We start from the raw sequence: 287,400 nt of genomic DNA, 5'->3' as shown, positions 1-287,400 counted from the left end.
ATCCTGGCCCCGACGGTTTCACGGGATTGTCCCAATGCCTGGGGCAGAACAAGGGGGAATGGCCAAAAACACACACGTGTGCGTGTGCACTCAACTTCAGTAAGCATACCACCCTCTTCTTCCAGATTGTGTGGGATTTTGTCTGTGCCAATTCTCTGCCCGTCTAGAAGGAGGTAAATAACAGTAATAGTACCTCTAATAATAATACCAGCCTTGGAGGGAAAAGAAGGTCCAACAGAACAAGGATGAGAAATGATGGTCTCTTTTCTCTGCTGGTGAATGAGCTTAACAGCTGTCAGTTGGGGTCACTTTTAGTGGATAAGAAACTGATAGAATAGGGTGAAACAAAGGGAATGTGAGATGTGGAAAAAAAATGAAAATACAGGGAGAGTAGAAAGGCCGGATAAAGGTTGGTGGGGAAAAAAAGCAGGAGTGGAGTGGAATTTGGGGCAGAAAGCAAGGAGGTGAGTGTGTCTCCAGCAATGCAGCTCAAGCAAATCCTATGAGGCAGCAAAAATAAGATTATTATATTTTTACTTTGCCGCCGTATGCAAATGACTCAATTTAGCAGCTAAACGTGTTGTTATTGAGTTCCGAGACGTCCCCTCCATAAAATATAACATTTTTGTGACAGTGTTGTCAGCAATGGCAGATTGCTTTTCTATTTTGGTTAAGCTTTTATCTGAGGCCAGTCTATGTCGTCCATTCCCAGATTCCAAATGATTGCTTTTATGTAATTTTTGTGTAAGCAAGAAATAATAACACGCTTAGAAATGTGAGAAATGTGTTAACCTTCCCATTATTTTTCAGTGCCCAGGAGGATTAGAGGGTGGGCCGTCGTGGGGAATGTAATTATTTCTAGTGATGAATTTTTATTTATGTTAATATCCTTGAGAGCCCACATATCTGTCATTAACCACATCTGTTTGTTTTTGCTCCCGTCTTCAGAACCCAGGGCTTGAATCCTTCCACTTTTAGAAGCTTTTTGCATAACTGACAAAGACTTTTACAGCCCATAGACAAAGGAGTGTGAAATCACTTTCTATCTCTGACATATTTAACCCCCTCCTCGGTAATGCCGTTCTAATTCCGCGCATCTCTGATGAAAGAAGCTGGAATCTTGATGCTGGCATTCTCCATCACTAATCTATCGAAATGGAATCCAGTTTCTTTGGCTTTCCCTGCACTGCTCTTGATTTAGACGGCTTCTCCGATAGCCAAGCCCCCACCCCGTCCAGGACTGATCAGCAAGGAAGCGAGGAGGAAGCACATGCCTGGAATGTTCGGTGGGGCCCCCAGGTCACCAACCACACACACCACGAAGATCATAACCATTCAGAAATCTGCTGCATCCAGCCACTCGGTCCAGGGCAATCAGTCTGTGGTCAGGAGCAGGAACAGCTTCGTGAGGGACAAGGACTTTGCCCAAGCCCAGGTCAGCTGTAAAGGTGGTGTGTGGCTCATCTCACTTGTCAACTTGGTGGGGCCACACTACCCACATGCTTGGTCAGACATGACTACGTATGTTTCTGTGAAGGTATTTTTCAGATGATATTAATATTTAAATCAGTAGACTTTGAGTAAAGCAGATTGCCCTCTGTAGTGTGGGTGGGCCTCACCCAATCAGTTGAGGGTCGTAATAGAAAGAAGACTGAGGTCCCCTGAGGAAGAGGGACTTCTGCCAGCAGATGGCCTTTGGACAGGAACTTGCTGCAACATCAACCTCTCCCTCAGTCTTCCAGCCAGTACCTCAGGCCTGCAGATTTTAGACACATCATCCTCCACAATTGTGTAAACCATTTCCTTAAAACAAATAACTAAAAACAAAAGTTCTCTCTGTACGAACACACAAACAGCTCTAATATAACAAGGTAGGGTCTATTTCACTATCACTGGCCATGGATTGGCTGGGCTCAAGTACACTACGGGGCCGCTGCTGATATTAAGGTGTGGACAGACAAACTGAAGAGGAGGTACAGAAGTCCTCTTCTCAGGCTGTCTTCCTGGATTGCAGACACCGTTCCTTTGTCACCGCACCACCAGAGACACGTAGGTAAATTGAGGTCCCCGAGGAGAGACTCAATATAACTCCTGCATGAAGCAACACTGTGCCCGTGTACCCCACATGCATCTGTTTTGAAGACTTTCAGTAAAACAGGCCGACTTCCCGTGGGACAGAGACACCGAGGCACATAACACTGATACCCAGGTGGGTATCCACCAAGTCAGTGGAGGACGGATTGATTAGTTATCTCTGACTAATGGCTTCATTTTCTGTTATGACTCCTGCGTCTGTGGGTGCGCTGAGCAGTTCTGCAGTCGGCCATTGGGTTGGCTGCTGGTGTTCTGAGGCTGTGTGCTCAGACGTCTGGCCGTTGGTGCTGGCCGTCCATGGTGCCGGCTGAGACCACGGGGTGACGGGGCTGCATGTCTCTCCTGGTGCTTCAGGTTCCTGCCCTTCCTTACAGGCAGGGAGAGGGTTCCAGCAGGAAGAGAAGGTGAGCCCAGCGCTCAGGCACTTCCCAGCGTCTGCTTGCGGCACAACCCATTTGCTTGTGTCCCATCACCCAGAGCAAGTCCCGCTGACAAGCCTAGATTGAAGGGTGCAAAAGGATCTCCACGTCCTGATTGGGGGAACAGTGACAGTGACACATGGCAAAGAGGGGTTTGTGCAGGACTGGGAGTAGGGAGGCCCTGCTCCCACCCACCCGCAGGCCAGCTGGCTCGTTGAGAAACATGTGGAGAGAAAGGGTGGAAGCCACGTGGTCAGCAGGGCAAAATGCGAGTGGGTTTTTTTTCTCTTCCTTACTTAGGAAAAAAGGGTGAAAACTAACAGAAAGGAGTCCATGGCATGTAAGCGTGCCAAGGGGAAGAGAAGCGACCCTTGTGGACAGCAGATGGCGTAGCAGCGGGAAGGGTCGGGGCAGGCGTCTCTCGGCCGGGGTGTCGTGTAACATGGGGTGAGGTCCTCCAGAACCGGAAGGCCCCCCGGGTCGGAGCCGTGCAGGTGAGGCGAGGCCCAGCTGGAAAGTGCTCCTTTCGTCCATTCACAGATTGCACGTTGTGTAAAATTGTGCTTAAAAAGGAGGAAAAGGCTCCATTTATTGGAAAACCTTTGCATTGACCCACTGCCTCGGTAAGAGGGGAGAACTTCTGAGACTTTGAAACTCAAAGGAAAACGAAAGGAGACTTGTCGGAGGCTGGAGGGAGAATCCCCGCGAGACAGTCATTTCTAGCAGTGGAAGGCGACACACCTGGGGGACGCAGTGAGCCCGGGGGGACAGCTCTGATAGGGCTGGCCAGAGGGGACCTGCAGAGGATGGGTTGAGGACATCATGGAGAAGTGGCATTCACAGTCATTTGCACATCACGTCATCTCTCTCCAGCATCTAAGCCCCAGGAGAGTCCAGAACAAAACTGGCTCGGAAGATACCCCATGGTGGGGCCGTGCTCAGGATGTGCACGGTTCGAGAGCTGGCTGGAAGCAGGGTGAATTCATGGCTGGGTGGAAGCCAAGAGAAGTTCAAGGACCCAGCAGCCCAGTAAGAAAGGAGACTCTGAGAGGCCGAAGAACTCGGTGCTAGTCCATTGTGAGCTAAGTGAGAGCGAGGCCATGGGTATAACCGCTAAGCAGGTTTAGGTGCAACTTGACACTATAGGTGGCTGATGTGCAGAATAGCATCTTATACATGGAACTCCAAGGGCTTTGTGAGGCTTTTGCTTTCTCACAGGCAAAGCCCTTGATGTTGTCTGCGTGCAGAGAGAATCCATCACCCAAATCCCAGCCTTCATGCGGCTTCACACCATTTGATCTTATGGGGAAGGGACAGGAGTCTGTTCTGGTTCTTCGGGCTACAGAATTCAGATGAATCAGGCAACACAGCCTTCTCATTTGCGCTTGGTTAATGATTTCCACCAGTAATTTACTGGACAGTAATGAGCAGGCTCATGTGACTCCCTTAGGGACAGGGCATGCCATCCTGGGTCCCGGCACATGTTAGCCCAGGGGCCATTCTCTCACGGAACCTTTTCTACATTTGTGGAAGGAGAAGGGATCAGGGAATGAATTCAGGATTCTTGAGCAAAGAAAGAAGCACAAACTTCCCCGACTCTAAGCCTGACGTTCGACCCCCGGGCTATACCGCCACTTTCATTGTCCACGCCACGGGCTCTGAGTCATTATCAAAACAAGGCCCTACTTCTGGCAGCAGCTCCTGTGGTACCGGGGAGCAGTGCCGTGCTCTTCGGGGTGCTCTTCGGGCACACCCTCTGCCAACGCAGCGACCACGTGCCCGTGAGACAGCAGTCTGCTCGGAGCTAATCTTTGCTGCTTGAGCTTCAGATTTCCGGTAGGCTGCAGCCTGGTGAGGCCCCCTCATGTCCCCTCTGGGCCTGTGGAGCTTGAGTGTGGCCAGACTAGCTGAGCGACAAGTGCCTGACAGCAGGTAATGCGGGGGGATGGTGGGTGGCCACCAGGCCCAGGGCTGATGCTCCAGGAAGACGTCAACAAGGGGCAGGAGGCAGCAGGACCAGCTGGCAGTCCCCCGTCCCCTTTTGCAGGTTAAGGTTCTAGGGCATGGGAGGCCCTGCTCCTGGTGCGGTTCTGACACACGGAGAGCAGAGGAAAGCAGAAACTGGGGGTGGCTGTTTAAGAATAAATCTTGGATCGTGCAAGTGCACCTGTCTCTCCCTGCTTTGTATCCCAGGATGGAGAGAGCTGGTGCTAATCCCCGTCTGAAAGAAGGCTTTCTTCCTTGCTCGCTCACACCAACCAACCGCATGGCTGCCCTGCTTGCTGAGCTTCTCTGTCCAGGAGGGGGTGAGAAAGGCCTGCATACAGCTGAGGACCTCGGTCCTGCAGCGGGGCCTCACCTGCAGAGGAAAAGCTCCCCCCGCTCCCACCCTCCTACAGCCTGTCTCTGAGGAATGAAAAATGATGGGACAGAGGTGTGGCCCTGGCTCAGACCCTGGGGACACACTGGCTCAGATACCAAGGGGTTTGGGGACTAGACTTGGCCCCCAAACTGGTTAAACCCAACATTCGTTTCCCAGCTTTTCTGATTTCTCCCTCCTATTCTGAAGGCTTCTCTTGGCACAGCCACGGACAGTGCCCAACTCTTTTCCTCCTTGGACAGTGGGCACTGAAATTCAGCCCTGGGAGGAAGAGACAGAAACCAATATACACACACATGTATTCATGCATGTGTGCACACACATGAACACACATGTAACCCACACATGCACCGTGCCAGTGCATGCATACACACGTGCATTGGCACAAACACACACACCTGCACAGACACACACCAAACCACAATGCACACACACTCACAAGCACACATACACACAAGTGCACAATCACACAGACATATGCACGCCCACGCATGCACACACAAACGCACACAAACCACAGCTCTGACCCCTTTTTAATCCTGACCCACCAATGGGAGGGGTTGGGAACCCGGCTCAGAAGAGAGAAAGGCAGGGACAGGCTGATTTAGTCGGAGGTCCGATCTCTCAGCCGCCTCCTCACCTCCGGCCTCCGTCGGCTGCCTGCCACTGCAGACTTCAGACTGAAGACCCAGCTCTGCTCTTCCGTGCAGATTTTGGCCCTAGAGGGAATTTGTCACCTCCCATTCCCATAATAAATGTAATGGGTTGTTGAATTACCACCACGTGCCTGGGGCCTTGGCCAGAGCTGCTGTCTATCAACCTTAAGAAGATAAAATCCTTTGGCAAAGGTCATATTCCCTTGTGATTGACTGATCAAACCAATGACACACCAGATTAAGCTGTTGTTCTTGTCCCCCCCCCCGCCCCAGAGAGCCTTCTGATAGAAATAATTTCTGACTTCATAAAGCCCAAGTGCCTGTCAGATCGCTGACCTGGCCAACTCTGGCACTTGGCTGCACAATAAATGAGCAATAGCTGGGGAGTGAGCACCGCCTCCCGGGCTGACCGTCCCCCTTCCCCACCATGTCTGCCGCCTCGGTCTCTCTGGGGGGGTGCACGTAGCTTCGGCTTCTAGGTACAGAAATTCCCTTTGCAGCCCTCTCTGCGCCACACGGCAGCGGCCGGCTGCCTTGTTACACACATGCGCGCCCACCCCACTCCCCAACCCCAGACCCTCACTGCCACCTGCACCCCAACATCTAAGCGGCTGCAGACTTCAGCTTTAGGAGGTGGGTGGGGCTGGCTTTGGGGACATAAGGAGGAGGACGGATGAAGTCTTTCTCAACCAGTAATTAGCTTTAAAAAAATCCATATACTAAATGTTTTCACTAGGCCTGTTATTCTGCATCTGGGGATTCCTTGAAGACAGTTTTTCTTGTTTTGTTTTGTTTTTGTATAAAAGCTCTTTTAATTTGATAAGCTCATTGCATGCTAGGCACACTAAATCCTATTCTTATTTAGAAAGGTCAGGAGATGGGGTCAGAAGTCTTCCTTAATGATTCTCAAAGGCCACCTGGTATAAGAACCACCAGGGAGCCCCCTCCCCCCCATGCAGATTGCTCTGGCGACCTTCAAGTTCAGACTCTGAAGGTCTGGGATTGGGCACTGAAACCTGCTTTCTTATGAACACCCGAGGAGATTCCGATGTAGGGGGTCTGAGGAACATGACTTTACTCAATAGCTTATCATTTGCAATAAACTCACTTTCACAGAATCATAATGTTTTAAATGTGGATACATGGCAGAAAACCATGGAAGCATGATTTTAAATGGCTTTGAGGTCAACCCTTTGAGCATGCTGTTCTATCCTGCTCCTCCTGAAATAAAATAAAATAAAATAAAATAAAATAAAATAAAATAAAATAAAATAAAATAAAATAAAATAAAATAAAATAAAATAAAATACCAACATAAAATAAAATAAAATAAAAAGCCAACAGCTTTACAATTTCTGCAGCACGAAATGCCAAGTGCCTGCTTTCTGTGGGCCCTCACGTGGAAGGCCCTGGGGACAAGTGCAGTGTAGTGCCGGCCCCTGGGCCAGCTGTGGGGCTCACACGTCAGCCCACGAGGCCACTCAGCACACCTGTCCCACAGCCCTGTCCCTCCACCTGCCCTTGCTCACAGACAGTCGTTGGCTCTTACAGAAATGACTGGAGCAACCAGGCAGGTAAGTTACAGAATGAATGTGTGCAGAATCCTCGTTGACCTAGACAAATACTGTGAGCGGGACCGGCAGGCCGTGCGAAAACAGAAGAAGCCAGCATTTGATCTAGTTCATCAAATTCCCTGCTCGCTTAATATTCTGCAAGTAAGTGGGAGTTGGCATGCGGTCACTCTTTGGCGGAGTCCCTCTGTGGCAAACACCGTGTTAAAAGTCTGTGCTCACCTGAACACAAACATGAAGAAGCCGTGTTTGAGCGTCAGTGTCTGCGTGAACACCCTGGCCGTGGCCAGTCAGAGGAGAAAACGTGCCCACGTTCCCACTCCCGCTCGTCCTGTCTGTTTCAGGGTCGGTGACCACTGAAGGAGCAGCAGCGATAACTGTTTCAGGAAGACTTTTGTTTCTGGTCCCCTCCATAGACCACCGTCACCAGAAGATAGAACCTCGATGCTGAGGATACGCAGCTGGCGGCGTCATTCACTTCCCCGACTTGAGCTCATTCTGGCTGGTGACAGGGAGAACAGCGTCCTCCCTACACTGACGAGGGTACCACAGGAGAGAGGCTTTCGAAGTTTTTGTGAGTTTGCTCCTCAGAAACATAAACCAGGACTTCCGGTCAGGATGATGGGATAGGTAAACGCTGTCCTCCCCTCTGCTGAATTAGTTGGATTACAGCTAAACTACAGATCAACCATCCCACTGAAGTCTGGCTGAACAGAAGTCCTATAACTAAGGATTTCTAGAAGAAGCCACGTCAAGAATGGCAGGAACGGCAGAGATGCAGAACAAACAGGCCCCAGGCCCATGCATGGCGGTTAAAAATCCAGAGGAATAACTCAGTGGGGAGGTTCTGTCTGAGTAGCAAGGGGTTCCAGCCCCACCCCAGGTTCCATAGCCCAGGGTTCTATTGCCAAGAAGGTAAGTCCTTGTTACTTCTGGCTGTGAAAACAGTAGGGATTGTGGCTGAGAGAAACAGAAGCTTCCAGAATCCCAGTGTTTCTCTTAAAGGGCCACTGCACAGACTTAGGTGGACTCACCCCCTTGGAGCTCCAGCATTAGGGAAATAGCTTAGAAAGCACCAGGGACGTAGTGGGAGCGACTGGATTGTCTGGCTTTGGAGTGGGGACTGGACGGGCAGCTTTCTCCCAGACAGAAGTGCTAACAGAAGCCATTGTTCCTTTCTGAGCCCTCCCCGCTGAGTCTCCAGCAGTCTGGCCAACCCTGTTCACCCTGCCCTGGTAATTCCCTGAGACCCTGCCACGCCCAACTTTTGGACGTACTCAGGCCACTTCCAGTGGCTTTTTCATAGAAATTGCCTATCTTGCCTCTTTCCTCCAACTTTCCTGAAATCTCTAAAAGCTTCACCGACCCCACACAAGCAGCATCTGGCTTCAGCATGCTTCATACCTCTTGATGAGTGGCCCCGGGCCTGGCTCTATTGGATGCCAGCCTTGGTTCTCAGCTTAGCCTCTGCCAGGCACCCCAAGCTCAGCACATGTGGAAACCATCTGCAGATCACTTTGTAGCTCCCTCCAGGTGGCCCTGGGGAGGGCACCAGCAGCAACTGACCTTGATCTGTACCAGAGTTCCTTCCCAGAGGCCCCAGAACCAACACAACCAGTGCCAGTTCAGACCCCCCAGAGCACCACCCACCCACCTTCATAAGTGACACACCCAAAGGGCAGACTCAGCAGGCACCGGGGCCCCACTAAAGTGAATCCTGTTCTGCAGGGTCAGGCCTATCAGGCCTACACGAAGTTCCTCCACTTGTAGCCATGGCAACCTCACAAACAAGCAGCCTGAGTATTGATCCGTCCCACTGACACGCCAACAGCAAGCGAGGCTCAAGGACAATAGGAGGGAGCCCACCACCCACACAGTAGGCACACCTGAAGCTCCCAGCTAAGGTGACCAGGGAGACTGTGCCACGTGGGAGACTGTCCCGAGACCAGGAGACATAGCAGCTCCACCTAATGCATAGAAACAAACATAGGGAAGCAGCCAAAATGAGGAGAAAAGAAAACATCTCTCAAATGAAAGAACATAACAAAACTCCAGAAAAAAATTAAACAAAATGGAGACGAGCAATCTACCAAATACAGAGTTCAAAACACTGGTTATAAGGATGTTCAGTGAACTTAGGGAAGGGTAGATAAACTTAGTGAAAACTTCACCAAAGTGATAATAAGCAAAAGAAAGGACATAGACACCATAAACAAGAATCAATCAGAAGTGAAGAGTACAATAACTGAAATGAAGAATACACTTGAAGCGTAAGAGCAGATTAGGTGAATCAGAGGATCGAATCAGCAATTTGGAAGACAAGGTAGCAGAAAACACCCAATCAGAGCAGCAGAAAGAAAAAAGAATCCAAAACAACCTAGAATGGTTTAAGGGATTTTTGATATAACATTATGTGCAATAACATAGGGGTACCAGAAGAAGAAGAGAGAGAGCAAGGGGTCGGGAGTCTGTTTGATGAAATAATGGTGGAAATCTTCACTGACATGGCAAAGAAAACAGACATAGAAGTCCGAGATCATGAGAAATGTTAAAGGGACTTCTTTAGAAGAAAAAAGATGAAAAATAAATAATAAAATGGCAATAACAACATACCTATCAATAATTACCTTAAATGTAAGTGAACTACATGGTCCGATCAAGATAAAGGGTGGGTGAATGGATAAGAATACGAGAACCATACACAGGCTGCCTACAAGAGACCCACTTCAGATCTAAAGGAAGAGATGGAAAAAGCTATTTCAGGCAAATGAAAATAAACAAACCAAGTCAGGGTAGCAATACTCATATCAGACAAAATACACTTTAAAACAAAGGCAAAGAAAGAGACAAAGACTCAGCAACTCCACTTGGATGTCTGTCTGGAGAAACCAAAAACACCAGGTTGAAAAGACAGGTGCATCCATATGTTCATTGCAGCATGACTTACAGTAGCCAAAATATGGAAACAACCTACGTGTTCATCAGTAGATGAATGGATAAAGAAGTGTACATATACACAATGGACTATGACTCAGCCATAATAGAGAATGAAATCTTACCATCTGCAACAACACGGATGGATCTAGAAGGTATTATGCTAACTGGAGTATGTCAGACAGAGAAAAACAAATAACATATGATTTCATTTATATATGGAATCTCAAAACAAAATAAATGAACAAATAAAACAGAAACAAGCTCATAGACAAAGAGAACATTAGGATGGTTGCCAGATGGGAGGGGGACTGGGTGATTGAATGAAAAAGGGGAAAGGATTAAGATTAAATAACCAGTTATAAAAATAGTCATAAGGATGTAAAGTCCAGCATAGGGAATATAGTCAATAATATGGAAATAACTATGTGGGGGGTCAGTTTGGTACTAGATTTATTGGGGTGATCACTTTGCAGGCTTTGTAGATGTCTAATCACTATGTTGTACCCCTAAAACTAATATGCTGTATGTCAGCTGTAATTAAAAAATTTAAAAAATATTCAGAAACTCAAACCATGAGTCATAGAATATAAGAGCTTTAAGGAAGCTAAGAAATGATTTAGTTTAATTATTTTACTTCACAAATGAGTAAACGGGCCTACAAAAAAAAATGAAGTGACTTGTACATAGTGAACAATTAATTAATTATACAACTGGTTGAGATTAGTTGTTGAGTTACATTTTCACCCAAAGGATACAGATAAGCAAGCGTATCTTTCTTTTTTTAAAATATATTTTATTGATTATGCTATTACAGTTTTCCCACTCTTTTCTCTCATTTATTCCCCTTCATCTTGCACACCTCTGCCCACATTCTTCCCCCTTAGTTCATGCCCTTGGGTCATACAAGTAAGTTCTTTGGCTTCTCCATTTCCCATACTATTCTTAACCTCCCCCTGTCTATTTTGTACCTACAATTTATGCTACTTATTCCCTGTACTTTTTCCCCCACTCTTCCCCCTTCCTTTCCCTGCTGATAACCCTCCATGTGATCTCCGTTTCTGTGATTCTGTTCCTGTTCTAGTTGTTTGCTTTGTTTTTGTTTTTTCAGGTTTGGTTGCTGATAGTTGTGAGTTTGTTGTCATTTTATTGTTCATATTTTTATCTCTTTCTTTTTCTTAGGTAAGTCTCTTTAACATTTTATATACCATATTTTTTGGACTACAAGATAAATTTTTTACCACATTTTTTGCTTCCATTTTGTTTTCTATTTTCCTTCTCTAAAACCTAAATGCGTCTTATGGTCTGAAAAATAGACACACCTAGGTTTTAGAGAAGAAAAATACAAAAAAATTTTTGAGGCAAAAAATGTGGTAAAAAAGTGCATCTTATAGTCCAAAAAAATATGGTAATAAGGGCTTGGTGATGATGAACTCCTTTAACTTGACCTTATCTTGGAAGCACTTTATCTGCCCTTTCATTCTGAATGAAAGCTTTGCTGGATAGAGCAATCTTGGATGTAGGTCCTTGTCTTTCATGACTTGGAATACTTCTTTCCAGTCCCTTCTTGCATGCAATGTTTCTTTTGAGAAATCAGCTGACAGTCTGATGGGAACTCCTTTGTAGGTCACTGTCTCCTTTTCTTTTGCTGCTTTTAAGATTCTCTCCTTTTCTTTAATCTTGGCTAATGTAATTATGATGTGCCTCGGTGTGTTCCTCCTTGGGCTCAACTTCTTTGGGAATCTCTGAGCTTCCTGGACTTCCTGGAAGTCTACTTCCCTTTGCCAGATTGGGGAAGTTTACCTTCATTATTTTTTAAATAAGTTTTCAATTTCTTGCTCTTCCTCTTCTCCTTCTGGCATCTCTTTGATTTGGATGTTGGAACATTTAAGGTTGTCCTCTCCTCATTTTTTTGAGTTCTTATTTCTTCATTCTGTTCTGGTTGAATATTTATTTCTTCCTTCTGGTCCAAACCATTGATGTGAGTCCTGGTTTCCTTCCCACTGCTGTTGGTTCCCTGTATATTTCCCTTTATTTCCCTTTTCATAGCCTTCACTTTTTCCTCTATTTTGCAACCATACTCAACCAATTCTGTGAGCTTCTTGATTACCAGTGTTTTGAACTCTGCATCTAAGAGGCTGGCTATCTCTTCATTGCTTAGTTCTTTTTTTTTTTCTGGAGCTTTAATCTGTTCTTTCATTTGGGCCATTTTTTTTTTGTCTCAACCTGCCTGTTATGTAGTAAGGGGCAGAGCCTCAGGTATTCACCTGGGCAGGGCAACCCAAGTTGCTGCACTGTAACCCTATGTATACGGGAGGGGTCTGAGAGGGAACAATGCCACTTGCTCTGCTCTCTGCCAGCTTTCAGTCACTTCCCCCACTACCCACAAGCAAATTGGGCCTTTCTGGTGCTGATTCCTGGGGGGTAGGTTTGTGTACATTCTAGGACCCTGTGAGGCTGGGAGCTCCTTCTGCCTCCTCAACCCCCACAGGTTTTTTCAGTCAGAGGTTTTGAGGCTTTATTTCACCTCTCTGGAATCCCGAGTTTCTAGGTCTGTCTGGCTTCCCAGTTTATCCTCCCCATTTATTCACATGCAAATGCAGGACCACTTGGTCTGCCAGCTGCCACCTGCCGCAAGTCTTCTCTGCCCGGCTGCCCATCTCCTCCCCTCCTACCGGTGTGCATGAATGTTTCTTCTTTAAGTCCTTGGTGGTTGAACTTCCATATAGTTCGATTTTCTGGCAGTTCTGGTTGTTCTTCGTTTTTAAATGTGTTGTTGTCCTTCCTTTGGTTGTGAGTGAAGGCACAGTGTGTCTACCTATGCCTCCATCTGGGCTGGAAGTCAGCAAGCTTATCTTTATAAAAGATCTTTATTGAACTAATCTTTGTTGAACTGAGATAAAGTAAGGGCAAGGAACAAAAATGAAAAGACACCTGGAAAAGTAAAATGAAATAGTTCAGGCTTCCTAATGATGCTGAGCACGCACCATGGGATATTTCAAGGGAAAGTAATTCCAGACACTGAATCTCCATAACCTGGATTACCCTCAGGAACCCTATGTTCCTTTTCTTCCAAACCTATCTGCGTGGCCACTGGCACGGTCTGCTTTTTGCTTGGAATAAACAGGAACTTTCCCCGTTGCTCTAGTATGGCCTTTGGCTTCTCCTGCCAACCCTATACCCATGACCTCCAAAGCAGTTTGGTGACCAGTCTGCTGCAGAGGCTTCTGGCCCAGGTAAGCCAGGCCTTTTTGCGTACCAGGGGCAGGACGGCAGGACAGACAGCTCTGCAGTCCATGGGTAGCCAGACCTGGCAGAGCAGAAGTACATGCCTCACACTCCGCCCTGGCATCTCTATCTCACCTAGGAAGTCCTGACATAGGGCACTTAGGGCTGGAAGAGGCACCACGCTGGGCTCGTGGGCAGACACCGGGTGAGCGTGCTATGAATGCGTGAGCAGAAAATAGTGCTGAGTGGTGGCAAATGCTCCCGAGACTGGCACAGAAAGAATGATTGGAAGGAGCAGAGAAGTTCTACTTGGGGGAGAGGGGACAGGGCATGAAGGGCCACGTCCCAATACGTGAAGAGCCCTCAGGGTGAGCTGGGGATGTTCTTCTTTTTATAGCCTCTGAAGGGAGAAACTAAGCGCTGATCTCTTCTCCATATAAAATGCAGCCTGCTAACGACAACAAAAAAGCCTAAACACTGAATAAAAGTCACTAGGCAGTAAGTGTCTCACGTGCAGGAGTCTTTAAGGGGAAACATAAAAACTGTGGGCAGGGGAAGGTGTGGATGTCATTTTTGTTTCTACTAAGAGTGGAGAAGGGGCTGTTTCCGGTCTCTGGCAGCCTGAAGCTCCCACAACTCCATGTCTGAAGGTAAGAGAGACCACTTCTGAGTCTGTGCCGGCCATATTCCTTTCCCTGTCCTGCAAGCCCTGCCGCTTTGCCAAGCGGACTCTGTCAGTTGGGTAAGGGACACAGCTACAGAACTAGCCAGACATCAGGAGGACATGATGTTTTTTACACATGTTTATTGATTGTAAAGAGTCAGGGGTTGGAAGAGAAAGAGAGAAACATTGACCGGTTGCCTCCCGTAGGTGCCCTAACGGGGGACTGAGTTCACAACCTGGGTATGTGCTCTGACCTGGAATCAAACCCGCAACCTTCTGGTGCATAGGAATGATGCTCTAACCAACTGAGCCACCCGTCCAGGGCCAGAGAGACACATTTAACTGGAGTTAGACAAAATGAAATCCAGTGAGGCTAACAGCATCTCAGCAGAATACATTCGTCAAGCCCCACGGGCCCAGCTCTCCTTGGTTGTACTCACCTAGTGTGGTAGTTCTTTCTGTTACAACTCAGATCCATCCTCCCTCCTTCCAGCTGCTCCTGGGAGCGTGAGCACCCACTGCCATCACTGGGGACTAAAGACAGCAGCAAAGAGCTGGAAGCAGCCCACTCAGCCCATCACCCTCCTCAAGAGAAGCCGCCTCTTCTTATTGCACTCACTGTACTTTACTCTTTGCTTACAGCACTTTGAGGTATAACCTTGAAATAACTATACTTTTGCAAAACAATGCCTCTGGAATAAGTTTAGCAGATAACATTTGGAGAAAGATGAAGCCTTCACAAGCCTATGGAGCCGGAGATTAGGCTGGGGACGTGACCTTCTCGTCCTCCCTGTGGCCAGAGACAGACATAAGGCTCTTACATCACTAGGTCGGAGACTGCCTGGCCTGGGACAGACGCCCCAAGCAGCAGCTCCGCGCCGAGGCTTTGCGTCGTCGGCCAGACGGAAAATCCCAGGATGGCAGGCTTAAAGGGCTGTAACTGTAGCCTTTTTGTGGCAAAGGTCGAGGTCATTCCGGAAAGCCCTAAAAGAGGATACTGACCCACTTAGTAGATGCTAAAAGAGGAAGCAGTCACGTGATGTAAGTTGAGTTGAAGAATAGCCCAAAAGAAGTTTCTATGTTGGATTAACTGCCTCTGCCTGGTGTTGAGGAATTTGTCAGATGTCAGTCATCTGCCACTTTCCCGGGAGCTCAGGGCCACCACAGATGCCGTGTGTGGACAGGCAGGAGTGGAGTGTGGGGGCTCCGGCCTAGTTCCTCCCTCAGCTCTGCTCTGCCTTCCCGTGGTTCTAGCGGGGAAGCGGCTCCTACTGCTGCTTTCCCCAGAATGGACTCCACGCACCCAGGAGAGAGAGTGGCTCTCTCAGGGATCCCAGGTGAGGAAGGGCAGGCAGAGTGACTCTGGTGGCCTGGCTGTCATCTGGTGGCCCTCCTAACACCACTCCTGCACAGACAAGAAGCTGCACAGACAGCCCTTCGTCCCCGTGCCTGCCCTGGGCCGCTAATGCTGCACCGGGGAGTGGGAACACAGGCATGGCGACGGACACTCCGGCTGTCTCCTGCTGCGGCTCCTGTTTCCAGGTAAACAGCCAGTGCCCCTCAGGCTGGTGAGCGCCGGTGGAAGGGATGGGCCGGTGCTCAGCCTTCGCATTCCATAACTGGGCATCCACCCAGTTATCATAGGATGGACCATTTGGGCCAGATGCAGCATCTCCTGCGTCTGGCAAGAGACTTGCCACAGTCCACGGCAGACGCACACTGGCAAATCTGGCTCCAGGAACACGTGACCAGAGGATAGCAGTCCTGTGTGTCCCCAGCCCAAGCTTCCTGTGCTGGACGGAAGTGACACAGCACTGGGAACCCGCGGACACACTCCAATAGAGCCGGCTGTATCCACCTCTGGCGGTGAAGATTGGTTCTTGCTGAAGTCCAGGCTGCGTCTCTCTGGTCCCCTGGGTGGGGAAGCGGCAGGTTCCCCACTGGGCGCTGGCTCTGTTGCTATGCCAGGAGAGATGGGGGTGGAAGACAGACCAAAATATACATTCAGGGGTAAAAAACAAAATGTCAAGGGGAAGGCTTAGCATGTCAGTTTAAAAACTGTGGCTTCGCTTTCTTCAGTATCGTTTCCCTGAATTTCACTGGTTTCACCACAAATGGAAGTAAAACTGCACGGAGACGGTGGTCTCCTGGCGGTCCCAGGCCTCAGACTCAGGCTCGTCCGCAGCAGGACTTTCACCGGATGCCATTCAGAACGCCCAGTTACATTCAATTAAAGATAAACAACAGGTAACTTTCTCAGGGCTCGTGTCAGTGTGTCCCAGGCAGCGTTTGGGACACTCCTGTGCTGAGAGCGTTGGTTGTGGATCTGAAACCTGAGTTTCACTGGGCAGCCTGGATGTTTTGCTTCTTGCTAAACCTGGCGGCTGTGCTTGGAAGACAGTCCGCAGTGAGCGCTCGGGAGCCGCCCTGCCCGGTGTCCGCCCCCGGTCGTGGTGGCTGGTGTTTGCATGTTCCGCAGCCCCGCTGTGCTTCCCATTCATGCATCTGAGCGGTGGAACAGGGTATGGCAGGTGGCCACGGGCGTCGACATGTCCGGGATTTGTTTCCAAAGCAGTTCAAAACAAATCAGCCATTACACATGAGGCGCAAGCCCAGAGACACCCATTTCTGGAGGGAGGGCAGATGAATGCACAGTGATTCTGACATCCTGACTGATGGCATGTACCTCTTGGCTAAGGGGCCTTCCATGCCGCTAGGACCAGCCCAACACCCCTGTAGCTGGGGGAAGGGGCAGGGGATTTCTGAGAAGCTCTTGTCATCGGGCAAACCTTGAACTTACTGAACGGGTGAGCAGAGGGACAGGCCTATCCTTTGTCTACCTGCAGACAAAATGGCTCATTTGAAGGGGAGAAGAAGCCAGACACCACGAGCTTGGAGGGGGAAAAGGGCCAGTTCTCATGGAGGGAGGGACACGTCAGACACGAGGGTGCCAGCAGCAGAAGCCCCGGGGTGACCGGCGGGTGCCCCTGAGAGAGGACTTGACCCCTGGCCGGACTGAACCTTGCAGGCAGTGAGCACTCAGAAAACGGTGACGAATGTGAGACTTCAGTGGTATCTACACCACTAGCACACAAATCCCGCCGCAGCTGGTGCCGGAACGCAGGTTCCGGTGTGAGGCAGTGTTCTTTCCCCTGAAATCTTTAAACTGTGGCTACAGAAAATGTCGGTATTTGGTTCCATTCCCATCTGGCACCTTTCTCGGCGGTAAATTGATTTCACTTATTTTTTTTTAAAGCCTCATCAGGAAGCTGCTACAGTTCGGTCTAAATCATCGGGGTTTAGAATGAGCCCACATGCCTCTGAATCCTTCTTTATTTTTTCACACAAGGCCCCGTGATTGTTGGTTTGGGACATTAAGATGCAAATGACAGAGGAAGCAGCACACGTGTGACTGCAGGGCTGGGGTGGCCCCGAGCGGTCCTGCAGCGAACCACAGCCCTCCTGGGCGGTGGGGAAGGGGCGCGGGGGAAGGGAGATGCCCGGTTTGTGCATCTGGTTGGTCGGGGTGAAAGGAAGAACGACACACTTTAAAAACCGAATCTCCGGGGGACAGGCACTCTGAGCAGAGCCCCCGACTGAGCAGGGCTGGGTGACAGCGGCCACAGCCGGTGTCCAGCACAGGGGGCCAGGCTGAGGCTCCAGGGGTGGGGCCCCCTTTTCCCTTGGAGGGTCCGTGTGACCCAGTCTCCTCCTCAGAGAGTGTCTCCCCTTCCGACAGAAGTAAAAGCGACAAAGAACTTGAGGAGTGACGCAGGACAGAAGCCAGGGGGCTTCCACATTTGTTCCAGAAGTGTCACCACCACCATCGCCTGTCCCCGGAGTCTGGCACCTCCGTCAGGGGCCCGCTCACCCCTGACTGGACTTTCCTGGGCCGCCCCCAGCACCCTTCCCTGCCTTTTCCCTCCCCTCCCCCTGCTCTCCCTCTCCTCCTCTGCCACCTCTCCCGTCCCCTCCTCCTGACTCTGCATGGGCCCATCCATCTGCCCCTTGGTCTGCCGGGCTCACCCCTGTGCCCGCAGCCTGAACGTTCCCGCTGGAGCCCCACGCACACTTGCCGGCTCCTCGCCGCCCTCGCTGTGGCCCCCCCCCCCCGCCCCGGGAAGGATGAGCAACCTGCCACGGCCCCGGGCCTCTGAGGCTGAGCCGCAGCAGCATGAGTGTTTCTTTCCACTTGACTCTGTGCCCAGCGTCCTGGGCAGAAGCCCTTCACTGCTAACGCGCCCTGGTTGTCTGACAAAGTGCCGCCGAAACCCTGCCCTGCTCTGCCCACCTGTCCTGGTTGGGGAAGGGAAGGCGGGTCCGCTCTTGCCTGGCGGCCTCTGGCCTGACGACATCGCTGAGAGCGTGTCCCAGGCCCGGGCTGGGTCTCTCTGAGGCTGCAGAGCGTGGAGGACTGGCCGGGGCTGGGGGACCCGTAGGGGCCGTGAACATCCGGGCCTGCCTCTGGCTCTGAGATCAGGCTGCGGACCAGCCTCCCCTCCTGGGTGGGGTTACAACGCTCCCCCCCAGGGCCTTGTCCATGAGGGAACCATCCTGTGAAGAGTGGACAGGCTGCCTCTCCCCAGCCACCTTTGAACTCCTACTTTCTGGGGATGCCTTAGTGGGCTAGTTTCTGTTGACCTGTTGTCCAAGGGCCTGGGGAGGAACAGATGTCCTCATAACGGCTCCCAGGGGCCTCCTTGCCTCCTCTTCCTCCCGAGTCAGGTCCCCCGGCCCTGTGGGTCCCTCCCCCTCCCCCTCCCCGCCCTGTCGGGCTCCCTGGGCCCCGCACTAGTGGGAATGGAGCCCCAGCAATGCCCACACACCGTCCTGCCTGGCCCGCCCAGCGTCTCTTCACTTCGCACAGCTCGGCTCTGCTTCCCCAGTTGCCAGGCTCCTTCTTCCCCTTGGCCGGGTGTCCTTTATTCACGTTTCCGGGAGACTGCCTCCACTGTCACCATGCAGCATTCTGGCCACCAGTGAGGGATGGAGGGAGTCCTGGCCAAGCCCACAGCGGCAGCAGGGAGGGCCCACTGGCTGTGCCGGTCGACCAGTTGTCCAGCAGATGCCATGGGAGGACCCTCCTCCCAGCAGGCCTGGGGGTGGCACTGATGGACACCTCCACCCACTAGAGGCGCTGCTCTTCCAGGGCTGGACTCCGCACCAGGGTGGGGGAGGCAGCATGTGTAGAGACCACCTCCATGACGTCCTCAGTTCCACAGGGCACACAGCTTCTCCAGGTCCCCTTGCTCTCACCCAGTGGGGCTGAGCTGACCCTAAGTTGTCCCTGGATGTGCAGGGGAAGCAATGTGTACTCTGCCGTTTGCCAGTAATATTTAACAGGGCATTTGGGCCAGTAGGAACAATGAGACCATTCTGGAACCGATTGGAGGTGCTGCACTAGATTACAAAGGCCTAAAAGGGTAGGCATGTCGCTGAAGTTCTTTTTGTGCATGGGCTGCATAAAGGGGACCCTTTGTTTCACCAGGGGGATACTGAGCACCCACTGTGAGTTCAGCACGCTCGGCAGGGGGCTAGAGACTATGAAGCAGGAACATAAAAGCTACCGCTTGTCCTTCAGGGCCTCCTGTTTAGCTGGGGAGGCAGAATAGCAGAATTCCTCTGAGGAAAATGCCGTGAAATTCGGCACGGAGGTGGGGCTCCAGGGGAGGCGTGGGGGAGGGAGTGGGGAGAGATGGAGCGAGCGTATGCCGGCCCCGTGGCAGGGAGCTGAGCATTCTGGGAGATGACCCCTCTCCCGCCCCCCAGGGCTTCAGCACACTCTACTGTTCTCATGCACTTTTGTGACAGATCTGGTTGTTGTTGGTGGAGGTGGTGGTGGTGGTGGCGGTGGTGGCAGTGGTGTGATGGCGAACAAAGGCTGTGCGACAGAAAAGAGGACACGAGGGACACAAGGGAGAGGGGGTGCCTTCCTCCCCTCCCCACCTCCCACCGACGCTGGTCTTAGCAACTGGGGGAAACTGTTGGAAGGGCTTAGGGATTCGATGGAGGTGAACTTCACGGCGCTCTGCAGGGTCGCTGCGGCTGGGAAAACCTGCAGAGTCGTGGACATAGATCCTGCAGCAGGTCCTTGGATAACCTCAGTCGTTCAAGGTGGACTCGTTATAATGTTGAAGAGGAAGTAAAACAATCGATTCCCCGCCGGGCCACTGTCTGTGTGGAGTTTGCACTCGCCTGGGTAGGTTCCCTCCCACATCCCAACACTGGGCACGTGAGGTGACGTGGATTGTCAAACCGTCCCAGTCTGTGAGTGGGTGTGGCCCTTTGATGGAAGAGTGTCCTGTCCAGGCTGGGTGTCACCTGAGCTGCCATGAGCGGCTCTGGCCACCAGTGACCCTGAACTGGAATAAAGCAGCTGGAAAAGAATGCCTTTGCTTGTTTTCATTCACCTTTCTTAACTGTGCATATAGTTTACGTTTACTTCAGTGTAAAATAGGAGTCTTAGAAGTCGGGTGCTATTTTTGTGACCAGAAATATGCCCTAGGAATTTAATTCTGTTTTTATCCATCGTCCTCGGTTGATGTTGGTTTCCATCTGTCATTTCACTTAAATTAGTAGTTTCCAAGCACCTTTGTCTACAGCAGGTGAGGACTTCCGGTACAGCCCCAACACCCTGCCTGTGCACAGAGCCCTGTGTCCTCCGCAGCAGGTGGCCCAAACACTCGCGGGCGGAGGGCTTAGTACACACTCGGAGACCAGCTCCAGGAATCACCTTGTTGAGCCCTCACAGGAGCAACCACACCGGAGAGGATGGTTGCTAACCCATTTTGCCGGTGTGAGGAGTAGGTGGGGGAGGCTGGATGACCTCCCGAGGGCTGTGTGCCCGGTTGCAGGCAGAGGTGAGCATCGACCTGGGGAAGGGGCCTGGAATGCGTGCGCTGCACCTGCAAGCTCGCTGTCTCCACTGAGGTCCTCTGGTCCCGTGACGTGCACTGAACCGGGCTGTCTGACCCACCTATCTCTCTCTCTGACCGTGGGCAGGCTCTTGCCCGGCCATCACTGTGTCCCCTCGGCCAGAATGGCGGCCTGCACCCAACGGAGCTCAGGAACTTGTTGGTGAATGAGGCAAGCAGGTAGGTTTTGACAGCCTGAGAGGGGTTTGCCGACGTCCAGGCCATTGGAGCACATCAGTGACAGCGCCTCTGTGTCCGAGAGTCACCTGGGTCACGTGGAAGTAGACGTATATTTTATCATCATGTATCTTAAGACCCTCGGACTAAAAATGCTTGTTTCAAGCCCTGTTTGGAAAGAGGCAAGACGCAAATTGATTTCGATAGGAAACAAATCCGGAAACAGTTGTGGAGAAGCCCGTTGGGTTGTATCACGTGACAGCTGCCCACGTAGTTGGCCTGGGAATTTAAATGAATGATTTACCTCTGGGGTCTCTTCTCTGTCAGGCCGAGGCCACGCAGGGGGAGCCTTCATTTACTGCCGCCTGCGTGCGTGTCCTCGCTCTGAGCCTGCAGCCCGGGGCCCCCGGGGGTTCGTGCTCCCTGGGCAGCTGAACCACCGAGCTCTGTTGGCCTGGTGGTGGGGGTGGTGGGGGGGGTGGGGGTGGGGGTGGTGGGGGTGGCAGGCAGGACCGGCCTCCACTCCTTCCCTGCCTGTTGGTTTGTGCCGAGGGAGAAGGTTGGTAAAACCGGGCCCACTCCCATGTCGACAGCCGGTGAGCAGATGTTCACCCGAGAACCAGCTCACCAGCAGGAACAGTTCACACCGGGCACCAGCTTGTGCACGGGGATTTTCTTTTTTCCTCACAAAATCATCTTCTTTGCTTGAATGCTTATGGTTAGCTTTTGTTTGCCCCATATAGACATCAGGAAAGAAAGAGAGAAAGATAGAAAGGAGGAAGGAAGGAAGGAAGGAAGGAAGGAAGGAAGGAAGGAAGGAAGGAAGGAAGGAAGGAAGGAAGAAAGGAAGGAAGGAAGGAAGAGGGGGAGGGAGGGAGGGACAAAAGAGAAAAGGAGAGAAGAAAAAAGAAAAAGGATCCATGTAAAATTCTGATTTTCCTTTTCCGGAGCCGAGCTGTGCCCATCCTACCCCGTGCCAGCTATGAAGGGCCAGAACTCACGGGGCTGGCCCGCACGTGTCCTCGTCTGGGGCCAGATTCCCAGCCAGAAAGGAAAGGAAGGGAGGGACCAGCCCAGCCCGGGCTCTTCCTAATGGCCTGTTGCCTGCAGGTTTAGACTCTCCGTCTCCATGTTCCCATCCCGGGTGCTTCTGTTCATTTAGTTCCTGTGTTTGCTGGGAAGCTCTGTGGCTGCTGATGTCCTCGCTGCTGCCCGAGGGTGCGGAGGAGCGGGGGCCGGTGGGAGGCTTCGCGGGCAAGCACTGCTGTGGCCTTGGCTCTCCTGGGACCAACCCCGGTGCGTCTTCGGAATAGGAGACGACATGGATGGAGGCCTCTGGCTGAGCTCCAAACTGCAGGTCAGGTGTCGCAGACTCTGGAAGGGCTGGGTCCTTGGCGTCTGGAAAGGGTCTGGCCCAGGGAGGCGGAACTGGGCCCGTCGTGCGTCATTCACCCCACGCGGTCCTTGGAGCAGGTGGGAAGGCTGGCGGCAGTGCCTCACCTGCGAGGTCCCACGGCCGACGCCATCTGCAGCCGAGCTGAGGAAGCGGGTCACTCGGTGGCCGAGGCTACGGGGCCGAATGCCCAGGGCATGAAGCGAGCTGGCTTCCCACTGTCACTGCACCTCTCAATTGCATTCCTGCAGGGCCCGGACCAAGGACAGGGCACCACACTGGAGTCGTGGCGCCTTCTCAGAGAAGAAGCAAGTGGGAAGACGCCTCGGCCTGAAGCCTCGCCAGCGGGACTGAGTCCCGATTTCAGCTCCGCTGAACCTCTCCAGGCCTTGTCTTTATTATTTCCGAAATTGGGTAATAACACCTCCCCAGAGGGCTGCTGGGAGAAGAAGATGAGCTAAAGTGTGTGGAACAACCAGAGCTATTTTGGGTTCAAAAAGTCCGCACTCCCACCTCTAGGGAAAACGGGGGATTTTGCATCAGGCTCCTGAAAGATCTGATAAGCTAACTAGAGGAAGAGCTCCCAGGACCAGGAGCCTACCTGCTGCCAGAGCTTTCTCTTCAATTCTTCCCTCTCTGCATGGCAATTTCACCTCTTTCTCTGGAAATGACCTTCCTCACATGTCAGAAACCAAAGTCAATGTCAGCTCCCAACTTCTCCAGCTTCGCCAACACAGAGGACTGACTTTTCTCCCCAAAATTGTAGAGCACGTCTCTGATTGGCCCATCATTGGTCAGGTGACCAACTCTGACCCAATGGACTGTGGCCAGGGGACAGGGCCTGTGAAAGGTAGACACTCTGGCACGGCCCACGTGGTGCGGTTGGGAGGCTGTCCCTTCCGGGATACTTGACCCCAGAGATGGATTGTGGTACCAGATGGTGGCGGTGGACAGATAAGAGTTAGTCGATGTCTGAAGTTCACAGATGCGCAGCCAGGGTTTTGTGAGTGAGAAAGGGCACTTCATGGGAATTCGGGGCAGTGCTGGGCAGACAGACACCCCCAGACTGAGAAGCCCCGAGAGGCTCATGTGCTCCCCGGCAGCCGTGTCAATCTCCATCCCTCGCTCCTCAGAGAGAAACCCACTTCCCGAACGTTTGAACCCCTGCTATTAAGCATCTCTGAGCTGTGGTTTGGCACCCATTCATGACTAATACCCGGAGGAAAGAGCACGGAAGGACTCTCTACTTGGAAGGTCAGCGAAGGTTTGGACTGACACATTGAGCTGACCAACAACCAGAAAAGATTAGAGGTTTGTGCTCAAAGGGAAGATGAACGAAGTTGATGCCACCCTGGGCCGGGGCAGCTCGCGAGAGTCCCGTAGGATTACTTAGGCCCAGAAAGGTCGCTGCCGTGGTTTGGGGTCTGGTCCTGCCACCCCGCCCCCCCGACCCCATGCCCAAGAGCTTAGTCTGCAGTGGGATGAATGGAGAAGAAAGGTGCAGGGGTGGGAGGGTCGGGGAAGGACATCTTCTAACTTAATTGAGGCTTCAGAGCGTGGGAACCACTCTTTCCACAGCCAGGGGGGTTTCGCCTCTGCCCCCCTTTTTTAACTCTCACCTGGTGGGGGTGGAGTTTCTTGGAGCTTCAAGCTGGTACACGGGCAGCCCCTGGGCCCCCAGCGTCGCGGACACTAACCTGACCCCATGCACTTTTACTTCTGTCTCCTCTGGATTGTGCTTGGCACTTCCTAGCTGAGCACAGTAAAAATCCCTCCTCGTTGAAGAGTGTGGGAGAGCGGGAAAGCCTTAGGACGCTGGTCCTGTCTTCGTCGGCGTCTGGCAGTCCCGGACACTGCAGCGGGGGTCTTGTTTCCAGGCGGCGGGACCAAATCCTGTCCGTGCGGATCCAGTGCACGTAGCTGTGTAGAAAAGTCCCCGCACGGGCGGTGTGCCTTCTGAAGACCCTGGCGGAGGGGGAGCGCCCGGGTTTCGACACCTCAGGTCTGGTGAGTTGGTCCATACAGGAATGTGATGGAAGTCGACTCTCCCAAACATCGGTCACAGCTCTGCCAGTTTGCCCTTCTGATTACTGTCTTTCCACCTGCAGACGACAGGAGACAGGATCAGCACTGGGGGGGGGGGGGGAGCACTGGCGTTGGCAGCTGGCGAGGAGGAAGTGGACTGAGCAGGCCCTGGGAGTTTCAGGCACCCGTGTGCGCTCCGGCCCCACCTGTCTGGCCAACAGACTGTCCACAGGTTGTCGGGACTGTCCTGGACTTTATGGGATCCCTGGAAAATGTGAATGACGGGGACATGCGAGTCATGGGGAAGCCGGAGAGGGGCACCCAGCAACACTGTGCAGGAAGCTGCAGCCCTGGGTTGGCTAAAAGAAGAGGCGGCTTGGGGCTCAGAGGAGAGTTTGGAGGCTGCGCGCTAGACGTGGAGCCACTGGACCGCCAGGGAGGGAGGGGCGAAGGACCGGAGCAGGTAGTCCTGCAGGGAACATGTACGAATGGCCGAAACAGCGCGTTAGAAGGTGCTCAACATCAGTGGTCATTAAGGAAATGCAAACAAAACCACGATGAGATAATTACTGTGTGTCCACTAGGATGGTTCTGTTTAAAAAGACAGACGATAACAACCGCTGGTGAGGGCGTAGGGACACCGGAACCCTCGCGTATGGATAATACATGCCGGTGAGAACAGAGAGACACCGGAACCCTCACGTATTGCTGGCGAGAATGCAACACGGTGCGGCCACTTGGGAAAATGGTCTGGAAATTCTTAAAAAGTAAACTTATGACTCAGCGATTCCACTCCTCAGTATGTACCCAAGAGAATTTAAAACACGTGTCCACACAAAAACTAATAAATGTTTCTCGTATCATTATTCATATTAGCTAAAAAGTGGAAATAACTCTCATGCCCGTCACTGGATGCATGGATAAACAAAACCAGGGAATGTTATCAGCCACGCTGGGAGCGTCGGGATGTGTTACCACACGGATGAACCCTGGAGATGTTAGGCTGGGTGAAGAAGCCAGTCACAGAAGACCACATACTGTTCAGTCGTGCTCATACGGAGGGTCCAGACTGGGAGATTCACAGACACAGAGCGACACCTGGTACCAGCAGGGCAGCTGCTGATGGGCGTCGGATTTCTTCAAGGTCATGAAATGTCTTGAAACTAGGCAGGGGTGGCGATGGCTGTGCAGCCTTGTGAATACACCAACAACTACTGACTTGTACACTTTGAAAGGGTGAATTGCGCTGTATGTGAATTAGGTCTCGATTTAAAATATGACATGGAAGTCTGTGTTCTACTTCAGAATTTGCAACCCGGGACCCCCCAGTCCCAGCCCTGAATTCCTCATTCTTTTCCCACTCTTGGTTTTTTTCTGCATCTCTAGCGTCCTCACCTGCACCCATGTGAATATCCCTGCCCACATGTTCTACCCCTGAAAGCTCTCTCTGTGTCCCCAAAAGCAGCCACCCCTCGGCTACCTCTCCGACCTAGAGTTCAGGTAGGCTCCAAAGCGGGCTCAGGGACATTTGAGCAGGGACTTCTGGAACTTGGGCACCTGGAGTGTGCTGGGTGTCCAGGTGGGCTGTTCTCTCGGCCCCGCAGACACCTGCCCTGTGCAAGGGACGCAGCTGACGAAGGGCCCTTGGGAGGCCCTCTGGAGCCTGTCAGGCGAGCACCCTGCAAACCAGTGGTGCAGAGGTGAAGGGGCAGTAATGTATTTCTTAACAGCATGCCAGCAAGGAGAATGGGCGCTGGATCTCAAAATATCTGGAGCAAGCTGGGCAGCCATTCTCCAGAGGAGTCTACTGTCCTGATGCCCAGGGGACAGAGCCAAGCACTTGGTGAGGAACTGTGAGAAAGAAGCAAGATCCCTCACAAATAAAAATATGGGAGCGGCAAATCACAGACCTTTTGTTTTGAGCAGAGGACTTGCGCGGGAAGAGATGAAAGCGACAACCTCTCTGAGGTGTCGTCCTCTCCCCTCCCCTCTTGTGTAGAGGGTCAGGGTTGGGAGGCTGTGCCCCTGTAAACTTGAGCCTGACTTCCCATGTCACAGGAAATGCTTTTGCAGGGCCTGGGGGAGGCGGGGCCCAGAGGAGGCCCGCCCAGCCCTTCTGCTCTGAGTCAGAGCCCACCCTGTGGTGGCAGCTGCCACGCTGGCCCAAGGAGGACACGCTGAAGGACTGTCACTGGATTTACATCAGCTCCACAGCCAGGAGGAGCCCCCTGGGGCGCTCCGAGCCAGCGGGAGTTGCCTGTGCCCCGCTGTCTTCCATCCTTTCGGTGTGACCTTCCACCCAGGTTCAGCTGCTGATGGATTGACCTGAGCACCCAATCCACCTGAGTCTGAATCCCTGCCCAGTCCCTGGACCCAATTTTCTCATCCTCAAAGAGGCAAAAACCGGCAGCTAACATGGGTTGCTGTGAGCTCAGAGAGGGATATTGCGTGTGAGCCTCTTCGCCCACACTCTGGGCCGCGTTAAATATGGGACTGTTGACCCTGGCTGCTGTGGCTCAGTGGACTGAGTGCCGGCCTGCAAACCAAAGGGTGGCTGGTTCAAGTTCCAGTCAGGGCACATGCCTCTGCTGTGAGCCAGGCCCCCTGCTAGGGGGTGCATGAGAGGCAACCACACACTGATGTATCTCTCCCTTTCTCCCTCCCTCCCACCTCTCTAAAAAATAAATAACAAATAAATAAAATCTTTAAAAAACAAATATGAGACAGTCGGTGATGGGTGAGGGGCAGGACCACGAACACATGGAGGACGGGGTAGGGACAGGGCTGGGGTCCGCTGCTGAGCCCTTGCCGAGTGGCCACAAGCACAGGGGTGTGAGAGGGACTCCCAAGTCCCCTCCCCTAGGGGTGCACTGGCCATAACTACTGATGGAGAAGTCTACCTTAGGAAGGAGAAGCCGATCCCTTAATGGGTGCAAATTAATGGTGCGAACAAGGTTCCGAGGGCAGGGGGCAGGTTTTAAAGCATCTGCTTTGGAGAATGGCTTCCAGGTATTTCTTTCTTCAGGCGAAGCTGACTCTAATCACTCAGAGAGCTCCTGAAAAGATGTGGGGAGCAGGCGGGGGTGCCCTGCGTGCATCGCGTGCAAACACTTTCTTCTCAAAGTTCCTGGTCTCAATGTCTCCTCCACACTGCCCTCCCCACCCCTGCCCATGGCGTTTTTGCACGAGCTATAGCTCAGCTCCCAGCTGCCTCCACCCAGCTGCTACCCCACCCTCAACACACACAGTAGACGGGGGGCTGACCTTGGGCTCCCTCCAGTTCTGTCACTCTGGTTGCATCCCTGGGGATGGCACTTGAGGCCAGGGGTGGGGTTGGAAACATTGCAAAAAATTGAGAAACTCAGATGGGTCCACATTTCCCTGTTCTTTCTAAGCTACCTCCCATTCCCATTTTGGGCCAAATGCTACTTTTGTAACACTTAGCATGAAGCAGGAATGATGAGTTGTTGAACACCGGGACCCAACACAGGGAGGGACGGTGTCGGGACAAACGGCGCTGGTGTGATGGATGGGGATCCTTTGTGCTCTCTCTCTTTCCTTCCGACGTTGCTCCAACTTTCCCTCACTTCTCTCAAATGGTCTTGCCTGCTCTTAGTACTTAGTCTTACTTCTGCCTTTCTAAAGTGTGTTTTACAATACATAACTTTCTCTCCCATGGCACGCCGGCTCTTAGGAAGCTGACGACCCATTCAACAACATTTCTGCATTCAGCACCTACCACGCATCCTTCATTTCCATAGAGAAAATAAAGGTGAGGCGCCAACCGGCCTGGGGTCAAGGACCCCTCAGTGGTAGGGGACACAGACTGTCCTCGACCTGCCTCGGATCCACGGCAGGTTAGGGAGCCCCCACCCGGAACCACAAGCACAGACAGACATGGGGTGGGTGCTGGGCCAGCCTCCTGGAGAACTCCTCAGGGCAGCGGGGTGACTCACCCTTCCCTGTTGGGGGCCCTGCATCTAACACCTAATTAAAGGCATTATTAACTAGGGGAGTGGCGTTGGAGCCATGCTGTCTGGGTTTGAATCGTTCAGCTGCTACAAGCCATTCGGGTGACCTGGGGCAATTTACTTAACTGGATTGAGAATAGAGTTATCTCACTAGGTAACTGTGAAATTTATTTGAAATGCTTTATGTAAAGTGATTATGAGAATTAGCTTCAATAATATTAGCAATATTGAGAAACTGTTCTAACAACAATGATAACATCTCAGGCCCAATCCAGGAAGGTGTTCATGGCCCAGGAGGAGACTCCGCAGCGGGAGAGCCCGGAGTAGGAGACGCCCCCCAGGTGCTGGTGCTCTGAGGCCCAGGGTGGAGGGGACGAGGGGGCGCACCTGAGGAGCGCACCTGGGGGCCACATCAGCACAGCAGGTCAGGCTGGTGTTCCACGGTGCCCTGGGCTGGGCTCCTGGTGGCCCGGGGTCAGGGAGAACCTCTCTCTGGAGGTGCCACACAGCATCATGGTGACTAGGGAGGGACAGAGGACCTGGGTCACTTGGTCTCATGGTCAGCAAACCTCCAGCCAAGTCCCTGCTGGCAGGAAGTCTCGTTCCACGGGAAAGAGAGAAACGACATCAAGGAGGCCACCGTGGACAAGAAGCTGCCAGGGGCTCTCCTTTGGGAAAGTCCACGGTGCATTACATTTGTGACCCGGTAACACTGGGAAGGCCTGATGGTGTGATGATTGTGAACTTCGCCCCTGGAGTAAGGTCGTCTGAAGTCCAGATCAGCTCTGCCACATACCGTGGTCTTTCTGCAGAGCTCAGGGAGGGAAATGGGAGATGGGGGCGCTCCAAAGAACAACAGGGTATGGCAGCCTCCGCAGCAGCAGGATCACTGGAGCAAACCTCTTGGATGCAGGGATGGGGCAGTCTTAAGGGGATACCCTCAGTTCCAGGGTTAGCAGAGATGCCCCGAGGGGCAGGGCGGCAAAGGCCAAGAGTGGGGACCATTTGGGTGAGTGCCACTACCAGCCAGAAGATCTGTGCCCAGGAGCACCAGTCACACGTCTCACCCGGAAGGGCAGATGGGCCTGAGTGCAGCCCCAGGGGCTGGGCGTCACCTGCCACCCCAACGCTGGACCGGCGAGGTTATGGGAGCTGGCGCGCTGCCTGCCCACGTCATCCCCACGGCTGCTCCCCGTCTGTCTGTGCGTTAGAGACAGCCATGAATTAAGAACAAAAGATTAATGCCGTTGGCCTGGTGTATTTATAGATGCCACTTCCATGGACACCCAGCAGGTAGTAAATCTGCCCACAACCATATTTAATAACTCCTAGCAAAACCCAATTTACTCACCTGCCAACCACGGGAAAGTCGATTGCTTTGTCCGAGGAGCCCCATTCATCGCGGGCCGTCGTAACGGCCCCAGACATCAGAAACCATTTCCCTGGTTTTTTTTGGATAAAAATGGTGCATTGAAAATGAGCCATAAAATAGCCTAGGAGCACCATGCCTGCTGTTAATAATAGTGCTAGATTACTTTATTTGTCATCTCCTCCCGATCTGTCTACCTTGGTAGCTGGCATCGTTCCTGAATTTTTAACAGGAGAGCTTGCAGGGCGGAGACGGAAGGCAAATAACCACATGGGCTTGGAAAAGAAGACTCGGAGAGCCAAGTCCTTCCTTCCCAGCTGTTAAAACAAGGTGTTTGGCCCTCACCCTGCGGGCAGATACTAGCTTTCTGCATCGCGTCTTCTTATCGTGGGGTGACTGGACCGTTAGGTTGCTGGCGGGCCTTTCTGCTTCATGAGCTCCTAGTTCAGAGACTAGACGGATCGGAGGGAAAGGGTGGGGAAGGTTTACTCCACCTCGCCGAGTTCAGCTGTGTCTGCCGAGCCTTCTCTCTGCCTTTGGCCTCTTTCACCAACCAGCTGCCGGGTCCCAGGAACATGCCCGAAGCCCTCCAGTGGCTTTTCTGGGGGATGCGAACACCCTTTGACACAAGAATCAGGAACAGGAGGCTGGAGCATTGCAGAGGGGGCAAGCAATGCTATTTGCTGGACAACTCAGCGTCTGTTTTCCTGTCCCTTGCATCATTTCCTTTGATGAATCAGTGTTAATTGTTCCAAGGCGGTGAAAGTCTTTCTGCTTGGGATAGAGCAGCACAGCTGGTATGACTGAGAATGTCCTGCATCTCTTCGGTGACAAAGCTTGAGATGTTGCTGAGGAAGGACCTGGGACCCCAAACTGCCAGGAAAGTGAGGAGCTCTGTGTCCAGTTCCACTGCAGGTACAAGTGGCTGGGGAAGCAGGCTCTCGCCGTGGGATGTGGATTGTGTCAAGGCCGGGCCTGAGCTCGGAGCGCTGAGATCCTGTCTGCAAATAGCAACCACTGACCAGGAGTGTGCAATTGGAGCACTGCCCTTCCTTCTATAGGTTGTGGATGAGACCGAGGCTTGTCTCCCTGGCTGGACAGGGTCTCCTCGAACCCCTTCACAGTCGTGAACAAGACAGTGCCAACTGTACAGGCCTTGCTCCCCCCAAACAGAAGGAGCCACGGTTCACTCTGTGTTCTCGAGTTCTTTGCACTGTTTCTCAGACTAGGCTGGAGGCTGTATTTTCTGACATCAGAATGCTTAAGAATGTATGGTTTTTTATCATTTGTGTTGCCATTTTGCTAATGCTGTAACAAAGTTCACATACGTGTGTTCTGAGGTCCTCAGAAGACACGGCCTGGTTTCTGGGTCGCACCTGGCCCACAGTCAGGAACTGGCCCCACACGTGTTCCCCTTGCTGCACCAGGTATCTACCATTCCTCACATTTTCAAATGCATGCATTCGCTTTATCTGCACAGTGACGCTGCAGAATGGGTTGTGTTATTGTCTGCGTCTTGCAGAGTAAACGGGTACAGAGATGTGCAGGGAGCTGCCCCATTTTGCACGGCTGGGAAGCCGGGGCCGGGCCAGAGGGCTGTGTGGCTTCAGAGCTGGGAGCTCCTCACTGCTCGGCTGTTTTGCCCCTCTGACTGGCAGCGCTTCTCACGCAGCACTTCTCCATGGGGCTCCACAGAAACCAGACTGATGGGTGTAGAGTCAAGAATTATAGAGTGTGGGGGTGACCTTTCCCTCAAGTACCCCCGTCCACCACGGATGAAAGTAAACACTACTAAGACATGATGTGCTTGGGGCGGAGAGGTGGCTGATCCCTGAAAAGGGAAGGGCCTTGAGCAGTGGCCAGTTTCTCAGGGGGAAAAGGCCTTGAGCCCCTTCCTTGAGGGGCTTTTATTGGGTTGTAATACATAGGAATATAGGGCAGCAAGGCTCAAACAGTAGATAACATTTCAAGGAATCTGAGGGCTTAGTCTGAGTCAGAGTCTGTCAGGAAAGGGGTTTTGCAGAAACTTTAGGGTTTCCTGCTCAGACCTTTAACATATGAATGAAAACACTCTTAGCAGAGCAGGTTTCACTGGTTTTTTTAGGAAATCTCTGTGATCCCAGATTCCCACCGCCACCCACCGGGATCTGCTCTAGCAAGGCAAGGAGCTGCACCCCTCCCCATCAGGTATTCAGGCTTAAGGGGATTAGAGCCAGGAAGCGCTTCTCCCAGGGGACCTGGGGACTCGGGCTATGTCACATAGCCGGGGGGCGAGGGTCTATTGCTCTCTGTTACAGCCCCCTGAGTCCTTCCATGAAGGCCTCCCAAGTGATCATGTCTGGCTTAGGTTGCTCCTTGCTGTGAGGAGACTTACTCATCATCAACACGGACCAAGCTTTGGGGGCAGGGAGAAAACTGAGGCAGCGTTTGCTACCAGAGACAAGCTTTGTCTCCTGTAGCTCGCATTCCGGAGGCTGCTCACTCATCCTTAGCCATGAGGGGTAGAGTCACAATTCCTGAAACCAAGCAGAGTGGTTCACAACAATAGAGTTACTAAGTTATTAAGTTATTTGTATTATTTTTCTCAAAAATAAATCTTAACTGTGCAAAAGCACCAGCTCTGGAATAACACCAAGTTGAGTACAAAGCTAGAAGAGGCTCCTACTGGTTGTGTGAATTTAGGGGCCTTTCTTTACATCTCTGGCCTGGTCCCTGCCTTACTATGCTGGGTCACTGCTCTCCCTTGTGGGCTTATTCAGGGTTTCGGTCGGAGTCAGGTCAGAGTTTGACGAGACGACACAGTAGAGCCCGTGGCTCGCCACGCCCGGGGAGGCGGCTCCCTCTCCCTTCTCCAACGCCCGCTGTCAGCCGGGCGCAGGGTCCTGAGCTGGTAGGAGCAGAGACAGCGCTCTTGCTGCTCCGCGGGGCGGACCATTGGCGTGGAGGCGACGGCGCTCGCGCATGGGTCAGATGGTCCGAGAGAGACAGTCGTGAGATGTCACAGGGCCAAAGATGAGAGCACGGATCAGAGAGCCTATTCTCCCGGGCAACGAGAGACACAATCCTGAGTTTCTTCTGCCACAGCCTTGCAGTATGGTCTTGGCTTGGGCTGAGCCTCTGTTTTTATCTCTAAAATGAGAGAACTTAAGTAGATTAGTGGTTTTCATTTTTTTAAGACAAAGAACCCTTTCATTAATAAAATGTATGCCCAGAAAGGATATTAGTTTCAAACAAGCCCAAGCGTAAGCCCCGAAGGCATATTAGCGTGACACCTTGACCACTTTCTAGTGGCTGTCTGCGATGGAAGAGAGAGAAGTCTACGGCAGGAGAAGTCGGTGATGGATTAGCCACGTCTGCCAGGGCCGCTGAGGGCAGACTGGCCTCTCGGTTAAAATCATCCTGTCTGAAAGACAAATATGATAAATGGAAGAAGGAAACCATTGCAGGCTCACCCAGACAGAGCCGGCAAACCATCTTCCTAGCCTTTCTGAGTCTCTATGATGCTACCTCATGGAGGTAAAGTAAGAAAAACACTGTAGTTAAGGCTTTGAAAAGAATTTGATAGGTAGTTAATAAAAATCGTCCCAACTAAACTCCTAGCAGATAAAATCAGACTAATATCCTTTGCCTCGGAACTTTAACAGCTACTGCAATGTGATTTTCACCTCAAGTCTCCTGTAACTGAGAACCGAGGAATAGATCGGGCCTCCAGGACCCAGGGGTGAGCACCCGATCATCACATTCAGCTTTGGAAAGTCCAGCCTCTCTCTCAGGCACCTTCTTCATGTAATTTACCATTTTGTGGGACGTTTTAATTGCCTTTTTCTAAGGGATGACTAATGCCCCACTGTATAGCTCCAAGAGCAAAACACAGCCACAGCTGGGCAAGATGCTTAGTAACTTTTCATTGTGCTGAAGGCATTTGCCAGACTCAGCAGTTTGCGGCAGTAGAAATCCATCATTGTGCTTGCGAGGTGCCTCGGTGCCACCAAGCATGGGGACTGTCCTTTAGCAGAGAAAGAAATACCCTTCGTGAAAGTCCTGGGAAGAGAGCTGCAGGATCTGAGAGATTGGCTCTTTCAGAAGTTGGGACAAGTTCCTGGCCCTGGGTATAAAATATTTGTTTAAGGGAACTTGCAAAAGATGTGGGGGAAATAACCCTCAGTAGCTATCCTCAGATAGTCACAACTGTATTTTATTAGAAAAGAAACAAAAGTCATAGATTAATAACAGTTAACAAAGTAAATGCATCGTTTCTGTGTATACCTGAAACACAATTTTAGAAAATGACACCCCCTTTATTAAGTGATTTCCAGTGTTTATCTGAAAGGGGTCGCTCTATGCCTATGAAACTACCCCTCCCAGGGCTGCTGAATTGGACAAATTTAATGATGTTATGAGTGTATGTGGGACCAAAAGGCATTAAAGTGTAAAAAAATTACACAGACAACAAAGAAAAATTCTAACATTGGTGAGGTCCTTCTTCCTGGGTAACCCCAAATCGTGGGCACATCATCTCAGCAAAACTAAGATTCTAGTGCTTTTATGGATTGAGAGGTAGGCAATTGTAAGTAACAATGAATCAAACAATTTAAGCCAGTATTTTAAAGTTCACTTTAGATCACAGGGTATTTGCAAAAAGCCTGCAAATATATGGTGACCTTGAAGGCTGAAAACTGGTCCTGCCTTGTAAATAGATGCCACTATTTTCAAGGACATGGCAATGTCATTGCTGGCAGGCAGGCGCAAAGCCATCAGGGAATCCACGCTTCCGAGCTGCCTATCTCCACACCTGAGAAGCTGTGCGCTCATCCAGAGATGCGGTCTCACTCACTCAGCACGAGAAAGGATGTCCGAGTCAGAACCACTGTGAAACACCCCTTCGCAGCCACCAGAGTGGCTACAACAACAAAGAGACAGTGGCACGTGTCGGTCGGGCTGCAGAGAAAGCAGAACCCCTGCAGGCAGCGGGGAGATTGTGAGGAGGGGCACAGTTGTGAGAAATCTCAGAAAGGCTGACCGTGGAGGTACCACGTGACCCGGTGATTGTACTCCGGGTGACGTACTGAAGTGTCCGTCTGTACACCGGTGTTCAGGGCAGCGTTCTTTGTGACAGCTACGCCTGGAGAGAATCCCAAAAGTCCATCCACTGATGAACAGATAAATAAAATGTGGTGCGTGCGTACAATATGATATTATACAACAATTAGAAAAAGAAGTAAAAAAACAACAGATGAGGCACTTATACATGCCACAGCCTGGATGAACCTTGAAAACATCATGTTAAGTGAAAGAAGCCACACCTAAAAGACCACACAGTGTGTGGCTCTATTCACACAAAAAGCCCCAAATAGGCAAATCCATACAGATAAAAAAAAGTCATGGCCCAGGACCGGGGAGCTGTGGCGGAAAGAGTGACTGCTACTGTTCACGGGGTTCCATGGAAGTAACGGAAAGGGCTCCAAAATCGACCGCGCTAACAATCGCACACACTTGTGAATATGCTAAAAACCATTGCATTGCCTGCTTTAATTGGGTAAATTATATGGTATGTGAATTACACTTCAGTTATATAAGAAAAAGAAATAACCTGAAAAAACCTAGACTGTAAGTAGTGTAAACCCCATGAGTAGAATGATGAGCCAATGAATAAAAAAAAATAGAGGCCAGAAACATACTATTCATTCAGTATGTGATGAAATTGTCATTCCGAGTCAGGGTTGAAATTTCAGGAATTAATAAATTATGACAAAAAGTTAACCATTCATCTGCAAAAAAAGAATCTAGTTAAGCATTGCACTCACAATTGTACGAACACAAATTCCAAATGGGCTAAGGTGTAAATGGGCAAATAACATGCAAATGTTTTTTAAAAAAATAAACAATGATGACCGTAGGTGAACTTCCTAAATAAGAAATAGAACGGAAGTATTCCAAAGATAAAGCCAGGCAGTTCTGATGATCTGAAAATCAAAACCATCTGCAATAAATTAATAGAAAAATGTAAAAATAAGCAAGACCATAAAAATACTACCACAGAAAAATGTTTAGTGAACAGAATGTAGAAGTTTCTATACATTAATACTTTTTTTAAAAATCAATAATTTTGGAAAAGATATGAGCAGCTAATTAACTGATAAAGTATTTCATATGGCCAATAAACACTGGAAAATGTACTCACGACATTAACATGAACAACAATTTTTTAGCTACACGATCAGCTCAGGCTTGTGCTGGGAGAGGGGGCTCCTTGCCGTGGACGGTCGCAGCCGAACACCTCTGACCAGACCACGGCCCTTCCCGGTGCTGAGTCTGAACCCAGCCTCGGCGTCCAACAGCCCCTCCTGCTTGTCCCTCTGTTTGAGTCACCCATGGCTGTCACTCCTGGGAGACTCCCCAGGCACAGGTTCTCGAATGTTATATTTCCACAAACATGTAAAATCAGTGAAGAAGCACAACCCTCTGTCCAGGAACCCTTCCTGCCTCTGGGGCCGAGTCCACGAGCCCCTGGCGGGCTGCTGTTTTGGTGGCTGGGCTGGAGTTCATTCACTCACACACTCAGTCACGGATTCCTCGTTCAGCAGGTATTTATGACGCGTCTCCTGTCTGACAAGTACTAGACCAGGCCCCAGGCACATGGTGTGACCAGGAGTCTCGGCCTCGTGGGGCCTGTGGGTTGATGGGGAGGTGGCTGTAGAAGAACGTCTCCCTGTGATGGAAGCGTCGTCAAAGCCGACACAGGGAGCCATGGGGACGGAGGAGGGAGCAGCCCCGTCTGGGGGACCAGGGACATCTGTTCTTAGGAAGTGAGGCTGACGCTGCAGGACAGTGGCGGGAAATCAGTCAAACTGGAAAGGGAGGCCTTCTCAAGGCAGGAGAGAGCATGTGTGGGGCCCAGACCCATGCAGGGGCCCCGCAGAGGGATGAAGGGGCGGAGCGCTGGGCTGCTGAGTGACAGGAGGGGGGAGGGGCCTAGGGCCAAAGCGCGTGGGGGGGGGCAGTGGGTGGAGAGAAAACAGGGGACACACAGTCACAGACTTCCAGCGGGCAGCTGAAATGACCACAGTGGTATTTTAAAAGCTCTCACTCCCCCAGCTCCTTGAAGGACAACCTGGAAAGAAGGAAGAGAGGGCGCAGGGCAAAGGTGCTGGGGAGACTCTGGAACAGAGAGGGTGGCCATTGGACTGGGAGGGCGGGGCGGAGTCGGGGTCAGAGAAGAGTCAAAGAAGTCGGTGGGCTTGAAATCTGCTTTGAAGGCTGAGTTGGAAGACCGTGATTATGTGGAAGGGGAAGAAGGGACACGTCACAGTTCTGAGACAGAAAACAGTCAGAGTGAGCGGAGCCATGGGCTCAGTGTGGGGCACGGGCTGGAGCTCGAGCTCAGGAGACGCCCAAACAGAGACGCCAGGACCCCGCGTGGAGAAGGGGCCTCTGCCAGAGTCGGGGCCCGCTCGACCCGGTGTTCGGGGCAGCCCCCGCCTGGCTGCTCGCAGGAGACTCCGTCCCGTCCCACGGAGACTCCCAGGTAGTGCCCTTCCTCTCTCCTCCGTCACCAAGGCGCCACGACAGTCCCAGTGCAAACGACAGTTGGCGAATAACGCATCTTGGACACGCATGTTTATCTTTGGCGTTTTCTGAAATGGGGATGTTTCACGGCTCAGTCCTCGCACGACCACGCGCCGCAGTTCTGGCACACGCTCCTCCGTGCTCACCTCTGCGCTCCTGGAACCTGCCCCCGGGAGCGAGCGCTCGGTGATTGCTCTGTGGCTGCCTCCACGGGACAGGTTTATAATTAGGACCCAGCCTGGGACTTACAATGCCTGTGAGCGTCGCTCTGATAATTAATAGTGACATCTCTGAAAATGGTTGATCAAAAGCCATCTGCTCAGAGTTGCAGCGTCTAGGAAGCCGCGTGCCTGTGGGTGGAGCTAGCCTCCGGAGTCGCAGCAGAGAGGACACAGAGCGGGGACAGAGGGGACAGAGCTCAGACCCCCAATTCCAGACAGTGCCCCTTTACCAGTGCACCTCTTCTCATTCCCTCCGAGCCCACCAGGGAGGCAGGGAGACCTAGAGCCCCGAGGAACTGGTGCAAGGAGCCGATCCCCTCCTTGGGGGTGGGGTGAGGGGGGACTTGGTTCCAGGAATTAGCGTGTGCAGTGACTAACACGGCTCTGACACAGAGAATTCTCGGAGCTTCTGTCTGTTTCTCCTGCTGGTGCCCGTGTTGACAGGCCGCCAAGGTTTCCATGAGCTGTCAGACTGTCTCCTGCACCCCTACCCCGCCTCCCCTGCCCCCACCCCCTCTCACCCTGTTCATCCATTTAGTTGAAGTTCCCGGGCCCAAGGAAAGCGCTGGGTCCACATCCACTCTGACAGGCCTCGCTGTGGGCCAGCAGCTTCTTCACCGGGCCTGTGGCCCTAGACTGCGGCCTGCATGGCCTGAGCACGGGGCCGCAGGGCCTGGGCACAGCCCAGCCTCGCCCACAGGGCCGGCTGGCTCAGCAGGTGCTCCCAAGGCCACCTGTGGCCAAGGTGGGGTGTGGGGGGAGCAGGAGGCAGACTGGGGCCCCCTGTCCTTTGATGCTGCAGATGCTACCCAGTGGCCCCAGCTCTGCAGCCCAGCGACAAGCACGCCTGTTCTGCACAGAGACAAAAGAGCTTCTGCCCCTCCTGAGGCTCTGGTCTGGATGGACGTGCCTAACCACCCAGGGGGAGATTCCCAGTGTCCTGGGGAGACCACAGTGTGTCCCTGGCACTGGCCTTGGCCTGAGGCTGTCGGGAGAAAAGGGGCCTCTTCCTGGGGCCAGGACAGGGAGGAGAGCAGTCAGCTTCTGTCCCGGCAGAATTCCCAAGTCCCGCCCCTGCCCTTTCCTGGACTTGTCTTCCGCACGGCACCCTCGTGTTTGAGGCTCTCTCCGCTGGTCACACTTCCTTTCATTTGGAGACAACCCCAGAGCAGCTACAGAGCCAAGAGGGTGGCTCACGGGCCGGCCCACGTTGGCAGACCCCCGGTGCTGCCGCAGGGACGGTGCACAGAGCTCTGCTTGTAGAGGGAAGGCCACACCCAGGCTGGGGGGATGTGGTCTGGGGAAGGCAAGTGGTCACACAGGTTTGTCACCTCCAGGTGCCATCGGAGTGGGTGAATTGACCACTGTCCCCAATCTCTAGCCTCCATCTTCCCACCTCAGGCCCAAGAACCATTCTGACTGAAGATGCTGACTCGCCCTGGTGAAGCTCACGAGAAAATCAGGTCCACGGGCAGAATCCCAGCACTCCAGTGTAGAACGGGAATGTAACTGTCAGGCGGACCGGATGCTCACAGGAGCTGGCCGTGAACTGTCCCTCCCTGTGGCTGAGTTACGTGGGAGGCCAATTAGGACAACGCTGTCCGGCGACCGCAGTCCTGGGGCAGCATGGGGACATGCAGGGAGATGGTTCGAGGGCACTCGGGTCTGTTTTAATCAAGCATGGTAAGACGCGCAGACACGGCAGTGACTGTCGTAAAGGAAGGGGCTTTTATCCTCATCGGCCCCTAGAAACAGGACGCACGGCCCGTCACAGAGCCACACGCAGCGGCTCCGGGGTCAGGCACCAGCAGGGAGAGCAGGGAAAATCGGGGGTGCGAAGCTTTACTGTGACTGTCATGATGAAGGGCGGGAAGGCAGGCTCCGGATGAGCCAGTGGGAGTGATTTCAGGGTTCTGGGACACGAGGGCTGTCCCTGGTTGTCTTGTCCCTGCTGCCCTGGGTGACTGGGGCAGGGGGACAGTGGCCCTGAGTAGAGGGCCATAGAGGACGCACTGGGGTGTTGACTCTGGGTTGTATGAAAAGTCGCACTGGCAGTGAGTCGTTTGTCTTCCTTGGGAACTGGCTAACCCTGGGGAGGGGGTCCCTACAAAGCGTTACCAAGGTCCCCAGATGTCAAAGCATCAGAATACGGAGCGAGAAAGCAGGACTAGCACAGTATATAATTTATATCTGTGTGCACATGAGTGAGTGACTCGTGTGGGCTTATTTCCCGGACACGCTGAAGGCCCGCTGTGTCTCGGGCCCTGGCCACCAGCTGTGCACCCTGTCCCCGCCCTGTTGGGGCTCCAACGTGAGCGTCAGGCTCCAAAGGCCCCGCGCACCCACATCCCAAGTAAAGGCGCAGCTGGGAGGCCGGGGGGGGGGCTGCCGCTGGCCCGCAGGCCCTCCCTTCTCCGCAGAGCTCAGAGGCTGCCACCAGCGCCGGAGTCTTCTTTTCTGATTCTCTGCCCCTGTCCTGCCTGGGTCTGATGACCGCAGCCCCTGTCTGGTCCTGTTGATACATCTCATTAGGGCCACAGACCCCTCTCTGGCCTGGGAGCCTTTCAGGTTCTTGCAAGGGCCTGTAGCTCTGATCCGATGAGTTCTGCGCTGATTTCATGATCTGAGGGCATTTTTCCAGGAACCATGTTCAGCTGCTCCCACACCCTCCAAGAAAGAAAAATTGGGGGCCAATCGCCATGTGTGATTTCTTAGGCAAGGTCGTCCCCGAATTGTACCAATTCCCACTGTCCTAGAATGGCTTTTATCACATTGCTCCAGTGTGGCCCTCAGAGGGGACAGGAGAGAAAGGTTGAAATGAAAGCTCCCTCATTGGGGCCTGCAGATTCCAGGAATGTTCCAGGGAGGCCACGTGACCCCAAGGAGGTCATACGGGATTATACGGTCACCTGATAGATGAGGACCCCAGTGCTGAGCAGAACTGCCGGGGTAGTGAGGCCCGCAGCCCAGAATCAGCCAGGGCCATGTAGGGGGCAGGTCCGTTCCCAGAGCAAGAAGAGGTCACCACTGGCCACTCCATGCAAAACAGAGGTGTGCAGCTATACGAGTGGGCGTGTCCTTTGTGGGGCCAGCCTCCTACCAGCAGTAAGCCCCGCCCTTCCTTATCTTCCCCGTCCATCTTTCAAGACCCAGTCAGAGCAGCCCGGCTGCTTCCTGGGCTCCCCACTTCGGCTCCAATGTCGCTGTGGGGCCAGTAGGAAAGAGTTTCGGCTCTGCGTGGCAGGAAGACAAAAATAAGCTCAGCACATTGCTTTCTTTCTCGTGGAAAAGGAAATGCTGGTGGTTGGCAGTGCGGTAAACGGTGGGTGCACAAAGCCCGCCGGCACCCAGAGTCCTGGAAGCTCTGTGCTTGCCCTCACTTTGCAGGCGGCCACCCTGGCCCGAGCCATCAGTGGGAGGGCAGGAAGAAGCCATCCTCTTTGCCCTGACTGTCCACACTTTCTACTTACATCTCGTTAGCCAGAGCCTGGCCACATGGCCACAAGGAAGGGCAAGAGAAACTGGGAGACAGCCTTCCAGCTGCGCATATGTCCACCGCAAGAACTCAGGTTGGCGTGGGTGCCAGCGTCTCTGTCACGGAGACGGATGTTCTCACGTGTACACTGCCAGCTACAGCCATGGTAATAGAAATAACTATTTAACAGGATTTGTGCAGAGTCCAAGGCTAAGGATTTAAAACACATTTTCTCTGAGTTCTCACAGCAAAGCTATAAACCAGAAAACTACCATCCCAGTTTAGTGATGTGGAAACTGAGCCCAGGATTTGATTCTTGCACGTTGCACCTTTTGCCCTGGGGCCAGCAAACGTCTAAAATCGTGGTGGGGTCGACCTGTGCGGGGTCGGGGCTGCCCCGGCCCAGGGCAGTAGAGGTGGGAGCTGCCCTGGTGAACGTGGTGGACAGTCGGCCCCCCGCCGCAGGGCTGAGCAGAGAACTGACTTTCTTCCAGTCCCCCTGCCACGGTTTTGCTGTCATTAGCTCGCAGGCGCCACCCTGTCAATCCCACGTTCTTTCAGTGTGAGCCACTCGTGGTTTCAGTCTCACTGTTCCAGTCCCGGGTACAGAAAGGCCACCACTGGCCAGCACCTGCCCAGTTAGGGCTGGGCTGCTTTGCCTGCAAATTCCAGATGTGAGAGCCTAAGCGGCCACAGGAAGCAGAATCAAGTGGAAATCACGAGGACAGTGTGGGGACAGGAACACAAAGCCGCATCGGTGGGCCACATACATGGGAGCCAGAGACTCGGGGGTCCCGAAGTGGGTGCGTAGCTGACCTAACCCGACTGCACCCCCACGGTACTGGTCCCACTTTATAGCTCAGACCCGGGGTGGGGGGGAGCAGCGTGTGCCCCGGGCGGTCACTGAAACACGAAAGCCGATTCTCCTACCTGCTCAGAGAATCCAAGGAGCAACTATAAGGGCCAGGCCGGGAGTCACACAGGAGTGAAGTCAGGAGCAACAGTCAAGGCCAGAGTCCAAAGCCAGAGGCCACGGGCCGAACTGGGGACGGTCACCAGGATGTGAGCGTGCAGGCGGGGACGGCACAGGAAGGCTGACACTGACTCCCCGGGTCACCTGCCTCTGTGACAGAGCTGATTAGCACACTGTGTCTGGGCAGCAGACAGACACATGGCCCTGGGCAGTGTGCAGTGTGGGCCCGAGTGGGCCCTGAAATCCAGTCCGGGTGCTGTGTGCTTAGCCGTGGGCCTGGCCCAGAGGGCAGACCTCTGCTAAACGGTCCACCTGGAGGGGCGCCTTTCCTAATTTATACAAAGGCCTCAGAGCCAGCAGCTGCCTTGGAAACTGGTGTGAGTCAACCTTTCTCCAAGGCCTCACCTCTGCTACCAGTCCCTGCCCAACACACAGACACACGGACACACAGACACATGGACACACATGAAGAATCTCCCCAGAGGCATTGGTCAGAAACCCCAGTGTAAGAAGGGGACTCATGGGACATGTGTCAGGCAGGAAGCCCCTCCCTAGTGCCGCCGCCTGAGCGGCCCCTCTCAGCACTCAGGCCCCCCGTGGACCCCGACTGCTGGACCCCCGCCCTTTCCCCTGCTTTCTGCTCAGCCCTCTAGTCACTCACGCAAGAGCCTGGCCTCCCCGGCATGTCCGCAGACCGGTTTGCCCCTGGGCCCTCCCCGTGGTCCAGCCCGGCTGGGGCACCCACTGGGAGTGACTCTACAAGTGCTGAGTGTGCCCCAGCTCTGCTCTGGGTGCCGGGTCTTCCCGGCCTTCACTGACCCTTGTTGCCAAGTGGAAGGGACTCGGTCCATGTCCCTCCCACCCCGCCAGGCCAACACCGTGACAATGAGAGACGCTAACAGCGCCCATGAGCCTGCTGGGAAACGCTGCGGCTGGCCAGACATTTTAAAGACCTTGTGTTCTTGGGTCCTCACCACATACATGGGTTCTTCTACTTACTCTCCCAATGAGAAACCGTAGCTCAGAGAGGCCAGCGGATGTGTCTCGGACACACAGCAGAATCTGGAGCTCAGGTTTCTTAGAGCAAAATCCATATATTTCTCCTCTTTTCCTCTTTGAACTGAAGCATCATCGTTAGTTTGGTTCACATCAAAACTTTTCCTGAACATCTAGCATACATACGCTAGATACTGTGGGTACAGTAATTAATAAGACTTGATTCCCGCACATAAATTAATCTTGCTCATGGATTGCAGCAGAGAAAGATCGTCTGAGTGGAAACATGTCACTTACGAGGCTGGGGAATGTGTCGTCAAACACACAGCCTCCGGGGGGGGGGGGGGAGGTCCCCTTTCACTAAGGGTCCACACTCCACGATCAAAAGCGAGCAGACTTCTCACGGCCCAGCCCATGGTGGGGAGGTGGTCCCCACTCCTGTGGCAGGGCTCTGAGCCGTGTTCACAGGCTGGGGGTGCAGACGGAGCTCGGGCTGTGTGCACGGTGGCCCTGGAAAGCTGTCTGGGCGGCTGGCTGTGCCCAGGGCTGGCTGGGGTGGGGGGAGGGAGATGTGCCTGAGCTCCCTCCTCCTGCTCCGGGGCACAGGCAGCCTGCAAAGAGTCGGGGGGCGGGGAGGAGGGCAACCCGGGAGCCCGAGGCCTCACCCAGTACCTGCTGCTCCTGTGAACCTGAGTCAAGTACAACTTTCAAGGCCTGGGAGCTGTACCGTCCAAGTGGCTCAAGTCAGAAAAATTCCTTCTTGCTTCTCGAAGGAACAGCCAGGCTGCCTTTGGCTCATCTGCCGGGCTCCAGGCCGCAGGGGAGGGTTGGCCCTCGGAGGCTGGGCAGAGCCCTCATGGGAACCCTCCGGAGTTCCCACTGGTCTCCCAGGGAGGGCAGCCCTCCTGGGAGATGCCCCATTCCCAGGGCCTCCAGGCCGGGCCTGGTCAGGGACAACAGTGTTTGCCTAGCTGTTCTTCCAGACATTTCCCATTATTGCAAACTTTACCCAGGGAGTTGGTTCACAGAACAAATAGCGACGGGTCTGGTTGGTGAGGTGGGGCCGGCAGTGGAGGAGGAGGTCTGAGCCCGGTCTTAACTCACACGGTCGCCCTGGAAGGAGCTGCCCGTTGTCAAGTGCTTGAGGGAGCTGGGGGCTTGGTTGCCAAGAGGTCGGCCACAGGGGGCTTCATCCCCACTTTCCCAGCCCCTCCATGCTGGGTGTCGTTCTCATGACCCCTGGGCTCTGGGAAGACCCTGACCACTGGCAGTTAGCCTGCTGCCTGGGCATGAGCACCCAGGAAGGGGGCTGGTGGCGGAAAGTGCATGTGCAGGAGCGTGGGGACCGTCTGGACCCATGTTGCCTCTCCCAGTGGCTCTGCCTGGCTCTGCACTGTAGCAGGCTCGCGGGGACCACTGACCTCCTGCAGGGGCAGGGAGTCAAGAAATGGCCCCTGTGAGCCCTGCGGGGGTAAAATGTTGTTCAGTTACTCAGACGTGACCACACTCGCCTGCCCCAGAGGCTGCCTACGTGCTTTTCCGTCTTTGGGCGAATGAACCAGACCTTGAGCGGGCACCACCCTGGGGGGGAGAGAAAAGCCCGGGGCGGCCTTGGGTGCACCTGGGTGAACCTGCCACCGGCCAGCGCACAGGGCTCTGGGCTGTGAGACTCAGCTCCTCTTTCAATGTCCAGCAGCAAAGGGGCAGGACAAAAGGGGCGTGGTTTGGGGGCAGGAAGGGGAAGTGGGCGTGGAGAGAAGCAGAGGCCCTGTAGGTGGGGACGCATGTCAGGTGTGGCCTGGGCAGCGGCTGCCTCGGTGGGTGGAGGTGCACCTCCGGGGAGCGAGGTGAAGACCCACGCGCGCCTCCTTTGCCCTCCTGCCCTCACTGCTCTTACCCCCTTCCTACCCCTCACACAGGAGGGAAAATCGGCTGGATCATCTTTTCAGGCAGAAGGTGAGTGGGTGGAAAGGGGACCACGGAGGACATCACAAACCTCCTTTCTGTACTTAGTTTGGGGAATTAGAGAGACTCCCTGGAGGGACCGTTGCATTTGGGAGACCCGGGGTCCCAGGTCCTTGACGACACTGTCTTCCGAGTCTCCGGGTGTGGTGTGTGTGACGAGGAGACACACCGTGAGGGGGACGTCCAAGGTCTGACGGCTCCCGTCTGACAGAACTGAGCTCACTCTGGTCCCTTGAACCACAAACACACACACACAGGTGGCTTTTGCCTGGTCACACAGCACATTCTCAGGAAGGTGTCACTGTTGGCTGCAAAGCTGCACGACAGCCAGGCTGGGCAAGGCTCCATCCTCTGCCCTGTTCTCTCCTCCCAAAGCCTGGAGAATCCACCCCACAGCCAAGGGCGGTCAGCAGCCGCCGGGCCAGCGTGTGAGATCCCACCTGGAGAAGGGAGAGCCAGGAGCTGGCCCGGGAGGGCCCTCTGCCTCAGGTCCTCTGGACCTGAAAACATCCCTCCCTGCTACACTGGACAAGCAGGGGCACTCCAGGCTCCAGCAGCAGAAGCAGCTCCAGATGAGAAGCTTGGGAAGTTCCTGCAGAGGAGCCGGCTGGGCTGTGCTCAGGGTATCAGGACACCCCTGTCCCACAGTCCAAGCCCTGCGGTGAGGATGTCCCTGAAGAGCCGTCCCTGAAGCAGCAGAAGCAGGAAGCAGCCTGCTGGTTGCTCCCTGGACTCTGGAGGGACATGGGCTGGAAACCGGTCCTGGACACCTGCCCAAGCCAGGCACAGGCCCAGATCGCTCTTGTTTCACCGGGTTTAAACATTTCAGAAGGAAAGGATCTCATTTCAAATTCGGGAGCAAATGCTTTCACTGAAGGTGTTTACTTTGGCAGGGAGGCTCCTGGCACCCTTAGCGTGAGCTGGTCCCTGGTTGGGAAAGTGCATGCTGGGCTCCTTGGTGCCCAAGTTCATGGCCCCGAGGATGCTCCAGGCTGCTCTGACCCTGAGGTCCGCAGGGCACATGTGTCTGCGTCCCCACTGAAGTGCTGGATGTCGTAGGGGGACAGGGAGGGAGCGCCCACCGCCCAGAGTCTCCCTGCGCCTCCTCCCAGGCCCGGCTGCCCCAGGTCCCCCCTGGCTCCCAGTGGCCCAGGCAGGGAGGGGTCAGTGGGGCATTTGGGGGGGGTGGGCGGGGGGCCAGGAGCAGTGATGCTGTGCCATTCTACTGCCTGGGGTTCCCAGGTAACAATGTGTCCTCTGCCCCCGGGTTTCTGCTGCCGATGCCCATCAGACCCCAGGGGACACACAGGGGGGCTGACTCAGAATCGTCTGCCGAGGGTGCGGTTTCCACGGGCACTGGCTGTGCAACTCGAAGGCCCCGTCCCTGCCGAGGCGCCTGTGGTTCGAAGAGAGGCCTGTCGACCCACCCTCTCGGTGCACAGAGCAGAAGTCTTCACAGCAGGACCACCCGCACTGCCAGCCCGCCTCCCGCCCCTGCAGAGTGAGGCGGTGTCGCCCTGGCCTTCCTCCGGTCGCCCCGGGACAGCGGGCCTTGTCTTTGCTCTTCTCTAAGCAACGAGGCGGGAGTTGAAACTGCATGAAGGTGGAGTGAGGACTGAGTATGTGCTGTTACCTCCTCCTGGTGACTCGCGTGTCCTCTGCTGATGACACCATCTCTCCTGTGGAACGCCAGCTCCTTAGAGACCGACCCGGGCTGTATCGTACCCCACGCCCTGCACGGTGCCTGCTGCATGAGAGGCATTCGAAACGGTGTCCCGGGGAGAAAGGGCCAGATGGGGAGGAGGGTGGGCCGGGGACGAAGATGGGGTGGGAAGGAAGGGGGTGATATCAGTGGGGAGGTCCGGAGTTATGTCACCGTGGGATTGGAGCGATTCCCGTCAGTCTGGGGACGGAGCACGGAGCCGTACTGGACACCACTCTCCACTGATCATCTGCATCCTGGATTTTGCTGAGAGAAAAATCCTGAAACGAGATCCTTTCCTTCTGGAGTCTTCTGATCCTGGAAGGTAAGTTCTAAGCCCCACTGCCCTGCTTAGGAAGCGCAGGCTGTGGCCACCAGGCTCCGCCCAGCGGCCACCCAGGTGGACACGGGGCAGGGCTCCTGCACCTCCCCGCTCCTCCGGCAGGCCCCGCCCCTTCTGACCTCGACCTGCACAGACCTGCACAGGCCTGCAGTGAAGCGTGGCAGGGACAGGGAATTGGTGGCGGTGGGGAGGTTTTACATCCTGCCCTGGCAACTGTTTAAGGTAACCGACCTCTCATTGCCAGATGAGAGCCATGACCCAGGCAGTGGCGCCAGCCCAGGTCACCGGACACTGGATCTGCTGGTGCTCCCATCTCAGGCTGGGCCTCAGGCTGGAAGTGGCCGTTGAAGGAGCAGGAAGCAGAGCTTCGCACCCCCCAGCCCCACAGCCTTCAGACACAGCGGGGGTGGTTCCCGGCTCCCACTCGTGGAGCGTGACTGTGCAAGAACCACATGCTCTGTGAACACACCGGCAGGTGTTTTCCTTAGCCTTTAGAAAACTGCTCACGGCACCGGTTAACCAGGGCCTTCCCAGGTAAAGGTCTTCACTCATGAGCCAACGTCAAGTCCCAGGAGGCTCTGTGTGGGAGTGTGGACCCGACCCAAGGTCCTCCACGCGCGCAGTTCCACCTGCCGTTCTCGCCTGGCTGTCAGCTGGGTGCAGGGCGGAGCTGGCCGGTCCCCCTTGTTGCAGAACAGGGCGCTGGGCGATGCTGCCGGCGCCTGTGATGTGCTGATGCAGAGCGGGCAGCGACAGAGCGCCCCGAATCTGGCCCGCCCTACCTCTGTGACTTCACGGTGCTCAGGTGTCGGAAGGCCGGGTGGAAAGGACTGTGCGAGCCAGGTGTGGGCAGGGGTAATCGGGTCGAGCTGACAATTTCACAACATACAAAAAATCTGTGCTTCCCCAATAATTCCTCATCCCAAAAGCATCGAATGCTTTCTTATTTTTGCTTCTCGGCCTTGGTTGCCCTAACTTGACTGAGAGTCATCAAATCTTTGAGTAAATTAAGATATCCTTGCCCACAGCACGGTGACCGAAGTTCACAAGCACAACACTTCCTTTTGAGATGGCCGCGTCTCGAACAGGCTGCACGAGCTTCCCAGCCCTCTGTCCGTTGAAGACTCAGTGTTCTCTCCTGTGAGGCGAAGGGGTCGGTCTGCCCCCGCTCTGGGGCTCCTCTTCTTCCCAGTCAGCACCAGGGCCTCTCGCCACGGCCCTTTTCTTCTTCAGAAGCACGTCCTTGCCTGGGGTTTCCAGGCTTCCAACCCCCCCCCAGCCGCCCGAAGCTGTTCATCTTTCACCTTTCCCCCTGCTGCCCTGGCATCTGATCTGTTTAGCTCATCCAACCTCACAATCCTACCAGATGCCACAGGGTGCTAAAATCTGGGGCCTGGAGCGAGCGTTTCAGAATCCCTCTCCCCCTCACCTGTGCAGTGATCACCAAATTAATCACCCTTCAAAGTGTGTCCTTCTCCCCACTGCTCCTTCTGCAGGCCTCCCGAGCAAAACCTCTTGGAGTGATGTCCCTTCTCTCTGCATCGGCGGCGACGGATCCAAGTCTGGCTGCTGTGTGACACCCAAAGGGCACTTCAGTGGCGTCTGGGACCTTCCTGTCCTCGTCCCAACCAGTGTCACCGTGGGGTGACATTAAGCTCCCTGGTTTCTCTGTGCTTGTCCCTCTCAAGTCCCCACAAACCTACCCATTCAGGTCCCCATCCCTGTCCTTTTCAAAGGAATTATTTTTGATTGTGGTGAAATGCATACAAAGTATCTTAACCGTTAGTAAGTGGATGGCTGTGGTACAAAGTCCATCCGTACTCTGTGCGACTGTCCCCCCACCGTCCACCCCCAGGACCGTTTCACCTCCCCAAACGGAAACTCTGTCCCCATTAACCCGCCGCTCCTCACCCCTCCCCTGCCCCTGGCTTGGCGACCACCAGCACCGTCTCTATGAATTTGGCTACTCTAGGTCCCCTGTATGAATGGAACCGCACGGCATCTGTCCTTTTGTGACGGGTTTATCTCACTCAGCATAACACCTTCAAGTTTCACCCACACTGCAGACCATGTCCAAGTCTCCCCCAGTTTGAAGGCTGAATGAGGTTCCATTTTCCCTGGTGGACCCCATTTTCTTTAGCCACCCATCCACCCATCCACCCATCCACCCATCCACCCATCCTTGGACACGGGGGCTGCTTCCCCCTTTTGGCTACTCTGGACGATGCTGCTGCTCAAATACCCGAGTCTCTGATTTCAGTTCATTTGGGGCAATGACCGGAAGGGGAACTGCGGGACCGTATGGTGGTGCTACGTACGTTTCATTCTTTAGGGGCCGCCGTGCTGTCTTCCACGGCGGCTGCGCCATTCAACATCCCCATGGACGATGCGGAAGAGTTCCGATTTCTATGCATTCCCACCGACACCTGTCGCTTCTCAACCTTTTGCTTTTTTTTAAAGATTTCATTTATTTATTTTTAGAGAGAGGGGAACGGAGAAGACAAACATCAGTGTGAGAGAGAAACATCGATTAGTTAGTTGCTTCTTATGCTCGACCTGATAGGGACGGAATCTGCAAGCCAGGCTTGTGCTGACTGGGAGTCAAATCGGTGACCTTCCGCTTTGCAGGAGGACCCCCTACCGGCTGAGCCACACCGGTCAGGGCCACGCCTCCTCATTTATGATACAGGTCATCACAAGGCATAAGTGAGGAGGGGACAAGACCAGGTATGACGATGACCTGTCAGAGAAGACTGGAGGGGACAGGGATCTGTAAGAGCCAAGGGTTATTTGTGCCAGGAGGGCCGGATAAGAAAAACTTTGCAAGCAAGAATATTGAACAGGGTCATATGTATTGGCAAACACTTTGTAAGTAAAACGTGCAGCTGTCAGTTCAGTGTTCACGTCATCAATACCGTGTATTTCCATGGTAGAACTCAGTTCATGTACCCAGGTTGGTCCCATGGACAAGAGAAGGCAGGACCCTGGCAGACACCTTTCCATACACGGCAGCATTCTGAGACAAATTTTGGACAGACGTCACAGCTGGAATTCAGTGTCACTGGCAGGAACCATGTCCATACAACCGACAACCCAGTCATGAATCAGGGAAGCCAAGTTCAGTTCAATTTCATGACTCGGGCCAGTCAGTGCAGTGGCTCCTGCTTTGAAAGGCCAGTGTGTGACGATCTGTTTTAGGGAAGAACAGCCCGTTCCAGAGCTCACCTCAACCGTGGAAACAGAGGGAGCAGGGTGGCCCGCAGACGGCAACCGCTGTGCACGGGCCCTGCCAAGCCTCCCTCGACTCACTCCCCCGCCCCACGCAGACGTTCAAGGGTGCTGTTGGCTGAACAAGGGCTTTCGGATAGTGTAAGAATAACAATAAAAACGGCCCAGGTGGGAGTTGGGCGCCTTCGGTGCCTTGCCCAGGACGTGCCTCCCCCTGGCAGAGCAGGGCTGCCAGTATTCACAATGCCATCCACAGTCTGTATTTGGGGAAGTGGGGCTGTGGGTTTTAGCCCGTCTGGCAAGCTCCATAATGACTTCTATCTACAAGGTGTTTAATCAGATCCTAGGAGGGCGTGTGACCCCAAGGTTAATGATTCTAATGTAATGGCGCATTCGGCTACATTGCGCTCGGTTTGCTGTCAGTGATTACGGTCCCTGGGAAGGAGGGCAGGGCCCCGCTGCCCAGGCCCAGTTTAAGCTACACACAGAGGAGGCTCTGCCAGGGTCTGAAGTCTCCACTGTGGATGTGTGTTAGGGGCTGAGTCAGTCCATCGGGCGCTTCACTGAAATGCCCCCACTGACGCCCCCTCTGCACACAGCCTTCCTTCCCCGGGGGGCTGGGGCAGCAGCAACTTTAAAGCAACGCAACCTCTGACACCAGTGCCCACGGCCTGATCTGATGGACGGGTCTGGGTGGCCAGGGCACGGGCCATCTAGCCCTTAACCGTGCCCTCTAATAACCAGCCAGTTCAGCCTCAGAGGACATTTGATGTCAAAAGGGCTGGTTATTTCTCATGTGTTCTGCTAAAACCAAGCTGCTCCGCAAATCTCTGGCAGGTCTGGGGGCAGGGAGGGAAGAGAGGTCAGTAGTTTTCAGTCTGCAGATGCTAATTTTGGTACCAAAACTTAGTAAAAATGTAAGGGGGCAATGCATCTTCTGATATTAGTGGAGGGCATTTAAAAGACTTTTTGAATAGAAACTTACAAGTCCCCAAATCTTCTATGTTAAAATGTAAGAATGCCATCTTTGTAGTTGGTGCTCATTCGGACCTTTTATAAAATTCATGGAGACTTTCTTTGTGCCTCATTCCTATCATCCAAAGTCAAGAAGCTTGCTCTTTGGATTAATTTGGAGGTCACCGGTCAGAAACTTAATGCATCCCTCAGGTCTTGGTAGGTTCCTTCCCATTGTCCTCTGGTGGGGCAGATACAGACTGGCTTCCCGCCTGCATCTAACCTTGTGTTGAACAGAACCCGGTCAACCCTACTTTCTTTCCGGCTGGTGAGTCATGCGCCTGGACTCTCGTAGCGCCCTGACCCACAGGGCAATGGTGTGACGTGTAAGTACAAAGTGCACAACTGGAACTGACTGTTCCTTACCAACCAGAGCAAAGCGCCTACGAAACCGTCACCACCTCCCACTCCAACCAGGAAATTCGGAAGAACACTGGCTTGATTTGAGAGCATCTGAGGTGGCTGAGCAGCCTTCCGGGGTGGGGAACAGTGGTGGCCTTCGTCTCTTACAAGGGTTCGCGCAGACACATTCCATGGTGACAGAGATGGCAGAGGGTGGCTTTGTTACAGGTGGTGAGTTGTCTTTGGGGACACAGCTTCCTTGTTGGTTATGAGAGAATCCATCGGTTGGTCAGTTTAAACTTCACGTCAGTTTTGTCTTTAAACTGGAATTCCAGGTCTCTCAGGCGAATATTTTATACCAGAAGTAAGTGGTTTTAACACACAAGCAACCCACTGCTGACCACTGCTCTGGTTCTTTGTGAAGGATCCACCAAGAGCATCAGTCTGGTTTTCACAGATATCTCTTTGATCTTGACTTCTACAGACCAGAAGCTATGGTTTATGGCTTCCCAGGTCTGATGATGACTCCTTGTTAATGATATACAGGGTAGACACTAATGACGCCCCTTTTTATTACAAAACCTTTTATTACAAAATCACGAGCATGTAATTCTGCAATGTAACATTATCACACTCAAGCACTCCCTGTGACATTTTAGCTGAAATGATCAAATTAAATGATCCCACTCGTGTTATTACCCCACCAACTACGCTCAAGCTGGCCTTCCTTCTGCCACACCCTGCAGAATCAAATTGGGCCGTTTCACAGGCCAGCCGCATGGCAGACTCCCAGCGTTTCAGAAGGAAAACTGTGGCATCGGCGGAGGCAGGGCTCTGTTGCACACCCTCCCCCAAACGTCCCTTCTGCTCTTAGAGATAAACGTGCTCCCCGACACTGAGAATAGCAGGAGAAAAGCCTCTAATATAATAAATTCACTGTGTCAGAACAGATCACTAGATGGTTAGAGAAAAACTGCTTGGCGTTACTCTAAAATGAAAACAATGATTTTCACTGGATATATCCCGGTATTTTGTTTATAAGCGCTGTGTCCTCACGGAGATGGTGGGTTTGTTATGAGGGCATTTGAAACCACATGCTTGCCGGGACGGCAGGTAGCTCAGCCACACACAGTGCGGGAGTCTGCCAGGACTTTCCTCCACCTTGGTATTGACCAGAAACATCTGGGTGAAAACAAGAGGACCAGGCCAGAACCGTCTGGCCGTGTTCTCTGGCATGGCCTTTGGGAGACTGACTGGAGAGATGATTTATTGTTTGGCCTGTGCAGACTGAGAAGTATTTTTTCAAGAACAAATGCTCCCTGGTCTCGCTCACGGGTCTGTCTGCACCAGGGAGGTGGAAGGCTCTCCATTCAGCTAGATGGTGGTCAGATTCCTTATTTTGTCTAAGCAACACCCCCTATCTGCTCAGTTGCCCCGAAAGCAAATGTTTCTGCCTCAGGCCGATGAGAGCTGCTCCCCAAGCCTTGCAAGGGACCACAAGTGACCCGTGGTTAGGCTTCTACTAAAGGCCAGAAAGATTCCCGGAAGCCTGCGTGATGAACATGCAGCTTGGCCACACCCCCCGAGTTCAGGGCTCGCCGGTGAATCAGGCCAACATCGGTTCTGTGGGCTTTACCTAAAGTTTTTTTAAATCCTCACCCGAGGACATGTTCTTACTGATTTCAGAGAAAGAGGGAGGAAGGGAGGGAGAGGACAGAGATATGGAGAAGCATCTATGTGAGAGAGAAACATGGATGGGTGGCCTCCAGCACACACCCCGAGCAGGGACTGGACCAGCAACATAGGTATGTGCCCTGACCAGGAATCAAACCTGCAACCTCTTGGTGCAGAGGGCGATGCTCCGACCGAGCTACAGCGGCCGGGGTGACAAAGAACAGTTCTAGGTGTGACCCCCCCCTCCCCCATCTTCTTCCCCTCACAGCCGTCTGCCATCTCTCGCCTAGACAGTCTTCCTTGTCCACTTTATATCAGAGGTTGCCCAACGATGCTGGCAGGCGGCCTGCAAGCCAAGAATGGCTCTTCCAGCTTTAAAGGTAGTAACTGGGAATTTGAAAATACGCAGCAGAGACTGTGTGACTCCCAGAATATTTACCATGCCGTCTGCAGGGCAGTCTGCAGACGCGTCCTCGCTGACCTTCTCCTTCAGAGTCAGGACAACCCTTTAAAATACAGGCCCTCTCACACTGCTTCCCCGTTTTCGCAGCTGCCTTCCCACTCACCGTGACATGCAGACGGCACCACGGCCTGCAGATCGTCCGTGAGCCGGCCCTCACCTGTCTCTGCCAACTCTTTCCCCGTCGCCTGGAGGCCTGTCTTTCTACAGCCTCCACCCCCGGGTGCGTGTCCCCGGAACCTTCTCCCCCAGCCCTCGGGGCCTGCCCCTCCTCCCACAAGCCTCCGACGCTCAGAGGCGTCCTGAGCGCAGCGTCTGCAACTCGGTCGCTCATCTGCGGAGGACCCACGGCAGGCACTGTCCCACCGGGCTGCTGGGACAGCGGCAGCCTCAGACCAGCCCCTGCCCACATGGCCGCCCAAAGTCACCGAGACGCCACCAAAGGAGCCTGCTCCAGGCCCGTCACACGTTGGAATGTCCTCACGTCTGCGTCACCACAGTGGACTGTGGGCCCGGCTGGTCTCTGTCACCGCTGGCTCTTCTGCTCCGAGTGCAGGGCCTGGCGTGCAGGGACAGGAAGGAGCGGGAGGGGAGGGCAAGGGCCACGGGGCCCAGTCTGCCTGACTCCCCGAGAAAGCCCGCTGCTGAGTGCATTTTGGGGGCACCTGCATCTTTCTGAGAAACAGCATCCCCTGGGGACGTCTGGGTATTTTTCAGTCCCCTCTCGTGCGAGCCACCGGGGGGGGGAACTGTTTTCAGAGTGAACTCGGGAATCACTTTGCCTCGTTGGGGCTATTGACAGGGTTCTGGGTGAGAACCTCACACCGGACTGTGGCCCCCCACCCCTGTGGCTGTGTTCCCAGTCTGCGTCTGACTCAGAAGTGCGGTTTACCCCTTCCTGGGGGGTTTCAAATGCCTGCAACTTTATCGTATTTGGTACTACTTACAAAATTCTAATTTTTAAAATGACCAAAGGCATTTTTAGTACATCACTTCCCCTGGGCCTCAGTTTCCCAATCTGTGCAATGGACACGCCCAGCAGTCTCCTGTAAGGACACTGCTAGGATGAAGTGAGGTGGAGGGGAAGTTCAGGGAATGATGCCGGGCACGTAGGAGCTACCAGTAAGTACAAGCTACGCTTCAGGTCAGTTTGAGGCTGTGAAGGCGGCTGAGCAGCATTTGGGAACGCCCCTGAGTGACCCGAAATAAATGCACACACCCCCGGGCTGCTGACACGTCAGACCACAAAAACCCACATTCACCTGGCCACACCATCACTTACGTGGACTCTTTTAAACATTTATTAAAAAAGCAAAATGTACGTTCAGTTCAAAAAGAACAGTTAAAAATGGTAAAGCCATACAAAGACCTCGTCTCTAGCAGCATCCAGATGTCGTTACCACAGCGTCTGTGCCCCGCGCCTCCGGCTCACCGGGCCGGGCCCGCCCCGTCCCCTCCGAGCTGTGGCCTCCCACGGCCCTCCTGTCCTCCTAGTGCAGGTCACAGCATGTTTATAAAATTAACGCTTTAAGGTTAAATAAGCTTAAATAAGGGTGTTAAATACAGGCTGCTTCATCGAAGCCTCTGTACAAAGGTAATTTGGCATTGTGCACGTGACCCGCTGGCCCGCGGGGCGGGAGGGCCCCGGCGGGTGAGCGGGCCCTCTCTCCAGCAGAGCGCCAACTACACAGACATGCACTACAACTGGAGTGACTATGGAGTGAGCCATTTACAAGGCATGAGTATGTTTTGTTTGCTTGCTTTTTAAATGAGAACACTGAATATTTAGGCACCGTTTGCTTCTGCAAATAAATAAGCCTCTACAGGAACTGCATTGAACTAGAGTTAGACACGTCAGGGCTGCGCAGTCCGCGACGCAGCAGCTCTGACTCTGGACTACGCCCCTCTTATTGCTAGGATAGTGTGGCCGTGGAGACAGAACTACTGTACATCCAGAAAAATAGAGCACCTTTACATTACAGTATATGTCTGGTTATTTGCTTCCGTGTCTATGTTACAACACTAACGCCCAGGCCACGGTGAGCCGCTTCCGCCCTCCACCAGGTCGCCCGCTCCACGGACAGTGAACCCCTCAGGCCGGAGCACTGTTTAGTAGCATCTACAAGGGAAGGTCTAAGTGGACACCGGGGTTACATTCATCTCGACACGGGAGTTACATTCATCTTCACGCTGGCTTTCCCTCCGCTCGCACGGCGCCCCCGAGACAGCGCGCGGCCCCTCCTGCCCGGGGTGCGGTGCTGACGGAGCGGGACAGCCGAGACCTGGCGACTGGCCGAACCCACCCGCCAGCCACGTCCCGGCGGCCCCTCCACGGGGACGGCCCGGCTAGGACTTTTTGTCGATGGTGTTGAAGAACCACTCCGTGAACTTGCGCAGCTGGGCAGCTGCCGTCTGGGACTCCTCCTGCAGCCGCCGGTTGTCCTGCCGCAGGTGCTGCACCTCCGCCTGCAGGACGGCCTTGTCCTGCTTCTCCTGCGGAAACGGGCGCATCACTGGGCGGCCGCGCCCCGCATCCTCCCCCTTACCTCCCGCTTCTGCCCCCAAACCACGCGGTGGGTGAACCGGTCTGCACGATCCTGCTCAGCCACGTGGCTCCTGAAGGAAGTCACGGTGGCTGTCAGGCAGGAAGGTTCTGATCTCAGTTTAAGTCACCCCCTCTCCAAAGCTGGGGGCTAGTAAGGGGTCACGAGCAATGTCCCTGGCAGAGGCGCAGCTCTGGCTCGACTTCCCGACCGCCCCAAACTGGGGTGAATGAAGCTGCCGATTCGTCCGTAACGACATGGGCACCCAGGCCTTCCTGCACAACTCCAAGCTTCCCGCTACTGTACGCTTCCACGAAGACCTCCAAAGGTGGTCATTAAAGAGTATTTGGCCATAATCAAGATTTTCCAGAAGAATCACACCCGGAGTTCCCAACATACAGCGACAAAGAATGTACTGGGTGAGCTTTAGTTCCCAAATGCTGAAAGGGACCTCTTTGTCTTGTCCCAGACAGACAGAAGGGCCTGTCAGGTCATAACTGCTACTTTTTAATGGGATCTAACTGGACCGCCTCATCCGCAGACGCCACTGCAGCCTGTGGGACAGTGGCGTGGGGGAGCGGTGGCTGTGGCCTCTTCGGGACACTCTGCACCCTTGGCAGGTCTGGAGCGGCCCTTGCTCCCAGCCAGGACCACCTGCCTCACCACTGCACTGGAAGACTCCAGCCGGGAGGGGCGGCTTCCGGAAGAGACGACTCCCCTGGAAGACAGGTCTCAGTCCGCCCCCGCCCTCGCTCTCTGTCCCTGCAAGAGGTGCGAGTGCCACCGATCCTTCCTCATCCCAGGGACTCTCCTTCCTAAAACACAGTCAGGATGCCCCTGCGGCGTGCCTGCTGTGACTCAGCTGCCACCCCTCCCTCCAAGACCCCGATCCCCTTGCTGTGACCCCTGGGACTCATACTCTGTCACCGAAACCTTCTAAACTCGCGACCCCTTCCCTGGAAATTCCCGGAGTGTTTACACTGTAAACGAGTCCGGTTCTCCGAGGACACGCCCCGCCCCGCTGCTGCCCCGGAGCACACAGGCCTGGAGGTCCAGTGGGGACTCCACTTGGCCCTGGCTGCCCCGCACAGGGCGCTGCTCCTCCCGAGACTCCCCGCCTCTCCCAGAAGCATGACGCTGGGTTATAAGACCTGTGACGCCTGCTCACTGCAATGATCTGTGTCTCCCATCATTAATTCTAGAACACCTGCCCCCCCACCCATGTTGTGTCTGTGGGCGACTTAAAAACGGAGTTCAGTCTCCACACTGCCTCCTCCCTGCTATGTGGAACCCTATCCTCCTCCTGTGGCCACACCCTGAACCCCGCTGGCCGGACAACTGCTTAGCTTCAAGCCCCGCCCCCTCGCTCCTCCGAAACCCCTCCTCCTGGCACCCACCAACCTGACCTAGCTTTCACTGCCCATCGACACCCCTGCGGTGACGTTCCTCCCGGCCCTGACTCTGGGTCCCTCAGTTGCATCACACGCTGCACTCTCCCAGAGACCTCGTCTCTCGCACTCCTTGTTCTGGTTTCCTCTCTGAACTCTAGAACTGGCTGACTTCTCTCTCCAACCAATGTACGCCTACCATGGACCCAGGGTCCATGCGGCCCCTGTCAGCACCTTATCCTCCATCCTTAAACATGCCTCCCACCACCGAGTTTGGGACAGAAAAAGCGACGACCAGAGGACTCCGTCAACCCGTCTGGGTCTGGACTGCACGTATGGGCATGTGTGTATGAGCAGGTTCACACACACACACACACGCACATGCTCTGCTCAGGTGACTGCGCAGGAGCCGTCCCTACCCGGACCCCAGGCCGGGTCCCTCCCTCCCTGTGTGCTTTACCCTGGACCAGGACTTCCTTCCCAAATAGTGTTTGCCACCAGCACTCACACCTGCCGTGATCTCCCCTTTCTAACCAACAGCACGACCACAGGGAGAGCCCCTTCCTGCGACAGCGTCCACTGGCCACATCCCCCAGCTGCCACTCCACCCGCAGTGCCGGACCCTGCTCAGCAGATGGGCGTGGGGTCCTCTCGCTTCCATGGCCCAACACGGGGAGGCTGATGGGTGGAGCACAGCTTCGGAGGTGGTGGGGGACCTCAGTGGGGCTCGGCCGAGTGGAAAGACCGGGCTTTCTGGCCACAAGTAACTACCCCTGGGTCAGCTTACTCTAGAGGGTGCAACCGGCCACCCACTGAGCTGACACCGACGAGCCCACTGTGTGGGCCCCTCGCCCTGGAGTCTGACCACCCAGAGGGCTCCCCAGGGTTAGTCCTCTCGCCTCCCCCCACCACAATGACGCAGATTAGCTGCCGACCAGACCATGGACCGAGAGAGACCCAGGAGCCTCCCTTTCTGTTTACTGTTGGGTGGGGACGAGTGGCTCTCTCGGGGTTCAGCCCTGGGAGGTGTGAGGCGCTGGCTGTGCAGAGAACAGTTCTGAGTACGGCTTCTAACAGGTGGGTGGCTTACCTTCCGCAGGTCCGTCTGCAGCTGTCGGAGAATGAGCTCCAGCTGATTGACTTTGCCCGTCAGCGTGGATGGGGACTGCTCCCTGCAAATCAGAACAGAATTCCAGAGGCTCCAGAGCACTGAGGTCAAGACGGTTCAGTCAGCATTTCTGTGCATGAATTTTTACTCTACAATCACTCCATGTGCTTGGAGCCCGGCAAGGAAATAAATGCATCACATCAGGTAGGAGAGTGGGCGTATTGCTGGGGCCACGCCCCCACCCGCCCAATGGCTACTGATGCAAGTGGGTTTCAGCACTTCTCCAGGCATGTACGCCGGTAAGAAAACAAAGGGTAGGTGACCTCAGTCAGTGTGGTGGAGGCCACACAGACCCGAATGCAGTTCCGGGAACCAGATGCAGATCCAATGCCCCCAATCTGCCTTCTTCTGCCATTGCCAGGGTGAACGTGCACACCAATGCTCACCGCAGTTCACACAGAGGTTGGGACAAGGAATGAATGTTACAGGACTGAGGAAGAACAAGGGAAAGCCATGGCGAGCCTGACACACACTCAGGGGAAGGCATGAGGCTGGGTCAAGGAGCAGGGCGGAACGTGTCCTTGGGCGATCGGCCGGCAGGTGGAAGGCTCATCGGCGAGGGGCCTGTCTGGTGCTGTCCTGGTGACTCGGCGGCAGAGGCGGACCCAGGGCCCCTGCCCCCCTCCCTGCGGGGATGCCGCACACCGTGGCACGGTCCTGCCAACAGAGCGGGGTGGTCGTACTGCTTGCCCTGTCCACCTCAGCAAGACAGGAGTGGGTCAGTCCCGCCCTGAGCCTTCTCTGGACTCTGAGGGGCCAGGGCTGCCCCCATGGCCATGGCCGCCTGGCTGTCTGCAGTTAGCTGATCCCTGTCACTCCTGGGGGCCTGGAACAGCGGAAGGCAGGGGACCTGCAGAGCTCACGTACTCAGCTGTGTCCAGGAAGTCCTTGCCACTGCCTGGATCGACACACAGAGGCAGCTCCTGGGCCCCTTCCAAGCCCGGTGCATGCTGCATGTCCGTCAGGGTGCAGAAGGACGCCACTCTCTGGTCTGGGAGGGGAGACACACAGGAGGGAGGGTTAGGGACGGCTCCAAGGCAACAGAACGGCTATTTCTGGAAATGAATGTAGCAATTACATGAAACCCCCCCATACCCCCAAACCAGTCAACAAGACAAAGAGAAACAGACTCAGGCAAGCTGCTGGCAGTCAGGAAGCACGTCACCGGCCGGCCCCGGGGCTGCATGGCACATGCACGTCTCAGCAGCCACCGGGTGGGCTGCAGCCACCGTGCTTTCTCCTCTCCGTGCCCTGACACAGGCCAAAGTGCCGGTGGCACATAAACGGTGCTGGATGATGGCGTGGCTGATTAACAGGCCCCAGGAGACGACCTCTCCTCCAGCTGCCCCAACCCAGGGAAGCGCCCTTCAGACACATCTCCCCTGGGCACACCCAGCCCTCCGAGCACCAGTGGCCATGCAGACGTGCAGACACAGGAAACAGGGAAGGGTGCAGACGACCGTGAGCTCGCGGCCGACCCAGACAGTCACCTAGGTAGGGCGTGTGCTGATAGAGCAAGCCGAGTTCTTCATCTGGGTCAAGACCTGGAATAAGATTTAGAATTCTCCAGTGAACGGGGGCGTCTCTGTGCATCTGGGTGCCCCTGGGGCCCTCACAAGGCTCAGGTAATGGGGTCCCGTGAGTCTGGCTCGTGTGCACTTGTATGGGTGTGTGTGCACACGTGTACACACCTGTATGTGCACATGTTCCGCCACACCAGGAGTAGCAGAGAGCCGCTGAGGTGCAATGCTGAGCAGCGTGGTTAGACCATGCATTTTGCATGTAGCGGCCCTGGCTGGGTGCACGGCTGTCGACCACAGACACATGGGGCATGCCACACGCCTGCCAATCTGACAGGAAGACTGCGTGACCACTGTGGGCTTGCTTAAATAACCCTGACCAGGAACGCAGAGAGTGGTGGCGGGAGATCAGCTACCACTGACCTTGGCACTGGAAGCCCACCAAGGATGCCCGAGGGGCCCAGCTGTGACTGTGACCATGTGACCACCTGTCTCGTCTGAGCACAGGGCCATGTCTATTCTCGGCACCAGTGACTCCGGTCAGTGATGCAGGCTCCAGGCAGGAAAGGGAATAAAACATTCTCCTGAACTGGCACCAGATCGGCCCGGCTCTGGGGACTGAGCGTCCAGAGACGCTGCCTGGCGTGCAGAACTGCGTCCCGAGTTTGGACAAGGTGGAGGTCAGAGTGAGGACGAGTTAACTGTCCATGCCCAGCCCCCGCACTTCCTGGTGCCTCTGCCCCCTGTGCCTGAGCAGGCGTCTGCTTCTGCAGTGGGAATCCGAGGGACAGAGCAGGTGTATTAACGTGGCAGCATCTTTTTCATATGATTTGATTAATGGCCGAGAAGCTCCAATGGGTCCCCGTCGGAGGGGCTCTGTTCTTAATTCATCCCACCGTCTCCCTCTGGCTGTCAGACGCGCCTTCTAATGAGGCTGCCTGCCTGTCTGTTTACGGAGGGTCTTGTACTTCCTGTTAATTGGGAACGACGGCGGTGGCCGGCGGCAGCACAGGAGGGACACCGGGCTGCCAGGGCCCCGGGCCTCCCGGGGGCTGCGCGGAGAGTGCAGGGAACGAGGGCTGGCAGAGCACGTCCTCCAGCCTCTCATCCCGTTCCTATGTCACCCCTGCGACAGGTGCACGGCTGTGCTTCTGCTAACACTTCCGTGAAGCTTTCAGGATGCCCTCTGCCCTTCCCACCTTCTCCACGGTGACAACAAACATTCTGCAACTAGACACCCTGAGACAACCTGTCCCCAGTTTGGTTCTGCATACAATGAAATAACCTGTAACTGAGTTAAGATCAACATAATTCGGTCCCTGCCTACTTTCCCCATGGGACTGGATGTGACAGCGGAGGCAGGAGCAGGAACGACGGGTGTCCTGGCCGGGGGCGAGCAGCTCTAGGGAGGGCTGGGCTGCCACAGCGCCCAAGGTCACCCTCTGCTCTGTCATGGCCCCAAATACGGAGCACCTCACACTAAAAAAAAACAACCCAATAGCAGCTGTATTTTTATTCCGCAGTCAGTTTAACTACGGGGGGAAATGTCAAAACAAGACAGCTTTCTCACTTGCGACCCGAGTTCCGCTGCCTCACCCCCACCGACCCAGTGATGACGCACTTAGCCGCTGTCTCTGTGACGTGTGATGACCCAGTGCTAACATCTGCACAAAAACGTCCTTGCTCCCTTCAGCTATTTGTACCTTATTGTACAAAATGCCCCACATCTGACAGAAACAGAACTTGCTAGGGGCGCTCCTTCGGACATTCCTCAGGGAGCAACCATGGCCCGGGCTCAGGAGGAAAGAAGCCAGAGAGTCCTGTCGGCCATGTGCTTCCACGCAGAGGATCTCGCTCTGGGCCCGAGAAGCCTGGGAGGTGGAAGCGCAAACAGAATGCAACTCCATCAGGAACGTGCACCAAACGGCTCGCTCTGTCAAGTAGCCAATCTCACCAACAGCTCCACTGGAAGCGTCATTCCCCCACAGTTTATTTCTGCGATGATAAATATTCAGTGACTCAGTAATTACCGACAGGGGACCAAATGGCACAGACAAAACTGTGAGGAGGGAGAGGCGTGGGTGGATGGACGTCGCGTAAACAGCGTGGCGAGGCGACAGCCACCCGCTCTTTCCCGTGCTAGTCCGTCTGGCTGAGTGGGGACGGCAGGCGTGGCTCACACAGGAACAACCCATCCCTTCCAACGGTGTTTCGGAAACGCCCGGATTAGTGTCGGTTTCTGATTTGAGTGCACTGAGCACCGGGAAGAGGGAGAACCGTCAACAGGCGATTTCCCATCAGTCTAGAGCTGGGACAGCAAAGCAGCTGCTGGCCAGTTGTCTCCGGGTCCCTGGCCAGGCCTCGGGGCAGGGCAGCGAGGGCAGGGCCACTCGTCATGTCTGCCCAGGGTGGGGCACCAGAGGACGGCCCTGTGAGCCTTGCAGGCCAGGCCAGCCTGAGGCTCCTCTAACCTACAACCGGGCCCACAAACACAGCTATCCTGGGAGGTCTCTGCCACGGCCACGAATTAAAGTGACACTGGGGCTTTAACCACCTTCAGGAAATCAGAGGTTCTGCTTCTGATTGTGGCAAGCTGACTGAAATGACCACCAGGGAAGAAAAGTAGAAGTTACGCTGCACTTCAGACATGAAACGCCTCGGTTTAGGCCGTCTGCAGCCGGCTGAGGAAGGGAGAAAGGGAACGGTCTGGAATCTGCCTCTGAGCAGGAAAGCAGCGAGCCGCAGACTCTTCATTTAACGAACATCCCCCGCTCTCGGCCTAAAACAGCTTTCCTGCTTTTGAGATCATTTAAGTCAACTCACTGTATTAAATTAACTGCGTTCTTCATCTAAGGAGCCGCCTCATTTTTCTCTTTCCCGTTTGATCGCTTTTCCCTCGAGTCACACACGATGCCCATTTCTGCACGTGTGTGCACAACACACGTGTACTCACAGTGACGTCATTGGGGTCAGAGAGCAGAAACCGCAGCAGCTCCATCGACTGTACGCTGAAGCCTCAGAACCGAAAACGTCCTCACCGCAAACATCTACGCTTATTACACTGAGAATCCAAGGGCATGTAGAACGTAGTGAGGTGAAAGGGTGAGCTCCCATGTTTCCAGAAAATACACCTACGTGGACGGCGTCAGTCCTGTCGCGGCACCTGACAAGCACATTGTTGCTGCGAACTCTGCCCGCGTCTGTGTTCACGCACGCCCATGCCCACGGGAGGTGGCACCAGCGCCACTGGGACGAGGAGCCGGTGTCAGGGGAGGGCAGGCTTCCCGCGTCATTTCCCATCTGTGATTGCACCTTGGAAGCCAGTTTTCGCTCGGAAGAGCGCCACCCACCCCACAGGTGCCGGAGAGCACGCCGACTGCCCACTTCCAGTAGTTTGCTAAATCAGAACTACCGGCAACCCTAGAAACTTTTCAAGCGGCTCCGCTCCCCTGCCCTGCGTCACTGCGGGCCCAGAGCCCGCTCTTCTGGCTGGGCGTGTTCCCTCCACCACACTCCCGGGTGGGACCTGGTACGCGTATTACTCAGAACACCTACACCTTCCACCAGTCTACCTAGTAAAAAACATAATAATGGGCTCCGCGCAGGTGACAAAGTGAGGGCTGCATTGCGCAGCCATGTGCAATTTTATTTAGGAGTTTCGATGTGCGAAGGGCCGTCTCTCACCCCTGCCGAACCAAAGGACTGCGCGCACTGAAGCAGGCCTGCACCGGGAGCCCACCAGGCGTCCCTACTCACGGCCCAGGGGCGGGGGGCTCGGCCCGGGTGGGAGAGCACCGAGGACTCCGCTCCCTTCTCCCTCACAGACCTGGAAGGCGCTCTCGACTTCCTGACATTAGTCTTTTGGGTACAGTTTGGCTTCATATCGGTTCACTTATTAATTAAGTTTTAATAATGCTGGACAGTATTTCTCTATTGGAAGCTCTTTCTTTCCCCCCTTCTTTTGCATCATTTCCGGGAAGCAAGTTTTCAGGACCTGGATTTCTGGTCAGAGGGCGGGTACATTTTTTGGCCCCAGCTACGTATCATCACACTGCTTGGACAGAGAATGAATCATTTTATAGCCTTCACAATGTCACCACCTTCCCAGAGTTGTTGAATCATTTTCCATATTCAAAAGGTGTGAGTTGGTAGCTCATTGTTGTTAAACTTCATGTGTATGTATGAACGTCTTTTCAGGGACTTACTTATTATGGTTGGTTCCTCTTTTGTGGATGGTGCACCCCGTCCTTGGCCATTTGTCTGTCAGGGTTTGAAGCTCTTTGTTGGTTAAGGTCCTTCATTTGCTTGATATATCCCGGTTTTACCCTTCACATTTATCACCAACTTTTCCCCATATTCCCACACTGATTTTAACGTTCTCCTCCGGGTCCATAAAGGATCTATATATGTAAATGCTTTTACCTGGCCATATAACATTTTGTGTGTTCGCACTGTCCCATAATTAAAGCATCACCATGCTTCCAATGTGGTACTCTTCCTTCCTTTACGTTTTTCTTTTCTAATTTCTAAGTCCACATAGAGGACGCAACTTGCAGCCCCTTGAACTCTTCAGTACATTCAGACTTCCGTCTGGGCTCTTCATCTTTCTTTAAAGACTCACTGATAATTCCGAGTCATTATTATGCTGTTTTAACTACTGATGTATATATAATAGACTTGTTTGTTGAACATTGTTCGTCCACTTTCCAAACGGATGCCGTTAAAGGATATCCGAACCGAAATTTCGCAAGCGCCTGAGTTAATGCAGGAAGGGCCGCCACCTTCACTCCAAGCTTTCTGGCCGTTCCTGTCTTTTCAGTCGCTGCCGTGTCCTTTGAGTTTTCCCATCCCGACGATGGCTCAGTTCCCGGAGTCCTCATCATCTGATCTCGCTGATGTATCCCAGGCGTCCTCTGCTGCGGTCGTAGCAGAGACCACGTGGAGAGGCGGCTGTGGGCACGTGCCATCCCTGCAATGCGCTGGCCTCGTGACCTGCTTTGTCCAATAAAACGCCATGGGTACGATAGTCAGGTTACGTCTGGAGAAATGCTGCGACGTCTGCCTTTGCTCCCCAGGTCCCCACGGCCGCACGTGAAGCAGTTCGGTCACCTGCTGGAGACAGGAGTCCAGCCAGGCCCCGGCCAGCCAGACGCTGTGGATGAGAGTGAAGCCGCCTTAAGGCTTCGCCCCACCAGAGCGCCCAGCTGCCAGCACAGGGCGCAGAGCCGCCGGCGGAGCCCGCCCGATCTGAGCCACGGGACTTAGGACACCGCTGCTGCTTCCAGCCATCAGTTTGGGGCTGGTTTGTTATACAGAAATGAATGAAAAAAATTAACAATGCCTTGAAATGATGCTTGAAAAATGTATTTTAAACTATCTCACCTACTTTATTTTATAGTCTCTAATAATTTCCTTTTGACCTTTTTCATTTTCTAGCTATGGAAGCATATCCACAATGTTTATTTACCCCAGAAGTGTATTCCTTCTCTGTTTGCATTGCTTGTTGAAACCTCAAGGATCCCAGTACACAATTCACAGACATGGTTTCAAATGACAGCCGTTTGGCTTCTGGATTTAGGGATATGCGTGTAGGTGTTTTCCTATTAATTATTGTGCAACTATTTGGTATCAAGATTTCCTTTGTTAAGCTTTAAAGAAGGTATCTCTCTAACCTTCATTTTTATTAGAAATAGGTTCTAATTATATTAGATACAGTCTTTCTATGAAACTGATATAACTTTTAATTACTTCATCTACTGTAACATAATTAAGTTTTTCTTTTATTAAACTAGCTAAACTCTTGCCAATAACAATGAATAATCTTTTTAATGTACTGCTGAATTTCATTCAAGCTTTCTGACATCAATATTAATGACCAAGACTCTTATAATTCGTTGTGTGCATGTTATCAGAAAAGAATCCTATTATATAATAAGACTTTCTGAATTAAAAAAAATTTATACAAGGGCATCATTATGCTTTGAAACTTTGAACAATGCACTGCAGAGGCAGTTCTGGGTGACATCAGGGACCTAGGGATGATCTTGGGTAACTTGTTCAATGCCCTGCACACTTGGCCTTGGACTTTTTCTAGGTTTCCTCCCCTTTCTTGCAAGAAGTATCCAATGATCAGATTTATTCCTAAATAGATGCTTGACATTCCTTAATTTTTAATCTCTCTTATGTATGACTTCATACTAAGTTCCTTTCTCATTTCTAATATTGTCCCCTTGTACTTTTCATTTTCTGACCCGATCTACATTGGTTTATCAACAAAGAAAATTGATTGTTGATTTTTTTAATTTACAAATCACACTAAAATTTCATTTGCCAGCTTTAAAAAATTGCTTTCTCTGTTCTTTTCAATCACAGCTTCTGCACCATCGCTTTGAAGTCCAGTTCCGTTCCTTTCGGGAAGCGTTTCTGAAACAGCAGCCCTGGGCTGAGGCTGCTCTGTGGCTGCCGCCCCCAGGTCTTCAAAGGCAGTGTCTTTCCCACTGTCACGCACCAGAACATTGGTCTGTGTTCCTTCATTCTTCCTGGCGTCATTATGGTTACAGTAGTATCTCCTATTTTCCAAATTTCACGTTTCCTATTGAGTCCTGCTTCCGAGGGGCCGTGTGGCATGCTCTCGCACAGGAGGCCTGGAAGGGCGCCCCCCAGGAGCGCCGCAGACGTCTTGCTCTCCGCACCAACAGGGCAGGGCGTGAGCTGTTTGAGCAACCGTTGCCTGGGCAGGTGACCTGGGTGCTTGCTACATTCTCGAATGGGGGAGTGAGCCCCACGTTCTCAAACTCACGTGTCTAGCGTCACTTTCCACTCTCAGACAAAGGCAAATACACCGCAAGCGGAGGCATGTGGCTGCTCGGCGGGGAGGTGTGTCTGATTGGGATGCACCACACTGCTGGACTTCGGGGACCTCAGTTCCACAGTCAGGCACGGTCCAGACTGCGAAGCCCGCTTTCTGGCGTGCTGACTAGTTGGGTCACAGAATGGGCACGGCGTTCTTCCAGGGGTCCTGGTTCAAAAAGCATCTTCACCTGAGTTGTTCAGTCTGTAAGAACTTAATAAGCTCCTGGGGGGTTGGGACTTTCCTTTTTAAAAATTTTTGAACTGCAGCTGACGTAGAATATCACATTAGTTTCGGGTGTACAACATGGTGATGTGGCATTTACACACCTCACAAAGTGATCTCCCCAGGAAGGCCAGCACCCATCTGGACCGCCTTGTCCTTTAGGGTCTTTGGTCCAGCTCAGGGACGGGCTGGGAAAACTGGCACAAAAAGTCCGGTCATCACAAGAGGGCACAGGGTCACTGAAGTGAGGACGTCGCTCAGGCGACCACTCACACCCAGTCACTGCCACAGGGACGCAGGAGGAGCCGGTGAGCAGAGGGCCTGCAGCTGCCGATTCTCCACGGAACGTCCGGAGCTGACTGCTGTCTCGAGGTGGCATGCGGCCCTACAGAGCAGCACTGAAAGTCACTGAAACTTCTAAAGATGACACACACTCATTCTGCAGTGTCTATAAACATCATCTGGAGACCTTGGGACTGGCAGACAAGCAAACTGTGGCGAACAGAACCCACGCCCCCTCTGTCCAGCCCTCCCCCCGCACACGGGAGGCACCGGCCTGCGGGGACACCGCGTCTGCCTGCTGCTCCGCTCTCTGAGGGCACCGGCCCCAGCTCAGGACTGCGCTCCGATGGACGGGGCTGGAGCGTTAGGGCGGCAGGAGGCCTTGCAGGGCTGTGGGCAGAGGTCTTCGCTGCACCGACCAAGAGACTGAAGCCCAGCGCAGTGGAGCGGCCTCCTCGGAACATGACTGCTGAACCTTCAGTGTTGGCACGAGGGTGCACGTCAGGGCACCTGACTTGTCCGCGGGCCCACGTCCAGCCGGAAAGCAGCGATTGCAAGCAGAATCCCGGGGCTGATCACCCAGTTGCTGTGGCTCGGCCCGTTCTGCTTCCTCAACTTCTCACTCGTCCCCCAGCCCCAGCTCCCTGAAAAAACCCACTGCAGAGCTAAGATTTTACTCTGAAGGGGAGGAGGGGAACCGAGCGTAGCCACAAACGAGGGGGGACCCAGAGGGGGCTGGTAAATACTGTTTTAAATCTGCAAAATGAACACGAGATGCAGAAGGACTGCCGAGGCCGAAACCCACACTGAGCCGGGGTCACTCAAGGCTGCCGGGGTCACTCAAGGCTGCCGGCGCCTGGCGTGGCTAACTTGTCATCCGCCCGTGCGCCGTCCTGCCATGAGCAGGTGAGTAGTGAGAAAATAAAATACGCGCCTTCCCTCGAGAAACTCACCGCCTAGTAAGAAGAGGCAGGCGTGTGGATAAAGCAGAATTCAGTGTGGCAAGCACTTATGGGGGGGAACTGCACAGGGCAGAACAGATGTCCCTGTGTGTTCCTGGGGACTGTAAGGGAACCTGTGTGTAAGGAACCTGCCAGAGGAACTGCCGTCACCTCCTGCCGGGGCCTCCTTGGACACAGGGAGACGTGGCGTCCCTGCCTGTCGTTGGGGCTGGGTCACTCCCAGGCCGGTGCCGGAGTGAGGATGGAAGGAGCCCTGGGCCTGGGGCGTGTACCGTCCACACCGGACATCGGACCTCAGAGAAGCAGGCTGGGTCCACGGCAGGCGGGCGCTGCCAGTCTGCCCAGGGAGAAGCGCTCTGTGCAGCGGTCCCACTCCTCCCCCTAAGGACGTTTCATCCTGCGGAAATGGGCTCCTCACAGAGCCCCCTCCGCCCGTCAACAGAGTGGACATCCCCGGCATCTAAGGAGTTAGCTGGAGAGCAGCTTTCGCTGCCCCAACCCCCGCCCCAAGCTGAGTACCGGGGGCACCAACAGCGCTTAGTGCAAACTCACTGCAGGGCCCCCAGCAGGATAAGCTTAAGAGGGGGAGGGGCAGGCAGTGCAGCAAACCTCCACCTTCCACAGCAGCCCAAGGTCCAAGTGCACCTGCCTTTCTTGGGAAAGAATCGATTTCACTTCCCGAAGCCCTGCTCTCACCTGTGACGGGGGGGCTGGGCTGCCGGAGAGGAACAAGAGTCACGTGGTTGGGCCTGCTGCTCCCAGATGCACTGCACGCGCTCCCGGACCCCTGCCGAGACCCCCACCTCCACCATCCCTTCCAGTCAGCCTGGGAGCAGGAGCTGTGGCCGTGGAAGCCATCAGCGGCAAGTGGCAAAGGCGTCATCCCAGGCCGCGGGTTGCCTCACCTCCCACCCATGAGCCCGGGCCTCACAGGAAGCAAGTAACCCTTGTCTGTCTGACTTTATTTGTAAGCTGGAAAAAGGAGCCACTTTGACCTTTTAACATCCCAGCGGCAACAGTGGCGAGTGTGGCAGTGGGAAGGGCCCTTGGAGATCAGCTGGCACAGTCAGAGGAGGCGGCGGAGGCCCAGACGTGGAGGCCACTCGGGTCGAGCAGAGGCTGTCGGAAGCTGAGTCCACCAAGGCCACCAGCCCCCAGACCGCTAAGCCGCCAGCAGCAGGAGCTTCGCCCTCCAAAGGGCGCCCCCTCCTCTGTCACCTGTCACTTCACTGGGAGGAGAGATGTAGTTTGCACCCTAAATATTCACCACTGCCTCTGAGACAAGAAAATGGGGGTCAGAGAGGAAAAGGGACCTGCCCCAGCTGCAGCTGGTCCCTGAGCTGGAGTTCAGGTTTGGACCCTCTGTCCATCGCACTAAGGGGCCACATCTCCCGGGGAGTGTCCTCCTCACAGCTCAAGCCTTTCCTGCTCCTGTTCATCCTCAGAGGTGTGAAAGCACCCAGCGCGTTAACCAGGGCGACCCGAGAGGGGACTCGGTCCCGGAGCTGCTGCCCCAGCCCGGAGGCCGCGCATCTTTACCTTCAAACGCCCGAGCAGCGTCCACGAGGTGGGACCAGTCTAGCCCCGTGCCCGCGTCCGGGAGGGGCATCAGGCCAGGGTCTGCGCACTTGGACTTCTCTGATAAGGACCCGTCGGAGAACCAGAACTCATCTGCATAAAACAAAGCCAGAGTCAGTCGGGTGTAGCGCAGGGCCCAGGGACCTTCCTGCAAAAGGTCTCTCCTCCAGGAGGAGACTATGCTCCAGGTACCCAAAGGAGACAGCTGGAAAACCAGGGGTTTGTACAAAGTCAGCCAAGGGAGCAAGGGGGAGGGGAGCCGAGCCTCAGCACAGACGGGGATGTCACCAGTGGCCTTCCGCCCGCGTCTCACTGCCCGGGACCAGGGCCCGACTTCCTCAGGGCGACTGCCCCGCTGTAAAGAGCGTTGCACGCTTTTAATGCACAGAGGGTTTGACACAACCCACCCCTGTAACCAGGAATTTTGAAGAGCATGCTGAGCAACGGTGGTCTCAGCTGATCGGCCCAAATCGAGATGCCGGGAATGTCAGCTTATTGTGAGAACACGGGAAGACTAACTTCGCTTCCGTTAGGAACAGGAGAGAAAGAGGGGACGTCCTGTGTGCTGTGGCTCATCGAGACGGCGCTGTCGCGGCTGCACCACACCCCCCTCCCATCCCGTGATGTTCCTCCCACCCCGTGCTGTTCCAAGCCTTCCTTTGTCTGTACGAACAGGCCGAGGAGGCTCCTTTCTCTTCCACTCATCACAGCACCTTGGTGATCCGTCATTACTCCTGGTTAGGAGCCTGTGCATCTGGGGACACACTGTCCACAGGCTCAGTGGGCTTCCCTAACCTGTCTTTTCCCAACCTGCCCGAGGTGGTTCATGCAGCTGCATGTGAACACATCTGACTAATTAGAACAATCAAAATAATGACCACCTGGCTGTCAGAGCCTGGAATTAGGTAAGGGACATAATTAACTAAATGCACCTGTGATTTCTGTTCCCCGCCCTCTCGGGTCGCTGCGAAATGCTGGCATCCAGAGGAAGAGCGCTTGGCATTGGCCTTGAGGGGCACTGAGCGCCCACTTGGCACACACGGCTCCAAACCACCTCCAGCAGCTGCAGCTCAACTGAACACTCTATTGGTAACGCTGCACATTTAAGGTGGGGACAGTCCCCCACCCTGGTTCCAACGTCCACTTTGCAGGGAGCCTGGTCGCGGGCATTTGTCAGCACTGCTCCCGCCACCCCTCCACGTGCTGAGATCTTCTCGGAAGTAAATAACCACCATTCCCGCCTGTTCTGCATGGGGCGGGCTCGTCCTGGCCAAGGGGTGGCCGGGGGGCACGTGGATGTTGCAAAGCTCGAGGGGAGCTGGGTCAGGGAGAGGGGAGCTCGGTCTCCGAAACCCCGGAAGGGATGCACTGGGCAGAGGCTGTGCTGACCACCCCTCTCCCAGGTCCTGGCCGTTCACCAGGAGTTTAAGGCTCAGCCCCCGGGGAAGGGAGGGAAGGAGGGGCGAAGCCTTCATGTCTAACACACTCACTGGCTGCTTTGCTTAAGGCAGGAGCTCTGCACTGAGTCCAGAGAAATTACATAACTAGGTGGCAAGTACTTATGTCACTGAGTCCCTCCCCTGTGACCGAGTTCTTCAGGAACGGGGGCAGACTGCACAGCTCTGGGAAGGGGCAGAGACCGGGCAGGGCGACCCTGGCCTGCACACCCCTCACCTGCCCCCCTCCTGCCATCACTGGACAGGAAAAGGTGAAAGACTGAAAATCGCCCAAGTGAATAAATGTTTCCACAGAAAACGCACTGTTATCAGGTTTCGCTAAGAAATGCCAAGTTGACGATTTTCTTCGCCTTTGTAAAGCAATGATCCTTCACCCGAGCTCGGGCGTCTCAAAGCCCAGAGTCAATCCTTCTGGCTTCCTGCTCGCAGGACAGCAGTGGTGCCCCAGGGGACCTGACAGGGGCCAGGACCAGAGGACAAGCAGGCCAGAGAGAATGAAGGGGCAGGACCAACCTACTTGGTGGCCTGTGCCGATTCCCTTAGACCCCCACTCCCACCGCTTGTCCTTCCTGCCACCGTGTTGAAGGAGCCGCCTTCTCCATACAGAGCACGGGCGGTGGGGACGTGACAATCTTGGGCAAAGGTCCAGGCTCTGGCTCTTCCCCAGAGACCTGAAGTCCCGTGACAGGGGCCAGAACGCTGACGCCCCGAGTGGGTGGGCGGGTGCCCCCGGCTGTCCATGCCGCAGGGCAGGTCGGCCAGCTCCACCGGTCCCCACTCGCGGCCTGCACACAGGCCACGTGGAGACCACATGCCAGGTGGCCCCAGGACCTGGGGACCTGCAGGGGTCTCAGGGCTGACCTTCCCTGAGCTCCAGGTGTTCTTCTGACCTCCTTCAGCTGTAACAGGGCACAAGGGGGGCTGCAGCCTGTGGTGTTTGGTCTTTGTTACAAACTCTTACTCCCTACTGCCCGCCCCGACGTTGTGACCAAGACTTTTGTGTTCATTTGATTCTATGGGGCTGGCCATGGTGACGGAAGGTGCCTTTCCTTTCCAGTTTCTCTGGCACTCACCACCCACTCACCGTCTATCTACAACGCACTTATTAAATGACTGCTGTATGCCTTTCGATTGATGGGGCTGCAGTGGGTAGCACAGATGAGGCCCATCCCCTCCGGAAGCTTATGCTGCAAGTGCCCGGAAAAGAGGGGGCAGGCACAGGAAGAGGAACACACAGAGAGTGTGGGGCCGCTCACAGAAAACAGCCTGGGCGGGTGGGGCCAGGAGGCTCCGCGGGTTTGGGAAGGCCTGCCCCCGGCACTGAGAGTCGCTGGGACGGGAGTGACGAGGAGCTGCTTGGTGAAGGGCACGGTCCGACGGAAATGCTCTGAGAGAACCCGGAGTTGGGTCTCAACCCCCTGTCCTCCCAAGAGCAGTGACAGTCACCTGGGCCCAAGGAAGAGCTGCCTGGACTCCTCCCTGAATCATCACAATGGAAAGCGCCCAAACCTCCCTCTGCCCACTGCTTAGAGCATCACTTATTAGAAAAAAACAATGACTATTTTTCTCTTGTTGTTGTTTTTTTTAAATGTATAGCTTTTTAAAAAACAATTTTATTACTTATTTTTAGAGAGAGGGAAAGGGAAGGAGAAAGAGAGGGAGAGAAACATTAATGTGTGATTGCCTCTCATGAACACCCACCCTACTGGGGACCTGGCCTGCAACCCGGGCATGTGCCCTGACTGGGAATCAAACCAACAACCTTTTTGGTTCACAGGCCAGCACTCAATTCACTAAGCCACATTAGCCAGGGCTATGGTTTTTTTTTAAATTTTATTCTTTTGGTCTGAGACTTTATGCCATCAAAAATCCTTTAAGCTGACATTAGGTATCACTAACGGTATCCGTGGCATCCCCTGAATGATGTTTACTGAGCATCTGCTACCTTCCAGGTACCACCGGGGATGATGTTCACACCAGGGACAGAATGACCCTTGACACCAGTTCTGCCTTTGAGGAGCCGGTCAACAAGCAGGTGCGCCCCACTGGTGCCGGTCTGCTGTGCAGGGAGCCACCCCCACCCGCAGTGCTCACTGTGGCGGCTGTTCACTGTTGGTTTCCCGAGTTTACAGGTGGGAAGGAGAAGGCACTGGGTCTTAGCTATGGAAGCTGCAACCCCAGCTCTCCCAGGAGGGGGTCAGTGGCACCCAGGAGACCACACTGCTCTTCTGGCCAATTCAGAGAAAAATGTGACTTATAGCCGAGAGCTGGCTACCGTCTGGCCCCACTGCCTGGGCCCAGGACACTGTGGCTTTCTGTCTGTTTATCTGAAACCGGAAATCGCAGTGACCGCCTTCACTGAGTCCGACGCTCCTACTGACACAGGCCTCGGGCCTCCCGCAGCGAGGGCCACGCTCCTGCTGGTCAGCAGCTCCTCCGCACCTGCACCCGGGTCTGCAGCATCTCGTGGGAGCGATGAGGTGCAAGGAAAACACGAATTTCTGCTATTCATTCTGAAATTCCACCCCCTGTGACTTCAAGGGGCATCCTTTGTGAGGTGCCGAGGCCTGAGCTACAGCATCTGGGGCCACGCATAAGCGAATACTGTTTTTATTCTTCGAAACTTAAGAACTCTCCTTCGTCTATCCTCACAGGAAGAGTTCCACCATTTCTGGGAGAGTTCGGATCCCCACTCCACGAAAAAATCAGGAATTCTCTGAACGGGCTGTGAACGGAACCTGCCGATGCTTGGGACCAGATGAGGCTGGTGCCCAGGGGTCGGGGAGGGAAGGACGTGGGCTGCTTTTCGCTGTCACTGGTCATCTGGCCTGTGAACCTGGGTCCAAAGGGCCCCTCCCATTTCTTTTTCTGTCTGGGCCGCTGGAGAAATTTTGCTCTGAAATGTACCAACGACGGAGGCAGAGGCCCCGAGGGCCAGGCAGGACCATAGGAATTGCTTTCTCTTGCTCATCCAGGCCGTGTTCCTGCACTTCCAAGTTCAGGGCATAAGGACTCGGCCTGTTTCCGTGACACCACGGAAAACATCCACGAATCAGGACCCGAGGCCGAGCACCAACGTACAGGTCAGGACCTGTCTCTCGAGGTTGGGTTAAGATCTTGATCTCCTGAGAACAAAGATTCTGAGACAGGTTCATTTAATCCAGGACGGTTAAAATCTAAAAATACCTGACCCAGACGCCTGGGACTGTAATTACACGTGGAAGAGGTGCAGTGAGGAGGTCTCCCCGCTCCCCTTACTCCAAGCTGGGAACGAGATCGGAGCGGACTTGTACTAGTGAAAGGTTCTCTCTTTGAAGGTCAGATGCTTCTTAGGGATGAGTGAGTATTAACGTTGAAAAGAATACGTGTGCCCTTGAGTGTTTTGCCTGGTTCAGCCGTGTAGCTCCCGAACCATCCAGGGCAAACAGATTCTGACCTGCGCTCCAAGTTAGAAGGTACAGCCAAGTCCCGGAGGAGCTGAGAGAAGCCACTGGGCACCCTCGAGTGCTCCTTGTTCTCACACACAGACACCTGCCGGGCGTCAGCACGCGCACCTGAACTTTCTGGGCCCCGGTCTCAGGCTGCCAACTGCTCTCAGAGGGACGTGTCCTCACAGGGCTGCTGCTGAGCGACCAGAAACTGCAGAAGGCGGAGCAGGACTGAGGCCTGTGTTAAGTCTCAGGCGCACACAAGGGTGAGGGTGGGCGGCCAGACCCTTGAGGCCGAGCCGCTCCTGGGCAGCCCGGGGAGGCTCAGGGACAGGAATGACTTCCGGCTCCCTGACCAATGTTTTGCCGTCTCGCCCATCAAACCGCGAGAGTTCTCTGAGTCGTTAGTAAAGGTCGTGTAGGAATCAGAGGGGTCCCATTGCCAAATCGCAGGTTTCTTTAGGGGAGAGCGAATGGCAGGGCCGCGCTGACTGGGTTTCCCAGAGAAGTGGACAGTGGAGCTGAGTGGGCAGTTTCGACTCGGACAGGGAAGTGCAAACGGCGTGTCCCGCCTGTTTCGTAGCTGCGCCTTCATCCTGGGAACACACGAAAGGAGGACGGGGTCCCCCGCAGGTAAGTGGGTTGACAGACCATGGTCAGCCCAGACAGCGGAACACTGTCCAGGGCGGAGAAGAAGTGAGCCATCGAGCCGTGGAACGGCACGGAGGAAACTGGAACGAATACTGCCAAGTGGAAGTCGCCAGTCAGAAAGAGCTACATGCTGTAGGGCTCGAAGTACGTGACGTTCTGGGGAAACAGCGAAACTATGGGGACGAAAAAGATCAGTGGCTGCCAGGGGCTCGGGGGGGAGGGGAGGGATGAAGAGGCGAAACCTGAGGATTTTTAGGACGATGAAGATACTCTGTGCAATACTACAAGGGTGGATACAGCTCCTCACACGTTTATCCAGACCCCACAGCATGTAAACACCGAGAAGGAGCCCTGCTGTGGGCTGTGCACTCATCGTGGGTGACCACGATGCTCAGGTCGGTCTGCGGATTCTAAAGACTGTCCCGCTCTGGTGGGGGCGTTGATGATGGGGAGGCTGTGCCCCTGTGCCCGGGGTGTATGGGGGCTCCGTGTTTTCTGCTCGGTTTGGCTGTGACCCTAAAACTACTCTAAAAAAGTGTATTAAACAAAAGTGAAGGTAAAAACAAAGATATGTATCTTTCACATGAGCAAATAAAGGGCAGACTGTCAGAACTACATAATACAAATGCCATAAATTTCACATCACACTTCAAGCATCTGAAGTAAAAACAGTAACGTTTGTAAGAAAATAGAGTTTTACTGGTTATGCAAAAGCTTTTAAGAGAACATTAAACTTGCCTATTTACTAAAAAGGAAAAGTATTTATATTAGGGCATTAGGATATGCCTGTCTGACCCAGTTATCAAGAAGAAGATTAAAGGTTTCTTTAATTTAGGCAAATGAACCCTTTAAAATAGACAGGATATTAAGTCACTTAAAGAAATAGATTAAGAATTTTATGAGAAGGTTCATTTCCAATTATGTTAAACATCAGAAACATTATTAGAACTTTTACTTCATTTACCCGGGACCTCTATGTGCATTGTGAAGTTCAAGTTCATTTTAAAGATAATACTCTCGATGATGAAATGTTAAAAAAAAAAAAACCTGACAATGAATGCATTTCTGGTGAATTCCCCATTCTTTCAGTACAATAGAAATTAACTATGAAAAAGAAAATAAAGCTGATGTAATAAAAACCATTCAACAATGACATGTTAATAAGTAACTGACATTATGCAAAAATCAAAGGTTTCAGAATTTTAAGGACTACCATCCAGAAAGCACCCCAGTCAGCCTGTGACCAGCAAACCGGAGTAGAGCAGATGCAGAACCTAAGTGAGGAGCCAAGGTCAGACCCCGGCTGGCGTGCAGAGCCACGTCCACGAGCCCGTCTCCGACACCCGCCTGCCCCCTGCGCACCGCCAGGCACTGAAGGCCCAGGAGACAGAGACCACTTTCCCCCTTGCTCCCTGCCCACAGAAAATCCGCCCTCGCCCTGAACACCCTGACTTTCCTTTATGAAGTCAGGCTTTAGATACTTCATTCTCCATGTCATAGCTGAGATATGGCACAAGGGTCACTATTTTACTTGGTAAAAATGTTTAACAGCTTTCTAATTTTCTTCAAAATTAGTAGCAGTGCTTCACTTTTAAAAAATGTCTACTCTGGGGCTTTCATCACACTTTTTTAAAGAAAGAAAGAAAGAAAACAGCAGCAAGTGGTACACGCAGTTTCAAAAACACCCCCTCCCCAAGCCCGCACCGCAGACGCCCCAGGGCCCGCACTCACTGCGCAGGCTGGCAGCGCCGGGCACGGGCTGCATCCGGGGCGGCAGGGTGCTGCGCTGGGGCGCGGCGCTGCTGAAGAGGGTGTCGCTGGGCAGCGCCTGGTCCAGCGCGGAGCTTCGGGAGCTGCCGAAGGAGGAGCCCCTCCGACTGCTGCAGACGCTCTCGTCCGAGAGGGTGCGGTACAGCGAGCGCCGCGGGGACAGGTTCCCGTAGAAGGAAAACTGGGGGTGGAAACATGGGGACAGGGAGACAGAGGATGTCACCAAGCAGGAAGCATGGAACTGATGCGGCTGAAATGGGGCGTCCCCGCGGCACTGCGACCGCGGTCACCCAGGCGAAGGTGCCGGGCGTCCCGTGCTCGTACTGGAGTGGAATGTTCTCCTCGTGTGGCCTTCTGGGAATTGCCACCACAGGTGAGACATGCAGGGCTTTACTGACTGGGAAGTGCTGACCGAGCCTCCCTGCCCTCAGATCGCCGGCAGCTCCGGGAAGAGAGGCAGCCGTCATCTCAGGCGGCACTTCTGCAAACCCATCAGAGCGCTGGCTGGGTTTTAACTTGAAATGACTCCATTTTAATATTACGCAATTTCTGCACCAGTCCACTGCCCGCGAGGGTCAATCTAATCTAATAGCAACAGAAATCGTTTTGAAGACTGTAGCTTCCTGGGCCACACAAATAGGTTCAAAAAAATGGATTTGGTAAAGTAACGTATTGGGTTGGCCAAAAAGTTCATTTAGGTTTTCTTTGGTAACATAAAATACATATTTTTTTTTTATTTTCACCAGTAACTTTATTGCTTGGAATGTTTTGAATATTTTATCTCCTGCGGTATCAGGGTGAATGCTCTCAACTAATGTTCCCGTTTGGTTGCTATCAACTTTGACTGGTCTCCTTGACCACGGAGCGGTGGCGGCCGGTGGGAAACCACCAGCACGAGACTTTGCAAACCTCCATTGACACGTTCCCTCAGTCACAGCACCTTCTCCATACACTGAACAAATCTTTTTACCTTTCTTGAAATAATAAAGCATAATATGCCAGAAATGTGTATTTTCTTTCAGGTTCAACATGAAAATGGCTACACAAAAATTTACCAATTTTGGCTTTTTTGGTAATGCGTGCTGATATGGCAGCTGTCATGATACAGTCCAGTAAAATTGTTTCAAATGAAGTTAAAACAACTGTGTGTCACTAGAGCCGTCTTAGGGAAAAAAACCAAAAGAACTTTTTGGCCACCCCCATACGCTGTCTAAGTATTACTTGCAAAAATGTGTTACAATTGTTGAAAACTTAATTATAGTAATGGATCATAACCAGATTTAAAGGAACCACTGAAATGTGCATTAAAACACATATAGGGTAAGGAGGAAAATTCTCACTAGAGAAGCAAGTAGTCGACAACTCAGGAAAAATGAAATAAAATCTGAATTTCCAACTACTCCCGCGCACTGACCACACTCCTTGCACGCCGGTGGCAGTACGAACCAGAACGTTCGCGTCAAATGAATAGAGAAGTCGCTATTTACAGTTGTGCAGCAGGACAGCTGGAAATATCCCCACTGTAGCTGTTCCCTCCCGTCTGTCCAGTCCGTCCAACTGACGAATGGGCGCTGGTGTGTGTGCAGACTACAAAGTTAAACATAAGCCGTGAAAAAGGGGTGATTTGTCTCAGAAGAAAAACACCCACACGTGTCAAGCAGAAGTTCATTCCTATTAAAAGAACAGCTACTTTTACTCCGTGTACGGGAGTCTGGTCCCCACTTACAGGACCACATACGTTACTTGGTACAAGTTAAAAGGAAAGGACTCGTTGGGTGGGACGGAGTTCTTCGGGGACCCCCACTTCACAGGACTAGCAGGTGCCTCAGAACAAGATTACAGGCCTAGCAGATAAAGTGGCTTTGAGGCGGTGTCTAATTAGAGTGTAACTCTGAAACACAATTAGGTTAATTGCAGTATTATTTGATTACAGGGGAGGCAGAAACCCGGGATTTGGTGTTCGCCCCAATCCCAGCTGATGTGGTAATGCTGGATTTTTTTTTTTCTTTTTCCTTTGCACAAGACAGAACACTGGATGAGAAGGGAGAAGATGTAGACCCACCAAATGTTTTACGTGAACTTCACCTTTCACCATGTAGGGCCTCAGTTACTTGCAGAAAGAGGAGACTGGGCTAAATGACCTGTAGGTCCCTTTTAATATGCTGTAGTATTTAATAGAGTGGTTGAAGAGACTGTGGTAATAATGAAACTAAAACTAACGTCAGCCAGACTGTGGCCTCGTGAACGAGGGCGTGCCCTGGACACGAGGCTGGCTCTCTAGACGGATGCACACCTTCCCCGGGATTTCTGTGTAGCGTTATCCGGCAGCATCCAGTCCAAGTTCCATCCGACGTAGGATGCTCGGCAGGCGATATATCGCACTCCCGCCCCTTCTGGATTATATCTAAGAGCTGAGAGGAGAGGGTGGAGCTCTTGGAGCAAAAGTCAGGTGGTGTGAATTTTCACAGCTACTATTTCTGATCACCTGTTATGTCCAGGTACCACGTGAGGTCTGCCCTCGTCATTTCGTACCTTTCCTACGGCTCTGCAGTGCCCTGATGATCCCCTCCTTTGTACAGAGGTCTCCGGGCGAGAGGCCCAGGCACTGGTACAGGGTCACGTGGCTGGTCGTTGTTGGAGCCAGGCCCCTCAGACTCCAGCCTCTTCTGTCCACACGATGCAGCTGCGCTTCCTGACCTCCCAGGCTCGCTGCGTCTACCGACAGACTAGCACCAAAAAGGGCCGACTGTGCCCGAGCTGCTGGTAGGATCCTGAGGGACCAGTAACGCCTGCAGAGGCGCTCCGGGCCCCCTCGAGTCTCTAATGGAGAGTTCCCTTCACTGTTTCTAGAACCTTCAAAGCCCCACAGAAGCCACTCACCTTTCTTCTGCCCTCCTCTGCTGAGGGGCTGTCAGGAAGCATTAATTTCACAAAGTCTTCTTTTGACAACACGTGCCGAGCATCCGAGACCACGTCCCCCACCACTGTCTGATGCTGAGTTGCTGGGGCCGAGAGCTCCATCTCGCCGTACAGCCTGCGGGAGCAAAGCGGAAGGGCGGTGAGGGGAGTGGCCGGCCCATTCGGAAAGTGCCTGCGGCACTGAGAATCCGCTCCTGAACCAGTGCCCACGCAGGGCTGCACGACTCTTAGCTGCTAAGCCTGTTCTCTTCTGCGACATTCGCTCCACATCCCCACGTCTGTTTGTGAAATGGACCCAACAGCAAGGTTAGATTTCTGACTACTTCAGAAACAAATCAGATCCTCCCAAGAGCCTCAGGCGAGAAAAAATACAGCCAGTTTTTAATGTGAGGCTGTGCTTCTCTTTTCCTAAAGCACAGTTTCGATAACTCATCAGATTATCCCGCTCCTTTGAGGGAAGCCCTGTGCTTCCCAGAAACATGAGACCGCCACACCTTTAGTCTCAGGAAAGGCAGAAAGGCCCCCAAGGGAGCCTGGAATTTAAGAGTAATCGATCAGGCGTGTGCCAAGCATGTTTTATTATCGGCAACTGCGCAAAGCTGTTTAGATAAATAAAGCAGCTGTCTCCCTTAATTATCAGCATATAAAAATGTATTTATGGACAACAAAAGGCAGTCTAGCTGACTTTTTGTTTTCAACTCTTTTCCAGAGAGAAAACTGGGGAGATGCTTTTCAAGGGAGCACTCTGCAAACGAGGTCTGAGCCACCCAGCAGGCCTGCGGACAACGCCGCTGGACAGGGCCGGTGAGGCGCATGCCGGCCACACGACCCGAGACACAGGCTGCAGGAACCCAGGCCCAGGGCGGCCGGCAGCAGGGGGTGACCTGTATGACGCTGCTAGTGTGTCACTGAGAGGCCTCGGGTTCAGAGGCAAGGCCCTCCTGACTCGAGTGACAGCTCCCTGAGAAATTGGTGGAATAAGAAACTCGAGAGACATGCTTGGAACGAGCAATGACTTATGTGGAAGTGCCCGTGGCTTCCGCTATGTTCCCGAGGCCAGTGAGGTTTCCTGCACGTCTCATACTGGGCAGCACCAGCTCACCGACCACGTGAGCGGACCCTGGCTGTGAGGCGCAGCTTTTGAAAATGTTTAGAATGTGGCTGAAGACGTGGCTGGCCCACAGGTGGCCTGGCAGCTCTACAGGAGGCCACGGAGGCAGCCGCGTGGCGCTGAGCTGCAGCGGGCTTCTGGGCAGACGTGGAGCGGGGGAGCGCTCACGAGCGGCCCCCATCATGTGCTTTGGGAGAGACCGAGTTAAAAACCCAGGTCCCCTCCCTCAGTGACTGCCCGGATAAGATCTAATGCCTATGCAGGCGCCCCTGGAACACTGCGGGGGGTGGCGAGTCGACCCCCCAAACTTTACTAACAGCCTACTGTTGACTTAAATAGTCAAGTATCAGATATGGTGTGTGTTACATGTACGATATAGTGTATTCTCATAATAAAATAAACGAGAAAAAGGAAAACATCATTAAGAAAACCACGAGAAAGAGAAAAGACACTGAGAACCCCACGTATGCGCAGGCCTGTGCAGTCCGACCCGTGCCGCTCACACTGACCTTGGAGCAGGGGCCTGTCCGGAGACCCTGTTTTTGCCTCAGTGACCTGAAGGCCTCCTGGGTGGGGGAGAGCCACAGGGGAGAAAAAGAGACCCACCCACAGCACCCAGGCATATCTCAGGGCTACGTGCATCAGGGTGCAGCTCTCGTTAGCTGCATTTTAAAACAGGAGGTCACATTACTAAAAACAACTCAGTGATTTTAAAAGTAACTGGCTATTTCAGATGGGAAACCTCTGGAGGGCACACTGGTCTCCTGTTTTGTGTTCAGTGAGACGGCAGGTTCTACCACTCACCGTGGTCCAGACACACGACCTTTTTCTGAGCTATTGCAGCGGTTTGGTGCAACAGTGTTGTGATGGATTTTCAGACCTAGTGGGCACAGTCCTGTCTGACTGCAGGGATTATACAGGTGTCTCTTGCGTTTTCTTGTTTTAGAAGCAGTTTCCTTGGCTGGACGGGGCCTGGGGCACCAGGCTGAGCCCAGCACAGTGAAGGGGCCTGGCCTGAGGCCAGGAGGCCTGGGTTCTAATCCCAACAGGACCCTCATATGAGGCCAGGAAATTACTGCTCTGCCACATAGCGATGCAGCCTCTGTCTCACGGCATTCCTGTCGCTGGCCCTCTCACGGAGAGCCAAGGTGTCAACGCAGGGGCTCAGACGCATGCACCAGGGGGGCTCAGGGGACACACCCACGTGGGCTGCTGCCTCCACTCCCGCCTCTGCAGGGCAGGGAGCCCGGGGCCGGCTCCAACATGCAGAATGCCTTTACCGATATTTCCTAGAGCCTAAAAGGCTGGGGACGGACGTCCAGCAGGCATGCAGAAGAGTCTATTAGGCAGAAATAGCAATATTATCATGGCAACATCTGCACTTGTGTTTTAAAGGTGCAGTTATTACTATAAAATTACTTTCTTAAAAAACTTATTTGCAATTATTGACCTGATAGATTTTTTTTTTATACTAAAAGACTCCAAGTTCAATTTTACCACTAAAATGATTTTTAATTTAAAAGGCAATTACCAATGCTGGCCATTTTATGAAGCAGCTCACTTTTAAAGGGGAGAAAAAGCGACACTGCTTCATGACCAAGCGTCAGACCTACACTGAGTTCTCTGCAGTCAGGGCAGCCCCGCCCCAGCGCACCCGGCCTCGTCCTCCGGGGCGCGCGGGCTTGGTTTCAATGCTGCCCTTTCACAAGTAAGCAAACCAGCCGCCGACCAGGACCGGCCACTCTTGCTCCGCCACTCGAGATGTGTGTTGTCAGCAGTTCTCATAACGTAATGAAGTAAGTTATCGGTATTCTGGGTCTTGTCTTTTTTCAAATGGATAAGAATACCTCTCCCTACCTAACCACTAACCCTAACCACTGAAAGGGAAATCAGTCGTGATGAAGCTGGATAAGATACTTTTTGTTTACGGGTGTTGCTTAAACACCGGCTTTAAGAAACGCACACAGACTCTGTGGGAATTCAGATTGTCCTTGGACTTGTTTATTCACAGACTGGCTGCCGATGCCATCGGTAGGAGACTGCCACGAGTTTCCTCTCGCAGGCACCGTCACGAGAACAAAGAACGGGGGTTTCCTTTAACTTTATGTGCAAAAACAAGGAAAGGGAAGACTTTTAAAGAGAAAAATAAATGCCAAGATTTAATGTTTTACAAAGTGCTTTCTAGATTCTTCTTCTTTAGAAAAATGTACTGTTGGTGGGGGGATACAGCTGCTCATTCAGTCCCCAGAGGCACAAGGCTGCCCAGAGAAGACCTGGGGGTGCGCTAGCCACCTTACCCCTGACACTCCGTCACTTCCGGCTCCTCGGGCGGCGGGCTGCCTTCCGACTTCTTCCAGCCGATGACGTACTTGCTCACGGCCCCCTGTCTGTGGTAGGCCTTGGACATGGGCCCAGGGACCAGCGGGCCGCTGCCGTGGGACACGATGTAGACTTTGGACGTGTCCAGAGACCCGGTGGCTTTGGGACAGTGAGCCGAAGGGCTCCCCGAATGGTGCGAGCCGCTGCGGAGAGAACAGACAAGGCTGCAGCGTCATGGGAGCTCAGCGGTGCTGGCCTGTCCCCAAGCTCACAGCCACACCTCTGCTCCTGTCCCCTGAGAGGAACGCTGGGCTGCGGGAGGCAGAGACGCGCCGTGTCCGAGCGCCTCAACCTCCCTGGGCTAAGGATGCTCAAGGGCTAGACCTGTGTCTGGGGGCAGAGGATGTTAAACACACGGAAGGGGACGGAAACAGGAAAACGGGCAGTGTACTCAGACGGTGCTTCAAAAGCGAGGAAGTCACGTGGTGAATCGACATAAGGGAAGGTACTCGACCGCGGCTGTCGCCAGGGAAATGCCAGCGCAAGCTGAGATCACGGCACGTTCGCCAGACTGGCAAACACGGGAACGTCTGAGGAGGAAGGCCCAGTGTCGGCCGAGACTCGGAGCAATGGTGCCCTCCTACCGCTGGCGGGGCGGCGAGTGTGTGCCGGCTGGAGAGCAGGCTGGGCGTTTCCCGTGCAGGTGCACGCCCGCACAGCATCTGACCCAGCACCCCTCCTGAGCGTCCACCCCGCATAAACTCCTGCGCACGTGCACCTGGGCACAGGTCGGGTGCTGACGGGAGCACTGATCTTAACAGCTCCTCCAGGGCGGCCCCCGAGGCATCGGCTGGCAAACCCCACGGGAGAACGGGGGAGTCCTGAGGGCACACGCACTCTTCCCTGAGCTTCTCACTGTAAAAGCGTCAGATCTGCAGAAAAGGTACGGGAACAGCACAGTAACAGCCACGCTCCCTTTCTGCAGACTCACTACGCGCCACCACCTTGCGGCCCTGCGCCACCCGTCCCTACACGTGCCCCTGCGAACCCTGGGGGCACTCACTGCAAGCCTATGACATCACACTCCTACGTGTCAGCGCCCGTCTCCTAGTGAGGACATCCCCCCACACAGTGACAGCGTGACCAGCACCCGCAGAAACCGGGCGTCAGGGCAGTGTCGCTGTCTAACACGCAGCCCGTGTTCTAATTTCTCAGTTGTCCCCGTAATGCTTATGGCTTCGGCCCCGCCACCTGGACCAACGAGGAGCTGTGCGCTGCCGTTACCCACCCCGGGCACGTGGCCTTCAAAGGCTCTGTCATCCCCGAGGTGGTCCACGGTCTCGGCAGGTCTGGGGAGCGCAGGGTCCAGTCCTGTTGATATGCTGCGCAAGCTACTCACATTTCCCCCTGAAGTACTACATCCAGCCTTTTCTGAGAATGTGTTGTGAATAATGAACACATGGCCACAAACCCTATGTATTTTCTCATTTGTTTTTATAAGTGATGCTTTTGTAACTGAGTTGATCAGAAATCTTCACCCCCAATAGTAAAATATTTCAAAGTTAAACCATAAGAACAAACTGACTCCATCCGATGGGTGATATGGAAAAAAATCAGTGTTTAGAAGCAGTAGCATCATTATAAGTTTTCTCTGAAGCTAGTGAACATTCTAGATGTCCGCAATGAGCTTTCCACGAATCTCTTCCTTCTAAAGGTCTTACTGCAGCGTTTCAACGCCAGGTTCCCGTCATTTGTAGCAGGGGAAGGGCGTGATGACAGCAACAGTGACAAAACACAGGTCACCACGCACCGTCTGCAGAAGAACCTGGAACATGCATTTCTCTCCCTTCTTCCCCTGCAGCCGATTTACTTCACTCTGCCAAGCCTTGGTGCAGCTAATGTCAATACTGCTTTGTGTCCCGAGCTCTTATCTACATACATGTCCTGGCTTCACAGCAAGAAAAAAAAGGATTTTCTGAATTAAAAGAACACCTTGTGGAAGGGAGAGCTGGGGGGCACAGGCCCGCGTGTGACCTCTGCTGAAGCACCACCCACAGTGGGAAAAATGCTCCCGCCAGGCCGGACGATCTGGGGGACACCCCTGGTCTGCTCAGCTGCCTGTCCTCCAGCACTGAGATGCGTTCTGGGAAAATCAGGCAGGAGCTCAGGGCCGCATCCGGAAAGACCGTGGGCAGGAGGGCAAGCACGGGCTGGCCGGCGGGCAGCAGCTACAGTCGGCCCACAGCCGAGCCTGAGTACGTGCTTCTTCGCCTTGTCTTCGAAGGCAGGGCTCACAAACGGTGAGATTTAAAACCACTGTACAACCCTGCTCACCACCCCATATTACACACCTGCAGCTAGAACATCGTTCCTTTACGTCTAGCTGGTCTTTGTTTTCTAGGAGTCGGACTGTGGATGCGCACAGAGGTGCACCGTTACACAGAAGACCGCAGGGCTTCCTGCTGCAAGGGGCCTCGGGGATGGAGAACCAGCCGGCACGGGCCTTTCTCGTAGGGGCGATGCACGGGCCACGCAGAGGCCACCCCGCCTGCTCCCTAATGACTGCTCACTGCACCCCGAGTTCTGTTTAGCTGGCCATGGCTTCCAACAATTAGGGACAACAGACTGAATTGGGGGAGACAGGTAAGAAGCCTGACCGGAGCAAGTAATTCTCTCAAATTTAGAGAAAGGGAAATAAAACCACAAACAAGTAGGCACACAGCTGAGCAGACAGGTGACACTGTATCTCCCCCACATACTGCTCCTGCCTCGAGCCCCCACCCCCACCCTGCAGGCGACGAGACCCAGGGGGCCCTGCTGGACTCAGCAGGTGAGAGCTGCAGGCACTCACCTGGAGTGAGAGGAGATCTCGCTGAGGTCACCCATGCTGCCGCCAGCAACGCCGCTGACGCAGCTGGCAGGGGCGTAGCTGTGCACCGTGTACATCTTGGCCTGCTCGTCCTCGGGCCCCGAGATGTCGGCAGCCTCGGCCCACTGCTCGGCGCGGCTGTGGATCAAGGACCGGCTGCCCGCCAGGTGCACGGGGCCCAGGCCCGCAGGGGGCATGCAGGGGGCGGTGTCGATGCCGCTGTCAGTGGACGCCCCTTTCAGGTAGGTCAGCCCCAGCAGCTCCGGGTCCATCAGGTCCCCCGACCCGAAGTGCTTGTCGTCGCTGTTGCTGGAGGTGTTGCTGGACAGCGTGTTGCTGCTGGAGTGGCTGGAGCAGCTTTTATCCCCGATCTGGGGAGAGAGGCAGATGGGGCTCAGCGAGGCCGTGCGTGCACGCCTCCCTCCCCCGCACTGCAGCTGCTGCGTCCTCCCCGGGCGCAGGGCTGTGCGGCCTGAGCCCAGCTCGACTGTCAGCGCCGTCCCTCCAGCGGGCTCTGGTGACGGGCGCCGTTCCTTAGCAATGAAGTGTATTTTAAAGAAGGCAGGCACACTTTTTCTTCATCTTTTTGGAGGTAGTGCCCTTGCACACTCACCAGACTGCGGTGTCGTGCAAACATAACTTTGGCAGCCCCTGGGAAACCACGGACTCGTGTGGCTCGCTGCACTGACACCCGCTTTACCGCTGTGACCGGAACCGAAGCTGCCCAGTGTCGGAGGTGAGCCTGTGCACTGCTCCATTATGAACAACTGTGCTCACCAGACTCACAAAGCTGCAGGCCAGAGGAGCCCACCACACCCCTCTGTCCTGGCTCTTCAAGGCGAGCCGAGGGCAGAAGGACACAAAGGAGGATGGCCTGGTCTCTCGGCCCCAATTCCTCTCATGGTTCACCTTATGTTAAACAGGAATCTTTTCAAGTGTTTGTTCGTTATTTGTGCAGGAAGCACAGTGTCACTGACCAGAAAATAACCAATGCAGGCTAATAAACTGGGACAGCATGTGGAAAATTAATAAAAGGAGGAGAGCGGCCTTTTCTTAAGAAAATGCTTCGATGACAAATTACAGTGCCAGCGCTGGGCCAGGCGGGAGAGCTGGGCTAAGCCACCGGTGGGGGCGGGGGGGTGCTGCCGTCCTGAGCCCCTCTCTGCTGGGATGCGGAGCTCATGTGACCGACTGCGGACCCTTGGACACCACCCCTGAGGAGGCACGAGCAGGCGCCGGAAGCCCCATGCTACCGAGGTGGGCTCTCTGCAGAGAAAGCGAGGAGGCCTTGGGGTTCCGGGGAGACGAAGTCTGCGGAGGACAGAGTACATGTCCCCGCCTGGCTGAGGTGCTCACACGGGCCCTCGGCACAGCCTGGGGACACAAACAAGCCCTGGAGCATCAGCGAAGGCTGTGGAATTAAGCCGGGCCCGAGCTTTCTTTCTCTCAGAGCTATATGACCCCGAAACAGATCCCCGACCTTTGGGTCACACCCCGATGTTCTCAAGCCGACTCCCCTAAGACGGCTGCACAGATGGAAGTCAGCAGACGCTGTGAGGCTGACTCTGACGGGGCCCACGGAGTGGGGACCATGGTCACGTGTGTGCACCGCGAGGCCAGGCGCACTCTGTGCAGGCGCCGATACCATTTCCTTACCTGTGCATTTACAAAAATAAGCTACTTCAAAAGGTTGGCCTTACTTGGCAACAATAGACAGTCTGTGTTTTCACGTTTAACAGCATCTTTTGTTTCCCTGAGCTGGTCGCCTGCAAGACTCATTCTCGGGGCCGTGGCCAGGAGCACACGCGCGCACCACCTGCGAGTCACCTGCGCTGCGGCCTGTTGGCGGCTGTGTGCACACAGTAGCCAGCCCGCTATGGGCAGATGCCTCCAACCAGACACTGAACCGACCGCAACAGGAGCACAAATTAGTAACTGTCAGGGCTGGGCTCAGGGTCAAAGGGCAGAGTACGGTACCCTTGTGGCTTTGCAGTAATTTATTCTGAGACCTTTCTTTGAGGTTCTTCATAAATCAAGGAGAGAAAAGCTCTTGACTTTCTATTTGTTCACTGTTTTGCCTCAGCTCTAAGCAACCTGCCGGGTTCAAGGGCACGCCACTGTGTGCCCTGGCAATGTGGCTAACAAGGAGTCAGAATGGCTGCATGGTGACCCGCTCGGGACAACAGGACTTACGTGAGAAAGCTTATTGGGGGAATCTTTGCAAGTTCCATCCTTCTGCAGGCCTCTCTCCTTGTAGGAACTCAGGACTTTGGAGGGCGGGCCGTGCCACTTGGTTTCTGCCGCACACAAAGGGAAGAGCTGAGTATCTAATTTCTAGAGGTGGCAAAAGGGCAAAGGAACACGGGAGCCGAACAGGCCGTTTGGTGAAAATAAATAGGGTCGTGGTCCCAGGACTTTCTGGTCTTACCAGGGGGTCTGCATAGGAGTGGGCAGGACCCCCCCCCAGTGTGCCCACGTCCCTGGTGGCTCCCGGGGACGAGCTGACACGTGGCACGGCGGCGCACCCCAAACGGGCACGGAACGAACTTGTGCTGGGACAGGGAGGGAGCAGGAGGGCAGGGCTGCGGGGAGGGTGCTGCCCGCGGGGCCGTGTTACCCGGGTGTCTGCTCCCGTCCGTGGCGTCCTCCCGCTCCCTGGCCCCTTCACACTCCAGAGGGCCCGGGCCCTGGTGCTCCAGCAGCAGGGGGGACTGGCACCTGGAAAGAAGACGAGCTGACCCCGGCCACCACTGCCACCGCTGGTGTGCCCCAAAGGGCTGGCTCCTACACTGGCACCCCAAGGGAGGCCCCTAAAAGGAGCACCTGTAGCAAACGTGCGGGGTCTGTCCCCCCAGCCCTGTCAGAGGGGGTTCGCGCATCAGGAACTGGGCTCCAGTTCCCCCACAGGGTCAGCAGGAGCATCTGGGTGACAGTCCTTCAAAGATGAAGAAGGGCCGCTGACGCCAGCAGGTGAAAGGACTCGTGTCCCCAGCAGGCTGGAAAGGGGATCACTGCTTCCGTTTTTCCTGTGCCCAGAATACATGCCCTGATACTTCTGTGTGTTACATTTTGTAAGAAAGGAAAATAAGACCGACTGGCGGTAGACTACCTCTAGGTGGACCTTCTTTTACCCAGAATAGGGCAATATAAATTTACAAGAGAAATAAATCTCAGAAAACTTGACTATAAAGTGATTCTCATTTATAGGATCCCAGCTACAGATCCTCGTTTGCAGAAAAAGCCAGGAAAGGTTCCGTTGACACAAAAAACTCCCCTCTGCTTTAACATGCAGCTCCGCGGGGAAACTGTCTTTCTGTGCAACTTTTAGGAACTCCATCCATCATTTCAGGAAAGGGGACTATAACTCAACTGAAAATACCTACTTCTGAGCCCAGACTGGGGGGGAAGAGGGCTCTGGAAGGCACTTCCCTCTGGTAACGGAGCCCTTCCCGTCCAGCCTGGCCATTCTCTCCTCTAAATCCCCGCACCCAGCTCCTTCCAAGGGGAGGGGAGGCGAGGCCTCGAAGCAGCCTGGGCCCACTGCCAGGGGAGCGGCCACCATTGTGTGGGGAGCCCACAGCCTCGCCTCCCTCTTTGTCTCCCCCCAGGTGTCTTCCGTGAGTGAAAGCACCTGTCAGCTCAGCATCTCCATGTTCCCAGGCGCCCTCAGGCTCCACCTGACCTGCTGGCACCCGGATGCTAGGTGAATGGACAGCACAAGGGCCGATCCTCGGCCCACATGTGAGGCGACCTTCTGCTCTTCTCTGCCAGGAGGCAGAGAAAGAGGTGTCAAAGGTTAAACCAGGCTTCTCTGAGTCTGGGCTCTGTTTCAGAGAAAAAGCACTTTCAAGAGAGGCTGAATTTATACCTCGTCAGCAGTTTAAGGAGGGGACTCTCCCAAAGGCACTGCCCACAGAGCCCCCAAACCCTTAATTTTTACATGCTTTGCACACCTGAGAGAAAAAAAAAAAGCAGACAGGCCCAGAGGGCAGGCAAACAAGTGCCAGCTATCTGTATGGAGACAATGAGGCTTCTGGCCTTCCACAGACTCATGGGAAGCCTTCAGGACACTCTGTACCTCCCACGGATGCACACAGCCAGTGTGGCCCCTGAGAGCGGGGCCCCAGATGGTGGGGGGCGAGCATACCCATCGTAGGCCACTTGTGGTCGCCAGGGTCCGCTGCCACCGGGTCCGGGGTCACTGGAGGACGACTGGTTGCTGGGTGAGCTTCTGCAATGGGGACCAGAGTCAGTACCAGGGCGTCGCGCTCCCTGTGTGGCACCCGCACTGCGACCTGCTTGTTTTTTACAAGCAAATTCCACCTCCCAAAGAGAGACGCATGTTGAATACCCACTGCCAGGCAGAAAAGAATAAATCGTGGACGCAGAGATGGAAAGTTAACGACGCCGGGAGACCTCGGGTGGCTGATGACTGGCACTTTGCTGCAGGAAAGACGTGGCAGGAACAAGCCTTCATTTCTGAGGGGTTGCCACGCAGACCACGCCTCAGTGAAACGTGGGAAACAGCCACGTGACCCCCCAGAACACACAATTCCAAAAACATGGCTACTACCTGGTGCGTGACACTCAGCACAAGGCACATTTTGATTCTGTATGTACAACCTGTGCAGAGCGAAAACCCTGAGTTTGGTGAATGCAGCCTCGTTTATTCCTGCTTCTCTCAGACACACACAGACGAGAGGTGCTCATGAGAACTTGATTGGGGAAGACGAGCTTGCCTTGTGCTGTAGGGACCCTCCTGGTGTTGCCCTATAATTTGCTAACTTCTACTTCATGAGGGGAGGCCCTGCACAGCCCGTCCCTGCCGGCTGTCCCCCTCTCGCCTGGGCTACCTGTGTGCATCTCACAGAACGTGGGGCGTTTATAAGCTCAGCAGATGTCCCCTCAGCAGTGAGGGGACCCAGAACCAAGCTGCCTTTATGTCAGGCTGAAGCAGCCCCTTTCCTGCACTTGTCTGGGAAGGATGACGGGAGGAACCGAGGAGGACGGCATGGTTTTACTCATCAACTAGTTATTATGAAACGTGCACAGGCCTACTGTGGGCCAGCAACGGCTCTAAGCACTTTACACACATTGATGGATTCGAGCCTCGTAAAGCCCTGGAAAAGTCTCTTTATTACTGAGTTTACTCCTCAGAAGAGTAGCCCAGAGGCAGGCGAGGATGAGTGGCAGCCCCAGGTCACCACGCAGCCAGGGTACAGGCCAGCACCTGTGCTCATGACACTCTGCGGGCCCAGAGCCCCGTGAGCCGCTGTGAGGGCACTCTGGTGTCCCCACGGCCACAGGCCACATGACAGTGGAGACCAGGGGTGGGAATTAATGGTGCCGAGACAAGCTTGCTGTTTGTTCGCTTCGGACAACCCGTGCGAATCATGCATCAAAAAATGCTCACCAGCTTCTCATGCCGTTGGCTTTAACTTTAAAATAAGTGCATTTTCACTGGAAAATTAATTTAAACTCAACTTGCTGTGTTGAAAGTGAGAGAAAAGTCAAGAAATGCTAGTGATCTCGCACCTCTTAAAACATTGCCCACATCAGGGTGATGGAATTTAATCATCGATTTGGCAGTTTTATTTACGTACAAAACCATTAACACGTATCTAGAGGGTGGCGCACAAGAGTTTCCTGGGGCCTTTCCCAAGACGGTGTAGAAAGTGACCAGACCAGGTGGATCACAGATGGTGGGCGACATCTGCGGTTAGGACCTTCCCTTTCTTCAAATTCACTTTTCAGCTGGAGTCGACACAGCATGACATTGGTGGCAGGTGCACAAGGGCGACTGGGCACTGCAGGGCCAGGAGCAGGATGGTCCCAGGCACCCCTGCGTCTGTGGCCGCAGCCCTGCCTACCAATGTGCTCAGGAGGAGCTGACTCAGACGCCACGAGACTAAACAAAAGCCAGCCCCTCCCGCTGTCTAAAGTCCCCGTGCCAGCCATACCTGGTGCCATCGGGCAGCTTGCGGTCGAAGGAGGTGCTGCGCGGGATGGCAGCCTGGGCCTGCTGCAGCAGCTGCTGGCACTGCAGCCGGTCGGGCGTGCCGGGCGCAGGCGAGGCTCTGGGCAGGGGCTGCAGGGCCGGGGTGGGCACCCGGTGCCACGTGGTGTTCCTCCGAAAGGGGGTTTTGTACTCGCAGGGGGTGCCCTCGCTGTCCAGTTTGTACTCCACCATGGGAATTCGGCAGAGCTCGGAACACCCTCTGTGGAGGCAAGGAGAGACGGTGAGACGGGAGGCTCGGCGCCGTCGGCTTGGCTCCGTGTGTCTGCGTGTGCTTGTCAGGGCCCATGGACCGAGAAGAGGGCCGTTCCATTCAGGGAGCGGCTCGCCTGTGGTAGAGAGCATGCCCTACTTGAGTCCTCCGCTGCCTCTGACCACTGAGTCTGGGGATGAACCGAGCTCTGTGCCCCCTGCCTGGCCGCTCTGCTTCATCTGTGCTGAAGACAGGCTACGCAGTGGCTCGAACAGTGAAATAAGGGGGCACAGAGCTCCCGCCCCCAGGCCCTGGTGAGGAACTCAAAGGGCCAACACCTGGCAGCACAGAGGCCCCCAGGGCCCAGCAGGCTGTCAAATGGTTTAAGCACACTCTGCAGACCAGACGGCTCCGCTGGGATCAACGGGAGTAATCGGCCCAGCAGCCCAGGGTCACTGAACGCCTCGTGCAGAGTGACCTGGCAGAGCCTGGCTGCACCGCTGTCACCCCGTCCCTGCCCAAGGACCCCGGGGGTACCCCACTTCAACCTCCCTGAGTCCCTTCTAGGGAGGATGGACACGCTGGGCACCTTGCTTGTGGCCGTGTCACATGCGACACCGCTCAGCTGCACACACTGTATGTGAGCGGTCTACGCGCCACTCGGTGAAGGTGTGAGAAAGAGCTTCCTGCAGAGGATGGAGGCTCCCTCCGGCCCCACAGCCGAGCTGCTCACAGACACCTCAGGCAGCCTCCCAGGAGGCCAGGCCACGCAGTGACCCGAGAGCTGGGCCACAGCCGACACCCTGCACGGCCAGGGCTGGCAGACTGTAGCCGGTTTCTCTGTCTGTCGCCCCCTCTTTTTACAAGTATCCCAGAGATTCCTCTTCTGGAAACGTCCACGCACCTCACGCTCCCTCTAGAGCTGCGTGGCCCACAGGGCAGCCCCTGCCACAAGGCAGCAGGGCCCCAAACTGGGGCAGAGCGACAGAGGGGTGGAGCAACGGAGTGGGCGGAGCAACGGAGTGGGCGGAGCGACTGGATCGCGTTCACCATTAGGTCCGAAACTCCGGTCCTTCCTTTTTAAGTATGGCTGAAACAGAGTGCCTATGTGGACCTACTTTTAAGCTGAAAGTTTCATGAAACCTAAACACGGCAAGCAGTTTGGATGTAAATTTCCCATCTAAACTGATTGTAGGTATAAAACACACCCTGGCCCTGGCTGTCGTAGCTCAGAGGATTGAGCACGGGCCTGCGAAGCAGACAATCGCGGTTCGATTTCCAGTCGGGGCACATACCTGGGTTGCAGGCTGGTTCCCTGCAGGCCAATTCCCAGCAGGGGATACATGAAAGGCAACCATACATTGATGTTTCTCTCCCTCTCTCCTTCCCTTCCCCTCTAGAGATAAATAAATAAAATATTTTTAAAAAAAAACACACCCTGGATTTTAAAGATCTAATGATAAAAGTAATATGGACTTATAATCGCACTAATAATTTTTAGTATTTATTGGCTGTTAAAATAATATTTGAGACATTAAGTTAAGTAAAATACAGAATTAAAAATAATTTCCCCTGTTTTAAAGAAAACATTTGTAACATGGCTGCTGGGAAATCCAATGGCCTGGCCTACCCACAGTCCCTCCACATCCTGTCTCCCCCCGACTGTCCGGTGCCCTGTGTCCCCACTCCTGACAACCACATCTCCCGATCTGGCCCAAGACTCAGCTCAAACCCCACTGATCCCCAAGATTTGCAGACTCTGCTGAGCTGCACAAAGGCCAGCGGCAAGCCATGTGTCGTCAGCAAGGTGTCCTGCAGGGGGACACAGGCCGAGGGCAGAGGGGGGCTGGATCTCGATGACCTCTCCTCGTGTCTTGGGAACACCGACCAGCAAGTGCCTGTGGCAGCCGTTCCCTGGCTTGCGGTGACCCAGTCTGTCTGCGGCCTGTGGGATGCAGGATGGTGCTGTGGCCCTGGACGATAGGCAGTGATCGCCGTTAGGCCTCGCGTGTGGACACGGTCTCTCTCCAGGTGGTCTGCAAACTTCTTGGACAGACCTGGATTTATCTTAAACCCGCTGGTATACATGGAATCATGCACAGTGAACGTGGGCAATGCAAAGTTTTAACAGTTTAGCCCTGGCCAGAGAAAGGAAAAGGTGTGGAGAAAACCATTAAGCAACAATGCAGGACAATTGTGGAACTAAACGATATGTAACAGCAGAATAAAAAGGGCAGAGTGCCCAGCAAAATGAATGCAAAAAGATCTGTGTCAAGACACCTCACTGTGGAATTCAGATCCCTGCACTAAACTGGAGATCCTGAGCTTCTGGGGCGGCGGGTGAGGAGGCTGGGTGGGGGGCAGGCCCCACACGGTGGTTGGTACACAGAGCGGCTCCGTTCTTCTCAACGGCAGTGGAAGGGCTTTTCTCACCTTTGAAATCAACACTACTTGGAGCTTGGGATGGAGAGACAGGCAGAAATACAATACAATGTCCTGCTTTTAGGCTTAGGAAGCCAAAGGGATGCTGGTGCTACCCTGGGAGACCAGACGAAGGATGGGCGGGACAAAGCATGCTGAAGAGATACTACTACGTCTGTTCACAGGGAACCCCGCAGGGATGATCTGTTTACTAGTAAACTTTATTCCTTGTCTTTCAGCACCTCTTCTGCCAAAGCCAAATTCATCTCTCTAACCCACGCAAGTTTGAATTACTCGGGATTTACTGCATGCGTAAGTGAAATTACTGGCCACATTTAGTAAGTCCAGATTTACACTGATTTGTAAAGTTTGTGTGTATGTGTTGTGAAATGCTGCAGCTCTACAAGTTTTACTCATGGATTTTTACTGTCTCCAAAGGCTTCTCCATTTAAGTAGATACCACATCTCCTGGTGCTGCGGACTCATTGGCGCGACCAACGGCCTAGTCAGAAATCTTAATGGTGGGTGGGCTGTCCCAATACACAGAACATCAAGAAGACCTACTGCCTGCGTCTTCCATCCTAACTGACTCTCTGTGCAAGTCTCTGGGCATTCAGGTGACCCCGGGGCTGCGGCGTCTCAAAGGCTGCACCAGCCTGAACAGGGCAGGTCAGGGAATTTTTTGCGGAACCCACCAAGGTTAAAGATCCCAGATTCACATTTGGAATGAAAGGAATGTGAATCTTTCATTTTGTGAACCAAAGGTCAACTTGCATTTCTGGGGCCTGCCTGGGTTTCAAGTTCATTAGCTTTGGCTTAAAAGGAAGAACAAAGAAAGAGCGGACAGGGCTGAGTTGTACGGCACATTTCATTCATGCTCATCAGCTGTGGTTTTTGGTACACTGTTGTGACTCAGCCCGAACCTCGGAAGACAAGTGCTCCTCCACCGGGGCGTGACTGCGCACGTGACTGCGCACAACAGTTCAGAGAGCAGTGCAAGGACATGTGCAACGTACTCGGCTAAGGGCGATCAGGGTGGGACCATTCTGTGTCCAGTTTCTTGCACAAAGTCATGTGTAAATGATCTTTTAATTCTAAGGACTGGCATTCTTTGGCCCTAAAAAAATCAGCTATTCTCAAAAAAGGTGCTTTATTATTAAATCAAAATTAATGTTGTTATAATGTGACACTTTTATAGCAACTACGCTCATAAACTATTTCTTTTTTATTTCTATGATTAAGATGCCATAGAAATACTACTAATTATAACATACCAGGCCCAGTCAACCTTAGTTCTGCTCCATATGAATCAGAAATTCCTTGGAAAACACGAATAGAAGATTCAACAAAGTTTTAGGGAAACGGGAAAGGTGTAAAATCGAGATGACAAAGCCGCCCGCAGAGGCCCCTGGGCCACAGCGCGCACCAGCCACGCACCTGCCCTTGCCCCCGCACACCCCTTTCTGCCCCTGCGCTGTCCCAGCACGGGAGTCCAGGTGGCACCATCCCAGCTCACCCAGAAACTACTCCTCACCAACAGGTCAAAGCCAACGGAAACCCAAACTGACCAAATGCAAAGAGACGCAGCAGAAAAGACACATCGGAGGAAGTGTCTCCTATGTAAAGGAAACATTTCTGAAGACCTGAGTCTTTTGCTTTCCTAAATTGCAAGATTCAGGGCTCGAGATAAATGCCCTTGGCTTCCTTTCGACTCGCCAAGTAAGGCGATAGATGGAGCTACATTTCTAGCTTTGGGCACAGTTTTCCCAGTTCGCCTGCCAGAAGGAGACACGTGAGACATCAGATAAGGTGCAGGATCACTTACAGGGAAGCCTACCCAGTTCCTCTTCACTCAATAACAAAAGAATGTGTCATCTACTTACACTTCTAATTAGCATGAATGCTACATAGAGATCAATAAAAGCTCAGCTGCAGAATTAAAAATAATACAATTTTTAATGCGATTTGTCTAGCCAGAAACTTTTCTGAGTCTAATCTCTCTTAGTAGTGTAACCTGGAAGGCACAACATTGTGTTGACCAAGAAGGTCACAGAAAACATGCTGATTAAAATGCAACATGACGAAACTGTGAGAATGACAAGTACTTCCATTAGTCGCAGCCCTCAGAGGCTCTAACGTTTGGCTGCTTTATTCTGAAACACCACACTGAGCGTCCTTCTGCCCTCGGCTCCGTGCGCTCCCTAGGATGGCTTACTCCTGTAAAGGGACCCTCCCCACACGCAGTGGCGCCCTCCTGCTGCCGAACGCAGGGCCTCCCAGCAGTTGGTTTCTGGCCCGCCGTTGCTTGTGCTTCCGGGCAAGGCCAGTGCAGCGGTGGTGCCCACTCTGGTTCCCAGCTGACAGGCACCCACACTTGCCGTCAACCAATCACTGTACCTGCGCACCCTTAACTTCAGAGAGGCCCAGCAAGAGACACCAGCAAGATGGCATCTACCCACCCAGGCCCACTCCCTTCCAATGGCATCTCCAGTTTCCTGGAAGAGCCCTCCCCTGCCCAGCCTGACCAGCAGGCAGCACCGGGGGAGCCCAGCTGCGCTGTCCAGTTCTATCTCTTCCATGGACCACCTGTTCTCCACAAAAGCGAGAGCTCGGGCTCCGAGCTCAAAACCCAGACCTGCCGATACACTTCCAGAAACGGGAGTCTCTTCGGACCCACGGTTCTCCTCCTGTAGGCGGGGCAGGGACCGCACTGCAGTGTCAAGATTAAATTGCATGAAATGTGAGCTTCGTGAAGCGGCAGCGCCACAGGAAGGAGCTTAGTTACAAACAGGAATTACTTTCTGCTTCTGGCAGATGGAGGTCATGATATGGGACAGGGAAGGCACAGACGTTCACAGAAGCTCTCAGGGACCTCCTTGGCCCACAGGCAGCAGCATGGCCGTGTGCAGGGGACCCCCTGCACTCACAGCAGGACGGAACTGGGAAGTCTGACTGCGTGTAACGACCAGGACTGCAGACAACTGCACACTGCGACAACCCCCAGGTACGTTCACCTGCGCAACGCATCGTCACTCTGTCCCCTTATTCCTCCCGCCTTACACGAAGGCGGGACGTACAACTTCAACCTCCTGCTGCTCCAAGGGGGTGGTGAGTCCCGGGGGTAACAAATAGTGGCCATTCTTCTGACAAGTAGCAAAAACAAAACCAAAAGCCTAGCAAACTGAGAAAGTTAACAGGGCATATTCTTAAAAAAAAAAAAAGGTGCTTGAACAAATCACTGGAGCTGGCCTGGGTGAGCTGAGCTCACGCAGCACGTGTGACCCCGTAATTACAGCCTGCGTGTGCCGTGCTCTGAAATGGCCCGTTGGTTTGGTTAATTTGGCTGCTGCACAGAGAGTCTTTAACTAAACCCCGTGATCTAAGGAAGAGCCTTACAACCTGCCCCGGCGCTCTCCTTTCCTCCATTCCGTCACGTACCTTGTAGGGCCCTGGACCCTTTTCCACGCACACTGTGCCATCGCCATTTCCCAGGAACGTCCGAGGAGTCCCAAGGACAGGCCCGATTTTCAGAGAAGGCTCAGAGAAGCTGGAGAGGTGAGGCAGCTAACCAGAGACAGGTTCACACCGGAACTTGGAACCTCTGAGTCCTAGCTCCGTGCTCTTTCCAAAAACCCTTGGCCACCTCCTTTGAAAACCATCAAAGAACAGTTAATGCGGCCCGCAATGCCATACTTTCCACTAGAAGCTAAAAAAGAAAAAAGCTTTGGAGACAAAGGCGGAGACATCCCCTGAAAAGTACAACCTGCTTCTTATATATTATGCACTTTGCAAAAGAACCCTTTATAGCCCTAGGGATTAAAGCAATCACTGATATTTTAATCATTTTAGTGTCTGTTATGCTAATAGCCTGCTAAGAGCTAAAGACTCTTTCCAAATCATCCAACAAGGTGACAGGGGTAATTGAAGCTCATTCACTTGAATCGCAAACTCTTTTTGTTGCACAGAAAATCAAAAGCTTGCAACAGGGAGATAAGCAGACAATACAGCCAATGGGACGCGTTAGGGCAGGGCTGTGCAGGAAGCAGGTACTAATTGAAATGCTCTTCTGCAAATTTACAGAAATCGGAAGACAGCTAGACTACAGACAGACAGAGCCATCAGACCATGAGCACATCTGACCAAGCCCTCTGACTGAGGACTCGAACTGAAAAGGTGTGTGTCACATGCCCCAGGCAGGGTGGCTACCTGGAGCTGAATTATTTATCACCAAGCGCAGGGGCCCACTGTGTCTCCCCACTGTGTCTCCCAGGGGTCGTACCCGGAACAGCACTCAGCTAAATGGCTCAGGAAGTTCTTCCCGAAGCCAACCACTTCCTTTTGTTTCTTAGAAAGCTGGAGACCAGAAGTGGCATCTTACTGTATTACACACTTCAAGTTAGACACAGAAGATTCTCAATAGCTGTGTGACGCCTGGTTTCTGATAAGAACATTCCCGTCAGGAGAACAACGCTGCCTGTGCACTCACATGGCGCGCGATTTCCTGTCACCCTTGTGTTCCTGTCACAGTGTCAGTGATATGACTACATTCCAAACCGCAAAACAGCGTGGGCACTAAAACACAGAGCAGTAACTGAGTGTGTTTTCTGAGACACGGTATCTATCACGCAGTGAGCTGTTGCTGTACTTTGAGAAAACTATTTTTAAACAGCAGGACTATAAATGGAAAAGACTGCGTTTTGGAATCCCAGGCAGACACAGGGGCCCGTGAGAGTGAAGTGTAGCAGGTCTGCCCCGCTCAGGTGACGGCCCCAGTGCCCCCGCGGTTTCTGGGAGTGAATGAGTGAGTCAATGAGTGAGTGAATGTGAGCTAACCGACCTGCCGTTCATTCTCTAATCCAGTGTTCTTCCTCCAGGGAGTGAAAGAATAATCAAACAGGATTTCGTAGGAACTCAGTCCCGTGAGTGTGGTTCAGTTACTTTGAGAACCTAAGTTCTTTTCTGTACTTTGTTCAGGGCCGATAAGACGTACCAGACATAACTGTTTTTTATCCTTATGAATAAATTGTAACTCTCGTCTAAAACCTCACTTCAGCCCAGATTTCCACGCCTCCATCTACACACACGCGCTCTGCAAATCTAACACAAATTCTCCTTCCTCTTCCGCTTCCCGCGGCCTCCTCTGTGGACTTGGGAGGTGAATGGTCAGGCAACAGGCAGCAAACGGCAGTCAGGAAGGTAAAGCTTCAACGTTACAGAATGTTGAGAGGACCACAACTTACATTCATGGCAACATGAGATAAGTTCCACCGTTCGGCATTACAATGAAAAATATGTCACATCAACAGAGTACGAAAAACCACACAAAACAGATGCACCCAGCAAGGAATTTCATTTCCATTTTTATTGGACGTATTTACTAAATCACTCAGTGCGTAACAACTCACACATGATTCTGATGAGTTGTTACTTCCTTTTATCAGCCTTTTAAGTTGATCTGCTTTCTTTAAGATGACACTGACAGAATGTCAGTCACCTCTGAAGGCCAGGCCATACCACCCCTCCCAAAGCCAAGGTTAATTAAGGGGCTTCGGCAACTGTTCTTCATCTCGGCCGACATGGTCTGCTGGGGAAATGCCCTCCCCCTTTAACCCTCACTTCCATGTGAAGAGTGCTATTCCCAAACCACTTCCTGCCACTCATTCCCAGTCCACACGAATTCATTCCAGATCCAATCCCAGCACGAAATCACTTAATAAGCATCCCCAAAGGGGTCCCTCCCAGCCTGGGGTTCTGGGGAACTCTACAAGGAAATTGAAAAATGACTCTGCCTTCCTTTTAAGATGAGTGATCATCGACCTGAGGCTTGAGAACACGACTTCAAAATGCAGGGTAGCTTTTGATTCAATGCAAATACTTTCCCAACTAAAGACTCCATTTAAAGCAGTAGCGTCTGAGTCATAAGCAAACACCTGACCCTCAGACAGGGGGACATCTACCCAATGACAGGCCTCGCCCACCGCCGACGGGAGCAGATGGGCTCTGAGGCCAATCATTTCTCACTGATCTCCTGTTGGACAGAAATCAAGCTGATAAATGGCAGGAGTGAACTGCAGCATCTTCCCTCCATTATTCACAATGTTTACGAAGAATGAAATATCCTGCAATTCATTAATTGGGCCATTTTGGTACATGGTTCTTACACTCAGAACAACTTTCTAAAAATTGGACACACACGTCCACATAAATGAATGTTTCCCTCTCGTCCTCCCTGCAAGCACGCAGAGCCAGTCTGTGAAGAGAGGCTGACTTTCCAGCTAGAAATCAAAGGTGCAGTTTTAGCTGGAAGCTTCTGTTTGTATATTTTGCTACAGGACTGAAGGTGCTAAACAATGTTTCATTGAAGACACTGAAGACGTTTGTACTTAACTTAAAAAATGAGTCAAATGCACCCACTTCCTCTTTAAGGCCCCCTTCTCTGGCTTCTTACAAAATCTAATATGCAGAAGGCTGGCCTCTCCAAGCAGGGGAGAAATTTAAAGTGGCCGCCACACACCCGCCCGGAGCAGAGTTCTGCACAGGGAAAGTGCTGGTCCGGACACTGCCTGAGGGCAGCAAGGACTCAGTGGGGGTGGAGGGGGCGCCTGGGCAGGCCCAGGCGGTGTGGATCCCCAACTAACAAAAACGTGGGTTTAAAGATTCACAAATTCAAATTTGTACCATTATGGAAGACTACACTGAAAGAATTTTAAATGATACATGCTAGGCTTAAAACCTTGGAGACCTGCAGAAATGTGCGTGGATGGGTGTGCCAGTTTGGGAAGATCGCTACCAGGCCAACGGCTGATTCCAATCCTGGCCAAAGTCAAAACGCATAACAGACTTATTCTAGTTTAATCAAGAGAAAAATCTGTATATCAGGGAATAACATTATGAGACTCTGGGGAAACAAAGGCAAAATTGCTTAATATCTAGAATAGCTTTAGTAAGAGAATTTGCATTTAACACAAAGAAAGAATTATGCACAGACCAAGACAGTTGGACATGTGCTTGGGTAAGAAAAATAACAGCCAAAACTGTTAAATGGTAGTTTTTGTTTATTTGTTCTAGCTAAAAATATTCAGTATTTCTTAGGAAAGTCTACTTTTTATAATCATAGGCTTTAAATACCAAACATAATGATAACGCCAACATTTTTATGAACCAGATTTCTTGAAAGCTTTGAAAATGTTTTCTTGTAGCCCCAAACTAAAAATCAGAGAAGAGAGAGCCCAAAGTGAGAGCATGGTGACACTGTCTGGGTCTGTGGCAGTAATGGACTTCTACAACGGATAAAGGGACTTCATCTTCACCGTGAGACTCTAACGCCACCACGGGAGCAGAGGGATCTTACTGTACGATAAAACTTCTAATAACCGGCTTAAAGTTTATTTGAAAAGGCTTTCATGTACTGTACTGTAGCTTCAAAGGTCTAAAGGATTTGCCTTGTATGATCTCCAAGTCTCACTTTCAATAAAGTAGCGTTTGTCTTGGATTTCCCTGCACTCCTGCCACTACGAGTGATTCTTGGGGAGCGAATGGGCGGAATGGGCAGAATGTGGACACGAATCCGAGTTCTACCTCCGAGCCTCACGCACACGGGGTGCCCATGCATATGTATGTGCTAACTTCCCTCATCTTCTGGTGTGAATCTGTCTTCTATTTGAATATTAGACCGGTCAGAAGACCTTGAGGGTAGAAAGAAGTTTGTTCCTTCCCCATATGGGTAATTAAATCTTAAGTAATTAATATAAATGGAAAATTCATCTCCTCGGTCACTCTAGCCATACTTCCAGGGTGCGACAGTCGTGTGTGGCCTGTGGCCACTGCTACAGACGGTACGGATGAGGGACATTCCCTCGCGGAGAGCCCTAGGGGACAGCGTTGGTTTCACAGGCAGAGGGCAGGAGGCGGAGGGAGGAAGTCCTCAGTTACCAGAGAAGGAAGTTCAGGAAGTAGACTTGGTATCGTGTTATCTTGGAATGATAAGCACTTCTCTTACAGCAGGAAAAAATCCAGATGAATATCTTAAAGTGGTTTTTATTTATTTATTTTTATTTCAATTGTTTTAGAGAGCAGGGAAAGGAGAGATAAAGAGAGGGAGAGAAACATCCATCACCTGCCTCCCACAGCCCCCCCCCCCCAGCAAGTGAACGCACAACCTAGGCATGTGCCTTGACTGGGAATGAAGCCCGTGACCTTTCGCTTTGCGGGATGATGCCCGGCCAACTGAGCCACACAGGTCAGGGCTACCTTAAGGTGATTTTAACTAAAATGTGGGTGCCAATGATGTTAGAAGGTGTTATTTGATCTGCACCTTGTTGAGTTTTCACGAGGACAGTAGGAGGTGGGCTACTCGAGAGTATAATCCCATCTCACAGATACTACAGGAGGCCTAGGGAGCAGGTGAATGACCCGAGATCACACCGGTGTGGCCCGCGTTCCGGACACACTCTCTCCCCACAGCCAGAGCTCTGCGGGTGCCTGTAGGGACTGCTGGGGCGGACAGAGAGTGTGCTCCAGACGCCAGCAGGCAGCGCAGCGCATGGGCCGCCAGAGCCAGGTGGGTGGCTTGCTCCTCATTAGGCAGCATTCTTTCTCTTGTTGGCCTAACATTTTTTTGATGCTGAGCCCGAGCCTTTTCTGCCAGCAGTGGAACAGTACCACGTTCTCATTCCATCCTTGTGCCTGCCATCACCCTCCCACCTCTGAACTTCCCAAGTCCAGCCACTTCCTTTCATAGGCTTCTCATGATGGCTTATCAGACTGTCCCACCCCAGTTCAACGAGAATGCAGTGGTCACCACGGCGAGTAATCTGATGTTCCCGTATTGCTTCAGACATATAGGTTTTGTTCTCTTAAACACCCTGCTAATAATCAACGACTTCACGTTATGGAAGGAATTCTTGCAACGCACAGGAAAGTACTGAACCTGCTACAGGCTGAGATGAAGACATCCCCCCTCAGACACGGGTCCAGGTGACCCAAGCAGCCGCTGTGCAACTTGTACAATATTTCAGCTTTCACGTGGTCAGTGCCCCATTAAACTGCTTAGGAAATGACAATTTCCCGTGTATTACACACCAAGAACTTTTCAGAGCTCTAAGGTGCTTTCATGGGCGCTATGCCAGCAGCTCTGGTCGAGGATGCCCTTGACCGCATTTTCTGAGGACCTGCAGGAGCAGTTGGGCCCTGCGAGCCTTACCTCCGGGGTGAGCCATCTTCATGGGGCTGGACGATGACCACCTTCACGGTCACGGACGTCCGCAGCATGTCGATCATCTGCTCGTGGGTCAGAGTGGCCACGGCCACCGTGCAGATCTCCACGAGGCGGCTCCCCTGGCGCAGGCCGGCCTTCCAGGCAAAGCCGAAGGGTTCCACGTCGGCAACGATTCCTTCAAAATTCACGTGGAAGCCAAGCTGGCCCAGCCCGTTCCTCCTCAGGGTCATTTCCACGGTCTCGCAGCCTCTGGTCACTATCTGAGGGGACAGGAGACTATTAGGGCCGGGCAGCAGCGGATGTCAGAATGTCAGGGAAGCGGCAAGCGCTCACTATGCACTGGCCTGTGGACACGCTGGCCGGCCTCTCGGACCCTCTCCTGGGGACTGTCTGCCCTTGCTGGCCTGAGGACAATTCAGCTGTGCTGTGGCCAGTCGGCCAGGCTCCTTGGCACCTGCTACCAGGCCAGTGTGCAGGGTGGTGCTCTGCCACCCCGCCACCCCTTGGGGCCACGGGCAACCCCGAGCTGCAGCAGCCCCCGGGCTTGCTCTTCCCAAGAGTGCAGTGCCTGGCAGGCCCACAGAAAGGGACCTGGAGCAGGGGTGTGCACCCCACTCGATGCATTGCAGCACCAAGACCTAGTTCAGGCCACCCTCAGAAGTGCTTCCCGGGAGCAGCTTCCGTGCCCAAGAAGAAAAACCTGAGCTCACTAAATACCATCTGCACACGGCATCACTTACTTGTGGCAAATAAAGTTGGGAGGTATTGCACCGATATCCCGAAAGCATAGAAGTAATGTATCAAGTTTCAGTTAAGAAAAGGCTCCATTCCCGTGAAACCTGCTCTGAGCGTACAGATTCCTGAGAGACCTTTGACTGTAGGTACAGCTGTGGGACTGGGGCGGTTCCCGGTCCCACCCTGTGTCTGAGGTTTCCATGGCGACCGCCCGGTGGGGAGAACACATCACCATTAGCTCCTCATAGACACACCTGCCAGTCTGGGGGAAGGGACCACTGGTTTCTGTCACTGATGACATTTTGAAAGATTGAAGTTTACAAAGTTATGACCTAACTGACAACTGGGGACAAAGTACCTTTGTAAAACGTACAATCTGAGTACATTTTTCATCACTCTTTTTTTTTTTTTGGCTTGATTTCAACTAACCCCCTGCCAAAGATGACATATGACATGTGCCTCGCCTCCTTTCCCATATGAACAATTTCTGTCGGAAATTCGACAGCCACCTACCAGACTCCAGGGCAAGCTTCTCTGGAGTCCCACCCGTTCTGGTCTCTCTCCCAGTTTCCTCCAACCACCTGCCACTGCCCCACCTTTGCTGCTATTTCCTGCTTCTGAACATTCGCAAAGGCTCAAGGATCCCATTTCCTTTTGTTGGACTTCCTCACATCCATACCTGGACTCAGTTACCACAGCGAAACGGTGGCCCTACCCACCCACCCAGGGCTGGCTACGTAACCTGTGTGGCCTGGGGCGCGGTGCGAACCAGTGCAGGGCCCCACAGTCAGAGATTATCTGGCCTGTGCAGTCGGCAAGAGGAGAGGACTGAACCAAGCCCGGGCCCTTGTGAGAATGGTCCCGGCTGCCGGCACAGGCCACGCACCCAGGGAGCGGGCCTGCCTGCCCCTCTGCGCCAAGTTCCCCTCCCCTCCTGCCTTTGCCTGAGGAGCAGACGCCCCCACTTCACCTCCCTCCACCACAGAACGCACACTGAGCTCGCGTCTGTCGCTCCCAACATCGCCAGGAGGACCGCGAGGTCCTCTTCCTTTCGGTTTCTGCTGCCGCTGCCCTGCACCAACCTCAGGTGCCGTTCCCACGGGTCTCTGGAGGATTTGCCCCCCACACCTCCGCTGCCAGTCACCCCAGACACAGAACGTATCTCCTCGAATACAGTGCAGACAGCAGGCACCCGAGTCACATTAGCGATACGGCCTCTTTCTAGGAAAGCGGTGGGACGGGGACCACAGGACAGTGACTGTGGCAGAGCCTGCAGGGACGTGCACTTCGGTGGCTGGTCAAGAGGCATTTGTCTGTGTTGTACTTTCGGGAGCACAGATTACAGTGGCTTGGGGGGGCTCCTACAGAGAAGTACCTGCAATATTCCCAAAAGCACAGCGAGTCCTGAGACGCCGGGGGAAACTCGGTGCTCCAGGCACACAAAGTAATCACACGCTCTGTCATCCCCCAGGCACAGCGAGGCTGGTGCACACACGGCCGACACTGCGGCTGAACCATGGAGGCCTTTCCCTGTAAAGTGTCTGCAAGTAACGACCCTGCTTCTCCAGGGCTGGCGGGCCCTGGCTTGAGCGCATCTCTTATGTGCGACTTCAAATAACAAACGGGATTCATACTCAGTGGAGGACAGGGGCGAGAAATGGGTACCATTTCTCCTTCTTCCCAACCTATAATTGACTAAAGCTTTTCTAATCAATAAAATATACACCCCTCGGGGGACGATTTCCACAAGTAATTCTTTTGCCAAGAAATGTTTTGTTCTTATATTTTATTCATTCTTATAATTCTATTATATATAGTCAGACTAAAATCTGTACCTTCCTTTGTTAAACTTAGAAGTAGAAATATAACTGTTAAACCCATGGGTATCATATTTAGGGGTTTGTATTAAAGAAAAACACTTACAAATTTTGTGACTTATTTTTGTGTGTGTGATTCTATAAAACCTCCTTAAGAAATGGGGGTTGTGACATTAGTAACGTATTTAAGCCGGCAGCTTACACAAAAACACCCATGCAAAAATACGCACACAGCGGCAGACGTGAAAAACACGTTCGCAGGGTCAGCAGCAACTCCGCCCCCCGAGTCCCCTCTGGGGAGGTAGTGACAGGGACACCTCTATAGACACGCTATCTAGACAAGGCCCCTGCCTCCCCTCCACGTACTGCGAAAATCTACCCTGACTCTCCCTCGAAAGCTGGCTTCCCTCCTCCCTTCCAGTCCACTGTAACAGGTGCCTCTCCACCGCCCGTGTACTCCAGGACAACACAGCAATCACGCTCTGGGGCCCTGAGAGACAGGAAGGCGTTTCCCGGGGGGCGTGATCGCGGCGGGACGTCCCCCGTGAAAGCTAACACCAACGGGGGGGGGGCACTACAGCCCCGCGGAGGGTGGGAATAGTACAAAACGCGTACGTACTCCCAGGCGCTGCACGATCTCCCGTACGTCGTCAGCACAGTCATCCAGCGAGGACAGGAGGATGCACTCTCCCCTCTCGTAGAACACTTTGATACTCCTGAGTCCCGAGGTCCACCCGATGACGTCCCTGCAGGAGCAGTTGAAGACCACGTTCCTGGAGTCCTTTTCGATCAGCATGATGAACTCGTTGGAAATGCCCAGCAGACACTCAATGTTGGCAGACTGGCCGAAGTCCAGCGCTACCACGTGCCACATGATCGCCCCGACGCTGAACAGATGGGCATCCTTCCTCGGCTTGACCTTCTCCTTCTTCTTGGCACCCAGCGTAATGAAGCTGAACTTCACAGAGGCATCCACAGTGGCGGTCGTGACGAAGTTCTCCGCCAGGTCTTTCAAGTACTCTTGCCTCGTCCGAGTGGCCATCGCTCGGAACTTTTCCGATTTGTGGGCTGCGTTTTCTGCGTTGATTACTTTGGCTAAAAGGAAGTCCCGAAACACGGCTGACTTTGGGAAAGTTACGCCTTTGGGAATCGGTGGGCCAAAGGGCGGCACGTCTTTTGACCTAGAAACTCCAACACTGAGGAAGAGAAAAGAAACAAGATGAGCTGTTTAGCCACCATACTTGCCTTCAGAGAGCTGACGTGTGCACTCACTTTTGACTTAGCCGTCTGTTTTGCAGCTACTGGCTATCCGAATTTCTGGACACCCAGGTTTTATTTATTGGTTTGTATTTAACCTAGCAGACAAGGCGTGTTATGGGCTGAGTTGTGCCCTCTCAAAATTTGTATATTGAAGTGCTAACCCCCAGGGGCTGGGAACAAGACTCTGTTAGGAAGCAGGGTCTTTAAAGAGATGAAGTCAAAACGCATCCATGAGGGTAGGCCTTCATCCAGTCTGACTGGTGTCCTCACAAAAGACTGGGTGACTCAGAGACCCAAGGACACACAGGGTGAAGACACCATCTGCCAGCCAAGGAGAGAGGCCGTGGGAAAAACCAAACCTGCCGAGAGCCTGACCTGGGCAGTGGACCCCAGACCTGTGAGGATGGAACCTGTGGTAGTCGTCATGGCTGCCCGAGGTAAGATGGGGGCTGGGCAGGGGGTGGGCGCGGAGGCACTGCACAATGGGACACACAGTTCCCGCCTGAGCCAGGCTGGTCTCTAGCTCTGTGGCTCATCCTCACTGGGAATGGCAGTGACGCTGCCAACAGAAGTGAGACTGGCCCCGGAGGCTGAGTGGGCTGATGCCACTGCACTGGACACAAGGGTCATACTTATAGTGCCGACGTTCTGAAGGGTCGCTTTTTTAAGAAAATAGGCACTTGATCACATTTTGAAAATGTAAATATTTCATGGGCACAGTTTTAAGAGATTCCAGGGGCTGGAAAAAAGCAAATGCACAGCGATCCTACCAACCACCTTAATGCATCAGAACTGATGATGTTCCCCGACGTCGAACAGGCATTTCAGTTGTCTCAAATCCTTGTTGGAATACGATCAACTATGAGGAGTTAATTAATAAATTAACAAGTAAAAGATTGGAGGGAGGGAGTGCATGGAGCCCACAGCATCTACTCCCCAACTGCAGACCGAGAATTTGCACTCATCCCGCATCCGCCCAGGCGGTAGTTTCTGCGCTGGGATAAACAAAGAAGCAATCTAGGTTCCATTTTCATCAAGCAGAAAACCCTGAAAGAGATGAATTAAGGCACGCAAACATTCCGTTCAAATTGGTTGCCAGGTGTGAATTCATTTTCTGGAACGTGGTGGGCCAGACTCTAAAAAGCTCCCGGTCTGCAGGCAGCTCCTGAGTCTGCTGGGGCCTGCACACCCCGCAGAGTGTGAGTCACCTTCTGGGAACTGAGCAGTGACACTGAGGCCGGACTGGGGGGAGGGCTGCTTAGTCAGGGTGAAAGGGGAAGGCGGGATCACTTCCTATTGGACAGACACACCACACTCATCCAGGGTGGTGCGCCTGCTCCACGCCAGAGGGTGGTGTGAGCGACCGACTGGTGTCCTCAAAGGAAGGTCCCGAACACGTCCTACACGGAGCAGTAATCAGTGTGTCCTCGCACCATAATGCCTAGAGCGCTGACCTGAAGCTGCCTGTCTGGACTGTGATTCGTCCAACCTCACCTTGGTGCTTCTCCTCTCCTCCAATCAATGCACCCAGTGGCCTCTCTGTGCACTGGAATCTGCCCTCCCGTACCAGGCAGATTTCATTCCCCAGTGATCACTCTGTGATCGCCTCACAGAGTGGTGGAGGCTGAATCCCACCTGACACCTTGCAGGATGCCTTTTCTGCACTTAGCTCTGTGGATTTCAAGCCCCGACTGTGGCTCGTAAGCACTTAAAGCCAAAGCTGCAGGGAAACGTTTTATAGCTAAAATACACTCCTGGATGGTTCTCAGTCCAGGGCTCCTTTTTGCTCCAAACTACCAACCCCAATATCTACCTGGATCCCCTCTGCAGGACGACACAGGCCTGCTTCATACTCAGTCATCCTGTGCAGCTGAGATCAGAGCTGCACAAGAAAAGGAGCAGAACTTGGGCACGGCTACTCTGATTTCTGCCACACTCTGGGGGTGGGGATTAGTTACAGGTCCCCCGTTACAAAATTCACATAATCCCTAAGTCTCCTGAGCAGAGTTCAGGGCAAACGGGATATTCTTTTGCTTGATTTAGGTTAAGTTCCAATGGGTGTAAACAAGAATAATTTTCAGAACCAACTGTACTCCGAGAACTTGACTTTGTCGATTTTGATGTAAGACCCGCCCCCCCAAAGCAACAATGCAGAGATGTGCTTTCCTTAATATGCAAAGTGGAGGGTTTTCATGTGGCACCTGGTGCCCCCAGCTCCACCACTCAAAGAGACTCAGAGATAATTACTTAACCTGTCAGTGCCTCAGTTTCTTTACCTGTAAAAGGGAGGTCAAAACAGTGCCAACCTCAAAGGCCCACTGTGAGGATTAAACAAAACAATGCCTGTAAACCTACTGTGATCCAAACTATTGTGATTATTCCTGTCACCAGCGATGATCAAGTTGTCAGGAGGGGCTGCACACTGAGTTTTCCAGGGTGGAAGTCACCACTCTGGGTAGACATCCCTTCGCTTTAGCCGACGGCAACCAAGCCCGTGTACCAAAGGGCTGACTCACTCGGTCAGGAAGGGATCTGTTTTGCTGTGAGTTTATTTTGGAAAGTACATGGATACATAAATCCCTCCAAGTCAGCTCTGCAGTGTCTGCAACTAATAAGAGAGTCACATAATAAGGACAAGCGATCCATTGCATCTGCTCTTCCAGTTTCAGGCTAAAATCACGTCACGTGGAGCTTTGGGGACGTTGCCTGCTCATCTCTCCATTGGTTCAAGTGGACTTGGCTTTCCCTTGGTGAGGATGCCACATCCGTGGCGCATGCCACGAAGACCACCTGTGTGAGGTGAGAGCATCTCTTCCACACGTGCAGACATGACACTTGCTGGGCAGCGCGAGCTGCCAGCCACCTGAACTGCACATCTGCACTGAGTGGCACCTCGGGTCCTCCTTGGCCAGACTGCCTGCCACAGCACCTGCACGAAGCTCATGGTGTCGGCACCAGCACTCTCTGCGCAAGCGTCATGTCCACACAGGATAGTTCTTCCTCCTCTTTCTGAGCATTACTGCGTGGATCTGAGCATTAGGCCAGTGGTATTTTACTCGGGTACACATGAAAATTGCCACGAGAGGAAACACACAGGTGCCCAGGCCTCTACTGCGTCAGAAGACAGCACAGAGGGGTCGGCGACCTGCTGAGCTTAACAAGCTGCCTGTGAGGCAACAGGCAGGCTGAGGCCTCTCAGTTTATATGCCTTGTTCTTTTAAGAGGGGCTGGGCAAGGGCTGGGCATGTCAACTGGCAACCTCTCACACACAGACTGGTTCCTCTGCCTTGAAAAAGCCTCGCTCTTTGGTCTTCATAGCACCCCCCCCCCACGCTCTCACACCCACACCTGTGTGCCCCACCCAGGGCCCGTCGGCAGTCGGCAGCAGGCTGGCCGTGACCATGTTAAGATATTAAAAGAAATAACCTATGACAAGGGTCAGGGCCTCTCCAGTTGTTCTGCATAATGTCTGCTCTTTATTCTTCACAACTACACACTGAAGTCAGTACTATTATCTCCACATTTAGGAGAAGGAATCAAAGGCCCTGAAAAATAAAACAATTCATACCAAGCACCCCCACCTCGGGTCGAAGACCCGCTCTTTTCCCGGAACCCCACGTAAGACCTTCCAGGGGCAGCTGTTTCCTCTTTCTTGGGGGGGAAAGAAGAAAAGCAGGCCTTGTCGGAAACAGCCTTGGGATTGTGAGGCGTGGTCTGAGGCACATGGGTGGCAGCTGGAAATCACCAGAGCGGGCGGGAGCCCCGTGGTCTGGCAGACCCGTGGGGTGAGGGTTCCCAGAAGCCGGGATGGGCAGCAGAGTTTCACCACTGCGATGGTTTTCTTGCTTGGGAAGAACTGAAATGGCCTCATCATCTACCTCCCAGCCTGGGAACGATTAAGTTATGGTTCCGGCAGGGTCTGGAGGAAGTTTTTAAGGGGAAAATAGAGGAAATGTATAATTTATGATTCTCAACCAGGAGGCACTTCATTTTTTTTTTCAAAAATGGCAAGAAGGCAATTTATTACAGAAGTACCTAAGGGAAGACAGAGGGAGATATAATTAGGAAAAGATAATTATGGGGTTAAAAATAATAACTGGAGAACAGCAGCAACAACTAGGGGAAGGGTCTGTTGACATAAACTCAGGGAACGAGGAGCCAGGGACAAACGACTCACCTATAACACACGTGTTCGGTGCAGGGGTCGTGCACACGGACTATAACGAAGACGTGCTGAAAGTGGGAGCGGATGCTCTTTGGGGTGAAAGGAAGTGCGCCCGGCTCTTGGAAGACAATGGTCACGATGTCATTTCCTATGTGCCTTTTCCTCAGAAGCTGCAGGCAAGACAGTGAGTACAGACAGAGTCACAAATGAGGCTTTCGGGAAAAACGAAATATGTAAATATATGCAAGGCACTCATCTTTCCATGGAAAGAAGTTACTTGGAAAAGCAGAGACTTCTTGGGAAGCCAGTACTCCTGCGTGTGGCCCAGGAAGAGCAAGCTGGGCTGCCGAAGGCCCCCCGGAAAGAAAAGCCTAAACCCAAGGTCACCTCTTTCAACTTGCACTCTTTCTCCTCTACTTCATCCTTTTAAGCGTAAAATAACAGCACATGAGGGCTCAAAATGCTTTAAGGAATTTTACGATTTATGTTCTTTAGCTTAAAGGAGGGGACAGAGTCCCAGAGGGCACAGATGTGTCAGAAGTCACACCCTGGGATCTGGGGGGCCTGTGTCTGGTGCTCCCACGTAACATGTGCTTCTGCAACAGAAATACACGATACTGTTGTAGTGGTGGCTAACATATTCAATCTCATTAACTGACATTCGGTATTTTAAATGTAATTCGGAGACCCACAATTCCATCAGATTAACAGCTGGAAAACGCAATAGTCTCTCCTCTTGTAAATTACCATGTGGCGGCAGAGAAGGAGCCCAGGGCAGCAGTAACCTCAGAGCAGTCAGCACCTTCACTTCCATGCTCTTTCTACCAAGGGTGCCCCCTCCCCACCAAGTTTCTCCTTGACAACTCAGGTCTCTGCTTAGATACCACCTCACCTAACAGGACCGCCCGGAGCAAGCCGAGGTCAGTGCTGCGCCCACACATGCACCCCCCTCCCCACACCCAAGCCTACAGGACATTAGTGGCTGTGCTCAGAATATTCTAATGGTCCGTTTACTTCTGCTGTTGGTCCAGATCTTCGTGACAGCAGGGAACATGTCTCACTGCCTTTTGATTTCCCAGTTTCTAATGGCCTCCCTGGACACAGCAGGCTCCCAATACACATTTGCTAAATGTATAAACAAATGACAGAAATACAGTCATAGCCACACACAGGGCACTCTGTCAGTCTACGCAAGCAAAGCCACTGCATCTGGGCTCCCAGCTGTGCTCCTGGTTTGAACCGATCAGTAATCCTCAGGGGAGTGCTGATGTCACTGCAGGGAGGGGCGGTCTCACAGTGGTTAGTCTCTCTCTACCAGTCATAACAGACAGCACGCTGGCTCTTGAATTCATCTGGCACCTACGGAACACATATCACTCACTGGAGAGAGCGGAAGTTCCACTTTCAGAACCTTTTCAACAGAGGCATGAAAAGGGTTTCAGGGTCGGGCCCCACACCTGGGACAGAGCCCAGCAAAGGGCCTGGGGCGGTGGGGGGGAAGCGCCTTCCTCCTCCCACAGTTCTCTGGTGCCAATTAAACTGCTGAGTCACAGGGTGAAGATTCCTAGTTAAAACCCCAGGGTGAAAGCTAGAAGCACACGAGAGGCAACTCACCATCAGGGAAGTTTTGAAACAAATATTAACCTGTATTAACACAAACCCAATGAGTCACCTGTATTTTTTTTAATTTTGCTAGATATTTCAGTAAAATGTGTCATTTCAGATGTAAAAATTCCGTAACAAACTCGATCATGTTCACTGTGTTACCCTTCACCCACACTATGGTGGACACAGATGTTAACCACGAAAAATATTTCATCAAAAGGGAAGAAAATGGAAGCAAAGATAAGCACCTAGAACAAACAGAAAAGTTGAAAAATTGTACCGGGCTGAGATTCTCTTCCCTTGGTTCCCCAATGATGGAAGCACACGATTCATATGTGTTGTAACAGGACAAGGGAAATTCAGGAACAAACAGCAAGTTAAAAAATAGCTAAAATATGTAACATGGTGTTGAACATATCTGGCGAACATGGAACACAATAGCTTACACTATACTTGACTCGATACCCTTGAAACACAAGAATTCTCAGATTAACAAACAGAACGGAAGGTGAAGCCACAGTGGCCATCACAGCCCCCCCACCCCCTTTCCAGTCCAGGCCTCCCTGAGGCAGGCCCTCTCAATCACAGGTTCCGGGTGGGTGTGGCCACTTGATTGGGTGTGGCCTCCTTAGTTGGGCTTCCCTGATGTGACCACAGCAAGCGCATACAAGACAGCTCTTCCCATTCATTTGCTCCTCCTCCTGAGGGAAGGCGGGTCCACTCCCACACTGCACTGCAGGTATATTTAAAGCACAGGGGCTAAAGGAAACTTGGAAGACTGGTTACCTCGACAACATCAAACTGCTCTGTCCCTCTCTGAGCACATTCTTTTGCTTTCTCAAGCGGGCCAGAAACGTTTTTAGAAGTCTTGTTCATTTTTCACCATGATCACAAAGGGCAATTTGCAGAAAAAAATAGTGTGTGTGTCAGGGGGCAGGGAGCAAGAAGAGTCATCAGGAAGAATAAAATCTAAAACTCTTTGTAGAATCAAATAAGAAAATTTCACACTTTGTCCATTAACAGCATGCTTGAACTTGACTAGAGGCTAAAGAAACAAAACATCTGGAAAGTTAACCAAAACAATATTCACTGTTTCCTAAGATCTTATCGAGCATTACATGAATAAATTTCTTGGATGTCTTATAAAAGGTCAATGTTCTTTTTGGTGGTCAGTGGTGCTTTTTTCCTAACTGGTCAGTGATATTCTGTATAATTGGGGTCTGGAAATGGGAGGGAAAGGTACGTCGACCCAGGAGCAGACGCAGCCCCACAAACCAGGGAGGCGGGCCCCTGATTAGCTGGCATATTATTTGTTTGGGAATTAGGAGATGACACCCACTAGGGTTAACGTCTCCCTTCTAGACACTTGAAGCTCATAACACTTCTTTAGCGCCAAGAGAGCCAACTAAGTGTCTTCGACTGCAAAAGTGAGTTAATAAATATAGTATTAGACGATTTACATAGTGAGTTCCACAAAATTTCCAACACTCGATTCAAGCTGTGAAACAGCAATAAGCACTTGTTGTGACAAGGAAAGTGGAAATGTGATTCTTCACCCGATTCCATGGCGAAAGGCACACAGACGCCCCCGAATAGCTCGTAGGGCCCGCTCTCCACTCCCTCAATGAAGGCCGGGACTCGTGAAATGGGGCAAGAATCAAAGCCAAGGGGAAACTAAATGATCTCAGGCAGCTACACGTGGGTCAGAGGGGCCTAAAGGTGAAGGCGGCAGATGCAGAGCCTCTATGCAAGCAGATTCATCTGTTCACGTTTTAGAACCTAGCAAGATAGAAGGGAAAAAGCAGTTTGCGCCAAACTCTGGAGGGGAGAACCAAACGGCAGGCACAGTATGAAAGAGGCAGTTGGGATGTGGTTCAGGAGCATCTCAGAGTGAGAGTCAGAACAGAAAGCTGAGCCCGAAACCAGAGAAGGCCAGACTCAAGGGACTTGCTTGTCCTAAGAAGCAAACATGTGAAAATGAGCATGATTCCAAAGAGAAAACTGCATCATTTAATGGTTGCAAGTTCTGAAATTCAAAGAGATGAGCTCAGAACTGAGCAAAAAGTTAAATGCATCTCCATAAAAAAACAACCCAAGTCCTGGATCTTAGTCCTTGGGTTGGAAGCCGAAGTCCAGTCCGGAGGAATGGGGCTGCCCAAGGCCTCTCCCGCCTCTCTGACTGACCGCCACCCGCCCTCCACTGCTGCCCGCCCTTCAACATGCCAACTTGGTTCCGCCACAGCCATCCCGCACCTGCTAACCCTTTGCCTGGGAAGTTTCTCCCCTGTTACACCGACCTTCCTAATTTTACAGGTGCACATGTAACACGGCCAACACACCCCTCATAAACTCTACTCCTGACTGTGCAGCAGTGGTCAGAATTTCTCTTTGATTTTTAAGAGGTATCTAGTTTCCTGTGGGAAGACATGGAAAGCGTGAGCACAGAATAGTATTCTCAGTGGTAAGAAAGGCAGGCGTACAAAAGGTGGACATGGAGAGAAGGAGAGCCCCGCCCACCAGCTCCCGGAAACACTGAACGCTGGCCAACCCGGCATCTCAGACCCCCGGAAGCTCCCATGAAACTTAATTACTGCTTCCAGGATCCATCACTGAGTTATCATTTTCATATAACCAACATAAAATATTACTTTCAATATTTAATGTTAAATATTATGTAGAATACAAAATATTTTAACGAAGAGTAAATGTACCTAACAGTTCAGCAAGGCTGAATGTTTTGCAAATGGAGAAGTAAAAATAAACCAAGATGTGGATTTGTGATGATTTAATAACTAAGTGAAAATAACAGGATTATGAAGCTACAAATATCTGACTTCTGACGCTGGGCAATACCAACCAGTATTCTAAGCAAAAATTCTTACTATTGAATTCTTATTATCATTCCTACTTAGGGCTTGGGAATAAAGCAAATCACGAAGAGCTGAAGAAGCACTTGATTCTTCCAAAACATTCCACACTGTAAGTGAACCCAGTACAGCCGAGACCGGCTCGTTGGCACCTCAGGAGAGAGATTTCTCCAGTACTGAATGGTTCCTTAGCTCAGCTGTACCACTGAGGGACTTAGAGAAGTCAGGACACAAACCCTGACAGGCAGGGGTCGACCAGCTGTCTGAGCTACTTGGAGAAGGGGCTCAAACCTAGCGAGTTCTGTCCCCATTATCTCCACAGATGTCAAGCCCATGGATAGGCGGGGACTAGCCTTCTTCAGATGGAATCTCAGAAGCCTACAGGCTGGGTCTCACTGTGTAGGGACCTCCGTGGGGCTCAGTGCCCCTTCCAGGCAGAGCATCTCCAACTTTATGCATGTGTTAGAAAGAAAATCACCAGTGCCAGGAACCAGGCTCCCTTTATCTGTTTCAAATACTTCATCTGAAGAAAAGGTTTCTCTGCCAAAGTGAAGTTTAAAGGCGATCTGTGGAGTTCTTTCCACTGATAACACCCTGACTGCTTTACTGTGATTGGTCCAGCAGACACGCAGGAGGGAAACACCAGGGGAGAGAGCCCGGTGAGAGGGGCTGCCCGCCCATCAGGCCCTGAGACCCGTGGGACGTGCTGCAGAGGGAGGGCCTCCAGGAGGGGCTCCTTATCGCTCCTCCGTTGGGCTAGGTTTTCTCTGTACGAGGCAAACATTCCAAGGATTGGCTCTTTCCCTGTGGTGAATTCTCTAAAGATTTTTAATACATCTTGGAGTCAGCTTTCGGCTTGATTTATTGTTAGAACAAACATAAGAAATTACATCTGATGTGGACAAGTCTGAACCAGTTAAATACTCCCAAATACCACGGTGCTAATCAGGCCAAAACTCCAAGCACAATTCACATGCAGACCACTTAGCTGTGCTAAGTCCTGGGGCCTCCAGATGCAGGCGTGAGCCCAGCCGGTCACTTGGCATGAACGTGACCTGTGGGTGCGGGTGGGGTGGGTGAGAAGGATGGAGTCAGCAGAATCCCTAGCAAATTTGGAAAGTACACGTTCCAAGACTGTATAGTGACATCATTTATCCATGAACAGAATATTCTGATGACAACTCATGATTAGCCAAACACTGAATGTTAAAGTAAAAGTAATTTTATGAAATTACTGATAAATGAGTCCCTTGCTTTCTTAACTATTCAGGCCTTAGTTTTACTTACTAGATCTTTGGGATTGGAAACAGGAAAATAAAATGCAAACAAAGTCCCCCAAAATACTTATGCTTTCTATCTAGTCAATGATAAAATAACAGTGACTCCTGAAACTCACAGAGCATGCTCTGTGCCAGGCACAAGGTTATGTGCTTACGTGTATTAACTCTTCCAATTCTAGTCACCATCTAAGGAAGGGTTGATAATTAATTCAATAAATGCTTACAGGCTGCCTACCACGTTCTGGGTACCATTCCAGGTGTTCAGAGACACCTTGGTGGGGAAAAAAGAGAGGAAAGTCTTTGTCTCAAATGATAAAGAACACCAAAGCATAGAAAACTCTGCCCCAAATCACAAAATTTGTAGCTAGGATTCAAATTCATGAACTGAATCCTAGCTACTAGCTTTGTGATACATGTTTTAAATCTCCAGTTTGGGGAGTTTAAAACACCCGCCCACCCCTCTACTCTCCATCCCCTATCTCTCCATACACATTTGTTTACAGGTAGAACTTTTCAAAGATAGTTTCACTGAAAAAAAAAAAGTGCGGGGACAGGTACAGAGAACTCATAAACCCACACATTTTAATTTCTGTACAATAAAAAGGGGGTGGAGAAGCCAGTTTTAAGCTCTGGTAGCAGTAAAATCAAAAGACTCCAAAACTGCAGAGGCTGCCACATGAGAAGCGACGGGGCCAGTCCACTGTGGAGCCCAAGGGAGCCAGTAGGGACGCAGAGGGCTTTGTGGTTTGAACCCCCGGTGACTGGGGCCACAAGACACTGGCTCTCTTTCCGCTCGTGTGCTCCTGCCCTGAGAAGGCCCGATCTGAGTGGCAACTCACACGGGTTTATTACTGAGTGATTCAGGAGCACCCGCGGACAAGGCCCTGGTCTGAGGCGCTGGTCTGAAGTCAGCGTCTTCATATCTAGCAATTCTGCTGGGCAGGACTGAAAATGCATTACTTAAGAGCCAGAAATCCTTCAAGTTAAAATATCTATAAATACATATACACGATCTAGTGATTATAACTCCATCTCATAAAAAATGCAGCTATGTGATTAAAAAACTGAGCTTCTGGAGGCAGTGAGGCAAACCCTGAGTACCCTACAACTGTGTAGAAAATCCAGAAAAGACGGGGGTGAGGTTAAGTATTAGGCTGAAAACGGCCTCCAGCGATTCCCATGAGAAGAAAATTGGGACGTGCAGCCGCCCCCACACTGAGGGGCCAGGCGGGGCCACAGGGGCGGGGACAAGGCAAGTGGCCTTTTCTTTGCAAAAACGTGGAGTTTAACTGTCTTTGTCGAATTTCATAAGCATTAAAAAAATTCTGTGTAACACTTCAGTTTCATTCATTCAGCAAGTAATTACCAAGCAACTCCAACTCGGTCCTTGGGGATTTAATCCATGCTGAGCCAACAGTGCGGGTTAAGTGACATCAGGAGAACTAAGTTTCCTGAACGCGAAAACAAAGTTTGTCTCAGCTCCCGATTCAACCCAAATACAACCAAAGCCCTAAAATTCAGCCACGTCATGAATGCCTTGGAGAGCCTTTCTCACAGTATGTTCTGGATGTAAGTCACCTACCCGCAGGCAGAAACCCAAGTTAAGGCCGCACGTTGGCCTTCTGACAACCAACACGGCCGACACTGGTCTCCCTGGAGATGTTGCCTAGCTCAAAATAACGGTGAGTATGGAAGAGCTTCCGAGTTTCACAAGGAAAGAGTGCAGTAAAAGATGTGCAGTGTCACTCCCTTTTTAAGCCCAAATGCTTGCAAATAATTAACGAGTCAAAGATTATGATTGCCTTTCATCGAGGAAGAAGGCCGATGACTCTCTGCAAATCCTACCTGCACGGGTCCCCCGACAGGGCTGGACCCCCCGACAGGGTTGGAGCCCTAGACGGGCGGCCCCGCGGTGCTCTGAGCCACGGAGGGAGAGCGGGCGTGGCGTACGCACCTGCTGTCTGTTGTTGGGCATGTGCGGCAGCATGGTGGACACGTGGAACATGAGCTCGTAATCTTTGTAGGTGGTGTAGAGGGAGTGGGTTCCCGTCGAGTCAGCTGGCGACAAAGAGAATTGGAGAAACAAGTTAGCGACGTGAGCAGAGTAACACTAAGAATGCCCCCATTGCAAAGGGTGGTTGGGTGGAAAAACCCACCACCTGACTGTAGACAGCCTGGCGGGCCCCCTGCCCTCCCACCGCGCGCTGCTTCTACGGCCCCCGACCCAGACCCATGGCCTCACCTGCCTTCACCCGCACGCCTTCTCCTGAGCTCACCCTTTCCGTCTACACTCCTGCCGCTGCACCTGGGTGACCCTCAGGGTCAGCCACTTCTGCCACCGGGAGTGAGGTCAGCAGAGGAGGGAAGGAGGGGGAGCAGCGGCCGGTGCAGGGCTGGGTGCACCTGCTTGAAGGGCAGGGGATAACCCGAGTTATTCCTGCCCCAGCCTCGTGAGCCTGTGTTAGTTCTTCATTAAAACCAGAAAAACGGAACAGAACTGACGCAGTGTGGAAACAAGAGCAACGTGGGAGACTTTTTCCCAAGTGATGTCATTAATCTTCTGTTTTCAGTGGGCAACGCAATGGTTCGGTCACATGACTAAAACCACAAAGACTGAGTGTGATCTCTTACTGCACGTCACAAACTGACATGTGTTATAAACCATGGCACAGGAACCCTGTTAATCACTCGGCAATTCAGCTTCTGAAAAGCAGAACGAGTCTTCGTGATTGAAAACCCATCTGCATTACTGATGGACTACGGCAGACTTAGAGTGTCAGATGCCCGAATCAACGTGGCAACCATAGACAATTAAGTAATCATTTCAGGAGGTGGTTTTGAACCACTTTGCATACAGATAAATAAAGACAAAAGGATAAATATAAATTAAGATGTAAACGGAATTCAGGACTGCCTTTCTCAATCCTTGACCCATATGTAGGTTTCTTTCTCTACCTTAAAAAAACTAAAAGACAATACTGTTCAATATAATTTCAAACAAATTTTATTCCGTTGTATTTGTTGGGTAAACTCTAAATAGTAATCTTGGATTAATCTTTTCTGTGTATTTTTTTTACCTTAAAAACATTAAAAGTTGACCTTTGTGAGGCCTTTCCGAATCCTGTAATAAGCTTTTCTTTCCAATATTTATATCTGACTCGGAAATAGTCCTGAAAGTCCTCTAGAAGAAGCATATGGCTTTGCACATTCTGAAAGGTACTCACAGAAGCGATCTGAGAAATAAAGGGAGCATTTAAAATGCTTGCACGTGGATACTGACAAATCAAGTTGCAGATGGTCAGAGAGGATGTGTATCTGACAAGCTGTGTATTAACCAGTCCCCAAATAAAGGGATTTTCTCTTCTAACTATTCATTTCATAGACTTCCTCGGGAAGTGACTTCCACTGTGACTGCGCTGGCCCGGGACCCTGGCAGGGTGCGTGGCGAGGCAGGCACACACGTGAGAAAACCACGGCCGCAGCTGTCCGTGAGGGACCGACCGGCCGGAATGACACTGAAGGTCTGAGGGTGACAACCCACAACGTTCGAGGACTCTCATCACGACAGTGTGACAGGAATCCTTAACGTTCAGTAAGTGGAATCCTGGCAGGTATTAAACAGTCTAGCCAACAGATTCTAGCTGTAGGAAATTACAATAATAGAAGAAAGATGCATTTTGGGGAGGTAAAAAAACACTTAGAAAAGTGTGGTCATCATCGATCTATCCCAAGCAAGGCTAAGAGAAGAAATTCTGGAAGCTCCCACCTCAAACAGCAGCGTGGTGAAGGAGGACGTAACTGGCCGGCTCACTCAGGGGCCGCTTGTGTGCTTCCATTCACAAGGAGACCCAGGGCGCGGCGGCGGAGGCCACTCTGCCGTCCTCCGCCCCCAGAAGGAAGACACTGCCCGTGCCCGGGGCCTCCTGCACTCTGCTGAGCAGGGCCTCTCCGCGGCTCACGCTGGCTCCGGCCCCACCCCATGCAGTGTGTAAGAGAGAAACAGCCAGCCCATGTCAAAGCTGGAGGGGACATCCCAGACACCAGATGCTCTGAATGTCCCTTACGAAGAAAAGGAGGCCCGGCTCTGACAGACGTTGAAACTAGAGCAGCGCGCTCTTAAATTTAAGGTATTTTTGGTACATTCTGTGAAAGACAACTTTTTATTTGACCATTCCATGAAACCTCATTCTCAGAAGCCTCCTTTCCGCTTGAGGAGTGTCTTAGACTCCTTCGCATCTCAGAGAACGCCTTATTGGAAATCAACATGGCACAACCTCATTCTGACACCGTCATTTCCTTGAGCTGAGGTGAGTAGACTCAAGTATCAAAAACATCTCCAGGGTCACAAAGATGCAAAGCTAATATCGGTTCTATGCACAGGAAAGTGTCTGCGTGATGTGTGCTGCAGTCTGACTGTACAGATGACACTGTCTTACAGCGTGTCCTCGGTCCGCCCCACGGAAGGCAGACAGGCACACGCAGTCACGCAGCTTTGCAGGAAGGAGGCCCCCGAGGGCGGCGTGCCAGCTCCTCTAAGGGGTGCCGTGGAGGGGGGGGTTGTACGTAAAAGGAATTTGCCAAGAAAAAAAGAAGAAAAATCGGAAAAGGTCTCACTGAACTTTTGAAATATGTGGTTATTCACAGTGGGCGTCAGACATTATTTCCGTGTCTTTCTCCACTGGAGGCGGAGCAATGGCCTTCGACGTGCAGCCCAGCTCCAACCCAGGCAAGTGGGGAGGGCGCATGGGGGCTCACGAGGGCCCTAACACCGCCTCTAGGCCTGCGACCCCCCCTCTCAGGGTAACCTGGCAACCCCCCTGCGGATGACAAGAGCCTGAGGGCCTGGCACCCCCAGAGTCGGCGAGGACTAACGACAGTCCCGGGCTGAGTGGACGCTGGGGGCAGGGAGCCTGAGCACCCTGCTGCCCATGCCGGCTCCGCCGCACACTGAGGTTCCCACTTCACCATGTCCCCAAGTGTGGGCTGGACACTTCCCAGACCCTCCAACTTCAGACTCTGCCTGCTCCTCTCATGAAAAGAACAAGAAGTTCACTGCTTGATCCTAAGCAGGATTTTCCAAAGCACACAAAATTACCCTGCCTGGTGGCCGAGGGGCTGACAGTGACCAAACAACAGCACAAGAACAAAGGCAGAGCATTCAGAATGTACGAGGACCATGAAGAACAGGATGATCTAAATGAAGACACAGGACAGATGCGCATGCTAGGTCAATAGAGAGCCTGCGATTTAAATCCTCCAGTCAATCTGGAACCTCAAGCGTCCTGTCCAAGGCCCTTGAAACCTTCGATGCCTCAGCTTTTTAATCACAGCTCCAACTCCTGAGTTAACGGAGTGAGACCAGAAATGAACAAAGCCCACCCCAGAGCGCGATGTGAGTGAACGTGTTAATATCAGGTCTTTTAGAAATGACTGCGGCGCCCGTCCTCCGTAACCCAGAACGAGGGGCAATGAAAGAGGAAAGGTTCAGAGAAAGAAGAAAATGTTGAAAGATTTTTCACGCTACACTGGGGATTTGCTCGCTGGTGCTACAAAGGAAGAAGAATTGACCTTTGGGCTAATGTAAAACCTATGCCTCTTGAGAAAAGAGCTTCCTGTACTCGTATGAGGAAACTAAACTTGATCCCAAAGAAGCTGCCTAAGCAGCTTCTGGGGTCAAGAACAGGAGGGCTGCGACCGCTTGATTGGGTTTCTGCGCATGCGCACCTGGGGTGCACTGACACACATGGACAGGAGGCTCACTTTTATTGTCTAGCTGCGCCCGGTATTTGGTGAACCCTTTCAGCCGCACTCGCTGACCCAGGAGGTCCAGGAACTCCTCAAACGCCGGCCCCGCCGTCTCGTTGTTGTACATCTCCTCCTCCGTGCTCTGACCCGCTTTGCAGTAAAGGATTCCGATCTTGTGCTGGAAGCTCAGCTGAAACGGCAAAGCAATGAGGTTACTTGTCAGAGAGCATCGGACAAGCTGACTTCCAGGACAACGGAAACCAGAGAAGCTCAGGACCCAGTTCTCAGGAGAGCACCCAGGACAGTTCCCGCAAGGGGACAGGCCAAAGTAGCAGCGGCTGTCCTTGTGCAAACGCTCCAAACACGTAACAGACCCATCAACCCCAAACTACCACTGGAGAAAGGGCAGGAATCCTAAGAAGTATACGTATGGCGTGGCCATGTGGGATTTGCCAGGCTTCTAAATGAACAGATAAGGTCAAGCATCTGTTCAAAAAAGTGACTGCGGAAATACTTAACCTTGCCCCCACCTCGGAGCAATGAGCATCGCCTTCCAAGTCAGGAAGAAGAAAGGCCCAGATTTTTAAAAGCTTTCCCTCTCTGGTTCCTAATGTTCTTTTTTTTTATTGCTATTTGAACATTCATAAAAATATGAAATGTGAAACACTGCAATGAAAAAAACACATCAAATTAAGGTCTGGTAAGGCAAGAATCCCCATGGACACTGTGATATATGTATATAAATATAATAATGTTTTGTTTCCATAAAAGTTGACTTTGGCTGTACAATTCAAGTCACTTCTCCGTTTCTGACTGTCGTGAAAAGAAAACATCTGCTAAATACACAATGGCCCATAAAGCATTTTAATAGCAATTGAAGAGTCCCGGCTGTAACTCTATCTCAGACCATCCCGCATCGCCCAGCGGCTTCCTGCAGCTCCCTCCCAGGGCGGGAGAAACTGGATCCGCCTGGAGAGCTCTCTGCCCTTCCCCAGGGAGGACCCACTTCGCACTCGGAAACCGGAGCACTTGATCTTACTGGCAGCAATCTGAGCCTCAGAAACTGACAGATTATCAGACATCAGCGGTTCCCTCGAGGCATCAACCCACAGCGTGGTTCGCTTTTGTTATCAAGCTGTAAAACAGAGGCTATGATCAAAATTCGTAGCCGTCTCCATCAGCGACATAAGGCGCAGTGGTACTCGAGTCCCTGGAGCGGCAGCACAAGAAGAGCAGTCTCCTCCCGACATGACCTGATGAGAACCACAACCCGCGAAAGTTAGGGGGGCGCCTGCTTGGGGAACCCCAGCAACTGCTGGAAACGGCGTCGTCTGAACTAAAAACGGGACTTTATATGTTGAGAGGTGAACTGATATAAAGCAAGCAAATTTTCAAAGTCCTGCTAAGTAATTACTTTCCTTGTAGTTCCCCATAGCAGAGTCTTCCTGCTCAAAACATCTCACCAACTTGAATGAAATAACTGATCTCGTACCTATTCAATCTCCCAAAAATGTCCCGTACAGAGCGGATCTAGCAGTGACTACCTCGGACCTGAATGGATGACAAATTCCAAGAGACGGTAACTGACAATATAACCTTTAAATATTTTATCAGTATTAAAAATTGTTAGCAACAGTCCAATAAGATTGGCCCACCCCTCCCTGGGGCAGATTTACTGTTAGCAAAGTGAATAAAAACAGTATCACCTACGATAAACTCTCCACACCCCTAACAGGGCAGTGGGGACTTTTAAGGATCCTTTGGAATCTGTGATGTTAAAAAAGCCGTCCCATCTCTTTTAGAGATGAACAGAAGTAGTGCTTTCTTCACGTAATATGGGAACTGGATACCACTAAGAGTTACGGGAAGTTAGAATGCCCTGTCCTATGCCATCAAGAAGGAAAAGCAGAGCAAACAACTACAGTCTCAGAAGGAGGAACACATGAACCACAAGGAAAAGCACACGATGCAGTGACTGGTCTGCTTACAAGCAGAACCCAACACTCAAAGTGAATTCCTAGACATCGGAGTGGAAACAGGTGTTCACCGAAAGTGCCTAAAATGCTTTATTTCCAAAAATTGCCTGGCATAGCTTCCGGTCCTGCTCTGCTACACAGACTTCCCAAAGCCCTGCTTCCTTCTGAGAGGACACCCAGAACCACCTGTGGCTGTGACGAGGTTTCTCGGGGCCCTGAGGACTTCTGGGTTCGGGCTGGGGGGAGACGGGCCAACTCTGGACTGCACCACAGCAGCCCGAGGGGACTGGCCACCTCGTCCACAGGCGCCTACCTGCCTGGGCCAGTGCAAGGGCGTGGCTTACAGGGAGAACCAGCACGCACCAGAGGCACACAGGGACTCAGAACTGCCACGTGAGTGGCAGGCTATCTTCACGGACTCTCCTGCAATGTGACAAGGAATGCTGTCCTTCTCATCGACCCACGTGGATGTGGCATATTTGAACAGCGTGCGCTCCCTCCATGAAAACATGTTCCCTCAGCTGTTTTGTGGGCGCCTCCTGTGTCCTGCACACCCCACCAGCAAGGGTCTTGGTAACAACATTCTGTGAGTTGTACGATTTTAGAAGTCAACTGCTCTCATCCAGAGTTTGCTTCAGATGTTTCTAATATGTCAGTGCTCATTCCTAAGACAGCGATCTCAGCAACATTCTTTCTGAGTGTTAGAGAGCCCGCTTCCTTTGACTAGTATGCAGTGTTAACTCATTAGACCAAAGACGTGTTCATCATTTTTACAACAGAATTCCTGCTGAGGGAGTATCAGACAGCGCACCAGGGTACCACGGCAGAGAGTATGACTGGGTCAACCAAGAGGTGCCACAGAGTCCCTCACGCACACGCAAAAAGAATTTTCCTCAGGAAATTCAGGAAATACACATCACCACTGTCTTCACTTGTAAAAGCACGTGAAAACAAATCCACCAATTTAAAGTGGACTGTATACACCTGAACACCTACCCTCCATTTCCCCCAACAAGTCTCTTGCATGTGACACTTCAGGGACCTCCGTCCCTCTTCTGGGCCACCATCCAAGCCTGCCCATCCTTACTTCCCACCTAGACACTGTTAAGAGCCACACGGCTGAGCTCTGGGCCCCCATCAGTCTGTGTTCACCAGCCTGTCCTCCCCCCACTGCCAGGGGCATCTTCCTAGAGTCCAGTGCTGGCCAGTCCCAACCCCGCAAGCCCCCCACCATCCCCGCAGCCCACGCAATCACGCGCACTCCAGCGCTGAGCACCCGGGTCCCCCCAGCTGTAGCTCAACGCACTTTGTTTTGTTGAAAACTCCCAACCTCCCTCTGTGTGCTCATTCCTGTAGAGAAACAAGTCACAGTCCCTAAAACAGCCAACCACTCCTATCTCCCCCCTGGAATTCTACCCAAGGCTCAAGGCCCAGCGACAATGCCACCTCCACTGGGAGATGTGTCCTGCTGGGTGTCTGCTTTCCCAAAGCACTCTCTGTGTCCCCACCTCTCCCAGGCTCAGCACCACATTCTGCCCTGGGAAGGTCACTGTGCTCTTGGCCCGCCTGTCCCGGTGGGCTAGTGACTGACTAGGTCTGAGTCAGCCTCACTGTTCCTGATGCATGCTGTTCGCTTCCACCTGTCTGGCTAATGCTCATTACAGACAAGAACAAATATTAGTTCAGGAAAACAGTCAGCGTGACTCTTTTAAATCCTGGGAAAACAATGCCATTGACCACTAAGTAGCACTAGTCACACGTGCTCTTGCTCGCTGGGACGTAGCAAACCTGGGGAAAAACCTCCCCCGCACAGCCCAGCAGGTGTATTACACTGTAAAGGTATCACGTGTCTTAACTCATAAAAAGGCATGTTTGGGACAAACCAGAGAGAAAATGGGTCAAGGCACTGGAAACAAAAGATCTTAAATGAAAGATAGCGGGAAGATGCCGCGGCACCGAGAAATGGAGACGCAGGCGGCGGCCTCCGGCGCGATACACACCCCCTGCTCGTCGAGCTTGAGCAGCTGCTCCGGGACTTTGGGCGAGCTGGCGGCCTGGCGCAGGCACGGGATGCTCAGCTCGGGAATGACGTACTCCAGCACCTCCTTGAGAGGCAGCCCTCGAGCAGTGCCGTGCCTCGCGGTGGAGGGGATGGCGTCCTCTAAAATGGCTCCTCTCAGTGTGGTCAGCTGCAGAGGCAAAACGTGAGAGTTCAGTCACTCGTTACGGAAAGAGGAAGGAGGGTGAGTCTCCTGCCTGAGTGGGCAGCCAGGCGGGGGGGACGGAGCCAGACGGATGCCTGGAGGAGGAGGAGGGGCGCGGCCCCGCACAGCTGTGGGGCACAGAGATGCCCCCGCGACTCCGAGACCGGCAGGGCCTCGCCGTCACCCTCTCCTCCCAGACGCCCCTTTTCTTCCCCCTGTTCCGTTTCTGTACGTCGCCTTCTCTGCTCCCGCCCCTTTCTCTCCTTCTGTCCACCTGACCGTGCTGACCATTCTTGAAGCTGAACGGGGATGCCCAGTGACACCCACGGCAGGTGACTCAGGGCTGTGCCAACTGTCACCAAAGACTGCCCCGGGATTGGGGTATGTCCTCAAACGTGTCAGGACGGCAGGGAACGCCACTGTGACTCGCGCCTCAGCTCACGACGAGAGGGAGGCAACCCCAGGCCTGCAAATCCAGAGGCTTGTCTAGTCTAGTCCCCCCTCTGACTCCTGGAGGGCGGCTGGAAGCTGTGGCGACGTGGTGACAGGGACGCCTGTCACCTCCGGTGTGCCCTGTGACACACTGCCCTGCACGCCAGGACATTCTCAGCCTGTACTGGTTGCTATGGGGCCACAGCCACGTGTGGCCACTGAACACCAGAGCTGTGACTAGTAGGACTGAGGAACTGGACTTTTTATTTCACTCGGTTACTGTCGACTTAAATAGCCACGCGTGGCCTGTGGCTCCTGAACTGGGCGGCATGGTTCTGTGATTTAAGGATGTGACTTCAGGACAGGGGCTGTGTCTCGTACTCGTCCAGCACAGACCCCGGGTCTCCCGAGTGCCCTTGACCGGGCAGGACGCACGGCGTGGCCCGGGCCCGTGAGCACCGCAGGGGACGAGAAAGGGCTCTGCCTTCTCTGTCTGGTGTGCTAGTCGGTCGTTCCGGAACCCTCGCCAAACATACATCCCTCGGACTGAACAGAGTCACGGGAATAGAACCCAAAGTGCGGCCAGATCCAGTTCTTCCTGTAAACCGGCATCTCTACCCACGTGGCTAGTCCCATCCTGCCACCTGTGTAACAGTCTCACTCGTCACTCGAAGACAAGCAGGAAACCAACCTGCGTCCTCGGGGAACGAGGTGGGGGCAGACAGGGCCACTGCACTGGCCACCTGCCACCCGCTGATACCCTGTGTGAGACTTCAAACCCGTTTATAAATTCAGTCACGAGTTGTGGAGCTCACACTCGCCCCCCCAGCCCCCAAAACCTCGCACCCTTGGCCTTTCCATCTGTTCAGGTGGCAGAGAAATCACTGCCACTTGACATCCACGACAGGTTTTCAGGTTTTTGATTTGGAATAAAAAGGTGTAGCCCTTTCAGGAACCTGAAACGTCGCAGTAGTTAACAGTGAAAGACAGAGGCGGTCCGGCTCTGAAACAACCGGAAGTGCAATGTCCTCGGCTCAGCCCGCACGTGCCCACAGGCGGCCTTACCTCGCTCGTCCGGAGGGCCACCCGGTAGTTGTACTGCGACCCCTCCTTCTCCTTGGCGTCTTCCACCTTCTCCCTCCGGATGCTGATAGCCACGGGGCCAAGATTCTCGTCTATCCCAAAGTAGTTCTGGTGCTCTGCAAGGGAACAGAGCCAGGGCGTATCAAAGACAGGGCGGACGGAGGGCAGGATGGGCCTCTCCCAGTTTGCATCAAACGAGAAGAAACCCCACTCCCACGTGAGTCTGATCGAGCCTCCCGTCTCCAAACCACGGGCTTCCACGTGTCCTGTTCCGTTCCTCCCTTCCCTCCCCTCGTCCCGCTTTTCACGCCTCAGGAGCAGCGGGACCCCTGCCCACTGCCGGCCCCAGGGCTGAGATTTGGGGAGTACGTGGAGAGCATCGCGGGCGTCTCAGGAACTGCAGAGAGGAACCCAGGTGCACAAGGAACCACTGTGGAACGCTCCCTCCAACTGGGGGGGCCGCCTTCTGTGACCGGGTGAGGGCACTGGGGGCGACCTCGCCAGCCACTCAGATACACCAGAGCAATCTTGGCGACCCGTGGGTGGCAAGTATCCCCCTTACACTAGGATGTTACTAAAGCCCCTAATAGTCTAAAGCAAAATTTTAGCAAAGAGAGAAAATACGAAAAGGTCACTGAGTTGCAGAGGCCAAACTCTATCTGCGAGAACGCTATCCCCTGGTCCCCATCTTGTCACCACTTTTTCTCTCACACGACCGCACTGCAGCATCAGGCCTCCCTGAGGACACTCCTCCTAAGATGTGGTCGCTGGTCCCTCACCCGTGTGTTCAGCAGGCCTGTGCTTCCGAACGGGGACCCCACCCGGAAGGAGCCCCACTGCTGAAGCTCAGGGTCGAGTCTGACGCTGGGGAGGAAGGAAGCTCACTGCTTTCTGAGCAGCCTCTCTGGACGGTGGGAACTCACTAAAGAAAGGGAAAAACGCTTCACCAGGCCAGACTTTCTAAGTGTTGTCTTCCGAACGGACCCCAACAGATCAGTCAGATGTGGTCTGAGCCGCACAAACGGAGGGTGTAACGACCCACTGTTGGCCAGCCACCCCCACCCCCACCCGAGACGTGGGAAGCACACCCCCAGGGGGTGTTCATTCATTTCTCAATGGCCCACCACCAGGTCAGTTCTCCGAGGTGCATGCTTACCACATCATTTTTTTCACTGTGCATCCAAAACCACACTTACCCTCTCGATTGTCACCTAACTGGTTCTGGCCGGTCCTTCCTGACTCACAGTTTTTAGTTAAAAAGAAACACAATATATCAAACATTTATAAGTCTGAAGAAGGCCACAGGTATTCCAAAGGTGTTGCGTTATGTGAGCGTTTTCTGCCACAATAATTCCTGAAGGAACAAGAAACGTCACTCAGAAAACAGAAGGCGGTTCAACGAAAGGAAAGGCACTGCATGCCAGACAGCGAGCTTCATCCAAAGCCACTAAGGGACACTGGTCCTGAAAGGCAGGTGGTCACTGCTCCACTTGCGGCCACCGGGGGAGGTTAAGGCTGACAAGACTGCCCGTAGGGCCGGGCAGGGCTGCAGGGGCCGAGAGGCGAGGTACTGAGCAGGACCTGGGCGGCCCGTCCGCAGGCCCACTGCGTACTGAGAGCAGCCAGGCTAACTGGTCAGGTGCGAACAGCTCTGGTGAAACTGAGTGTACAAAGAAGTCCCATGACCGAGGACAGCTGACCCGGAGGCAGTTGTCTGTGGCTGTAACCAAGAGTTAAAAAACACGCAATGAAAACAGAGACTCAACATTAACCGTCTTTGTCTGACTACTGGGCTCATTATCATTTCATGGTTTCTCCAAGTGGGCACAGTGACGATCAGAATCACAAAGATTATCACACTAGACCTGTGGAAACCGCACATTTAAACCTCAAACTCATCAGTTTAGAACTTTCCTAGCTGCAGTTAGTAACCACCCTGACAAGAACTTCGTTGTTCACCTCCGGCAGTTATTCATCAGAGGCCAGACGCGTTAAGGGGAGCGCCCAGAGAGCACACGGGGGCTTGGCCGGGGCCAGTCAGCAGGCAAAGCCGCCTTCACAGAGCCCACTCCAAGGAGGTAGCGGCAAAAATGCTCAGGCACGTGGTAAGTCCCGAGACATAAGTCAAAAAAGCTTCCAATTATTTTGAAGAAAGGAGAGTGAATAAACAAAACCGCTTCTGATGATAAAAGCTGAGAGCCCACATTAAGTGAATCAAGTCGTAATTTTGATATCTGACAACTAAAAACCTTACTGTGTGGGTGGCTGATCTTCCTCTCCTCAGTCTCCTGACTGGCAGGCACTCAGCCCCCTGACTGGCCCTCCTTTCACTTGTCTTCCCCAGACATTCTTATCGTTTAGCACTGGATGCAAACACCATTTCCACCCAACGGCTCTCACTCACTGAGCCTCACTGAAACGCGCACCCCACCACCCCAGGCCAGGCTGAGCCCTCCGGCTCTGATACCCCACAGCCTGGTGTTCTGGTGTCTAACACATGACAGGTGCTTACTAAATTGTTCTTGAATTACGGACCTAAAATAGGCTCCCTTGCTACTGCTCAGAAGTAACCGCCTTGGAGCAAACTTAGAACAAGGAGACGTTTTATGCAGGGAAGTGGAGAAGACAGGCTGAGAGGCCTTGGGGCCCGGGAGTGGAGCCGGCACCGCCCTCAGCGATGGGGCAATGTGCTTTCTTGAAATATTTACAACACTGAGAACTTGCACACCTATTAGAAGTCACATGTGGCCGTAGTTACCTAATGCTGCTATAACAGATTACCACAAACTGGGGGCTTAAAGCAATACCCATGTGTTGCCTTGCAGCTCGGGAGGCTGGGAGTCCGAAGTCAGTTTCAATGGGCCGACAGCAAGGTGCTCGCAGGGCTGTGCTTCCTTGGGAGGCTCCGGGGTAGAATCCGTTTCCTTGCCTTCAGCTTGTTGGGCTTCATCCCTTCAATTCCTTGGCTCCTGGTGCCCCTTCCTGTCCTCAAAGCCAAGCCCGAGGCTTTGCTTCACAGGCCATTCCTCATTCTTCTACATCCAATCTCCATCTGTCTACCTCTTACCTGGATGCTTAAGGTTGCATTTCGATCCCACCCAGATGATCCAGCATAATCTCCCCTCTCAAGATCCTTAACTTAAATCACGTCGGCAAAGTCACTTTTGCTATACAAAGTAAGGCACACAGGTTCCAGATATTAGGACTGAGACTCCCCCCCCAGGGCCAGTATTCGGCCTACTACAAACACTTCGTCATTCATTCAAATACTGAGCGTGGGATATGTCTCATCTATGTGCTAGAGAGTGACAAACACCGAGGGCGTAACATCAAACAAAACATCATGTCTGCTTGAAAAGCTTCAGTCCCGTGGAGGTGCCAGTGCAGGAAACAGACAAGAGTTGCGCATTCCAAATCCTGTGACAGAAGTGCGTGCGAGGCAGCTGCAAGGACTGCGATGATCCAGCATCGAATCAAGAACCGAGCAGAGAAATGCCACGTGGCAGTCACAGCAGATGCCACACAGCCACCGACTCCACTGTAACACAGAGATACACGTTCATAGCTCTGAAGCACCAGACTCTGCCGCTTAGCTCAGGAAAACAGCAGCCCCTGCTCACCCTTCTTCCTCTTCACTCCGTCCCCACCAAACGAGTCTGAGTTCCTCTGCACACCGCGCGTCCTCCCCAGGACTGAGGCACAACCCCAATTAAGTCCGGTGTCAGCTGCTCTCGGTGATGAGGGCAGCTCTGTGTAGGGAGGGAGCGTTCACTCCTTTCTTTAGATTTGGTTCCAGGTACTTGATAGTTCACAACAATGTAAATGGTACCTTTTTAGAACTGACCTTTTTTATGTGTGACTCTTTATCTGTAGTGATCCGTCTTGCTTTAAAGCCTACCTCACATCAGATTCGGACAGACTCAGCCTTTTTACGGGGGAGCAGTCGCTGTCGGTAAAGGCGGGTCTGTGTCCACAGGGGCGGGTCTTCCATTCCCTGTCTGGAGGCGTGTAGCCCGAATGACAGAACAGGGAACACGGTCTCCAGGCGCCAGGGAACAAGTGCCCTCATCCTGCACCCAGCTGCGCTGTTGCTCAGCTTCTCCTGAACACACTTCTAGTTGCGCGCCTGGGTGGGACACAGGAGGGACACTGGCGGGAAGGGTCGGCCTTCTCAAACACTGACCCAGGCCCCTCTTTGCAGCCTGGCCTTCCTTCAGAAGGCCCAGGTCCCTGATGTGGGCTGCCCAGCCGCGGACGCCTGTCCCTGCCTTGCGGCACCGCCAGGGCGGGGTGGGTAGCCTTCTGTCTGCAGCACCGTCTTGCATTGGCCTCGGCCACCTTGCCTCTCCCTGGTTCTCTCTGCCTTGGTGGCTTTATCCTCCCCCCTTTTTATTCCTTCATTATCATTTTTCATGGTGTTCTAAAAGGGGGAGAGATAACATGTGCCTGCAGCTTGCCACATTTAACTAACAGCCCCAACCTGGCTTACTCTTAAACACCTATAAACCCTAATACGCCCGATTATTGGTTTGTGAATCTGGGCTTTGCTACATCTGCCTCATCTGCTTCTCTTCGGGTCAGTTATACAACCTTTCTGAACCTCAGCATCCTACCCCCCCCAAATGGAATATAAATAATATGTTAATCATCATTAACCCAAGAGAGGCATTATAGTTGAAAGAAGGCTTATTACTGACAAAAAAAACTGAACCAAAAGCAAGAACGAGTGACTGTGGAATAAGCAGCACTACGGGGCATCACGATGCGGAGCCCGAGCGTCTAACGTGGGTGGAGCGTCAGCCGGAAGGAGGCCCCACTTCTCGTCTCAAAGCACTGGCCCAGAATCACCTGGAGAGGCTGCGTCACATTCGTGGTCGTCTCTTTAAGAAAGCGGTGGCGTGTGTGACACTGCACTGAGCACTTCCCATTGGGAACTACAATTTTAAAAACTGGGGGGAACCCAGAATTTGTACATTACCTTCTGACCAAAGATCAGAGGAAAATTGGGGGAAACGCCTTCCTTTATGCCTACCTCTCCAATTTACGCCTCGCACTCATCCGTCAGTGTTCTCGCTGCCTCACCCAGGCACACACGTGCGGACGAGAGTCTGCTGCTTGCAGGCGCCGCACCTCTCGACCTGCCAGCCCTGCGGCCCGGCGGGATTGCCTAAGGACCCTTCCCTGCCTCCAGCCTCACTAGAAAACAGCACGCTACCCGGACTTGCTTCTGAAGGAACTGTGGTCTCTGCTGCTTAAGGTTACCTGCCCTCTAGCTTTCACAAAGGTAAGAATGGGGTGCCCCCCACCCCTGCCTGAGCCTCCAGCAGGGAGCCAAGGGGACTTTTTCAAGTGATACAGCGGGGCCCCCCGCAGGACAGCTCAGCCTGTCCATCTGCACTGGAGAGCCGTCCGTCCACACAGCAGTGGATGGAGGAGGACAAGGAGCTCCCGCCACGCCCAAGCCTGCTGTTACCCGAGTACACGGTTTCCATAAAACTGATTTAAGGGCGAATGCCATCAACTTCTCCCTTGGCAGAACAGGAGCTGTGGGAAGACTGAACGACAGTCTCCCTGGCGCACAATAGAGGAGGGCAAGAGAAAAAACCGTCCACAAGGCTGCGGTGCAGGGAGCGAGGTTCTGCGCCGCCTCCGGCTGCTCTGTAGAGAAGGAGCAACAACTCCAACTGGGAAGAGGGAAAAAGGCTCCACGGGACCTTGGCCCGGGGCTGGCTCCCAGTCCTGATGTAAGATGGAAGGGAGGCTGAGCAGGTTCGTCGGTGGCGAACCGAAGAGGTGAGGATCACACCTCTGCAGGGCCTCCTATGGGCAGAGGCACAAAGGGAAGCACCGCAGCCCTGCCTTTCCTCGCCTGTCCCAGGTGGGAGCGCCTCAGGTGGGGACAAGCGCACGGAAGCCCGGCGGTGGCTCCGTGGCGCAGAGACCGTAGCTCAGGTCACATGCACAGCAGCAGCTTTCCTGCTGGTTTCCCACAAGACGCAGTTTCAAGGTTCGCTGTTTTTTCCATAGCGAGTTGAGCATTTAACCGTCTGCTCACTGCCCATCTGGGTCCCACCCATGCCGCACGTGCTGCTGTCTAAATTCCTGCCTGGGAGGCATCGTCTTTCTCCTCTCCTTCCAGCAACTGGGAGTCTGTGTTGTAAGCCGCATCCCTGCCCACGGCCCTCGGGGGTCACACAGAAAAAGTGAGCAAGGACAGTGAAGGAACGACTGACACAACAGGACGCACTTTTGCAGCTGGTAACCCTGAGTCAGGAGATGCCCTGGAGAAACCTCAACTCCGTGCGGGTGCTTCACAGCCCGAAGCACCGAACGGACCGCCTCGGGGAGAACGATGCATGTCTGCTGTGTGCAGGCTCCTCTGGCCAACTCTAACCAGAACGTCGGCAAAGTCTGAAAACCCTGCGGCACTGCAGTGAACATAACGATAGTTCGCACACCTGACACCAGTTCACCGTCACGGCCCGGCCTACGGGGAGCCACTGCTACTGTCCCCACCTTACAGACCAGAACACTAACGCTGGGCGGTGAAGTGACCTGCTCCTGGTGCCAGTTTGGTGTGACAGGGTTGCTCTGCCTCTCGAACCCTCATGTAAAGCATCTCGGGAGTGACAAGTTCAAGTCAAGGCCTGAGTTACACAAAGCAGTTCGTGAACAGCGAACTGAACACTGGGAGATGAGAGAACAAGTCTGTCCTGAACATACAGACTGTATCTTCAGAGAACAATTTTAAGAACCCCTGAATAAGAAGAGACAGACTGCAGAAGGAAGGCAGTACCACAGGGCTCCTTTAACAATCCCCCCATTTCAGTGTTCTCAGCCACCAGAACGGGATGGAGCAGGAGCACTGGGAGAGCGAGAAGGGGCTCAGAGCAGAAAAGCCGGGGGTGGCCGTCCAGCGTCCACCTCGTTGCTTTAGGGGGACGAACATGGAATCGACGTGGGAATCTATGAAGACTCGGGAGGCGGGTGCTGCTGTCTCCGGGCGCCCTGAGTAAGCTGACTGCCAACTTAGTCGCCAGTAGCAAAGTGCAAGGAAGTCTCCTCAGTGAACTGCCACACCCAACTGCCTGGGAATATCCGCCTTCATGCCTCTTCCTGGGAGCTTGGACCCTAGAGCCCGCGGGCCGGTGCAAGTTCCTAAAATGCTGCAGTGAGCAGGAATCACGACCCTCCCATCACGGCAGACGGGCCAGAGAGCCAGCCGGGAGCCTCCCGCCACCGGCCACACGGAATGGACACGGCGGAAACCCGCCCGGCTGGCCGTCGTGCGCAGCTGGGCAGCCCCCCTGCTGAGAGCCCGGACTTCAATGGGAGCTCTGTCTGCGGAGGCGAGACTGGCCGGGCGGGGGGGTGGAGACTGAGGCGATTATGTCCGCTCAGGGAGGAATTTGTGTCTTAGAATAGTACTATTGTTGGGCGGTGCTCAGCTCACCCGAATGAATTTAATAGTGTCCAACGCCCTATTAATTTTCTTCACTGAGTGTATAAAACCAGAAGGAAAAAAAAAAGAAGCCACCAGGCATGAAATCGAAAGCGCCCCCCCGGGCACGCCCAGCGGCGGGGTTCACCGGGCACGTAAGGTGCACCGCTGCCAGCTGTCCCACTGGCGAGACCGAAGTGACCGTGTCTGGCATGGGGCGCCCTTCCCCAGGCCCACCTGCCATATGGTTCCCTCTGCTTCTGTCTCTTTCCATCTTTCAACCATTGAAACAAAGTGCGCCCCTTCGGATGCTGGACCGGCGGTGTGGACAGCGTGCCTCTGGAGAGCCGAGTCTCGCAGGTTTACACGAGAACCACGTCGGGGAGCAGAGGCCGCAGGCCCTGTGACAGGCACTGGCTGTCCCGAGCCCCTCATGGGAGGTGTCCTATCACGACTGTGTGTGTAGATGATGGACTGGGGCACAGAGAAGTCCCGGGGCTTGGCCCCGACTGCGCTGGGGTGTGAACCCAAGAGGCCGACGTCAGGGCCCTCTGTGTGCGTCACCTAAAGTGAGGCCACCTCACCGGCCAGTCACAGGCCTCCGACCACCACGAGGGTGGTGGAGGCCCTGCCCGTGGGCAGCAGGGCGGTCCCCAGCCACAGAGCGGCCAGCTGGTGTCAAGGAAGGCGAGTGGGCTGCTGCACAGAGTCCGGAAGACTCCCTTCTGTGCACCTGTTCCTCCAGCGGGTGTGTGCACAAATACTACGCCTTAGTTAAAGTACTAATAACGAAGATCACCACCAGGGCAAGGGCGAGTGCAGAGAACTGGGTAAGACGGTACTTCAAAAAAAGTAAACTCGATTTCTACCAAAAGGGGGCTCTGGAAAGAAGTCCTGGAGGCGCCGTGGCTCCTGCAGAGAAGCTCCCTCTGTGGGGGCACCAGAGACGCTGGCGGGCAGAGCACCGACTCAGGAAGGGGCGGTGCCTGCCGGCGGCATCACAAACAAAAATGCACCTTGGAGAGGCCGGTCTTGCACCCACACCGTGCCGTGGCTGCGGCTTCCGTGGGAGACCCAGGCCACCCCGCAACAGTTGAAGAGTCTTTTCTGGAAAGTTTCGATCTTCCCCCAAAGTAGCAGTCAGAAGTCCAACCTGCCTGCATCCCAGAAATCTTGTGAAACTAGGATGGGAAGGAGGCATCAAAGTTCTCGCTGGCAAATTCTGTCAGTAAGAAACTGAGAAGAAAGGGAATCACAGGAGCGTAGAAGCACCAGACACAGGCCCCGAAGCACAGGCGGCGGGCAGGGGACTGGGGAGCAAGGCTGCCTTTTCAAGCGCGCTCCGCAGTCTGCCCTGCAAGACCAATCCGTCTCCTCCGCAGAGGGTTCTAAAGGATTCCTACTTCTGTTCTTGGGTCTGTTGACAGAAAATCCCAGTAAGAAATGAGTGAGGCATCGGGCCTCCCTCAGAGACAGAGAGGTCCCCGGACCCTGGGGAGCTGGAGGACCAAGGGCTTCCCGAGGAGCTCCTCATGGCCCCGTCTCAGCCTGCGGGTTTCAGGGGGAATTCCAGGGGGATCTGTGCATTTTCATGAGAGAGAAGCACGCAAACTCCAAAGCTTCCCAACCGCCCTGCCCCTCAAGGAAAGTGCGAGGCGGACACACACAGGAGGACGGTGTGAGGCCAGCGCGTCAGCTCTACTCCCTGAACGCGGCAGTCGGAGACTCACAGGGACCCAGTGACGGCTTCACAGGGAACAAAACTGTGGCTCTGTTGCTCTCTACTTTTAAAAACTGTGTATAAATTCATTTTTCTCCTTAGAGATTGTCACCGTAAACACATGACGACAACTTCTAATATTAAAGTTTTCTTAATAAACTATTTTCAAAGTTTTTGATTTACGGAGAAGCTTCCTGAACAGCCGAGTTTCTCCACACCCTGCACCTGGCCTCCTGGTTGTCAGTGTCATGCATCACTGACAAGTGTCACTTGGGCAGGGTTGTTCGCTTAACAGACCGGACGTGGCAGAGCATCATCACCTGCAGCCCACGCCTCCTTCGATTTCCTTACTCCGTTGGATTCCCAATGTCCGCTCTCTCTCCCGGATCCCACCAGACTGCATAGGACGTTCGGGCCTCAGGGTGCCAGGGTCTCAGACCCCCCTTGTTTGGACAACCCGGAGAGTTCTGTGGAGGACTGATCAGGGATTTTGCAGAATGAGGTTCTCCCCTAATCAGGGGGTCCTGGGTTCACACAGGAAGACCACACAGAGGCCATTTCCTTCAAACCAAGAAGACAAACTACCCACATGCCCCGCAACTGCTGATGCTGGCCTTGTTCACCGGGCTGGGGCAGTGCTGGCCGACTGCCCTCTGTGGCTGCCCCCCTCCTTTCGGACCCCAGCCTTTGGGGGTGTGTCCCTCAGCACTGCCCACATTCTAGTAGAGGAGGGGGAGGCTGTGACTTATAGTTTCACAGTCTCTCACGTTTTTTTGAAATTAAAATACCTTCATAACTTACTTTTCAAGCACAGATTCATTTGTTAAAATGAACGCTCACTCATCTATCTGACAAGAGCCGTTTTTCAGGTGTCCTGCATCCGAGAGGGTGGGAAACATACTTCCCTCCGTCACTGCACTTCTGTCACGGTGACAGGCTTCCCCTGCTCTGCCAGGACCGAGGGTGGCGAGTGCCTGGCATGTCCCCGAGCACCCCGGGCACGGCGTGACCACTGATCATCGCCGGCTCTCGGCACACCTATGTGGCGCCGCACATGACGTGGAAGATGATCACCTGGACAGACACGCTTCAAAGCAAGAGCAGCTCAAGGTTCTGCTCACGTGCATCTGTCTGCATCAGAAAGAGCCTGTGAGGATGAAGACGAGGCTGTTCGCTCAGGGGTTGTGGGAATTTTCTGTTCTTGCTTCTTTACGCTCATTGCTGATCACAATCATATACTAGTTACATGCCGTTTAAAAATTCTCAGCAGAAGAGGAACACATTGTGGATTTTAGTACATCTGCCCCCGATACAAAGAGACGCATGCCCTTCTACCGGTGAGCGGCTCTCGCCAAACCAGGCTCCCGAAGGCCGAGATGCATCTGCCGCTGTTCACTGCACCCAAGTCACCAACGGGGCCCACCTTGGTCCTTCCCTCTGGCTTGACCTCTCTTAACACAAAATCATTAACTTCGCCCTCTAGAGCTGCTCTTGTCTGTGGGGCCTGACCTGAGGCCCAGAACGGCGCTGAGCCCCGCATCACTGTGGGTGCCCTGTTTCCTAGAGAGCACAAGACGCCATCCCCAGTGGGGAACCCACGCCGCTCTGAGCTGTCCCGTGAGGTTCTGGCTCGGCCGTGCTGGGCACAGGCCGCCCAACAGCTCTAGGTGGCTCTGAGTGCTGAGAAGGTCTGACAGGCAAGGCCCACTGCGCGACAGTGGACACTACAGGCTGTGCAAACATACTCATACACCAAAACGCCTGTTTGAGGTAGGCCCTTTGCACGCCCGGCTCCCAAACGGAAAGCTCAGAGGAGAACTTGCGGGTTCACCTGGAGTTCCATCAGGGAAACGGCAGTGGGGCAGAGAGCACCACTTCTCTCACGGTCACGGTCACGGCCAGCTGGAGGGAGGAGTGCCATGTTCCCGCTGTGCTCACACGGCCCCCGCCCCCTGCAACCTGCTTCACTGAGGGCTGCCAGTGAGCCTGCCTGGGCAAGTGACACTGCCACTCGGTTTCCGTGGCGAGCCACGGCCCCGCACACACCCTTCGGAAGTTGGTACAAAGCCCTTCGGTGACTGTGTGTCACTGGGACACACCACGCCAGGAAGAACCGATGTTTCAGGCTAGTTACCCTGTAAAAGAGGGAAGCACGTTACCACAGTTCTGCACTTCACACCTTTCCCAGCGCGTGGATGCCACTGAATGCTCTTGAAAATGGAGCTCCACACAAAGCACAAGGCACTCTGGAAGTTTCGAAAGAGTCATGAACACCTCCTTCCAAAGAGAAAGGCAGAGTAAAGGGAAAAGAGAAGCGGGGAGAGAGAAAGCTTCCTGCACAAACACCCACCTGGCCCGGTCTGCCCAGGGCCTCTGCTCCGAAGCCAGTGATGCTCCTGCAACTCGTGCTGTGTTTGCAAATCAAGGGGTGCTGCCTCCACACCCACACCGCCGGCCTCGGCCGCCTGACCTCGGGGGTCTGGGCGGTCGCCTCTGCCGGCAGTCCTTGGGGCTCTGCAGAGAGACCAGTGGGCACAGGGGGTGGACGCCATCAGAGCTGACTTCATTTCACTGTCACACAGGCCCACAGGGAGAGCTAAACATAGGAGGCAGCAGGCACAGTTCCGGCTGCAGGGGAGAGCAGAGGGGAAGGGCTGGGGCTCAGCAGCCTCGCCTCCTGCTGGCCACTACATCCTGCCCGGTCCCATCAGCTGGCACCACAGCACCTTCCCCTGCACGGAAGGGAGTCCCTGAGTCGGAGAACTCGGATGACAAAGCGACTTCAGGGGTGGCTGCCTCATCCCACCGCACTGTGCAGGCCTTGCGAAAAGCCTAGTTCAGCTGCCCGAGCCATGCATGGACCCACAGAGCGAGCCAGTGCCCCTGCAGGGTCACAGGTCTGCATCCCAGCCCAACTCGCCCACAGCCGGTCTGTCTGCCCTCAGGCTCCTGTGCAGAGCACTCTGCTATTTTGCGTTCCAATGGCACACATCTGATGATGTGGTTTCTGCACCCTGGGAAACCCCACGCAGCAAATCAGAAAACGTGGAATAAACAAACCACTCACAGACAGTTCTTTAAAACCACCAGGAAGAGAACTAACAGAATCCCACAACCAACCAGAAGTCACCCCACGAGACAGGCCCTAAGGACGTCCAGGATCGAGTGGTGTAAGCCTGGGTGCGGCACACAGCCCGCTTTCCATCCCATGGGCACCCGCGCGCACATGCAACACACGACACGCAAGAGAGGAGACGCTGGCAGTGCATATCTGTGTGAAGAGCACGCACACGCACAGAAGCACGTGTGTTTTAAGTTCTGAGATTTAATGGGAAATCGCCAACTACGAAGCTCAGCCAGCCAGCGTGGCCCGCCGCCTGAGACTTCAGGGCATAACGACCCTAAGAGGCAGTTTTACTGCTAGCACTGACAGCCGTGGCCTCATCAATTAAAGAACAAAAACAAAAGCAAAACAGTCCTTAACTGGGAGGCCTGTTTCTCGCCATGATCTCCCTTTCCAAAAATAACTGACTCCCCCCTGGAGACCACGCGGGAGTGGTGTTTTCCACACTCATGCCAGGGAGTTTCCCGATGTAGGCACAGGAGGTGGGGACACCCTGAGGCAGGTGGGTTCCCATCGGCCACCTCAGGTGCTCCATGGCTGACCCGGGCGGGTGGAAGCGGGGCTGAGACAGAAAAGTACAGCCATGAAAAGCATGCTGTTCTGTGAAGAAGGGGCAAAAGAAGCAAGGTGCAACCCCCAAAAGGCACCGGAAGCTGCCCTGAGTGCTGTGGTCTCGCAGTGGCACGGACACGCGGGTGGCGGTGGCACCTCTGTCTCTGCAGGCCCCGCGCACACAGCGCGTTCGATGGCCCTGGGGTAACCGAGGACACTCATTTAAAGGACGTAAGCTACACTGTGAGGCTGTAACTACATGACTTCTGAGAAATGCATCCTTCCAGCCTGGAAATATAAGTAAAACTAAACCTAGTTTATTTTACAAATGATTAGAAAATTCTCAGATCACACTGAAGACTTACTTGTATCTTAACCTTCAAGCCCATGTATAACAGAACTGGAAGACAACGAACTATGTCTATTGTGCTAATGATACACCCTCTCAACAAAGGTTTATTCAACACTGTGACACACACAACAAAGCAGGGGGAGCTGTGAAGACCTACAATTGGAAAGATGATGCAACGGTGCAGGGAGCAGTAGAGGAAGACTGGGGGAAAACCCCACAGACCTATCCGCTGTAAACAGTGTGAGACTATTCAGAGGAACTAGACAGGGGTCAAGTTCACCAGCGCAAACCTACATCAGCTGGCACCAGGCGACGCTCACGAACTGGCTGACAGAAAGAAAGGAACGAGGCATTTCCACACTGGGGACTGCAAACCCGCAAAGGCAGGAAGTCGGAACTGGGGGTTTCTAAAGAAGGAATTGGTCTCCAGTGACAGAGGGACCACCGCAGAGAACCAGCCCCAGGGACGGTGGCCTCGGACATGAGGAGGAAGGTGCTGTGTCGCCAGACAGCACTTAGAACTGGCCCAGAAGAATTCTCGCCGGGACACAGGCACGCAGGCGCAGGCAGGGCCCCCTACCTTTCCCGTAGAAGAACTTGCGGTAGTAGTAGGCCCCCAGGTCGATGTGCTCGATGATGTAGCGCTTCACCTTCTCCCTGTGAATGGGCTGGTTCTCTCTGGGCACTTCCAAGACCGACACGCCCGCGTTCGTGCAGTGGGAGCTGAGGGACGACTCGAAGGAGCAGCCTTCCCCGGCAGAGAAAGACGAGGCGTTGGCCCTCGACAGTGCGATCCTCCTGTCCCCCTCCCCGCCGATCTCGTTTCTGAAGTAGGGGCAGCTCAGGACGAGGTCGTTACTTTTCCCGTCGCCCTCGTCAGCATCCAGGTTCTCTTTGGAGTTCAGGTCCTCCTTGCTCCCCAGGGGGGACTCGCAGGCGCCCGTCTGGCCCGCTGGCATCTGAGTCTGGGATGCGGCAGAGGCCCCGGTGGTCATGTTCTTCCTCTTCCCCACGTTAGCCCGCGTGGCCATGGCTTCGTTGATGTTGAACAAAATGCTCTGGACGTCGTAATGTGCAAAACATCGCTGACAATTCCAAGGGCGGATGCCCCGCTCGAGACGACCGTCTTCCAGATCAGACGTGAACTTGAAAGTCTCGTGTTCGCTTTTGACAGTTCGCAGCTTGCGGAAAAGGGACGTCTCTACCGACTCCGACTTTAACCTCCGTTTCAAAGGCTTGTCCCTGTCTCTCCCCAGGAGGAGGGCGCTGTCCATGTAACCTAGTCCTGAGAGGCGCACAAACTCTCCTCGGGAAATCTGTGCTGCTGCGTGCAGGCTGGGCGAGACGGCGGGGTCACAGGCGAAAAGCTCCGGGAACCCGACAGGCGCCATGGCCTTGTGGTCGTAGTTCTCTACTCGGTACCCTCGGAGCATCGCAAAGAAGTTCTCGCCGGACAGGCCCTGCCGGTCGATGGAGGACGTGCTCCCGTACTCGCGGTGCAGGGCGGCCCCGGTGTTGGGGTTCACGGCATGCTGGTCTAAGACGTCTTCGGCGTCGATGTCGCTGATGGTGACGTCGCTATTGCTTCTCTGTCGTATGGGGTGAAGTCCTCTTTGAGGAGAGTGAACGAAGATGTCTCCGAGCGTGTACTTTGCCTCCATGAAGTCCAGATCAAGCTGCTCCTCCAGCTGACTGTCGCTCTGGCCATTCTGCCCATTGTGCATGAGGGACGTCATGCTGTCGTAACTGGTCTGGGACCGGCTTTCCCACAACCCCTTGCAGGCCAGCTCCTTGGAGCAGTCCTTTTTAGGAGGCCACTCAGACACCCTGGCTCTCACCCCCATCTTGGGCACGGCTGGGGTACCATTAGCCGGACCAGCACTCTCGCTGGAACTGGAGGCATTTAAAGAAGTGGCAGGTCCCATGCTGCCATTAATGGCTTTGAATTTTCGAGCAAAATAATCATCAGACTGCATGATTCTGGGAGGGTCCTTGAACTTTGAAGAGGCCCTACCGAGCTTGTGCTTGTCCTCTTGCGACTGCCTCGGGTCGCTCATGTCTACCAAGGTTAAGAGCCCCGCTCTCGGCTGGAAGACTGATGTAAATCCAGTTACATTGTTAGTTACAACACAATATTAAGTGAAGATATAAAGGCTTCTTCTACAGTTGTATTTTCTTTCGTTAATCAAAAGCAAACAGCATCCTCAGTGTGGCCCACCCAAAACCAACTTGCGTCTCAGTTGTAATAATTCGTACACCTCCGTCCTTTTCAGAAGAATTCCTTACAACATCTGGCCATGAGTACTTCTTTCACCTGAATTTAAAAAGAAACAAAACAGAAAATAGCCATTAACAATGATTACAGCTCAAGTTCAGCACATTCTGCTGATGGTTTCCGACCTGTCCTCCTCCCCCCTCCTGCCACTCCTGGTCCCCCAACATCGTGAAGTTTTGGGTCCCTGCACCGCTGCTCCATCTGCTCCTCCTGCACGAATGCTCCCCTAGCTGCTCTGCTCGGCAGGGGGGGGGGCTTCCCAACACACAGGCCAGGCGCCCCTCCCAGAGCCCTGCCCAGCATGCACGCCTGCCACCCGCAGCCGCCTCTGAGCAGCGTGCTCCCCGTGTCCCCCGGCCCCGCGCCCACGCCTCCCCGTGTCCCACGGCCCCATGTCCACGCCTCCCTGTGTCCCACGGCCCCATGTCCACGCCTCCTCTAAATTTCTGGTTTTCCCAGCAGTCTCCTTCCCTGCCGACTTCAAGCTCCACTAAGCCGGGAACTATGCCTTCCTTCTCAGTGTCACGGTGTCTACTAACGTGGCCTGGCTTAAACGAGGCAGCCAAGCAACACTGGACCTAGTTCAACAGTGATGCGATGGGTGTGCAACTGCTTGAGTAGTAACTGCTCGAGTATCACCATGTTTTCTTTGTAAGTAGTTAAACTCGGAATGTCCATCAGCAAAGTGGCCAATAACAGGTGTTAACAAACGAGTCTGCAGAATGCTCGCCTGAACTAAACTCACAGAGATTCCCCCTAAAGTGAGCAAGGGTCCTTACGAATTTGGTGTCTGAACGAGTACAACTGCGCCTCTCCCAACACGACACATGCGCAGGACCCAATAACGGCGGAGTTTAAACACCACACTCTGCCTCCCAGGGTGGCAGAAACCAGGCCTCATCAACTCTTCTATTTACTTACAAATAATTCTTTCAATTTATTCATAATTAACGAGACAAAAATATTTTCCATTATACATTTCCCCAACTCATGGGGGCCTGGGAACCTTACTTGTTGGTGTAAGAATGAAAACACAACTCTACTCCTTCTGAAAATAATGATGAGGGTGTAATACCACTGATCTCCCCGAGTTTCCCCCAAAGCATAAAAAATGATAGCAATTCAGTTAGAAAATGTCAAAATCCCAACCAGCTCATCAAGCGTAAGACCTCTTTCCAGTGGACCCTTAACGGCTTTGAGGGAACACGAGGTCGTGTCTCTGACGAGCAGGGGTTTCTCCTGGTGGCAGCTCGCTCCCCCCACCGGAGCTACACCAGGCTGGGCATGACAACACACTCTCTGTTCCCAGGGCAGCGTCCTAACTGAGGGGACAGGATGACAGTTTGGGGCGGGGCGAACAGAGCAGGGACACAGTCATATGTTCCCCTGCACAGAACAGACCAGAGTCTGCCACTGGCTCTCAGAAAGGGAGGAGATGACCTACTGCACTGAGAGCGACTGGGCTGGGAAGGACCGCGGGTGCCTCTGAATCACAGAAGGCTCACGATGCTTCTGAATCACAGTGATTTCCCATGCAATTTAGGTCACTATCAAATCCCTTCCTGGAAAGTACAAAGGTGACGAATGAGATGTGAATACAACTCCTCGCCCGACATCTCTCTGCTGAAACGGTGTTTGACTTCCTGCACTGGACTTCTACATAGTCCGTGAGTTCTACTGGTGAGTGCCGCTTACAGAACACCCGGAACATCTGGAGGCTGAAGGATGACCGACTCCTGAAGGTTAGCAGAGCGCTGTGTGAATTCTGCACGGGCAGCAACACGATACTCATTTCCAGCTGCATACTGTTAACTGGTAAGTATCCTGTTACAGATGGAAGACCCGTGCCCTGCCCAGCACCCAATTCCAAACTACTGAACCATGTAGTTTCTAGAAAAATAATCAGGAACTAAGTACGTGAAGAAATTTCAAAAGACCAACAAACTGTACCAAAAGAAACCAGGAGAGAAGGAATAAATAAAGAGGAAAGCCAAAGGTAATGGGATGGGGAAGTGCCGGTGGGAAAGGAGAGTTAGGACAGACAAATCAGAAAGGTGGTTTTCTTTAAAAAGGGTCTAAAAAGTATTTCCCTTTGCAAGCCCAAAAAAGGGAAAGAAAGAATAATAATAATAAAGACTAAGAATTCTTTATTATTATTAAAGAGGAGGCATGACCGCGTACACAGGAGAGATTAAAATATTTTAACCAGAAATAATTTAGAAATAATTCCTCGAACAACATGAACAGTTGAAAATCCACCTGCAACTTCTAACTCCCTCAGAACTTAAGTTGGTTCCAGCCCCCACAGACCCCCGAGTCCGTCATGCCCAACACGAAACGCACAGGGCCGGCCTCCAGGCCACGGACCCTCCTCTGCAGATCAGGACTGCTTCCGGCGTGCACCGGGCAAAGTCTGCAGGTGGGGACCCACACGTGCAAACCCGGGCTGTTCGAGGGCCACCTGTGTAACTCTGAAGGAATCACACCACAAGCCACTCCAGGGTGACCCAGGTGAAGACACACAGAAACTACCATTTTCTGCAAAACACAAGTTCCCCAAACTGACCAAGAAGAGAAATTTTAAAGAGACACATCACCACCACAAACACCACAATGGGCAGTCAGTGCCCAGGTAAAAAATGGCACACACGCGTGAAAGGCAGAGAGCTCCCTGAACCAGGACTCTGAAAGTCCTCCGTCCCCCTATCTGACAGACCAACCACTACGTAAGCCATTCAGGACAGAGCGCCCTTCCCACCCGTCCCTCCCCATGGTGCCCACTGCAAGCACCACCAGTCCCACAGCACAGGCCGAAGCAGGCGGGTGGCCGGGTGCGAGCACAGTCAAGACTCTGCCCGCCCCCGGCCCAACCGTCCGCTGCCAGAGCTGAGCCGACCAGCAGGTCCCGCAGCACCAGCCAGTCCTCTACTTCCCACAGGAAGCGCTGGGTCGAAGCCGCTGCCAGTAGAGGGACCAAGCACAGAAAGGTGGAACCGGGGTTGGCAAGGACAACACACACACTGAGCAATTCTGGGAAACCAACCATGGTGTCACAGGGTCACTGGGCTCACCCTCGTGTGTGAACAGCTACCCTCTGAGCTTCTACCTCCCTTGACGTTGCTAACTTTATCACTGTTCAACGGACAATATAACAATACAAAGCCTTTACTCCACAGACCTCTTATAGAAAAACACCAATGGATTGTCAAAAAATAGAAATGATTTAAAAAAAACAGTCATTAAAAAACAGATGAATGAATGCTGAGTTTTATTTTTAGGCTTGCCAAGAAACATAAATGCCATAGCACACTCAGAGCACTCCAAATCTTTTCCCAAGGAAACCATCAGAGAATACATAATTTTTAAATATTTTCTGGGTGATTAGAACAGCAGTTCTACTGGACAGCCACAGATTGTCCCCTGTCTGGGATCCAGTTCCCTTTCTTCTGAATTCCCCCTGGGAACCACACTGCTAAAACCCTTTCCCGTGTGTGGAGCTAGCACCACCCCTAACATGTGACTCGGGTTTGACCAACGAGTGTGCTGCCTCCTCTGGTCACGCTTAGTCCAGGGCGAGCCCTGCAGGAAGGGTGACCCCAACACCAGGGCTAGGACCGTTGTAGTGCTCCACAGAACATAAGTATGGAGCTGCCGGGGCTCACCCTGCTGCTGTGACCAAGGATGGGGACAATGGCCGGGACACGGAGCCAGGATGGGAAAGAAATCCTGAGCTTCTGACTCCTCTGGGCCTGGAGCCGGTGCTCCTCATGGAGTTTTTCAGTTGCTTGAATCTGCTAATGACCGTTTCTGGGTTTATTCTGTTCAAGTTGGATTTCTGAGTGGTTCAGACCAATAATGCTCAGAGACTGTATTTAATTTAATTTGTATTTAACTTATATTTAATATGTTTAATGAAGACTTCCGACAGTGGAGCCAATGGGCACAGCTCCTCTGTCCTGTGCTGCACAAACCACCTGGTCCCTGAATGAGTGACTGGAGAATTACAGTTCCGGCACCTGCATCCAGCACCCGAACCAGCGCCTCCCGGGCGGGGCACCTGCCCTAACACCGCAGTACACATCCTTTAACCCGCTATACACGCACCACTAATGATTCGGAGCATTCAAAGCCACCTCAACAGAAGCCCAGCAGACGGCTTGGTGTCACCCCACCCCTGCCCACCCCTGCCCACCCGTCAATGTGTCCCAGCTGTGAGCGCTCCCCAGAGCGACCCCCTTGAACAAGGACACTGCAGAGGTGCGGCCCCTTCCTTCCAAAAGTACTCCTGAATACTACTACACGCTAATACTACTACAACTGGTATGGGAGCACCTTCCACTGAGAAATACTACTAAAACACTTATGCCTTCCATACTGTGGTAAAAAGAAAACACCTCAAAACAATGATAACATTGGTTTTAAGTAAAATAAATTAGATATAACATATGCAATTTAAAAATATTATAGTACAGGGAGAAGAGAATCAAAACCGGTGTCTTTGGAGCGCAGATGTTAACAGGGAACGACATGGGCTCCAATGCTAACGTGTACAACTGGGCAGGGGGCAGACAGAGGAACAAGCCACCCCGTAGGCGCTGTCTCTGGGCAGGGACGGGGGGCAGCGCTCACACCCAGGCAGACAGGTCAGCAGTGGAGGGGTGCAAATCAGAAGTGACAGCTGAACAGCCTCTGGAATAATCCAGAACCTGGAAGAGGTGTCAGCTGGCTCCCAACCCTGATGACAAACAGGGGGCATTCAAGGCCTGAATCGCCAGTCCCGCGGCCGCCATCGGTCTCTGTCGCCTCCGGGTCGAGCAGAGCAGCAGACGGTCTGCAGAACTCTGTTCCTTAGGAGCGCCAGCCAGCTCCCCGGAGTTGTGGACATGAGCCCACAAACGGTACTGCCCCAACAGGACGGCAAATGGAAACCACAGCAGCAGAGGACCTGGTCGAGGGGCGCCTGAGGTCCCAGTGGGAGATGAAGCCGCGGGAGCCGGGGGCCCCGGATGTCGCCTCTGTACAGACAGCTGCCTGTCGGTCCTCGTTCTCCCTCCCTGTGGCCTGGCATCCCCGCGTCACTCTCACAGGTGTTCAACACACTGGCTATGATAGTTTTAGACCGGCAATGCAATGTTCTCAAAAAAAAAAAAAAGGCCACGGTAGTTTCCCTCAAACAGCAAAAATGCTATTTCCAGAGATGTTAGGAAAACATAAGGAAACAGACTCCCAACCTGTGCAGGTAGCCACCACCCTTTCCACCTGCTCCCACTGGCTAAATTCTATTTGCCTAATAACTTCACCAGTAAATTAATTCTCAATGCTAACCTGCTGTAGTTTAAAACACTAAACATCAAAGGAAATGGAAGGGTCATTCAATTCCTTCCTGAGGACTTTATTATAAAGAGAGTGAATAGACCACATTATGCTAAGTGATACACGTCAGAGGGGGAAACACAAATCCCACACAACCTCACTTATGAGCAAAGGAAATGAGCAAAGGAGTCAAAGGGTGTAAACTTCCATTTATGGAATGAGAAGCTCTGGGCGTAGGATGCGCAGCAGGGTCACTGTGGGTAATAACACTGCGCGCATATTGGAAAGTCGTTAGGGGGACTTCGACGTTCTCGTCACAGAAAAGTGCGGCCGCGTGTGCTGCTGGAGACTGACTGGACTCCCCGTGACAGCTGCACAGGACACGCGCACAGCGCATCATCATGCCGCGTGCTTGGAACCCGTACAGTGTTACACATCACTTACACTCAATAAAAGACAAAAACTTCCAACCACGTGGGAGACATTTTAAAAATCAAAGGCAAGAGAACAGGCCAATCTGCAGTGACGCCCGCCGAGGAGCATGGACACCTCCGCCCCCGCTCCAAGGCAACCCCCCAACATGGACATCGACCGTCTGCTGGACGGAGATCGGAGTTCTTCATCTTAGAACCATTACTGACTAAAACGGATCTCCAGCAGGCTTCTGCAGTTTTCTTCCTGAAGTTCGTGCTTTCTCATTTTTCTTACATTTCATCACATTCTATGACTCCTGGTCCCAAGTAAAAATTGAAAATTGTCACCAGCAGTCCGTGGACACCTTTAAAAACCATGACATGAGAACCTGTGACCTCACAGGTAGTGTGGGGCGCCCCTGAGTGAGGACTGGTTAGAGCATGCGGCAACCCGCTGGGAAGTCACACAAAAATTAAAGAATTTTAAAGCTTGGAAGAATAATCTATTCCCATGTTAATGGCCCTGGTAGTAATTTTTAAAGGCCAGCACAGAAATGGAGAAAATGTGATACTTAAGCATAATTGTCTTTAAATAGAATGTTTTCAAAGTTTTCCATGAGACATTAGTGAGCCTTTAAGACCAATATTATAGCTATAATTGAGCCAGTGATCAGAACTGCAGCTGTAGCAAATGGATTGAAAACCACAAAAGGTGCCAATTAGGAGCCCCATTCAAGGAAAAAAATGGTTACAATTATATGGCAGATTTGTAATAAAGTATAACCGCCGTAAAAACGCTTATTTGTCACCCCCGCATTCCGTCAGCTCCAATGCTAACGTGCACAACTGGGCAGGGAGCAGGAGGAACGAGCTGTCCCGTAGGTGCTGTCTCGGGCCGGGAGGGGTGGCAGGGCGCACCCCGGGCCTCTGACCGCCCGACGCCCGTCACAGAGAACTGCCCCGTCGGGCACACGCACGCAGCCTGGTGTTAAGCGATGTTATGGCTAAATAACTGTAAAACGACCCATTAACTCACATTCCTATCACAGCAGACTGCTAACTCTGAGACAGTTTGATAAACTGCCTATTATCAGTGACAGTGGCCATAAATGAATATAGATGTTCAATAATAATCATATTGCTGGGTTCTAAGCTCTTGGTGGATTCAGACATGAAAACTAGTTCTTAGGCATTTATCCTGAGTTAAACATTGGGGTGATACGAAAGATAAATGTTTCGGAGCACAGAATATGAAAATCAGCAAAAATTCTCCTGTTTGGGGTTTTATAACATAGGGTCACCTATCATTTCTGAAGGAACATAAAACCTCTCCTTGGTGGAGTATTCACATTAGTGTTAGACACTTTTTTAAAGTATTCCACGCTGCTATTTGGAAGAATCTCCAAAGTCCCCTCAAGAGCTGATGCCCTGAGCGTAAAGATTTTTCCATCCGAGCAGAGCAGGAACCCTAGTAAGAAGCGCCGGGGGGGGGGGGGTGCAGACTGCACCAGAACCCGAGTTATGACGCCACATCCCAGTGAATGATACTCCGAGGTGAAGAGAAGGCCCCCATCAGAGGTCTGTTCGGTGTGAGCTCCGTGAGAGCAGGTCCTGGCGCCCCGTTCACTGCTGTGCCCAAGCCCCCACAGTCGCGCTTGGCACTTAGTTGGCACTGGACTGACCGGCGTCCAGCCATGGAAACTGACATGGCAGCAAACCAAGGTGACCCAGGGCACCAAGTAGACACATTATCGTGACACAGGCCTGGAACAAGACTCTTTTCTAAGTTTTTTTTTTTTTAATTGATTTGAGAGAGAGAGAGAGGGAGAGAGAAATATCCATGCATCGTTCGACCCACCTATTACAACCACTGGTTGATTCTTGTATGTGCCCTGACTGGGGATCAAACCCGCAATCTTGGCATAACCAGGACGGACGATGCTCCAAGTGACTGAGCTACCCAGCCAGGGCCACGGCGATCGCTGATTCTCGCTGGTTTCCTTGCTGGCTCCTCTTCTGGTCTTCTGCAAATGCCACTTACCCTCAGGGCCTCTTGTAGGCTATACTGCTCTTTAATTCCCTGCATTTCTTGTGTATTTCTGCTCTCGATTCACGTGCCACCTCTGTGTGGCTGGCCCCGCAGTCCACCACAAGCCCAGAGATGCCCCCTGCACAAAGCTGCCAGGCGAGGACTGCTTCCACCCTCTGCCCACCCCCTTTGCCCCTGATCCTCCTTCCTGGCTCAGGAGAATGGCCATCTCCTGCCACCCACGCCCAGCACCTGGGCTGAGCCTGCCTTCCCCTCACAGTCCACGTCCAATCCCTGCTTGTCAACTTGACCTCCTGAAGGTCCTCAAATCCACGCAGACCTGGCTATCTCCACTGTCCCCACCATAGCCAGAACCACCACCTTATTCTTCTGAGATTATCAGAAAACCCTCAGTGTTCCCCCATTTTGCTCAGGGTAGCACGGGTCACCCACGATTTGGTGCCCGAGTGGCTGCTGGAGCACCACTCATGGGGTCTGTGCACCCCGCCCTTCATTTTCTTATGGGCGGGGCTTGCATGGCCGCCCCACTGCCCAGACCCTCTCCAAGACTCCTTCTCCTTCCTACCTTGCTAACAGGCGTTTTTAGACATACCTCAGCTCACACATTGGCCTCTTCTCAAATCTTAGCACTGGTGCTAAGTTATCTTAATTGGGTCCCCCAGAGCACCCCACACCTTTCCTCTTACCACATGGAGTAGGAAAACCCCCACACTGCCCAATACCTGCCTGCATTCTCGTCACCATCCTCCTGTAAGCCCTGAAAGGCAGAGACACTGCTTTCCTCTGGGCACCTGGAGCAGACTCAGGCTCTGCCAAGGGCTGGCTGAGACCGCGGCACAGTTACTGCTTTCTAAGCTTCAGCTCCTCTCTGTAGAATTGCAACAATTGCACCTGTTCTTAATGACCCAGTGAGACCTTGATGCAAAGTATCTATCTCCCTGTTTCCTATATAAAAAGTACTGAAACATTAGCTGAAAACACTTGATGTATGAATTTATAAAATTTGTTCACATATGAGTAAATAGTCACTGATAAACTAATTGACTTACAATTGAGCAACTGAAATGAGCAGGATACATAATAACTGTCTCTAGGGAGAACGATCATGTTTACAAACTGTGTTGTAATTGCTAACTGATTCATGCAGGAAGAAGAATAGGAGCCCAGAACAATAACCCACTGGAAACAACAGTTCAGCTGATTTTGTCAGAGGCAAGCACAGCTCTCCCAAGGTGAAGGACACGCCCACAGCCGTCAGCTGTGGGGCTGCTCTCTTCCCCACTACAACTTCTATTTCAATTATTTTAGGAACTTCATTGTATTATAATGAGATTATTCTGGAATTCTGGACTTTCCATGTCAATAAAAAGCAGAAAACAATTCCTGGTAGTAAGCTGCTTTTGGTCTCCATCCATCCATCCATCTGAATGTCAGAAGTAGAATAAACAAAGAGCTACTTTGTTAAATGGAATATTCTGATCATGGAATTTTTTTCAAGACGGAACAGCTGTGGGTATTGACTGTTCCCAGGGCATCTTTTAAATCAGAGAGAGATAAAAAGAAAGGGCCCTGCACCTCTTTCCCTCAGGAGGTTATTAGTTACTGCATTTTTTTCAGCCATGTGGCCCCAGAATTGCAGATGACACTGTAGGAAGTCAGACGTTTCAATTAATAATTTAGGCTGAGGCGTTTGCATCTCAGGAAAACACAGCAAAAGAAGAAAAGAATTTCTATTCAGTGCCAACCGACTGGGACTGTACTTTTGTTATTTTCATTTCAAAATCATAGAAGATAATCTGTTCTATTATTGAGATAAAGGTGTGGTGACAACGAAGGTTGGAACCTGAGCATTTTTTAATAACAACCTGGAAGGCAGAGCATGAAAACCAGGCTCTTAGGGATCCCTCCTGCTGCTCACCACGAAGGGAAGAGCCCTGGCAGCCCCTCACTCACCCCATGAAGCGCCAAATCCCCCGTGGAAACAGAGCACCAGAACCAGCCACTACTACTGAAAACGAACCACACGGACACAGCAGCTACTTTCAACGCACCCTTTGTGAAAACGCAACAAGTAAACCAACAGCCATCAAACCCGAAGATGCTTCCATTCTGCTGAGCACAAAGGGCATCAAAGAAAACCTGCCAATCTACACAACAGTGTGGCATCTGAGTTCTTAAAAATAGTAATTTTAGCAGCACATACATAACAAACTCCATTCACTAGTCACACACACTCAAAGCCATCCTCACATTGTTCTCGTGTTTAAGACTGAGTTTTGTGGAACAGCTTTATGAGGCTTATTATCGGATACAAAAAACCTTTTGTGGGTCCAGTAAATAAGTGCATTCAGTCCTCTCCCCACTGTACTGGAGGCTGGGGAGCCTTAGAGATGAATGAACGGCAGAGCCTCCTAATCCCCAAAGCTGAGCCGGGGGAGATACGCATAACAAGCAGCAAAGACATGAAGCTGAAGGAACAGGACCGTGTTCCGACCAGTGCCGCGTGCCCGTGCTCACACGTGCTCACACGCACTGCATGCTGCTGAGGGTCTGTGCAATGGAGACCCCAAGAGCTGCAGAGGCCCCCTCCGTGGGAACACTGATAAAGACAACCACACAGGGCGCTTGATGCACTACTTGTGTTGCTGAAAACTACCTGAGAAATGAGAGTTGTGGGAGGAGACTGACATTTTACTCACTCCAGAACTAGGAGGATGAAGAACTTGGAAGAGTCCTAACAACCAGGGACCAGGTGTAGACATGGTGTGTCTGGTAGATACAGTACAAGGGACTATTAACACAATGTGTCTTTGAAGAATGTGCATGAATATTAGGTTATGCGAAAGGAGCCAAATACAAAAGTTTGTGTGAGATCTACAGAAAGTGCTGCAAAGCAACCCCCACCCCGTCACAGTGGCTGCCTGCCTGCCACAAGCAGCCCCCCCCAAGCTCTGTGCTCACTTCTTTGTATTTTTCTGAAGAATCCTCATTATACACCTAAAGATGAACGTGTAAATCCACCCACATATAAAAACACTTCACATTCAGTAAATTAAAAAATATTTTGAAAATAATGCTCCACAAAACCATCGCACACATAAATTACACAGGGCAAATGGTACCCTTATTGGGATGAATGGAAATGACCCCTAGCTTTGCCTCTCCTATGTCTGAGGCTCGGATCCCAACCTGAAAGCCAATGCTACTGTGGGTGAGCAACACCTGCTGTTGATTAGCTGCAAAAGTACGTTTTTTTGCAGCAGGTTTTCACCAACACACGGGCCTGCATTGCCACACACTGCAAATCACTTGGGCAGGGGGCAGGAATACCATGTTTGACGTTAGCATACACTGTCCCGTGCCTCGCTCCTCCGGTGACCTTGGGCGCTGCGGGCAGCAGGGGGCTGGACAGCACCCCGCTTCAGAATGAAGAGGCGTGCGCCCACCTCTGAGGACACAGGGATGGTGTCTGCCTGGCTCCCCTGAGATGGCGCCGTGCACCCGTGAGGAGGCGCACATGAGAGATGCCCAGCGCCATGCAGATGCAAGGAGGGGCGGACTCCCACTCGGTAAGCCAGCAGCAGGAAGCCCACATGGACTAAGTGGCTTGCTCCCCACTAGCTCCACAGCCCCCACTAATGTTCCTTCCACCCCAGCAAACTGAAAACTAGGGGAATCAGAAGCCCAGGGAGCAGGTGGGTCAGGATGTCAAACTGGCTAAGTTACTGGCAAAATTCTGACAAAACAGACATTAGTGCCTATTATCTACGTAAAATGTTGCTGCTGGGTGGGTGTTGGACTGACCTTGCACTTCTGAGCCCTTGAGAAGTGTCCACTGCCCCGCTGAGCTGCAGGAGAAAGCAGACATGGCCCCATGCCTGTCCCTGCACCACATGCTCACGGGGACCTGGGACCCCGGCACTGCTGGGGTCTGACACCTTCGACAGTGTGTCCAGTGTGAGTGCGTTTCTTAGGGACTCCAAACCCACTGCTAGAAGGTTTTTCCAATTTCGGAATCATGTATAGGCATCTGGAATTTGCCCTGTGCGGACTCGATAATCCTGAAGTCGGGCGAATTCTTAAAAGGGGGACTGGGCAGTGAGTCCCCCCTGGCCCTGCAGGCCCCTCACTCTGCCTCTGAGGCTGCAGCTGCAACCCCAACCCCAGGAGAATGGCCCCCGGGTCCCTGCAGTGAGGACAGTGAAGGTCCCTCCGGGCCCCAAGGCTGCTCCATTCTATCCCAGACCTGGCTTCCAGGGGCTGGCCAACCCAGACCGGGGTCCGGGGACAGCCACCTACTGGGACTGTCACGGACAGAAGACAACCTAGCTCCCCACTCCCCAGAAGGCAGGGACACGAGCAGACCGATGACCTCGTGGGTGAGAAAAAGGTCTCAAACACTTGATTTAAGGGCCACCACTGAGTCCACTCCATGTGGTGATGGGCGCGTCCCGGGAGGGAGCAGGGAGTCTGGGCACAGACACTGGGGCCGGACGGACCGGGAGACAGACGGGGGGGGGGCTTCCTGGCGCTTTGCAGCCCTGTGGTGCTGGCGGGCCGAGGCGAGCGCAGTCGGCACTCTGGGACACAGAGGGTCCTGCAGATCAAACGCGAGACCCTGTGAGAACGCTGGCCTTCAGGGATGGCGCCCGTGACGCGCTTCTGGGACACGGCATTCGCGCCCAGGGGTGCGTTTCACTTCACCAGCCAGAGAGAACGCAGCCCACGCACCGAGGTGCAAAGTCTCCTCCACAGATCTTCAGAGTCTCAGATGAACTGCGGGCTACGTGTGAAAGGAGAGCGAACCCACGCTCGCCTGCAAGTGCACACTAACAAACTTGGCCTGATTCGTTTTCTAAGCTCCTAACACCAGAGACCTTTGCCTGAAGAAAAAAAGTAAAAGAATGACCACCTAACACAATCACTATTTATTAAAACACCAAAAAAAAAGTACCAGTAAGAACCTGGTTTCCTTATAAAAATGACGGTTATGGGAAATCATTCCTCACTTTTAAACTTCTAGGTTAATAAAAAGAGAAAGATGCAGAAACTGCAGTTACGATAAACAGAAAATCAACCACAAAAAAGTGATCTTGTGTGTCAGCCAGCAGACTCACAGCACCTGTGTGACTCATGTGTCCTTTGTCACAAAAGGTGCACATTTGTGTATTCCATTTACTTAGGGATTTACCATTTCCCAAACTATTTTACATTCATTGGGTCCCAGGAAAACCTCTGAGGAGACCAGAGAGGCTGCTCTCCCACTTGAGGGAGAAAAAACACCTTAGGACAATTAAGTAATTTGTCTTCAATCAAATGACTGTGAACCAAGAGACAGACCTGGAACCCAGGCTGCTTCACTCTTTCTCCTGTAACTGGTAGCTTCTCACATTTACGTGTGGCCTTTAAAACATGGGAATAAAAGTGAAACAAAATTACTGACTTTGTTCGTCAAAAGAAGCCAACCTAATACAAATTTGCTAACTTTGAGCAAAAAGAAACAGCTCTCTCTGCTGTTTGGAGGCCTAGGGAAAGGCGCAATTTTGGGGAATGCAGGTGAGGGCATGCACAGGGAGGGAGGGGGAGAGAAGGAAGGGAGAGAAGGAAGGGAGGGAGGAAGGATGGGTGCTTTCGGCCTGCCCCGCCCTCCAGAGGCCACCGTCTAAGGGCGTGAACAGGGCCACAGCTCTCGGGTTCCTCCTTCAAAGGGGAGGGCTGTCCCTTTGCCCATCTGAGCACCAGACTGAGAGTGAATCTGGATGTGGGCCTTGAAGAAAACAGCAGCTTCTCCAGCCCAGCACGACCAGAGGGGTCCCCTCACGTGCCCAGCTCACAGTCAGATACTTGACTCGTAGGGCTCAAATCCAGTGCTCTGAGCCCTGCTGACTCCTGCTGGTTACCCAGACATCCCAAGAGCATCTCGAGAGTTTGACCATCAGAGCCAGCTGGACGCAGTCCCAGCCAGAACAGTGCCGAAAACGTCAAAAGTTCCACGCCACCACTAACAATAGCATTTTCACTGACCCTCTCGTTTCGCCTCAAAGACACATTTCTTCTTCCCTCGTGCCAGAGAACACTGCCTAGTGTTCTGAGTATTAATCACCCCCTGGGACTCACGAGCATGACATGAGATCTGAAAGGAGAGAGACAGCCTGTTCTGACACCCGGGCTTTATAAACCGCGAAGTGGAGGGCTCTGCCTCAGGTCTTGGGACGTCAGGAGCAAATGGACTTCCCACAGAGGTCCCGAAGCGCTCCCTGGTAGTCACCATTCTTGTCCTTTTTATTGGAACGTGGTGTTCATGACGTGACCGATTTTGGGTCATACACATCTTTCCATGGCTGAAAAGACTGGTGCGGCCTCTCCTGATGCGCCCACTCGACGTGTTTGCTTACACGCGGCCCCGGCTGGGGAACCTGCCCTCTCCCATCGGAAGTGACAGAGTCCATCACCTCTGACGCCTCCTCCCTCCAGCTCACTCTGGTTTTACCCTCGGACTCTACCCTGAAAGTACTTTCTGCTCCTTGACTCTACCGCAGTCCACGTCCTACCCATCCACTGACCAGCACCCACGAAGTGCCGCGCTGCGCAGGGAAGGATGGGCGCCCGGCTTGCGGGAAACCAGCAGGGCTCCCGGGAAAGCGAACTGGACGAGCCCGGGCTCAGGAGGGCCAGAGTGCAACGTGGCCGCGAGCATGTCCCCCAGGGACTTCCTGCCGCTGCCCTGGGCTCACAGGAGCTAAAGTGATGTTCCAAGTTATGCGCCTTTCCTCCTGCACACTGAAGTAAAAAGCGCAGGCGTCCACAAACCTGGAGAGTCCAAGGGGAAGTTACTTCGGAGGGTGCAGAGACACCACAATTCCCCTCTCTCTTTGGTCATCTGCAAGAAGTAAAGGCTTGCAAATTTTTCTCATGGGAAAAACAGTAGGCGGTGCCGACTTTGGCCAACAGAAGGCGAGAAAAAGTAGGTGTCAGAGGTCGGTGCCCTACCCCGAGGGCCTGGCCTGGGGCAGGCGATGTGTCACACACACCAAGAAGCCTCATCTCCCCACCCCTGTGACTGGGGTGCTGGCTTGCCGGCTTCCCAGAGTCTCACTGTGACTCAGGCAGAACTCCCTCTGACCCCCCGTCAAGGAGGTGGCCTAACCTGCTTTGCCTGTATTCACTCCTGACAAACCAGAAGTCTCTTCCTGCCTTGGGGACGGAACTCCATTTGCTCCTGCCTTGGGGACGGAACTCCATTTGCTCCACCTGCGCTGACAGTCCCCTTCCTATCCTAGCACCTAGCACTCACCTTAAGCATGGGTGAGTCCCTCCATAGAGACACAGCACAGGTAGAAGGTTTCTTCCAACTCAGGAACCAAAGTCGGAGCAGAAAGGTGAGTGATCCTTTCTAGGAACAAGCTGGGGGTAGTTCCGACTAGGGGTTCCCAGTTTCCAGAATTCCCTGAAGGATACTGACACCTAGACTCCTGCCCCGAGACTCTGGTCCCCAGGGCCTGGGGTGAGCCCCGGTGACTCCCGGGCACAACTAGGGTGAGAAGCTTCTGCTGCGAACCAGTTCCAGCAGGTGGAAAGGTCAAGTCAAACAGGCGACTCAGATCCCGGTCTCCCCTTTCTCAAGTGCCCACATCCTTCCACGCCCGTTTAGGAGCCGAATCCCGGGCACTTTGTTGACTCACAGTGTCTTCTACTTAGTTTTGAAGAAAATAAATGAAGTCTGAAATTGAGAATGCTCTAGAAGCCATAATTGAGTCCAAAACACTAGAAGTTTCTATTCTAGTGACAGTAGCCGCGGTTTGCTGTGCTGTCAAGATACACTTTAAATAAAATAAAAATTTAAAAAATATACACTTTAAATTGCAACACTTTGCAAGTGTTTTCTATGTGCCAGGCACTTTCTAAGTACTTTTCAAGCATTAACTCCAATAACCTTACGTGGTAGGAATTACTATCAACCCCAATTTAAAGTAAGCCTTCTCAAACCTGCCCCCCCCAGTGCGTCATTTAAGGCCCTTCCCAATTTAGTTCCATTCCACCAAGACCATCGTCAAAGTCCCCTTGCTGAAGGGACTTTGGAAGTCCAGTCCCTGGGGAAGAGAGGAAGGAGACGAGACTGGGGTCCAGACAAGCCCGGTGTACTGGGTGCCATTCATTCTCCTCTGTCATCAGCTGCGCCCAGGGCTGGCCTGCCGGGCTGTGAACACCAGACGCCAGACTGGCCGGGGGTGAGTCAGAGGTCCTGGCGGCCTGTCCGAGGGCCCGTGCTCAGCTGGCTGCTGGAAATGGGCCGAGGAGAGTGTGTTAAAGACACAAATTCCTTAGCTACTCACTCCCCCACAAATCCTGGCTCCTAAGATTGGGCTTGGGGCCCCCAGACTGCGTTTAACAAGTTCCTCAGGTGTGTTCTGGTGTCGATTCACCTTTGAGGTCCTCGGGGCGGGAGCGCACTTTGGAAAACACACAGCATTGCACAGCATACGGTGTAATTCGACCGCTCACTCCAAAGCAGTGCCAGCAGTCGCCCTTTAAAGCCGCCCCCTGCCCCACAGCCCTGTGACCACGTCCACCAAAGGACACGCCTCTCCACGTGCTGGTACCAGGGCCCCGGCACACGGAATGCAGAGCCCCCACGCAGCTGGAGCGTAGCGACCAACGGCCTGAGGCTCCAGTCAGGGAGTGAGACGTGTCCAATGAAAGAGAAAGCAGAGGTGAGGTTTTAAGCCAGAGCAGGTTCCTGGGGGCAGAGTTCAGTCCAAACAGCAGAGGGAACAGGCAAAACATCAGTTCAATCAGAACAAAGCTGGTGCATAGGTGCGTGTCCAAAGCAGGCACAGGGGAAACGACAATGTCACACACTCTGCTAGACCCTGGTCCGCAATGTGTGACTCTCCCACAACTTCCACGGAGGGAGGACACGCAGCGGGGACCTCGGAGGCCCCTCCCAAGGTGGAGCGGTGTGTTCCGTGGCAGGGCGAGAACCCCGCAGCAGCCGGCCTGGCTGCCCCCGAACCCGGGGTCCTGCCACGCAGAAATACACATGAAAAAGTATCGGACTCACATACGTGGAAAGACATCCTACGTCCGTGGACTGGGAGACTTTGAGTTGTTAGGACGGCTTCTACCCGAAGTGACAGGCGGAGACAATGCAATCCCTGCCGAAACCCCAATGAGAGACACCCTTTGTGAAAACAGAAAAATCCATCCTACAATTCAGGGATGAATCTCAAGGGGCCTCAAAGAGTCAAAGCAACCTTGGTAAGAGGAACAAACTGGGAGGCCTTCCACATTTCACAAGCCACCACGCAGGTATGGTCAAGAAAACGGTGGTGCCGGTATAAACACAGACACACACACCAACGGGTCAGACTGGAGAGCCCGTAAATAAACGCTCACGCATGTGGTCACATGAGCTCCGACGAAGGCGCCAAGACTCTCCGAGAGGGAAAGGGCAGTCTTATCAACACACGGTGCCGGGACCACTGGATATTCACACACAAAAGAATGGAGTCAGACCTTTACCTCTCACTGTTCGTAAAAATTAACTTAAAACAGATCAAGCGGATCTCGGCGTGAGAGCTACGACTAAAGAGTTCACGGAAGAAAACATGAGGCAACAGCTTCATGCCACCGGGCTTGGCCATGATTTGTGGGGCGTGGCACCAGAAGCAAGGACAGTGAAGCAGGGCTGCAGCCAAACCCCAAACTCCTGTGCCTCAAAGGCAGGAGGGACGGACCCTCACTGCCAGGGACACAGTGCCCCGAAAAGGCGACCCGGGCGAGCCGGAGGGGGTGTCTGCAGATGGCATATCTGACGGGGGTGGGCTGCGGGGGCGCTGTGACAACACTCGGGAACTCCCACTGGGCTTGGACGTCGGTGTCCTGCCCATCCCAGCAGGGCAGGGTCCAGCGGTGCTGGTCAGTCCGAAGACTCACCACTGCAGCATGTACCTCCCCTGCCCAGGCACCCTCCACACCAGGACTCCAGCTTCCCTCAACTGCAGCACTCCCCGCCTCTGTTTGAAGTGTGCATGAAAATAAGTTAGTTGCACAGAGTATCTGTAGGTTTGACAAATGGAATACATCAGTTGTGACTGATGGCTTTTTACTCACAATCGAAGGTGGCACTTTACACTCATGGACATAAACATGACAGGGCAGAACGGCTCCCACTGCCATCGGGCAGGTGGTGACCCCGCAGTGACGTGTGAGGCACAGGCCCCAGTCACCGCACTCCAAGCAGTGAGTTTCGGGTCTCAGAGTCCAAAGACAGGAACGTATACGTGGCTGAAAGGCCCAGCAGCCAGTCCCAGTCTGCGGAGGGAGCAGCACCAGCTGGGAAACAGCCTGCACACGTGTGGTTTTCTAGCTGTCACCATTTAAAGTCTCCGCGAACACGCGTTCGATCTAATTCCCCTCGTAAGTGCCGGGCTCCAGCTCAGACCGAATCCGAGTTCCCACTGGAGACCTCCACTTGCGCCTTTCTGTGGTGGGACCCCGCACGTCTGTGGTCGGGTACACAACACAGGCACAGGCCAGACTTCAAACGCTCTTCACTGGCAACACGGCTTTACTGCAAAACCAAATTACTGAGCACAATAAGAAATTCAATTCTATAAATACTCTTCAGTTACAAATTTCCTCCCAGGTTGTTAAAATGAAACCCTCTGCTAGGATTATTTTATTATTTCATGACTCACACAAATTGCTACCCATTTGAAGATGCCGCCTTTGACTTTGCCTCTCGAATGGGGACCTGTACCCAAAACTGTCCCAGCGCTGTTGAAGGTCACTCGTTACACTCACCAACATTCGCCCAGCAGTAGGAGATCCCACACCACATCACCGTGACATTTCTTTTAGCAAGTTACTCGGTGAGGTTTGCATCATAAATGTTGGAAAGCAACGATAAAAAATGTTATCGGTTATTTTTATCAGGGTTACTGATTTTATGCATATTAAAACAGAAAAAGAAGTGAGGCATACTCCACATAAAAGAGATTAATGTTTGGTCAAAGCTATAAATGTTGCAGTCTCAAGTGACCTTGGGGACACATTGTGTAAGTGAAGGAAAGAACCCTCTGACACCCACAGCCCAGCATGTGAGGGCAGCCAAGGCCAAGGGCAGGCGGGCTCTGCCTGGAACGGCTGCGGGGGACCTGCCTGCAGAGGAACACTCTGCGCAGAACACTCTCGTTCCCGGGAGGGGACGCAACCCACTGCGGCCCAAGGAGCACTGTGCACACTGAACTCCACAGGCCCAAGACACGAAGCAGCAAATGACACTTCACCACGTGGGAGTCCTTTTAACTCTCCTAACTTAAAGTCTCCCAGGGTCTTACTTCGGGCCCACCACCCTGTCCGACAGGAGACAGGGTGTAAAGACAGCTGACAGGCACGGCGTGGCCGTGGGGTGGGGCCGGAGGCTGGAGTCCCAGCTCCACACTCACTGAGTGAGGGGCGAGGTGAGGAGCCGGCCCTGTGGCCCTCGTTTCCTCCCGTGTGAGATGTAGCCGGCGTCGGTGCCTCCCTCTGCAGTGAGCTCACGAGTCCTCCCTGTGTCCCCGTGAGCCTGACACCGCCCCCACGGAGCACTGCTGCTACCTCCACCTCGGGTAGTTCAAGGTTACCCACTATGTGTCCAGCGAAAGCCACCCTGAAATGACAAAACCATTCTGCGTGTAACCCTCTTCAACGTCATCTGTGACAGCCTGCTGCAGAAATCCGGGGAGTGACCCACTGACACTCGGTCAGGGACCAAACGCTGGGCTCAAAGCCCCACTGACGTCTGTCAGATGCAAACAGCGATGAAGCCCCACTGACCCCCAGAGCAGCTGCACAGCACACACATACCTCCATTCTGGTGCTGGCCGACCCCGGTCAGGCAAGGGTGGGTGCTTCTGCCGACCCCTGGCTCAGCACACCTGTCTGCCCAGGGTGTGAACCAGAAAGACTGGCAGTCAGGCAGGAGCGGGGGACAGGCGGGAGGGCTGGGGTGCAGGCTACAGCAGCCTATGGGGTGGCCACACAGACCCACTTCCCTTCTCCAGCGGGGTGGAAGGCAGTACCTGACCCTCAGGCATGTCTCCAGGGACACACTTCGGGAATGACTCATCAAAGAATGCCTGGGGTCACAGCCGTACAGGATTCTTTCCCAGCCTCTCTAGGAGGGCGCGACTGCGTGAGGCATGGGCTCCCTTTCCAGGAAACTCGCAACCACTTTCCATTAAAACCTTCTCACTATTGGCACACAAAGAGCAGAACCTAAAATTCAACGGTCTAATCCCACAGGTTTTGAGTTCTTCAGGCAAAGAATCAGTACAGAGTCTTAATGGTATCACCTTTAAGAGTTCTGTTTTCTTAATTTCTACTTTGAGTAATCTTGAAATCTCCTGTTACATTGTTTTGTTAATATACCCTTCCCCCCGCCTCTGCCCCTCAAATAGGCATACATACACACAAATGTAACAAAGTAAGAAAAACGATCTCTAGACCTTCCCCGCCGTAAGAAGGTACACAGGTGCTGCCTAAATTTCAAGGACAGGGCTCGGACTCTCCCCTGACTCACAGGACCACTCACGAGTCCACCAAGAGGGTGACCCACCAGTATCAAGAAAAACAAAACCTGACCTTGGCGTCTACATCTGCAGGTATACAGAATACCATGTTCTTCTTCCTATTTTTGCTACCTACTCAGACCAGCTGATGAATATGCATTCCTGGGATGGGAGTTTTTATCTCCCTTATTTTCAAGCCACCCAAAAACTGTTTCCCAGACAGTGCAGGCACAGTTCCGCGGTTCTTCAGGGCACCCCAGGCCCAGCCCGCCTCTCCTTCCTGACTCCTTGTCAAGCAAACCAGCCTGTGCATCTCCAGGTTGCAGCCCAGACTCCACCTCACGTCTGTGACCTTGGCTCTAACAGGCAGTTCCTCAGGCTAATCTGACAGCGGAAAACCTGGGGCCAGGTCTTATCCCGAGTCTCATCTCTGGTTCCTGCTGACTAGTGGACTCCTTAGCCAAGGCAGGAGGGGTTCAAAGGAATGAGTCCTTCCCAGGGTTTCCAAAAGTCGAATGTCAGGCCAGAATAATCAAAACCACTTCGTTTAACTTCTTCCTCGTATACATGGGATAAAAGGCCAAGCAGTGAAAGCCCCCTTTGCAAGGATTGGGGAAGAGCTGGGAAGAGACTTCCCTTTCTGCTTCTTTTAGAAGAAGCGTCTCAGCCGACTCAGTGCCCCTGCAGTGGAGCTGGTGTCACTAATAACCTCAGGAAGCCTTTGTGCGGCGTCACCGCACTGGGCTCTGAGCTGCCTGCAGGAATAAGGACCCGGCTCCGCGTGCATCGCTGAAACCAGACTGAATGGAAACAGTTTCCCCCTGTGCAGACCCCCCCCCTGCCTTCTGGAAGCAGAGCCTGGGTGTTTCCAGTTACAACCGTGGGGCCCAGCACCTGTCAGCCTAGAGCCTGAGGACCCGGTTCCTGCATCGGAGGGACCCAGTGACCTAGCAGCCCAGAGCTGGTTCCTGCGAGCTTGACTCTACCGGTTCTGAGCTAATTTACGAGGCATTAAGGAAAGTCTCACTTCCGTTCAGACTGTGCACCTGCTGCTCCCCAAGGGCTGTGCAGTGCCCACCGTCAGCGGAAGCGGCCCGGCCCCCCAGCCAGGCTCTTTCCTCTCCAAGTTACAGGTCAAATCCAAAGCGCCAATTATGAAAGCCACAGCAACAAAACAGCACCTTCCAGTTAGAGTCTAAACTCCCCAGGCCTCTCTGCACGCCCTGGATTGTGCGGCTTTGCCAGGCACCACCGGCTTCCTAGTGCCCACTTCCCCCCAGGACAGAAACCCGTGGGCAGACGGGTTCTCAAGGGCGTTAAGACAGGAAGTGTGAGGAAAAGCCAGCCTGGGGTGTCTCTGGCAAATTACCAACTTGCTGGGGGAGAGAAGCAGGAAGGGGAAGGAAGAAGGACCGGCAAGGGGCGGAGGAACACAAAGATGCAAAGGGAAACCTCGGAGAGAAACCAGGAAGAACTCAGGCAAATGCGGGGAGAGAGGAGGGCGGCGACGGGGGACGGGAGGCGTCGGCGCCGGCGCCCACGGCGATGAAAGGGCAAATCTGACCGGAACGCCGCTGGCCGCAGCGACCATTCCCACCAGCCACCTGCCATTCACTCCTGCGAGCATCAGTTCTTAAGAGTTTATCCCCGATTTGCCACTTAATAATTTCATGCTTTCCACAAGAAGGCAGCTCCAGAGTCCACCAGACACACTTAACAACACACACCCGAAATAAAGATGTAAAGCCCTGACAGTAAGTTCCACGGTCTCCTGCGTTCTAAGATCCAAGTGCCAACAAGGTTTTCTTTAACAAATAAGATGGAGGATTTTTTTTCTGTAACTTCAGGTTTTCGATGTCCAACAAGTCCCAAATTATTTCCTTGCCAGTATCTCCACCTATGAGTTCAGGTAATGTCAACACAGTATAATAACTCTTACACGACAGAAGTGTTCAGTTAGATTTAAACTTCCTCTCCCATCAACTTTATCGGCTCGTTTGATGCTTCGCGTTGGTATTTTAACAAAACCGGGACATGAAATCACAGCAACACTTTCCGAAGCCCAGCAGAGTCATCTCCAAAAAAACACCCCCCGCAGGTCCTCTGGGCAAAGACACCCCAACCCTGCAGATCCATGAAGGGCCAATGGGGCGGGAAAGAATGTCAGGTCTTCAGCCGACCCTGACACAAGTCCCCCCTCCCCCTTCCCTGTCTCTCCCTCTCTTGTTTTTTTAAAAACAGCTACTCAAACCCCTAACAGAAGACACAAAATATTTTCATTTCTCCTTTTATCATACCTCATCCGATACATACAAATATTCTCCGACTAGGTAACATTTGTAATTGAAGATGTAATAACTGATAGTTATCATTAAGAAAAATGTAACCAGCACTGGACAGCCACCACCTGTGGAAACCCGAGACAGTCTCCCCCGGTCACTTTCTTACTGCTTGGAAAAGGCTCGTGTCATTTAGTAGTTAGTCAGTCAGCAATAAAATCGCTGCACAGATGCCCCGTCGAAACAGAGACGCCGCTGTGTGCACCCAGGGGCTGCTCCTTTGCTGCCCCTCCCAAAGGTGGGCTTCCGAGGACCAGGACTCATTCCTGCCTGGTCGGTCCGAGTACACGATGATTCACTGAAACCAATGGACACCTTGGAAAAAGGCTCCTATGTACGTTCTCCAGTGCATCCAACTCGAGCCGTAAGTGCAGTCCCGGGAGGGCCCTCGGGAAGGTCAGCGCATGCTGGTCGTGTCCTTCCCCTCTGCCCCGGAATAAAAACGCACATCTCCCAGCCTGGCCGTGGGGACCCTCCACACCCTGACCCCAAACCCGTGCCACTTCTGTGTCACAGAAGCCAGAGACCACTCAGAAGAACTCAGGCCAAACCCCAAAGATGGATGGAAAAAGAAAATGCAGCTACCCCAGGTCTGCTGTGGGCAGGGCACTGGGAAGGTGTCTGCACTTGTCTCATTATCTCAATTAATTACCCCAACAATCCAGAGCAATGAGAATTAACACCATTCGGACAGAGGAGAAACAGGCTCTCGCCTGCTGAGAAAACTGTAGCTACGGTAACAGGGCCAGCAATGATGGCGCGGGGGCAGACCCGGTCCCGGCACACCCGCCTTGTCTCCAGGGACTCGGGGGGCCCAGAGGAAGGGCCCCTCGCTTGTGCTCATTCACCCTTCTCCACAAGTGTGTGCAAACCGCCCGGGGCTGTGACTGGAGTGCGTCGTGTGCACACACTGGTGCTTGTGCAGGACAAAATCCAGGCTTTGCCACCTACTAATTCCATCAGCTGTAACAAAACAGCTGCGTTTTCGAGAAGTCTTCGAGCCCTTTTCAGTCCTTATCGGTCTGCGCTCCTCCAGGAGGCTCATCTGCAGGAGCAGTGCCCGCCCTGTGCGGTGGCTCTGGCAGGAGCCCGCAGGCCGCACGTGCCCAAAGGCAGGCCTGTGGCCAGACAGGCGGCCGAGCGAGGGGAAGGGAGAGACACGGCCCAAAACCGGCAGCGCCTTCCCCTGCGCTCACCTCCAGTCCACCCAACTGGTGCAAGAGAAACACCACGTACAAACGTGATTTGAATGATTGTTGCAAAAAAAATTTTTAAGCCTTACCCAAAGATACATTTTATTGATTTTAGAGCTTAAGGGTGAGAGAGAAACATCAATATGAGAGAGAACAATGATTGTCTGCCTTCCACACTCCAAAAGAGATGGAACCTGCAACCTTTTGGTGTGCAGAACGACACCCCCACCAACTGAGCCACCGGGCCGGTGCTGAAAGTTGTTGATTACAAAGAATTAATACTTCAGAAAACTGGAATGTCTACCCTTGCCATCAATATTTTTGTAACAAACACCTTAAATATGGGCACACAGAGAGGTATACAGAAAACACACACATGCATTTAAGGATGAATCCCCCCCAAACCTTCCTCTGTTCTCATATAAAAATTACATTTTTATCCTCTTAAAACACTAACTAGACATTGAAATACTCCGTGTTCCGAGACATGCTGGGGCACGAGGAACGCTATTTAATGGTTGTAGGCTTTCTAATATAAAAGTACTGAAATGACAATAACGAACTAAACCTCTTCAGAATTACCTCCACTCCGACACACAGGACACACTTTTGATCAAAGCAGTCAGGAAATGTGATGGGCCACAGAAGGAAAAACAAACCAGCCTGCTGGGAACAGCCCCGCCCTCAGTCACCCCTGTCGTCTGCAATGCCCAGCGAAACTGCGGAGTCTTCTTACAGGGACAGAGGAGGGAGCACCAGAAGGAGCCTCAGATATGCTCATTGAGGTCTTATCTCAATCACGGCAGCTCCTACAACAGGCTGCCTCTCTCCGGCCAGGACGCCGGGACGGACAGGGCACAGAGGAATGCTTTTTTCTGGGCGTTATCAGGACCTACTCCTTGGTAAACGGGACGGAACAGCGCAAGCCCCACATAGAGCACAGACCGTTAGCTCCTTACCTTCCCTTTGGAACACAAGCCAAGTTAATTACATGGTTACCGAAGCGCCAGAGAGCCAACCACACATTGCGACAAGGTCTATCCATTTGCAGGAAGTGTTACGGAAGCCTGACAGCAACTTCCATGGAGGGTGGGAGGGCGCAGGCGGGGGATTCTCACCAGAGGCCTGAGCAACTGTTACAAAGTCCCCCTCCTGGGACAGGAATGGACTAAGAGCATCTTGCAGGGGAACCTAAATTTGGTGTCACTATCAGATTTCTCACTTTTTATGTACATTAATTTGCTTTTGGTATGTGAGTTAAAACTTTACATTAAAGAACTTGACTCAAACATGTACTTGGCTCTGTGCGGGAGCCCAGTGCCTTAGATGAACCATGGCTGGCCCTGTTCTTAATTATAAAAGTCATCTTAAAAATATATGAGGAAAGACAGAAAATAAATAATCAGACCTAATATTACCACCTTTCCAGAAGCTGTGATATTTGCCTTTTTTCTAACCTCTTGTCCTCGGATTATTTTCCCTACCAAAAAACTAAAAAGTCATTCACGGCTTTTAGTCTGATAAAGCATGAGAATTTTTTAAAATTAAATTGTCAAGAGAAAGGAAAAACTTTTCCTAACTATTATTAAGGGTTTGATATGTGTATGCATTCTGTGTGTGTGTATACATAGCCTTCCAGTTTTCTAATTTACACACAATTATTCAAACGTTTCCCATTTAACAGTAATGGATATGGTATTATACTGAACTACAGAAACAGCAGTGTTCTGCAACCGACTCTTTAAATTGACAGATCGATGACTTCCTTCCATGGCAGTAAATAAAGATCCACAACTCCTTCCCCCAGTCCTCGCTGGCTTCCTCTCAGAGCTCCCTGCAGACACTGGGCAGCGTTTCAGACGGAGCGGATCATCGCCTCCAGCCCGGGGAGCCTCCCCGCCCTGTCCCGTCGTCCCTGCCGCCTGCTGGAGGCCCGACCAGCAGCCCCGCTGCCTCGGGCTGGAAACGGGAACTCGGCCCACATCACTCCCATCGCAAATGCGAAAGGGCCGTTTTTTAGCTTCTGGGAGCCGCTGGGCCCCGTTTAAACCGTGAGCCTGCCGGAAGCTGGAGTGATTTAGATACACAGACTATACCCGACCTGAAGATCAGAGAAAGGCATTTCGGCATTTCCAGGCTATTGGCAGCCAGCTGGATACAAATCATAACCTTACTTCTGCGTATGAAGATGTCCCTGTCACTGCCCTGAGAAGGGAACTAAAACTCCAGGGCTGACTCTCAGATTTCCACCCTCATCGACTACCATTTTTCATGTACTTTACGAAAGGGTTTTTAGGGCTCGCTCCTCTTTGTAAGAGTCAATACGCTTTACGGACCTCCCACTCCACCTCGTAAAAGATCCAGCAGGGAGACTGCCCAGCCAGCAGCCAACGAAATGGAGCCCAAACACCCAGGTCCAGGGGACACGGCACTGGGCTCTGGAAAGAGGGCAGGTGTGATGGAGACCTGCTTCCACCTGCTTCCACCTGCTCTGCGTAGGAGACGGAACTCAGCCCGGGGAGCCACACAGAGTGGAGCACCCACGGACACAGTGCTGATGCCCAGTCCAGTTCAGGCACCACGGGAGGCACTGGACACCCTGGAAGGCAAACTCCCAGTTCCCAAACGGTGTGTCGTCCATGAAAGGACAGAGGCGTGTGGAGAGTTAAAAAGGTCAGTGGCAGTGTTACGAAAGCAGGAATGCACAGCACCGTGGAAGCATGGAGAAGCTGGCCGACTGTGAGAGGCGGGGCTCTTTGGGAGGACACCTGCGTGGACCCCAAGGAAGAGCAGGTTTGCCAGGTGGTGGAAGGGCGGGAAGGGCAGCAGGAAGGGGTAGCAGGGCGGCAGATACAGTTGAGGCCTGAGGGCTCCAGGGAAGGGACCGGGGCGGATGGCCACAGCGCAGGACCAGCGTTCTCGGGAGCAGAAAATGGGCAGAGGGAACCTGAGGCTGGTGGTGTGGGACTGAAGTTCGTGTCGGTGGCAGTGGGGGGCGGCAGAGACTGTCCATCAAAAAAAGGGGGAGACTGGAGATTCCCTAAGATGCTGTCTCTAGCAGCGAGTCACTCAGGCGTCTACCAGGGAAACAGAACCAGTAGAGAGGGTGTGTGTGTGTGTCTGTGCATGAGTGTGCACGTGTGCGAGTGTGTGCGAGTGTGCAGGTGGCAGGGAGGGGTGGGAGAGGTGAAGGGCAGGGAGGAAGAGGGTGAGCCTGGGTTCACACAACTGCGGCAACTGTAACTGAGACCCACGGGACAGGCTGGAAACCGTCAGACGAAAACCGAGGCTGCTGTCCACCGGCAGAACCCCTCCTTCCGGAAGCTTCAGTTCTGCTCCTCGAACCTTTCCTCCGATTGGGCGAGGCCCTGGCAGATCCCCTGCTTTACTTCCAGGCAGCTGGCAGGAGAAGCACGTCCCGCTCAGTCACACGGAGACTGGGGTGCTTGGGTCGGTAACAGGACGTCACAGCCGGGCCAAGTGGACACACAAAAACATCACAAGGATCTGCACTACTCATTGAACAAATGAATGTGGGTGTAGCTGAGTGGAGGGCAGAATGCAACGGGGGCACACACACAGAATTCAGGAAGAGGAAGCAAAGTACGGGCGTGGGGACTAGAGACGTCAAACACGGAGGGTCCCGATGGCGACCCAGGAAGAGCCATCCCCGGGACAGGACAGACACGAGGCCAGAACTCAAACACCAGCCCTTCAGAAATGGCCTGCTGACGGACAGCTGCCTACCCTGAGATCACCCCGCCTTCAAACGTGGCGGGGAGAAGAGTGGAAGATGGGGTGTCTGTCCTCCCACTCAGAGTCTAGTTGTAACGAGTCGGGTAACGAGGAAAGACCATCTAAGATAAAGTGACGAGTTTTCGCCAACACACCGTGGCCAGCTGGCCTGTCAGAGGGTGCGTGAGCGGCAGGCCCAGGAGGACATGGGATGGGAGGAACAGGGGCAGGAGAAGAAAACGGTCTGGAACTTTCCTTCAGATAATTGGTTTCCAAGGAAAGGAAGAAAACTAGAATAAAAATTCAGGCTAGTCAAGAAAGCTTCTCTGAACCTGAGGGGGTCTGGTTGTTTTTTCCTGGAGCGCCACTGTCCTCCTTGAAGGAGGGTGCGCCCACCTGGCAAGGCGCTCCCAGTCTCCCGGGCCGGGCCCAGTCAGGGGTGCAGAACGGTCAACAAATGCCTCTTCCAAATCCGCTTGCTTTTCATGTCAAGAAGTCAGAACCCTTCCTAGTCCATTCAGGGACGCTCAGTGTTGAGCTCGCGCTACTGTTTTAGGACCAAACCCGGCATCTATACCTGCGTGAATACACGCTGCACCCCTCCAACAGGTGCACAGAAGCAGGAGAGGCTGTGAGGAGGGGAGGTGGGTGGCGGGCACAGGGCAGGGGGAAAACAGTTCCCTGAATGTGCTTTTGGACCACGGTGAATTCATGTCTTCGGATAAGAAACATTTTAAATAAACACACAAGCTAACAAAGTTGTGCCCTCCCCGCCCCCCAAAGAAACCAGATTTTGACGTGTAGGACATACAGTGGAATAAGCAACCAACAGACCAGTGTCCCCAGGGAAGCAGGAGGCTCCCTCGCCAGGTGCTGGCTCGGTGGCCTCAGGATATGGAATCACAGCCCTCGCCGCTGGCCCTCGGGGCCAGGTGGTGTGGTGTGACAACTGGGAAGTCCCTGGGGACAGAATCCTGGTTTCTGTGGTGGGGAGGGGCAGAGCGGAGTGATGATAAACACAAACCCCGAACTGGAACGACGGGGAAGGAACCAGCACCAGCCTCAGCTACCCCCGTCCCTCTACAGAGCTCCTGAGACAATGGACATCTTGCTTCCAAACTCCTCGGTCTTCCTGCAGTTTTCTCCCAAATCTAAGTAAGGTCTGGGAGATCCTCACCTGTGAAGCGGTGGCAGCCGTGACAAAGACTCGGGCCGCTGGCTCGAGGGGCTGCTTTGCCTGCCTGTGGGAAGGCGGAGTAGCTGACCAGGCTGGCACACACTGGCACCCCCAGAGTGACCCCCACTCCTCTGACTGTCTAATCCCAAGAGCAAGCAGGAAGCCAGCTTTCTACGGCAGGAATGACATCATCCGTGTGTGACAGACAACTGCCCTCCGCAGGCGTGACTCGAGCAGGAGGGGAGCGAACGGGGGCACACACACCACCACGCTCACCCTGCCCACACCAAAGCCCCAGCGTTCCGGCGGGGGCTGCACACACGGACTCGGAGCAGGGCAGTTTGCCCCTGGCCTCCGAGGCGGCCCCGGGAGCAGCTCCCAGGCGAAGGTTCGGAATGAAGATCAGACACAAGGGAAGGGCCAGCCTCATCCCGGGGAACAGTCACAGGGACTGCAAAGTACCCCGTTCACCTCCTCCTCGCCCCCCGCCCCCCATGCCCCATCCCTGGTTTGCAGTCGGTATGAACACCTGCACTGCTGGCGGTTCCACTCCCACACTACGGAGACTCACAGAGGACCAAAGGTTTGTCTTCTATGACCCAGAACAACGCTCAGCTCGGTAAATACACTTCATTCACGTTATTATGTCAACAAACCCAGCACACCTCCTGCAGGGTGGGCAGCAGCACACAGAAGGCCTCCCAGTCTGGTGCTGGGGGACTGCACACAACCCCTCAGGGTCCCAGCTCCCTGACCGGGGCAGTGGGGACACATCAGCTGGCCTTCCAGGCCGGTCCTGGTGGTGAGATCCTGCCAGGATCCTCCAGGGCAGGTGAGGTGAGATCCTCCAGGGCAGGACTGAAGGCAAGCGCAGCATATGCCAAGGCTGGAGAGGAGGGCGGACCCAGTTGGGGCAGGACCTGGGGAAGAAAACACAGGGCGGAGAAGAAGGGAACCACATCAAGGAGCAGGAACCTCTGGGGACCCCAAGAGGCCAGCATGAGGTCAGAGCGACAAAGGACAGAATCTGAAGATCCTCGAGGAAACTGACTGAAGCGGGCTCTTCAGGAAGGAGCATGGGCGACAGAAGACATCTGCTCTCACTGGGCACCACCTGCAACCTGAACACAAAGCACAGGGCCTGGACCTCACTGCACCTGCCGTACCAGCGCCCTCCCCTCCACGGGCTCCAGGCCCCTGAGCCAGAAATCACTGTAGCCACACCTGATCATCCCATCAGACCAGACAAGAGCACCCCCCATTTCCAGCCTGCCCGCCACACCTCACACCCCTGCTCGCCTCAGACTCCCCTCCTCTCTCCGAAGGCTCCGCCGCAGGCCATTCCTGGCTCACGCCGCCATCCCCTTTAACCTGCTTTTCACCCCCCCCGATGTCTTTTTCCAATTATTCCCAAATGGAGAGATTCATTTGGGGAAAAGTCCGTAAGATAAAACCCGACCACATCGGAGTACGAGCACTTAGCAGGGGTCACTGAGAACTACCAGAGAAGCCAGGTTGGTAAGAGACGCCGCAGGAAGAATTTAAAAACCACACGTGACTATGACAGACGAGGCGTCTGATGGGCGCCCCCGTCACCCGGGCAGCGCCTCCAGCGGGAAACTTCATTCCCAATGACCACAAATCAGCAAGGCCCACTCTGCGTCTAAAGTCCTGGGGGTCCAAAGGAGGGAGGGAGAGGCACAAACACGAAAGGGACGGCTAACCTTACTTTTTTAACTGAAAATCCACTAACTCAACATACATTTCAAGGTTAAACCTACAAAAGCAATGATCAATAGTGTTTCTTGGTCATTTTCACGATCAAGATCATGATCATTTTTGCTTCTCGAGGTCCCTCAGTCAGCACAGGACTGCTGCCGTAAATGACAGTGACCAACAGGAAGAAGGCGGCCCCTCAGCCCCGGCGAGGCCTAGGCACACACAGGGGAAGGGCCGAGGGCAAACGCACTCTGACCTGGTAACTGGGGCAGGGGCAGAGGCGGAGGGCGGCTGCTGCAACGCCTCAAAGGCACTGCCCCCGCCCGCTCTCCGTGAGATGGAGTTCAGGGTTTTTCTGATCTGCGCCCACCCTCTCTCACTTAAGATTTTTTTTGTTGCATAAAAAATTGATTAATAATGTCACTTCATCACTGTACCAAATGGCATCTTGCCGTACTGAAAGGAGTGTTCATTACTCAAAAGACCATCTGTCTCAGAGCCCAACAGAAGGTTTAATAATCGCGATCTAGTGAAGAATGTATGGTCACATTATATCACGTCAAATATTTACATTTCTCAGTACTTTAAATATGAACATTCTTATTCAGCCATCCATAAGTCAGACTTAATTACTAGGCCACGGTGGGGGTGTTTTTACCTTCCGTATTTTCAAACCAGTGGAGGAATCACAATGAAAGGACAGCTTTGACTCAAGCCAGCGGGACCGCCGATCTCAAGGGGCTGCGCGACGCCCCCATCCAGGCAAGAAACGGCCCTGACGGCGGCAGCAACTTTCCACCAGAAAAGCGGTTAAGCAGCATCACACAAATCAGGAAAACAGCTGGAAAAACAGCTGATTATGTCTTTCTGAGCATTAGTAACTGCAGCCACTGCTCCTGACGCTTGGGCCCAAGTCGGGAGCAGCAGAAGCCAGGCCAGGCCTGCTCAAGGCAGCGGACACCCCGTCCCGCTCCCCCAGCCCCAGGCCCGCCACCCGCCCCCATCCTCCCAGACAGACAAGAGGACCCAGGGCTGGGAAACTCTCCTCCGTCCCTCCACCAGCACGAAAACCCTGTTTCCAAAACGTCATTTAAAATATTCAAGGATATTTTAAGTAGAATTAAAAGGGGCAAGGTAGAAGAGGTGTTGCTAAATCAACCCTCCGGGCACCTGTGTAACACAGCCAGTGTAGCTAAGAACCACCAAACGGAACGGTGGCCCGAGAGACAGGCGAGGAAGTGAAAAGGGCAAGGACTTCGGAGTAAAGACGCCTGTATGAGAATCCAGTCTGGCGCCCCCCCGCTGGCTGGGTGGCCGCCCCCACCACGGGGCGTCCTGGGCCCGCTTCCCCGTCTCGAAGGGAAGCCAAGGGCACGGTGGGATGGGGAAGGTCAAGTGAGACAACCCCACACAAGGGTTTGGGATCTAACAGTCACTCCAAAAACAAGTACAATATTAACTCCTCCTCTCGTTCCCTTCACTAGGACCCGAACCAGTTCGTTCCCCATCTGTGAGATGAAAAGGCTCGATCTGAAACCCTACATAATTTAAGGTTCCTTGCAAGTTTACCTCCCAAGACTGGAAGGAGCCCTGGGTGTGGGCCCAGCAGAGGTGACTCTCCAAGCTGTAGGGGGGGGGGGGGGGGGGCGGCAACTACCTAAGGATGAGCTGTGAGCAGGCCCTAGAAAAGGTCCAAACGGAAAGAAAGGGAGCCGGGCGGCACTGGTGGACGAGCAGAGCTCGAGGCAAGGGCTGTGGGAACCCAGAGGAAGCAGAAAAGCTCAGGAGCGGGTGGGGGCCCTGAGATGTGAGGAGTGTCCCCAAGAACGGAGAGAGAAGGGGCGTCGCGCTGCCGGCTGCGCAGGGCCTGATGGCAGACCAGGGACACAGGGGTGGGACTGGAGCCAGAGATTCGCGGTGAAGCGAACAGCGAACGGCAAAAGCAAAAGCTGGAGAGACTGGTTTTTCAGGCTGAAGGGCGAGAGCCGAAAACCAGGCCAAGGAACTTCGTCTGGAGAACAGGTTTTTAAGTCAGAGAGGGGTTCATTTACGTGAAGTATTAAGCCCAGTGCCTAAGCAAGAGAAAGCAGTGGTTTGATGTGAGCGTTTGTTAATAACATCAATGACAACCATGTGCTTACTGTGTATTTGCAGAGCATCATGCTTTTCCCGACTCTTGGGTGTGCAGCTGACACCATGGGGCTCATGGTCTCACCAACTCAGAACTGGTGTCTGACACACACCAGGTAACCAGTGAAGGGATCTGAATGCATTGTCACAGCAAGTCCAGAGGTGGGGAAAAGGAACAGGAGAATGCACTCCTATCTATCTATCTATCTATCTATCTATCTATCTATCTATCTATCATCTATATATTTATTTTAGAAAGGGGAAGAGAGGGAGAGAAATATCCATCAGTAGCCTCTTGTACACGCTCCCTACTGGGGATGGAGCCCGACATCTAGGCATGCGCCCTGATGGGGAATCAAACCAGCAACCTTCACCCCCCAGGGATGACGCCCCACCCACTGAGCCTGTGCATCAGGGCCGCACTCCTGTAGGTAACACCAGTTACCGGCACCATGGTGCCAGCCCTGTCTCAGGCCAGCTCGACGTGGGAACTGGCCAGGCCAGGGTTCCGACAGGAGCTGTGCCACGGCCCCCAGCGTTCATACTCTCTCCGCTCTGGGTGTCTACTCAGCGCGTCCCTCCCCTTACAAAAGGTGTGCATTCAAACCCTCTCCTACTGTAAAGCCCGTTTTAGGAATCAGCCTCCGCTCTGCCTCGGCTCCCAGGGGGTGAGCTCCCAGACTGGCGTGCAGAGGTCCAGTCTCGGTGGAGCTGGCGGGACCCTCCGTGAGAGCTCTGACGACGCAGCTCGTCCAAGTGAGAACAAAGTCAAACTTCCGTGACCCTGTTCACTTTCACTGGAGCATGCATCACGCCAGAGGTTTTCAATCTCTCTGGTCTCACGGCACACACAAACCAATTACTGAAATTCTGCAGTACACCAAAAAGTGTTGTTTTCTGCTGATCTGACAAAAAATAGGTATAATTTTGATTCACTCACAGCGACGGCTAATGTGTTGGCTGTTGTCATTTTTTAACTATGGGGGGGACTAAAGAAATAGTCAGGCACTGCGTGCTTTAATGCCTCTTGCAGCACACCGGCTGGAAACCGCCACGCTGCACATGCACTAACCAGCAGGGCTGTGCACGGTGCGTGGCGGAAGTCGCGTCGCGCACGGGCCCTGACTGCAGGCAGCTTACCATCTACCCACGCAGGTGCGGTTCACATGCACACCCTCCCACCGCATGGGGCTCCATTTCACCTCTAAGGAAAGAGCTCTTTTTCCCACAGAATGACCGCTAAGGACCAGAACAGGCATTCTATTCTAAAGTTCCACCTCCATCTCCTCTTTGTGCCTCTTCGAGACAGATGCTAACAAGACCTAAAATGACTTATGTGCGGTCACTGGAGGGAAGACCGAGAATGGGAAGAGCTTGGACACGTGATACGGCACGTCGGCGGCAAGCGCCCCAGAGCTTTGGTGCCGGGACGAAGCCGTCCACCGGCGACGAGGGGAGTGCGGGGCAGGGTTGGGGCAAGTGGCTGTGCGCCAAGGAAGGGTCTGAAGTAAATATTTACATTTAAACTTCTATTTTTAACGAACTTACTTTAATCCGGCCTCTGAGATACCACAGCCTTCAATAGGCAGACTCTTTCCACAAGGCCGCCCTAAAAATAGTCTCCTTTCTTTGTCCTGGGAGCCGCAGAGACTCCGGGTGCGCTGTTCTGATGAGACTGAAACAATTCTTATTTAAGCCGCCTGCACTATTTTTGTGAGGCACACTGATCTTGACACGACGGCGCACGTGGGGCTGCTTTCCTCCCAGCGACGAGATCCGCGCCCGCGTGTCTGCCGTGCGCCGGGCCCTGCAGCTGCCACTGGGGAGCTGGCCGCGGCTCCCAGGCGTCCCGCGGGGTCTGTCGGCTTAATTTCATCTAGCAGACTAAAAAGGCTCAACTATTTTTATTAAAATAACAATAAGGAAATAATTCCCAACAATGAAAGCCTGAGCAAGTGAGCGTCTGCACACCACACAGATGTGTCTGTAATTAGCAAAATCAAATGTCCCTGTTTTCTCTAGGAAGCGTTTGGCTTCTTTCCTTCCAATAAGTCCCTGTGGAGTAAAAGCAAATGATGTCAAACCGCAAACTGAGCTTACAAATTCATGGACAGTAATTAGTCAGTCCTGGCAGAGGCTTTTACTTTGACACCAGATGTGGCGCAAACACCCGAAAACCTGCGGCCCCACCACTCTCGTGGCAGCAGTTTCACTGGGAGCCACCCAGCGCCACGTGACCGCCTTGCAGTTCGGGCACCCTGTCCCCACAGTGGGGCCTGGGTGGGGACGAGGCTGTCCGTGGAGAAACGTCCAGGGAGAAACATCCGGGGACTGGACCGCAAGGCCCCGTCCGACCTGTCACCCGTCACGGTGAGCACGGCCAGGCTTGCTTCTCATCAGGGCTCCTGACTGAAGACAGCGTGGACTGGAACCAAAGGCCAGCAGCTGCAGAGCCTAAACCTGCCCGGCCACACGTAGGCTCACTTCAGTGAGATGCCACCAGATCCAGGCAACCAGACACACCTCATCCGGCTTTTTCAGCCCCAACAGAGCCCCCAGCTGCCAAGTGCAATCCAATAATCAGCATAAGTAATGCTAAAGGTCTGGACCAGGACACCAGCTTCACAGAAAACAAAAAAGAGCCAACCTGCCCACTCTGCTCTTTGTAAATGCAGATTAAAAGGACAACAAGAACAGCAGGGGGTGGACGAGTTTACATTCTCAGTCCTGGAAATCGCAAAAAGCCCCCTAACCAAACATTCTGTGACTGCTCCATAATAGAAAAATGGACCTGTTGGGGGGACTGACCCATCCACCAGGGGGTAGGAACTCAAGGGGTCCTAACTAAAACGTTGCTTCCCTAGCTACCTGGACACTGCAACAGTGTCCTTAAACAGCATTCTGAGGGCAAAGGCAAGCCAAAGTGAGCCCAGAAGACTGTCAGCATTCAAGGTGCACCTACGCTTGGTGACACCCTGAAGGGCTAGTGCAGGGTTCCTCAGAGACGCCATCAGAGCTGAAGACGGCATGAGCCTACCCTCTGCAACACCTGCCTCAAGAAGTCAGGGTCCCCTGGGCTGCTCCAAGACTTGGCTATCGCTGAAGCTCCTGCCACTACCCATTCTAAACACTAACAGGAATGAACGGAACTAAGCTGAGCTTCCAGCCTTGGCGTTGTGCTGGCAGCCAGCAGCCCCGATTTCCCCAGCATGCATTTCATTTGTTGGAGCCCCAGGTTTCTTGTTGCTGCTGCTACAGATGCTGCTGCTTAAGCAAAGATACCCGAATAATTCATCTCATTTACGTTTTTGAAAAGCAATATTGAAGCCCTGGCTGGTGTAGCTCAGTGGATTGAGCACGGGCCTGTGAACCAGAGGATCACGGTTCGATTCCCAGTCAGGGCACATGCCTGGGTTGCAGGCAGGTTCCCTGCAGGCCAGTTCCCTGCAGGGGATGCACTAGAGGCAACCATACATTGATGTTTCTCTCCCTCTCTCCTTCCCCTCTAAAGATAAATAAATAAAAAACTAAAAAAAAAAAAAAGAAACTTGAAAAGCAATACTGAATTCCAGTGGTTCTCTGTTCTTCCCTCCCTTGAAGGACAAGTTCAGTACAGCAGTGAACGTGAACTCTGTAAAGGTGCTCCCACGCCGGCCGGAACGCAGAGGCAGCTGGTCATGGCGCACAGACCTCACTCAGACCTGGAGAGACCCAGCCCACAAGTCTGTGGTCCAGGAAAAGCCGACAACAGAGGCCAGACAAGCTCCGAAGAAGTGTGTCACCGGGAGCTGTTTTCCATGTCACCTGAGACATGGAACCTGGCTCTGTACAACAAGGCCTCTCCCCCTCTCCTACGGGGAGTCTGAAACAGCAGACCTGGGGGGGTGCAGGCTACGGAATGCCAGGGTCACACTTACAGTCTGCAAAATAACAGATAAGAAAACTTACCCAGAAAGAGGTAAAGTATACTTCTTTAAAAAGTTTATTCCATCTCACTCAGTTTTGCGGGCCCAGACACCAAAACCCCAGTGAGTACAGGCTGCAGGAAATCAGAAGGACGGAGAGGGACCCCAGCCCGCACGGCAGCGAGCCAGGGGGTGAAGACCCCTCGCCAGGGCAGGTGAACCCCACTGTCCTCCACAGTCACAGACGAGGGACACGTGCTAAAGGGGCAGCTCGCACCCCGGCACGGAAGGAGGTGGGAGGCCGGCAGGGCACGGTCCCTGTCCAGTCCATGGCAGCGGCGCTGCCTCCTGCACTGGTGTCATTTCTGTCACACAGACAGGAGGAGGCGCGCAGCGAGGGCAGGAGGATGTGACGCTGAGTGCCTGCGTGGGCCTGGCCTCCGGGGAGCACTCCACTGGGTGGCCAGAACGTCAGTGTTTTTTCCCTGTGAGATGGCTGTAGTAGTGCTTAGTTGTCTTCAACTTCATTCGAAACAATTCTGTTAAGATTGTATTACGACAGCTGCCATATCAGCATGCTTAAAAAAAACCACTTATAGCCCTGGCTGGTGTGGCTCAGGGGATCAGGCACTGGCCTGTGAACCAAAAGGTCAGGTTCCCAGTCCTTCCGTCTAAAAATAAATTAATTAAATTAAAATTAAAAACATAAAAATTGGTGAATTTTTGTATAGACAGTTTAATACTGAAGACAGAAGAAAATATGCAACATTTTTAGCACACTATGCTCTATTATTTCAAGAAAGGTAAAAACGTAACTGAAATGCAAACAAAGATTTGTGCAGTGTACGGACAAGGCGCTGTGACCGATCAAATGTGTCGAAGGTGGTTTGCGAAGCTTCGTGTTGTGACTGACATTTCTCACTGGACAGTCAGGTGGACCAGCTGAAGTTGACAGCGATCGAACCGAGACATTAACTGGGAACAATCAACGTTATTTCATTCAGGAGACAGCCTGAAATACTCAAACTATCCAAATCAATAAAGTTATTGGTGGAAACGAAAATGTGGGCTTTTAAAAAAGTATTTTCTTTGTTTATTTTTCGAGAGAGGGGAAGGGAAGGAGAAAGAGTGGGAGAGAAACGTCAATGTGTGGCTGCCTCTTATGTGTCCCCTGCCGGGAACTGGCCAGCAACCCAGGCATATACCCTGACTGGGAATCGAACCTCGATACTCTGGGTGCTCAATCCACTGAGCTACGCCAGCCAGGGTGAAAAATGTGGGTTTTTTTAATGGGCAAACTGAACGAACTTTTTGGCCAACCAACGTGCTATGTGAGATGCCCTGTGACGTAGGTACTGGTGTCACTATTGAATGTGAAGGGTGGGGCAGCCACGGGTGTACAGCAACGGACGGGGCTCCCTCACACGGCGGCCCCTTCCTCCCCGGGCCCACAGCATCCTCAGCCCCGCGAAGGGGTGACTCCTACTACCCTCCCGCAGTCTTCCACTGAGCCCCTGCTCACCAGGCCCCAGGAACTATGGATCGTGGTATTGCCCCAACACCTTCCCTCTGTCTCCCTCCCCGGGGAAGCCAGGGCACTGTTCTCCCAGGTGTTCCGGCGGACAGCACCCAATGTCCCCACCACTTCTGCACTGGCTTGTCTCTCTCCAGGGACCAGAGTAGTCTGTTCAGTTTTGTCTCCTCCCACCCTGCCTCTTGAGGCCCTGGCCCAGGGACAGTTCGGAAGAATAGCGTCAGCCAAATGAAACACTACCGCCAGCCGACCCGGAGCTGGAGGTCCACAGGCCCCACACCCTGAGCTGACAGGACAGCGGCTGCCACATGGCCACTTGGGAGGTAAGTCATACATTTAAACATTTAGGTGGAATATTTGTGAACGAATTATTACATTCACACCCACAAAGCACTGTTGGGATAGATAATGAGCCAAAACAAAGAAGCGGCCCTAATGGACAAGGTGACAGTGTTGTGCAAACAGAACCCCCCCAGGAGGGGCACCTACCCAGGGTCCATCTAACAGTCTTCCCGGGGGGGGGGGGAGGCTTAGAAATCAGATGGGAACTTGAAGGAGCCTCTGGGTTTGCAAGAGGTGACTGCATCCTCATTAATGGCAACAAAACTAAAGAAAGTTTTGGTCAGAAAATGGGGATGTGGAGAAAAAGGCTCCTGGTGCACATGTCGGCATCCAGGGAGGAGGACCCTTGGCCACTGGAGGGTCTCCTCCGACGTCGTCCTGGCCCGAATCCGACGACTGTCCCCGTCGCTCATCTCCCTGCTCCACCGACTGCACACAAGCCACCCTCTGACCCTGCTGACTCCAGACAGAGCCCGTGGGGCTGAGAAGAGATCAGCGTCCAGGTTCCCACGCTGGCTGTGTTTATTTCTGTAAATGACTAGGCAGACATTCTTGTTACACACTCAGGTTAGCAAGCTCGGTTAATGCAATTACAGGTCTCAGAGATGGACCCACCTTAGTGCCCTGAAAAAAACAATCTTTTTTGAATGCCAAACTATCATTCACTTGTACCAAATGGAGAACAATTTACTGAGCAAGACTCAAAATAGTTCAGCTTCACTGGTACTAAATTATTAACGCCTTGGCGCGGCTGAGGCAAATCTGCAAAATTTAATTTGCAAAAACCAGCCTGAGGCTACTGTGATGTGAAATGCACTTGCTGTGTTCATGCCCCACCCTAGACTCCTCACCCCACTAGCGGGAGGGTGATCTCCAGCACGCGAGGTAGGGGAGAGCCTGACTTCTCCCAGCAACCCAGGCAGCAGGCTTCTGAGCGTCCAGCGCTGCACAGCCGCCAGGCCGAGTCCGCTCTTCTCCCCGTGCAGAGCTCTCTCAGGGGACACCTCACTGAACACACGCTTTTTCCCACACCCTCACACAGAAGGGGCAGGTTCAACATGGGCGAGTACTACACACTCACACACCTCCAGCTCAATCTCACACACACAGAGCGTTCAGCGCACCGCACCTGGCACAGCCTGGCTAGGAGTTGCGACCCCTCTGTGGCCGGGTCTGTGCTCCTGAGAAGAACTGGGTCGGCGTCTGTAAGATAAATGCATTCAACGTTCGAGCCCAAAACTGCTGTTTTACAAGGAAATAATGAGATGTGCAAAAGTGTAACAGTTTAACAAAAAGCACACCAAAAAATACACAGAGAATGTCCACAACTATATAACACAGCCAGACGTACCTATTCATAGAAAAAAGATGAAGTTCTCCCAAAGTGTTACTGAGTATTTTCTTTGAGTTTTGGCACTTGGGGTGACTTTTATTTCCTTCTTTCTACCCAATTATTTTACATGGAGTAAATACTTTAATGGGGATACCGTCCTTACACAAAGAAGCCTTTGAAAGCAAACATAAACATCCACCAATGTATCAATAAATGAAGATGTACGTGTATTAGAGGCAAACTTTGTTCCATTGTGTTTTGCAGACACTGCTGTTTTTTACACACTGAGGCTGAGACGCTCCCCCAGCAATAAGATTACGAGTCACTGAAGGTGCAGACGACGGCTCCCATTTTAGCAACAATGATTTTTAATCAAGGCACACACGTTTTGGACACAACACACTCGCACACTTAGTAGACCGTCATGTAGTGTAGACAAAGCTTCTGCACGCACTGGGAAATGAGAACTCGGGTGACTCGCTTCACCGAGCTGGCCTGGCATCTCCCACCCCCTGGCAGTCTCCCCCAGGCAGGGCCGAATGCACCATCAGGAAACAGCTCCGCTGCTCCCACAGCGGCCACTTCAATGCAGGTGTGAGCTGACTCTGTCTGCTCACCAGGGGAAGGCAGGAAGGCTCCGTGACCCAGGGCGGGTAACATTTACTCGCCGTCGGCAGATCTGCCTGGAACCGATTCCCTTCCTGTTGGTCCCCCCAGCCCGTCCCCACCTTTTCTCCCTGCCTCACCTGCCATCTCGAGGACACACAGAACGCGGGGCTTCCACGGCTCACAAAAGAGGTAGCTAAGAACAGAATCATTTAACCCTTGGCCAGTTCTGTATTCCCAGCAAAGAAACCTAGTTTGAGTTAGAAAATGAAATGAAATAAATGTCCTCCCCGTGACGACGGTGGCACCACTGTAACCACCACTGCATTTTCCTATCCATCAGACCAGTAGGACAGACTCCCGTAACTACGTCCTGCCCTAGACCACATCCCAAACCAAGCGGTCGGTAACAAATCTGTTATTAGGTCATTAGTCAGTTATTTAACCAAATAATAATTTTGGAAGAAGCCACTGTTCCCTGTCAATCATGTGTCCCACGGGTCTTTCAGAGAACCCCTGGGAATATCATATTTAATTCAGAGTCTTCTCTTTCGAGTTTCCCGCCTACCAGGTCAGCGAGTTCTTACAGATCCCTTGGCAAGTGTGCAGTCCCTCAGAGACAGGCAGGTGTCTGGCAATGGCTCGGTCTTCCTGGAAAGGGGGTTGCTGCTCATTGGTCAGCCTGCTCGGCAGGAAAACCTCCCGAGCCCCTGACTGTGTCTGACAGATGTGGGCAGGAGGGGCGGCCCTGGGGGCCAGGACGGCCCAGGCCCTGGCCGGAGGCCTCCTGCCTGCAGGACACTCGCGGCCGTGGCCACCCCCACAGCAGCGGCCTCCCTGACGGTGGCCCACGACGCAGCCAGAAATGTAAGCTAAGTGGATACAACCTCTCAGAGGGACCCATCATATGAGCTACCACTCCTGGAAAAACAACAAAATGCAAAGCTTGGACAGTAAGACATGTACATTACCCAGCTAAAACTACTGAATTCTAGAACCCAGATATTTACGAGGGAAAAAAGTAAACAAGACACGTGCAGTGAATTTCAGCTAAAACTTTTAAACTCAGAATCCCAAGCTAGTATTTTCACAGAGATAAAAGGAGGCTTTTGAGAGCATTACGCTCTCATTCATTACATATTGAGCATCCGCCAAGCACCAAGCATGTTGTGACTGTTCCGCACTTGTTCACATGTACCAAAGGGTCAGTCAGTTCCAGGTACCGTCCCCCCCGAGATAGACCCCAATCTCCATGTCAGTGAGATAAAGTCAGTGAACTAATACAGGTCCCTGGGCCTCCGCCCCCTCCGACTGGACTCTCTTCCCGGCCTCGCATCACTATCTGTCAGATGTAAGTACTCACTCGCCAGCCCCTGAGAGGTCCCTGTCACGTACCTGCGTTGTGAAGGAAACTGGCTAAGGAGCCCATCAGCGTGCAGAGGTGCCCAAAGCACCCACTCAGCACTGACAGGAGACCAAGACCAGGGAAGAACTAACGCACGTGACAGTCTTCTTTCAGCATCCAAGAATGGGGACTGGGCCTCTTATTCGTCACTTGTGCGTTTGGTCCTCGCCCCAGCCGCCTCCCCGTCACGGGCACACACACACACAGTCTCCAGTAACAGGAAAGAGAGTGTCCGAATACAAAGCTCAACGAATCTTCTGGTCACGTCTGAGACCTCTGCGTATTCGATATATTAGTGGATAGAGGAACTATCTTTCATCTTGACAGACAGGTCTTAAGTGTGGCCCTGGGCAAGTTACTTATTATCACTGAGCTTTGCAAGTCTCATCTACACCACGAAGCTCTAGTTCCCAAACCCTCAGGAGCCCCGCACAGACGGCTGCATCAGAATGACCGGGAAGGTAATTCCATTCACAAGCCTCCACCTTTACCTAGGGGCAGGAGGAAAAGGGAGCCCAGGGCAGCCCGTGAAGTGGGCCTGGAAATGGGTGCCTCTCCGAAGGCTGCTCAGGTGAGTGGCTCTTGCTGTGCAGCTTTGGAAATTCTAAGCCCCTTCAGGGCTGGAGAGAAGGGGGCGGGGGTGCTCACTGCCTGGAGGGCCCCTCTGCCCCAGCTTCTGTAAGAGACTCTGAGAGAACAACTCTGGCAGGAGCTCGGATTAGCTGCCCAGATCAGCCACATTCCCCAAAGAGGGGAGAAGGGTGTGGGCCCTAGAGAGACAGCGAGAAGGGAAGGGAGGCAGGGAACACGCACGCGCCCCCGACGAGCCAGGTTGGGGCTGTCCTGAAGGAGTGACCGGACCCCAGCAGCACACTTCAGGGCCAAGGAGGAGCAGCGATCTGTGATGCCAAGAGAAAGGAGTCCCGGGGGAAGCCTAGAGCCTGTCCTGTCCCTGAGCAGTGCTGGAGAAAATCCTCCCTGGGCTGACTGTCCAGCTGAAGTCCGAGTGGGAGTGAGCTCTATGAAGACACGGACGGGAGAAAGGCAAAGCCCCTGCCCCTATGGGGCAGAAATTCCAACAGGCAGCCCGTCCCTGCACTTCGATGCAGGGAGACACAGCGAAGGAAGGAAAGAGTCATAAATAACATCCAGCCTGCTCGGGGGGCACACTGAGGCATCTCATCGGTTCACAACGAGAGACTGTTTGGCCATTGCAACTACGGGCACCTCTTGTTTCTGCCTGCCCGTGGACGTGGACGGGCGCTTATTTCTCAGAATGGACGGCAGCCTGGGAAGCTCTCACGAGGAGTTAAAATAATCAGTACTGGCTGGACCTGCTCAGTGCAGCAGACCCGGACCTGGAGGGGCCCTCGACGAAGTAGAACGCATCTTTTTAGACACAGGGCAGAGATTCAAGAATCAAAACATGCTTCGCAGGTTCACTTTTCCCCCCAGCACCACTAACTATGCATAGTTTAGCATATTTTAAAAGGAAAAGGAGACAGAATAAAAATTAACAGCCCAACAAGCCCCCGCGAAGCGACATGTCTGGAGAGCCGGGGCATCGCAGAGAGCTGCGGGGACATGGGCACCACCTGTCACACTGCCAAGACACTGTGTTTTCAAGCTGGGCAGCCGCTTTCTAAGGAAGAAACAAAAAACCCTCCACGCCTCAACTTTGAGGCCAGAGAGCCTACTCTTCACTCAGACAAAGCCCAGCAGCTTCCAGAGGTTAGCCTTTTCTAAACCCATTGTGTGGGTGAGTGGCTAAAAATAGCACAGTCAGGGAGGCTGGTCACGTAACTCCTGAGTACTACGCCGCCACCGAACAACAGACATGGGAATGATGGGAGGCTGGGCCCAGGCCCCGCAGTGGCTTCTCTCCCTGGGCTCATCCCGGTCCCCCAGCTGGTCCCTCACCTTGTCTGACCACCCAGCAAACCTGACAGCCCACACTCGAAAGGGGAGAGGGGCAGGAGGGGCCGGAGCCACGGCGTCTGCAGCGCTCACTGCCACTTTCCAGACTCAGAGGTGACGCTCACACTGTAACTGAGGTGACGGTTACACCGTAATGACAGAAGGTAGCCCTCTCGCACTTCCTTACACTGAGGCAGACTTCTCAGCCTTCACTGCCTGTCATGCCCAGCTGGGAAAGTGTTTAAAAATACAGATGTCAGAAATGCAGTTTCCAATTCAGTTTTTAAATATTAGGCACTGCTATTTTGGAACAGCTTCTCGAATGGTTTCGATGGGTAGCTGGTGCTGAGAACCACCGCTCACAACCACAGAGGTGGTCAGGCCAAGTCAGGCCCACCGCCCAGGCGGAGAGGCACGCGACAAAACTTGGTGGAGTCTGGGTGAGCCCCGGGGCCGAGCCTGCCCCGGACGGGCCGCTGTCCTGGGAACCACCGCTAGACAGAACACAGCTCAAGGTGCATAAGATCATAAGGATGTGAAGAATTAAAACCTAAACTGTAATACTCTTTAATCCCCAATTTTATCATTTGTCTTTCTTTCATATATGTCTAAAAGAATTCTACCTTGGATTTTTATTGTGGGGTCAAGGACAAAGCTGAGACGGGAGAAGCAACTACAGTGTCTTACAGACTTCGGTTGATGTTTCAGACAACATCAGAAGGAAACAAACAGCTCTGTTATTATAAGCCTCACTTCACTGACTTCCAGCATCACAACCGTGGTACCTGGAAGACAGAGCAAATGCCCAAGGCTGCCTCAAGCTAACAATCTGACAGTGCGGACTGCGCTGTACAAGGAAGGGTCTTCTGAGTTCCTGTCACTAAATCATCCTGTCGCCACTGAGTCCATTTGCCAGATGGTTTCACTGTTGTTTTATTTTGTTTGTAAATACATGGGAGCCAGCGGGGCACTGGATTTGCCTAGAACTGGCTTCCCCCGGCGGAGTGTAGCCCTGGCCCAGACAGGCCCGTGGGCACCCCCGTCCTGGGACCGCCTGCGCCTGCCGGGCAGGGAAGACAGAGCACCTGCCGAGGGCTTCCAACAGCCTTGGAACAGAAGGCACTCACGGCCACCGGTGAGAATCACCACGACGCCGAGCAGAGGACAGAGGCAAAGAATCTGATCTCGGACACCTGTCCCATTCCCTCTGAGATAATCACACATAAAACCCAGCACCACGCACTGCACACGCAGACTCTCCCTTCTCTCTCTAGGTAAACATTCTGGGAGACTGCCGTGCCTTCCTTTCCACTGTGCCTCACAGTGTGAAGGGGACCCAGTGGCCCGAGACCCCAACACCTCCTGGATGGCAGAAGGGGTTTGGAGTGGCTTTCAAAACGGGATGGTTCCACCTCGGCATCTACCAGACACGCAGCTCATTTCCAAGCCAAGTGCTTTTATCAAGGAAAAACAGTTACTTTGCTTCAGAATCACAATCTTTACACTGCCCATTGTTCCTCCTTGAATGCTTCCTTTATGCAGTCTTCCACTGATGTCCCCTCCGGAGAAATGTTTCATAAAACAAACAAACAAAGGAAAGAACACAGGCGTGCTGAGACTTCAGTTACAAAATTACAATGTGCTTTGTGGAAAGCCTTCCGGCTCTCAGGCCCAGGAGCTGGGTGGGCAGTGGCTGCGGAAGGTGGGGCAATACACAGAGCCCCACCTTGGCGATGCGGTACTGGGATGTCTTGCAAATAAAAACGCTGCGGAAGGCGTGCAGAGTTTGGCCTCGTATCTCGCACATTTTGTATGACAATTCAGGATGTACCGACTCCCGTCAGTCACACTCACCCTTCCCAGGCTGTGCAGCATCACCATTTAAACTAAGAATCTGCTTAAGTTGAAGAGTCAGCTAATCAGGAAAAGATTCCGAGTCTATGACACTCAAGGCCAAGTGTGTTTGAGGGGCTCAGTGCTTTAAGTGGGGCATTGGCCACGAAGAGGGTGTTCATTCAACATTCCTGTGAGTATCAGAACATACAAGATTGTTTCATATTCATACACATTCTTCAAGTTTCGTTAGGGTTCTGTCTGGTCTTGTACAATAGCAGTATGTGTATCTTTATGAGTGATCAATAGGATATATGATGATATCAATATAATTGTGCAAACTCTTCTTTTTGGTTCCTGTCATCTCTGCCTGCAGAAAGTAAGATCCCACCCCGACATCTCGGTTAGACAAGGCCACCCGGACGGCCTAGTCCTCTCCTGCGGTCACCTGCCCCGAACGCACAGGTGAGTCAAAGCCCCACCTCCCTAGGGTCCGTAAATACGCGGCCCTGAGCAAATCATTGACCTTCCCTGGGCCTCAGCTTCCTTCTTTTAAAAACGTGGCTAGCAATACCTACTTCAAAGATCTGTTGCCAAGTGTAAACAGGTGAAGCATTAACATACGTACCACATAGTAAATCATAAGCAAATGCTGCTGCCATAATGTGCAATGGTAACTATTGGGAAGAAGAGACAAATATTTTTGTCTGCAAAAATATTACAGACAAGACCAATCAATCATAGAGTCACTCTTGTGTGATGAGGCTGATCGGTTACATTCTGGGAAAAATGACTGATAATATAACAAACCTAGAGTACAGGTCATTTATGCAACTAGACAGAACCTTAGTGGTAAGAACAGAAATCGGAAGAAAGCGAGGGAAAAGGAAGGAACTGCTAGTTACCAAGAAAGTGCACCTTACCACGTCCATTCAGAAAAACAATTCCAGGTGCAAAGCAGACTCAACTTTTTGAGTCTCACCAACAAGACTCAGTCCACCAAAAAGCAGAGTGCAGGGCCTGTCAAATTAAAGGTCAAGTCCTACTTTCTTCAAGTGACAGCTTCAGGGGCGGGGTAGGTGCTCCCCAGGGCTGGGGGAAGGCCGTGGAACCCGAGGCACAGGAAGAGACAGGGGCTCATGCTTTGGGATTTGCTCAGCCTGCCCTGTGCCCTCGGGGCCTCACCAAGTTCCCGCACCTGTGCGACCATGTGCAAATCCACCAGATTATCTTTCTGTGAACAGTTTTTGATCTGATAAAGACACCGAAAGGTACACGTCTACACAGGCTCCTTCGTACACTCAAGCGTGTGCACTGAGGCCTACAACGTGTATCCCGCAGGTCACAGGCCCACGGTCACCTCAGCTCATGAACATCCCCTACACCTGATGATGATAGCAATCGAATCTTTATTAGAACTGTTTGCACATACTCTTTCTTCCCCGGTAGAGCATATACTCTTGATAGGGAAGGGCCACATTTTAGTCATTTTGTTTCCCTGGGCACTTAACACAGTGGCCACTTACGAGGAATGGCTCATTAATTATACACGGAACTAAACCGCCCTCCAGGACGCACTGTGACGCACTGCACAGGGGAGCGCATGCGCCCTCCCCCGAGGTCTGCAGGTTTCCAGATCATTTGCCTGAGGTAGCTAACCTTTCTGAATCTTCCTGATAATGGGATACGAAATGAAATGTTTCAAACACTGTCTGCAAAATGTTTCTGCTGACCCACTTCAAACTCCATGAGGACAAGCAGCAAAAAACCACGGAGAACCAATGTGAGGTCCCCTCGGTGTTTTCTGTGCAGGCCAGTGCGTGCCCCAGTGTCCACACTCCCAAGTTAAGGGTCAAGCACAGGTTCAGCCATAGTCTGAACAGACGGCTCCCTGCTGCGGTCAGCAGGAAGCCAAGGGCTCCCACCCCGGCGCTGTCCCAAGCAGACGGATCTAGTAACACGAATGTTTCTTCAGAGACTTGGGCAGGACAATGAGGAATGTGTCAGTCTGAGAGCGTTTTAAGTAAATGGAGATAAATTATGCAACCCCCCCCCAGGTTCCTTCAAGTCCTAGAATTCCCTTAGCCTGATGAAATTGGCCAAAAAGGAAAAAGGACAGGACTGTAAGAAACCTACACCCCTGCCAATATTTATTTTGATTTCAAAAAGGTAGTAGAGAGTTGAAGGTCATGTTGAGAGCAGAGCAGGAGAAACGAGACGTTCCAGACTTTTAAATGGCACCTTTCCGGTAAATGTCTAAGGAGTTAAGGATTATTCTCAGAAATCACAAGGCTGAAGTACACGGCAATGCAACATAATGGACCACCTATCTGGGAAAACTCCATTCATCTTCATGTTTCCGATGTACAAATCCTAAGACCCTTCACTGAATCTTTGTCATTCATTTCCACCTAAAGTTCAGTTGACAGTTATGTAAGTCTACACACGGACATTTGGTTAATAAGAAAGAGCCAAATGCTGACAAGCACCTATATGCACTTCCATAGGGATTAAACAGAGTACATCCACACAATTAAAAACAATATTTCAGCCCTGGCTGGTGTGGCTCAGTGGACTGAGTACCAGCCTGTGAACCAAACAGTCGCTAGTTCGATTCCCAGTCAGGGCACATGCCTGGGTTGCAGGCCAGGTCCCCAGTAGGGGCGCGTGAGAGGCAACTACACACTGATGTTTCTCTCCCTCTCTTTCTCCCTCCCTTCCCCTCTCTCTAAAAATAGATAAACAAAATCTTTAAATATATATATACATATATATATATATATATATATATATGTATATATATAGATTAAAAAGAATAGGTAGGAACTACCTAAATGTTGACAATGGAAAGATCTCTACACTACATAGGTAAGTGGGGAAAAAAGCAACTCGCAAATCAGTATGTGTTAAACAATCCCATTTTGGGTTTTGGTTTTTAAAAAAGCATACTTCCTACTGGTACAGAAAGTGCAGCGGCTGTGAGCACACACAGTCAGGGAGCAGCCAGCTGTGCCATTCATTGTCCCACGTCTGGGGGAGGTACCCACGGTGACCCCGGGCCCCGCCAGAGCCCTGGCCTCCTCTGCCCCATGCTGTCCATCGCCTTCCTTGTGCAAGGTCTGAAGTGAGCCACCCTCTGTGGCGTTTGGATCATTTTAAGCCAAAGACAACCGAGACCCTGTGGGCTCAAGGGAAATGCCTGCCTCCTCCTAACTGCCCAGAAGAATGTAAACTAGGAGCCTTGCCCAGAGTAAGAGCTATCACCAGAAGTAACACTCGTGACCTGGGCACAGGGCAGAGAAAACACTAATTACTGAACACCTGCTCTTCCCGCTGCTGCAGCCTTCCTCCCCCGGCTCCACAAGGTGCCTCCCTCAGCCTCAGCTCCGAATGCCCTTTCCCCCTCACACAGGCCGGGCTCCCACATGCGCATGCATAGTTAAATTTGGTCCTTTTCTCTTGTTGACCTGCCTCCTGTGGATTTGAGTATCAGAGCAGCAGAAAGCACCATGAAGGGTGGCGGCAAGCGTCCTCGTGCCAGCGCTCACGGCGGCCTCCTGGTGCAGGCACAGCCGCCGAGCCACACTCCTCCGCCAGGCCAGCGCTCCGGGCGGCCCTTTTCCCGCCACTACACTCACACGCGGCCCTCTAATCCTGGGGCGCCCACGTACCAATGTCCAAAACAGTTTTTACTGCACCGCCCAAGCAGAGGAAGGGACACACACGGGGCCTGCTAGCAATGCCCGCCACTCCCAACTCCAGAAATCGCAGAGTCGAAGCACCGCTCACCCACGTTTGCCGTGGGGAGTGAAGAAACCGAACCATTCAAACCTTAAGCCAAGGGGAACAGAAACAAACTTTAAAGAAAAACCCATTAACGGGACTCAATCAAAAGCCCAAGCACTGACCTGGGCGAGGGTGACTGACTACCTGGGGGAGGGCGGCAGGTCCCACTCCCAGGACCAGGAGCAAGTCCTACCAGAGAAGAGAGAGACGGGTCAGACTGCAGACAGATCGTGGTCAGCAGTTTTCAAAGTGTGTGCGCATGTGAGGAGAGGGCTGGGGGCTCCTGAGATCCTTCCGGGGGGTCCAGCAGGGCAAAGCCACTTTCACAAGGAAGCTGAGACATTACTGCCCCATTCCTCTCCTCTCCGGAGGGTGAGTGACATGTCACAGGACGAAAGACATGAGAACTGAGTTGCACTCTCTTGAACCAACGAGAAGAGATCTGTACAAATGCAAGATGTTACTCCCTGCACTCATCTTTGGGGGGTCGGGGTGGGAAACAGTGATTCTCCTAGAGGATGTTATTTAAAACAGTGTAAAGGGTTGTAGCCATTTTAAACAAATGAATAGTTTTTAACCCCTCAATGTTGACTCTAATATCATAATTATCAGTAGAGACAAGCCACATGATCAGCAGCTCTCTGGGACTCTCAGTAATTTTTCAGTGTCAAGGGGTGCGAGACCACAACCCCAAGTGCACGCACCACGATGTGGATTTCGGCAATAACCTCCGCGAAACCACAGCAGCCCCACGTGATACCGCGAGTCCGCGCCCGGCGCAGCACTAACCGCGCCCCAGGGCTCGGTCACACACGTCACATGTTATTTCTAAACGCACACGTGCCTTAAAACCGCCCTTCCCGCCCCCTGGAAGAAGGGACCGGTCAGCCACCCGAAGTGACCCAGCAAGTCACACAGCGCGGGTGTGGACTCAAGTGCACGATCTCTCCATGGCGTCACTCTTTAAAACAACAATTACAAACATTTCTGCCAACAACTGGGGAGTGAGGCGAGCAGGTGCCCCCCACTCTTGCCTGACGTCGCACGGACGTTGCACGGACGTCACACAGACGCACGCCGTCGCTGCGGGAGCAGCGCACGGCGTGTCTAAAACGACGTCAGCGTGCTTCCCCGGATGCCGCAGAGCCCTGCACTCTGCCCCGGCAAAGACAGGCCATCCATATGCAGGGTGTCCCGTGACAGCCCGGTTTATACCCGAGGTCTTGGGGATAAATCACAGGTCACCTTCGAAGAAGGCTGTCCTTGGCCTGGCTTTAGCAAGCCCACCTTTTCCGTCTGTCTCTATCTTTAGGAAACACGGAGGAAGAGTTGATGAAGATACTAATTATTGGTCCCGCAGCTATAACTGAATCTAAGATTATGTGCAGGGGTACGGGAGGGAAAGAGATTCTCAATAACATAACCTGTGTATCCAACAGGGCCAATTCTGAACACAAAGAAGCAACGCCTAGTATGGCGAGTTTCTCAAAAAAGGAAACACAGAATTATGAAGCTCCAGCAATTCCACTTCAGGGAATAGACCCAAAACAACTGAAAGCGCAGTTTTGAACAGGTATTTGTACACCCATGTGCAGAGCAGTGCTGTTCACAACAGATAAACAGGGTAAACAACCCAAGTGTCCGGCAACAGCTGGATGAATAAACAAATTGTGGCACATCCAACAACTGAGTAGTTTTCAGGCTTAAAAAGGAAAAGAAACTCTATCACATGCTACAACACAGATGAGCCTTGAAGTGGTTACGCTGAGCACAGTAAGCCAGACACAAGGCAAACACTGTGCAATCCCACTCATGAGAGGCCACGCAAGGGCTGTGGAACTCACGGGGACAGACAGTGGGATGGTGGTGGCCAGGGAGAGCGAAGGGGACAGACGGAAATGCTCCAGAGGAGGACGCTGGTGGCAGCTGTGCTATAAATGGTTAAGATGGGAAAATCTGCTATGTATGCTTTCCCACAATGAAAATAAACTCCAAAATATTTATCCAAAAGGCTTCCCAACACGAAATGATAAGAAAAGAATGTATTAATGAGTATCTGATGTCATCTTCATTTGCTTATTAAATCTGACCAAGCGTCCATCCACGTTCAGTGAACACTCACCACCTGCTAGTCATCGGCTCCTGCAGGAGCTGCTGGCAAACCCTGTGGACATAAAAGAGGCCACATACTAACCTGACCGGCTCAGGGGAGGCCTGCGTGGGGGCCTCACAAACTCAGAGACCAAAGTGACCACAGAGGAGGGTCTGAAATGAAACCTTTCTAACTACGAGCAGGCCGTGACGGGCAGTCACATGCTAGGGTAGTATTTTCCCCCAAGAAAGGTCAGTCTGCACCTTAACTGAGTCTGTAGGATGTCTTTTTTTTGCATCTACAATAACATACCTGATAAAATGCCTTTGGAATATCAAAGTCATTCCCTTCATTGTCATAGCTATCGTGTTAATTGTTAACTGTTAACTTTGCTATGTTCTCTGATGGATAAGAAGTCTGCGTCCATTCCTTTTACTTTTTATCCAGTCCCAGAGATTTCCCTGCTGTGCTTCTCCCGTCTCCCTAATCCATCACCAATAAATTTCCCGGAACCTCTAATGCTTCCTCCTTTGACCGGGCTGTATAAAGTAAGGTGTGTAACTGCCATTCTCCGGGGCATTTTCTCAATCCTTGGGGTTTTGCTTCCTGGCGATTGTCATCAGTTTGGCTGGGATAAACTCATAAAAATTCTTACAGGCTTGGACATTCCTTACACTGGCGACCCGAACAAGACGGACGCCTCTGCCGTGGAGCACACCCACCAGGGATCCAGACGTCGTGGTTTGAGAAACGCCGGAAAGCAACAGAGGGGCCAACGAGGGTCACGTCACCGCACTGTAAGTGACACACATTTCTGGCAAACAAAGCATGAACTTGTACAGTTTTTTTAAAACTCCAGTCCTCTAAAGCATCAATAGTTTTCAAAGTTTTAGAACCCACATTTTCCCCTAAACGGGCTTTCTGTTTTTCAACCTGTTTTGTGCTGATACAATATAAATCCCTCAACTTTAACTTAGAAAAAAGCCTTTGAAAGGCCCACTGACCAGAGAGTGTCTGTTCCATCCGAAACAGTCCATCTCTGCGACCGTCCTCGGTCCCCTGCTCCCCTGCAGCAGGTGGTTTGAACGAGGCCACGTCCCGCACACAATGAGCGGGCTGGGGGGGGGGGGGAGGGTGGGTGCTTTTCCTTCCTTGGGCACAGCAAACATCCTGTAAACCACAGCTGCCCCTCTCGTCCAGGACTGCTTTGTTTACTGCCGGGAAAGGGAACCACAGATCCTCCAAGTGGCATCGGGGACCTCAGAATTTTGCTTCACTTCCCACCAAGCAGGTGGTTAACATGAGGCAACGGGCTATATTATCTTCTGTCTTGTTTTGGCTTCAGAGAAAAAAAAATGCAGTGAGCTCTTAGTGACCAAAGTCTTAAGCAGCAGAGTTTGGGGTCCTGGGCTGTGACACTGGGGAGAGGGGGGAGAAGGATGCCCCCTGCCCCCTGCTCACAGGGGCCGCCTCGCACTCCAAAGGGAGGCTCTGCCCGAGACCCAGACGGGCGGGCAGAGGTCTGGCTCCTTGTCCGCACCAGCAGGCTTGTCTGCCGTCTTCCTAGTGCATTGGGGTTGTGAGAAAGTACAGGCAAATCCTGTCTTTCCACTGAGAAGAATAAAACATTCCATGCAGCTCAAACGCACATTTCTCCATCAACTGTTGGATGCACCTGCTAGTGGTATTCAGGGAGAGGCAGCATCAGAGACAGGCTAATTTTTTGTCTTTGTTTTTTATCTTAAAAATAAAAATTCCTCTCAGAATAATGAGATCTCTTCGGGGGCAAAGTCATACGTGCTGGTTTCTGCCCTTGCACCTGTGAACTTGGCAATGTGCACAAGTGACCCCTGCTCCTGCCCCCGCTCTGGGCCAGCAGCTGGCCCTGATTCCTTCACCAGAGCAGTGGACCCCGGTCACGTCCTAGGCATGGTCGGGAGGCCTTGGGCTGCAGAGCTGGAACCTACCCCAGACCTTGGCCACCCTAAGGGCACCGTGCCTGCCTCAGAAGACATTCCTCAGGACACACACCACTGAATAAGGAATCGGTGCCACACTGGAATGGCCAGCCACACCTAGAGAGTCTGGGATCAGAGGGGACTCTATCTCTCACGTCTGCACTTGAGACTCCGGGAGGCAGGGATAAGGTATATTCGGTGCTGCACCTCCAGAACTGACCGCCATGCTCTGCCCACCACGCCCTGCACTTGGAAACCACCCACTAAATACTCTGTAAAGAAAGGAGAAAGGAGGGAGGGAAGGGGTGTAGGGGAAGAAGGGGAAAAGGAGGGAAGGAAAAAGGAGAGATGAGGAGAGGAAAGGAAAGAAAGACTGGCTTTCCATTGCGTTAAGGCCGCTAAGAATAACACAGAACACAAGCGTTTCTAAATGGGAATTTCAAGAGAATGGGCTGGACCATGTGAAATTACCAATATTCTACAACTTTTTACCTGAAAAAGCAGGAATTTCAAGGGATTCAACCTAATGCACGATCCTCCTCAGGGGGCTCCCCCATCCATGCCCATCTCTGCCATCAATCACTTGCTTTGGCACAAGGCTGGCCTTACCCACTGAGGTGCCCAGCCAGCCAACTGCCGCCACGTGCGTGACCCACCTGCCAACCAAACCTCCCCTCAACCCTCAGCCCACAGTCCCGTTCTTCCTCTCTCATCTCCTTTCACTGCCTGGGCCCCGCCTGCTAAGCACACCTTTCCACACCCCTCCTTCTGGCTCGTAGGAGGGACTCTCCCTGCCTTCAATGCAGTGCCGTCCGGGGAGCGCTCTGGGCACGTGTCAGAGACTAGTTCAAGGACGCACTAGAAGCAAAGCACAGGCACTTCCATGTTCTCAAGGACATGCCTGGGATCCTGGGAGAGAGAATCTTGGTTTCTACTGAGGGTGGTAAGTGCAGCAGGGGTGGGGTGAGCTTCTGGGAAGCGCTGGGGAGCACAGGGGTGTGCAGGGGAGCACAGGGGAGCGCAGGGGAGCACAGGGGAGCACAGGGGAGTGCAGGGGAGCACAGCGCACTGGCTGAAGTGAAGAACTCGGCAACGCAGAGCAGGCAGAGCCAAGACACAGGAGCCCGGGGAGCCCCCAGGACAGTGGGTGTGTGAGTCCCCGGCTCCTACAAGGGCCCACGCTGTGCGCTGCTCTGGGTCAGCCACCTCTCCTTTCCCGCTGCAGGTCATCTGCCTCGGGTCTGTCACTCAGAGCCCACATTCCAGACAGATGCACCCACTCAAAGCCACGCTATACATACTTTAAATCTCAAAGCGGCCCTCCCATCGTCCGAAAGACGACTTCGAGCACCTTTGACCCGAGTCACGGGACACGACAAACACCCGTTCCCGAGTGAGCGTGCCCTAAAGCCTCCTGCCTCTGTCCCTTTCTCCAGGTGTCCCCATCCCCCGAAGTGTCCAGCATCCCTTGCCACCTGGTCAAAGGCCTTGGCTCTCACAGAACTTTCCCAGATGTTTCCAGGGGGAAACATTTTAAAGAAAAGTGTCCCCGATACAGTGTCTGCTGTCCCCCATCGGCTCCCAGAGGGCACGGCTTGCATCTTTTGCTCCAACGTGTTTCAGTCGGCCTCACACTCACATGGGGTTTAGCGGGAGGCGTCTGCTACCATCAATTCTGAGTTCTTAACGAGCAGAGCCGCAGGCATACCACGTAATCAATAAACAGTTGGCGAAATGAGCAATCACAAGCAGGCCAGCTTACCATGCTCCAGAACATTTGCTGACAATCAGTTCGAAGTCTTTATCTCTTTCCCCAAATTTACCACATTCATCTTCTCTACTACGTTCGCTTTGTAGGCGTGAAGAACTAAGTGTCCTGACTGCTCGATGTCCTTGACGTGGTTCAGGAAATGGGGGTCTGGGCCCTTTCAGTGTTTCCCACAAGTGAGACAGACAACCCAGGAAGACCCCTCGGAAGCCACACGCCCTGCCACGCCAAAACTGGAAGGCTGAGACTGCCCCCCGGGGACCCCAAAGCCCGAGCCTTGGGCCCCTGCAGCCTCCCCGCCTCCCCCTCCAGCTCCCGCCTGGCCACTTGTGCTCACGGACCCAAGCGTGGATTCTCAGACCTGCTTAGGTGACGGGTGGAACAGCCAGAAGTCATGGGATTGCCTGTGAACACCCGTCTCCCCTGCGTGGCGTGTACAACAGGATGAGTATGAAAGGATTTTCACGTGAGAAGCGGGATCACCTCACTAGCAGAAAGGCCCTCGGTGAGGTCCTGTGTGCCACCCCGAGCACCCCTGCCCAGGAAGAAAGAGGATGCTGGGTGGCACAGACAGCTGACAGACGTCCTCCCCTCATCGTTGGTTTGTTGACTTTATCATTTCCTTGTCCTCTGGCAAAGCGTCACAAGTAAGAACGCTCATCCCTTTCCGAGTTGATTTGTATCTGTTGTGCCAGAAGCAGATCCAACCTCGGGGGCACCCGTGATCGAACGGCGGGTTCTCAGGGAGCCCTGGCACCTACACTCTCAGCACAGGTCTTCCAACGTAATGGCGCCACAAGGCCACTTAAGATGGGGGAATCCAGTTACATACCTGAAATGTACTCGATAAATCAGTGAAAGGAAAGAGTAACGCATATTTAAAATAGAGCAGATCCTGTCTTTTTAGGGCAGGTACTAGTAGCAACCACAATAAACTAAGGAAGTCTAAACTCAAATGAGCCCACAGGTGCCCACGGGAGGTGGAAATGCCCCAGCTGGTCATCTGGCTGCTAAGGCCGTGTCTGTGTTCTGACGCCGGAGGGGACAGGACCTGTTACTGGATGAATTTCTTGAATCACACTTCAACAGGATTTATGTAAAGCGCCAGGTGAAAATCTATGATGAGAAACCAGACAGAAGCAAAATGAGACAGGGGAAATAAACTGGTAGAGACTTTTCCATTACAGGCTTGAATCCAGTTCAGAGAGAAGAAGTAAGGCTGACAGTGCAGTCACTCAGTCCCTGCGCTGTCCTGTCGGGGACAGAGGACAGCGTCCGGCGCACGTGCATCTCACGCAGTAAATCGTGCGGCCGCGCTTTCCCTTCGGCCCCACCGCTTCATGCTGCTTGGATTTCAGATGGCCATGTGTCTCCTCCACTGAGAGATGGATCTTTATTTGAAACGTTATCAAAGAGAATAAATAACTGCCCATCCCAGTTAGGTGCTGTTTGAGGAAGTGTCCATCAGTTTCCTCAGTACCCACACGCACCTTTATTTACATGACAATTCGACAAACGTGGGCAGCAAAAGTGTACTTTCTAGAGGATAATGCTTCCTACCTAGCTGGGACCCTTCACCCCCTGCCCTGCCCAGAGGTGACCTCATCTCTGCATGCGGTCATCCTATCACCAAAGAACAACGCCGGCCTCGTTATACCTGCACACAGGAAGAGGTGCAGTTTCTAACTAACTGGGGAGAAAAACAGGCCACGGTTAGGAATTCTGCGTGAATGGGAACTGATCAAAGAATACTCTCCTCTGATATCCTCTCTCCTCCTCTCCCTTCCTTCCTGTTCCACTCACCTTCGAAACTCCTGCCCACTCCAAAGGAATCAACAGCTTGACGCCTGAAGCACTGCGTGCACATGAAAGATAAAGAAATACAGCAATGAAACAACACTCCTGCGAGACTCCTCCATAACAGGGTTCCCTGAGACTCAACGGCCTAATGAGGAGGAAGCAGAGGGCAGAGGGTGCTGGGAGCCAGACACCCAGCATGCACCTCGCAGCACCTGTGGGCGGGGCTAAAAGTCACACCCTGCAAGCGCCATAAACGCTGGAGCTGAATGAAGTATCCCACAGGTTTGGAGTAAGGAGAGTGCGGTGAGCCAGCCTGGAGAAGGCGGCACCTCTGAAATAACAACCATAATAAAAGAAACCCACGTAGGGAATAGGGCTGGATTCATATTTCAAAACCAAGGCCAGCAGGAAAAGGTCACACTTACTGGGCATGGCTTCATCAGCAAACCCGGGAAACCCACATGAAAGCAAAGCCCAGACCCCAACCCCCCTGGGGCCCCGTCTGCTGTGCCAGGTGACAGGGTGGGCCCCGGGTTTCACTGTGGTCCGTCAGAGTTTTCATCGCAGTGAAGTCCATTAAAAAGAGTCATGAGATAGATGTCTCGGTTTCTCTCCGTACATCTTCAGGAACAGGCATCCAATAACGTGTTTATTAATATTTCATCAGACGTTTTCATTTTATCTAGACAAGCACCTCATCTCTGCAACACCTTGATGACTGGGGATTTCTGAGGAAAAGAGCACTGAAGGGACCTGACCCGTCTCCGAGGCTCTGAAGGCCCTGCCCGGCCCGAGCACGCAGCCTGGGTTCCCAGGGGCCCATCGCCGCAGCCCGCAGATCAGGGACCGGAAGGGAAACACACCGAGGGGCAAACCGTCAGCTCCAGCCACCCCGAGTGACTGACACTTGTAACAAACAAACAAACAAAACAGAGGCAGCAGTTCTAGCCCATTAAAGTATAAATCAGTCCTCAGTGCCCCCAGGTAAATTTAAGAACAAAGGAACTCACTGATAGAAATGACAAGGTATTCTGTAGGCACGACACCTTTCTCTTCCGGAAGCTCGCAAGGAGAACACATTTTTGATGCTTCGCACAGAAAACAAAAGAAACCGCCTAACCACCTGGTGCAGGTGCAAAAATACTGGGAGACAGGAGCTGGTGACACACACCCAGCCAGGCCAAGGTCCTCACCAACCCGGCTCTGTCCTTACCCTGGGCACATCTCCCAACTGGGGAAAGCCTGGGCCGGCTCTCGACACTAACATCGACAAAGGTGATGGTTATTGCTGTCGGGGCGGTCCCACCCAGCCGGCGGCAGGGACCCTGCTGGAACAGGACGCAGACCACGAGGCCAGGGTAACTAAGGAAGACTGCCGGATCGTGGGGCAGAGGGAGGGGAGGCAGTGCCGCCCCATGTCCCCACTCTTTTATTACTTTTATAAAATGAGGGAAAAAAATCGCCTCACAGGTTTGCTTTTTAAAAACCTATTAAATGTGCAATATGAGCACAGGCACTGACTGGGCGGATCAGGACGCAGCAGCCGACACCCCCACGAGCCCCACTCCCACCCACGGCCCCTGCGCACAGCCCCTGTGCATGGCTGCTCCGTCGGCACAGGTCAAGTCCAGCTTCTGCTTCCTTCAGCCTCCTTCTCACAGGTCTGAAGCAATGGGTCTCAGAAACGAGGGCTGTGGGCCGCTGGGGCCCGAGGCCAAACTACTCTCACTGTAACCGTAAAGTGACCATACCTGGCACCTTGCCACAAAGCCAGGAGGTGGCACCTGTACCTGTAATGGTACTGCCAAGTGCGGCTCAAAATAAACAGATGAAAAGATGGGCTCACTGCCTTCGATGAGAAGTAAAAATAGGGATAATTAACTTTATCTGGACGCTGTCCTGGGGCACACACTTTTCTCCCCAGCAGTCTAGGGACGGAACGGGAAGCCCACAGCGAGGCCCTGCCGTGCCAGGTGCCGTGCAGGTGTGTCCAGAAGCACCTGAGATGGAGCAGGGAGGGGACGGGCCACCTTCTTCAGGGAACATCACCTCCCCTGGAAAGCATGGTACAGACTACAGTTACTCAGACATGGCTATTTGGTAGATATTCTATGAGCAAAAACGGATAAAATGGGCCTTTTTTTTTTCAAGGAAAACACTGATAAAATAAGATTCAAGCTTTCTACAACAATTAGACTTTGTGAAACTCATATAACCCGACCCACTGTGAATTCCATAACTGCCCTACATTTAAAGACTTTTCTAATTAATTGGGATATGAATTTTTTGACATTGCAAAATGAAAGGTATCGATATTTGAGTTTTTTTTAATGGCCAGTGCATGATACTTAAAATCATACATAGAAGAGGGCTTTGTAAGTTCAGAAGTAAGGCCGGGCCAGCGTGGTTCAGTGGGCGGGAGGGTCCTCCCGTAACTGAAAGGCTGCAGGTTCGGTTCCTGATCAGGACACGTGCCTGGGTTGCAGTCTGATCCCCTGTCCGAACGTCTGCAAGGGGCAACCAACCGATGCTTCTCTCTTGCATTGATGTTTCTCCCTCCCCTCCTTTCTCTCTAAAAAGCAGTGAAAAAATGTCCTCGGGTGAGGATTTTAAAAAAAGAAGTTCCTAGACATGGTTTCCGAATGTACATTCCCAACAGCCTTTAAGAAACTACCACTTGCTTATTAGCGCAGTATCAGAGACGACCCGCAGTTACCGAGAAACAACCCCCCTTCCCCCAGCTACGTAGCTGTGCGAGGCTGGCTTTCTTCACACGCGGCAGCCGAAACAGCACGGCGCATTCGAACGAGCGCGGGTGCAAAGACGAGAACCCAGGTGTCTGTTACGCCAGACGGCAGAGACAGCGTAATAATTAACACACACACTTCTGATAAGATTTCATTTGTTTTTTTAAAACATGGTGCTTTTTCATAGAAACGGTACTTATGTGGATGAATATGGAGTAGGTTTATTGTTTTTAATTTAATAATGACTTTAAAAAATCTCTTGGGCTTTATTTCTCCTGTTGTAAATATCCAGAGGTATAACCCCCACACACAAAAGCCCCTGAGGCCGCACTAATTTCTAAGAGGGTTACAACGTCCTGGGAGAAACATGTGAGAACCTCGACCTTAAGGGGACATTCTGAGGGCGACCGCCACGAGAAAACAAGTGTAAGAAATAAAGCCCTGGCTGGTGTAGCTCAGTGGATTGAGCGTGGGCCTGTGAACCAAATGATCACAGTTCAATTCCCAGTCAGGGCACATGCCTGGGTTGCAGGGCAGGTCTCAGCAGGGGATGCACAAGAGGCAACCATACATTGATATTTCTCTCCCTCTCTCCTTCCCTTCCCCTCTAAAGATAAATAAAATCTTTAAAAAAAAAAAAGAATTAAAAAAAAGAAAGACAGTAGGCAAGCTCAAGTGTCTGTGTCAGCAGAAGAAAACTCGAAGAGCAGCTCCATTCTAATTCATTAAACCAAATACACACGGATTTTGGTTTCTCTTTCGGGACAAACAGGTGCAGTATTTAAACGTCCAGGCCTCCACTGATCCACGGGCTTCCCAAAGGACTAGTGCAGGTGACACTGCAGTAACGCCATATGTAAATGTACCCAATTAGCCCCCTGATACTTGCGCAGGCTCCCAAATTCACTGTGTTGTCTTTTGCCACCAATGGCTGAGAGACTTCTCGCTGAATTATTGATTTTCTGCCAATTCATTACCACAGTGAGAGTCGCTGGGCTCTGCTCTGCAGGGTTTGTTTTTCCAGTCTCACTCCTCTGTCCCCTTTGACGTCTGTTAAGGGATCCCAATGAGTGGAGACCTAAGGTGAAGTGCTAAATTCTAAAAATACCCGAGAAACAATCTACAGAAAAAGCAGCTGTCAGACACGTAAGTGGGCAGAGGGCTGTGTTTCCCCAGACTCCGGACGTTGCCGCTTTCCGCTTAGATCTTCCCTCCGTTCTCTGTGAATTCCACAGCGTCACTCTGCGGATCGCAGCACAAATCCACTGTCCTGAACCCAGAAAAGACCCAGGGGCAGTCACCTGTGTGGCCTCAGTGGCCTGCCTGAGGTACGGGAGCAATTTAAAAAATCTCCCTACCCATGGGGAAGTGCAGGAGCCTGAGAGAAGGGAACGAGGTTTCTAACCCCTGAGATTCTAAACCCTGAGACTGAGGCTTGCCCAGCTAAATGGACCCCCTGCGGAGGATCAACCACCAGCCTCCCTGTGACTAGAACCCCACGGCAAACAAGGCCCATCCCTGCCCAGCACAGGCCTCCTCCAGGGGCCGGAGGATGTCCCTGCAACAGCGATGCTGGCCGGCGCCTGCCTGGGAGTACCACCTCTCCCCGCCCCTTGCCCACCAGGGAAAAGGACCCTGGACACCCAGGGGTGCACACCCATCTTCATCTCCCTGGCCCCACACGCTCCCACCTCGGTGTCTACCAGGCAGACTGCTCCAGGCAAGAATTCACGTCAAGGACCCCTGACGACGACTCCCGTCTCTCTAAAGTGCGGCACCCCCACTTTGAGCGGTGAGGTTCACCAAGGCTCAGTTTACTTCTGTGCACAACTTCAGTCTGGGGAAAGCACACCAACACTTCAGCCGAAGTTTAAAAGCTGGAGAAGGAGAAGAGGGAAAGGAAGGCGCTGAAGTGGCGACGTGAGCGAGATCCATGGGGGAAGAAAGGCACGCTGGGTCCCCACACGCTCTTTTCTGGAAGAGGCAGCACGAAGGGAAGAACCCGGTGCACCTGAAGCCAGGTGCGCGCTCCAACCTGGACCTACCCAGTTCCTGTGGAGGAGCCTGCTTAGACGCGCATGCAGTGCGGGCTCCTGCCCCAGGGGCTCCTGCCCCTTCCTCCCGTGCCTGCACGGCCATGGAACAGCCGGAGTGGCCCTGAGGTGACGAGGGGGAGATCTTCCAACTCACAGCAGGTCGAAGTCACGACATCAAACAGTGACTTCATCACCAGGCACCAGACAAAGAACCTGGCAGAGAAGTAGCCCTTTAGAAGGAGAACTGGAATCCGTGAGCTTGAACACAACACAGACAGGGACAACTGTTCTGTGGGCGCTTCCTCAGTACAGTTCAGAACAAAGGCATCACACCCTGATGAAGCTGAGGGTCTGCTCAGAGGACAAGACTCAGAACACGGCTGGTGCAGCTGTGAGTCTGTTTTGGGGGATGAGAGATGCCAGAGCGCTCACCACCACCCCCCTGCCTTGCCCGACCCTCCAACGCCCAGGGTAAGGAGGTATCAGCCCAAAGGGGAACCATGAGAAAACAGTCACGCGTGTTTGTGTGGAAAGACTCAGCAACCCACCATGAGTGGCTCTGTCTATTACAAAAATATTTCCCATGTGATTCTCTACTTCCTTGACTAAACTGGAAAATAATTCAACTGTTTATATTTCAGGGAGGGGATTTAAAAAAGAGGCCAGAAATTTTCCACACTGGTCAGTGGGGGACTGGAACTTGTCCTGTCACACGTGACTAACTGGGACAGTGCTGCCGGCCACTCTTCCTCCCCCGTCTGCGCGGCCCCTGGCTGGGTGGGTCCTGGGTGCAGAGCAGCAGCCGGGCCGGGTGGGCCCTGTGCGGGGGTGAGGGGAGCTCAGAGCTCCCCAGACTTGCCAGGAAAGCCCTCCCTGGCCAGCCGCCCCCAGCGGGGTGCGGGGATGGGTGTCACCTGGCTGTGTCCTCAGGCACAGGCCGTTTTAACCAGTAACCTGCGTGACTGTCTAGTGTGTCTGCCTCTGGCTTCTGTCTTGAAGCTCTGCTCTCCTTTCAGGCCCCTGATGAAGTCAGCCCCCCGACGTGGCTTTACTTCTGCTTTTCTAGTCCCCCCAGTGAGGCCGAAACAGAGCAGAGGCTACGAAAGTCTAGAAGCTACCAACCCGTATGGAAATGAGGGAAGTGCTCGGGGCCCCGGTGCCAAAACACTCCCCCCCCCCATAGCTACCACCAGGCTTCCAGTGAGCAGAGGTTAGTTCTGTGTAAACAGGTGACAGGTCAGAGCTGTTCCAACTGATCCTCACTTGACAGGGCCTGCAGTCGCTACTCGTGTTTTAAGTTTGAATTGACTAGGAATATGTTAAGAAATAAAACGGTAAAGTAGCAGCACCTGCCACTGAGGGCCACTCCCCAGGGGTGCCGTCCAGGGGACTGTCCTCTTGAGTCAGTGGGAAAAGTGGCTCCCAGGACCAGGAGAAAAAGATGGCTGAGTTCTCTATTTCCACTAATTTACTACTGAAAATAAACCACCAGAGCACGGGGAGGCAGAGAGGAATGTGGAACTATCCGTTCTTAGAAACACGCGCCGCGTCTGATAGCAGGAGGAATATTTAGCGCAGACATTTGCAGACACTCACTGTCTGAATTAAAACGGGAAGCTGCACAGATAGAAGCCGCAGAACACGGGCAGGGCCGCCTGTGCTGCTCCGCTGTCTGCCAGATACAATTACTCGTGCTCCATCTCCAAGGCGAACACATCTCGACTGGGGGAGCCGAGTGGGGCCACCTGCCACCTGTTTTTCAAGGGTCCTTCATGGTGGGACAGGACTGTGGCCCCGAATATGTTCACATCTGAAAAACAACAGTCATATCCTATTCTAAATGAAGGCTGCTGGTTTTGAATCAAAATAACCTCTGGTTTACAGCTGAGAATAAAACTAAAGCCGAGGCACCATGTGGTCGATAGACCTCTGGCTCCGAGACATTCGAGGACCGTCTCAGGCAGCAGAGAAAGAAGAGACACGTTCACGGCCACCAGAGGCAGGAATGTTCATTGGTACCTAAACCCTTGGTCAACTGATGAGGTTTCTGAATTTTTTTTTTAATTATTTCTCAGAACCTTTCCAACCTCTCCTTAAAGAACCTCAGAAAACTAGCAGCGAGACTAATTTCTTAATATAAGATGAAAATGAGAACTAATGTTTCAAACTTCAGTGTATGCTTCAATGAAAATGTCCTTCCCGAGTGCTACATTTCATACTTCTCTGTTGTAGAACTAGAAAAACAGAAGGGGGGCAAACCCGTTGGAAGAAATGAAGACAATCGTTTCCTTTAGTTCTTAACCTCGTGCGAGTCTGAGTGCTAAGGGCGGCCCGTGCGCAGGGCGGCACACACACAGGGGGAGGGGACCCCGAACGTCCACAGGAAACTCAGACCTCGGCCGCGGGGCGTCTCTGCAGACACGATTTTCCAGGGGCCACATACATCGCTGCCTCTCAGGTCACGCCCCTAAACACAAACGACACTTTTAAAACCACAAGCAGACGTCTTCTCTGCAAGTTCTGCATGAAATGCCCCACTGTCCCATAAAGAGGCCTTTCAAATGCTCGGTCCTCTGGTCAAACTCGGACTTCCAGTCAAGAAATGTTCATTTGCTTCACAGGAGGCCTAACGACGGGCCGGGTTGATGCATCCCTCCCTGCTGTGACCGGGGACAGGTCAAGGCCAGGAGACAGCCCACACTGGATGCACGCAGCCTCGGGGCTGGGTGTGTACACCAACCTGCTTGTGAGATACTCCCACACCGTGAGCTGGAGAGGAATAGGGGTGTCTCTTTAAAGGCCTGACCTATGGGCCACGTTACATCAAAGATGTAGCTCCGCAGAATAAGGAATTCTGAAATATTAGAACGGATTCGTACCTCTAAGGTGCGTTTCATAAATGATCTATTATGGTTCCGCTAAAATGATGAGAAACGCCCCGAACGATCTGTAAAACGCTGCTAGGCACCTTGAAAGTTAGCAGAGTGGCAAGATCTGACCAACTGGTTGTCAAAATAAACTGAAAAGATAGAGATTCTCCGCAGCACAGAGAACAAAACAAAAATGTCCCATTAAAAAAATCCGCCAGTGATATAGGCAATATTCATGTAGCTGGGTGATCATCTTTAGAAAAACTGACTTTAACAAGCACACGGGACCGTCTGACTGAAGGGGTGTTCGTGCTCTGTGGGCATGGCAAGGGCGGAGACCCCCCCTCCAGGGTGGACACTGCCTGGTTCACCTGACGGTCAGTGCTAAGCACGCGGGCAAGCACTGGCCCCTCAGACAGCCCTGCTCAGCTGCCTCCCTGACCGCTGGGCCGAGGGCCGGACCTCTGACCCTCTGGTGATCGCTAACCTCCCATCTCCCTGGCCCCGAGCCCCTCCAGTCTTTCAGTGACCTCGCTGCAGCCTGCATCCCAACAGACAGTGACAACCAGTTCTCCCACGCACTGACAGCATAAAAAGCAAACGTAAAGCGGAATCAAGGGAGGGGGGAAGAACGTAGCCAGGGCCAGAAGTGGCTAGGTGGGGGAGGGGCGTGTGGAGAGAGTGAGTGGACAAAAGCAAGCAGCTGGTGCCCACGGAGGAAAGACCGCGGGAGCCTGCAGCGGGGCAGCGGTCCTCCCCGAACCCCACTCCTGACCTCACGTTCAAGAACTCGGTCTGCAGCGACAGTGCCCATGCACTTTCTGTTCCCGAAAGTCTTGTCTCCATTCCCTTCCTGGGAGAAACACCTGGGACCAGCACTAAGGGAGCCGGCTGGATGCTCCCTGCCCGGCCTCCTTCTAACCACCCTGGTAAGGTTCTAGGAGCATGCAAAGGCTCCAGGCTACTCTCTCACGAGGCTTCTCCTGACCCAACAGCCTGAGTGGCTGAGTCACCTAAATTTAAGAGGCTCTTTCTTGAATCAGTCATCAGAGACTGTGAACTAGTCACAATCTCTCCTGAAACTATCTAATGCCACTGAACTTTTAAAAAAAACTCAGGCCCCCCAAATCATGGAGACTACAATAACCCAGACGTTCAGAGAGCAAGCAGGGCACCCGCAGGTGGTCCTGCTGGGAGGGGGGGCCTGAGCCCAAGCTGTAGGTCAGAATCTCTGAAGGGCTTTGAGAAGGGCAGGCCGCACCCATTCCAACTGAACCGGAATCTCTGGGGTGGGGCCCCCACATCTGTGCTTTTTCAAATACACCCCCCTTCTCCCATGATTATGACTCCAAAGTACAGCCAAGTCTGCGAAGACACAAAGGGAACCTTAGGGAAGGCGCACGCTCTGAAGTTGGCCGTGTCTGGTTCGCATGGGGCCCGGTCCTCCCCACGCGTCACCTCGCTGCCAACTGTCCAACCGCCCTGTCACTTAGCGTAAAGCCACCCTGCTGGTGGGATCCCTGGTGGAAGGCTAGTGAGGGAGGGGGTCAAGCTGGGTCTCAACAGTGTCTTTCCTGTCACCGCTCCCTTTCACTCACACAAAGAACCGTCACCCCATCTCATTCAATCTCCAGTGCAAAGAGCACAAAGCTGCAGGGCAGGGAAGAAGGCCTCCCTCTCCCGAACGGGCTAACAAAAGTACACCATGAAACACGAAAGGGTCTGGGCCCTAATGATGTAGCAAAAAGTCCGACCCAAAGCCATCCCCCCCCCACACACACACCGGACTCCATGCCCAGGGAAGGGGAACAGGGATCAAGGACAGGCGAAGGTCAGAGGCACTCTCCTCTTTGTGCTCAGCAGTCACGTCTGTCACCGGGCGACCCAGACTCTTTTCAGCTGTCATCTTCCTCCCAAAGGAGAGGAGCCAGAGGTCTGGACACTTTCTCCCAGTAAACTAATCTGGTCCCACCCACCCACACCGGGCGAGGCCGGAAGTCTCCTGCTGCGCCCCTGCACAACAGGGGTGTCCAGAACCCTTCCACACGTGTGCCACACATCTACATTAACCTCCGGGGTAGGGGGTGTGTCTACAGTTGTATGTGTATCCTCAGAATTGAAGCCTGTGCAGTGAGTGACCATTCTTCCCACCGGCATGCTTTTTTAAAAAGGAAAACCTGACTTGGAGACATTCGAAATGTGAGTTTTATTCCTTTAAAAATTTCAAAGGAAAAAGCCCTCCTTTAATTATAAACAAATGGAAATCATCATTCAAATACGAGTTCAGGGGGTCGAACGGGTCTGCCAAACACTGAGTCAGACCCTGCGCAACCCTGTCTTCCACAATGGCTGGCAACCACCCCGCAAGGTCACGGCTGGGAAAGAAGCGTGACTCCCTTGTCAGTTTCAAAACTGCTCCCTTCACCCAGAGGCCGTCAGGACACACCTCACAAAGGAGAGTGAAAGGCAGGTTTTAAGCTGCAGACGGGGTGAGGGTGTGTCTGGACACAAACACAGAGGAGGAAGAAGAGGAGAACAGTCTTCCTCTAAACCAGCCAGGTGCCAGGCAGTCCCGGGGCTGGTCCTGCCAGGCTGTTCTGGGGCTCGCGCTTCAGGCCACGGTGGGAAGACCGCACGCCCGGGCTCACTGCTGTCCTCTCGCTCTCACTGTTTTCCCGCATGAAACCGCACCAGACAGAAGAGCACAATGGAGTCCCCAGCACTCCCGGGGCCATGGGGAAATCTCCCAGCCCGAGTTTCCTGTACGGAGAAGGACTCCAAACTCACTCTGCCCCGGGGTGCTTCTGCTGCTGGAGGTGACTCAGGGTCAGGGCTCGATCCAATCAGTACAGCTGGGCCCCAGATCACAAACAAGGAAGGACCCTAACATAATCCCTTGCTCACCGAATGCATTTATGCTAATATGAAACATTCAGAATTGATTCCCCACCCCCAATAAAACTGTTAAGACATTTCCTACATAATCTTTTTTTGGGTTAACTAATACATTCTAAAACACCCAAGTTCATATGGAGAAGGGTAGGGTGCTTCACTGCTTGTGTTCAACAAATCACATACAACCATGGTTTTATGTCTTTGGAAGGGCAACGGCTCGCTGGTTTTGATGTTAAAACCATCACTACAGGGGAGAAGAGTTTATAAGAACCGCTGTTCCTGGGAAGCGCTTCTTCGTCTCTTCCTGGGTGGGGCTAGATTAGTGAACCCCAGGGTTCGTTCACCCCTGAGAAGGTGGATGGCCCAACCCGCTGAGACCACGGTCCTGCAGGGCCCCAGGACCGAACCCTGACACTCTGTCAGTGGGGCCACTCCTGGGCCACCACAGGCTGGCCTTCCAGCTTAGTCTCTATTGGCAGAGTAGGGTTTTTGTCTCCGCTTTTACTGTGTGTGGTTTCCACCTTTGCAAAAGTGTGGGCAGGAAAAGAAGGCGCCACTCCCTGGCATCCCAGAGCCCCCAACATCTGTGAAGGGGGGACAGTACCATTGCACTTCCTGAAAGGACACGGCAATCTCCTATTCTCGAGTTTGTGGATGCAGCTTACACTTAACTATGGCATCCATCAGCCCCCACCGGGATCCCTGAGTTTGCACCACGACTGGTTTATCTGAGAGGTGGCTGTTGAGACATTAGACCCACCTGCAATCTAACAGGAATACTCAGCCTCTCCCTCATTTCACAAAAATGTGCTCACTGCCCAGCATGTCTGGGCACTGTGCTGGAAACTGAGGCTCAGACGGTGGGACAGTCACTTGGTCTCTGTCCCCCAGAGCATGTGGCCTGGGAGGGAGGGCGCGGTGGTGACTGGTGCCTGGTGGGCCACAGGGATGTTCAGGGAGCACGGGCTGAGCCCGGCACTGGGAAGCGGCAGACAGGAAAGCGCTCTCAGCACTGGGGTGTGAGTTGGGAACTGATGGAGTTGGGAGCTGGCCAAGCAGGGCCAGCGGAAAGCAGAGCACTCGGGCAGGGGAGGCAGCCGCCTGGAGAAGCGAGGCGGGTGAAAGGCTCTGGGTGGGAGGGCTCAAGGTGGGGACAGTGGGTTCAGCACAGGCCCGGGACAAATGCGGGATGACAGTCAGAGGCCTGGACTCCCATCCAAAGAAGTGACAAGAATCCATCTGGGAGTGGGTCAAATTGCTCAGGCCACAGTCATCATGGTCCAGGCAGGGAGGCCGCGCTTGGCCGTGTAGTGACAGCAGGGACGGGCAAATCTTCACAGGTGGAACCAGAACCCAAACACGGATTCCCTTTGGAGTGGCTGAGCCCAAGGCATCCGAGAAGACACTCTGCCCAGTGAATAAGCTCCTCCTTCTGAGGATCAGTTCTCTGCGTGAGAGCCCCCCTCACCTCCTCTAGGAAGCCCAGCTTCTGCCCGGCCAGGAGCTCAAGTTCGTCACCTGCCTCTCCAAGACAAACTCGCTCTATTTAGTCAAAGTCCATTTAAAAGACAGCTGTGCCCAGTGCAGACACCTGTGGTCTTCCAGTTCACCCAGCAGGCATCAGAAACATCACACGGACCGGAGGTCTGAGTCTGGTCAGACAGACTGAGAGATGGAGCAGGCGAACGTCCTCAGGTGCAGCCCAGCCAGAAGCCTGCTGACCTCGTACTGCAAGGCTGGCAGCACTGAGACGCCTCCGTGGGACAAGTTTGTTCTCTGGCCTCCAGCTGGTCCCAAGCATGTGACACCCCCCCAATAAAAGACTTCCAAACTTTGGGGGTTTTAGCCTGTTCATTTAACTTTAATGCAATAGTTGCTGACCAAGCAATTCCCTGACAACCTGAATTCCATCCAACCCACCAGGTGAGGGGCCCTGGTCATGTGCTTTAAAACTGGAACGGAACATGGGGTTGGCGGTCCTGCATTTGGAATACATACTCTGTTTTACTTTTTTTTTAAAGGTTGTATTTATTTCTATAGAGAGAGGGGAAGAGAGGAAAAAAGAGCAGGAAAGAAATATCAATGTATGGTTGCCTCCTGCACGCCCCCTACTGGGCACCTTGCCTGCAACCCAGGCATGTGCCCTGATTGGGAATCGAACCGGCGACCCTTTGGTTTGCAGGAAGACACTCAGCCCACTGAGCCACACCAGCCAGGGCCATACTCTAATTTAAACAGACGACACAGTTGCTCTGTGGTCTCCTGGAACACAGCCACAAGGCCAAGCCACCCATAATGAAGCTGGTGATGGCTCAACGAGTCTCGCAGGGGATGGAGCCCAGTGGCTGCTTCCTGCAACCGGCAGCCCACTAACGCCCACTCAGCAGGAGGACTCGGGACAGCACAGCCCTGATAGCTTCTCTCAGCGAAGCTCTGCCAGTAAGAATTTTGGCCAAAGGCAAAGTCTTACAGGTTGCAGGAAGTTGTCTCACCTACTTACACAATCAGATCCAAATGTGTTACCAATCCCGGGAACCCACAATTCACGGTGTGCACCCCTATGTGCCCACCCCACCTGGCTTATGGCAGGAAGCACGTGACAGCTTCCAAGAGGTTTGTAAAGGCGAGGACCCTGGAGCAGGGCTGCCTCGCCTGAGCCCCCAGCCCAGCCCCTCCGGGTCCCCTGCGGCGGCCCTGGGCAGGGCCTCCTGCTGTACCACAGACTGGGGCCAGGCCCGAGCCTCCTGCCGATGAAGTGACTGTCTCGCCCTGCCAGAGGAAAGCCAGGACAGGGTCAGAGAAGGCCCTGCAGACAGGCGTTGCTCAGAGGTGCTCAACAAACCGTTCGTGTAGCCTGTATCTACCTGTGAATCTCCTGTCCGAGATAAGAAGCAGCTTCCGGATTGGGTGTGTGACTCAGGCTTATCAGATGAAAAACTGTAACAAGGAGCGCACTAGCGATTAGGAAGGAAACAGGCGCACATGCGGGGCCCTTGCCAGAAACCGGGGCCAATGATTCGTGCCGGCATTTACCGCTTTCCAAGGGGCACCCTGGCCCTGAACCGGCCCCAAAATAAGACCATGGGCTTAGCAGATGCTGGCCAGGGATGGTGGAGGACCTGAAGCTGAGCTCAGGAAGGACAGAGGACCCCCACCCACTTCGAGTTTCCAAAAGAAGTGGCAGTGCTGGTGATGAGTTACCAAAAAAATTTTTAAATCATTTCTTGGCATATCTGTGCTGGGCTGTATTAAACAAAGTAAGAAAGCACATTCTAAAAACAAAATTATGAAATCAACTTTTTTTTCCAGTGCTCTTCCATAATAAGTTAAGGCCAAAATAAACACCACACCTTTTATTTCCCATCAAGCATTTCTAGCTTATTCTGGCTACTCCGTACTGGTGAGGACAGGACTGGCTCCTCTGGGCCAAGGTCCGAGCCCTGGACACGGGGAACTGGGTGTGGCCAGATGAGACGGAGGGGCTGCTACAATGGCCGAGAACCAGCTGTCTGAAGCTGGTTGGTTGGTTTTGTTTTGCCTGAAAGTGTCTATTTATGTAATTTCCTGTAAGAGATGACAACCTGAATTAAAGAGACGCCTGCTGGACGACACAGTGTGGCCCACCTGAGCTGCCCCGGAGCCCGAGGAAGGCTGACCCTGAGCCCTGTGCAGAGCACCCCGGTCCCAGAGCAGGCGGCACAGGACCCCCAGGAAGAGAGGAGAGCCTCGGGACACCCAGGCCACAGCCCCGCGGCCGGGGCAAGCCTCGGCCGTCCTCCGCACCGTCCCAGAAAGCCGGTTACATAACCTGACGCGTGATCCAATCATGCCGGCCTCTGTGAACACATTGTTTCTCATGACAAAAATACTTCCACTCCTCCCCAAGGCACAGCATAAGCAATGGGCTTCCTCTGACCAGTGGTGCCCAAGGGACGCACTCAGGGAGCGGGGGCGGGGGGTTCAGAAGCAGTCCCCAGCGGCACCTCCAGAGAAAGCAGGGGAACCGCTGCTCACAGGGGCTGCCATGGGGAGGAAGGCTGACCCAGCCGCCCCAGCCCAGGCACTGGAACAGACAGGGAGGAAGACAGCCCCGTCTAGACAGCCGCCTTCCAACCGAGGCACAGGGCCCCCGAGACGCTCCCAGGCGTCTGTGTGCACAGGTCAGGGGACAGGTGAAAGGTGAAGGGGGTTCCAGGGAGCAGTTTCCAGATCCTCACCTCCCACGTGCGTGCGCTATGCCTGGAAACGAATGCCCCTCCCTGCCCCCACCCCCACTCCCACACACCCCACCCCCTCTCTCACTGAAATCCGACCACGGTGCACGGCTCCCAAGTTTAACATGTGTTCCACCAAGTGAAAAACCTCTAGGGCCCCGCACAAAGGCATAGTTCAAAGGGCCAATAATCAGAAAAGCCTTCCTGAATAAATGATTGTAACCCCTTAAACTCATCAGCCTTCCCCGATTTTGGGTGTCCTAGTCAGATTTCTGTTTGGGGTGACACATTTGTAGATAGTTCTGGATTAAAAAAAAAAAAAAAAAAAAAAAACAGGAAGAAACAGAGATTAATGATGAATTCTCTTAATAGACCTAGACTTTTCCCCCCAAATGCCAAAACGTTCAAGCCAAGTTAGAGAAACCCCACACGTAAAGAACTTCCCTGAAGTCTTTACATTTTCAACGATTCTCTCAAATTATACTGTCAAAGATTTATTCCAACTGAGTCAACCCTCAGATTGTTTTCATCTTGTAAGACATCAAATGTTTTCTGTTTCCTAGTCACCAAAATAAATCATTTGAACCTGTGATAAAAAGGAAAAAACGAAACAAAGCAAACCACCAGAGGAGGGAGTACACGGTGTTTTTTCAAAGTGATCCCAAAGGTCAAAGACAAAACCATAGCAGACCACGCCCGAGAGACCCCTGGAACGGGGAGGCCGGCACAGGGAGCTTGTGCTGTGAAGCCAGGACAGGCAGACGGAGTGCAGGAGGCCTGCAGACTGAGGGCAGAGGGGGCGTCCCACGCAGAGTGGGGCTGTGCAGAGGGACAGAAGCAGCAGGGCCACCTGTGGGCTGGAGCGCGAGGGCCAGAGTTCCTGAGCGTGGAGGGCGGGGAGGGCCTGCTGCCCAGCCGAGGGGCACGGCTGGCACCCAGCACCCGACAGAGGTGTCTAAGCAGGGGGCGCTGTAACTCATCGCTGCTTCCTCGAAGACAACGCTGGCAGCGCCAGGAGGGACACAGTGGAGGGGCTGAGAGCTCGGCTGGACAGGAGGGCCAGCGGGACCTCCTGCAGTGACGAGAGTGGCCCGCCTGTGTTGTCCACTAGGGCCACCAGCAACCAGCCTCTGAACACTTGAAATGCAGCTTGTGAAACTGCAGAGCTAAATTTGTATTTTTATCTAATCTTGGTTGACTGACATTTCAATCAGCACACATGGGTAGTGGCCACTACGGCGGGCCCAGGCCAGGGAGTTTATCTCAAAGTTCGGAGCTCAGTGTGTCCTGAGGTAAAGCAGGAACAGTGGACAGGAAAAAGGCAGACTCGAGAGGCCATTCTCAGGCAAACCAGGAGATGCTGGTGGCCAAGGGGACAGTGAGGTGCCAGGACTGCGTTCGGAGGCCACACACTTTGTCAGACCAGGGAAATGGTGACATCCCATTCGCAGTAGCAGCGAGAGTGTAAAAGATATTTGTGGGGAAGGTAAGGACCCCAAAACATTTACTTTGAAATGTGTCCAGAATACCCAAGGAAGATGGCCAGGGGTGGCTGGGAAAGTCGGACAGGTAAAGATTTGGGGTCACCGTCACCAAGGCAGCAAAAGAAGACACCTGGGAAGGCAGGAGAAGAGACCCCCAACATTTCACAGGGATTCGGGGCTGAAGAGACCAGCAAGAGCAGAGAAGGAATGACCAGGGGCCGGCAGAGAACCGCAGAGAGGGCTGCCCCTGAAGCCGAGGGGACAGAGATGGGGGTGTGCTAAGCGGGGTTCGCCAGGGCCAAAAGGAGCTGAGGTCCGCAGGACGGGGCCTGAGGGCAGGCCAGAGGGTTCAAACACCCAGGAACCACAGCGGGGAGGTGGAGGAGGGCTGCTGGACACGAGGCCACAGCGAGGCGGGGACCCTGACCTCGCATGTGGTGACGAGAGGTCCCACTGGTGTCCAGATGCACCTGGGGCCCTCAGGCCTTGCTCCAACACCAGCGACAAGACTACCAATGTGATCTTTTTCTGGACCCTAACAGAAAATATCGGAAAGATGTAAGTTACCTATTTTCACCTGCTAAGAAACAGGATATCCAGCAAAATGATACCTTTGACAGCCAGAAGTTAAGCTCTGGAAGTTGGACGGAAATGGACAGGATACATCTGCAATCCACAATCCCCTTTTAAAAGCCTCTCTTTGGTCACCTGTCACATCCACACCTCTTTTGACACCTGTCCAACGGCACCTTTCAGACAAACGGGCCTGATTCCACCAGCGGCATCCCCTTACGAGCAGGGGACTCGGGACTCGCCCGTGTCACAGCGGAAGAGCCTTCGGAGGCCCCAGCAGGTGCTGAGGCCTGGGCCTCCCACCAGAGTCCCGGCCAACTGTCTTCATACCACCTTTGCTCCTGCCTCTCATGATATTCATGAGAAGAGTAGGACTCCAGACTAAACACTTGATATCCTTACGGTTTTGACTTAAAAAAAAAAGCAAAAAAAACCTTCATTCATTCAAAACTCGCTGGGCTTCACAGGCAGCAGTACCGTTTCATCTCCAGCCACCTCCCTTCCCTGAGCCCTCCTGTCGGCACACAGAGAGCTCTTAATGCACAGGCGGCATTGTCACCAGGGCCACTGCGCCCCGACAGCGTGCCAGGGAGAAGTCGAAGCACTCGCACAAGCATCTTCAGCAATCTTACGACCTCCATTCACAGAGGGTCTGACACCCGTCAGGGGGTGGCTGTCAGGGTGCACCGCGCCCAAGGGGGCGCCGCGCTCAGATGCAAATGCTGGGTTACATGGCACGTGACCCCAGCAGGTGCTCAGGAGACTCAATCAATGAAAGGGACTCTGACCTTTGCACTCGTCCCACTGAAATGATGCCGGCGGGTGAAAGGTCATGTTAAAAACTGTGAGAAAAACATGGAGTCTGATTCTGCAACAGCACACACCTCCCACGGACAGCACGCGTGCACAGCCGTCCCTCGGTCGTGCCCAGCTGCCACTCAGTCACTGCTTCCGACCCAGCCAGCGGAACATGGCACACGGCACACATGGGCCGAGCAGCAGCACCGGACGCGCCTCCCATGAACCACACGCGTGCACAACCATCCCTCCGCCACTCTCACCACTTTCCAATCCAGCCCACTGAATGCAGGGCACATGGCACGTGTACGCCCTGCACCTGGGCTTCGCACGTGTGACGCGAATGTGCACAAGCGGTTTCAAGGACGTGACCCGGGATCTGCTTCGGAGGCACCTTTTGTCACAGCGCCCCAGTGGCCCGCCTGCTCTCTGAACACGTCTCGTCTGCGATCATTACCACTCAGCAGATACTAAAAGCCGACTTCAGGCCGCTACTCAAACCTCATTCCTAAGTCATGCTCTCATAAGTCATGGAGGCCAACTCAGAGAGAGACAATCAGCCTTTGACACTGCACTTAATTTAATAAGCCATTTCAGAATTTTAATAGCACCATTAACAGGTGTGGAAGAAGAATGAACTGTCCTTTTGAGACCTTATAACTTACAAATTAGCTAATTTTTATTTTTCAATGTAAATGTCAAAAAGCATAATATCAAAGGCTAGCAATTATATTGCTAAAAATATGTGCAGCAATTATATTGCTAAAAATAAATCAAAGGATCTCTGCTCTCAAACTGAAAAAAAAAGAGCATTAATGGTATTTTTAAACTAAATGCTGAAGTCTCTAATTTAACTCATACCAACTAAGAAAGATGCCCCCACGGTAAAGGACTGGTAGCTGCGAAGGTTAAATAAAACAATGTGTATAAAAAGGAGGTCATTCAGTGCCTTACATTATTAATAATGCCTTATATAGTATTAATGCATTAATAATACATTACCAGTACCTTATATATTATTAATGTATTAATAATACATTATATTATTAATAATAAAAATGAATTCCTGAAGTTAAATTGTACATATGTATATTTTCCCTATGTAACAAGTTTAAATGAAAGATGATAGGCAAAAGGGTAAAAATACATAATGTTTAAACGCTAACACAAAATAAGCAAATGATTTTCAAAGGAGATCTACTACATGATACTAACTTCCATTATAAATGCTTTCATGGTAAGTAACATGTACCAAAAACATACTTATTATACATAATAGGTACCTAAAAAATATTTGCTAATTACTTGCCTTGAAATCCTCTGTTAAATACATATAATCAGAAGAACAAATCGAGGAAGATTACAATAAAATAATCTGAACTACACTGAACCAGGAGACGACCAGTTCTTAAAGGACACATATAACTGAGTCACATAATTCAGATATTTTCATGCCATGCTTTTTCTTTCCATAAAATTATGTTCATTTGAGAAAAACTGTACAACAAATGCAAAAAAGAAGAAGATGGCAGTCACACTTCACACAACCAGCAGCAATAACCACGCAAGGGTTTCAGCGTCTCCCTTTCTGCTAACGCATGTGCATGTTTAACTGCCCCGTGAGATTGCGATCTATCATACACGCTGCTTGGCAAGAAAATTTCTTCATTTAATATTCCATGAACATTTTCCCATGTCATTAAATGGCCTTATAAAACAAGATCTTTAATTGACTTAAATTACTGGATCACATGAAGAATCATAATTTAACGTCTCACTGCGATATTCCCAGTTTCTCACGTTATAATTAATACTGCAGTGAGCAGGCTCATGCATACGTCTCTGGGCCAAGTGTGCCGCTTTCACGGGGGTGAATGCCTCCCCCGACCCCCTACAACTGTTAACCTTCTCCTTCATTGCAACGTGCAGAGCTCAGCCTGGAAGGTGTGGGTGCGAGAGGGGACCAGCGAGGGAGGTGCACTGCCTCTCCCTTCTCCTCTCAGCCCCTGGCCCGGGGCCCTGCAGAGCCGCTGGGCTTGAAGTCTTCAGGCGCAGGTGTCAAGCCAGCTGGCCATGTGCCCACTCGCACCCACACCCAGCCCTCACCAGGCACAGATTCCCACATGAGCACAAGTGTCCCCCTGGGGGCCGCTGCAGAGGACAGGCCACCTGCAACATGGACAGGAGACTCTGAAAGAACAGAAGTCAAAGAAATGGCTCGGAACCCACAGGCCAGGGCCCTGTTTTCAGCTGCGCCTCGTCCTCCACCCTCTGGGCACAGCATTAGCCATCTGCACCATCTTCCTCAAATTTAAAAAAGTTTTTATTTTCACATTTCGAAGTTTCTTGGCAACTCAATAAAAGTTTTCCTGGCATGCTGCAGACCCACACCCCCGTGCATGCTTTACAAATGAGGTGGTCTGTGTGCAGGAGGCAGCTGACCCGCACCCCAGGTGAGAGAGGCAGGGTGCCCGCAATGCCCGCCACGCCGCACCAGGCGGGCCCGGCCTGGCAGAGGGACCCTGGCGTCCCAATGCTCTGTCTTAAACTCGCAGCACAGAAGCAAGTTTTCCAAGGACTCCCCATCTTCCAGCTCCTTCCGCACTCTAGGCCCATCTTACTGAAGTCAAACCTTATCTAATGCTAATCCAGATCCCCCCTTTAAAGAAAAGGCAGCTGCTAAGCAACACTTTTCTAATGGTTTGTATTCCAGAATTTTAATCTCCTTTCTCTGAAAGCTAACAATTCAGGACAAGCACCACATCCAACCCCAGGAGCCCCTTCGGAAGCTGCAGAACTGGTCTGGCGAGTCACAGGACCAAGTGTGCCCTTTAGGGCCGTGTGACAACTGTGATGTTTTATGGTTAGCTGTCAACTGTGACAGAAGAGTACACAAAATCCAGATTTCCTTTTGTTCATCAGAAGACAAATAAATATACGATTACCTCACAGAACAGATTGTTAGACCTAGCCACCAAGGGCAGACCAAAGATAAATTTTGAATTCCTCCACTCAGTTACTTTAGGGGTAAAGGTTTAAAATGAATACACTGAACTTGCAGACAGTGTCTTAAAATCTCTTTTTCTATTCCCATCACCTAATAAAACAAAACACAGAAACTCCTGAATACATATTAGCCCCTGCAAATAGCGTGTCATCCATCTGACCCTGACTAGATAAACTAGCGTCACTCATCACGTTAAAATCTGTAACTACTAACAAACAACGTGCTTGTCCAAACTATGTCACTAGCATGTAATATGGGGAACTGCTCTTTCATGCCTACCTTTTGTTTGGTTCCAATGCAGAACAATAAAAAATCACGCATGTAAATGTGACTCACGACAGTAATCTACATGCCCGATTCCTGTGAACAACCTGCACAATTCTTTAAACGCTTTTCTTTCTTCCTATGTTATGGTTTTTGTCATTACATACACAGGAATGTAATTTTAGGTGTTAAATCTAATAATGAAAAGTTGGGGCTTTTTTATTTTGTGTCATCTTTAACACTGAAAGTACCCACACCAAGAAGAGAGTGAACTCAGGATCACAGAAGTGTCAGGAAGCAAAATCCTTGTTTTCAGTTTTTTTTAATGAAATACATTTAAAAATACTGAAAGGATGAAAGGATGAACCCAACAATGTCTCTACTCTGGAAGAGAAATTACTGAAAATACTATTTTTATAAGTCCCTTGCACAATTATTTTTCGAGTCCCTTGTCCTGATGGGAAAGGCTACCGAAATCCCAGGCAAGCAGCGCAAAGCGGAGCACCGGGGGTCTCGGGTGCCCGCCCCCCCCACAGAGTCAGAGGGTCCTGCGCACTCTTCACAGGTGTCAGACATCGAGCTGCCGGCCAACGAGACCAGATATGAGCTGGAATCTGAACACTCAGAAGTACGCAGCAAGAGCTAAAAACTTTGAACCAAGGAGAGACACAAATGCAAAGAAAAGATTTAGAAGGTCTGCCTTTCAGAAACCTCCAAGTGGCAACTCCAGAACCACAAGGATAAAGTGGCCGAACAACTCGAGGTGTAGGTCGACTCGGTTCACCTCCATTCCAGGAGCACCGAACGTGACCTTTCGGGGGCTGTGGGCTTTTCAACCCAGAGAACTTGTACCCCATACACCTGAGCAACAAGAAGGCAACAGGGTGTGGGCTGACTGAGTCCACGCTGCCCTCAGGATTCGGGGCTCCCCCGCAGGATTCAGGGCGCCCTTGCAGTCTTTGTTCTGAGTCCAGCAACAGCAAAGAAGCTGAGTGGGAGGGTGCTGCGGAAAACGAAAACCACTTCTGTGAAGATTACTAGAATATTCGCAATTCTTCAGCATCTCCTCCATGTCTTCGCATGAAGAGGCGACCCCTGAGACACCTCCCTCCTCTGGAAGCATCCCCCCTCTTCCTCCTCCAGACTCGCCAACCAACAGGCCTGGCATCACCTGCAACACAGGCCCAGGCTCCCTGCAGGGCCCACCAAGAACTCGTGTAACAGAGAAAGCAGAAGATGGTGAAGGGTTTGGCTGATGGAACAGTGTGTTATAAGGGCAAAGGCCAATGTCAATGTTTGCCCATTACTGGTAAGTCAACGCACACAGACGGTAGAGGCGTGGGAATGCGGGGCTGAGTCAGACACCGATAAATCACAGGCGAGTTTTCCTCCCTGCGAGTGCAACGTTCCAGCTGAGACAGAGCCCTGTCCTTGACACATACGTATATGCACTTGACCTCGCTGACTAAGCTCCACACTGCCCTTTCGTTCCCTACAAACAAAAAGATGTAAAAACTCCCCAGCGCCACAGTGCGTGCTGACAGCACCCCATCTGCAGCTGCTCAGAAACGCTCCCTTCTCTGTTATCCTTTAGCAGCTGTGTTCTTATCGCTCGGGAGGTTCCCTGCATCCTCCAATGCTTAAGTTATTGGCAAAATTAGCAAAGTCAGCAGAACCCATCTGTAACGTATTCTGGGCAGAGAACAGCCATCGAGAAGAAATGAGGGCAACTTCCAGATGACCCAAATGCTGTGGTGCACCTGATCAAATCACCCCGGGCAGCCTGTCCATCTCTGAAAACACTGTTAAGGGTCATTTATTGCAACCAGGAGTTTGTTCCCCGCTTTGCATTTGTTGGTGGAAAGCAATGCTGGCAAGCCAAGCACTAAGTTCCTTCCCTCGTAGATCTTCATTCAAGAACGTGTACACTCCAGCCCCCGAGGAAAAGAACTGAAGCCCAAAGCTGGAGGCAGTCCCATTGCTCAGGGTGGAAGGCTCTTCTCTTGAACATTTTGGAGGAAGTGGGGCGATGATCACAGCACATCAGGATGTGAGGAGGTGAATCTGAAAGATTCGTGTGTGCTACCACCGCAGTTACTCTGCACAGCCCTGCAAACCCGCGGGGTGACACGAGGGGACCTAGAGCTGGGCCCAGGCATGGTGGCCCCTCTCCACCTCCACACTGCTGGCACCCACAGTGCACGGCCCTGACCCCTTGAGCCCAAAGAGACACATACTCCACTGTCACTTCAAGAGTCTTCCAAAGTGGTGGCAAAGTCTGCTCGAAGATCTTTTGGTGACAGCAGTATAATGTTGGCTCATCAGGAAGGCGTGGACATCACAGAAAGATTTGCCCCATGACTCGTCACTGCCCCTCTCTCAGAGCCAGAGTTGGCCCCCGGACTCCAAAGGAAATGCCTCTGAATGGCACGCAAGCCGCAGCGGCCTGCAGCCACTGGGAAGGTCTGCGGCCCGGAAACTCGGGCGCTGCTCTGGCTCCCAGGTGAAGGATCCCCGTTACTCCCTTCGCCAAGGCCTCTTACACCTTCCATTACAAGTCTGAATTCTAAACAGTGACCAGGTCCTTCACTACGTCTGCGAATGCAAGTCCTATCAGTTACAGAGCCTGCCCAAGATCTCACTGGTATCAGACTCTACCCTCCCTTCCTTCACCCAGACCTAAGCTGCACTTTGAGAAGACAGCACTTCCTCCAATTAAAAAAAAAATCAACTGAGGAAAGTATTGTTAGCAGAGTCACTCCATGTTCAGAATGAGAGTGGCTACGGTCCTCTCATCACCATAACTGGAGTCCCTCCCCAAACGGGGCCTTGCAAAGAGCGCACAGTCTGCATTGGGCGCCTGGGCCTGAGCACCCACCATCTAACAGGCAGCCCCAGTTCCACAGCACTCAGGCGGAGCTCAGGGACAGTCCCCTACATGACAGTCCCAGCGCCCCTGAAGCAGGGGTAGTCAGGCCATTAGGTTCCCCAGAGGAAAGAGCAGACCAGTGCAGACCCTGTGGGGCCTTTAGATGACCTCTCCCAGGGGCTCCCTCCCTCTTCAGCCTGGCTGACAGCAGACATGCCCAGTGGGCTTCCCCTGAGCAGTGAGGCCAAGGCCAAGGCCCAGTGGTGAAAAACAAGTGGGAAGGAGCCTGGGTCCCAGGGGTCATGGGGAGGATAGCAGCCACCTACCCAGACCCAGGGCACGAGACGTCAACTCCTCTCTCGTCTGCACACTGCATTTTGGAGTCTCTTTTAGAGTGAGTAGACTACCCTAACTGATGGAGCCTAAAAGAACAACCTTCACATGCCAACAGCACAGTGATTAGAGGGAAAAACATGGTAAACCGGCACAGCTGGTGAAAACGTGGTGGTTTTACTCATGGCTGGAAGGACTTAGCGACTCGGAACTTCAGTAACAGTGGGCATAGCAATGGGGCGGTTAACTAAGCACGGAATCTTATTATTAAGTCACGTACAATTTTATTTCAATTTTCTAACGTTTTAGGTTCAGTTGGCCAATCTCCTTCACATAGTGTCACAAAACGGAAGCCAGGAAATTTTATTTCAATTAATTATTCAGAGATGCCTTATAAAACTATTTCCCATCAAACTTCTTTTACAAGCTTTTGCAAAAATCAACCACTGCATTTTTTTTTACCTAAAGTTTTCCAAGCAGCACACACCAATATAGACAGGTAATATGTCAGGACCCAGCTCCTCAGGAGTGAGAGATCCTGGCTGGAGCCGCCAGGCAGGTGGGAGCCGGCCCCAGGGCCCGTGTTCGCAGACTAACCAAAACACCTGGTTCTCAGAACGTGAGGGTGGAAAGGAAGAAGAGACCCGGTCAGACAGGACGTGGCCAAACCAGGCCTCACCATCCCATCCCTGCTGGGAAAGGGGAGGATGAGACTTAATCAATATACACAAATACCTAAAAGAAATTGCTTCTTGCATCATTTGACAATATGATCTTTGAAAAGGGTACCTGACCCAGCCAGGTGCAGGCAAAGCTTGGCATTCAAGTATCTCTGCAGGTGCAGGACGAAGTGGAAGAACGTGATGCTGAGCGAAAGTGGCCTCGCACAAGAGCACATACTGCCTGGTTCCACCCACATGAAGTTCAAGAACAGGCACAACTAACAAGGGGGGGAAAGGGGACACGGCTGGCTGGGAAGGGGCTGAGAGAACTTTCTGGGCTATCGGGTTTACCCTCACAGAAGCAGGGGTTCCATGGGTGTGGACATTTGCCTCAACTCATAAAATGGCACCCTTAAAACATATGCATTTTGGTCTATACATCTCACCTGAAAAGAGTTTGAAGCGTTTCAACTTATTTATAATATGCATACTGAAGTGCTCGGCGGTAAAATGTGATGACTGTTACATGTGACTTATTTAGAAATATGTCCAGAAAAATGAACTGATGATGGATGGATGGAGATGGGGAGACTTGTACAAAGCAAATACAGTAAAATGTTAACACTGTAGAATCTGGGTGGTGGGTAAATGGGTGTTCATTACACTCTGTATTCTTTCAACTTGTCTGTATGTTTGAAAATTTCCATGATAAAAAGTTGAGGGAGCCCTGGCTGGTGTAGCTCAGCGGATTGAGTGTGGGCCTGCGAACCAAAGGATCACGGTTCAATTCCCAGTCAGGGCACATGCCTGGGTTGCAGGCCAGTTCCCAGCAGGGAATGCACAAGAGGCAACCACACATTAATATTTCTCCCCCTCTTTTCTTCCCTTCTCCCCTAAAGATAAATAAATAAAATCTTAAAAAAAAAACATTGAGGAAAACGATGATTATGTTGAGATATCTTGCTTTGCTGATTCTCTCAAAGCAATGAAACTCCTGCTTTGATTATTCACAGCAATTGTAAAATAAGTCACTTTTTAAGTCAATCCATCACCAAGTTCTAAATTCCTGAATATAAAGCCTTAAAGCATGTGACCCTGAATTGCAGCTATAACTGGGTGTGCGTGTTCTCCAGACAAAATAATGGTAACCACAGTTAATAATACTTTATTGTGTACTTAAAGGTTAGTAAGAGGGTAGATCTAAAAAGTTCTCACCGTGAAAAAAACACTGTAATTGTGTGTGGTGAGGGATGTTAACCAGACTTACTGTGAGAATATGTACTGTAAGTATCAAATCATTCTGCTGTACACCTGAAACTAATACAATGCCATGTCGATTATATCTCGGTTTTAAAAATCATTTACTTTCTACCTCTGAAGAGTACAAAACATTTCTTCCTTTAGACCTATGACACATTCTGTAACTTTAGGCAAATTACAGTGGGGAAAAAAATCAAACTGAGGATCTTAGATGACGGGCAAGCCAATCACCACTTTGAAAACCGTGTCCACAACGTCTCCTTAGTGTTGCTTTCATCAATCGAATCCAGGTTTGGCAAGAAAGGGAGTGAGCTCTGAGCAGTGCTGGCTGACGCAGGCAGTACCATGACCGAATGAACAAAATGAGCAGCAGGGTGTTGGACTTGTACTTGCTGGCCCACTACCGAGCCAGGAACATGGATGCGCACAAGAGCCACTCAACAAAAACTCACATCCTGACCACTCTCCAAGGCCGACTCTGCTCCCCCTTGTCGTCCAGTGTTTTCCTGAGTGGACCACGGAGTCCCTCATCTGCGGGGATCAGGGCCCGTTGTCCCGGGGTCTCGTTCACACAGGAGTCTTTCCCTGACACACCTGACGCCTGGCCGTCCCGCGGCCAGAGCACTCACAGTAAGCAGGCCAGGAGTTCACGGCCGAATGAGGCAGCCCGCCCCGCCCCACAGTGGGCCTGGCTGCTCAGGCCCTGCTCACGTTCCTGGGTCTGCAGCATGAGGACGTTTGATTCCAGGACAACCAGGAGGTCCCTCCGAGGCCTGAAATGCTATCGGTTGGTTAGATTGCCGACTGTGCCAGGCACTCGCTCAGCTGGGGAACAGGATGGGGATGAAGTGACAAGACCCCGGCCCTCAGGGGCCTCGCACTTACTCCCTTGGGAGTCCCAGAATGCCAGAGTTGAGACATCCTCATTTTAAAACTGGGCTACATTCACTGCCCACCCGACATGCCCTTAGCCCACCTGTTTTCTCCAACAGCACAAAATCCAACTTTGCTCTTCTATATAATGCTCCAACTAGTTCTGAAAAATTATCGTCTGTCTCCTCAGTTTTAATTTCCCAGGAAAGGAGAAGGTGGAAGTTCAGTTTGAAAACCTCTGACGCTCGCAAGCCCAAGCACAGGAAACAAATAAATGCCGTCCTTACACAGCTCCACAGAGGTGGGAGCCTGGAGTCACACTCCTCTCTGTGCCCCCCACACCTGCCAAGTGCTGCAGCATGGAGAGGGGGTGGGGGGGGGCAGACCAGCATGTGTTGATGGAACGGCAGGAAAACTGGAAGGTTAAGGGCAGAGGCTCCTGGAAACACCCTGGGGCCCGGCCCCTCCCATGTGCCCAGCCCCCACCCCGGTGCCGGCTCCAAGGGGAGCTCAGCGCTGTGGTGCCAGGCTCAGAGGATGGATTTAGAAAGCTGCACAGAACCAGACGCAGGGCGACAGCAGCCCTCAGACATCACCCAGATTTAACTGCCCTAAAATTAGCAGTGGGAGCAGAGCGGTTACTGCTAGGATTGCGTCAGAGCTCTTCCGACTGGCCGGCTGCCAGCTTCACACAAATTGCTCGCCTTCCCGACCAGGGAAACAATATTCTGGCATAGAGCCAGCTCAGCATTTCAATGAACGTTCCAATTCCAGCGTCGCTACGAATGTTTTATCATTCAGTGACAAGGTGAACAAAGTCTGCATGGGCTCCACCTGCCAGGGGAGTATTTTCCTTGTTGTAAGCACTTATTCTCTGGGTGAGTGGAGTCCTGTGGATGAATCCGTTTCAATATGTAAATGCCTGAAACTTATTTAGGGACTCACAGGCAACTGGCTTAAACAAAGATCATGCAAATCTAAGCAAAGCATAAATGCAAAACAAAAACTCTTCCGATTTAGAGTACTTCCTCCCATCTTGGCCAGGCCTTTGGAGCTAAAGAAATGTTCTCTGCGTGGTCACGGAGAGCCCCCCACTTCCCAAGGAAGCCTACACAACCCGATTCCACGGGCAGGCCGGGTGCCTGCCGGCGATCACAAAACTTCTCATGGAAAAGAGGCAACCCACTGGCAGAGAGACGGGGCGCATTTTAGGCCAGAACAATAAGCTCATTAGCCCAACCCTGGGCCACCGTTTCCCCCTTTCAGGGGCAGTTGGCTGAATAATTCCACCGTTCCCACATGCATGCACCTTCCTTCCTCCCTCCCTCCTTCCCTCTCTCCTTTCATTCACTCCTTTTGTGATTCACTGAGACGGGCCGCACCTCACAAGGCAGCCATGGGGAAGAAGAAAGAGCCTCAGAGTGGGAGCAAAGAAGCAGGGTTTAAACCCTAGGAACTAAGATGCAGAAAACTACATGTTCTCTCTCATTAAACCTCGGTTTCTGCATCAATAAAGCTTCTCTCTTACAAAAACATAAATGAGAGCTCAACACAATAGCTGTTCTTAAATTTACCTTGGAAATTATCTCTCCTAAGTTTTTTACTGTTTCTAAGTCAAAAACATCGGCCTCCTTCCCTCACTCTTATCATCATCTAAAACTTTTTAAATAGGAAAATGGATCAATTATTCCATTGAAATGATTACAATAACACTCAGGTAAACAATCGGCTTGATCAGTTAGGTGATTTTACTGTTACTTAGGCTAGTCTCTCAGCCTTGCCTACAGCTCCCACCATATTTTACCTCAGTACACAGATTTCAACAAAGAGGAGTTAGCATGCTACCCCTAAACTCACGTATTACAGGCATTAGTACATCAGCATACCAAGGATAAAAGATTCCACCTGTAAGATTAAACCATAGTTAATGAGCACCTACTATATCTGGGGCATAAATAAGTAGTATTCTACTGTCCTTTGCTATCTTAAATTAAAAGTGACCACTCAGTACAGGTGCACTATATACTATTGACGGCTTTTTTCAAATCATTATTTCCTGTACAAACTATCAGAGCTCATGGGCTGAGAGGTAAGACTGCAGGGAACGTTGCACAATCCAGAAATCATCTGCAACCCCCTTTATTAACGAGCCCAAACCAGGGCTTTGAGGGGAACTGAAGCCCACCTGACTCTGACAAGGCTGTGTGTGCAGTTGTCAGCTGGGACCAGGCTTTGAAGCCTGGGACGGCTTCATGCATACCTGCACGTGAAGGCGAGGTGGCTCTCGCTGCTGCCCCGGGCACCCAGTCCCCCCGGAACCCAGTCCCCCCGGAACTACGCCCTCTGACGGGCTCCAAGGCTCTGATGGAACAGAGGGGTCTCTGCTGTGATTACCGTCTTCGGAAATGCCATTTGGATGGTTCAGTATCAGAGATGAGTCACAGGTCATTTCAAATAACCCGGAAAAGGCATAAAACGAGGTCCTTCAGTTAGATCATTTACAACAGAAAGAGAACTTTATGGCAACACTGCTTAGTTCAACAGAAGCCTAGGCACACAGCGCTGCCCTGTGCAAACGACAGCTCTCCATCGTCCCTGGAACAAATATTTGCTCGCTAAGAGCCTGCTGCACAGCAAGAAACGCAGGAGTACGGGGCTGCAGCCATGAGTCTGAGACGTCCCTGGCCAAAGGACACTTGTGCTTCTACTGAGGTGCGGCAACAGGTGGACACACAAAACCAACAGACGATAAAGGCAGGCGGTGGTAAGTGCTGCAGATTACAACCGGCATCACAGGGGGAGGGGGAGGGCAGGCCAGGCGTGCTAGTTCAGCCCATGGCTGCAGGTCACAGTGCCATGGCTTGACCCTCCCGGGCCACAGACTCTCCAAAGACGCTGGGACCCCTCGCCTCCCTGGCACCGGGAGCTGCTGTGGGATGCAGTTCCAGCCAGGAACACACCAGCAGAACTACCCTACTGAACAGCACTGATGAGCTATGTCCTTCTACCCTGATCCTGGGTTGGTGTCAGCTGTGTGTGAGAATCTGCTGCTTCTTAAACAGCTGAGTTCCACTAGAAACGCTCCCAGCATGGTGTCCCCCATTATGTTATCCCCCTGCCCCCAAATATGAAACCTCAAACTAAGCAACCCACAACCTGTTCTGGAAGAAAACAGGCCGATATAAAACATCCTCGGGAAAATGAACACAGTCACCACGGGTATATTTGGCGCTTCCCTCACGAGACTCCTGCAAGCCCCTAGAAGTTGCTTTTAAAACGTCACGACCTCTAAACAGAGAGGGTGGAAGAGCAGGGGTCTCCAGACCGGGGCCTCACATCTCACAGGGCGACAAACGCGCCCTGGGTACAAAAGAAAACACCCCACCTTCTATTTTTTAGTATCACCCTTCTTAAAATTTATAACTTTGTGTTTTATAATGTCCACATTTTAGCGTGGTGAAGTTATACACATACATGTAACATGTGCGTATACACAAACATGTGTGCAAATATAAGAACATACGCAGACATGCAGATTCAGGTACTGAGATGGGTGATTTTGATACGGGGGATGCAGAGTGGAGAAGTTCAGAGGCCCCATGGCAAGGACATACTTAATGGCTCTCTGGATTAAGGCATTAAACACATGAAACAACAGCTTCATCCCGTGTGAAGGATCAAAAGTATTTCTTGAGAGCCCTGGCTGGTGTAGCTCAGTGGATTGAGCGCGGGCCTGCGAACCTGAGTATCGCAGTTCGATTCCCAGTAAGGGCACATGCCTGGGTTGCAGGCCGGTTCCCAGCAGGGGACGCAGGAGAGGCAACCATATATTGATATTTCTCTCCCTCTCTCCTTCCCTTTCCCTCTGAAGATAAATAAATAAAATCTTTAAAAAAAAGTATTTCTTCAAATTCAGAAACATCAGCACAAGAGCTAGTGCCGGACCCTGTGAGTACCGCTGCTCAACACAGAGCCAGACCCGAGGCCAACACAGGCCAAGAAGGCAGAGAGAGCACCCGGGACACCGTCCAGGCCAGGCCTCCCCGGAGGGGCCGTTGCAGCACCCACTTGGTTTGAAGCTGAAGACCTTGGAGACCCTGTAGGCTCAGAACCATTTCTGCATCCTCTAAGGAATTTACATTAGGAGCCTGGCCCACAATAAGAGTTATCACCAGAAGTAACTTTTTATGGCCGACTACAGAGCAGGACAAGCCTCTAACTCCTGAGAGTCTGTTCTTCCTCTTGTCCTAAGGATGACCTTCCTCTGCTCCGATGCCCCCGGGGGCCTCGCCTTGTCCTTCGTTCTGTATGTCGCATACACGTCACTTTTCCCTTCTGTCTCGGACTCTCTCCCGTATGTGGGGTTCCCACAGGTACATATGTAATTGCATTTGCCTATTTTTTCTCGTTAATCTAACGTGCCTCCTGTACATGTAACTATCAGACCAGCCAAAAGAACCTTCGAGGGGAGACGGAAGCCTCTCCCTCCCCCTACATGGCTGACAAAGGCTACTGTGCCCCAAAGTATGGGGTTGGCCAAAAAGTCCGTTTCATTTTTTCTGGAAAATATAAGACATATTTTTCATTTTTACCAATAACTTTATTGATTTGGATATTTGGAGTGTGTCGGCTATCTCCCACTACTGGCTTCCAGTGGGTAGAGGCCAGGGGTGCTGCTAAACATCTTCCAGTGCACAAGACAGCCGCACAGCAAAGAATTATTTGGCCAAAGTGTCGATAGTACCAAGAAATGTCACAAACCACTTCTGACACATTCGATCAGTCACAGCATCTTCTCCATACACTACACGCATCTTTTTTTTTTTTTTGCATTTTGGTTTCATCTTTACTTTTCTTGAAATAATAAAGCATAATAGGCCAAAAATGTTGTGTATCTTCTTCCACCTTCAATATTAAAATGGCTGCACAAAAATTCACCAATATTGATAAGCTTTTTCTCTAATGCATACTGATATGACAGTTGTCACAATACAATCTAACAAAATTGTTTCAAATGCAGTTAAAGACAACTAAGCAAGCACTAGTAGAGCCATCGTGTGGAAAAAACTAAGTGAACTTTCTGGCTGACATAATATCAGAAATCTTAAAAGTCTACACAATAATTTTACTGTGGCATACCTAAGTTTTTACTCACCCAAGAGTTCTAACTTCCCAAAGAAACAACCTTTAACACTGGCTCTTTACCCAGTTTATTTTACTTAAGAACAATTGAACAGTTGCTCTGGACTACTTTGAGTTCTCCAACAGCTCAACTAACTGGGAGCTCCTTCCAGCAGGTTTAGCAACCGTGGAAAAGTGAACACAATGGAATAAACCACTTGGCAGCGCTGGGGAGGCCCCTGTGGCTGTGTGTTTATTTGTGCATCAGGAAGAGAAGAGTATCAACTAATTAAAACACCAGGAAAATGAGGAAAAATTATGATTCCCTTCCCCAATATCTGCAAACAACTCAAAATAAAGACATGTGATCCTGCAAAAATAAGTTTAACAAAGTCCAATATTCTGGGGTTTTTTTCCACAATCTTTTCAGTGCCTAAGACCTTGCCAGAGTGTCACAGGTCACAGGGTGACCCTACACGTTCAGACAGTCATTAAATATTTCTCAATCACCAAGCAAGCACACAGTACAGTTCCAGTCACCAGGGACACACGAAATTTGACCTCACTTCCTTCTTAGAATAACTCGGTCAGTAGAACCGGCAGAGGAGGAGTGGTGTGGACTTGCAGCAAACCCGTGTGGAGCAGGTGGAGATACAGACTAGTTATAAAATACTAAGCACATTAATGCTGTACTGTAACCAAAGGAATGTGACTCCTTGTAAACCTGGAAGGAAGCTTCCAGAGACATGATTCATGGTTCAGCCAGTTTAACGATTTATCACCAACTGAGGTAAAGATATAAAGAGCAGTCTGATCTTCTGGGCAGGCAGCAGTTCTGTGGGAGGGCAGGCAAAGGTGCTACATAAGAGAATCAAAACTCCAAAAACCGTGGGAAGAGCAAGCAAAAATGCAGCAAAATGTGGTACAGTGCGTGTCAGGCCCCGCAAGGAGACTGGCACAGGAAGGGCAGACCAGGCTCAGGGACAGCACGTGGGTGAGGCCTCGGGGCTCGGTGAAGAGCAAACTCACCAAGTGAGAGCAGCATGGGCACCGGAAAACAGATGCAGATTTGGACTGCAGTGCAGGTGGGGCACGCCTGGCAGGAAGGGCAGCCTGCCCGCTCGACAGGGGCTGTGAGAGAACGCTTCGGCACCCTGCCCGACGGTGACAGGCACTGTTCAGTGAGGGACTGAAACACCTCTATGGAAAGGTTTGCCCTTCGGACCACCAGGGAACAGGATTCCAATAAGGAGGTGGAATTGGATTTCAATTGTATAGACACAAGACACTTTCTGGTGGTCAACAGCATCGGAAAGGTGGGGGCTGGCCTTCCTGGCAATGTCCAGGTGTTGATGGGAGACTTTCTGCCCACTGTGTGAGCATAAAGGGATCCGAGCATCAAAGAAGGGTTAGCTGAGCCAGTCAGTGACTCCCACGCCCTGGTACTTAGTGCAATTTTCACTGGCCCAACAAAAGGCAAAAGTGTCTGTGTGTGGGCTGGTACACAAACGTGTGTGGGGAGAACACACACAAGTGCGTACAGGGGTACTAGCACACATGTGTGGGGGGGACGTGCGCGCACACGCATGCGGGATACCTGCGCATGCGTGGAGCCAACCTTAACAAACGTGCTCTCTGAAGGGGAAGGACAACCCTCTACTCTGAGGGCAGGCATATCCCTCCTTTGGGGAGCGGGGGTGGCAGGGTAGGACTTACAAAGCCACGTTACACAACTTTAACTGCCAAATCATGACGCACTGATAATTGTCCTGCTACATTCCATAAACGTAAAGCTCTGGGAGAGGGGCTAAAATTAAAAGTGGCTGCTGTGTTAATTGTCAAGTAGCAACGTCACATACTGACAGATACGGCCATCACTAAAACTTGCTTTTGTTTTCGCTTTTAAGTTCAAGGATGAAAACAAAAAGTAGAGGGGTAACTGAACAATAACCCTAAAGCCCTTCCTGGTACAGGGACGTTATGACAAGACTCCACTTTTCTCAACCACATCTTTTCTTCTGTCCTCTCGTGGAAGTTAGCTATACCATGTCGTACATGTGTTAAAAAAAAAAAAACAGAACAAGGATTGGGTTACACCAAATACCAAATCTCTCCAGAAAGAGAGCCTCTACTGCGGATCAGATCTGGCTTCCTAAAACCACTCTCTGGAACCGAAGTTTATGAACCAAGTTTGGACAGGATCAAAATGGTTTATCTCAAGTTTGGAGCATGTTCAGTTCCGATCACACTCTTATCCCTCCCTTAAAAGTCAATGTGACTGGAACAGAAAAGCAATTTCTGAATCAATGATTTCAGGGTAAGTCAAGTAAGCTACAACTCTCATTAACGTTCATATACAAGCTTACTATACGCCAAAGAAAGACCCGCTCATGAGGAAATGTACATTATCTCAATCGTTTGCTCGCTGTCATTACACTAACACATTTATTTGAAATGTTTAAAGAAACCTAAAATTTTGGTGCTGAAGGAGATCATGGAACTATTTCATCCAAACTCATTTGCGACAGGTAGCAGGGTCAGGAAATGGGAGTTTCTTGCCCTTTTTGCCCAGGTGCTCTTTCTAGTCCACCACCCTGCAAGGCAATTAGTTACCCTAAATAGAAGCAGAAGATCTGGAATATGGGTTCCTATATTCTTTAGGACTGTACTGCATATTTCATTCAAGTTCAAAACAAACACAAACCTCTGCATTTCAGTTCATAGTAACAGTCTAAATTTTCTTCAAAGTCAGTGTGTCTTTGAAAGGAGCTGCAGTGCTAAACTCCCACCATGAGTAGATCGTAAACTCAAAGACTCAATGTCTCCCACAATCTAAAAACAGAAGACGACCCTGCATTTACCATTACGGCTGGGGGATAGGATGCTATATCCACATACGCGCACAGTTCTTTGCAAAGCCCTCAGTAAATGAGCAATCCCTTTTAAAGCGACTTTTGAGGACCAAACACAGCACTTTCAAACCAGTGTCAATTTCCAGACAATTGCCCTTTCAGACAGCTCACTAGTATTTCCTCACTTTCAAGGACAGATAGATTTTCAAAATGAGTAAGCCATTACCACTTTTGCCTCAGGTAAAAAGATCCCTCAAGGTAGACAGGTGTTTTACTAAGCTGGAGTATCAAAAACTCTTCAAAATACCATTTCAGTCCTGGGGGGGAGGGGGCGAGGGGAGAGCTTACTAACCCACATTATGTGGCTTTAAATGCCAGATCATGATGCTCTGATAATTCTCCCATTACATTTCATACCCGTAAAGCCCTTCGAGAAAGGCTAAAATTTAACAACACGAAAAGCAAAAGCATTTGATGGAAAATATACACTTAGACCAGCCAGAGAAAACCGGCAGCTTCACCTCCATTCCTACCATTTATCTCCCGCTTTCTTTTCTTGCCTGAAGGCTTACACTGGTTCTTATCCAAGTTCGCTTCACCCCATCTATAGGCAGCACGTGGGTACTGATAAAAGCTGTTTCTAACTTGATTTTCTATTTCCCAGATGTTCGCTACGAGAGTTTTTTCTTCAGCTATTTATGAATACGCTCTGATTTAGAACACACAAATTCGGGATGTTATGTTTTAAGCTGAGCAAGACACACAATAAAGGACAGCTATAAAGATAATTTCAAGATATTTCTCCAGCTTATAAATACGTGTGCCTACCTAGACAAGATTTGGACAGGCAGCGATGGTCTCACTTAAAAAAAAAAATAAAGCACTTGAAAGACACAACGGAGAACATGCTGCTGCTGAAACGGCCCACTGCAGGCTACTGGGCTTCTCTTAAAGGGGCTGTGCTTAAAAATGAAAAGCCAACCAACTACTAGCTGGGAAAAAAGAAAGGTGTTCCTAACATAACCCTTGCTATCAATCAGGCGTATATACTTCAACTACGCCACTTCCCCAAAAGCATCAATGGAAGTTTTAGCCAGAATCAATGCTGTTTGCACCCAAAAACTCAAGAAAGATTGTTCTTTCCCATGAAAAAATTCTTGCATACCTCTACCAATCACAACGTGAACTACAAAATCAAGTGGTGTAGGAACATCGAAGGTGCAAATGCCCTCTGAAGAGACTTACAAATCTCACCAGACAACTTTGAATTCTTCAAATACATCAAAACATGAGATGGACATTTTAAATTTGTGGCTAGCCACAGTCACCGAGTTGTCTCTTCAAATACATCTTTAGGAGAGCAGAAATAATGGGCCACCTTTTGATAACTAAATAAATATTGATTTACAGGGAAGTAACCTGCGTCAAGGAAAGTGAGTGCTGGACTTTTGCCCCTCCCTTACTAATTGGAAAACTGGAAACATTAAGACCTGGTTGTGAACAGGCAACCCTGAAGCCCAGTTCACTAAACGCCTGTCATAAGAAAGCCATCTAGTGTTAACATTTAGAAGTGAAAACTGCAGACAAAAGAGGCAAAGAAAGAGATATTTGAGTGACTATTTTGAACTTACTGAGCAAACCTATTAGAATCACCAAGGTTCTTTGTTTAAAAAAAAAAAAAAGAAAGAAAGAAAAAGAAAAAGCCACCCTTATTCAAACCAAGTCTAAGGCTGAGCAAAATTCAAAATCTCTGCAATTTTATTTGAAACCCCAATCCTGCCTGGTGGCCACAATCCTGTGCCCAGTCCACTTGATGTTTTCAGTGCGCGCGCTGGAGTCATCTCGGGCTGAATTAATTTAACCGAAGCAGGTTAATGATGACAAATACCTCCCAGAGGGGCAATGCCAACTTGTTTTCCTTCCCGAGGAGCCTCGGCTCCCGCTCCGAAAGGACGAACCGGAATTGATTCCCCGGACTTGCCGCACGTAGAAAATTCACGGTAGGTGCCCCTGGGGATACTCCCAGGACACGGCCCAACTAGCTTTGATAGCGCGGGGAACCGAACGGGACCGAGAGCGGAGGACGCGGCGAACCCCCGCGCCTGGACAGCGGCAGAGGATCTAACTCCGAAGGAAGGTCGCCCCGAGTGAGAGGGTTGCCGGCCGCTCGGGGGTCCTCCTACAAAAGGGGACCGGGCGCGGCGGGGGCTCGGGCACCACCTCCCGGGAGTCACCCGCGGCAAGTTCGGCAACAGCCCCGCCCGCCCGGGCGCCGCTGCACGGCGTCGGGCAACCTTTCATCTCTTCTCGGAGGTCAGTCACAGAGGAGTCGCCGGACACCCAGAGGGGGTCCTCATTAGTGTGCGTGTCACCCAGACGGAAATAACCTTTCAGCCGATCCGCAACTTTGAGAGAACGAACCTTGGCGGCTCCGCTTCCACCGCGCTGGGGAGCGCGGGCGCGTCAGCGAGCCGGACCGCGGCGCCTGAGCCCCCCGGACTCCCCGAGCGCCCCGCCGTCAGCTCCCCCCCCGGGGCGGCCCCTCACCGCGGGACAATTCACCGCCCAGAGGGTCCCCCGACACCACCCTCAGGGGCCCGTCCGCTCGCTCGACACGCACCTCCGAGACGCGGTCCGCCGGGACCGGCTACAGCTTGCGAGCGCGCGGCGACTACCGGGGCCGCAGCCTGGCCGCCCGCCGCCCCGCTCTGCCCATCGGCTCTGACTCTGCCCGCACCGGGCTCCAGGCGAAGGAGGCCGGACCCGCCGGCTACGCTGGAGCTGTTGGCCTGCGCTCAGGCGGGCGGCCGGCCGCGGAGGGCGCGCGGCGCAGCTCCTCCTCCGCCGCCGCCGTCCGCGTCCTCCTCGAGCTCCGCCGACTCTTCCCGGGCTCCGGGTCTGCTGCGCCGGCTCCGGACGCCGCCGCCCGCGGCCCGGAGGCGCCGCCCCCCGCCCGCGCCGCCACCTCTCATTGGCCGCCGCCTGCAGGCCCCCTCGGCCCCGCCCCGCGATTGGGCGCTGGCTCCGTCCGTCCCGGAGGCTCGCGGGCTCGGTGCGCAGCCCGGGCGCTGTTCCCAGGCCCGGGTGCGCGGGAGCGGCGGCAACCCTAAGGGCTCGGTTCCCTTCCCAGGAGGCGGCTGAGGTCTCGGGAGGGATGCAGCCTACCTGGGCCCGCCTACTGGGAAACCGTCCTGCTCAGGACTCCTCGCCTCTCTGGCAGAGAGAAGCGAACCCCCGAAGCAGGCTCCGAGTCGCCCCCTGCGCTGTCGCGACCCCAACCAGGCCTCCACTCAGAAGTTGGGAGAATCGCGCCCTCCGGACGCCCGGGTCCACGGGCCGAGAAGCCTTGAGTGTCGGCGGCCGAGCAGCGTCCCGCAGCCGCGGGCGCTGCGCAGGCACCTGCCTTGGACGCTGCAGAGTCGCCACATCCGTGTTCATTACGAGACACCAGAGGAGCAGACCCTGCCACGCGCCAGCCTCGCGGACGCCCGAAACCACCGAGGCGGTACCCCTACCTTGTGCCAGCTCCGGGGACACGGTGGGGCTCCCAGACCTCCCAGGCAGTGCTGTACTGTCCTGCGCCCGGTGGCCGGAGTGGGACGTTGCATAGAGAATCGCATAAATAGAACTTTAGAATGAGCTTCGGTGGGTGGCGACGCTCTGGAGCCGAGACCTTTCGGAGTCAGGAAGGAGACTGAGAGGCTCGCAGTCCGGGCGCCCGGGCCCAGCCCGGGCGCCACCCCGCCCTCCAGGCAGGCCTCAACCCCAGGGACAAATGCTCTTGGGTTTCTGTCCCCAAGAGGAGGAACCGAGCGTGTTATACCCATCTTCTCTATTTTCCCAGAAGATGTGTATGACCCAGGAGGAAGCATTACCTGAAACCGTTCGTGTAAATTGTTCCGTAGGTGCTGGTTGCTGAAAGATTAAGAATCTCAGGAGATTCTTTTAAACTAGACTGGAGTTGACTGCCTAAAAGGTACGGGGGGGGGGGGGGGGGGCGTCACAGCCTACGGGAAGGAACAGACTGATGCAGGTAGCTGCTCACTTACCTTCCAGCCCCACCATGGGCTTCCTGAGCTGGTTTATGGCAGGCACAGCTGAGCTTCCCAGGCTGCATTCAGGGTTTTCAGTTCCTCCCTTTATAGAGGCAGAATTCTTCCTGGGGAGATAATGTCTGTACTTCCCTATCACAAACACGCCCCAGAACATAACTGAAACGTAAGAGGCCATCCCTCCAGGATCTAAAGCTTCTCACATTCTATAATATTCTCTCTGTCTTTGTGAAATATGTGGGTATAATTTGTAGAAATGGATATAATAAAACCTGTCAGAGAGCAATACAATGATATGGCAAAATTCCTGCATTCTCTAGGTTCGGATGGGCTTCCCAACTGTCCCCTCATTCTCAGCATTTACAAGATTGTTATTTATTCTTTCAACAGTTAATGGCGATCCTGTGATGTTCCAGAAGGTGCTGGGTGCTGGGGATATAAAACTGCACAGGGTGTAGACCGTGCTGCCCAGGAGCTCGCTGCAGCTCTGAACAAAATCCCACCGGGGCAGCCACGGAGGGACATGCGTCCCTCCACACATACTTTCACAGTACTCTCGCTTCACATAATGGCACATGTCCTTGTCTTTCCCGCCGTTCTGTCACGAGGGCCACAAGAAAAGAGCTACATCTCCCCCTGGGTTTTGACTCTTAATACAGTGACTGCCTGAGTCAGCAGATTGTCCCAGATTGTCCCTGAGGTGGCTCTTGCTGCTGCAGCTACAACAGTGCGTTCCTTGATGTCCCATACACAATGATCTTCAAAGGAAGTCCGGCCGGACACCGTCCATGAGGACATTAGCCACAGTTCTCTTCCTCTCCCTACTGACCACTCTCTTCCTGGGTTTTGAAAACTGAATCCGAAATATCCAAAATCCTTTGGCTACTATCAAAGTTGGCAGCATTTTTTAAAAGTCCATGAGAATTTCTGACTTTCCCAGCCCCCGGGTCATGCAACCCTCCCTCAACAGAATGTTCCAGGCCTCAGCAAATATACTGAGCTCCTTTGTGGTGCCTGGTCAAAGCTGGACAATGGCCATCTGGCCCCGGGTGAGGCCCACAGAGCGTCTGCCTAGTGGCAGACTGTGAGAGATTTTCAGCAAAGTTTAGGAATGATTTTGGATCTTCCTCGCCAAGTAAAATATCCTAGAAATACTGTTAGATGTAATGCTTGTGCCTTTCCTCACTGGCCTTTGTAGGGAAGAGTAAACAGGGTAGAGACTGAAATTGCAGCAACTGTTAAGATCATCGGTTTATCAATTTGGCCTTAAGATAGATATCTGATGAAAAAAACTTTTTTTCTGTTAAGGCCATACATGTCACCAAAGTTTTAAAGAAAAAAAATATCAACTCTGAAATGAACAACCGTTTGGGCCTAAAAGCTTGAGTGGGCCTTCACGTGCCTATTTCTGACTTTCACCTTCCCCTCAGACCAAGGGGTCCTGCCCTCTTGTTTTTTAAGCCTCACTTTCTATTCACAAAAGTCACTTTTTGTCCCATGAATTTCATCATGTTCTTGGGGTTCCTAAAGAAACACACTCAAGGGATTAATCAGCTCTCTTCACAACTCTGAATCAGCACGTCGGCTCCTTCTGAAATAACTCCAACATTTGTCTTAATTATTTTTTCCTCTAAAAGGTGTAAAGAGGCTGAATTCAAAGGCATAGCGGCTATCTCCCCCATTCCAAGATTTTGAGCTTTTCAGCTGACTGAGGTTGGTAGTTTTGTCTATTTACCTTCAAATTTAGCAAAACAGGAATTTTATCTCCTTGACACCCTTCAGCAAGTCTACTTACAGATGACATGCATGCACTTGAATGAACTTGAGTGCCTCTCTGTGTTAAGCAAGGGTTTAGATTCCCCCTCATTTCCTTCTCTTTTCTACTTTCAGACCTCTTTTTAAAAGTGTTTCTTATACCGGTAAATCAAATGAATGTTCATAATTTGCAACAAATATATATTGATTGCATACCTTCTTCAGGGCATTATGTTAGGCTCAAGGGACCCAGGAGGCTGTACATCAGAGTACCTGCATTTCGTCAGAAGCAGAACGTCAGTAGGAGGGGCCCGGGGCCACCAAGCAGTGATGCCCACAGGTAGAGCAGGAAAGCCAACAACGGCAGCAGGCAAAGCGTGGGCCAGTCGCGGAGGCTGCACCTAGGGTCTTAAACCTGTGTAGGGAGGAGGAGAAAAGATCACTGCTAGTGAGAGGAAGTACAGTGGACAAAGACGCAGGAACCAACCGGGCCAGGCGTGTATGGCAAAGAGCCGTGCCCTTTGGCTGATCACAGGCTAATTCGCTTACGTAACCAACACTTACATGGTGCTGCAGCCAGGCCAGGTCCTGTTTTCTTCTGAGAGGGACTGTCCACCCCCACCTGGATGAGCACATGGGCACCGCCTCACCTTGCTTTCAAAACGGAGACCTCTTAGAACAGAAACTTGTTCGGATACGGTCTTGTGAAGTTAACATAGGAAGGGCCAGATCTGCTGCAGTTTTAAAAAATGGTTAAGCTGCAGCTAAGAAAGCTGCGTGGCTGCCCCTGGTGCACCAGGAGTCCTGGCGAAAATGAGGCACGTGTTCCTCTTCAAGTGCAACCCAATAGAATCAGGTAAGAGTTGTTGAATAATGTGCTGAATATCACATACTATCCATAGGAGCCAAAGAAGAAACCCATCTAATAAAAAAATCAATTCTGCAATTGTATTTGGAAGACTACTGAGTGCTCAGCTCCGCCCAGGGGCTGCAGGAGCTTGTTACACACAAATAATGAGACATCCTCAAGAAAATACAGCACAGCCGAGCTAGGATCTTTACACGGGAGACAATCCTCAGAACAGCACAAAGGCAGTGCGTTAGTGCTGCACAGACCTGTGCCGTGGAAACCTAGACTTGGAGTGATCAGAGACCAGTGACAAATATCCTTCAGAAGGGGATGGTTTCATGATTTCTCTTTTTAAGTGATTGATTGATTGATTGATGGATGGATTTTAAAGAGGGGGAGGGAGGAAGAGAGGGAAAGAAACATCATTATGTGGTTGCCTCTCATGGGCCCCCTACTGGAACCTGGCCCACAGCCCGGGGCCTGTGCCCTGACTGGAAATCAAACCGGTGATCCTTTGGTTCGCAGGCCGGTGCTCAATCCATTGAGCCACACCAGCCTGGGCGGTTTCTTATTTTCTTAATGGTACATTTCACAAATAAGAAATCCTACATGTTGGTCTTTGACATAATGTGATAATGTTCCCAATTCAGTGTACCGCCAAGAATCTTCCAAGACAGATGGGTTATTTCTTTTCTGGTGATTCAAACTCTTGGCCATAACCATTCATATCTTCTACCCTTCCTCCTTCTCCAGCCCAGACCCATAGCTAAATGACCTGCACAAGCTTATCACCCTCACTGCTGTCTTCTGTTCTGTCATTTCATTCATGCCACTGGGCTTTTTAAAAAGAAGCCTCAACTGTAGGTAATTCAAAATCATCTTCCACCTTTCCACGTTTGCCTTGCTCTGATAGCCCAAAGAGTAGATTTTTAGGAGCCCTTTGGTGTCAGACGAGCCTGACTCGTTTGGATAACTTCCAGCTCAAGGTTCCACTTTCCTCATCTGGAAAACGGGGGGTTTCCGACCCAGAGGGCTGTGGTGATGAGGCCACGTGATTTGGGTCTGGAGCGCTGAGCTCAGCGACCTGCGCTCAGTGAGTACTGAAAACACGTGGATTGTCACCGGGGACCATTGCCTCCCCCCCTTCCTTGCAGGGACTCAGAACCTGACCCAGGGGTGGACTTGAAAAACCAAGGAGTGAGTGGATGAATCAAGGAACCGGTGGATGGATTGCGCAGAGAAATAAAAAGTCCTGTATCCTTTTCTGTTTCCTGCCAGAGGAGCTTTATATCTGAATCCTCCTAATTTTATTCCTACGTGATACTTAGTAGTTTTTAACCAGTGTTTCTGGTTCTGCTGTTAAGAAATAAAACAAAGTACTGACAGGTAAATTGAATGGACCTATGAGCGGCTGCTATTCTATACCACTAGGTGGCGCTATCAATAATAACACAAAAGCACCACGTACTCAGCTAGGTAAAAATTCTAAGGAAATTAGTACAGGAAAAAAAACATACATATTTCATGTATATATACACATACATGTACAGTTGCCTTTTTACATGCGATTTTGTTTTAATATTGGTTATGAAGCTAGAGCTGCCTATAGTTTGGCAAACCCTTGCTTTCCTGTCTCCTGTACTGTTTTTAGTTGTTAATGAAACTCTAAGCAGCCTCAATGTGCAAGACATTTCAGACCGGTGACTACTCTCCAGATCTTCCTGAAAAGCTGATAGAAAATCTCACCCTCTGAGGGAAAAAAAAAGTTGAAATCAGTAGGGAGAAAAGAAAAAGGCAGACAAAGTCTTCTACCTGCGTTTATCATCCATTCACCCAACAGGCAGGGGCCAGGCACCCGGAGGCCGCCCGGCTGCCTGAGGCACCAAGGTTAAAGTGATGAATAAGGCCGACTTTTGAGGATGCACTTGCCATCCCAGAAAAACTACCGGGATATTAAGATACAAGTGTTTATAATGTGACATTTACATCATGTAAGGGGACAGGTGTTTCTTAGAAATGGTTAGGAGTTATAAGGGAGAAATAGAGATGAATTCAAAGTGACCAATCAGAACTAGGTAATTCTTGACCCCGCCCCCAGGTCCCAGGGTGATAAACAGGGATACATTTCCTCGTCCTGCACTTAGTTGTCTGTGGCAGTCAGGCTGAGAGTAGCTAGGATGGAGCATTCTGGGGGCGAGACGTAGGTGGACAGAGAACGGAGGGAGGGAGGCAGGAAAGGAGAGGGGTGGTGGGTGAGGAGGCAGCCAGAGAGATATATGGGCAGAGAGGCCAAGAATAAAGAGTGTGTTCTTCCCACAAAATCTGAATTTTCCGTCTTTGATGTGGAGAGAGTAAGCCCAAATTTTAAGAGGGGAAGAGTGAACAAGGCAAAGTGCACCCTACAACACAATTGGACCCCAACCCCAGTGTTCCCAGAAATTGTAAAGTCAGGTGTGGAGTTCGCAATAATGAACCGCGACTCTTCTGAAATATTACTTCCTTATTGCTAGAAGTTCAGAGAAGTGACTAAGCTGAGACCCTGAAGCAGGCACCATATCATCCACCTACAAGCCCCCCATGGGTATTCCACAGTATCGCCCACCTCTCAACGTGTCCAGAAACAAATCTCTCGATTTTCCCCACCGGTTGCCTCCTCTTGCTGACCTTGACATTCATCACAGTACTGTCACTGCCAGTCACTAGACACAGAAGGGTCTCCTCCACTTCTCTCCCTCTCTGCCTCCCACGATGGAGCACGGCGCCTGTCCGGGTTTCCCAGAGGTCTCACAGGCTGGTCCCCTTCTACAGTCACTGTCCCCATCCCCCCCTGGGTGTTTTTCTCCTCGAATGTGGACCACGGTCCCAAATGGACTCTTTGGTTTTTGCCCCTCAACTTCCAAACCACTGGACACACAATCCTTCCAGTATACAGACTCCAGCTCAGAATCCTTCACGCACTGCCCCGTGCCTAGATTCCCCTCACCTTACTAACACTCAGACCTTCCGAGATCCAGCTCCACGAGCTTCCTGGATCTCGTGGGAGTCCTGGCCACTGCGGACTACATTCCCACCTCTTGGCACACACACTTCCCTTTGCCCCAGGGGCTCTCATCCCCAGAAGCCCTTCTTATCTCTCTACCCTTCCCTCTGCTCCTGATGCTCCTTCCTTTACCTTCGAAGCTCCTTGGGCTTACTTCCTCCTTCTCCCCGTCTCCCAGGAAGTCTCTTCCTCCCGGTGTTTATCATTCTATCTGTGTGCCCCTCACCCCTGACCCAAAATAGGCAGCCCTGGCACCTCAACCTGGGCACCTCACCAGCAGCTCAAACACAGCCTTCCTAAACTCCTTCTTTCCCGATGGACCCTGTTTCAGTGATGGCACTGCCACCCAGGTGTCTGTCCCATCAGAAACACAGGGTTCTCGTTAACTCTTCCTTCTCTCTCCTGCTCTCACCCAATCAGTGTGCGTCTTTTAACACTGCCTCCTTCCTGTCTCTTGCCTGTATCTACTCCTCCTCATCCTTCCCGAGCCATCGTCTTGCCCAGACAGTAGCAACAGCCCACTAAATGGTCTGTCTTCCGGTCTCCTGCCTTGCTTTCCTCTAACCCACCCACCCCACTGCAGTCTTTCATCCCACAAATCCAACCACCGCCTCCCTTGCTTCAACCCCTTCAGAGGCAGCCAGTGTCCCCAAGATAAAAACCTTACGCCCTCGATCCGGGCCTTCCTGCCTCCACAGCCTCGCTCCCTCTCACCCAGCCAGTTGGTATCCAAAATCCTTCCCATTCATGCCGTCCCTCCCACCTCACCTCTGAGCCAACGCACAGACTTCCCCATCAGCCTCAAGCCCGCTCTCTTCCCGCCTTCATCGGCTCACCCCCACTCGTCCTTCCAGGTGCCCAGGAAGGCCCTCCTTGGTCCCTGCACTGGGTGAGGTCACCTCCATATCTACCTCGTGGCACCCAGAACCAACCTGCTCCTGCGTGTGTGCGTGTGTTTGGCCTCTGTCTTTCCCACTAGAAGGGAAAGTCGGTGAAGGCAGAAAGCATGTGGTGGCTTCGGTCACCTGCTCTATGAAACACCCCTTCCAGCCTGATCTACATCTGACTTCCTAACCGCTACTATCAAAGGTCCCATCCTCAGCCCCCACAGGCGTCTGCTGTGCATCTGGGGAGTGGGGACATGGACCTCGCGGCAGTTTATGGCCCCATGGGGCTCAAACAGGCCACGGGGAACCAATTCATTCCAGAAAAAAAGACACATCCGACACTTACAGAACCTCGGAGCTGAGGAAAGACATGGTGCTCAGGACCGAATGACAGCTACCACTCCTATCAGCTCATCTTGGACCCTGTCTCCATCTACCTGGAGGGAAAAATGGGGCCATACTTTAAGAGTATCCATTGCAATCCAGTGTGGCACGAGGATGTAGCACATTGCATTTCTTTTCTTCTGTTACAAGGTGACTCGCCATAGCAAGAGTGTCCCCACATTCCTCCCAAACCTGCAGAGGGCACTGGCACATCTGTGGGCATTGCCTGCAGGAGGTGGCAGGATCAGCAGCAGGGCAGCTGGGGGCCTGAGGCCGGGAGGAAGAGGGCAAACGAGGCCGGTGGGGCGCATCTGGCAGGTGCGGCTTTATCAGGCCAGTAAAGGGAGCTGCAGCTCCTACTGGCTGCAGTGGCCCCGGAGCCATGAAGTACGCGGTGGAAGCCACAGAGCCACGTGGCTTGTGCACTTGAGACTCACCCCCTGAACTTGCCCAGAAAATGCACGAGCCAGCCAATAATCTTGTAGGGAGCAGGTATTCTGGACAAGAGATGGGAGCCCAACAGGGACCGGTGATTCCTCGGGGCACAGCCCCTCCATGCCTGAAGCCAGGCTGGGGAATCTGTGGTCGTGTTCGAATCGAGTGCGTGCTGCGAGGTTTTACAGGTCCTATCGCAAAGTCTTTGTTATTACTGTCACAGGTACAATCTATGTCTTATTTCTCTCACCACGTTAGATAAGATATGGAGATAAATCTGTCTGAGCAACTTGGATGCTGTTCAAGGAGTTTTGAAGACTGTTGTACGTGCAGGATACTTTTCTGAGAGTGTAGCACACAGGGAGGCTGTGCTCACACGTTTTTGCACCTCTGAGGGTGTAAAAACTGGAAAATGCAATGGGATTTTTGTCTCTTGAGTACTTAGGACCAGAACCCCAATTTCCCCATGATCTTGCTGTATTTTAAACATGGCTGTTTCTCCATCACATCCATTCCCCCCACTCTCCACCCAGCTATTTCCCACAGAAGATTAGAGAAGGTGAGGATGAGTGTTGAAGGTATACGTGAACAAGTAATTACGATCAAGTGATCTCTCCAACTCTGCTGTAATAACAAAATGCAGTTGCTTCAGGGTCCCCCGATTACATTCATTACCCACACCTCTTCTCCACGCAAGACCACAAGTCATCAGTCACAGCATACGACTGTTTCCTCCCCACAGACACGTCATAGAAAGGGAAACACAAAGCAACATGGTCTCAGACACGCTTTTTTCCTGTTAGCATGTTGGTCAAGTCCGTTTCTGATTTCCCAGTCATTACCCACTGAGGACCAGCCCTGGTAGCCTGTGTTTTCCAGGAAGGGGACAGAAGTGACACCTGAAGCCCAGGTGTCATGCAGTAGCCAAGGTCACTAGTCAAGTGCCCAAAATATGCAGCAAAGTCATCTATTACCATTCCTTTCCAATGACTACTGCTCAATTTACTCTCTGGGTGAAGCTGAACCCCAAAGAAAAATATTATTGCTATGTTGTTTATGTTTATCTATATATTTATATACAAATTAGTGGTGCCCTTCAAACAGAGGGTCCTATTAGTTCAAAGAATACATCACACCAGATATCATTTGTCTTGTTCCAATTTTTCTGAGCTTTCAGTGGTTCGGCAGCAGAAAACCACTAGTGAGGACCCATCCGGACAAGACTGACAACATACAATTACCATCTTTAGTATTCCCACCTGGAAAATTGAGTGGTCTCCGAGCGGAACAACAAAATCAGATTTGCTGGCACTTTACTCCCACTTCATGGGCATAAAGAGAGACTCCGTGGAGGGGCAGCCACTGCGGATGGGGGGGGGGGGGACGCCGGAGAGGAAAGCAACCCCACAGACCTGCAGTGTAAGCACTGAGCTCGTTTGGTCCAATCACTGTTTTCCCTCTTTCCTGTAAAGTAACACCAGCAATCGTGGTTCCTTACATGCCATTGAGAGATCGGAGAATCTCTGTAGCATTGTCACGCAACAAAAACGCATACACTGCACTCTCACTGCACGCTGCACACCCCCTCGGGGGAGAGGGCTGTCCTGCCGGAAGCCTATCTGAGAGTTGAGACTGGTTCGCAACTAGCTTGGGAGTGTCAAACTCCAAGAAAGTATGGGGGGTGTGGCAAGGATGCAAAACACACTGGGATAAATGCATATTCATTCATTTTCTTCTATCCATCCACCCGTCCATCCATCGCCCAAGCCATCAAATGTTCTTGGTACACGCCAAACATTGCGCGAGGCACTGTGGTTTCAAAGATAAATCAGAGCTCAGTCCGTAGTGGAAGAGATAATAAGTAGATGAATAAATCCTTAACAAACATAAGATTGTTGCTAGGATTTGAATTCATGCCAGCAGTCAAGAAGGGATATGAGCCCTGGCTGGATGGCTCAGGTGGTTGGAGCGTTGTCCCATGCACCAGAAGGCTGCGGGTTCAGTCCCCAGTTGGGGCCCGTACAGGAGGCAACCAATAGATGTTTCTCTCTCTCTCTTTTTCTCTCTCCCTTCTTCTCTCTCTAAAAAGTCAGGGGACATATCCTCAGGTGAGAATTTAAAAATAGGAAGGAGGAGGAGAAGAAGAAGAGGGGGAGGAGGAAGAGAAGGAGGAGGAGGAAGGAATAGGATGCTAAAGTCAGCCCCAAAGAATGCCAGATATTAACCAGGCTGGAGACAAGCCTGCTTTGGATTAAGATGCCTTTCTCTCATTCCTTTTGAGCTGTCAGTTTTCTCTGATTTTCACCTATTCACTCCCTAACGCTGATAAAGGCAATGTTTCCCTGCATTTTAACTTTTTTACTGGCCTCAGCTCAAGGTTACTGTACATCAAGGCTTTTAAAAAAAGAGTTTATTTATTCATTTTTAGACAGAGGGGGAGGAAGGGAGAAAGGAAGGGAGGGAGAGAAAATCAATGTGTGGTTGCCTCTCATGTCCCCCGAGTCAGGCATGTGCCCTGACTGGGAGTTGAACCAGCAACCTTTTGGTTTGCAGGCCTGCCCTCAATCCACTGAGCCACACCAGCCAGGCATCAAGGTTATTTCTGAACCAAATTCAGTGAAGTATTTTCCAGTTTAGAGATAATGCAATAAGAATTTTTTTTTTACTTTTGAAGATGAAATCTTCTGAAGCTAAATCGACATTTACTTCACTACCCAAAGATTTTAAGTTGGTCTTTGTACCAGAAATTGTTGTTTCACTAAGCGTTACATCTTTTTTTTAATCATTTTCTTATTTCATACATTTTCACATTCCAACTGTAAAGATGAGCAAGACAAATTAAATCTAATTGGCAGATGTGTGGCAGTGTAAAAGTTAGAGTCTCTGAATTTGACAGAAGCCCATCTCCATGACATGGACATGATTTTCAATCCTTTAAACATTTTTAAATACCATATGATCCATTCAGTGATTTGAACCTGAATAAGCATCTTTTTTTCATTAAAAAACTATCTTAGCAGTGCCACTTGACCTTGAAATTTTCAGTCGGCATTTTTACTAATAGAGTCATCGAACTTTATTGGGAAATCCTATTTTAGTGAGAGACAGTAGATGCCATTCCTACTACCGTGTGCAGGTTCTACTGCTGTGCACTTGCGGAACTTGAACATGCTTTTCCACCCTCCTCCAGAACATAGAACTTGGCTGGCTAAGCCCTCCTGGCTCTCTCCAAAGGAAATAAGCTGTTATATCAAAACACAATGCTATATTACTTTTTGTAGATGCTGTGAAAAAAAAAAGTCCCTTCTATTTGTAAGTAGGCAAATAGAAAAGGCTACTTAAGAAAAAACAAGCACAGAAATGGACTGCAAATCGGACGTCTAGCCTGGGAATGGTTTGCACACCACAGAGGATGTAAAATACTATTCGTCTTTGTGGCAACCTGGTGGTTCACCTGTGACCGCTTCCACTCTCATGATTATTGCTCTTCAGGACAGACCATTTATCATTCAGGTAAGACAGTCCTGCACCCAAAACTGGACGACTAAGACCCTCCCACGTAGAGTCCCAAATTTGCCTCTAAGGGAAGATGGAGCCATTAGGTCCGTCTTACGTGTAAGTAGCGTATTGGCCAGGCAATGAAATGCAGTGTGCGCGCGCCCATTGCACCGGGAACCAGGTGGTCCAAGATCGAGCCTGGCCCTGCCGCAGACTGGCCATGAGGCTTAGGGGCTTCGTTCCTAAGGAAGCACCTCAATTTGTCTGGCTGCCAGCTGTGGGGAGGGACGTAATCATCGCCGAGGTCCTCTTGCTCTTGCCTTGCCGGAGCCCCCGACAAAGGAACCGGCGAGCGCAATCCTGCAGGTGAGCAGAAGCCGCCGTGGTCAGAGAGGCTTCCGCTCAGGCGGAGAGTCTTGGACGCGGCGCCACCTTCTAAATATAATCTGCGGTGCCTCTGCATTTGTTCTGATAAAAGCATATGGAAGGCAGGATGTTTCTCGTAAAAACCAATGATTCGAAAAGAGTTGAACTTGCCTCTTTGAAACTTGCTATTTTTGACAAATGAAGGCAGTTACAGCTAGAATATGCCATCATTTTTATTTCGTTTTGGAGGTCAGTTGAGTGGAGTGGAAACAATTTCTTAGTGATGGCGTCAGCCCAGATCACAGAACAGGCAAGTCAGAGACAGAAGTATAAAGGTCTTCTGGTCTCGCTTGCTGCAATCAGAGACTGGCAAAACCCTTGGTTGCTGGTATTTTGTTGTTGGTTTTTTTGTTTTTAAAAATATTCTCTTCCTCAAAACATTTTATTGGGCCTGCCTGGGGCAGCTGTGTTGGTTGGAGCATCATCCTGATAGGCCAAAGTCGCAGGTTCGATCCCTGGTCAGGGCACATACAAGCATCAACCAGTGTATGTACAGATGAGTGGAGCAACAAATCAGTGTTTCTCTCTCTCCCTCTCTCTCAAATCAATAAACTAAAATATTTTAAACAATTTGACTGGACAGCTATTACTTTTTCACTGATACGGCTCTGTGTTGGTCTCCCACTGACTGTGCCTGAACAAGAGTACTTTTTTTTAGAGAAGTGGGCTCTTAAGAGTCACACCTCCTCCCCGCCTTGTCTCTCACTAGTAAAATGATTGCCTTCCAGGAGTGTCTCCTACAGTGACTTCCCCTCCTCTCCACGCAGCTTCAACTCTCATTCCTGTTGCATTACTGGCCGGCCTCTGCTGGAAGGGGAGGCGTGTGATAAGGACGCAGACCTGGTACGTGGCAGGTGAGGGAAGATTTATGGGCCCCCTTCTGGGAGCAAAGGCCGGTGTGTTTAGTCATCGGAGGAGGATGACCAACTGCAGTCTGTGAGTTTATCTGCTCTGCCGCAAAGGTCAACCCCTGTTATCTTTCTGGTGCTATGTGCCTTTTTCTAAGACCAGCTCAAAAGCAACCAGAAATGGGAAGCCCTGAGATATGAGGAGGAAAAAAAGCTTTAGGCAAGTGGCAGTCAAACTTTTATTCTAGGTTTTATTTTTCTAATTAAAGTGCTGTTTGAATGGGATTAAAGGGGTGTTTGGAGGCCTTGAAGGACTTCGGTGTGTGTGTCCGGGGTGTTTGAATTAGGAAACAGACCCCAATTCGTGAGAAATGAAGCTCAAATAAATGTGGGGCCCCCTGGAAGAAGCAGATCGCACAATCACAAACACAACATTTGGCGTGAAAGCCTACCTCGTTTCTCTGCCCCTGGCCACAGAACTCTAGGGCAGGACACTGTAGGACTCACTCCTACTGGAGTACAAACCCTAGTGCCCTGTACCCGGAAGACTCTTGACTTTTATGGGAAGAGAAAAAACCTCATGGACACAAAAGAGAGTCATTTTCCCCAGTTTGTGAGCTGTCGATTTTTCATTGAGGATTCATTCACCTAGCAAAACAAAAAGGATAGTGAGACCATATATAGGGGGTAAAGGATCTAAAAACCCCAAAGAGTGAGGCAGCGTAGCAATCAGCAAAAGCAGGCAGCCACATCCACTCTCAGGCTGGAGTGACAAGGGGTCAAGTCACCAGTGCCCGGGCCTGGGTCCAAGTGCAGCCAACAGAGGCAGGGGACACTGCTGGAAGCTGGAGCCACAGGTATTAGTTATCTGTGGTTGAGTAACAAATCACCCCAAATCCTGGAGCTTGAAACTACACGCGTGGTCTTAGAGTTTCTGTGGGTGAGGAGCCCAGGCGCAGGCCGGTGGGGGCCCCAGGCTCAGGCTATCTCCAGGCGGTAATGGAAGCGCTGGCTGGGGCTGCTGTCCTCGGAAGGCCGACGTCCTCGGCTGCTGGCAGGACACAGCTCCTCGCAGCTGTGGGGCAGAGGTTGCCTGGGTTTCCTGCCCACAGCGATGGCAGCTGGTGTCACCAGAGCCAGCAGGAGACGGGCTGAGAGTGTGAACAGGACAGATGCCACAGCCTTGTTCTCCCCTCCCCACAGACGTGACATCCCATCATTCCTGCCAGGTGCTGTTCCTCAGGGTGTGTCTGGCTCGTACTCCAGGGGAAGAGATGACACCAGAGCTTGCGCACCAGGAGAGCGGGGTCCTCGGAGGCCGTGGCAGAAGCAGACTGCCACATAGGGAGACACAGAGACGCCAGGCAGCAGAGGAAGAAGGGAGGGGCAGAGTGACCTTGGCTTCTCCTTTGTCTCCCTCTCTAACCTTCCACTGGGGCCCTCAGCAGGCAGGGGAGTCTGGGAAATGTAGTTTTGAGCCCTGAAGCCTCGCAGGGCAAGGGCAGGGTGGGCCTGGAGCAAACTGCCGACTGACCAGCAAAGTATTCTCTTCTATTTTCTGACACAAGAGGATTTTATCTAAAAAGAACTATTAATGGCCATTGTGCTTCTCTCTGGGACCAAGGGATATTATTTTTGCTTTCTTGTGGGGGGGCCCTGAGAAATATTCCAACCTCCCTAGTCTCCAAAGAGCCCCCAACACACACACACTCACGCACACACTCCTTCAATTCTTACCCACACAGCGGAGTTTTCATACTTGGTTGGGGGCAAAGAACACACACTTAGCCCCCTGTGCCCCTCTGGCTCAGAGAGGACACCCTTACCTAAATATGACTTAACTGCGACTTTCCAAAGGACATTTGGTTATCAAGACGAGTCTTGGGACACCTGGTTAACACCTCACAGGGGAGATGGGTAAACTGTGGATCCACTGAGGCTGCTCTCATTTGAACATTTTAGCAGGATTTTTGCAATAAATCAAAACTCCGATCTTGATTCACTTGACTCTTCTGTGATGTAGGTGAGCACACAGAATCACAGCGTGCAGTAACCAGAGGGGCGGCTCGCAGGGCCAGCTGAGGGTACAAGACGCCCGCTGGCAGATTATAGCTTTGCAAAGGTGGCTGCAGCAATGTCCTTCCTCCTACCTGCACGGGGACCTTGCTGTGCCCCGTCAGGAGATGGCGTCTATGCCCTTGATCCTAGGCAGAGGTTTGTGTGTTCCCTGGCCCGCAGGGTGTGGTGGAGGGGATACTATGTGACATTGGAGTTTAGACGGTAAGAATGCCACACGCTTGCCCCTTCTCTTGCCGCACTCACACTTGGAATCCAGCCACCATGTTGTGGGGACTCTCAGGCAGCTGCGGAGAGTCCCGCACGAAGGGGAACACAGGCCACTGCGGCTGGACCCCAGTGCTGCCCAGGAACATGCCCAGACAAACTAGTCACGTGAGTGAACCAACTTGAACCGCGTGCTTTGGTCACTGACGGAGCCTTTCCAGATGACACCCATGGAGACCCAGACAAGCCATCCCCACTGAGCGGTGTCCAAATTACAGATCTGTGAGCAAAATAAATGGTGGTGTCACTATTTAAGGCACCAGGCTTTGGGGTGGTTTGTTACACAGCAACATAAAACTGAGTGGGGCCTTCGGGGACTCCCCCAAAGTGGGGGTGGAGTGCCTTGGGTTGCAGATGAGTTTGGTCACAGGTGGCAGGGGACCAGCTTGGAGTGGCTCAAGCGAACAGGGGAGTCCTCGGCTGGCACCTCGGGAAAACGGGAGGTAGAGGCTGCGACACTGGTGTGCAGGTTCAGCCCCATCGGGAAGTGTCTCTGAAAGTCTGTCCTCCCTTTCCCTGGTGCTCGTGGTCCCCAAGGAAGAGGACAGCTGTCCTGCCCCAGGCGGGACACGTGTGTGCACGGCAGGATGAGGAGGACAAGAGAAGACGCCAGTCACCCTGCCCTCAAGCCCCGAGTCTGGGTGTGTCTCCAGCAGAGGAGGGGCAGGAAGACGGAGCACTGGCCCTTTGGCCACCGGGGTGGCACGCAGTGGCGCAGGAGAACAGGTGATGGGCCCCCAGGCAGCCCACCAGCGTGACGGGCATCATCGCCTTTTCGAGGGGTCCCGCCTGAGAGGAGGAGGCTTCGTGTGAGGGGCAGGGTCAGGGCAGTTTACCAGGCAGACGAGAGTAAATGTAGAGTTTGTCGCCACATAGTTAATATTTTCAAAAATTGGCAAAACCCCATTTCCCTATGACTAACTTGGGTACGTCCTCAAATGCTGCAAATGTCTCTTTGGAGACATTTCCCAAATTTCCCTCTGCCGCCCAGCCTCTCCCCAAATTCTAGCATCACATCTGCTTCCGGATCAAGTCGAATGGCTGCCCAGCACTTTCAAACCAAACGTGCTTGACACTGACCGCCCGCCCTCGGACCCAGTCCCGTCTCCTCTTCCTGTCAGTGATGAACCTCGGCACCACGGGGCTCTCCCCTCGCCCACCCACCTCCCTCTGCTCCCGCTCCGTGAGCCGTCTCCGCTTTCCCGATCTCTGCCGGCAGCGCCTTCCCCCTCCTGCTGCCTCTCCTAGAACTAGTGCAATAAAGTCCCTATTGGCGTCTTCACTTCTACTCGCTGTCCTTCTAATCCATCCTGTCCTCAGTTGGGATATTAGGGATGACTTTTATATGGTTCGATACGGTTTTGTAATTTCCTAGGAAGATAATGTCGACTACATGGGGGTTTCTCCAGCCACACTGGCTGCTCTTTTGTAAATAAACACATCAGTTACTCACCAACGGGTCTTGAGCCACCGCCTAAGGGTACAGCAGTGCACTCAGTTTTAATACTTGGGAAGCACAGGCTGCAGAGAGGCAGGTCAATCTTCCCCACGCGATAGCTTTCCAACCATGAAGAGCAGAAGAAATTCTACCTTTGTTGACGTAGGCAGACAGCAGGATCTTCCACATAAAAACAGGTGCCTGTGCGTGAAGGTTCTCTGGATCCTCTTCTGTCGTGTTAGCAAGGAGTCGTGTCCCGAGGTGAATTTCTCAGGGGGGTTGTCCAAGACCCCTTAAGTCTACTCCCGAGTGCGGGCACCTGGAATCGTTTTCACCCCTTTCTCTCCAGACTCATCCGTTTGAAAGAACTGGAGGAGCTCGCCAGGACGCACAGCTTCACCAGAGTCAGTCTCAGCGTGGTCCTGGTCTTGCCACCTCTCGGCTCAGATTCTAGCGGCACCTCCTTCTCTGCCAGCTTCATTCTCCAGGCTGCCCTCCATGCTGGGCTGAGGTCTGCCCTCCACGCCCAGCCCTCCCTGCTCTAGACCCGCTGCCCTCTCCCCACCCCGGGGCAGTGCCGCCCGGCTCACCGCCGTCTCCCTGGGCTAAGGCTGCTGCTTCTGCAACCGCGGTCTTCCCTCTTAACAAAACCCAGTTAAAAACATGCCTGATGCCATGGACGGCATATTCATTTCTGGAAGTTCTTTAAAAGGAAATAAATGACTTTGTCTTTGTAGTATGGGTTCTGTCCCAATGTCTTGTATAAATCTGGGACTCGGTGAATATTTCTTTTTGACAAAATGAATTGAAGGTCCTCCATCAATCAGCTATTTTCCAAATACGCAGGTTCTAGTTTAGAAGATGTTTGCGATGATTACCTGGTTAATTAGTTGTCTTCTGAACAATTCATTGTTGTCCCGCATCTTGCCACTTTGTCCTGCCTCACAGAGGACAATGCCTGCAGGGACATAAACTGCCCGCCGACCAGCAGTGTCTGGTTCACGCGCTGCTAAGCTCCCCACTGCCCAGCGCACCTATACTCACACCTTGTATCTCTGGTACCGCCTCCCGTCCTTGGCCCAGCGCCACAGCAGAAATTACCTAGACTGGCAGTTTGGAAGGAAGGCAACTAACTACATGTGCAAATGAGCTCAGCTCTGTCCGTGGCACACAGGGCCCCACACATCAGGCTCCTCTGACTTCCGGCCTCGGCCCTGACCTGTCGATGATGGACGCAGGATCACTGGCCTGTCCCTGAACTGGATGGACCCAAAATTAAATCAGGGTATTTCCCTCCGGTTTTGAGCTATGCCAAGAGGAAGCCTTGGCTTCTTTGTGGTTTTGAGATACTGTAGATGCCAACATTCGTTCTTTTCTGCCATTTCTCTGCCTCATTATCAGCAGCCGGCAGAAGACTGCAGTTTCTCCCTGTTTCACAGTGTGACCTTCTATTTGGATATTGTTCAAAGTTGCTAACGAACCCTCTATTTCTAAATTTGTGCACGAGGAGCCCCTGAGGTCCCCAAGTGCCGTCCTTTCTCACGTCTGTGTTCTTACAATGCCTCGAGTCTCCGTTCCTGCACTATCTCGGGTCCTCGTAATTTAGGAAGAACTTCCAAGTCCAGGAGAGTTAATTTTAGAACATGCTGCATGCTTACCCTGTTAAAATTACAGACAGCTGATAACAAAAGAGCATTTCTTGCACCCTGTCTAAAATGATGGCAGTTTCCCCTGCGCGTAAGGAAACAGAACGTGTCAACCCAGGAGACAGCGTAAGAGCCTGGAAACAGTATCTGCTGATCTGGAATCTTAGCGAGCCTTTTCCTGCCTCTGTGCCTTGTCTGGTACCAGCGAAGGCTATAGCGGCTGCTGCCCAGGCAGGCACTGAGGAGGACGACAAAGTGGATTTCGGTGGAATCACCGGGTCTGGATTTAGAGTGCGGTAAATATCATCGGTCCATAATGCAGCCTCCGTGAGAGTCCACGTCACTCGGGGACACGCTGCCTGTTATTCCTCGTTTTGTTTTGACCTTTCTTCTTATAGCTCAGGTCAGTGTCATTACTGTAACTCAGAAAAGGAGTCAGAACGACTGCTAGCAGAGAATGGAATACCTTTATTTTCCAATTTAAGAGTTAACACAATTCATGTGACTCCTAAGGCCTTCTGCCACCGGCATTCACTTTTTTTCGGAGCACAGTGCTTGGTTCCTACTGTATACAGTCCTAACACCCAGCAATGCCGCGGCCACACAAATGAAGAAAGGAACGGATGAATGAAAACAAACGAAAAGCAGGGTCTGTGCGTCTGCGCATAATTTTGGTCAGGTGAATTCCAAGGTCACATCACATACAGAGTAGTGTTGCAATTCCATTCCATAATGATTTCAGGTAACGGTGGTCAGCGCCAAGGCTCCCCCGGCTGATGGAAGAGATTGTCGACTACACAGGAATGTTGAAAACTGACAGTCAGAAAGCATAAGCATGCTTTGAGAATTCGAATGCTCCTTTGATGCTCCTCGCATTTTCCATTTAAAGAAACTGAGACCCTGAGAAATTGTGCAGTGTGCCCAGAGGCACGCGGTTAGGCAAGGTCACGGAGCCTGGGCCCTTGAACTCCGCTGGCAGCCTTCAGCCTAGAAAGCTTCCCTCCACTCCCAGCCCATCTGCTGGTTCTGAGCATGGCATCTGTATTAGATCCAGCTTCTCAGAGCAGATCAGCCGGGAGCCAATTGGATGGAAGTACAAAGAGAGCAGAAAACTCTTTACTAGGCAGCTGGAAAGTTTCACTCGGAGTTTATTTTTAGCATTTTGTGTGCACTCAGGAGCAGCCACAGCCACAAAGGCACTGGGAAGAACCTGCTGGAGACACTCACAAGGACAAATCGCACTGGGGGGAGGCTGCCTTGTCTCCATGGCGGATGGAGGACATGCTGGATGCGGCCCTGTCACTAGGAAAGCCATTGCCAGAGAAGAATAAGTGGCATCAGCAGGACTCATCTCCACTCAGGCTGTAGGTGACTGAAGAGGTCACCTGTGTGGGACTGTCTATCTACCTCCTCCCCCGCCACCTGTACCAGTACTAAGCGTGAATAAAGCTGAACAAGCGACCTCCAACTTCCAGGTCTGACCACGCTTCATGTTTTGTTAACTCCAGCTCTCCATGACACACACTTCTAAATCAGGTAGCAGCAAGAGCCTTCAGGGCCTCAACGACTACTTGGTGAACTTGAACTCGTCAAAGCCACACACCAGTCTATCATCTCAGTGAGGACCAGAGCTGAAGCTCCCCTGTTTTCTGCACGGTGCAGGCGGGAGGATGACTAAGGATGAAGGCTTCGCCAGGAGCACCTGAACACCAGCGCACCTGCGCACCTGGTGGAACCCAGCACTTGCATGAACCGTGTACAGGTCTCCTTTCCCATGTCACACTCTTCCATTCCTCGTGGGAAAGAACTTGAGCCAATTCAGGAAGCTCTCAGGTGTCTGAATTTCCCTTTCTGGGTCTCGAACCCTGAGAGACCCAGCCAGTGGTTTATACAAGGTCACGGCCGGCATATTTGGGTTGGACTCTAACGTTCTAGCCTTCACACTGAAGACCCACCACCATGCTCTCCCCCTGTGGGGGAAATAGCCCCAGGAAATGAATCCAATGAACACAGTTTATGAGACTGTCGACCCACAAAGTGAGATTTACTGCGGCTCGGTCTGGCTCATTCAGAGTTCCTCTCAAATGTGTGCGCTTCTAATTCAATTCGGGGCCTTTCCAAAGGATATAAAGTTATGTAGGACATTGAATGTGGACTTCGACATTATCTGGAAACATGGGAGTCCTGATAAAATGTTTCTCATGGACATCGCTTCTGTGATTTTAAACACATTTCCATAAAAACCAACGTGTCACGGCGATGTCACTGCATGGAGACCCGTACAACCCTCTCATTCAGCTGCATTCAAGACTGAGGACAGGGCTGTCCACAAAGAGGTATTTAATAAATAATAAATGGAGCAGGAAAAGAAAGCCATCATTAGAGCCACATGGCTGGAAAGACCTCGATTGATCTTTACTTCCCCCAAGAAACCACATAAATATATAATGGTGCTATTGAACCAGCCTCCTCCTTGCAAATAAACTATGGCGTGTCTCGGGAGGTACCCATGTTACTAGGAACCATATCCTAAAAGTAAAGGAAGAAGACAGTCTATTATTCTCTGACCCCAGACTGAGGAAGATTGGAGGAAGATATTCTATTTGTTTCTACTTTCTAACCCTAACAAATTCTATCAATGTTCAGGATTGGGTGAAACCCTCGAAAGGAATGTTCATCATTGGTTGATTTTTCCCCTATTAATTTCCAGATACAAGGTACAGACCTGTGTCACATCAGGGTGAGTCTGTTGCCAATTGAAATTGCTAGTCAACTATTGTACTCACTACAGGCCAAGCCCAGATCCAGAACAGAGGAGGGGCCTGGGGGGAAATAATTAGTGCGAAGAATATGCTGTGCATTTAGGAGAAGCTGCCCACGTCTGTGAGTGCTGGTTCTTGAGGATGGCCATGGTTCCAAAGTCCCATTTCTCAGGGAGGCTCCGTCCCAGAAACAAATGCGGGGCAGTCGGCAGCCGGGGCAGTAGCCAGACATAAGCATCCAGAGGAGGTTCTATGTCGGTAGGAATGTGAGATATGGTTTTAGGAGAGGGGCCTCTTGCTAATTTAGAATATTTGCAATATATGTATTAGAATGAAAAGCTGTGAATGGAAAGCAAATTTCTCTACATATTGTAGATCAAGGAATTGCCACCAGCTACTCTCCCCATAAATATGACGAGACCCTATTTCAAGTTGTACTGTTCTCTCTGCTGAAGACCAAAGGCTTCTTTCAAACCGATTTTCTCAGCATCCAGTAGTATAAAAACTTCAAATTCTACATGAAATAATTGTGGAGATAATTTTTTAAAACCTGCTTGAATATGTTCAGCTCAACTGCAAGTGAGCGCGTGGGCTGTGGTGATGGTTGCACGGCCGGGTGACAGGCAGGGAAACCTGTGCCAGATGCAGCATCTCTGCACCACGGAGACCCAGACTCACCGCAGGCCGACACGAAGAGAGATAAAGAGGAACAGAGTACAAACTGAGAAGGTGAAGACGGCTCTCAGAAAGACATAGATACTACGTACCTACATAGTAAAGTGGAATAGTCTCCAAAGCACCAGCCCTAAACCAGAGGGCCATCTGCTTGCTCAAGCTATCTCACTCCCTGCCATGGAGAGAGAAGACCTGGGGAGCAATTTCTCTCTTGAAATACATGACAGTTTGTTCTTTGCAAGGACTTATAAAAAGAGAAAGAAACGCATATTTTGCATATTGTAGGCAACATGCCACGGTTGAAAATGCACGAGAATTGCAGTCAGTAAACTTCGTTCAAGGCCAGACAGAACACTTCATCGCTCAGAAATTCGGTATCCACATCTGTAACCAGGGACTAATAATCCCTACATAATGGAGGTATCTTGACGATTAAAGGCTGTGAAATGGTATGCAAATATCAGTCTAGGAAGGACCAGGAACAATCATCTTAACCACCCTGTAACCCTTAAAAAAAATCTCAGTGTTTGCGGACTGAGTTCAACACGTTCAGAGAAGAATTTATAGGGAGTAAGATTCCAAGCACGCGATATCCAGATCCTTCACATCGTAGCCAAAGTCCCTATTCCTACCTTCACATCTCACTAAAGATGGAGACCTTATCATGTAGTGAGTGGCCAGCATTTTCACAAGGCCTGTAGCATTGCTCCTTAGCCATTCATTTTACAGTCAGAATCCTGCCCAAACTTAAAACCGTTTCTTCAGATCACGCCTGTAGGTTTGTCCTGTGCTGCCTCCCATCTCTCTAGGTATTTGCTCCTGGGCCTGCGGTTTTGTGAGCATCAATTCAGTTCTCACTCTGATATGTCCCTTCCTGGTCCCCACTTGCAGTTCTCTTGGACTTGGACTACTGACCAAGCACCAGCTCCTTGTCTGCTCCAACTTCTCAGTCTTTCCCTGCCGTTAATGCACATCATTGCTTTGGCTTGTATGCATGCATTTCCTCTGTTCTCCATGTGCTTTCCTTATCCAGGTTGCCAATTCACCACGGACACATTGCATTCCTGTATTTCCATATTCCAAAGTCTGCCCCCCTGTCTTACCATTAACTGCAAAGATAATGAAGGACTCTCATTCCACCATCCAGGGGTTGTGCAGTGCTGGTTCTGCAACCCATGCCCCGGGATAACACTTGTGCAATTTTAAGTTGGTATTGCTGTTTTGAAGCTATGCCTCTTGTATATGAATTTCTCAGCATGTCTGTGGTCACATAATAGCTTTGTAACTTAGCTCATGTAATCCTAGTATTTTAGTGTAGTGCCTGCTCCACAATAAAAGTCACCGTGAAGCTAAGAGACGCGGCTGATTTTTGTCAGAGAAGAGGACTTGATTGGCCTAACCAAGTCTGTGCTTCACAGAGCTGCGCTGGTGGCTAACCGGGACTTGGGTCCTCTTGAAGGCAATCTCCAGGTGAGTTTTTTCTGGGATGTAAGTCAAATAGGTCATATTGCAGATTCAGAGCTCGTTCTGTTGGAAGCCTTTGCTCTGAGTTGACCCTTTGCTCACTTGCAGAAACAAGAGTGACTCAGACAGAAATAGGCATCTTCTTAGAACCTGACCCTGACACGGATGGGGTGGTAACTGTAGTCCTTTGGAAGAGAGCCAGGAACATGCACCCTTTCTCCATTTCCTCCCCAACCTCTGATGACTCCCAACTTATTAACGAAGGAAATAAACTTTGATTTATTAATTCAGGAAAAGCCACATGGTCTGAATGAAAAGAAAAATGCTTTTAGTTAACACAGGAAACATTTTGAATCAGCTGCTGGCTCCATAAGTCGGCTTTCTCAGTGGTAGCTGATGCCTCGTGTAGGCTTCCAAGTTGACTTGACAATGATAATGGCAGAGATACTAGTACAGCTTGTCTGGAGAGAACTCTTAAATCAGAAGAGATTTCCCAATCGGGTCTAAGTTCTTCACCTCACACTTGGAAACACAGAAGAAGAATATAAATCTCCACACTGAAGTTCATAGTCACCATCCAAGTTAGACTCAGAAAGAGCTGAAACTTGGACAGAGAGGAGTGTAAAAGTCCCACTTCACCAAGTTTGTGACTCTTGTATAGCTCTTGTTTTTTCTCTCTCTGGAAAAAGCTTCTTGCAACCCGGACAAGCACCATCAGCACACCGGAAAGTCACTTACCCCCAGTACAATTTATTTCCTCCAGGTCAATTGACTTTTTTTAAATGAACATGAAAATCCCACTTCCCCGTATATTCCAGATTCACTCTAGACCAGCAGAGCATTCTATAACATTTAGGCCGGAACTTCTTACCGAAGTATACTAGGCTTTTTATGTTTAATACAATGCATTGCACGTATGAAGCAGCTCTCAGCAAAAAAGCAATCTCTATAAAATAATCTCTCACTGTATCCCTAGTCATCTCGATAAAATAAATGACATCTAGGAGGCTGAACAGGAGCATTATTTTTTGTGAGTGAATGAATCAAGACATTGAAAAGTGAAGTAATCTCTTATATGGACCTGCTCGATAAATAATGAAGTGTCCTATGTTCTAAATAATATGGGATTTACAGAGAAACTATGATACATCCGCTTCCCACGTGAGCTTGTGTTTATGCTGGAAGGTGACAAGAGTAACGATGCATGAAAAACAAAAAAAGAAAGCAGTGACTCAGAATCCTACGGCAGAGAATGGCTGTCAGGAAAATTGATGTTTACATGTGGTGGAGGGAAGAGAAGATTTAAATCATCTCCATGGTTTTGTAACCCCATGAAAGAAACATACCACAATGGACCAGATCCTGTGGGTGGAGCTTGAGACAGAGCTCAAGGCTTCTTGGTCCAGATTTAATGCCTGTGTGTCTGTTCCCACACACCTTAGGGACTCCTGTCTATACAGCTAACTGGGCTTCAGAAAGGCAGCGATGAGAATCGCAACCTCAAGTGTCCAGAGGAGCCACACAGCTGACCGGAGCGCCCAGGCCTGCCTAAAAGAGGTGGTGTCTCTTTTCTTCAGCTGATGGACGGCTCAACGAAACACTCCTCATTTTTCAAGGACAAGTTGTAAGCACAAACTTTTACATGAAATCGTATGAGTTTTCAATATTGACTGCCATTTTGTAACTTTGTGACCTCTGTGTTGGTTAGTTCTGGTATCTTATGGTGACTTACATCACCTGGGGTCTCAGACAGCAAACATATGTGATTTAGCAACCAATGACACCTCGGGCTATAAACCATTATCCTCCGGACCATTGCATTGATATGGGCTTATTAGTAAGTGAGTATAAAGGAATCATCTACCTGACTCAGCTTGCCCTTAAGCATCCTAAGGTGTTTCTGGGATGCAGCTGCTACTACTGAGTTTAAGCGCATTCTAAATAACGTGCTGCTCGGCCGACAGCTCCCAGCTATAATTCACTATAATGGACAGAGTTATCTAATATATGAATGACCTCCAGTTGGAGATATATGCCTTCCTAAACTTAGGCACAAGCCAAGTCACACTACATGAATAATAACAAAGGGAGTGGTTATTTTCCCCCTCCAGTCTGAGACCGGCAGGAGAGAAGCACAAGCTTTGAAATTGTCTGTGTAGAACTTGGCAAGCCACCTGGAGAATGGTTATCATCAGGCTGCAATAGCCAACACCATTCGCTGGAGTCCCTCGCAATGAACAGCCTTTCTATGTCTGTGAGCTATTGCCCTAGTGCCTGGCAAGACACCAAGGACCGACACCAAAGGTGCCGTGCCATCTGTCCTGGGGGCCACTGGCCCAACACACGCACCCAGTGAAGAGCATGTCTGAGTGACCCTGGCGGGCGCTGAGCAAGCTATTAGAGGATGTTAAAGGTCCGCCGTGGATGGCCATCTAGGAGTCGGCTGTCCCACTCTGATTTAGGTCCAGAAACTGACCTCCCCATAGATCACTGCAAGCGTGTATAACCTATGATTTATGTTTGGGGAGGGGAGGTTGGGGAAGGTCCATTAAAGAAGAGAATAATTGAACCCAAGTGCTCCAAGATGGGGGGAGATGTCAATTATCTCATTTTGTCCCTTTCTTCTGGAAGGGCCTATTACTACTGTGTAATTTATGGGCCCAGAGAGAGCCATAAAACCATGGAGAAGAGAAAACAGACGAACCCAGGCTATTAAACCACATGAGGTAAGGCTTACAGATATTTACCCCTCACTTTTGTGGGAGCTCACTAAAACTTAAATACAGGGTAGAAGAAAACAATGACGATTAATTGTAAAGGCCACTCTGTCTCCTTCCCATGAATTTTTACTTATAAAGAGAACAACGCCATCACTGGGGCCCTTCTTTACTGAACTTTTTTGCAATGTTTTTCTATCTTTGACAGTGGAATTTTAGCAGTCCAACACACGCACCTTTTGAGCGGGGTCTGGGAAAGGGATATTCATTTTATAGACTTGAAAAATATCAGCAAAACATGGAATAGTGTTCATTTTCCCATATGCAAGCTATGGAGTTATTAGGCTTTTTGCATACACTCGACCCCACTTCCCACTCCTCCTCCCCATGAAGCGTGTGTGGCCAGGAGGAAAGGCAGGAATGCATCATTAGCTGCAGCCGCAGCCCATGGAGCCACGGAGCAAATGCCAAATCCTGCCCAGCAGAGAATAACAACAGCTGGCAAATGAGAAACAGAGAGGCAAGGGCCTGGATTGGTTTGGGGAAGCTCGAGGAGAGGGCCAAAGGGTCGGAGATGCTTCGGGAAGCAAGACCGGGCCCTGTGAGTGGAACCGGCAGGAATGGAGGGGCAGGCCCGCTGTGCTTGAGAGTGGCGATCATCGCTTTTAGCGGCAAGTCATCCATGGGGCGGAGTCTTGGAAAGGAAACTAGAGGAAGAAACGCTCTATTTGTCGTGTCCTTTTTCTTCCACTGGGCCTAGCATGCCTGTCTGCTAGAATAGCCCGCTCCAAAGCCATTCTCCCTAGGAGGGCTTTCCTTATAGCAAGGAAATGTCCGAATGTTTATGCTCTCTTCAACGTGACTATGTCCAGCACGTATCGGCTAAATTAAAAAAAAACATATGTTTATCGATTTTAGAGAGAAAGAAGGGGGGGAGAGAGAGAAGGAGAGAGAGAGGCGTTGATTGGTTGCCTCTTATTCAGGCCCCAACCGAGGAATTAAACCCACAACCTAGGTACGTGCCCTGACCGAATATCGAAGCCTCAGCCACACCGACCAGGGCAAATTTCTGCCACATTCGAAGTTTATCTGAATAAGTTTGAGTTGGCTATGGAACATACATGTTCTAAGCACAAATATTTTAGAATTTTTCATATTGTCTTAAGATAAGCATAAGTAAAAACTAATATTAATAAATGATAGCATAGTAAAATTAAAAGCTAAATAAAAGCACATTATGTTTTTCATTTGTAAAAAATATTGTGTTTCATTCTATTGTTTTTTTTCCTTCATGCTTTTAAAATTTATTATTGTTTTTTGAAGTATCAGGCTCTCATGTAAACTAAATACTGAATTACTTTTCTATTTCTTTCCACAATTAAGTGAATATTTTATTTTGCTTTAACTGTAGACACCCCGTATGGGTCTATATAAATATACGTGGTGACCTTCATTCAAAACTTATTACAGTGTGGGTGGTCTTCAAGAAAGATTCAAAGTAGCATAAAGTTACCTTTTAAATAAGCAAATATGTACTTCTCTACTAGATGATAAGCTCCCTGAGGACAATTAAAAGAATATTTCCCATGATTTTGTATTGCCAGAATGTAGTATAGTAAGATCCTAATTACCAATATGAATTATTTGATGGATCCATGAGCAGTTATGGATGAACACATTGGCCGTGTCCTGCCCTGCGTGTGCGCTGCGGTGTGCCCGCGTGCTAGTGCACTGGTGTGCACACAGCTCCACCTGCCTCTGGCCTCCCTTCCCTCTCTGAGTGCCTTGTATTCCAGCCAAACAGGATCAACTCGCTGCCACCTACGTAACCCCAGCCCTTCACTGTTGCATTTATTCGTTCACTCAGTATTTCTTGTATCCAGTCAGTCGTTTGTTCAAGGAAAGGATTATGTTTTCAAAGTGCTGAGAGAAAGTCTCCAGTAAAAAGGCCTTCAAAAATTAAGAACATATATATTTCGGCAAACGGAAAAATTGAGGGAATTCATGGACCAGTAAGTAGGTCCATCCAAATAATAGAAACATTGAAGGAAGCAATTCTAGGAAGAGGAAAATTCTTTCCTGCAACATCTCGGAGATTCAGGAAGTAGTGAACAGCAAAATAAATGGTAAATTAATAACTAAACCTAAATGAATACTGACTCTGAAAATTAACCATACTAATGTTTTATATGGTTTATAATAGAGGGAGAATTTGAGAACAATAGTATATAAATAAAATGGGATGGGGTAAAAAAGATGTTAAAAAATACTAAGGCCTTTATGTTGTCCAGGAGGTGGGAATAGTACCTATCTACGTGGGATTTAATAAGTCAGGAAGGGATGTTCTAATTTTTAGATAGTGACCATGACAGCAGTAAAACAATGAGATGATGCAGATAAGGATATTAAATATATCTAATTAAACCAAAATTCAGCAATAAAGAAAAATAGGAACAAAAAGGGGGGACAAGTAAAAAAAGAGTAATTACTTTAAATTTAAATAGATGATATGCTTCAACTAAAGGACAAAAGTATTAAGATTGGATAAAAATAAATGTTCTGTTTACAATTGATACATCGGTTGTAAATATAAGAAGTGGAGATATTGAAAGTAAAAGAATAGAGAAAGACAAATATGCAAATTAAAGCTAAAGAAAGGTGGATAAAGTATATTATCAGACATTACAGGCATTAAAGCAAGAAGTATTGGTAACGATAAAGAGGGATGTGGAACATAGAAAAATGTTACATTCCTATCACATAACGATGACTCATGCAGCTAAAACTGACAAAAATGAACTAGAAATAGAAAAATTTGAAACCATACTGGGAGATTTCAAGATTTTAACACTTTGCTGAGAATCATTCACCAACTTACAAAAATCTGCAAAGATATAGAAAATCTGAACACCGTCACTAACAGACTGATAAAAACCCTGAGCCAACACCTGGAAAATCCACTTCCTTTTCAAGTTTATAGGAGCATTCCCCAAGGTCAATGTGTTCCAAGATATAGAACAATCTCAACAAACTACCATGAGCTGCCACAGAGATTGTGTCCTCTGACCACTGTAGAAATGAGAAAATCTCCAATGATTTCAGAATCAAGTAATAACTTCTAGATGGCACAATGGTAAAATAAAAAGTCACAGTGGAAAATAGGAGATATTTTTGAACCAAATGGCAAATTATAACACTACAGAACTTATAGGATGGAGCAAAAGCCATACTTACAGGGAAAGCTGGTTTGACATGAGAAGAGAAGAGAGGCTGAAACCATTGAACCATTGTCTCTGACTTAGAAATACTCAAGGAAAGAAGAAGGGAGGCAATACTAAAAAGCTTAAAAAAAAAAACACAGTACAGAGAATCAGCAAGCCCAAGTTCGACTCTTTGGAAAGAAAAATAAAATTTAATAAATCCCAGGCAAAAGACAGATGAAAGGGTAAAGAAGACAAATGACAAATATCAAGGCAAAACAACATATACTACAGATGTTAAAATATCACAAGAGGGTATAATGAACAACCTTCTTTTAATGTGTTTGGCAACTTAGTTGAATTAGACACATTCTTAGGAAACCACAGCCTATCAAAATTGACACTAAAGGAAAATAAATTCATAGTGAAAAATCTTCAGCAAACAAAAACTATCCACACAGATGATTTCACAAGTGAATTCCTCCAAACATTACGAGAACAAGCAATGTTTCTCACACATAACAGAAAGCAAGGAAAGCTTTTGCATCTTTTGATGAGTTCAGTCTAACCATGACACCTCAAGAATATAGGAAGGTCCCAGGGCAAACATCTTCACGGTAAAATGCCAAAAGTCCCCCCACAGAGGTCAAGAAGGAGACAGGGGTGTCGACAACTATCACAACTTTTAGTCAACATTTTCCTGAAGGTTCTAGCCAGAGAAGTAAGAAAAGGTAGAAGAACTGGAAAGGGTTAGGGGGTGAGGAGGACCCTCATTATTCACAGGTGACAAGATTATTATGTAGGAAATCCCCAAAGATCTACAAATGAAGTATTAAAATTAATAAATGAGTTTACCAATGATGTTAAAGTCAATATTAAAAATTAGTTTTTCTTATACCAACAGTAAGTGGACAGTAAAATTTGTAAAATGATACCATTTATGTTAGCGTTACAAACCATCAAATAAGTACTCAGTAATAAATGCAAAGAAAAATGTGCAAGACCTTTACACAGAAACTATGAAACATTAGTGAGAGAGATGAAACGAGAACTAAACAAATGGAGCGATATACCATGTGCTCCGGGGAAGAGTCTTCTGAGGGGCTGGGGATGTTCTATTCTGCGACCTGGGAGCCAGCTGCCCAGATGTGTTCAATTACGATCATTCGAGCTATAAATTGATGACTGTTGCACTTCTTTGCTTATAGGCTGTTGTTACATAAAACTAGATAAAATAAATAAAAGCCCTTTGTTTTACATTACTAATGAGTAGTTGTAAAATCATATATTTGTATTTCCTCTTGCAACGTTTTGCAGTCAAGTCTGGTGTATTCATGCCATTAAACGTGTTTCTAAGACCATGACTACAATCATGTGGCATGTATAGGAAATGAGTGTTGATGACCCATCCACCAGAAATCGGAGAACTTGCACTTGATAGGAATGAGCCCAGATTTTTTAATTTAGTGACCACCCTTAAATTGCCCAGAGGTGCATGAAATACGACATAGCTTAGACCTTTCTACTACCACGTCGTCTGGTAGGGCCACGTGGAGGGACTAAGGTCGCCGGGGGACCCAGGACTAGACCCTTGTTACCACATGGCTCCTGAAGGCTGGATTGGTGCCCTGAGTCACCGACCATGAGGAGGGAGAGGCACGGGTGCCTGGCTCCCCAGGATGGCGTTGCCCCAAGGTAATGAATGAAGGTTATCCTGAACGTGGGTAACGGGGAAAGGAAGCATGAACAGCGGAGATAGTGTGACACCAGGTTTTGAGGACTGTCGCCTGAATTCTTATCTTTATGTGACCCCTGTGGTGCTGTGCGTGAGTCTACTCCGGCCATTTCCCTGACACGGATCCTGTTTTCCCCTCTGGCCATGTCTTGCTTCTTAAATGGTTGTGATGCTGACCAAGATTGTCAAGTGATTTTTTTTTCCTTCTTTTTCCTTCGGGAGGAATTTCTTCAAAGATTAGGCACATTATTTTTGACTGAGCCAGGAAGCAATAGAGAAATGAGGAGCAGATGTTGACTGTTGATTACTAGTTAGTCCCATTTTCCAGCGGCTGGCAACCTTCACTCACTTTCACTTAGGCTGTATTTACCCTTCAAACCAATACTTTCAGTTTAAAAAAATTAGCAATGTAAATGAAACCAAAACATCTGGATAGGCAGTAAATTGGCCAGATGTTTGGGTGGCTTAGAAATAGAAGCCAGAAAGAAAACAGGGCAAGAGAGTGGGCAGGGACTGACAACGTAGCTGCCCATGCATGTCCTCCACCTCCTCCCGGTCCGTGGGAAATGAAACTCTGTGAATCAGTATTGAGAAGATGGAATGGAAGGGCGCATCGGCTTTGGAACTTAGCCCCGAACAAAGAGAGAAGTGACCTTCCTTGTGTTCAGCAGAAATGGAAGGTTGCCTCAGACTTTTTTGGATCTAGAAGTTATTTCTCAATTACTCATAATTTTTGAACTGTATTTATGTTTTCTCGACCCAAGCCAAGATATCAGTTCTCTCAGCGAGCTAGATACTTTGCCAAATTGGACATAGATTTGTTTTCCATGTTGGAATTGCTAATGAAAACTGCAGGCATAAATTTCTCCCCCCACCTTTTTTTTTAAAAAGGTGAAATACATCTTGTTTTGTTCTATTTATTTCTTTCTCAACACAGTACACGTCATTGAAGAATTCTCAGTTTGGGGGAGTGCTCTGATCTGGTGGTAAGTCTGTGCTCAAGTTCAGGCTTTTGCTTTTTACCTCTGGACAACTGAACGCTTTAGAACTTCAATGTCTACTTCTACAAGATGAAAATAACAATAATTACCATGAAAAGGTATTTTGAGAAAGAAAGGATTTGACAAATGTGAGACGCCCAGCGCCTTTCCCATTGCGATCTGTTCTGCGCTGTTTCTGATTTCGGGGTGAGCATGGCATTTGGGGGTAACTACCTCTTCACCCAGACCTAAATGCAAGGCTTCCAAAAGGCTTGCTGCCATGCAGTTAGGCAAAGAGAACTGATATCAGAATGGAAAATTTTCCCACAGAGCTGCATGACAGTTAGTGCCATACACTGAAATAGAAATACTCTGCATATATTTTCGTTTATTCATTCAACAAACATTCACTGAATACCCAGCAGAGCCAGAAATGATGCTAGGTGTTGAGAACACAGGCCTGGATCCTTGCTCTCATAGCCCGAAGGCCCGTTCTTGTGGGGGGAGAAGAAAAATACGCATAATAAGTAGGTAAACTATATAGAAGTAACAGGCAATTGGTCTTTAGGACACCACAGTTAGGGGGATGGGAGTGCTGAATGAGTGAATGTGAAATGTGTGGGCAAGCTGAAAATATTTCTGATAATAGTATTTCATTATTATTATCAATAATAATAATGATAATACTCAATTCTGGCAGGATAGCCTTTCGTGTTGGAGTTTTTGCTTAGCTCTTGTGCATACTGAACCATGGTGGGTGAATCGCCACTTGAACTCAGATACAGCCCTTCTGCAGGATGGAGACTGAAGCGACTGTAAATGGGAGTGAAATTTAAAAATAACCGCCACCCAGAGCTATACCTCAAAGAGAATACTTTCTCCCCGGAGAGCTAGCGCCACGAGGCGCTTGCCCTGATAATATTGCATTTCCAGACTCATGTTCCCACTCCGAGGTCTTTCTGTCTCTTCTGAAATGATTGCCCTATAAAATGATATAAAAAGAAAATCTATTTCTTATTGTTCTTAAGCCTTTGGAGAAACATTTCAAGTTTCCAAATTTTTTTGATGGAAAGAAGTAATTAGTTGGAAAAGAAATTAATGCCGCAATGAAAGGGTCTATCGAAATGCCAGAGTAAGTTGCTTGAGAGTGGGTGCTGAAGGACTTTGAAGTGATTAGAGGGAAGGAACTATATAAATCAAAGCAGGTTTTTTATTGCTGGGCAAGAATTTCAGGATTTATCCTAAGCAAATGGCCTCGTCTCCTACTTCATACAGAAGATAAAGAACAAAGGCACGAGATATTCAAATTCCCATCCCAAGTCCCTTCTCCCAAAATGCAAGCATATTCCTAAATATATATTCTGCATTCACCACCTCCCATTCTTGCTGTGTTTTCCTCAATACACACTTTGTTTCCCTGAATATCCACTTTGCCCTTTTTTTTCCCCCAAGGTGAAGAGCTCTGGATGCAATGCCTTTCCTTCTGATCGGTCTTTCTGGGATTCTCTCTTCCAGTCTCCTGTTTTTCTCCACCTTCTGTTCTTGTTCCTTTTCCTCCCTCCTCCAGCTTTTCACTGCCAGCTACTGACCCCTTTTCGTCAGCCCACAAACAGGCTGACGGCCCTTCCAGGCTCAAAACAAACACACCCCACCCCACCCCCGCCTCTCAGCTCAGTGTCTCCCTCCAGGCCCCGCGGCTTCAGTCCCTTCTCCGGCTCCTCAGCAAGGGCTTTGGAGCTGCCCCCACAACCTGGCCTCCCAGTCCGTTCTCAGCGCAGTGCAATCTGGCCCCTGACTGTTCCTTTCTCATCAGGTCATTGACAACCTCTTCGTTATAAAATGCATAAGAAGCTTGCGAGGCCATCGACGACTTGGCCTTTAGTGACACTAGACAGGTGGCTGTGTCCTGCAGCAGTTGGACGCGTGGAAGAAGTCTACTGGGGGGACCAGGACATGGAAGACGGCTCACATGGTTTCTGTTTGGAAGCGAGTCTTTCTTGGCTTCCGAGAGGTGTTGAGCCCTGGGCTTTTTTCCTATCTCATCTCAGTGTCTCTCCTGGCTTCTCCTTCACTCTCCCTTGAAGGCTGTTTTTTCCCCTAGGATTTCATGATGAGCACTTGTTTTTCCTCCGCCTCCTCCCTGAAGGGGGGGAGGGGCACTTCACACCCAGGCAGCCTGCGCCGTTGCAGAAGGCCAGGGCTTAGCAGAGCCCCGTCCTCAGAGCGATGCTCAGAGCCATGCTCTCGGTTGCTGTCTTCAAACTTCTAATTTCTTTTCTAATCCTCACCCAAGGATATATATTTTTATTATTGACTTTAGAGAGAAAGAAAGGGAGAGAGAGAGAGAGAGAGAGAGAGAGAGAGCATGAGCAAAATATCAGTGTGAGAGAGAAACATCCATCAGTTGCCATCCATCTATATGTGCCCTGATGGGGAACTGAACCCAGAACCTAGGTACGTGCCCTGACTGAGAATCAAACCCATTGGTTGTGCAGGATGACACTCCAACTACCTGAGCCATCCGGCCAGACCTTGAAACTCCTGATTTTTGAACAAGAGTCTCTGTGTTTCTGTAACACTGAAAAATTGTAGTGGGGAAGGGTAACCCACCCCAGCGTTCTTCTGAAATCGTTTCTCTAGGCGCTGACTCTAGTACGTGCCTTACAGAGAAATAGCACGTTTCTATAAGAATCTGAGGAACTAGCTTCAAGAGATACAGCCTCCTGCCTTCAGACTTCCCAGCTCCAGGACATTTGCTGACCTTCCTCCCTGGAGCCAGGGCGACGTGGAGCCGGGATGATGTGAGGCCAGGACGAAGTACACTGGACCATCACTTGCCTTGTGGAACGGACTGTGCTCGCTGGCACGTAGAGAGCTTCGCAACCCCCTCCCTTGATCCCTTTGTTCTGTCCCCCTCCCCTTCCTTATAAAAGCCTCTGCCTCCACCGAGAGGTGGGGACGGGCTTTGAGACGTGAGTCCATCTTCCAGGTGGCCAGCGTCTGAATAAAACACTTTCCTTTACATCAGCACCGGCCTCTCCAGTATTGCCTCTCCTAGCGGCAGGTAGCAGGGCCTGCCTTTGGTTACGTTTTCATTTTGTACAGGATCCTGCGAATTACCTAGCATGTCCTGCTCCAGGTGGTCTCATCTACCACCAAGAATTCCATCACCACCGTGACAGGTTTTACGGTATTACGCCTGGTAGAGAATACTAGCCTCTTCCTATGAGGAAAGCATCATAGAATTCTCACTTCTAAACTTCTTATCAACCCTGGTACACATGACCCACTCTGGGCTTTAGCTTTCCTGCCCCAAGTGCCTTTCCCCTTTCTTTCTGCAGGCGAAGCCAGGATTTGGCTCAGGAAGCGATGCCGGGTCTTTCAACAAACGGACAAGAGGTGGATTGTGTCCCTGAGGTGCCGCAGTGCAGAGCACGGCTCGGATGACACCGTCTTGGAAAACGTTCAAATAGGTTTTGCTAATCTGTCCCCACCAGGGCTATGGGGAAGTCTTTCAAAGGCTTCTGTGAAACGTCTATGGGGCAGAATGGCTTGCTTGTGAGCCCTCAGCTAGGATTAGCCGCCACCCGCCACCAGGTAACTGCATGGGTAACAACTGCAGGAAGGTAGTTGATGAAAACTGACACAATTCTCAAAGCCTCTCCCGAACGACGATCTCCAGAAAGAAAAAAGAGTTCTTTCCAAGCCGTCTTTGTGACAAAGTTAGTTGCCGGAATCTAAAATCTTTTGAGGCTGGCCTTGGTGGAGCTGAATTTAGAGAATATTGGTTCCATTTTTCCACGGCACAGGGTGTGTGTCTACTTCATTTAATGGCGATTTCACAGTATTAAAATTGAAGGGAGGGGAACAGAGTCTTGTTTAATGCCACTGGCAATTACTACCTGGTATCGGAAGTCTGCTCTTGCCAGTCCCGACATCTGCAATGGCATCGAAATTTGGGGTCTGCATTAGCATCAAAATATGGCACCCCTTTTCTGGCATCAGAACCAAAGCACGATGAAAGGTCATTAAAAATTTCACGATCTTGCATCGTTCTACTCCTATTTTTCTAAAACTTGATCAAAAATGTAACGGTGACCAACGGTGTGGCTATTATTAAGAAGTTCTTGTTCCTCACATAAAATATTGGGCCAGTTAAACCAAAACCTGTAGTTTTGTTTGTTTGTTTGTTTGTTTCATTTGAGTGAGCGTAATAATTTAAAGAAATGTGAGGCCGAAGTAACGGACCATCAGCACTGGAAGGCGCTGTGTGCTAATGTCGTAGTGCCTGCCCTTTTCTCTTGGTTCCTGCAGGGGTGAGGGTCATTCCTTCCAGAAATGAGCCTCTTTGAACCCTCCCCAACCCTGTTTCTTATCGTCAGGGGGTCTGAAATGGCGACGCTGATAAAGAAAGAAAACCGTAACTTCCAACACCCTTCTTCAAGGTCTGGAGCCTCGCTGTGTTTGCAGCTGACTCTCTCACCGCTTCGCCTCTGCAGCCCTCGCTGTGAAACCTGATGGTACTGGTCTTAACCACGCTCCTCTTCAGGGGTCCTGACCTCTGTTAGGTCTTGGGGATAACTTAAGGGACACTAAAATTTCGTTTTCTCGTGCAGTTAGATAACGACAGAAGAGCAGACATGGGGGCAGCGCAGATGCTGAAATCCAGAAACTCTCACCGAGGTTTTGCAGACAACAGGCATCCTTGTCCACATTGTGAGCGTGTCTCCAGTTCCCTCCTAACCCATGGTCTTCCTGTCCACAGCACCTCTCATTCCCAGTCACAGCGCTGGGGCCATTATCCAGAGAGGCAAAACATGGGGCCTTCCTCATTTTCAGTGCTTTGCCGGTGTCCGCATTGTCTTACGGGCCTTGGGCATCTAGACACTCAGCATGACCCATCAGGACTAAAGGCACTGGTACTGCCAGGTACTTGTGACACCTGGAGCTGAGTGTGCTCTTCAAGTCCCTGCCTGTCCTTCCCCAACATGCAAGAGCCACACATTAAAATAAGGAAGAGTGTGTCCAGGTTACCCAACCCCTGCAGCTGTGGGAGGAAGCCGAGGTCTCAGTTTGTCCTGGTCACGAACGAAGTCAACAGGGCATGCCGCCTTCACCAGGAAGCCCTCCCGGTTGTTTGTTTGTTCAGCCATTTACTTTGTTTTTGAAGATAGGACATAGGAGTGAGGTCATACAGTATTTGTTTTCCTCTGACTTATTTCACTTAGCATAACAGCCTCTAGTTCCATCCATGTCGTCACAAATGGCGAGATTCTTGCATTCTTTATTGCTAAATAATGTTTCATTGTATATGTATATCATATTTTCTTTATTTTTTTACACATTTTCTTTATTTATTCATCTGTTGATGGACCTCGAGGTTGCTTTCACCCCATGGCTATTACTAGTAATGCTGCAGTGAACACAGGGGCGCATGTCTCTGTTAAAATTAGTCTTTTTGTTTCCTTTAAATAAATACCCAGAAGTGGAATTGCTGATTCATAAGGTAGCTCTATTTTTAATGTTTTGATGAACCTTCATACTATTTTCCATAGTGGATGTACTAATTTAAAATCCCGCCGCCTTTTCTTCACATCCTCGTCAACACCTGTTATTTGTGGATTTATTTTTTAAAGGCTTTATTTATTTACTTTTAGGGAGCGGGAAAGGGAAGGAGAAAGAGGGAGAAACATCAATATGCAAGAGAAACACTGGTGGGTTCCCTCCCACACACCCCAACTGGGGACCTGGCCTGCAGCCCAGGCATGTCCCCGGCTAGGGATCGAACTAGTGACCTTTTGGTTCAGAGGTCACCGCTCAATCCACAGAGCCACATCAGCCAGAGCTATCTGTGGATTTACTGATGGCAGCATTCTGACAGGTGTGAGGTGATAGCTTACTGTTTTGCAGTTCCCTGCTGATCAGTGATGTTGAACATCATTTTATACATCTGTTGGCCGTCTGTATGTGCTCTTGGGAGAAATGTCTATTTAGGTCCTCTGCCCACCTTTTAACTTGATTGTTCGTGTGTGTTTTTTTTCTATTTTGGTGTTATGTTGTATAAGTATATATATATGATATTAACCTCTTTTAACCCCATTTAACCCCATATATAAGTATATATATATGATATTAACCTCTTTTAACTCCATATATAAGTATATATATATTAACCCCTTTTAACCCTATTTCCAAATATCTTCTCCCATTCAGTGGGTTGTTTTTTCATTTTATTGATGCTTTCTTTTGCTGCGCAAAAACTATTTAGTTTGATTTTGTCCCATTTGTTTATTTTTTTCTTTCACTTGCTCAAGGAGATACGTCTAAAAAGATATTTGTTGCTGAGAGCAATGTGAACGAGTTTACTGCCTATGCTTTCTTCTAAGAATTCTATGGTCTCAGGTCTAACATTTAAGTCTTTAATTCATTTTGAGTTTATTTTTGTATATGGAATAAGAAAGCAGTCCAGTTTCTCTCTCTTTTTGCATTATATATCTAATTTTGCTAACATCACTCATTGAAGACATTGTCTTTGCTGCATTGTATAATGGTACCTCCTTTGTCATATATCAATGGACTATATAAGCAAGGATTTATTTCTGGGATCTCTATTGTATTCCATTGATTTATGGATCTGTTTTTATGGCAGTACTGTTTTGATTACTATAGCTTTGTAGTATAATTTAATGTCTGGAAGCATGATACCTTCCACTTTGTCCTTTCTCATTATTTCTCTGGCTATTTAGGGTCTTTTGTGGTTCCATATAGATTTTAGGATTTGGTGTTCTAATTTTGAGAAAAATGCCATTGAAATCCTTATGACCACTTGCTTCTTTGAAATCTTCATCAGACAAATTACTTATTTCCATTTACTTAGGTTTTTTTTCCTGTGGATTTTCTTGTCCCTTCATTTGAGAAATATTCTTTTGTCTTTTCATTTTGTTTGACTTTCTAGATTTGTTTACATCCATTATATATAACAGCTGTTTCTCCTTGTCTTGAGAAACGCCCTTCTAGAAGCCGGCTCTGCGTACCTGTGTGCCGGGTGGTCTTGGTGGGCCAGTAGGAGTGGGTGTACGAGGCACCCCGCACAGTGGCCTATGGAACAGAGCAGCTCTGGGCTGGGAGGTCAGGTGTGTGTAGTAATTCCCCACTGACCCTGCCTGATTCCTTTGCTCGGGGTAGAAGCGGGCTGGGTGACGTGCCTGGGAACAGACGGCAGCAACCTAGCAGGTAGGTCAGGGCACCGGGACAGAGACCCCGCTCAGCTGATGGAGGTGCAGGGGACTTCAACAAGGGTGCTCGCTGGTCCCTCTGCCCAGAGAACTCCCAGGGCTCCGAAGCCTGCACACAGTCTCTGGTTCATTGTACAGAAGGTGGTCCCTGTGGAAGCAACCTCTGAGCAGGCTCCATGTCAGGGCTGGGATTCAGGCGGGTGGTGAGGCTGTTTTTCCTGCAGCCCCCGTTGCTCTTTGGGGGACGGAAGGCTCCAGGCAGTGCAGTGGAAACTGCGCTCCGAGATCTTGCAGGTGGGCCAGAGTCCACCCCACAGAAGCAGAGAGGACAGGCTATGCCGCTCACCTGCTTCCCCGTGAAGTTCCTGCAGCCCCCGGAGAGCTCCCCTGGCTTCCCAGCCTGTCCATGGGTCCCCTCCTCTTGGCTGTTGTCAGGAGCTGCTCATCACACTCGGTTGTCTTACTATACAGGCACTTGCTACAAATACACCTATATTTTTAATTTTGTTCCCAGACAGGGTGAGTTCAGCATCCTCCTGCACACGTCAGCACTCCCCACCCTGTCCCATCTTGGACCTCTCAGAGAGCTCTCTATTGAAATAAGGAAAACTCAGGATGTGAGAGAAGTTGTTCTCCATTGTGGAAGCTTTATATTTCATCTTTTATGAGTAAATGTGACACAGACAATGTCTTATTTATCATAAACCTTTACACTCGGGTCCTATAAGCTAGACGCCCGAACAGGCTCCTTCTTCCTGAGGTTTGCCCAGGCCTCGCCTGCTTGGCGGTTCTTGAAAGAGGCTGCATGGGGTCTCCACATCGGGAATGTCCTCCACTGAGACCGCCCTGCTGCACCCGGCTGAGGCCTACACCCAGAAGGACTCGGCTCTCCTGGGATGCGTCCTCTGCGGCCCCAGACTGAGACGCACAGGCCTGTGCTTTTCCCTGTTGTGCTGAGTGAGGGAGGGGCTGCCCCATCAGCTCCTACCAGGCGGTCCTGGTCCCTGGGGCCTCCCAGTCTAGCACACAGGCGGCATTGGAAGGTTGAGAGAAAAAGAGAAGGAAGGAAGGAGGAAAAGAGGAAGGAAGGGTGAAAATGGAAGTCAGGAAGGAAAATGTAAATGAAATGAAGGGGAAAAGAAGGGAGAGCGTGCCGAACACTCAGACTCACTATTTTAATAGGTTTAATTTTGCGTCCATTTCTAAAGAAGCTGATAGGTTCTCCAAGGTGAGGAGGGGGTGGGGCCTGTCCATAAAGCCAGACCTCTAGCAAATGAGCTCTCTTCCGGCGCAGTTCACTGAGATGATAATACGCAGCAACGGTCCCCGATTTGACTGCTGTTACATTCTCTATAAAAGTATAACCCTTTCATTAAGGTCGCAACATGATTTAACTGAGCACTAATGCTTATCTTTATTTAACTAACAATCCTTAAAGAGATAGACAGTGTAGAATTCATTTCAAGCAAGATGAGTATTCTTTTGATTCTGAAGGCAGCTAAAGGGCAGGTGACCTGAATTGCTGAGGCTTCTACTTCTCCAGCATCCTGGCTCTGCCCGCAGGATGGTGGCCCTCGCTCCCGCCAGCCCAGCCCTCACCAGTCCTCCCCAGTTCTGAGCAGGACATCACAAATGATTTAGTTGAGACCTTGAACTGGTGCGGGACCTGGTCTCCAGGGCCCACAAGGCGAGCCCGGGGCAGGTGTGTACCTCCTAAGTTGCATCTTTACCCGAACTTCTGCCCTGCTGACCCTGTGTGCCTGGATTATGGTTAGTCACCCCAGTTTGCCGGCCCCCCGTCTCAGGCCCCTGTGGCCACGGGCTGAGGCCCTGCTTTCAGTTGCCCACCCACGCAGAGAACCCTGTGGATACTGCCTGCCTGAGACAGGAAGCCTTCCTTTCCTCGTGCACGATGCTCTGACCCTCTCACCGACTCCAAAGACCTTGAACGTGGTGCCAGATGCATGCAAGCCGGGTTCCCCAGGCCCTTGTCAGGCACCCCGGATCTGACTGGCTCTCGGCCCAACCCAAGGCCAGGCCCTGCCAAGTGGACCGTGAGTGCAGCCGTGTCCTGAGGGACTCCCACAGGGTCTCCACCTGCTCAGGCCTTTGAGGTTTTGTCCCAAACACAACCAGGTGTACCCACGCTATGAGAGTATCGTAGAACATGATGCAACAGTCCATCAGGCAGATGGTTTGTCAACGCTTATAAAATGATATCCCTTACCATAGCAATGCCCCCCCCAGGACTGGCTCCTTGGTGGGTCCAAAAGAGTAAGGAGCTGGGAAGGGCTCTCTGCTTGGCTCAAACAGGAAGTGGAATAAAATCAAGTGAGAACTGCAAGCAGAATGCTGGCAAGAACTAGAAACAATAATCAACTTAGGAACAAAAATAAAGAATACACAGTGAGGAGATCATGCATGTCCTAATATCTTACTAAAGATATTTACTTAACCATTATGAGAAACAAATAATATATATGTATAATATATACCATTTATATTTGTATATATTAAATGAATGGATACTTGATATATATTTATAATAAATATAAATTTTATTGAATATATAAATTATATCAACAAAAATAAAAATATATTTCATAAACATATATAAATATGTAAACATACATAGTTTGTTACTCCTAATGGTTAACATTAAAATGGTCAAAGAAATGTATTAAAATCTATTTGACATGGTGAATACTGGCCTTGTGAGTGAAGTACAAATGCCTTAGGTGCACAGACTCCCTGCTAAGATTTGAATTCACCCCCCTCTCCCCAGGTTCCCGCTTTAACTTGCTCGGATCCTTCTGCCTTGCCTGTCTGCACTTAACACTATCCTGCTTTAAATGCCTCCTGCCCACAGAGCTCTGCCCCTGGCCCTGCTCACGGGCACTCCCTCTGGTTTGCATCCTGTCCAGAGCGAAGCAGAAAGGCCTGCTCAGGGCTCTGGCCCGCCCTCCCTCCCCACGTCCGCAGAACGCGAGGTCCCCGGAGCTCCCCGGAGACTGACCCAGGTCAGCCAGGCCTGGTGCGGAGGAGTCGGCCTGGAAGCCCTGTCCCCTCCCTCATCGGGGCTCCATGAGCACCGCAAGGCCCTATGGGAACTGGGCCATTTAGTTTTCTGTCAACACGGGTTGTTTTAAAAGGACAAGCCCTTTCCTCTGAACGTTTTCAAACACATTGAACAAACAGAGCAGTCTTTAAACAAAGTTCCAGAGCGGTCTCCTCACACCTTGGAAAAGCTGTTTGGCCTTGGGTGATTCATTCCACCCACTGTGAGGTGGGGAGTTAGAATAAACAGCTCCTGCCCCCAGAGGCCCCCGCAGGGACGTCCTTTCTGTTGCCACAGCTTGTGCGCCCTGCGCTTCAGCAAAGAGCAGGCCTGCAGATCCGAGTCACCTGTGTGCCCGCCTGCCTGCGTGCCTGCCTACCCGCGTGCGTGTGTGTGTGTGCGTGCGCAGCTCAAATTACATGCAAACCGTGGCTTCCTAGCTCAGCAATTAACTAATTAATTGAGAGCCAGGGTAAACAGTTGAGTCTAACGTCTAAACTGCATTAATTACTGTTTATGGAACTCTGTGGAAATCCGACAGGGAAAGGTACGGTCTACCTGGAGGACGTTATTGCAGTTGCCAGAAAAGGCGGGGAGGCGAAGAGGGCTCTGGATGCTCGGTCAGGGCTCCTGGGTTCCCAGCTCTGCCAGAAGTATTTTGCCATTTTAAAGCAAGTCACTTCATTTATAAATCTAACCCAGTATGCAAAAATAGTTAAAATGCTTCATATTCTCTGAAATAGGCGTGGGAGAACCAGAAACTAGAACTGCCATCCGTGAGTCCGCAGCGGGGTAATGGCTTTTGCGTCGCACAGATGAGGCAGGTTTTAGACAAACAGCCCCCAAGTTGACGTTCTGCACAGGGGTGTCCTTTAAAGTGTCCTCCTGGAAGGCTGTGCAGCTACTCACTCCAACGCCATACATATTGGTTGAACACCAACTGTGCTAGGCACCTATGGAAATAAAAACATGAAAAAGATACTCATTTGTGGGAAAGCTGTACCCCAGCTATGAAGCTGGAATGTGAACATCAGTAGCTAAGGCTCTGGGACACGTGCTAGAAAGTGCTAGAATTAAAGTTCAAAAAAGATACTAAGTGTGCCAACGAAGGAGGCTAGGGAAAAGATCGGTTAGTATATTGGCAAGGTTTTATGAAGGAGTTGCCCTTGATAAAAGCTCTGAAGGATGGTAATGTGTTTTGTTTTGTTTTATGGGAGAGTTAAGGGGGCAATGGGAGGAGGCATAAAATGCGCTCAAATCAGAGGAAGCAGTGGGTACCTTGATGGTCCCAGGGGACTCTGGAAAACCAGTAGGTTTTTCCTACTTTTCCTTCCTTCCACCTTTCCCATCCCATCCAAACCTTCCCACCTTTGAAGTGGTGCCCGAAGCCCCACCGCTTCCTCTGGGTGCAGGCTGTCTGTTTACCCAGGGTGTGTACAGCGGCGAGGCAAGGCAGGTTGCTGGAGCCAGAACCGGAAGTACTAATGCGTAGGTGGGTTTGGCAGAAGCTACCAGGGTAGGCAGATGAAGAAAGGGTCAGTCTGTGTAGCTGATTCATCTGCTTATTTTTTTCATTCAACAGACATGCATTTAATGCCTAAGGTTTTTGACATTGCACTTACTCTTTGGGAGTGTAAAGAAAAGTAGTAAATGGTTCCTGACCCCCCAAAACTTATGGATGGGCAAAAGCAGGCAGATATGTGTAAAGTGAGTGACAGCAAACTACTGCAGAGGCTGAGGTAAGAATGATTAAGTCACAGCACAGACACATGGGTGGGAGGTGACAGGCTCACGGATCAGATCAGACAGGTCCACAGGCTTTAGGCGGGTGACAGGAATAGCAGGTCAGAGTTCAACCCTGCAGCCCTGTCTGGTTTGCTGTTTCCACACCGTGTGTGAGAACGGTCCTGGCCCAGACCTGTGGGCTACGGGGTGAAGGTGCCCTGAGGTTTTTGTCCTGAGGATCCATGCTGCGTGAGGTTTTGGACCCTCATGTTCTTAAAATTCATGTTCAGCATTTAGTGACGGGAGAGGGCATGAGACTCATTTTCCCTTGGTAAAAAATTTTATAGACAAACATACTAGTTTACTAATCCGTACATTTTGAGTAACCGGAACAGAATCAAGCACCTCAAAAACAGTTGGCAAGACTTTGCCACCGCTCTGAAAGTCTGTCTCAGACTTCTTTTGTTCTGGGCGCTTCTTGGGACGCACACTGAGTACATGCACAATGCCGCACATGGCTTGGTTTCAGAGTTTTAGCTGATTGCTGGACTTGAGCTCATTTGCCCCACATTCATCTCAAAATTCTTAGCAGTCTTGGTGGCGTGGGAAAGGGCTGTTTTAAAATATTTCTTCCCTAAGGATCTGTCAAATTTCAGTGAAAAAGGACCCGCTCACATATCACCAGCCAGATAAGAAGCTGTGGATGGAGACCCGAGCGAATAAGCACCATCATTTCAGTTTATCTCAGCGATACCCCAGGCCCTGCTCAGTCACCCGTAGGGAGCTGCCCAGCGGGCTCACCCTTCCCAAATAGTTTCTGACTCTGAAGAAAGCAGAGGAGAGGCCAGGGCTGCCTGCCCCTCCCCCACAGGCAAGGGAGGGTGGAGCACTTTGTACCTGGCAAGTCCCTGAAACCTCAGTGCACGTGGCCTGATCCCATCCTCCCCATGGAGTGGGTCTGAGGTGGGGAGTGGGAGAAAGCCGGGGCACCCTGGGGTCCCTCGGGGAGTGCAGAGGGGCAGGATCCAGGGGTGAAGTCGTCCATACCGTGCAGGCTGGGGCTGGAAGCCACGGTTTTGGCCACTCTCAGCCTTTCAGTTGGACGGAGCCCAAAGGTAACAGGGACTTTAGGTGTGAAGGCTTCTTTCTTTGCAGATAAACACACCAAAAACTTATACGTCCAGATAAATGCTGGGTCTCCCAACACAGTTATCTGAAAGAGCTCACCAGTTAATCTCAAAGTGCTGACCTTTCCCAAAACATGCTTTGAAATTCCCCATGTGGAAGGGACATTAAAATCGATGTCACCTTGTCTGATCATCCATTATGAAGTTTGACTCTGCCCCTGGGTTAATGAGTTGCGAAGCAATGCAGGCAGTCAGTGCAGGCCTGGCTGGAGCTCCTCCGGCCCGGGACCCCTGAGTTACAGCCAGAAGAGCTACAGCACTTCAGCGAGTGCCCGAACGTGCTGTAATCAAAGGTGAAAAAACCCTCAGATGGCAGAGAAGGAAGTTGGTAATTCATTCTGGCTGGAATCGTTAGGGAAGTTTGCATGAAAGTGTTTCCCTTTGAAAAATGCTTTGAAGTTGGCAGTGATTTCTCTCTTGCTCTCTCTCTCTTTTTCCCTTGAGGGAGTGGGTTTGCAAAGTGAAAATGAGGTTCTCGGGCCATGGGGATGGAGAGAATAGTTAGGGAGGAGATGAAGGAGCCTAAGTGCCGTAGTTCCTTTTCTTTCTGTGGCAGGAAAGCAGGCGGTGGCCTCAGGACCATGATGGAAGTCATTTGTGCCGCTGCAGGAAAACGCGCCTGAGACTTGAACTAGTGTGTGGTCAGGAGGCTGCTCCCTGGTGACTGGTCCTGAGCAGAGAGGCTGCAGCCCCACAGAGTCCAGCACCCTCCCACCCCCAAAGTCTTCTTTCCTTCCGTCTCCTCCCCACTTCTGAGTTCTCCCCTGCAAGAACTTCCCTCAGGTCTAAGCTCGGAGGCCAGAGGCTGCACTGAGCAGTGAAGTTGCTCTTTCTCATGTTGTGACAAGTCCCCCAGTGCCTTTGGCCAGGGTCTCTCGCGCTGCGTGGGCCTTGTGCAAGCATCCAAGCTGTCTGCCTGGTTTATCGCTCTCCATGGGAGACTCCAGACACCAGCCAGTCCAGTGGGTCTCGCATTTGTGGGCTGCCTAGAAGCTATGCTTGGGGAATGTCCAGTGTTCTGGACCCTGCTTTTGCAAGGAAGAATGTAGAAAACCCATCTTTCTCTGCGTCTTAGAAGCTAAGGCATAGGTGTGAACCCCAGGCTTCCCTGAACAGACCACCCATTTGGACAGAAGAAGAAGGGAGCCCTGCGAACTCAATGTGTTCATGCATATGGTGGCGGGGTCATCAGCTTTCGGAAGCGGGACTCGTAAATTCGTGACCTTTGGGCCGGAACAGCAGCAGTGGACGACCGCTGATTTTTCTCCCGGGCTTGGTGGGGCAAAGGTGGCAACGGCTTCTCATCAAGCCTGTCCTGCAGCCTAATTCTGGCCGCTGTTCCCAGGAGTCTAAGTCTGGTTGTCTGACTCACCCAGCATTTTTGTGAGGTGATCCAAATCCTTGTATTAAACTCCTCCAAAGCTTAATTAATGTACATCAGCATCTGTCGCCTGCAACCAAGACCCCTGTCTGGTAGACATATGTTGATCCCGATTTCATGCAAAGTCTCAATCCAAGAAATAAAAACTTTGTGATAACCAAAACTTGATGCATCAATTAAATTCATTACTGAAGTGCTTGCCAAATATTAAGGGAAATGTCCTTCCTTTTACTCAGGGAAACACCTAGTAATCTTCTTTCGCCATCACTCTTTCTCTCTCTCACACAAGCGGTAACGGCAGCCGAAATCCCTCCTCCCTCCCTCCAAGTTCTGCCCCAGTTCTCTGCCCGTCCACCCGGCTGCACGGCTTCCCTCTCACTCCCCGGCCTCCGTTGGGGTCTATTTAATTTTCTCCCATTGTGCCATTTTCGGTGTGAGTCAAGTCCTGCCAGTCTGAATTCCTTCCCCCTGCCCCTTACGCATTGGCCCTGTTCCTCTGGGGGAAAGCCCAGGAAAGGACCTGGAGATCTGTCGTACAACACCACACCCGCTGCCAGCAACACCGCACTGCACACAGGACAGGAGAGCTCCTGTTACGTGTTCTTACCACAGTGATGCTTTTAACTTAATTGGCTAAAAAAA

General features: G+C 51.7%; 2 protein-coding genes across 6 annotated transcripts; one reads left to right on the top strand and one right to left on the bottom strand.

Moving 5' to 3' along the window:
• Positions 1–55,041: 55,041 nt before the first annotated feature.
• Positions 55,042–241,177, bottom strand: SIPA1L2 (signal induced proliferation associated 1 like 2). Of its 5 annotated transcripts, XM_053667307.1 has the most exons (23): positions 239,658–239,921; positions 174,717–174,971; positions 143,580–145,313; positions 129,793–129,926; positions 128,092–128,280; positions 124,131–124,305; positions 120,325–120,428; positions 112,631–112,788; positions 107,813–108,389; positions 104,627–104,901; positions 92,755–93,012; positions 90,942–91,025; positions 89,412–89,512; positions 88,988–89,091; positions 86,777–87,165; positions 83,904–84,128; positions 80,457–80,610; positions 77,538–77,757; positions 70,232–70,363; positions 60,344–60,397; positions 59,721–59,844; positions 58,776–58,857; positions 55,042–56,247 (listed from the first exon to the last, which is right to left on the bottom strand). In XM_053667307.1, the coding sequence occupies exons 3-23, from the start codon at positions 145,054–145,056 to the stop codon at positions 56,101–56,103; spliced, it is 5,163 nt and encodes a 1,720-aa protein (XP_053523282.1). In that variant the 5' UTR covers positions 145,057–145,313; positions 174,717–174,971; positions 239,658–239,921; the 3' UTR covers positions 55,042–56,100. The 5 variants fall into 5 exon arrangements, with proteins under 5 accessions (XP_053523282.1, XP_036992640.2, XP_036992641.2 ...); XM_037136745.2 differs by lacking the exons at positions 174,717–174,971; positions 239,658–239,921 and adding an exon at positions 241,087–241,177; XM_037136746.2 differs by lacking the exons at positions 174,717–174,971; positions 239,658–239,921 and adding an exon at positions 240,553–240,656.
• LOC128627764 (putative HTLV-1-related endogenous sequence) lies at positions 223,525–240,147 on the top strand. The gene is made up of 2 exons (XM_053667308.1): positions 223,525–223,695; positions 239,560–240,147. The coding sequence occupies exons 1-2, from the start codon at positions 223,525–223,527 to the stop codon at positions 240,145–240,147; spliced, it is 759 nt and encodes a 252-aa protein (XP_053523283.1).
• Positions 241,178–287,400: the final 46,223 nt, after the last annotated feature.

This window comes from Artibeus jamaicensis, unplaced genomic scaffold (assembly GCF_021234435.1).
Source record: "Artibeus jamaicensis isolate MK-2021 breed Jamaican fruit bat unplaced genomic scaffold, CSHL_Jam_final contig_467, whole genome shotgun sequence".
Classification (NCBI taxonomy): Eukaryota; Metazoa; Chordata; class Mammalia; order Chiroptera; family Phyllostomidae; genus Artibeus; species Artibeus jamaicensis.
This window is presented reverse-complemented; position numbering and strand designations above follow the sequence as displayed.

What these genes read in the sequence shown, in the direction of transcription:
- SIPA1L2 (XM_037136745.2), bottom strand. Translation starts at nt 145,056, where the DNA reads ATGAGCGACCCGAGGCAGTCGCAAGAGGACAAGCACAAGCTCGGTAGG. An exon ending in TCAAGCTCGACGAGCAGGGG is followed by an intron (nt 124,306 to 128,091) that starts GTGTGTATCGCG and finishes TTGCCGTTTCAG; the next exon opens with CTGAGCTTCCAGCACAAGAT. An exon ending in GGACGGGAGCAGACACCCGG is followed by an intron (nt 89,092 to 89,411) that starts GTAACACGGCCC and finishes TGTGTGCGGCAG; the next exon opens with AAACCAAGTGGCACGGCCCG.
- LOC128627764 (XM_053667308.1), top strand. Translation starts at nt 223,525, where the DNA reads ATGGGAAAGGCTACCGAAATCCCAGGCAAGCAGCGCAAAGCGGAGCAC. An exon ending in TGGAATCTGAACACTCAGAA is followed by an intron (nt 223,696 to 239,559) that starts GTACGCAGCAAG and finishes CCCCGCCGTCAG; the next exon opens with CTCCCCCCCCGGGGCGGCCC.